At 40.1% G+C, this 283,052-nt stretch overlaps 1 protein-coding gene across 2 annotated transcripts; it reads right to left on the reverse strand.

Annotated features, from left to right (window-relative positions):
* Positions 1-107,354: 107,354 nt before the first annotated feature.
* LOC129817139 (pleckstrin homology domain-containing family G member 1-like) lies at positions 107,355-222,821 on the reverse strand. 2 transcript variants are annotated; one of them, XM_055872073.1, is made up of 17 exons: positions 222,303-222,821; positions 143,154-143,695; positions 133,119-133,219; positions 131,681-131,750; positions 124,830-124,876; positions 123,537-123,687; positions 121,623-121,754; positions 117,126-117,308; positions 116,923-117,018; positions 116,476-116,562; positions 113,877-113,910; positions 113,672-113,764; positions 113,479-113,537; positions 113,093-113,284; positions 112,811-112,933; positions 110,769-112,620; positions 107,355-110,611 (listed from the first exon to the last, which is right to left on the reverse strand). In XM_055872073.1, the coding sequence occupies exons 2-17, from the start codon at positions 143,556-143,558 to the stop codon at positions 109,572-109,574; spliced, it is 4,665 nt and encodes a 1,554-aa protein (XP_055728048.1). In that variant the 5' UTR covers positions 143,559-143,695; positions 222,303-222,821; the 3' UTR covers positions 107,355-109,571. The 2 variants fall into 2 exon arrangements, with proteins under 2 accessions (XP_055728048.1, XP_055728047.1); XM_055872072.1 differs by lacking the exon at positions 222,303-222,821 and adding an exon at positions 200,448-200,981.
* Positions 222,822-283,052: the final 60,231 nt, after the last annotated feature.

Consider the following 283,052-nt stretch of genomic DNA (forward strand, 5'->3'; position numbering starts at 1 on the left):
TTCAAGCAACAAGTCGGATTTCAAATCGGGTCTACCAATCTGTAACTAGAGCTATTTTTGTAACCCTTCGCCTGTTTTTCTGGCTTCGGTAAAAAATGTCAGAAGTTAGCAGATTCATTCAATTCAAAACAACTATCATTTTGACCACTAAACCAAAGAGTTTGACAAAAATATATTGGATTAAAACTTCCCTCTACTTCTCTGCTTGTCAAATGCGGAGAAGGTTTATTCAGTATGGAACTTACGTTAGAGCAGTTTTACTAAATGCACTACCATGTGTTTTTTAAACTTTCACAAACAACTGCCGTTTTGACCCCTTTCCCAACATTTTACAGAAAACAATGTTTTCTATATAAAATCTACCCTACTCTTCTGCTTTTCAAGCAACAAGTCGGATTTCAAATCGGGTCTACCAATCTGTAACTAGAGCTATTTTTGTAACCCTTCGCCTGTTTTTCTGGCTTCGGAAAAAAATGTCAGAAGTTAGCAGAATCATTAAATTCAAAACAACTTTCACAAACAACTGCCGTTTTGACCCCTTTCCCAACATTTTACAGAAAACAATGTTTTCTATATAAAATCTACCCCTACTCTTCTGCTTTTCAAGCAACAAGTCGGATTTCAAATCGGGTCTGCCAATCTGTAACTAGAGCTATTTTTGTAACGATTCGCCTGTTTTTCTGGCTTCGGTAAAAAATGTCAGAAGTTAGCAGATTCATTAAATTCAAAACAACTTTCACAAACAACTGCCGTTTTGACCCCTTTCCCAACATTTTACAGAAAACAATGTTTTCTATATAAAATCTACCCCTACTCTTCTGCTTTTCAAGCAACAAGTCGGATTTCAAATCGGGTCTACCAATCTGTAACTAGAGCTATTTTTGTAACCCTTCGCCTGTTTTTCTGGCTTCGGTAAAAAAATGTCAGAAGTTAGCAGATTCATTCAATTCAAAACAACTATCATTTTGACCACTAAACCAAAGAGTTTGACAAAAATATATTGGATTAAAACTTCCCTCTACTTCTCTGCTTGTCAAATGCGGAGAAGGTTTATTCAGTATGGAACTTACGTTACAGCAGTTTTACTAAATGCACTACCATGTTTTTTTTAAACTTTCACAAACAACTGCCGTTTTGACCCCTTTCCCAACATTTTACAGAAAACAATGTTTTCTATATAAAATCTACCCCTACTCTTCTGCTTTTCAAGCAACAAGTCGGATTTCAAATCGGGTCTACCAATCTGTAACTAGAGCTATTTTTGTAACCCTTCGCCTGTTTTTCTGGCTTCGGTAAAAAATGTCAGAAGTTAGCAGATTCATTAAATTCAAAACAACTATCATTTTGACCACTAAACCAAAGAGTTTGACAAAAATATATTGGATTAAAACTTCCCTCTACTTCTCTGCTTGTCAAATGCGGAGAAGGTTTATTCAGTATGGAACTTACGTTACAGCAGTTTTACTAAATGCACTACCATGTTTTTTTTAAACTTTCACAAACAACTGCCGTTTTGACCCCTTTCCCAACATTTTACAGAAAACAATGTTTTCTATATAAAATCTACCCCTACTCTTCTGCTTTTCAAGCAACAAGTCGGATTTCAAATCGGGTCTACCAATCTGTAACTAGAGCTATTTTTGTAACCCTTCGCCTGTTTTTCTGGCTTCGGTAAAAAATGTCAGAAGTTAGCAGATTCATTAAATTCAAAACAACTTTCACAAACAACTGCCGTTTTGACCCCTTTCCCAACATTTTACAGAAAACAATGTTTTCTATATAAAATCTACCCCTACTCTTCTGCTTTTCAAGCAACAAGTCGGATTTCAAATCGGGTCTACCAATCTGTAACTAGAGCTATTTTTGTAACAGTTCGTCTGTTTTTCTGGCTTCGGTAAAAAATGTCAGAAGTTAGCAGATTCATTCAATTCAAAACAACTATCATTTTGACCACTAAACCAAAGAGTTTGACAAAAATATATTGGATTAAAACTTCCCTCTACTTCTCTGCTTGTCAAATGCGGAGAAGGTTTATTCAGTATGGAACTTACGTTACAGCAGTTTTACTAAATGCACTACCCTGTGATTTTTAAACTTTCACAAACAACTGCCGTTTTGACCCCTTTCCCAACATTTTACAGAAAACAATGTTTTCTATATAAAATCTACCCCTACTCTTCTGCTTTTCAAGCAACAAGTCGGATTTCAAATCGGGTCTACCAATCTGTAACTAGAGCTATTTTTGTAACCCTTCGCCTGTTTTTCTGGCTTCGGTAAAAAATGTCAGAAGTTAGCAGATTCATTCAATTCAAAACAACTATCATTTTGACCACTAAACCAAAGAGTTTGACAAAAATATATTGGATTAAAACTTCCCTCTACTTCTCTGCTTGTCAAATGCGGAGAAGGTTTATTCAGTATGGAACTTACGTTAGAGCAGTTTTACTAAATGCACTACCATGTGTTTTTTAAACTTTCACAAACAACTGCCGTTTTGACCCCTTTCCCAACATTTTACAGAAAACAATGTTTTCTATATAAAATCTACCCTACTCTTCTGCTTTTCAAGCAACAAGTCGGATTTCAAATCGGGTCTACCAATCTGTAACTAGAGCTATTTTTGTAACCCTTCGCCTGTTTTTCTGGCTTCGGAAAAAAATGTCAGAAGTTAGCAGAATCATTAAATTCAAAACAACTTTCACAAACAACTGCCGTTTTGACCCCTTTCCCAACATTTTACAGAAAACAATGTTTTCTATATAAAATCTACCCCTACTCTTCTGCTTTTCAAGCAACAAGTCGGATTTCAAATCGGGTCTGCCAATCTGTAACTAGAGCTATTTTTGTAACGATTCGCCTGTTTTTCTGGCTTCGGTAAAAAATGTCAGAAGTTAGCAGATTCATTAAATTCAAAACAACTTTCACAAACAACTGCCGTTTTGACCCCTTTCCCAACATTTTACAGAAAACAATGTTTTCTATATAAAATCTACCCCTACTCTTCTGCTTTTCAAGCAACAAGTCGGATTTCAAATCGGGTCTACCAATCTGTAACTAGAGCTATTTTTGTAACCCTTCGCCTGTTTTTCTGGCTTCGGTAAAAAAATGTCAGAAGTTAGCAGATTCATTCAATTCAAAACAACTATCATTTTGACCACTAAACCAAAGAGTTTGACAAAAATATATTGGATTAAAACTTCCCTCTACTTCTCTGCTTGTCAAATGCGGAGAAGGTTTATTCAGTATGGAACTTACGTTACAGCAGTTTTACTAAATGCACTACCATGTTTTTTTTAAACTTTCACAAACAACTGCCGTTTTGACCCCTTTCCCAACATTTTACAGAAAACAATGTTTTCTATATAAAATCTACCCCTACTCTTCTGCTTTTCAAGCAACAAGTCGGATTTCAAATCGGGTCTACCAATCTGTAACTAGAGCTATTTTTGTAACCCTTCGCCTGTTTTTCTGGCTTCGGTAAAAAATGTCAGAAGTTAGCAGATTCATTAAATTCAAAACAACTATCATTTTGACCACTAAACCAAAGAGTTTGACAAAAATATATTGGATTAAAACTTCCCTCTACTTCTCTGCTTGTCAAATGCGGAGAAGGTTTATTCAGTATGGAACTTACGTTACAGCAGTTTTACTAAATGCACTACCATGTTTTTTTTAAACTTTCACAAACAACTGCCGTTTTGACCCCTTTCCCAACATTTTACAGAAAACAATGTTTTCTATATAAAATCTACCCCTACTCTTCTGCTTTTCAAGCAACAAGTCGGATTTCAAATCGGGTCTACCAATCTGTAACTAGAGCTATTTTTGTAACCCTTCGCCTGTTTTTCTGGCTTCGGTAAAAAATGTCAGAAGTTAGCAGATTCATTAAATTCAAAACAACTTTCACAAACAACTGCCGTTTTGACCCCTTTCCCAACATTTTACAGAAAACAATGTTTTCTATATAAAATCTACCCCTACTCTTCTGCTTTTCAAGCAACAAGTCGGATTTCAAATCGGGTCTACCAATCTGTAACTAGAGCTATTTTTGTAACCCTTCGCCTGTTTTTCTGGCTTCGGTAAAAAAATGTCAGAAGTTAGCAGATTCATTCAATTCAAAACAACTATCATTTTGACCACTAAACCAAAGAGTTTGACAAAAATATATTGGATTAAAACTTCCCTCTACTTCTCTGCTTGTCAAATGCGGAGAAGGTTTATTCAGTATGGAACTTACGTTACAGCAGTTTTACTAAATGCACTACCATGTTTTTTTTAAACTTTCACAAACAACTGCCGTTTTGACCCCTTTCCCAACATTTTACAGAAAACAATGTTTTCTATATAAAATCTACCCCTACTCTTCTGCTTTTCAAGCAACAAGTCGGATTTCAAATCGGGTCTGCCAATCTGTAACTAGAGCTATTTTTGTAACGATTCGCCTGTTTTTCTGGCTTCGGTAAAAAATGTCAGAAGTTAGCAGATTCATTCAATTCAAAACAACTATCATTTTGACCACTAAACCAAAGAGTTTGACAAAAATATATTGGATTAAAACTTCCCTCTACTTCTCTGCTTGTCAAATGCGGAGAAGGTTTATTCAGTATGGAACTTACGTTAGAGCAGTTTTACTAAATGCACTACCATGTGTTTTTTAAACTTTCACAAACAACTGCCGTTTTGACCCCTTTCCCAACATTTTACAGAAAACAATGTTTTCTATATAAAATCTACCCTACTCTTCTGCTTTTCAAGCAACAAGTCGGATTTCAAATCGGGTCTACCAATCTGTAACTAGAGCTATTTTTGTAACCCTTCGCCTGTTTTTCTGGCTTCGGTAAAAAATGTCAGAAGTTAGCAGATTCATTAACTTCTTGAGAATACAGGGGGTGCTGTTTCGCATTAGCATAATTGCCTCTACAGACTAAACTGCCTCTTATTCAATTATTGCTGTTACTATATGCATATAACCATATAGCATTGGATAGAAAACAAGCTATGGTTTCTAAAACCGTTCCAATTGAGTCTCTGAGTCAAACACAGGTCATTTCACAGCACTTTCCCTGAGCCAGAAAAAGATTGCAAGATGTGTATGCTCGCTTCAAAGCTCTGCCTATATATGGTCACGCGACCTATGACCCGAATGACACTTCCTTCTTCTTCCTCTGGGTGTCTGGAAGACGTCAGAGGAGAAATTTTTTGTTTATCTTGTACTGACGTGAAATAAGACCTATTTCTTTAGCGTGACCGACAACTTCCGGTTTCTGAGATGCGCGTTTTCAGAGGTGGCATTGTCTTTTGTTATGCTGACGTTACGGATGAAAACTATCTCCGTGTCGAAGTTTGTTTGATACATGTGACCATATCACCGTAATGTATGTTTTTTCAATATAGTTTAATCAGATTATTAGAATTTTTTCGGGAGTTTTGCCGTGTTCCGTTCTTTGAGTTTTTTAACTTTGGACATGGACCGTGCCAGTCGACCAGTACCCAGGCTAAATGAAGAGGGGAAGTTGCCATTGTGAATGGATTGAACGACTCATCAGGACTAAGGACACCTTGATCAACATTCTGATGAAAGACCAGCAATAGTAAGACCCAATTTACGATGTTATTTCATATATCTGTCGTGCATGTGAACTGGTCGCGCGCGTCCAGCTGGTTTTTGGCTGGCCTGGTTATGCTAATTAGCTAGTTATGCTAATTTCGCTATAAAACATTTAAAAAATCTGAAATATTGTTTGGATTCACCAGATGTTGGGCTTTCAATGTCTGTACGCTGTGTATTTTTTCTGAAATGTTTTAAGACAAGTAATTAGTTATATAACGTTGGTCTCTGTAATTGTTCTAGCTGCATCAGCACTATATCAGATTGCAGCTGCAATGTAGAACTGTGATTTATACCTGAAAAATGCACATTTAAAAAAAAAAAACTGCTATACCATAAATATGTTATCAGACTGTCATCTTAAGAATTTTTTTGTTGGTTAGTGGCTATCAATATCTTAGTTTAGCCGAATTGGTGATAGCACCTGATGGAGTAAGAAACTGTTGGAGTAAGAAAATGGTGTCATTTTGCTAACGTGTTTAGCTAATAGATTTACATATTGTGTCTTCCCTGTAAAACATTTAAAAAATCTGAAATGGTGGTTTTATTCACAAGATCTGTGTCTTTCATTGGGTGTCTTGGACTTGTGATTTAATGATATTTAGATGCTACTATTTAATTGTGACGCTATGCTAGCGATGCTAATCAGTGTGGGGGGTGTGGGGGGTGCTCCCGGATCCGGGTTAGGTACTCTGTAGAGGTTAAATTCAAAACAACTTTCACAAACAACTGCCGTTTTGACCCCTTTCCCAACATTTTACATAAAACAATGTTTTCTATATAAAATCTACCCCTACTCTTCTGCTTTTCAAGCAACAAGTCGGATTTCAAATCGGGTCTACCAATCTGTAACTAGAGCTATTTTTGTAACAGTTCGTCTGTTTTTCTGGCTTCGGTAAAAAATGTCAGAAGTTAGCAGATTCATTCAATTCAAAACAACTATCATTTTGACCACTAAACCAAAGAGTTTGACAAAAATATATTGGATTAAAACTTCCCTCTACTTCTCTGCTTGTCAAATGCGGAGAAGGTTTATTCAGTATGGAACTTACGTTACAGCAGTTTTACTAAATGCACTACCCTGTGATTTTTAAACTTTCACAAACAACTGCCGTTTTGACCCCTTTCCCAACATTTTACAGAAAACAATGTTTTCTATATAAAATCTACCCCTACTCTTCTGCTTTTCAAGCAACAAGTCGGATTTCAAATCGGGTCTACCAATCTGTAACTAGAGCTATTTTTGTAACCCTTCGCCTGTTTTTCTGGCTTCGGTAAAAAATGTCAGAAGTTAGCAGATTCATTCAATTCAAAACAACTATCATTTTGACCACTAAACCAAAGAGTTTGACAAAAATATATTGGATTAAAACTTCCCTCTACTTCTCTGCTTGTCAAATGCGGAGAAGGTTTATTCAGTATGGAACTTACGTTAGAGCAGTTTTACTAAATGCACTACCATGTGTTTTTTAAACTTTCACAAACAACTGCCGTTTTGACCCCTTTCCCAACATTTTACAGAAAACAATGTTTTCTATATAAAATCTACCCTACTCTTCTGCTTTTCAAGCAACAAGTCGGATTTCAAATCGGGTCTACCAATCTGTAACTAGAGCTATTTTTGTAACCCTTCGCCTGTTTTTCTGGCTTCGGAAAAAAATGTCAGAAGTTAGCAGAATCATTAAATTCAAAACAACTTTCACAAACAACTGCCGTTTTGACCCCTTTCCCAACATTTTACAGAAAACAATGTTTTCTATATAAAATCTACCCCTACTCTTCTGCTTTTCAAGCAACAAGTCGGATTTCAAATCGGGTCTGCCAATCTGTAACTAGAGCTATTTTTGTAACGATTCGCCTGTTTTTCTGGCTTCGGTAAAAAATGTCAGAAGTTAGCAGATTCATTAAATTCAAAACAACTTTCACAAACAACTGCCGTTTTGACCCCTTTCCCAACATTTTACAGAAAACAATGTTTTCTATATAAAATCTACCCCTACTCTTCTGCTTTTCAAGCAACAAGTCGGATTTCAAATCGGGTCTACCAATCTGTAACTAGAGCTATTTTTGTAACAGTTCGTCTGTTTTTCTGGCTTCGGTAAAAAATGTCAGAAGTTAGCAGATTCATTCAATTCAAAACAACTATCATTTTGACCACTAAACCAAAGAGTTTGACAAAAATATATTGGATTAAAACTTCCCTCTACTTCTCTGCTTGTCAAATGCGGAGAAGGTTTATTCAGTATGGAACTTACGTTACAGCAGTTTTACTAAATGCACTACCCTGTGATTTTTAAACTTTCACAAACAACTGCCGTTTTGACCCCTTTCCCAACATTTTACAGAAAACAATGTTTTCTATATAAAATCTACCCCTACTCTTCTGCTTTTCAAGCAACAAGTCGGATTTCAAATCGGGTCTACCAATCTGTAACTAGAGCTATTTTTGTAACCCTTCGCCTGTTTTTCTGGCTTCGGGAAAAAATGTCAGAAGTTAGCAGATTCATTCAATTCAAAACAACTATCATTTTGACCACTAAACCAAAGAGTTTGACAAAAATATATTGGATTAAAACTTCCCTCTACTTCTCTGCTTGTCAAATGCGGAGAAGGTTTATTCAGTATGGAACTTACGTTAGAGCAGTTTTACTAAATGCACTACCATGTGTTTTTTAAACTTTCACAAACAACTGCCGTTTTGACCCCTTTCCCAACATTTTACAGAAAACAATGTTTTCTATATAAAATCTACCCTACTCTTCTGCTTTTCAAGCAACAAGTCGGATTTCAAATCGGGTCTACCAATCTGTAACTAGAGCTATTTTTGTAACCCTTCGCCTGATTTTCTGGCTTCGGAAAAAAATGTCAGAAGTTAGCAGAATCATTAAATTCAAAACAACTTTCACAAACAACTGCCGTTTTGACCCCTTTCCCAACATTTTACAGAAAACAATGTTTTCTATATAAAATCTACCCCTACTCTTCTGCTTTTCAAGCAACAAGTCGGATTTCAAATCGGGTCTGCCAATCTGTAACTAGAGCTATTTTTGTAACGATTCGCCTATTTTTCTGGCTTCGGTAAAAAATGTCAGAAGTTAGCAGATTCATTAAATTCAAAACAACTTTCACAAACAACTGCCGTTTTGACCCCTTTCCCAACATTTTACAGAAAACAATGTTTTCTATATAAAATCTACCCCTACTCTTCTGCTTTTCAAGCAACAAGTCGGATTTCAAATCGGGTCTACCAATCTGTAACTAGAGCTATTTTTGTAACCCTTCGCCTGTTTTTCTGGCTTCGGTAAAAAAATGTCAGAAGTTAGCAGATTCATTCAATTCAAAACAACTATCATTTTGACCACTAAACCAAAGAGTTTGACAAAAATATATTGGATCAAAACTTCCCTCTACTTCTCTGCTTGTCAAATGCGGAGAAGGTTTATTCAGTATGGAACTTACGTTACAGCAGTTTTACTAAATGCACTACCATGTTTTTTTTAAACTTTCACAAACAACTGCCGTTTTGACCCCTTTCCCAACATTTTACAGAAAACAATGTTTTCTATATAAAATCTACCCCTACTCTTCTGCTTTTCAAGCAACAAGTCGGATTTCAAATCGGGTCTACCAATCTGTAACTAGAGCTATTTTTGTAACCCTTCGCCTGTTTTTCTGGCTTCGGTAAAAAATGTCAGAAGTTAGCAGATTCATTAAATTCAAAACAACTATCATTTTGACCACTAAACCAAAGAGTTTGACAAAAATATATTGGATTAAAACTTCCCTCTACTTCTCTGCTTGTCAAATGCGGAGAAGGTTTATTCAGTATGGAACTTACGTTACAGCAGTTTTACTAAATGCACTACCATGTTTTTTTTAAACTTTCACAAACAACTGCCGTTTTGACCCCTTTCCCAACATTTTACAGAAAACAATGTTTTCTATATAAAATCTACCCCTACTCTTCTGCTTTTCAAGCAACAAGTCGGATTTCAAATCGGGTCTACCAATCTGTAACTAGAGCTATTTTTGTAACCCTTCGCCTGTTTTTCTGGCTTCGGTAAAAAATGTCAGAAGTTAGCAGATTCATTAAATTCAAAACAACTTTCACAAACAACTGCCGTTTTGACCCCTTTCCCAACATTTTACAGAAAACAATGTTTTCTATATAAAATCTACCCCTACTCTTCTGCTTTTCAAGCAACAAGTCGGATTTCAAATCGGGTCTACCAATCTGTAACTAGAGCTATTTTTGTAACCCTTCGCCTGTTTTTCTGGCTTCGGTAAAAAAATGTCAGAAGTTAGCAGATTCATTCAATTCAAAACAACTATCATTTTGACCACTAAACCAAAGAGTTTGACAAAAATATATTGGATTAAAACTTCCCTCTACTTCTCTGCTTGTCAAATGCGGAGAAGGTTTATTCAGTATGGAACTTACGTTACAGCAGTTTTACTAAATGCACTACCATGTTTTTTTTAAACTTTCACAAACAACTGCCGTTTTGACCCCTTTCCCAACATTTTACAGAAAACAATGTTTTCTATATAAAATCTACCCCTACTCTTCTGCTTTTCAAGCAACAAGTCGGATTTCAAATCGGGTCTACCAATCTGTAACTAGAGCTATTTTTGTAACAGTTCGTCTGTTTTTCTGGCTTCGGTAAAAAATGTCAGAAGTTAGCAGATTCATTCAATTCAAAACAACTATCATTTTGACCACTAAACCAAAGAGTTTGACAAAAATATATTGGATTAAAACTTCCCTCTACTTCTCTGCTTGTCAAATGCGGAGAAGGTTTATTCAGTATGGAACTTACGTTACAGCAGTTTTACTAAATGCACTACCCTGTGATTTTTAAACTTTCACAAACAACTGCCGTTTTGACCCCTTTCCCAACATTTTACAGAAAACAATGTTTTCTATATAAAATCTACCCCTACTCTTCTGCTTTTCAAGCAACAAGTCGGATTTCAAATCGGGTCTACCAATCTGTAACTAGAGCTATTTTTGTAACCCTTCGCCTGTTTTTCTGGCTTCGGTAAAAAATGTCAGAAGTTAGCAGATTCATTCAATTCAAAACAACTATCATTTTGACCACTAAACCAAAGAGTTTGACAAAAATATATTGGATTAAAACTTCCCTCTACTTCTCTGCTTGTCAAATGCGGAGAAGGTTTATTCAGTATGGAACTTACGTTAGAGCAGTTTTACTAAATGCACTACCATGTGTTTTTTAAACTTTCACAAACAACTGCCGTTTTGACCCCTTTCCCAACATTTTACAGAAAACAATGTTTTCTATATAAAATCTACCCTACTCTTCTGCTTTTCAAGCAACAAGTCGGATTTCAAATCGGGTCTACCAATCTGTAACTAGAGCTATTTTTGTAACCCTTCGCCTGTTTTTCTGGCTTCGGAAAAAAATGTCAGAAGTTAGCAGAATCATTAAATTCAAAACAACTTTCACAAACAACTGCCGTTTTGACCCCTTTCCCAACATTTTACAGAAAACAATGTTTTCTATATAAAATCTACCCCTACTCTTCTGCTTTTCAAGCAACAAGTCGGATTTCAAATCGGGTCTGCCAATCTGTAACTAGAGCTATTTTTGTAACGATTCGCCTGTTTTTCTGGCTTCGGTAAAAAATGTCAGAAGTTAGCAGATTCATTAAATTCAAAACAACTTTCACAAACAACTGCCGTTTTGACCCCTTTCCCAACATTTTACAGAAAACAATGTTTTCTATATAAAATCTACCCCTACTCTTCTGCTTTTCAAGCAACAAGTCGGATTTCAAATCGGGTCTACCAATCTGTAACTAGAGCTATTTTTGTAACAGTTCGTCTGTTTTTCTGGCTTCGGTAAAAAATGTCAGAAGTTAGCAGATTCATTCAATTCAAAACAACTATCATTTTGACCACTAAACCAAAGAGTTTGACAAAAATATATTGGATTAAAACTTCCCTCTACTTCTCTGCTTGTCAAATGCGGAGAAGGTTTATTCAGTATGGAACTTACGTTACAGCAGTTTTACTAAATGCACTACCCTGTGATTTTTAAACTTTCACAAACAACTGCCGTTTTGACCCCTTTCCCAACATTTTACAGAAAACAATGTTTTCTATATAAAATCTACCCCTACTCTTCTGCTTTTCAAGCAACAAGTCGGATTTCAAATCGGGTCTACCAATCTGTAACTAGAGCTATTTTTGTAACCCTTCGCCTGTTTTTCTGGCTTCGGTAAAAAAATGTCAGAAGTTAGCAGATTCATTCAATTCAAAACAACTATCATTTTGACCACTAAACCAAAGAGTTTGACAAAAATATATTGGATTAAAACTTCCCTCTACTTCTCTGCTTGTCAAATGCGGAGAAGGTTTATTCAGTATGGAACTTACGTTACAGCAGTTTTACTAAATGCACTACCATGTTTTTTTTAAACTTTCACAAACAACTGCCGTTTTGACCCCTTTCCCAACATTTTACAGAAAACAATGTTTTCTATATAAAATCTACCCCTACTCTTCTGCTTTTCAAGCAACAAGTCGGATTTCAAATCGGGTCTACCAATCTGTAACTAGAGCTATTTTTGTAACCCTTCGCCTGTTTTTCTGGCTTCGGTAAAAAATGTCAGAAGTTAGCAGATTCATTAAATTCAAAACAACTATCATTTTGACCACTAAACCAAAGAGTTTGACAAAAATATATTGGATTAAAACTTCCCTCTACTTCTCTGCTTGTCAAATGCGGAGAAGGTTTATTCAGTATGGAACTTACGTTACAGCAGTTTTACTAAATGCACTACCATGTTTTTTTTAAACTTTCACAAACAACTGCCGTTTTGACCCCTTTCCCAACATTTTACAGAAAACAATGTTTTCTATATAAAATCTACCCCTACTCTTCTGCTTTTCAAGCAACAAGTCGGATTTCAAATCGGGTCTACCAATCTGTAACTAGAGCTATTTTTGTAACCCTTCGCCTGTTTTTCTGGCTTCGGTAAAAAATGTCAGAAGTTAGCAGATTCATTAAATTCAAAACAACTTTCACAAACAACTGCCGTTTTGACCCCTTTCCCAACATTTTACAGAAAACAATGTTTTCTATATAAAATCTACCCCTACTCTTCTGCTTTTCAAGCAACAAGTCGGATTTCAAATCGGGTCTACCAATCTGTAACTAGAGCTATTTTTGTAACCCTTCGCCTGTTTTTCTGGCTTCGGTAAAAAAATGTCAGAAGTTAGCAGATTCATTCAATTCAAAACAACTATCATTTTGACCACTAAACCAAAGAGTTTGACAAAAATATATTGGATTAAAACTTCCCTCTACTTCTCTGCTTGTCAAATGCGGAGAAGGTTTATTCAGTATGGAACTTACGTTACAGCAGTTTTACTAAATGCACTACCCTGTGATTTTTAAACTTTCACAAACAACTGCCGTTTTGACCCCTTTCCCAACATTTTACAGAAAACAATGTTTTCTATATAAAATCTACCCCTACTCTTCTGCTTTTCAAGCAACAAGTCGGATTTCAAATCGGGTCTACCAATCTGTAACTAGAGCTATTTTTGTAACCCTTCGCCTGTTTTTCTGGCTTCGGTAAAAAATGTCAGAAGTTAGCAGATTCATTCAATTCAAAACAACTATCATTTTGACCACTAAACCAAAGAGTTTGACAAAAATATATTGGATTAAAACTTCCCTCTACTTCTCTGCTTGTCAAATGCGGAGAAGGTTTATTCAGTATGGAACTTACGTTAGAGCAGTTTTACTAAATGCACTACCATGTGTTTTTTAAACTTTCACAAACAACTGCCGTTTTGACCCCTTTCCCAACATTTTACAGAAAACAATGTTTTCTATATAAAATCTACCCTACTCTTCTGCTTTTCAAGCAACAAGTCGGATTTCAAATCGGGTCTACCAATCTGTAACTAGAGCTATTTTTGTAACCCTTCGCCTGTTTTTCTGGCTTCGGAAAAAAATGTCAGAAGTTAGCAGAATCATTAAATTCAAAACAACTTTCACAAACAACTGCCGTTTTGACCCCTTTCCCAACATTTTACAGAAAACAATGTTTTCTATATAAAATCTACCCCTACTCTTCTGCTTTTCAAGCAACAAGTCGGATTTCAAATCGGGTCTGCCAATCTGTAACTAGAGCTATTTTTGTAACGATTCGCCTGTTTTTCTGGCTTCGGTAAAAAATGTCAGAAGTTAGCAGATTCATTAAATTCAAAACAACTTTCACAAACAACTGCCGTTTTGACCCCTTTCCCAACATTTTACAGAAAACAATGTTTTCTATATAAAATCTACCCCTACTCTTCTGCTTTTCAAGCAACAAGTCGGATTTCAAATCGGGTCTACCAATCTGTAACTAGAGCTATTTTTGTAACAGTTCGTCTGTTTTTCTGGCTTCGGTAAAAAATGTCAGAAGTTAGCAGATTCATTCAATTCAAAACAACTATCATTTTGACCACTAAACCAAAGAGTTTGACAAAAATATATTGGATTAAAACTTCCCTCTACTTCTCTGCTTGTCAAATGCGGAGAAGGTTTATTCAGTATGGAACTTACGTTACAGCAGTTTTACTAAATGCACTACCCTGTGATTTTTAAACTTTCACAAACAACTGCCGTTTTGACCCCTTTCCCAACATTTTACAGAAAACAATGTTTTCTATATAAAATCTACCCCTACTCTTCTGCTTTTCAAGCAACAAGTCGGATTTCAAATCGGGTCTACCAATCTGTAACTAGAGCTATTTTTGTAACCCTTCGCCTGTTTTTCTGGCTTCGGTAAAAAAATGTCAGAAGTTAGCAGATTCATTAAATTCAAAACAACTATCATTTTGACCACTAAACCAAAGAGTTTGACAAAAATATATTGGATTAAAACTTCCCTCTACTTCTCTGCTTGTCAAATGCGGAGAAGGTTTATTCAGTATGGAACTTACGTTACAGCAGTTTTACTAAATGCACTACCATGTTTTTTTTAAACTTTCACAAACAACTGCCGTTTTGACCCCTTTCCCAACATTTTACAGAAAACAATGTTTTCTATATAAAATCTACCCCTACTCTTCTGCTTTTCAAGCAACAAGTCGGATTTCAAATCGGGTCTACCAATCTGTAACTAGAGCTATTTTTGTAACCCTTCGCCTGTTTTTCTGGCTTCGGTAAAAAATGTCAGAAGTTAGCAGATTCATTAAATTCAAAACAACTTTCACAAACAACTGCCGTTTTGACCCCTTTCCCAACATTTTACAGAAAACAATGTTTTCTATATAAAATCTACCCCTACTCTTCTGCTTTTCAAGCAACAAGTCGGATTTCAAATCGGGTCTACCAATCTGTAACTAGAGCTATTTTTGTAACCCTTCGCCTGTTTTTCTGGCTTCGGTAAAAAAATGTCAGAAGTTAGCAGATTCATTCAATTCAAAACAACTATCATTTTGACCACTAAACCAAAGAGTTTGACAAAAATATATTGGATTAAAACTTCCCTCTACTTCTCTGCTTGTCAAATGCGGAGAAGGTTTATTCAGTATGGAACTTACGTTACAGCAGTTTTACTAAATGCACTACCATGTTTTTTTTAAACTTTCACAAACAACTGCCGTTTTGACCCCTTTCCCAACATTTTACAGAAAACAATGTTTTCTATATAAAATCTACCCCTACTCTTCTGCTTTTCAAGCAACAAGTCGGATTTCAAATCGGGTCTACCAATCTGTAACTAGAGCTATTTTTGTAACAGTTCGTCTGTTTTTCTGGCTTCGGTAAAAAATGTCAGAAGTTAGCAGATTCATTCAATTCAAAACAACTATCATTTTGACCACTAAACCAAAGAGTTTGACAAAAATATATTGGATTAAAACTTCCCTCTACTTCTCTGCTTGTCAAATGCGGAGAAGGTTTATTCAGTATGGAACTTACGTTACAGCAGTTTTACTAAATGCACTACCCTGTGATTTTTAAACTTTCACAAACAACTGCCGTTTTGACCCCTTTCCCAACATTTTACAGAAAACAATGTTTTCTATATAAAATCTACCCCTACTCTTCTGCTTTTCAAGCAACAAGTCGGATTTCAAATCGGGTCTACCAATCTGTAACTAGAGCTATTTTTGTAACCCTTCGCCTGTTTTTCTGGCTTCGGTAAAAAATGTCAGAAGTTAGCAGATTCATTCAATTCAAAACAACTATCATTTTGACCACTAAACCAAAGAGTTTGACAAAAATATATTGGATTAAAACTTCCCTCTACTTCTCTGCTTGTCAAATGCGGAGAAGGTTTATTCAGTATGGAACTTACGTTAGAGCAGTTTTACTAAATGCACTACCATGTGTTTTTTAAACTTTCACAAACAACTGCCGTTTTGACCCCTTTCCCAACATTTTACAGAAAACAATGTTTTCTATATAAAATCTACCCTACTCTTCTGCTTTTCAAGCAACAAGTCGGATTTCAAATCGGGTCTACCAATCTGTAACTAGAGCTATTTTTGTAACCCTTCGCCTGTTTTTCTGGCTTCGGAAAAAAATGTCAGAAGTTAGCAGAATCATTAAATTCAAAACAACTTTCACAAACAACTGCCGTTTTGACCCCTTTCCCAACATTTTACAGAAAACAATGTTTTCTATATAAAATCTACCCCTACTCTTCTGCTTTTCAAGCAACAAGTCGGATTTCAAATCGGGTCTGCCAATCTGTAACTAGAGCTATTTTTGTAACGATTCGCCTGTTTTTCTGGCTTCGGTAAAAAATGTCAGAAGTTAGCAGATTCATTAAATTCAAAACAACTTTCACAAACAACTGCCGTTTTGACCCCTTTCCCAACATTTTACAGAAAACAATGTTTTCTATATAAAATCTACCCCTACTCTTCTGCTTTTCAAGCAACAAGTCGGATTTCAAATCGGGTCTACCAATCTGTAACTAGAGCTATTTTTGTAACAGTTCGTCTGTTTTTCTGGCTTCGGTAAAAAATGTCAGAAGTTAGCAGATTCATTCAATTCAAAACAACTATCATTTTGACCACTAAACCAAAGAGTTTGACAAAAATATATTGGATTAAAACTTCCCTCTACTTCTCTGCTTGTCAAATGCGGAGAAGGTTTATTCAGTATGGAACTTACGTTACAGCAGTTTTACTAAATGCACTACCCTGTGATTTTTAAACTTTCACAAACAACTGCCGTTTTGACCCCTTTCCCAACATTTTACAGAAAACAATGTTTTCTATATAAAATCTACCCCTACTCTTCTGCTTTTCAAGCAACAAGTCGGATTTCAAATCGGGTCTACCAATCTGTAACTAGAGCTATTTTTGTAACCCTTCGCCTGTTTTTCTGGCTTCGGTAAAAAAATGTCAGAAGTTAGCAGATTCATTCAATTCAAAACAACTATCATTTTGACCACTAAACCAAAGAGTTTGACAAAAATATATTGGATTAAAACTTCCCTCTACTTCTCTGCTTGTCAAATGCGGAGAAGGTTTATTCAGTATGGAACTTACGTTACAGCAGTTTTACTAAATGCACTACCCTGTGATTTTTAAACTTTCACAAACAACTGCCGTTTTGACCCCTTTCCCAACATTTTACAGAAAACAATGTTTTCTATATAAAATCTACCCTACTCTTCTGCTTTTCAAGCAACAAGTCGGATTTCAAATCGGGTCTACCAATCTGTAACTAGAGCTATTTTTGTAACCCTTCGCCTGTTTTTCTGGCTTCGGAAAAAAATGTCAGAAGTTAGCAGAATCATTAAATTCAAAACAACTTTCACAAACAACTGCCGTTTTGACCCCTTTCCCAACATTTTACAGAAAACAATGTTTTCTATATAAAATCTACCCCTACTCTTCTGCTTTTCAAGCAACAAGTCGGATTTCAAATCGGGTCTGCCAATCTGTAACTAGAGCTTTTTTTGTAACGATTCGCCTGTTTTTCTGGCTTCGGTAAAAAATGTCAGAAGTTAGCAGATTCATTAAATTCAAAACAACTTTCACAAACAACTGCCGTTTTGACCCCTTTCCCAACATTTTACAGAAAACAATGTTTTCTATATAAAATCTACCCCTACTCTTCTGCTTTTCAAGCAACAAGTCGGATTTCAAATCGGGTCTACCAATCTGTAACTAGAGCTATTTTTGTAACAGTTCGTCTGTTTTTCTGGCTTCGGTAAAAAATGTCAGAAGTTAGCAGATTCATTCAATTCAAAACAACTATCATTTTGACCACTAAACCAAAGAGTTTGACAAAAATATATTGGATTAAAACTTCCCTCTACTTCTCTGCTTGTCAAATGCGGAGAAGGTTTATTCAGTATGGAACTTACGTTACAGCAGTTTTACTAAATGCACTACCCTGTGATTTTTAAACTTTCACAAACAACTGCCGTTTTGACCCCTTTCCCAACATTTTACAGAAAACAATGTTTTCTATATAAAATCTACCCCTACTCTTCTGCTTTTCAAGCAACAAGTCGGATTTCAAATCGGGTCTACCAATCTGTAACTAGAGCTATTTTTGTAACCCTTCGCCTGTTTTTCTGGCTTCGGTAAAAAAATGTCAGAAGTTAGCAGATTCATTAAATTCAAAACAACTATCATTTTGACCACTAAACCAAAGAGTTTGACAAAAATATATTGGATTAAAACTTCCCTCTACTTCTCTGCTTGTCAAATGCGGAGAAGGTTTATTCAGTATGGAACTTACGTTACAGCAGTTTTACTAAATGCACTACCATGTTTTTTTTAAACTTTCACAAACAACTGCCGTTTTGACCCCTTTCCCAACATTTTACAGAAAACAATGTTTTCTATATAAAATCTACCCCTACTCTTCTGCTTTTCAAGCAACAAGTCGGATTTCAAATCGGGTCTACCAATCTGTAACTAGAGCTATTTTTGTAACCCTTCGCCTGTTTTTCTGGCTTCGGTAAAAAATGTCAGAAGTTAGCAGATTCATTAAATTCAAAACAACTTTCACAAACAACTGCCGTTTTGACCCCTTTCCCAACATTTTACAGAAAACAATGTTTTCTATATAAAATCTACCCCTACTCTTCTGCTTTTCAAGCAACAAGTCGGATTTCAAATCGGGTCTACCAATCTGTAACTAGAGCTATTTTTGTAACCCTTCGCCTGTTTTTCTGGCTTCGGTAAAAAAATGTCAGAAGTTAGCAGATTCATTCAATTCAAAACAACTATCATTTTGACCACTAAACCAAAGAGTTTGACAAAAATATATTGGATTAAAACTTCCCTCTACTTCTCTGCTTGTCAAATGCGGAGAAGGTTTATTCAGTATGGAACTTACGTTACAGCAGTTTTACTAAATGCACTACCATGTTTTTTTTAAACTTTCACAAACAACTGCCGTTTTGACCCCTTTCCCAACATTTTACAGAAAACAATGTTTTCTATATAAAATCTACCCCTACTCTTCTGCTTTTCAAGCAACAAGTCGGATTTCAAATCGGGTCTACCAATCTGTAACTAGAGCTATTTTTGTAACAGTTCGTCTGTTTTTCTGGCTTCGGTAAAAAATGTCAGAAGTTAGCAGATTCATTCAATTCAAAACAACTATCATTTTGACCACTAAACCAAAGAGTTTGACAAAAATATATTGGATTAAAACTTCCCTCTACTTCTCTGCTTGTCAAATGCGGAGAAGGTTTATTCAGTATGGAACTTACGTTACAGCAGTTTTACTAAATGCACTACCCTGTGATTTTTAAACTTTCACAAACAACTGCCGTTTTGACCCCTTTCCCAACATTTTACAGAAAACAATGTTTTCTATATAAAATCTACCCCTACTCTTCTGCTTTTCAAGCAACAAGTCGGATTTCAAATCGGGTCTACCAATCTGTAACTAGAGCTATTTTTGTAACCCTTCGCCTGTTTTTCTGGCTTCGGTAAAAAATGTCAGAAGTTAGCAGATTCATTCAATTCAAAACAACTATCATTTTGACCACTAAACCAAAGAGTTTGACAAAAATATATTGGATTAAAACTTCCCTCTACTTCTCTGCTTGTCAAATGCGGAGAAGGTTTATTCAGTATGGAACTTACGTTAGAGCAGTTTTACTAAATGCACTACCATGTGTTTTTTAAACTTTCACAAACAACTGCCGTTTTGACCCCTTTCCCAACATTTTACAGAAAACAATGTTTTCTATATAAAATCTACCCTACTCTTCTGCTTTTCAAGCAACAAGTCGGATTTCAAATCGGGTCTACCAATCTGTAACTAGAGCTATTTTTGTAACCCTTCGCCTGTTTTTCTGGCTTCGGAAAAAAATGTCAGAAGTTAGCAGAATCATTAAATTCAAAACAACTTTCACAAACAACTGCCGTTTTGACCCCTTTCCCAACATTTTACAGAAAACAATGTTTTCTATATAAAATCTACCCCTACTCTTCTGCTTTTCAAGCAACAAGTCGGATTTCAAATCGGGTCTGCCAATCTGTAACTAGAGCTATTTTTGTAACGATTCGCCTGTTTTTCTGGCTTCGGTAAAAAATGTCAGAAGTTAGCAGATTCATTAAATTCAAAACAACTTTCACAAACAACTGCCGTTTTGACCCCTTTCCCAACATTTTACAGAAAACAATGTTTTCTATATAAAATCTACCCCTACTCTTCTGCTTTTCAAGCAACAAGTCGGATTTCAAATCGGGTCTACCAATCTGTAACTAGAGCTATTTTTGTAACAGTTCGTCTGTTTTTCTGGCTTCGGTAAAAAATGTCAGAAGTTAGCAGATTCATTCAATTCAAAACAACTATCATTTTGACCACTAAACCAAAGAGTTTGACAAAAATATATTGGATTAAAACTTCCCTCTACTTCTCTGCTTGTCAAATGCGGAGAAGGTTTATTCAGTATGGAACTTACGTTACAGCAGTTTTACTAAATGCACTACCCTGTGATTTTTAAACTTTCACAAACAACTGCCGTTTTGACCCCTTTCCCAACATTTTACAGAAAACAATGTTTTCTATATAAAATCTACCCCTACTCTTCTGCTTTTCAAGCAACAAGTCGGATTTCAAATCGGGTCTACCAATCTGTAACTAGAGCTATTTTTGTAACCCTTCGCCTGTTTTTCTGGCTTCGGTAAAAAAATGTCAGAAGTTAGCAGATTCATTCAATTCAAAACAACTATCATTTTGACCACTAAACCAAAGAGTTTGACAAAAATATATTGGATTAAAACTTCCCTCTACTTCTCTGCTTGTCAAATGCGGAGAAGGTTTATTCAGTATGGAACTTACGTTACAGCAGTTTTACTAAATGCACTACCCTGTGATTTTTAAACTTTCACAAACAACTGCCGTTTTGACCCCTTTCCCAACATTTTACAGAAAACAATGTTTTCTATATAAAATCTACCCTACTCTTCTGCTTTTCAAGCAACAAGTCGGATTTCAAATCGGGTCTACCAATCTGTAACTAGAGCTATTTTTGTAACCCTTCGCCTGTTTTTCTGGCTTCGGAAAAAAATGTCAGAAGTTAGCAGAATCATTAAATTCAAAACAACTTTCACAAACAACTGCCGTTTTGACCCCTTTCCCAACATTTTACAGAAAACAATGTTTTCTATATAAAATCTACCCCTACTCTTCTGCTTTTCAAGCAACAAGTCGGATTTCAAATCGGGTCTGCCAATCTGTAACTAGAGCTATTTTTGTAACGATTCGCCTGTTTTTCTGGCTTCGGTAAAAAATGTCAGAAGTTAGCAGATTCATTAAATTCAAAACAACTTTCACAAACAACTGCCGTTTTGACCCCTTTCCCAACATTTTACAGAAAACAATGTTTTCTATATAAAATCTACCCCTACTCTTCTGCTTTTCAAGCAACAAGTCGGATTTCAAATCGGGTCTACCAATCTGTAACTAGAGCTATTTTTGTAACAGTTCGTCTGTTTTTCTGGCTTCGGTAAAAAATGTCAGAAGTTAGCAGATTCATTCAATTCAAAACAACTATCATTTTGACCACTAAACCAAAGAGTTTGACAAAAATATATTGGATTAAAACTTCCCTCTACTTCTCTGCTTGTCAAATGCGGAGAAGGTTTATTCAGTATGGAACTTACGTTACAGCAGTTTTACTAAATGCACTACCCTGTGATTTTTAAACTTTCACAAACAACTGCCGTTTTGACCCCTTTCCCAACATTTTACAGAAAACAATGTTTTCTATATAAAATCTACCCCTACTCTTCTGCTTTTCAAGCAACAAGTCGGATTTCAAATCGGGTCTACCAATCTGTAACTAGAGCTATTTTTGTAACCCTTCGCCTGTTTTTCTGGCTTCGGTAAAAAATGTCAGAAGTTAGCAGATTCATTCAATTCAAAACAACTATCATTTTGACCACTAAACCAAAGAGTTTGACAAAAATATATTGGATTAAAACTTCCCTCTACTTCTCTGCTTGTCAAATGCGGAGAAGGTTTATTCAGTATGGAACTTACGTTAGAGCAGTTTTACTAAATGCACTACCATGTGTTTTTTAAACTTTCACAAACAACTGCCGTTTTGACCCCTTTCCCAACATTTTACAGAAAACAATGTTTTCTATATAAAATCTACCCTACTCTTCTGCTTTTCAAGCAACAAGTCGGATTTCAAATCGGGTCTACCAATCTGTAACTAGAGCTATTTTTGTAACCCTTCGCCTGTTTTTCTGGCTTCGGAAAAAAATGTCAGAAGTTAGCAGAATCATTAAATTCAAAACAACTTTCACAAACAACTGCCGTTTTGACCCCTTTCCCAACATTTTACAGAAAACAATGTTTTCTATATAAAATCTACCCCTACTCTTCTGCTTTTCAAGCAACAAGTCGGATTTCAAATCGGGTCTGCCAATCTGTAACTAGAGCTATTTTTGTAACGATTCGCCTGTTTTTCTGGCTTCGGTAAAAAATGTCAGAAGTTAGCAGATTCATTAAATTCAAAACAACTTTCACAAACAACTGCCGTTTTGACCCCTTTCCCAACATTTTACAGAAAACAATGTTTTCTATATAAAATCTACCCCTACTCTTCTGCTTTTCAAGCAACAAGTCGGATTTCAAATCGGGTCTACCAATCTGTAACTAGAGCTATTTTTGTAACCCTTCGCCTGTTTTTCTGGCTTCGGTAAAAAAATGTCAGAAGTTAGCAGATTCATTCAATTCAAAACAACTATCATTTTGACCACTAAACCAAAGAGTTTGACAAAAATATATTGGATTAAAACTTCCCTCTACTTCTCTGCTTGTCAAATGCGGAGAAGGTTTATTCAGTATGGAACTTACGTTACAGCAGTTTTACTAAATGCACTACCATGTTTTTTTTAAACTTTCACAAACAACTGCCGTTTTGACCCCTTTCCCAACATTTTACAGAAAACAATGTTTTCTATATAAAATCTACCCCTACTCTTCTGCTTTTCAAGCAACAAGTCGGATTTCAAATCGGGTCTACCAATCTGTAACTAGAGCTATTTTTGTAACCCTTCGCCTGTTTTTCTGGCTTCGGTAAAAAATGTCAGAAGTTAGCAGATTCATTAAATTCAAAACAACTTTCACAAACAACTGCCGTTTTGACCCCTTTCCCAACATTTTACAGAAAACAATGTTTTCTATATAAAATCTACCCCTACTCTTCTGCTTTTCAAGCAACAAGTCGGATTTCAAATCGGGTCTACCAATCTGTAACTAGAGCTATTTTTGTAACCCTTCGCCTGTTTTTCTGGCTTCGGTAAAAAAATGTCAGAAGTTAGCAGATTCATTCAATTCAAAACAACTATCATTTTGACCACTAAACCAAAGAGTTTGACAAAAATATATTGGATTAAAACTTCCCTCTACTTCTCTGCTTGTCAAATGCGGAGAAGGTTTATTCAGTATGGAACTTACGTTACAGCAGTTTTACTAAATGCACTACCATGTTTTTTTTAAACTTTCACAAACAACTGCCGTTTTGACCCCTTTCCCAACATTTTACAGAAAACAATGTTTTCTATATAAAATCTACCCCTACTCTTCTGCTTTTCAAGCAACAAGTCGGATTTCAAATCGGGTCTACCAATCTGTAACTAGAGCTATTTTTGTAACCCTTCGCCTGTTTTTCTGGCTTCGGTAAAAAATGTCAGAAGTTAGCAGATTCATTAAATTCAAAACAACTATCATTTTGACCACTAAACCAAAGAGTTTGACAAAAATATATTGGATTAAAACTTCCCTCTACTTCTCTGCTTGTCAAATGCGGAGAAGGTTTATTCAGTATGGAACTTACGTTAGAGCAGTTTTACTAAATGCACTACCATGTGTTTTTTAAACTTTCACAAACAACTGCCGTTTTGACCCCTTTCCCAACATTTTACAGAAAACAATGTTTTCTATATAAAATCTACCCCTACTCTTCTGCTTTTCAAGCAACAAGTCGGATTTCAAATCGGGTCTACCAATCTGTAACTAGAGCTATTTTTGTAACCCTTCGCCTGTTTTTCTGGCTTCGGTAAAAAATGTCAGAAGTTAGCAGATTCATTAAATTCAAAACAACTTTCACAAACAACTGCCGTTTTGACCCCTTTCCCAACATTTTACAGAAAACAATGTTTTCTATATAAAATCTACCCCTACTCTTCTGCTTTTCAAGCAACAAGTCGGATTTCAAATCGGGTCTACCAATCTGTAACTAGAGCTATTTTTGTAACAGTTCGTCTGTTTTTCTGGCTTCGGTAAAAAATGTCAGAAGTTAGCAGATTCATTCAATTCAAAACAACTATCATTTTGACCACTAAACCAAAGAGTTTGACAAAAATATATTGGATTAAAACTTCCCTCTACTTCTCTGCTTGTCAAATGCGGAGAAGGTTTATTCAGTATGGAACTTACGTTACAGCAGTTTTACTAAATGCACTACCCTGTGATTTTTAAACTTTCACAAACAACTGCCGTTTTGACCCCTTTCCCAACATTTTACAGAAAACAATGTTTTCTATATAAAATCTACCCCTACTCTTCTGCTTTTCAAGCAACAAGTCGGATTTCAAATCGGGTCTACCAATCTGTAACTAGAGCTATTTTTGTAACCCTTCGCCTGTTTTTCTGGCTTCGGTAAAAAATGTCAGAAGTTAGCAGATTCATTCAATTCAAAACAACTATCATTTTGACCACTAAACCAAAGAGTTTGACAAAAATATATTGGATTAAAACTTCCCTCTACTTCTCTGCTTGTCAAATGCGGAGAAGGTTTATTCAGTATGGAACTTACGTTAGAGCAGTTTTACTAAATGCACTACCATGTGTTTTTTAAACTTTCACAAACAACTGCCGTTTTGACCCCTTTCCCAACATTTTACAGAAAACAATGTTTTCTATATAAAATCTACCCTACTCTTCTGCTTTTCAAGCAACAAGTCGGATTTCAAATCGGGTCTACCAATCTGTAACTAGAGCTATTTTTGTAACCCTTCGCCTGTTTTTCTGGCTTCGGAAAAAAATGTCAGAAGTTAGCAGAATCATTAAATTCAAAACAACTTTCACAAACAACTGCCGTTTTGACCCCTTTCCCAACATTTTACAGAAAACAATGTTTTCTATATAAAATCTACCCCTACTCTTCTGCTTTTCAAGCAACAAGTCGGATTTCAAATCGGGTCTGCCAATCTGTAACTAGAGCTATTTTTGTAACGATTCGCCTGTTTTTCTGGCTTCGGTAAAAAATGTCAGAAGTTAGCAGATTCATTAAATTCAAAACAACTTTCACAAACAACTGCCGTTTTGACCCCTTTCCCAACATTTTACAGAAAACAATGTTTTCTATATAAAATCTACCCCTACTCTTCTGCTTTTCAAGCAACAAGTCGGATTTCAAATCGGGTCTACCAATCTGTAACTAGAGCTATTTTTGTAACCCTTCGCCTGTTTTTCTGGCTTCGGTAAAAAAATGTCAGAAGTTAGCAGATTCATTCAATTCAAAACAACTATCATTTTGACCACTAAACCAAAGAGTTTGACAAAAATATATTGGATTAAAACTTCCCTCTACTTCTCTGCTTGTCAAATGCGGAGAAGGTTTATTCAGTATGGAACTTACGTTACAGCAGTTTTACTAAATGCACTACCATGTTTTTTTTAAACTTTCACAAACAACTGCCGTTTTGACCCCTTTCCCAACATTTTACAGAAAACAATGTTTTCTATATAAAATCTACCCCTACTCTTCTGCTTTTCAAGCAACAAGTCGGATTTCAAATCGGGTCTACCAATCTGTAACTAGAGCTATTTTTGTAACCCTTCGCCTGTTTTTCTGGCTTCGGTAAAAAATGTCAGAAGTTAGCAGATTCATTAAATTCAAAACAACTATCATTTTGACCACTAAACCAAAGAGTTTGACAAAAATATATTGGATTAAAACTTCCCTCTACTTCTCTGCTTGTCAAATGCGGAGAAGGTTTATTCAGTATGGAACTTACGTTACAGCAGTTTTACTAAATGCACTACCATGTTTTTTTTAAACTTTCACAAACAACTGCCGTTTTGACCCCTTTCCCAACATTTTACAGAAAACAATGTTTTCTATATAAAATCTACCCCTACTCTTCTGCTTTTCAAGCAACAAGTCGGATTTCAAATCGGGTCTACCAATCTGTAACTAGAGCTATTTTTGTAACCCTTCGCCTGTTTTTCTGGCTTCGGTAAAAAATGTCAGAAGTTAGCAGATTCATTAAATTCAAAACAACTTTCACAAACAACTGCCGTTTTGACCCCTTTCCCAACATTTTACAGAAAACAATGTTTTCTATATAAAATCTACCCCTACTCTTCTGCTTTTCAAGCAACAAGTCGGATTTCAAATCGGGTCTACCAATCTGTAACTAGAGCTATTTTTGTAACCCTTCGCCTGTTTTTCTGGCTTCGGTAAAAAAATGTCAGAAGTTAGCAGATTCATTCAATTCAAAACAACTATCATTTTGACCACTAAACCAAAGAGTTTGACAAAAATATATTGGATTAAAACTTCCCTCTACTTCTCTGCTTGTCAAATGCGGAGAAGGTTTATTCAGTATGGAACTTACGTTACAGCAGTTTTACTAAATGCACTACCATGTTTTTTTTAAACTTTCACAAACAACTGCCGTTTTGACCCCTTTCCCAACATTTTACAGAAAACAATGTTTTCTATATAAAATCTACCCCTACTCTTCTGCTTTTCAAGCAACAAGTCGGATTTCAAATCGGGTCTACCAATCTGTAACTAGAGCTATTTTTGTAACCCTTCGCCTGTTTTTCTGGCTTCGGTAAAAAATGTCAGAAGTTAGCAGATTCATTAAATTCAAAACAACTTTCACAAACAACTGCCGTTTTGACCCCTTTCCCAACATTTTACAGAAAACAATGTTTTCTATATAAAATCTACCCCTACTCTTCTGCTTTTCAAGCAACAAGTCGGATTTCAAATCGGGTCTACCAATCTGTAACTAGAGCTATTTTTGTAACCCTTCGCCTGTTTTTCTGGCTTCGGTAAAAAAATGTCAGAAGTTAGCAGATTCATTCAATTCAAAACAACTATCATTTTGACCACTAAACCAAAGAGTTTGACAAAAATATATTGGATTAAAACTTCCCTCTACTTCTCTGCTTGTCAAATGCGGAGAAGGTTTATTCAGTATGGAACTTACGTTACAGCAGTTTTACTAAATGCACTACCATGTTTTTTTTAAACTTTCACAAACAACTGCCGTTTTGACCCCTTTCCCAACATTTTACAGAAAACAATGTTTTCTATATAAAATCTACCCCTACTCTTCTGCTTTTCAAGCAACAAGTCGGATTTCAAATCGGGTCTACCAATCTGTAACTAGAGCTATTTTTGTAACCCTTCGCCTGTTTTTCTGGCTTCGGTAAAAAATGTCAGAAGTTAGCAGATTCATTAAATTCAAAACAACTATCATTTTGACCACTAAACCAAAGAGTTTGACAAAAATATATTGGATTAAAACTTCCCTCTACTTCTCTGCTTGTCAAATGCGGAGAAGGTTTATTCAGTATGGAACTTACGTTAGAGCAGTTTTACTAAATGCACTACCATGTGTTTTTTAAACTTTCACAAACAACTGCCGTTTTGACCCCTTTCCCAACATTTTACAGAAAACAATGTTTTCTATATAAAATCTACCCCTACTCTTCTGCTTTTCAAGCAACAAGTCGGATTTCAAATCGGGTCTACCAATCTGTAACTAGAGCTATTTTTGTAACCCTTCGCCTGTTTTTCTGGCTTCGGTAAAAAATGTCAGAAGTTAGCAGATTCATTAAATTCAAAACAACTTTCACAAACAACTGCCGTTTTGACCCCTTTCCCAACATTTTACATAAAACAATGTTTTCTATATAAAATCTACCCCTACTCTTCTGCTTTTCAAGCAACAAGTCGGATTTCAAATCGGGTCTACCAATCTGTAACTAGAGCTATTTTTGTAACCCTTCGCCTGTTTTTCTGGCTTCGGTAAAAAATGTCAGAAGTTAGCAGATTCATTAAATTCAAAACAACTTTCACAAACAACTGCCGTTTTGACCCCTTTCCCAACATTTTACAGAAAACAATGTTTTCTATATAAAATCTACCCCTACTCTTCTGCTTTTCAAGCAACAAGTCGGATTTCAAATCGGGTCTACCAATCTGTAACTAGAGCTATTTTTGTAACCCTTCGCCTGTTTTTCTGGCTTCGGTAAAAAAATGTCAGAAGTTAGCAGATTCATTCAATTCAAAACAACTATCATTTTGACCACTAAACCAAAGAGTTTGACAAAAATATATTGGATTAAAACTTCCCTCTACTTCTCTGCTTGTCAAATGCGGAGAAGGTTTATTCAGTATGGAACTTACGTTACAGCAGTTTTACTAAATGCACTACCATGTTTTTTTTAAACTTTCACAAACAACTGCCGTTTTGACCCCTTTCCCAACATTTTACAGAAAACAATGTTTTCTATATAAAATCTACCCCTACTCTTCTGCTTTTCAAGCAACAAGTCGGATTTCAAATCGGGTCTACCAATCTGTAACTAGAGCTATTTTTGTAACCCTTCGCCTGTTTTTCTGGCTTCGGTAAAAAATGTCAGAAGTTAGCAGATTCATTAAATTCAAAACAACTATCATTTTGACCACTAAACCAAAGAGTTTGACAAAAATATATTGGATTAAAACTTCCCTCTACTTCTCTGCTTGTCAAATGCGGAGAAGGTTTATTCAGTATGGAACTTACGTTAGAGCAGTTTTACTAAATGCACTACCATGTGTTTTTTAAACTTTCACAAACAACTGCCGTTTTGACCCCTTTCCCAACATTTTACAGAAAACAATGTTTTCTATATAAAATCTACCCCTACTCTTCTGCTTTTCAAGCAACAAGTCGGATTTCAAATCGGGTCTACCAATCTGTAACTAGAGCTATTTTTGTAACCCTTCGCCTGTTTTTCTGGCTTCGGTAAAAAATGTCAGAAGTTAGCAGATTCATTAAATTCAAAACAACTTTCACAAACAACTGCCGTTTTGACCCCTTTCCCAACATTTTACATAAAACAATGTTTTCTATATAAAATCTACCCCTACTCTTCTGCTTTTCAAGCAACAAGTCGGATTTCAAATCGGGTCTACCAATCTGTAACTAGAGCTATTTTTGTAACCCTTCGCCTGTTTTTCTGGCTTCGGTAAAAAAATGTCAGAAGTTAGCAGATTCATTCAATTCAAAACAACTATCATTTTGACCACTAAACCAAAGAGTTTGACAAAAATATATTGGATTAAAACTTCCCTCTACTTCTCTGCTTGTCAAATGCGGAGAAGGTTTATTCAGTATGGAACTTACGTTACAGCAGTTTTACTAAATGCACTACCCTGTGATTTTTAAACTTTCACAAACAACTGCCGTTTTGACCCCTTTCCCAACATTTTACAGAAAACAATGTTTTCTATATAAAATCTACCCCTACTCTTCTGCTTTTCAAGCAACAAGTCGGATTTCAAATCGGGTCTACCAATCTGTAACTAGAGCTATTTTTGTAACCCTTCGCCTGTTTTTCTGGCTTCGGTAAAAAATGTCAGAAGTTAGCAGATTCATTCAATTCAAAACAAGTATCATTTTGACCACTAAACCAAAGAGTTTGACAAAAATATATTGGATTAAAACTTCCCTCTACTTCTCTGCTTGTCAAATGCGGAGAAGGTTTATTCAGTATGGAACTTACGTTAGAGCAGTTTTACTAAATGCACTACCATGTGTTTTTTAAACTTTCACAAACAACTGCCGTTTTGACCCCTTTCCCAACATTTTACAGAAAACAATGTTTTCTATATAAAATCTACCCTACTCTTCTGCTTTTCAAGCAACAAGTCGGATTTCAAATCGGGTCTACCAATCTGTAACTAGAGCTATTTTTGTAACCCTTCGCCTGTTTTTCTGGCTTCGGTAAAAAATGTCAGAAGTTAGCAGATTCATTCAATTCAAAACAAGTATCATTTTGACCACTAAACCAAAGAGTTTGACAAAAATATATTGGATTAAAACTTCCCTCTACTTCTCTGCTTGTCAAATGCGGAGAAGGTTTATTCAGTATGGAACTTACGTTAGAGCAGTTTTACTAAATGCACTACCATGTGTTTTTTAAACTTTCACAAACAACTGCCGTTTTGACCCCTTTCCCAACATTTTACAGAAAACAATGTTTTCTATATAAAATCTACCCTACTCTTCTGCTTTTCAAGCAACAAGTCGGATTTCAAATCGGGTCTACCAATCTGTAACTAGAGCTATTTTTGTAACCCTTCGCCTGTTTTTCTGGCTTCGGAAAAAAATGTCAGAAGTTAGCAGAATCATTAAATTCAAAACAACTTTCACAAACAACTGCCGTTTTGACCCCTTTCCCAACATTTTACAGAAAACAATGTTTTCTATATAAAATCTACCCCTACTCTTCTGCTTTTCAAGCAACAAGTCGGATTTCAAATCGGGTCTACCAATCTGTAACTAGAGCTATTTTTGTAACAGTTCGTCTGTTTTTCTGGCTTTGGTAAAAAATGTCAGAAGTTAGCAGATTCATTCAATTCAAAACAACTATCATTTTGACCACTAAACCAAAGAGTTTGACAAAAATATATTGGATTAAAACTTCCCTCTACTTCTCTGCTTGTCAAATGCGGAGAAGGTTTATTCAGTATGGAACTTACGTTACAGCAGTTTTACTAAATGCACTACCCTGTGATTTTTAAACTTTCACAAACAACTGCCGTTTTGACCCCTTTCCCAACATTTTACAGAAAACAATGTTTTCTATATAAAATCTACCCCTACTCTTCTGCTTTTCAAGCAACAAGTCGGATTTCAAATCGGGTCTACCAATCTGTAACTAGAGCTATTTTTGTAACCCTTCGCCTGTTTTTCTGGCTTCGGTAAAAAATGTCAGAAGTTAGCAGATTCATTCAATTCAAAACAACTATCATTTTGACCACTAAACCAAAGAGTTTGACAAAAATATATTGGATTAAAACTTCCCTCTACTTCTCTGCTTGTCAAATGCGGAGAAGGTTTATTCAGTATGGAACTTACGTTAGAGCAGTTTTACTAAATGCACTACCATGTGTTTTTTAAACTTTCACAAACAACTGCCGTTTTGACCCCTTTCCCAACATTTTACAGAAAACAATGTTTTCTATATAAAATCTACCCTACTCTTCTGCTTTTCAAGCAACAAGTCGGATTTCAAATCGGGTCTACCAATCTGTAACTAGAGCTATTTTTGTAACCCTTCGCCTGTTTTTCTGGCTTCGGAAAAAAATGTCAGAAGTTAGCAGAATCATTAAATTCAAAACAACTTTCACAAACAACTGCCGTTTTGACCCCTTTCCCAACATTTTACAGAAAACAATGTTTTCTATATAAAATCTACCCCTACTCTTCTGCTTTTCAAGCAACAAGTCGGATTTCAAATCGGGTCTGCCAATCTGTAACTAGAGCTATTTTTGTAACGATTCGCCTGTTTTTCTGGCTTCGGTAAAAAATGTCAGAAGTTAGCAGATTCATTAAATTCAAAACAACTTTCACAAACAACTGCCGTTTTGACCCCTTTCCCAACATTTTACAGAAAACAATGTTTTCTATATAAAATCTACCCCTACTCTTCTGCTTTTCAAGCAACAAGTCGGATTTCAAATCGGGTCTACCAATCTGTAACTAGAGCTATTTTTGTAACCCTTCGCCTGTTTTTCTGGCTTCGGTAAAAAAATGTCAGAAGTTAGCAGATTCATTCAATTCAAAACAACTATCATTTTGACCACTAAACCAAAGAGTTTGACAAAAATATATTGGATTAAAACTTCCCTCTACTTCTCTGCTTGTCAAATGCGGAGAAGGTTTATTCAGTATGGAACTTACGTTACAGCAGTTTTACTAAATGCACTACCATGTTTTTTTTAAACTTTCACAAACAACTGCCGTTTTGACCCCTTTCCCAACATTTTACAGAAAACAATGTTTTCTATATAAAATCTACCCCTACTCTTCTGCTTTTCAAGCAACAAGTCGGATTTCAAATCGGGTCTACCAATCTGTAACTAGAGCTATTTTTGTAACCCTTCGCCTGTTTTTCTGGCTTCGGTAAAAAATGTCAGAAGTTAGCAGATTCATTAAATTCAAAACAACTATCATTTTGACCACTAAACCAAAGAGTTTGACAAAAATATATTGGATTAAAACTTCCCTCTACTTCTCTGCTTGTCAAATGCGGAGAAGGTTTATTCAGTATGGAACTTACGTTACAGCAGTTTTACTAAATGCACTACCATGTTTTTTTTAAACTTTCACAAACAACTGCCGTTTTGACCCCTTTCCCAACATTTTACAGAAAACAATGTTTTCTATATAAAATCTACCCCTACTCTTCTGCTTTTCAAGCAACAAGTCGGATTTCAAATCGGGTCTACCAATCTGTAACTAGAGCTATTTTTGTAACCCTTCGCCTGTTTTTCTGGCTTCGGTAAAAAATGTCAGAAGTTAGCAGATTCATTAAATTCAAAACAACTTTCACAAACAGCTGCCGTTTTGACCCCTTTCCCAACATTTTACAGAAAACAATGTTTTCTATATAAAATCTACCCCTACTCTTCTGCTTTTCAAGCAACAAGTCGGATTTCAAATCGGGTCTACCAATCTGTAACTAGAGCTATTTTTGTAACCCTTCGCCTGTTTTTCTGGCTTCGGTAAAAAATGTCAGAAGTTAGCAGATTCATTAAATTCAAAACAACTTTCACAAACAACTGCCGTTTTGACCCCTTTCCCAACATTTTACAGAAAACAATGTTTTCTATATAAAATCTACCCCTACTCTTCTGCTTTTCAAGCAACAAGTCGGATTTCAAATCGGGTCTACCAATCTGTAACTAGAGCTATTTTTGTAACCCTTCGCCTGTTTTTCTGGCTTCGGTAAAAAAATGTCAGAAGTTAGCAGATTCATTCAATTCAAAACAACTATCATTTTGACCACTAAACCAAAGAGTTTGACAAAAATATATTGGATTAAAACTTCCCTCTACTTCTCTGCTTGTCAAATGCGGAGAAGGTTTATTCAGTATGGAACTTACGTTACAGCAGTTTTACTAAATGCACTACCCTGTGATTTTTAAACTTTCACAAACAACTGCCGTTTTGACCCCTTTCCCAACATTTTACAGAAAACAATGTTTTCTATATAAAATCTACCCCTACTCTTCTGCTTTTCAAGCAACAAGTCGGATTTCAAATCGGGTCTACCAATCTGTAACTAGAGCTATTTTTGTAACCCTTCGCCTGTTTTTCTGGCTTCGGTAAAAAATGTCAGAAGTTAGCAGATTCATTCAATTCAAAACAACTATCATTTTGACCACTAAACCAAAGAGTTTGACAAAAATATATTGGATTAAAACTTCCCTCTACTTCTCTGCTTGTCAAATGCGGAGAAGGTTTATTCAGTATGGAACTTACGTTAGAGCAGTTTTACTAAATGCACTACCATGTGTTTTTTAAACTTTCACAAACAACTGCCGTTTTGACCCCTTTCCCAACATTTTACAGAAAACAATGTTTTCTATATAAAATCTACCCTACTCTTCTGCTTTTCAAGCAACAAGTCGGATTTCAAATCGGGTCTACCAATCTGTAACTAGAGCTATTTTTGTAACCCTTCGCCTGTTTTTCTGGCTTCGGAAAAAAATGTCAGAAGTTAGCAGAATCATTAAATTCAAAACAACTTTCACAAACAACAGCCGTTTTGACCCCTTTCCCAACATTTTACAGAAAACAATGTTTTCTATATAAAATCTACCCCTACTCTTCTGCTTTTCAAGCAACAAGTCGGATTTCAAATCGGGTCTGCCAATCTGTAACTAGAGCTATTTTTGTAACGATTCGCCTGTTTTTCTGGCTTCGGTAAAAAATGTCAGAAGTTAGCAGATTCATTAAATTCAAAACAACTTTCACAAACAACTGCCGTTTTGACCCCTTTCCCAACATTTTACAGAAAACAATGTTTTCTATATAAAATCTACCCCTACTCTTCTGCTTTTCAAGCAACAAGTCGGATTTCAAATCGGGTCTACCAATCTGTAACTAGAGCTATTTTTGTAACCCTTCGCCTGTTTTTCTGGCTTCGGTAAAAAAATGTCAGAAGTTAGCAGATTCATTCAATTCAAAACAACTATCATTTTGACCACTAAACCAAAGAGTTTGACAAAAATATATTGGATTAAAACTTCCCTCTACTTCTCTGCTTGTCAAATGCGGAGAAGGTTTATTCAGTATGGAACTTACGTTACAGCAGTTTTACTAAATGCACTACCATGTTTTTTTTAAACTTTCACAAACAACTGCCGTTTTGACCCCTTTCCCAACATTTTACAGAAAACAATGTTTTCTATATAAAATCTACCCCTACTCTTCTGCTTTTCAAGCAACAAGTCGGATTTCAAATCGGGTCTACCAATCTGTAACTAGAGCTATTTTTGTAACCCTTCGCCTGTTTTTCTGGCTTCGGTAAAAAATGTCAGAAGTTAGCAGATTCATTAAATTCAAAACAACTATCATTTTGACCACTAAACCAAAGAGTTTGACAAAAATATATTGGATTAAAACTTCCCTCTACTTCTCTGCTTGTCAAATGCGGAGAAGGTTTATTCAGTATGGAACTTACGTTACAGCAGTTTTACTAAATGCACTACCATGTTTTTTTTAAACTTTCACAAACAACTGCCGTTTTGACCCCTTTCCCAACATTTTACAGAAAACAATGTTTTCTATATAAAATCTACCCCTACTCTTCTGCTTTTCAAGCAACAAGTCGGATTTCAAATCGGGTCTACCAATCTGTAACTAGAGCTATTTTTGTAACCCTTCGCCTGTTTTTCTGGCTTCGGTAAAAAATGTCAGAAGTTAGCAGATTCATTAAATTCAAAACAACTTTCACAAACAGCTGCCGTTTTGACCCCTTTCCCAACATTTTACAGAAAACAATGTTTTCTATATAAAATCTACCCCTACTCTTCTGCTTTTCAAGCAACAAGTCGGATTTCAAATCGGGTCTACCAATCTGTAACTAGAGCTATTTTTGTAACCCTTCGCCTGTTTTTCTGGCTTCGGTAAAAAATGTCAGAAGTTAGCAGATTCATTAAATTCAAAACAACTTTCACAAACAACTGCCGTTTTGACCCCTTTCCCAACATTTTACAGAAAACAATGTTTTCTATATAAAATCTACCCCTACTCTTCTGCTTTTCAAGCAACAAGTCGGATTTCAAATCGGGTCTACCAATCTGTAACTAGAGCTATTTTTGTAACCCTTCGCCTGTTTTTCTGGCTTCGGTAAAAAAATGTCAGAAGTTAGCAGATTCATTCAATTCAAAACAACTATCATTTTGACCACTAAACCAAAGAGTTTGACAAAAATATATTGGATTAAAACTTCCCTCTACTTCTCTGCTTGTCAAATGCGGAGAAGGTTTATTCAGTATGGAACTTACGTTACAGCAGTTTTACTAAATGCACTACCATGTTTTTTTTAAACTTTCACAAACAACTGCCGTTTTGACCCCTTTCCCAACATTTTACAGAAAACAATGTTTTCTATATAAAATCTACCCCTACTCTTCTGCTTTTCAAGCAACAAGTCGGATTTCAAATCGGGTCTACCAATCTGTAACTAGAGCTATTTTTGTAACCCTTCGCCTGTTTTTCTGGCTTCGGTAAAAAATGTCAGAAGTTAGCAGATTCATTAAATTCAAAACAACTATCATTTTGACCACTAAACCAAAGAGTTTGACAAAAATATATTGGATTAAAACTTCCCTCTACTTCTCTGCTTGTCAAATGCGGAGAAGGTTTATTCAGTATGGAACTTACGTTACAGCAGTTTTACTAAATGCACTACCATGTTTTTTTTAAACTTTCACAAACAACTGCCGTTTTGACCCCTTTCCCAACATTTTACAGAAAACAATGTTTTCTATATAAAATCTACCCCTACTCTTCTGCTTTTCAAGCAACAAGTCGGATTTCAAATCGGGTCTACCAATCTGTAACTAGAGCTATTTTTGTAACCCTTCGCCTGTTTTTCTGGCTTCGGTAAAAAATGTCAGAAGTTAGCAGATTCATTAAATTCAAAACAACTTTCACAAACAACTGCCGTTTTGACCCCTTTCCCAACATTTTACAGAAAACAATGTTTTCTATATAAAATCTACCCCTACTCTTCTGCTTTTCAAGCAACAAGTCGGATTTCAAATCGGGTCTACCAATCTGTAACTAGAGCTATTTTTGTAACCCTTCGCCTGTTTTTCTGGCTTCGGTAAAAAATGTCAGAAGTTAGCAGATTCATTAAATTCAAAACAACTTTCACAAACAACTGCCGTTTTGACCCCTTTCCCAACATTTTACAGAAAACAATGTTTTCTATATAAAATCTACCCCTACTCTTCTGCTTTTCAAGCAACAAGTCGGATTTCAAATCGGGTCTACCAATCTGTAACTAGAGCTATTTTTGTAACAGTTCGTCTGTTTTTCTGGCTTCGGTAAAAAATGTCAGAAGTTAGCAGATTCATTCAATTCAAAACAACTATCATTTTGACCACTAAACCAAAGAGTTTGACAAAAATATATTGGATTAAAACTTCCCTCTACTTCTCTGCTTGTCAAATGCGGAGAAGGTTTATTCAGTATGGAACTTACGTTAGAGCAGTTTTACTAAATGCACTACCATGTGTTTTTTAAACTTTCACAAACAACTGCCGTTTTGACCCCTTTCCCAACATTTTACAGAAAACAATGTTTTCTATATAAAATCTACCCTACTCTTCTGCTTTTCAAGCAACAAGTCGGATTTCAAATCGGGTCTACCAATCTGTAACTAGAGCTATTTTTGTAACCCTTCGCCTGTTTTTCTGGCTTCGGAAAAAAATGTCAGAAGTTAGCAGAATCATTAAATTCAAAACAACTTTCACAAACAACTGCCGTTTTGACCCCTTTCCCAACATTTTACAGAAAACAATGTTTTCTATATAAAATCTACCCCTACTCTTCTGCTTTTCAAGCAACAAGTCGGATTTCAAATCGGGTCTGCCAATCTGTAACTAGAGCTATTTTTGTAACGATTCGCCTGTTTTTCTGGCTTCGGTAAAAAATGTCAGAAGTTAGCAGATTCATTAAATTCAAAACAACTTTCACAAACAACTGCCGTTTTGACCCCTTTCCCAACATTTTACAGAAAACAATGTTTTCTATATAAAATCTACCCCTACTTTTCTGCTTTTCAAGCAACAAGTCGGATTTCAAATCGGGTCTACCAATCTGTAACTAGAGCTATTTTTGTAACCCTTCGCCTGTTTTTCTGGCTTCGGTAAAAAAATGTCAGAAGTTAGCAGATTCATTCAATTCAAAACAACTATCATTTTGACCACTAAACCAAAGAGTTTGACAAAAATATATTGGATTAAAACTTCCCTCTACTTCTCTGCTTGTCAAATGCGGAGAAGGTTTATTCAGTATGGAACTTACGTTACAGCAGTTTTACTAAATGCACTACCATGTTTTTTTTAAACTTTCACAAACAACTGCCGTTTTGACCCCTTTCCCAACATTTTACAGAAAACAATGTTTTCTATATAAAATCTACCCCTACTCTTCTGCTTTTCAAGCAACAAGTCGGATTTCAAATCGGGTCTACCAATCTGTAACTAGAGCTATTTTTGTAACCCTTCGCCTGTTTTTCTGGCTTCGGTAAAAAATGTCAGAAGTTAGCAGATTCATTAAATTCAAAACAACTTTCACAAACAACTGCCGTTTTGACCCCTTTCCCAACATTTTACAGAAAACAATGTTTTCTATATAAAATCTACCCCTACTCTTCTGCTTTTCAAGCAACAAGTCGGATTTCAAATCGGGTCTACCAATCTGTAACTAGAGCTATTTTTGTAACCCTTCGCCTGTTTTTCTGGCTTCGGTAAAAAATGTCAGAAGTTAGCAGATTCATTAAATTCAAAACAACTTTCACAAACAACTGCCGTTTTGACCCCTTTCCCAACATTTTACAGAAAACAATGTTTTCTATATAAAATCTACCCCTACTCTTCTGCTTTTCAAGCAACAAGTCGGATTTCAAATCGGGTCTACCAATCTGTAACTAGAGCTATTTTTGTAACCCTTCGCCTGTTTTTCTGGCTTCGGTAAAAAAATGTCAGAAGTTAGCAGATTCATTCAATTCAAAACAACTATCATTTTGACCACTAAACCAAAGAGTTTGACAAAAATATATTGGATTAAAACTTCCCTCTACTTCTCTGCTTGTCAAATGCGGAGAAGGTTTATTCAGTATGGAACTTACGTTACAGCAGTTTTACTAAATGCACTACCATGTTTTTTTTAAACTTTCACAAACAACTGCCGTTTTGACCCCTTTCCCAACATTTTACAGAAAACAATGTTTTCTATATAAAATCTACCCCTACTCTTCTGCTTTTCAAGCAATAAGTCGGATTTCAAATCGGGTCTACCAATCTGTAACTAGAGCTATTTTTGTAACAGTTCGTCTGTTTTTCTGGCTTCGGTAAAAAATGTCAGAAGTTAGCAGATTCATTCAATTCAAAACAACTATCATTTTGACCACTAAACCAAAGAGTTTGACAAAAATACATTGGATTAAAACTTCCCTCTACTTCTCTGCTTGTCAAATGCGGAGAAGGTTTATTCAGTATGGAACTTACGTTAGAGCAGTTTTACTAAATGCACTACCATGTGTTTTTTAAACTTTCACAAACAACTGCCGTTTTGACCCCTTTCCCAACATTTTACAGAAAACAATGTTTTCTATATAAAATCTACCCTACTCTTCTGCTTTTCAAGCAACAAGTCGGATTTCAAATCGGGTCTACCAATCTGTAACTAGAGCTATTTTTGTAACCCTTCGCCTGTTTTTCTGGCTTCGGAAAAAAATGGCAGAATCATTAAATTCAAAACAACTTTCACAAACAACTGCCGTTTTGACCCCTTTCCCAACATTTTACAGAAAACAATGTTTTCTATATAAAATCTACCCCTACTCTTCTGCTTTTCAAGCAACAAGTCGGATTTCAAATCGGGTCTACCAATCTGTAACTAGAGCTATTTTTGTAACCCTTCGCCTGTTTTTCTGGCTTCGGTAAAAAAATGTCAGAAGTTAGCAGATTCATTCAATTCAAAACAACTATCATTTTGACCACTAAACCAAAGAGTTTGACAAAAATATATTGGATTAAAACTTCCCTCTACTTCTCTGCTTGTCAAATGCGGAGAAGGTTTATTCAGTATGGAACTTACGTTACAGCAGTTTTACTAAATGCACTACCCTGTGATTTTTAAACTTTCACAAACAACTGCCATTTTGACCCCTTTCCCAACATTTTACAGAAAACAATGTTTTCGATATAAAATCTACCCCTACTCTTCTGCTTTTCAAGCAACAAGTCAGATTTCAAGTCGGGTATACCAATCTGTAACTAGAGCTATTTTTGTAACCCTTCGCCTGTTTTTCTGGCTTCGGAAAAAAATGTCAGAAGTTAGCAGAATCATTAAATTCAAAACAACTTTCACAAACAACTGCCGTTTGACCCCTTTCCCAACATTTTACAGAAAACAATGTTTTCTATATAAAATCTACCCCTACTCTTCTGCTTTTCAAGCAACAAGTCGGATTTCAAATCGGGTCTACCAATCTGTAACTAGAGCTATTTTTGTAACAGTTCGTCTGTTTTTCTGGCTTCGGTAAAAAATGTCAGAAGTTAGCAGATTCATTCAATTCAAAACAACTATAATTTTGACCACTAAACCAAAGAGTTTGACAAAAATATATTGGATTAAAACTTCCCTCTACTTCTCTGCTTGTCAAAATTGGAGAAGGTTTATTCAGTATGGAACTTACGTTACAGCAGTTTTACTAAATGCACTACCCTGTGATTTTTAAACTTTCACAAACAACTGCCGTTTTGACCCCTTTCCCAACATTTTACAGAAAACAATGTTTTCGATACAAAATCTACCCCTACTCTTCTGCTTTTCAAGCAACAAGTCGGATTTCAAATCGGGTCTACCAATCTGTAACTAGAGCTATTTTTGTAACCCTTCGCCTGTTTTTCTGGCTTCGGAAAAAAATGGCAGAATCATTAAATTCAAAACAACTTTCACAAACAACGTTACAGCAGTTTTACTAAATGCACTACCATGTTTTTTTTAAACTTTCACAAACAACTGCCGTTTTGACCCCTTTCCCAACATTTTACAGAAAACAATGTTTTCTATATAAAATCTACCCCCACTCTTCTGCTTTGCAAGCAACAAGTCGGATTTCAAATCGGGTCTACCAATCTGTAACTAGAGCTATTTTTGTAACCCTTCGCCTGTTTTTCTGGCTTCGGTAAAAAAATGTCAGAAGTTAGCAGATTCATTCAATTCAAAACAACTATCATTTTGACCACTAAACCAAAGAGTTTGACAAAAATATATTGGATTAAAACTTCCCTCTACTTCTCTGCTTGTCAAATGCGGAGAAGGTTTATTCAGTATGGAACTTACGTTACAGCAGTTTTACTAAATGCACTACCATGTTTTTTTTAAACTTTCACAAACAACTGCCGTTTTGACCCCTTTCCCAACATTTTACAGAAAACAATGTTTTCTATATAAAATCTACCCCTACTCTTCTGCTTTTCAAGCAATAAGTCGGATTTCAAATCGGGTCTACCAATCTGTAACTAGAGCTATTTTTGTAACAGTTCGTCTGTTTTTCTGGCTTCGGTAAAAAATGTCAGAAGTTAGCAGATTCATTCAATTCAAAACAACTATCATTTTGACCACTAAACCAAAGAGTTTGACAAAAATACATTGGATTAAAACTTCCCTCTACTTCTCTGCTTGTCAAATGCGGAGATGGTTTATTCAGTATGGAACTTACGTTAGAGCAGTTTTACTAAATGCACTACCATGTGTTTTTTAAACTTTCACAAACAACTGCCGTTTTGACCCCTTTCCCAACATTTTACAGAAAACAATGTTTTCTATATAAAATCTACCCTACTCTTCTGCTTTTCAAGCAACAAGTCGGATTTCAAATCGGGTCTACCAATCTGTAACTAGAGCTATTTTTGTAACCCTTCGCCTGTTTTTCTGGCTTCGGAAAAAAATGTCAGAAGTTAGCAGAATCATTAAATTCAAAACAACTTTCACAAACAACTGCCGTTTTGACCCCTTTCCCAACATTTTACAGAAAACAATGTTTTCTATATAAAATCTACCCCTACTCTTCTGCTTTTCAAGCAACAAGTCGGATTTCAAATCGGGTCTACCAATCTGTAACTAGAGCTATTTTTGTAACCCTTCGCCTGTTTTTCTGGCTTCGGTAAAAAATGTCAGAAGTTAGCAGATTCATTCAATTCAAAACAACTATCATTTTGACCACTAAACCAAAGAGTTTGACAAAAATATATTGGATTAAAACTTCCCTCTACTTCTCTGCTTGTCAAATGCGGAGAAGGTTTATTCAGTATGGAACTTACGTTAGAGCAGTTTTACTAAATGCACTACCATGTGTTTTTTAAACTTTCACAAACAACTGCCGTTTTGACCCCTTTCCCAACATTTTACAGAAAACAATGTTTTCTATATAAAATCTACCCTACTCTTCTGCTTTTCAAGCAACAAGTCGGATTTCAAATCGGGTCTACCAATCTGTAACTAGAGCTATTTTTGTAACCCTTCGCCTGTTTTTCTGGCTTCGTAAAAAAATGGCAGAATCATTAAATTCAAAACAACTTTCACAAACAACTGCCGTTTTGACCCCTTTCCCAACATTTTACAGAAAACAATGTTTTCTATATAAAATCTACCCCTACTCTTCTGCTTTTCAAGCAACAAGTCGGATTTCAAATCGGGTCTACCAATCTGTAACTAGAGCTATTTTTGTAACAGTTCGTCTGTTTTTCTGGCTTCGGTAAAAAATGTCAGAAGTTAGCAGATTCATTCAATTCAAAACAACTATCATTTTGACCACTAAACCAAAGAGTTTGACAAAAATATATTGGATTAAAACTTCCCTCTACTTCTCTGCTTGTCAAATGCGGAGAAGGTTTATTCAGTATGGAACTTACGTTAGAGTAGTTTTACTAAATGCACTACCATGTGTTTTTTAAACTTTCACAAACAACTGCCGTTTTGACCCCTTTACCAACATTTTACAGAAAACAATGTTTTCTATATAAAATCTACCCCTACTCTTCTGCTTTTCAAGCAACAAGTCGGATTTCAAATCGGGTCTACCAATCTGTAACTAGAGCTATTTTTGTAACCCTTCGCCTGTTTTTCTGGCTTCGGTAAAAAATGTCAGAAGTTAGCAGATTCATTCAATTCAAAACAACTTTCACAAACAACTGCCGTTTTGACCCCTTTCCCAACATTTTACAGAAAACAATGTTTTCTATATAAAATCTACCCCTACTCTTCTGCTTTTCAAGCAACAAGTCGGATTTCAAATCGGGTCTACCAATCTGTAACTAGAGCTATTTTTGTAACCCTTCGCCTGTTTTTCTGGCTTCGGTAAAAAATGTCAGAAGTTAGCAGATTCATTCAATTCAAAACAACTATCATTTTGACCACTAAACCAAAGAGTTTGACAAAAATATATTGGATTAAAACTTCCCTCTACTTCTCTGCTTGTCAAATGCGGAGAAGGTTTATTCAGTATGGAACTTACGTTAGAGTAGTTTTACTAAATGCACTACCATGTGTTTTTTAAACTTTCACAAACAACTGCCGTTTTGACCCCTTTACCAACATTTTACAGAAAACAATGTTTTCTATATAAAATCTACCCCTACTCTTCTGCTTTTCAAGCAACAAGTCGGATTTCAAATCGGGTCTACCAATCTGTAACTAGAGCTATTTTTGTAACCCTTCGCCTGTTTTTCTGGCTTCGGTAAAAAATGTCAGAAGTTAGCAGAATCATTCAATTCAAAACAACTTTCACAAACAACTGCCGTTTTGACCCCTTTCCCAACATTTTACAGAAAACAATGTTTTCTATATAAAATCTACCCCTACTCTTCTGCTTTTCAAGCAACAAGTCGGATTTCAAATCGGGTCTACCAATCTGTAACTAGAGCTATTTTTGTAACCCTTCGCCTGTTTTTCTGGCTTCGGTAAAAAATGTCAGAAGTTAGCAGATTCATTCAATTCAAAACAACTATCATTTTGACCACTAAACCAAAGAGTTTGACAAAAATATATTGGATTAAAACTTCCCTCTACTTCTCTGCTTGTCAAATGCGGAGAAGGTTTATTCAGTATGGAACTTACGTTAGAGCAGTTTTACTAAATGCACTACCATGTGTTTTTTAAACTTTCACAAACAACTGCCGTTTTGACCCCTTTCCCAACATTTTACAGAAAACAATGTTTTCTATATAAAATCTACCCTACTCTTCTGCTTTTCAAGCAACAAGTCGGATTTCAAATCGGGTCTACCAATCTGTAACTAGAGCTATTTTTGTAACCCTTCGCCTGTTTTTCTGGCTTCGGTAAAAAATGTCAGAAGTTAGCAGATTCATTCAATTCAAAACAACTTTCACAAACAACTGCCGTTTTGACCCCTTTCCCAACATTTTACAGAAAACAATGTTTTCTATATAAAATCTACCCCTACTCTTCTGCTTTTCAAGCAACAAGTCGGATTTCAAATCGGGTCTACCAATCTGTAACTAGAGCTATTTTTGTAACCCTTCGCCTGTTTTTCTGGCTTCGGTAAAAAATGTCAGAAGTTAGCAGATTCATTCAATTCAAAACAACTATCATTTTGACCACTAAACCAAAGAGTTTGACAAAAATATATTGGATTAAAACTTCCCTCTACTTCTCTGCTTGTCAAATGCGGAGAAGGTTTATTCAGTATGGAACTTACGTTAGAGTAGTTTTACTAAATGCACTACCATGTGTTTTTTAAACTTTCACAAACAACTGCCGTTTTGACCCCTTTCCCAACATTTTACAGAAAACAATGTTTTCTATATAAAATCTACCCTACTCTTCTGCTTTTCAAGCAACAAGTCGGATTTCAAATCGGGTCTACCAATCTGTAACTAGAGCTATTTTTGTAACCCTTCGCCTGTTTTTCTGGCTTCGGAAAAAAATGTCAGAAGTTAGCAGAATCATTAAATTCAAAACAACTTTCACAAACAACTGCCGTTTTGACCCCTTTCCCAACATTTTACAGAAAACAATGTTTTCTATATAAAATCTACCCCTACTCTTCTGCTTTTCAAGCAACAAGTCGGATTTCAAATCGGGTCTGCCAATCTGTAACTAGAGCTATTTTTGTAACGCTTCGCCTGTTTTTCTGGCTTCGGTAAAAAATGTCAGAAGTTAGCAGATTCATTAAATTCAAAACAACTTTCACAAACAACTGCCGTTTTGACCCCTTTCCCAACATTTTACAGAAAACAATGTTTTCTATATAAAATCTACCCCTACTCTTCTGCTTTTCAAGCAACAAGTCGGATTTCAAATCGGGTCTACCAATCTGTAACTAGAGCTATTTTTGTAACCCTTCGCCTGTTTTTCTGGCTTCGGTAAAAAAATGTCAGAAGTTAGCAGATTCATTCAATTCAAAACAACTATCATTTTGACCACTAAACCAAAGAGTTTGACAAAAATATATTGGATTAAAACTTCCCTCTACTTCTCTGCTTGTCAAATGCGGCGAAGGTTTATTCAGTATGGAACTTACGTTACAGCAGTTTTACTAAATGCACTACCATGTTTTTTTTAAACTTTCACAAACAACTGCCGTTTTGACCCCTTTCCCAACATTTTACAGAAAACAATGTTTTCTATATAAAATCTACCCCTACTCTTCTGCTTTTCAAGCAACAAGTCGGATTTCAAATCGGGTCTACCAATCTGTAACTAGAGCTATTTTTGTAACAGTTCGTCTGTTTTTCTGGCTTCGGTAAAAAATGTCAGAAGTTAGCAGATTCATTCAATTCAAAACAACTATCATTTTGACCACTAAACCAAAGAGTTTGACAAAAATATATTGGATTAAAACTTCCCTCTACTTCTCTGCTTGTCAAATGCGGAGAAGGTTTATTCAGTATAGAACTTACGTTAGAGTAGTTTTACTAAATGCACTACCATGTGTTTTTTAAACTTTCACAAACAACTGCCGTTTTGACCCCTTTCCCAACATTTTACAGAAAACAATGTTTTCTATATAAAATCTACCCCTACTCTTCTGCTTTTCAAGCAACAAGTCGGATTTCAAATCGGGTCTACCAATCTGTAACTAGAGCTATTTTTGTAACCCTTCGCCTGTTTTTCTGGCTTCGGTAAAAAATGTCAGAAGTTAGCAGATTCATTAAATTCAAAACAACTTTCACAAACAACTGCCGTTTTGACCCCTTTCCCAACATTTTACAGAAAACAATGTTTTCTATATAAAATCTACCCCTACTCTTCTGCTTTTCAAGCAACAAGTCGGATTTCAAATCGGGTCTACCAATCTGTAACTAGAGCTATTTTTGTAACAGTTCGTCTGTTTTTCTGGCTTCGGTAAAAAATGTCAGAAGTTAGCAGATTCATTCAATTCAAAACAACTATCATTTTGACCACTAAACCAAAGAGTTTGACAAAAATACATTGGATTAAAACTTCCCTCTACTTCTCTGCTTGTCAAATGCGGAGAAGGTTTATTCAGTATGGAACTTACGTTAGAGCAGTTTTACTAAATGCACTACCATGTGTTTTTTAAACTTTCACAAACAACTGCCGTTTTGACCCCTTTCCCAACATTTTACAGAAAACAATGTTTTCTATATAAAATCTACCCTACTCTTCTGCTTTTCAAGCAACAAGTCGGATTTCAAATCGGGTCTACCAATCTGTAACTAGAGCTATTTTTGTAACCCTTCGCCTGTTTTTCTGGCTTCGGAAAAAAATGTCAGAAGTTAGCAGAATCATTAAATTCAAAACAACTTTCACAAACAACTGCCGTTTTGACCCCTTTCCCAACATTTTACAGAAAACAATGTTTTCTATATAAAATCTACCCCTACTCTTCTGCTTTTCAAGCAACAAGTCGGATTTCAAATCGGGTCTACCAATCTGTAACTAGAGCTATTTTTGTAACCCTTCGCCTGTTTTTCTGGCTTCGGTAAAAAATGTCAGAAGTTAGCAGATTCATTCAATTCAAAACAACTATCATTTTGACCACTAAACCAAAGAGTTTGACAAAAATATATTGGATTAAAACTTCCCTCTACTTCTCTGCTTGTCAAATGCGGAGAAGGTTTATTCAGTATGGAACTTACGTTAGAGCAGTTTTACTAAATGCACTACCATGTGTTTTTTAAACTTTCACAAACAACTGCCGTTTTGACCCCTTTCCCAACATTTTACAGAAAACAATGTTTTCTATATAAAATCTACCCTACTCTTCTGCTTTTCAAGCAACAAGTCGGATTTCAAATCGGGTCTACCAATCTGTAACTAGAGCTATTTTTGTAACCCTTCGCCTGTTTTTCTGGCTTCGTAAAAAAATGGCAGAATCATTAAATTCAAAACAACTTTCACAAACAACTGCCGTTTTGACCCCTTTCCCAACATTTTACAGAAAACAATGTTTTCTATATAAAATCTACCCCTACTCTTCTGCTTTTCAAGCAACAAGTCGGATTTCAAATCGGGTCTACCAATCTGTAACTAGAGCTATTTTTGTAACCCTTCGCCTGTTTTTCTGGCTTCGGTAAAAAATGTCAGAAGTTAGCAGATTCATTAAATTCAAAACAACTTTCACAAACAACTGCCGTTTTGACCCCTTTCCCAACATTTTACAGAAAACAATGTTTTCTATATAAAATCTACCCCTACTCTTCTGCTTTTCAAGCAACAAGTCGGATTTCAAATCGGGTCTACCAATCTGTAACTAGAGCTATTTTTGTAACAGTTCGTCTGTTTTTCTGGCTTCGGTAAAAAATGTCAGAAGTTAGCAGATTCATTCAATTCAAAACAACTATCATTTTGACCACTAAACCAAAGAGTTTGACAAAAATACATTGGATTAAAACTTCCCTCTACTTCTCTGCTTGTCAAATGCGGAGAAGGTTTATTCAGTATGGAACTTACGTTAGAGCAGTTTTACTAAATGCACTACCATGTGTTTTTTAAACTTTCACAAACAACTGCCGTTTTGACCCCTTTCCCAACATTTTACAGAAAACAATGTTTTCTATATAAAATCTACCCTACTCTTCTGCTTTTCAAGCAACAAGTCGGATTTCAAATCGGGTCTACCAATCTGTAACTAGAGCTATTTTTGTAACCCTTCGCCTGTTTTTCTGGCTTCGGAAAAAAATGTCAGAAGTTAGCAGAATCATTAAATTCAAAACAACTTTCACAAACAACTGCCGTTTTGACCCCTTTCCCAACATTTTACAGAAAACAATGTTTTCTATATAAAATCTACCCCTACTCTTCTGCTTTTCAAGCAACAAGTCGGATTTCAAATCGGGTCTACCAATCTGTAACTAGAGCTATTTTTGTAACCCTTCGCCTGTTTTTCTGGCTTCGGTAAAAAATGTCAGAAGTTAGCAGATTCATTCAATTCAAAACAACTATCATTTTGACCACTAAACCAAAGAGTTTGACAAAAATATATTGGATTAAAACTTCCCTCTACTTCTCTGCTTGTCAAATGCGGAGAAGGTTTATTCAGTATGGAACTTACGTTAGAGCAGTTTTACTAAATGCACTACCATGTGTTTTTTAAACTTTCACAAACAACTGCCGTTTTGACCCCTTTCCCAACATTTTACAGAAAACAATGTTTTCTATATAAAATCTACCCTACTCTTCTGCTTTTCAAGCAACAAGTCGGATTTCAAATCGGGTCTACCAATCTGTAACTAGAGCTATTTTTGTAACCCTTCGCCTGTTTTTCTGGCTTCGGAAAAAAATGTCAGAAGTTAGCAGAATCATTAAATTCAAAACAACTTTCACAAACAACTGCCGTTTTGACCCCTTTCCCAACATTTTACAGAAAACAATGTTTTCTATATAAAATCTACCCCTACTCTTCTGCTTTTCAAGCAACAAGTCGGATTTCAAATCGGGTCTGCCAATCTGTAACTAGAGCTATTTTTGTAACGCTTCGCCTGTTTTTCTGGCTTCGGTAAAAAATGTCAGAAGTTAGCAGATTCATTAAATTCAAAACAACTTTCACAAACAACTGCCGTTTTGACCCCTTTCCCAACATTTTACAGAAAACAATGTTTTCTATATAAAATCTACCCCTACTCTTCTGCTTTTCAAGCAACAAGTCGGATTTCAAATCGGGTCTACCAATCTGTAACTAGAGCTATTTTTGTAACCCTTCGCCTGTTTTTCTGGCTTCGGTAAAAAATGTCAGAAGTTAGCAGATTCATTAAATTCAAAACAAATTTCACAAACAACTGCCGTTTTGACCCCTTTCCCAACATTTTACAGAAAACAATGTTTTCTATTTAAAATCTACCCCTACTTTTCTGCTTTTCAAGCAACAATTCGGATTTCAAATCGGGTCTACCAATCTGTAACTAGAGCTATTTTTGTAACCCTTCGCCTGTTTTTCTGGCTTCGGTAAAAAAATGTCAGAAGTTAGCAGATTCATTCAATTCAAAACAACTATCATTTTGACCACTAAACCAAAGAGTTTGACAAAAATATATTGGATTAAAACTTCCCTCTACTTCTCTGCTTGTCAAATGCGGAGAAGGTTTATTCAGTATGGAACTTACGTTAGAGTAGTTTTACTAAATGCACTACCATGTGTTTTTTAAACTTTCACAAACAACTGCCGTTTTGACCCCTTTACCAACATTTTACAGAAAACAATGTTTTCTATATAAAATCTACCCCTACTCTTCTGCTTTTCAAGCAACAAGTCGGATTTCAAATCGGGTCTACCAATCTGTAACTAGAGCTATTTTTGTAACCCTTCGCCTGTTTTTCTGGCTTCGGTAAAAAATGTCAGAAGTTAGCAGATTCATTCAATTCAAAACAACTTTCACAAACAACTGCCGTTTTGACCCCTTTCCCAACATTTTACAGAAAACAATGTTTTCTATATAAAATCTACCCCTACTCTTCTGCTTTTCAAGCAACAAGTCGGATTTCAAATCGGGTCTACCAATCTGTAACTAGAGCTATTTTTGTAACCCTTCGCCTGTTTTTCTGGCTTCGGTAAAAAATGTCAGAAGTTAGCAGATTCATTCAATTCAAAACAACTATCATTTTGACCACTAAACCAAAGAGTTTGACAAAAATATATTGGATTAAAACTTCCCTCTACTTCTCTGCTTGTCAAATGCGGAGAAGGTTTATTCAGTATGGAACTTACGTTAGAGTAGTTTTACTAAATGCACTACCATGTGTTTTTTAAACTTTCACAAACAACTGCCGTTTTGACCCCTTTCCCAACATTTTACAGAAAACAATGTTTTCTATATAAAATCTACCCTACTCTTCTGCTTTTCAAGCAACAAGTCGGATTTCAAATCGGGTCTACCAATCTGTAACTAGAGCTATTTTTGTAACCCTTCGCCTGTTTTTCTGGCTTCGGAAAAAAATGTCAGAAGTTAGCAGAATCATTAAATTCAAAACAACTTTCACAAACAACTGCCGTTTTGACCCCTTTCCCAACATTTTACAGAAAACAATGTTTTCTATATAAAATCTACCCCTACTCTTCTGCTTTTCAAGCAACAAGTCGGATTTCAAATCGGGTCTGCCAATCTGTAACTAGAGCTATTTTTGTAACGCTTCGCCTGTTTTTCTGGCTTCGGTAAAAAATGTCAGAAGTTAGCAGATTCATTAAATTCAAAACAACTTTCACAAACAACTGCCGTTTTGACCCCTTTCCCAACATTTTACAGAAAACAATGTTTTCTATATAAAATCTACCCCTACTCTTCTGCTTTTCAAGCAACAAGTCGGATTTCAAATCGGGTCTACCAATCTGTAACTAGAGCTATTTTTGTAACCCTTCGCCTGTTTTTCTGGCTTCGGTAAAAAATGTCAGAAGTTAGCAGATTCATTAAATTCAAAACAAATTTCACAAACAACTGCCGTTTTGACCCCTTTCCCAACATTTTACAGAAAACAATGTTTTCTATTTAAAATCTACCCCTACTTTTCTGCTTTTCAAGCAACAATTCGGATTTCAAATCGGGTCTACCAATCTGTAACTAGAGCTATTTTTGTAACCCTTCGCCTGTTTTTCTGGCTTCGGTAAAAAAATGTCAGAAGTTAGCAGATTCATTCAATTCAAAACAACTATCATTTTGACCACTAAACCAAAGAGTTTGACAAAAATATATTGGATTAAAACTTCCCTCTACTTCTCTGCTTGTCAAATGCGGAGAAGGTTTATTCAGTATGGAACTTACGTTAGAGTAGTTTTACTAAATGCACTACCATGTGTTTTTTAAACTTTCACAAACAACTGCCGTTTTGACCCCTTTACCAACATTTTACAGAAAACAATGTTTTCTATATAAAATCTACCCCTACTCTTCTGCTTTTCAAGCAACAAGTCGGATTTCAAATCGGGTCTACCAATCTGTAACTAGAGCTATTTTTGTAACCCTTCGCCTGTTTTTCTGGCTTCGGTAAAAAATGTCAGAAGTTAGCAGATTCATTCAATTCAAAACAACTTTCACAAACAACTGCCGTTTTGACCCCTTTCCCAACATTTTACAGAAAACAATGTTTTCTATATAAAATCTACCCCTACTCTTCTGCTTTTCAAGCAACAAGTCGGATTTCAAATCGGGTCTACCAATCTGTAACTAGAGCTATTTTTGTAACCCTTCGCCTGTTTTTCTGGCTTCGGTAAAAAATGTCAGAAGTTAGCAGATTCATTCAATTCAAAACAACTATCATTTTGACCACTAAACCAAAGAGTTTGACAAAAATATATTGGATTAAAACTTCCCTCTACTTCTCTGCTTGTCAAATGCGGAGAAGGTTTATTCAGTATGGAACTTACGTTAGAGTAGTTTTACTAAATGCACTACCATGTGTTTTTTAAACTTTCACAAACAACTGCCGTTTTGACCCCTTTCCCAACATTTTACAGAAAACAATGTTTTCTATATAAAATCTACCCTACTCTTCTGCTTTTCAAGCAACAAGTCGGATTTCAAATCGGGTCTACCAATCTGTAACTAGAGCTATTTTTGTAACCCTTCGCCTGTTTTTCTGGCTTCGGAAAAAAATGTCAGAAGTTAGCAGAATCATTAAATTCAAAACAACTTTCACAAACAACTGCCGTTTTGACCCCTTTCCCAACATTTTACAGAAAACAATGTTTTCTATATAAAATCTACCCCTACTCTTCTGCTTTTCAAGCAACAAGTCGGATTTCAAATCGGGTCTGCCAATCTGTAACTAGAGCTATTTTTGTAACGCTTCGCCTGTTTTTCTGGCTTCGGTAAAAAATGTCAGAAGTTAGCAGATTCATTAAATTCAAAACAACTTTCACAAACAACTGCCGTTTTGACCCCTTTCCCAACATTTTACAGAAAACAATGTTTTCTATATAAAATCTACCCCTACTCTTCTGCTTTTCAAGCAACAAGTCGGATTTCAAATCGGGTCTACCAATCTGTAACTAGAGCTATTTTTGTAACCCTTCGCCTGTTTTTCTGGCTTCGGTAAAAAATGTCAGAAGTTAGCAGATTCATTAAATTCAAAACAAATTTCACAAACAACTGCCGTTTTGACCCCTTTCCCAACATTTTACAGAAAACAATGTTTTCTATTTAAAATCTACCCCTACTTTTCTGCTTTTCAAGCAACAATTCGGATTTCAAATCGGGTCTACCAATCTGTAACTAGAGCTATTTTTGTAACCCTTCGCCTGTTTTTCTGGCTTCGGTAAAAAAATGTCAGAAGTTAGCAGATTCATTCAATTCAAAACAACTATCATTTTGACCACTAAACCAAAGAGTTTGACAAAAATATATTGCATTAAAACTTCCCTCTACTTCTCTGCTTGTCAAATGCGGAGAAGGTTTATTCAGTATGGAACTTACGTTAGAGTAGTTTTACTAAATGCACTACCATGTGTTTTTTAAACTTTCACAAACAACTGCCGTTTTGACCCCTTTACCAACATTTTACAGAAAACAATGTTTTCTATATAAAATCTACCCCTACTCTTCTGCTTTTCAAGCAACAAGTCGGATTTCAAATCGGGTCTACCAATCTGTAACTAGAGCTATTTTTGTAACCCTTCGCCTGTTTTTCTGGCTTCGGTAAAAAATGTCAGAAGTTAGCAGATTCATTCAATTCAAAACAACTTTCACAAACAACTGCCGTTTTGACCCCTTTCCCAACATTTTACAGAAAACAATGTTTTCTATATAAAATCTACCCCTACTCTTCTGCTTTTCAAGCAACAAGTCGGATTTCAAATCGGGTCTACCAATCTGTAACTAGAGCTATTTTTGTAACCCTTCGCCTGTTTTTCTGGCTTCGGTAAAAAATGTCAGAAGTTAGCAGATTCATTCAATTCAAAACAACTATCATTTTGACCACTAAACCAAAGAGTTTGACAAAAATATATTGGATTAAAACTTCCCTCTACTTCTCTGCTTGTCAAATGCGGAGAAGGTTTATTCAGTATGGAACTTACGTTAGAGTAGTTTTACTAAATGCTCTACCATGTGTTTTTTAAACTTTCACAAACAACTGCCGTTTTGACCCCTTTCCCAACATTTTACAGAAAACAATGTTTTCTATATAAAATCTACCCTACTCTTCTGCTTTTCAAGCAACAAGTCGGATTTCAAATCGGGTCTACCAATCTGTAACTAGAGCTATTTTTGTAACCCTTCGCCTGTTTTTCTGGCTTCGGAAAAAAATGTCAGAAGTTAGCAGAATCATTAAATTCAAAACAACTTTCACAAACAACTGCCGTTTTGACCCCTTTCCCAACATTTTACAGAAAACAATGTTTTCTATATAAAATCTACCCCTACTCTTCTGCTTTTCAAGCAACAAGTCGGATTTCAAATCGGGTCTGCCAATCTGTAACTAGAGCTATTTTTGTAACGCTTCGCCTGTTTTTCTGGCTTCGGTAAAAAATGTCAGAAGTTAGCAGATTCATTAAATTCAAAACAACTTTCACAAACAACTGCCGTTTTGACCCCTTTCCCAACATTTTACAGAAAACAATGTTTTCTATATAAAATCTACCCCTACTCTTCTGCTTTTCAAGCAACAAGTCGGATTTCAAATCGGGTCTACCAATCTGTAACTAGAGCTATTTTTGTAACCCTTCGCCTGTTTTTCTGGCTTCGGTAAAAAAATGTCAGAAGTTAGCAGATTCATTCAATTCAAAACAACTATCATTTTGACCACTAAACCAAAGAGTTTGACAAAAATATATTGGATTAAAACTTCCCTCTACTTCTCTGCTTGTCAAATGCGGCGAAGGTTTATTCAGTATGGAACTTACGTTACAGCAGTTTTACTAAATGCACTACCATGTTTTTTTTAAACTTTCACAAACAACTGCCGTTTTGACCCCTTTCCCAACATTTTACAGAAAACAATGTTTTCTATATAAAATCTACCCCTACTCTTCTGCTTTTCAAGCAACAAGTCGGATTTCAAATCGGGTCTACCAATCTGTAACTAGAGCTATTTTTGTAACCCTTCGCCTGTTTTTCTGGCTTCGGTAAAAAATGTCAGAAGTTAGCAGATTCATTAAATTCAAAACAACTTTCACAAACAACTGCCGTTTTGACCCCTTTCCCAACATTTTACAGAAAACAATGTTTTCTATATAAAATCTACCCCTACTCTTCTGCTTTTCAAGCAACAAGTCGGATTTCAAATCGGGTCTACCAATCTGTAACTAGAGCTATTTTTGTAACCCTTCGCCTGTTTTTCTGGCTTCGGTAAAAAATGTCAGAAGTTAGCAGATTCATTCAATTCAAAACAACTATCATTTTGACCACTAAACCAAAGAGTTTGACAAAAATATATTGGATTAAAACTTCCCTCTACTTCTCTGCTTGTCAAATGCGGAGAAGGTTTATTCAGTATGGAACTTACTTTACAGCAGTTTTACTAAATGCACTACCATGTTTTTTTTAAACTTTCACAAACAACTGCCGTTTTGACCCCTTTCCCAACATTTTACAGAAAACAATGTTTTCTATATAAAATCTACCCCTACTCTTCTGCTTTTCAAGCAACAATTCGGATTTCAAATCGGGTCTACCAATCTGTAACTAGAGCTATTTTTGTAACAGTTCGTCTGTTTTTCTGGCTTCGGTAAAAAATGTCAGAAGTTAGCAGATTCATTCAATTCAAAACAACTATCATTTTGACCACTAAACCAAAGAGTTTGACAAAAATATATTGGATTAAAACTTCCCTCTACTTCTCTGCTTGTCAAATGCGGAGAAGGTTTATTCAGTATGGAACTTACGTTAGAGCAGTTTTACTAAATGCACTACCATGTGTTTTTTAAACTTTCACAAACAACTGCCGTTTTGACCCCTTTCCCAACATTTTACAGAAAACAATGTTTTCTATATAAAATCTACCCCTACTCTTCTGCTTTTCAAGCAACAAGTCGGATTTCAAATCGGGTCTACCAATCTGTAACTAGAGCTATTTTTGTAACCCTTCGCCTGTTTTTCTGGCTTCGGTAAAAAATGTCAGAAGTTAGCAGAATCATTAAATTCAAAACAACTTTCACAAACAACTGCCGTTTTGACCCCTTTCCCAACATTTTACAGAAAACAATGTTTTCTATATAAAATCTACCCCTACTCTTCTGCTTTTCAAGCAACAAGTCGGATTTCAAATCGGGTCTACCAATCTGTAACTAGAGCTATTTTTGTAACAGTTCGTCTGTTTTTCTGGCTTCGGTAAAAAATGTCAGAAGTTAGCAGATTCATTCAATTCAAAACAACTATCATTTTGACCACTAAACCAAAGAGTTTGACAAAAATATATTGGATTAAAACTTCCCTCTACTTCTCTGCTTGTCAAATGCGGAGAAGGTTTATTCAGTATGGAACTTACTTTACAGCAGTTTTACTAAATGCACTACCATGTGATTTTTAAACTTTCACAAACAACTGCCGTTTTGACCCCTTTCCCAACATTTTACAGAAAACAATGTTTTCTATATAAAATCTACCCCTACTCTTCTGCTTTTCAAGCAACAATTCGGATTTCAAATCGGGTCTACCAATCTGTAACTAGAGCTATTTTTGTAACAGTTCGTCTGTTTTTCTGGCTTCGGTAAAAAATGTCAGAAGTTAGCAGATTCATTCAATTCAAAACAACTATCATTTTGACCACTAAACCAAAGAGTTTGACAAAAATATATTGGATTAAAACTTCCCTCTACTTCTCTGCTTGTCAAATGCGGAGAAGGTTTATTCAGTATGGAACTTACGTTAGAGCAGTTTTACTAAATGCACTACCATGTGTTTTTTAAACTTTCACAAACAACTGCCGTTTTGACCCCTTTCCCAACATTTTACAGAAAACAATGTTTTCTATATAAAATCTACCCCTACTCTTCTGCTTTTCAAGCAACAAGTCGGATTTCAAATCGGGTCTACCAATCTGTAACTAGAGCTATTTTTGTAACCCTTCGCCTGTTTTTCTGGCTTCGGTAAAAAATGTCAGAAGTTAGCAGAATCATTAAATTCAAAACAACTTTCACAAACAACTGCCGTTTTGACCCCTTTCCCAACATTTTACATAAAACAATGTTTTCTATATAAAATCTACCCCTACTCTTCTGCTTTTCAAGCAACAAGTCGGATTTCAAATCGGGTCTACCAATCTGTAACTAGAGCTATTTTTGTAACAGTTCGTCTGTTTTTCTGGCTTCGGTAAAAAATGTCAGAAGTTAGCAGATTCATTCAATTCAAAACAACTATCATTTTGACCACTAAACCAAAGAGTTTGACAAAAATATATTGGATTAAAACTTCCCTCTACTTCTCTGCTTGTCAAATGCGGAGAAGGTTTATTCAGTATGGAACTTAAGTTACAGCAGTTTTACTAAATGCACTACCATGTTTTTTTTAAACTTTCACAAACAACTGCCGTTTTGACCCCTTTCCCAACATTTTACAGAAAACAATGTTTTCTATATAAAATCTACCCCTACTCTTCTGCTTTTCAAGCAACAAGTCGGATTTCAAATCGGGTCTACCAATCTGTAACTAGAGCTATTTTTGTAACAGTTCGTCTGTTTTTCTGGCTTCGGTAAAAAATGTCAGAAGTTAGCAGATTCATTCAATTCAAAACAACTATCATTTTGACCACTAAACCAAAGAGTTTGACAAAAATATATTGGATTAAAACTTCCCTCTACTTCTCTGCTTGTCAAATGCGGAGAAGGTTTATTCAGTATGGAACTTACGTTACAGCAGTTTTACTAAATGCACTACCCTGTGATTTTTAAACTTTCACAAACAACTGCCGTTTTGACCCCTTTCCCAACATTTTACAGAAAACAATGTTTTCGATATAAAATCTACCCCTACTCTTCTGCTTTTCAAGCAACAAGTCGGATTTCAAATCGGGTCTACCAATCTGTAACTAGAGCTATTTTTGTAACCCTTCGCCTGTTTTTCTGGCTTCGGTAAAAAATGTCAGAAGTTAGCAGATTCATTCAATTCAAAACAACTATCATTTTGACCACTAAACCAAAGAGTTTGACAAAAATATATTGGATTAAAACTTCCCTCTACTTCTCTGCTTGTCAAATGCGGAGAAGGTTTATTCAGTATGGAACTTACGTTAGAGCAGTTTTACTAAATGCACTACCATGTGTTTTTTAAACTTTCACAAACAACTGCCGTTTTGACCCCTTTCCCAACATTTTACAGAAAACAATGTTTTCTATATAAAATCTACCCTACTCTTCTGCTTTTCAAGCAACAAGTCGGATTTCAAATCGGGTCTACCAATCTGTAACTAGAGCTATTTTTGTAACCCTTCGCCTGTTTTTCTGGCTTCGGAAAAAAATGTCAGAAGTTAGCAGAATCATTAAATTCAAAACAACTTTCACAAACAACTGCCGTTTTGACCCCTTTCCCAACATTTTACAGAAAACAATGTTTTCTATATAAAATCTACCCCTACTCTTCTGCTTTTCAAGCAACAAGTCGGATTTCAAATCGGGTCTGCCAATCTGTAACTAGAGCTATTTTTGTAACGCTTCGCCTGTTTTTCTGGCTTCGGTAAAAAATGTCAGAAGTTAGCAGATTCATTAAATTCAAAACAACTTTCACAAACAACTGCCGTTTTGACCCCTTTCCCAACATTTTACAGAAAACAATGTTTTCTATATAAAATCTACCCCTACTCTTCTGCTTTTCAAGCAACAAGTCGGATTTCAAATCGGGTCTACCAATCTGTAACTAGAGCTATTTTTGTAACCCTTCGCCTGTTTTTCTGGCTTCGGTAAAAAATGTCAGAAGTTAGCAGATTCATTCAATTCAAAACAACTATCATTTTGACCACTAAACCAAAGAGTTTGACAAAAATATATTGGATTAAAACTTCCCTCTACTTCTCTGCTTGTCAAATGCGGAGAAGGTTTATTCAGTATGGAACTTACGTTACAGCAGTTTTACTAAATGCACTACCATGTTTTTTTTAAACTTTCACAAACAACTGCCGTTTTGACCCCTTTCCCAACATTTTACAGAAAACAATGTTTTCTATATAAAATCTACCCCTACTCTTCTGCTTTTCAAGCAACAAGTCGGATTTCAAATCGGGTCTACCAATCTGTAACTAGAGCTATTTTTGTAACCCTTCGCCTGTTTTTCTGGCTTCGGTAAAAAATGTCAGAAGTTAGCAGATTCATTCAATTCAAAACAACTATCATTTTGACCACTAAACCAAAGAGTTTGACAAAAATATATTGGATTAAAACTTCCCTCTACTTCTCTGCTTGTCAAATGCGGAGAAGGTTTATTCAGTATGGAACTTAAGTTACAGCAGTTTTACTAAATGCACTACCATGTTTTTTTTAAACTTTCACAAACAACTGCCGTTTTGACCCCTTTCCCAACATTTTACAGAAAACAATGTTTTCTATATAAAATCTACCCCTACTCTTCTGCTTTTCAAGCAACAAGTCGGATTTCAAATCGGGTCTACCAATCTGTAACTAGAGCTATTTTTGTAACAGTTCGTCTGTTTTTCTGGCTTCGGTAAAAAATGTCAGAAGTTAGCAGATTCATTCAATTCAAAACAACTATCATTTTGACCACTAAACCAAAGAGTTTGACAAAAATATATTGGATTAAAACTTCCCTCTACTTCTCTGCTTGTCAAATGCGGAGAAGGTTTATTCAGTATGGAACTTACGTTACAGCAGTTTTACTAAATGCACTACCCTGTGATTTTTAAACTTTCACAAACAACTGCCGTTTTGACCCCTTTCCCAACATTTTACAGAAAACAATGTTTTCTATATAAAATCTACCCCTACTCTTCTGCTTTTCAAGCAACAAGTCGGATTTCAAATCGGGTCTACCAATCTGTAACTAGAGCTATTTTTGTAACCCTTCGCCTGTTTTTCTGGCTTCGGTAAAAAATGTCAGAAGTTAGCAGATTCATTCAATTCAAAACAACTATCATTTTGACCACTAAACCAAAGAGTTTGACAAAAATATATTGGATTAAAACTTCCCTCTACTTCTCTGCTTGTCAAATGCGGAGAAGGTTTATTCAGTATGGAACTTACGTTAGAGCAGTTTTACTAAATGCACTACCATGTGTTTTTTAAACTTTCACAAACAACTGCCGTTTTGACCCCTTTCCCAACATTTTACAGAAAACAATGTTTTCTATATAAAATCTACCCTACTCTTCTGCTTTTCAAGCAACAAGTCGGATTTCAAATCGGGTCTACCAATCTGTAACTAGAGCTATTTTTGTAACCCTTCGCCTGTTTTTCTGGCTTCGGAAAAAAATGTCAGAAGTTAGCAGAATCATTAAATTCAAAACAACTTTCACAAACAACTGCCGTTTTGACCCCTTTCCCAACATTTTACAGAAAACAATGTTTTCTATATAAAATCTACCCCTACTCTTCTGCTTTTCAAGCAACAAGTCGGATTTCAAATCGGGTCTGCCAATCTGTAACTAGAGCTATTTTTGTAACGCTTCGCCTGTTTTTCTGGCTTCGGTAAAAAATGTCAGAAGTTAGCAGATTCATTAAATTCAAAACAACTTTCACAAACAACTGCCGTTTTGACCCCTTTCCCAACATTTTACAGAAAACAATGTTTTCTATATAAAATCTACCCCTACTCTTCTGCTTTTCAAGCAACAAGTCGGATTTCAAATCGGGTCTACCAATCTGTAACTAGAGCTATTTTTGTAACCCTTCGCCTGTTTTTCTGGCTTCGGTAAAAAAATGTCAGAAGTTAGCAGATTCATTCAATTCAAAACAACTATCATTTTGACCACTAAACCAAAGAGTTTGACAAAAATATATTGGATTAAAACTTCCCTCTACTTCTCTGCTTGTCAAATGCGGAGAAGGTTTATTCAGTATGGAACTTACGTTACAGCAGTTTTACTAAATGCACTACCATGTTTTTTTTAAACTTTCACAAACAACTGCCGTTTTGACCCCTTTCCCAACATTTTACAGAAAACAATGTTTTCTATATAAAATCTACCCCTACTCTTCTGCTTTTCAAGCAACAAGTCGGATTTCAAATCGGGTCTACCAATCTGTAACTAGAGCTATTTTTGTAACAGTTCGTCTGTTTTTCTGGCTTCGGTAAAAAATGTCAGAAGTTAGCAGATTCATTCAATTCAAAACAACTATCATTTTGACCACTAAACCAAAGAGTTTGACAAAAATATATTGGATTAAAACTTCCCTCTACTTCTCTGCTTGTCAAATGCGGAGAAGGTTTATTCAGTATGGAACTTACGTTACAGCAGTTTTACTAAATGCACTACCATGGTTTTTTTTAACTTTCACAAACAACTGCCGTTTTGACCCCTTTCCCAACATTTTACAGAAAACAATGTTTTCTATATAAAATCTACCCCTACTCTTCTGCTTTTCAAGCAACAAGTCGGATTTCAAATCGGGTCTACCAATCTGTAACTAGAGCTATTTTTGTAACCCTTCGCCTGTTTTTCTGGCTTCGGTAAAAAATGTCAGAAGTTAGCAGATTCATTCAATTCAAAACAACTATCATTTTGACCACTAAACCAAAGAGTTTGACAAAAATATATTGGATTAAAACTTCCCTCTACTTCTCTGCTTGTCAAATGCGGAGAAGGTTTATTCAGTATGGAACTTACGTTACAGCAGTTTTACTAAATGCACTACCATGTTTTTTTTAAACTTTCACAAACAACTGCCGTTTTGACCCCTTTCCCAACATTTTACAGAAAACAATGTTTTCTATATAAAATCTACCCCTACTCTTCTGCTTTTCAAGCAACAAGTCGGATTTCAAATCGGGTCTACCAATCTGTAACTAGAGCTATTTTTGTAACAGTTCGTCTGTTTTTCTAGCTTCGGTAAAAAATGTCAGAAGTTAGCAGATTCATTCAATTCAAAACAACTATCATTTTGACCACTAAACCAAAGAGTTTGACAAAAATATATTGGATTAAAACTTCCCTCTACTTCTCTGCTTGTCAAATGCGGAGAAGGTTTATTCAGTATGGAACTTACGTTACAGCAGTTTTACTAAATGCACTACCATGGTTTTTTTTAACTTTCACAAACAACTGCCGTTTTGACCCCTTTCCCAACATTTTACAGAAAACAATGTTTTCTATATAAAATCTACCCCTACTCTTCTGCTTTTCAAGCAACAAGTCGGATTTCAAATCGGGTCTACCAATCTGTAACTAGAGCTATTTTTGTAACCCTTCGCCTGTTTTTCTGGCTTCGGTAAAAAATGTCAGAAGTTAGCAGATTCATTCAATTCAAAACAACTATCATTTTGACCACTAAACCAAAGAGTTTGACAAAAATATATTGGATTAAAACTTCCCTCTACTTCTCTGCTTGTCAAATGCGGAGAAGGTTTATTCAGTATGGAACTTACGTTACAGCAGTTTTACTAAATGCACTACCATGTTTTTTTTAAACTTTCACAAACAACTGCCGTTTTGACCCCTTTCCCAACATTTTACAGAAAACAATGTTTTCTATATAAAATCTACCCCTACTCTTCTCCTTTTCAAGCAACAAGTCGGATTTCAAATCGGGTCTACCAATCTGTAACTAGAGCTATTTTTGTAACAGTTCGTCTGTTTTTCTGGCTTCGGTAAAAAATGTCAGAAGTTAGCAGATTCATTCAATTCAAAACAACTATCATTTTGACCACTAAACCAAAGAGTTTGACAAAAATATATTGGATTAAAACTTCCCTCTACTTCTCTGCTTGTCAAATGCGGAGAAGGTTTATTCAGTATGGAACTTACGTTACAGTAGTTTTACTAAATGCACTACCATGTGTTTTTTAAACTTTCACAAACAACTGCCGTTTTGACCCCTTTCCCAACATTTTACAGAAAACAATGTTTTCTATATAAAATCTACCCCTACTCTTCTGCTTTTCAAGCAACAAGTCGGATTTCGAATCGGGTCTACCAATCTGTAACTAGAGCTATTTTTGTAACCCTTCGCCTGTTTTTCTGGCTTCGGTAAAAAATGTCAGAAGTTAGCAGATTCATTAAATTCAAAACAACTTTCACAAACAACTGCCGTTTTGACCCCTTTCCCAACATTTTACAGAAAACAATGTTTTCTATATAAAATCTACCCCTACTCTTCTGCTTTTCAAGCAACAAGTCGGATTTCAAATCGGGTCTACCAATCTGTAACTAGAGCTATTTTTGTAACCCTTCGCCTGTTTTTCTGGCTTCGGTAAAAAATGTCAGAATTTAGCAGATTCATTCAATTCAAAACAACTATCATTTTGACCACTAAACCAAAGAGTTTGACAAAAATATATTGGATTAAAACTTCCCTCTACTTCTCTGCTTGTCAAATGCGGAGAAGGTTTATTCAGTATGGAACTTACGTTACAGCAGTTTTACTAAATGCACTACCTTGTTTTTTTTAAACTTTCACAAACAACTGCCGTTTTGACCCCTTTCCCAACATTTTACAGAAAACAATGTTTTCTATATAAAATCTACCCCTACTCTTCTGCTTTTCAAGCAACAAGTCGGATTTCAAATCGGGTCTACCAATCTGTAACTAGAGCTATTTTTGTAACAGTTCGTCTGTTTTTCTGGCTTCGGTAAAAAATGTCAGAAGTTAGCAGATTCATTCAATTCAAAACAACTATCATTTTGACCACTAAACCAAAGAGTTTGACAAAAATATATTGGATTAAAACTTCCCTCTACTTCTCTGCTTGTCAAATGCGGAGAAGGTTTATTCAGTATGGAACTTAAGTTACAGCAGTTTTACTAAATGCACTACCATGTTTTTTTTAAACTTTCACAAACAACTGCCGTTTTGACCCCTTTCCCAACATTTTACAGAAAACAATGTTTTCTATATAAAATCTACCCCTACTCTTCTGCTTTTCAAGCAACAAGTCGGATTTCAAATCGGGTCTACCAATCTGTAACTAGAGCTATTTTTGTAACAGTTCGTCTGTTTTTCTGGCTTCGGTAAAAAATGTCAGAAGTTAGCAGATTCATTCAATTCAAAACAACTATCATTTTGACCACTAAACCAAAGAGTTTGACAAAAATATATTGGATTAAAACTTCCCTCTACTTCTCTGCTTGTCAAATGCGGAGAAGGTTTATTCAGTATGGAACTTACGTTAGAGCAGTTTTACTAAATGCACTACCATGTGTTTTTTAAACTTTCACAAACAACTGCCGTTTTGACCCCTTTCCCAACATTTTACAGAAAACAATGTTTTCTATATAAAATCTACCCCTACTCTTCTGCTTTTCAAGCAACAAGTCGGATTTCAAATCGGGTCTACCAATCTGTAACTAGAGCTATTTTTGTAACAGTTCGTCTGTTTTTCTGGCTTCGGTAAAAAATGTCAGAAGTTAGCAGATTCATTCAATTCAAAACAACTATCATTTTGACCACTAAACCAAAGAGTTTGACAAAAATATATTGGATTAAAACTTCCCTCTACTTCTCTGCTTGTCAAATGCGGAGAAGGTTTATTCAGTATGGAACTTACGTTAGAGCAGTTTTACTAAATGCACTACCATGTGTTTTTTAAACTTTCACAAACAACTGCCGTTTTGACCCCTTTCCCAACATTTTACAGAAAACAATGTTTTCTATATAAAATCTACCCCTACTCTTCTGCTTTTCAAGCAACAAGTCGGATTTCAAATCGGGTCTACCAATCTGTAACTAGAGCTATTTTTGTAACCCTTCGCCTGTTTTTCTGGCTTCGGTAAAAAATGTCAGAAGTTAGCAGATTCATTAAATTCAAAACAACTTTCACAAACAACTGCCGTTTTGACCCCTTTCCCAACATTTTACAGAAAACAATGTTTTCTATATAAAATCTACCCCTACTCTTCTGCTTTTCAAGCAACAAGTCGGATTTCAAATCGGGTCTACCAATCTGTAACTAGAGCTATTTTTGTAACCCTTCGCCTGTTTTTCTGGCTTCGGTAAAAAATGTCAGAAGTTAGCAGATTCATTAAATTCAAAACAACTTTCACAAACAACTGCCGTTTTGACCCCTTTCCCAACATTTTACAGAAAACAATGTTTTCTATATAAAATCTACCCCTACTCTTCTGCTTTTCAAGCAACAAGTCGGATTTCAAATCGGGTCTACCAATCTGTAACTAGAGCTATTTTTGTAACAGTTCGTCTGTTTTTCTGGCTTCGGTAAAAAATGTCAGAAGTTAGCAGATTCATTCAATTCAAAACAACTATCATTTTGACCACTAAACCAAAGAGTTTGACAAAAATATATTGGATTAAAACTTCCCTCTACTTCTCTGCTTGTCAAATGCGGAGAAGGTTTATTCAGTATGGAACTTACGTTAGAGCAGTTTTACTAAATGCACTACCATGTGTTTTTTAAACTTTCACAAACAACTGCCGTTTTGACCCCTTTCCCAACATTTTACAGAAAACAATGTTTTCTATATAAAATCTACCCCTACTCTTCTGCTTTTCAAGCAACAAGTCGGATTTCAAATCGGGTCTACCAATCTGTAACTAGAGCTATTTTTGTAACCCTTCGCCTGTTTTTCTGGCTTCGGTAAAAAATGTCAGAAGTTAGCAGATTCATTAAATTCAAAACAACTTTCACAAACAACTGCCGTTTTGACCCCTTTCCCAACATTTTACAGAAAACAATGTTTTCTATATAAAATCTACCCCTACTCTTCTGCTTTTCAAGCAACAAGTCGGATTTCAAATCGGGTCTACCAATCTGTAACTAGAGCTATTTTTGTAACCCTTCGCCTGTTTTTCTGGCTTCGGTAAAAAATGTCAGAAGTTAGCAGATTCATTAAATTCAAAACAACTTTCACAAACAACTGCCGTTTTGACCCCTTTCCCAACATTTTACAGAAAACAATGTTTTCTATATAAAATCTACCCCTACTCTTCTGCTTTTCAAGCAACAAGTCGGATTTCAAATCGGGTCTACCAATCTGTAACTAGAGCTATTTTTGTAACAGTTCGTCTGTTTTTCTGGCTTCGGTAAAAAATGTCAGAAGTTAGCAGATTCATTCAATTCAAAACAACTATCATTATGACCACTAAACCAAAGAGTTTGACAAAAATATATTGGATTAAAACTTCCCTCTACTTCTCTGCTTGTCAAATGCGGAGAAGGTTTATTCAGTATGGAACTTACGTTAGAGTAGTTTTACTAAATGCACTACCATGTGTTTTTTAAACTTTCACAAACAACTGCCGTTTTGACCCCTTTCCCAACATTTTACAGAAAACAATGTTTTCTATATAAAATCTACCCCTACTCTTCTACTTTTCAAGCAACAAGTCGGATTTCAAATCGGGTCTACCAATCTGTAACTAGAGCTATTTTTGTAACCCTTCGCCTGTTTTTCTGGCTTCGGTAAAAAATGTCAGAAGTTAGCAGATTCATTAAATTCAAAACAACTTTCACAAACAACTGCCGTTTTGACCCCTTTCCCAACATTTTACAGAAAACAATGTTTTCTATATAAAATCTACCCCTACTCTTCTGCTTTTCAAGCAACAAGTCGGATTTCAAATCGGGTCTACCAATCTGTAACTAGAGCTATTTTTGTAACCCTTCGCCTGTTTTTCTGGCTTCGGTAAAAAATGTCAGAAGTTAGCAGATTCATTCAATTCAAAACAACTATCATTTTGACCACTAAACCAAAGAGTTTGACAAAAATATATTGGATTAAAACTTCCCTCTACTTCTCTGCTTGTCAAATGCGGAGAAGGTTTATTCAGTATGGAACTTACGTTAGAGCAGTTTTACTAAATGCACTACCATGTGTTTTTTAAACTTTCACAAACAACTGCCGTTTTGACCCCTTTCCCAACATTTTACAGAAAACAATGTTTTCTATATAAAATCTACCCTACTCTTCTGCTTTTCAAGCAACAAGTCGGATTTCAAATCGGGTCTACCAATCTGTAACTAGAGCTATTTTTGTAACCCTTCGCCTGTTTTTCTGGCTTCGGAAAAAAATGTCAGAAGTTAGCAGAATCATTAAATTCAAAACAACTTTCACAAACAACTGCCGTTTTGACCCCTTTCCCAACATTTTACAGAAAACAATGTTTTCTATATAAAATCTACCCCTACTCTTCTGCTTTTCAAGCAACAAGTCGGATTTCAAATCGGGTCTGCCAATCTGTAACTAGAGCTATTTTTGTAACGCTTCGCCTGTTTTTCTGGCTTCGGTAAAAAATGTCAGAAGTTAGCAGATTCATTAAATTCAAAACAACTTTCACAAACAACTGCCGTTTTGACCCCTTTCCCAACATTTTACAGAAAACAATGTTTTCTATATAAAATCTACCCCTACTCTTCTGCTTTTAAAGCAACAAGTCGGATTTCAAATCGGGTCTACCAATCTGTAACTAGAGCTATTTTTGTAACCCTTCGCCTGTTTTTCTGGCTTCGGTAAAAAAATGTCAGAAGTTAGCAGATTCATTCAATTCAAAACAACTATCATTTTGACCACTAAACCAAAGAGTTTGACAAAAATATATTGGATTAAAACTTCCCTCTACTTCTCTGCTTGTCAAATGCGGAGAAGGTTTATTCAGTATGGAACTTACGTTACAGCAGTTTTACTAAATGCACTACCATGTTTTTTTTAAACTTTCACAAACAACTGCCGTTTTGACCCCTTTCCCAACATTTTACAGAAAACAATGTTTTCTATATAAAATCTACCCCTACTCTTCTGCTTTTCAAGCAACAAGTCGGATTTCAAATAGGGTCTACCAATCTGTAACTAGAGCTATTTTTGTAACTGTTCGTCTGTTTTTCTGGCTTCGGTAAAAAATGTCAGAAGTTAGCAGATTCATTCAATTCAAAACAACTATCATTTTGACCACTAAACCAAAGAGTTTGACAAAAATATATTGGATTAAAACTTCCCTCTACTTCTCTGCTTGTCAAATGCGGAGAAGGTTTATTCAGTATGGAACTTAAGTTACAGCAGTTTTACTAAATGCACTACCATGTTTTTTTTAAACTTTCACAAACAACTGCCGTTTTGACCCCTTTCCCAACATTTTACAGAAAACAATGTTTTCTATATAAAATCTACCCCTACTCTTCTGCTTTTCAAGCAACAAGTCGGATTTCAAATCGGGTCTACCAATCTGTAACTAGAGCTATTTTTGTAACAGTTCGTCTGTTTTTCTGGCTTCGGTAAAAAATGTCAGAAGTTAGCAGATTCATTCAATTCAAAACAACTATCATTTTGACCACTAAACCAAAGAGTTTGACAAAAATATATTGGATTAAAACTTCCCTCTACTTCTCTGCTTGTCAAATGCGGAGAAGGTTTATTCAGTATGGAACTTACGTTACAGCAGTTTTACTAAATGCACTACCCTGTGATTTTTAAACTTTCACAAACAACTGCCGTTTTGACCCCTTTCCCAACATTTTACAGAAAACAATGTTTTCGATATAAAATCTACCCCTACTCTTCTGCTTTTCAAGCAACAAGTCAGATTTCAAATCGGGTATACCAATCTGTAACTAGAGCTATTTTTGTAACCCTTCGCCTGTTTTTCTGGCTTCGGAAAAAAATGTCAGAAGTTAGCAGAATCATTAAATTCAAAACAACTTTCACAAACAACTGCCGTTTGACCCCTTTCCCAACATTTTACAGAAAACAATGTTTTCTATATAAAATCTACCCCTACTCTTCTGCTTTTCAAGCAACAAGTCGGATTTCAAATCGGGTCTACCAATCTGTAACTAGAGCTATTTTTGTAACAGTTCGTCTGTTTTTCTGGCTTCGGTAAAAAATGTCAGAAGTTAGCAGATTCATTCAATTCAAAACAACTATAATTTTGACCACTAAACCAAAGAGTTTGACAAAAATATATTGGATTAAAACTTCCCTCTACTTCTCTGCTTGTCAAATGCGGAGAAGGTTTATTCAGTATGGAACTTACGTTACAGCAGTTTTACTAAATGCACTACCCTGTGATTTTTAAACTTTCACAAACAACTGCCGTTTTGACCCCTTTCCCAACATTTTACAGAAAACAATGTTTTCGATATAAAATCTACCCCTACTCTTCTGCTTTTCAAGCAACAAGTCGGATTTCAAATCGGGTCTACCAATCTGTAACTAGAGCTATTTTTGTAACCCTTCGCCTGTTTTTCTGGCTTCAGTAAAAAATGTCAGAAGTTAGCAGATTCATTAAATTCAAAACAACTTTCACAAACAACTGCCGTTTTGACCCCTTTCCCAACATTTTAAAGAAAACAACGTTTTCTATATAAAATCTACCCCATACTCTTCTGCTTTTCAAGCAACAAGTCGGATTTCAAATCGGGTCTACCAATCTGTAACTAGAGCTATTTTTGTAACCCTTCGCCTGTTTTTCTGGCTTCGGTAAAAAATGTCAGAAGTTAGCAGATTCATTCAATTCAAAACAACTATCATTTTGACCACTAAACCAAAGAGTTTGACAAAAATATATTGGATTAAAACTTCCCTCTACTTCTCTGCTTGTCAAATGCGGAGAAGGTTTATTCAGTATGGAACTTACGTTAGAGCAGTTTTACTAAATGCACTACCATGTGTTTTTTAAACTTTCACAAACAACTGCCGTTTTGACCCCTTTCCCAACATTTTACAGAAAACAATGTTTTCTATATAAAATCTACCCCTACTCTTCTGCTTTGCAAGCAACAAGTCGGATTTCAAATCGGGTCTACCAATCTGTAACTAGAGCTATTTTTGTAACCCTTCGCCTGTTTTTCTGGCTTCGGTAAAAAATGTCAGAAGTTAGCAGATTCATTCAATTCAAAACAACTATCATTTTGACCACTAAACCAAAGAGTTTGACAAAAATATATTGGATTAAAACTTCCCTCTACTTCTCTGCTTGTCAAATGCGGAGAAGGTTTATTCAGTATGGAACTTACGTTACAGCAGTTTTACTAAATGCACTACCATGTTTTTTTTAAACTTTCACAAACAACTGCCGTTTTGACCCCTTTCCCAACATTTTACAGAAAACAATGTTTTCTATATAAAATCTACCCCTACTCTTCTGCTTTTCAAGCAACAAGTCGGATTTCAAATCGGGTCAACCAATCTGTAACTAGAGCTATTTTTGTAACAGTTCGTCTGTTTTTCTGGCTTCGGTAAAAAATGTCAGAAGTTAGCAGATTCATTCAATTCAAAACAACTATCATTTTGACCACTAAACCAAAGAGTTTGACAAAAATATATTGGATTAAAACTTCCCTCTACTTCTCTGCTTGTCAAATGCGGAGAAGGTTTATTCAGTATGGAACTTAAGTTACAGCAGTTTTACTAAATGCACTACCATGTTTTTTTTAAACTTTCACAAACAACTGCCGTTTTGACCCCTTTCCCAACATTTTACAGAAAACAATGTTTTCTATATAAAATCTACCCCTACTCTTCTGCTTTTCAAGCAACAAGTCGGATTTCAAATCGGGTCTACCAATCTGTAACTAGAGCTATTTTTGTAACAGTTCGTCTGTTTTTCTGGCTTCGGTAAAAAATGTCAGAAGTTAGCAGATTCATTCAATTCAAAACAACTATCATTTTGACCACTAAACCAAAGAGTTTGACAAAAATATATTGGATTAAAACTTCCCTCTACTTCTCTGCTTGTCAAATGCGGAGAAGGTTTATTCAGTATGGAACTTACGTTACAGCAGTTTTACTAAATGCACTACCCTGTGATTTTTAAACTTTCACAAACAACTGCCGTTTTGACCCCTTTCCCAACATTTTACAGAAAACAATGTTTTCGATATAAAATCTACCCCTACTCTTCTGCTTTTCAAGCAACAAGTCAGATTTCAAATCGGGTATACCAATCTGTAACTAGAGCTATTTTTGTAACCCTTCGCCTGTTTTTCTGGCTTCGGAAAAAAATGTCAGAAGTTAGCAGAATCATTAAATTCAAAACAACTTTCACAAACAACTGCCGTTTGACCCCTTTCCCAACATTTTACAGAAAACAATGTTTTCTATATAAAATCTACCCCTACTCTTCTGCTTTTCAAGCAACAAGTCGGATTTCAAATCGGGTCTACCAATCTGTAACTAGAGCTATTTTTGTAACAGTTCGTCTGTTTTTCTGGCTTCGGTAAAAAATGTCAGAAGTTAGCAGATTCATTCAATTCAAAACAACTATAATTTTGACCACTAAACCAAAGAGTTTGACAAAAATATATTGGATTAAAACTTCCCTCTACTTCTCTGCTTGTCAAATGCGGAGAAGGTTTATTCAGTATGGAACTTACGTTACAGCAGTTTTACTAAATGCACTACCCTGTGATTTTTAAACTTTCACAAACAACTGCCGTTTTGACCCCTTTCCCAACATTTTACAGAAAACAATGTTTTCGATATAAAATCTACCCCTACTCTTCTGCTTTTCAAGCAACAAGTCGGATTTCAAATCGGGTCTACCAATCTGTAACTAGAGCTATTTTTGTAACCCTTCGCCTGTTTTTCTGGCTTCAGTAAAAAATGTCAGAAGTTAGCAGATTCATTAAATTCAAAACAACTTTCACAAACAACTGCCGTTTTGACCCCTTTCCCAACATTTTAAAGAAAACAACGTTTTCTATATAAAATCTACCCCATACTCTTCTGCTTTTCAAGCAACAAGTCGGATTTCAAATCGGGTCTACCAATCTGTAACTAGAGCTATTTTTGTAACCCTTCGCCTGTTTTTCTGGCTTCGGTAAAAAATGTCAGAAGTTAGCAGATTCATTCAATTCAAAACAACTATCATTTTGACCACTAAACCAAAGAGTTTGACAAAAATATATTGGATTAAAACTTCCCTCTACTTCTCTGCTTGTCAAATGCGGAGAAGGTTTATTCAGTATGGAACTTACGTTAGAGCAGTTTTACTAAATGCACTACCATGTGTTTTTTAAACTTTCACAAACAACTGCCGTTTTGACCCCTTTCCCAACATTTTACAGAAAACAATGTTTTCTATATAAAATCTACCCCTACTCTTCTGCTTTGCAAGCAACAAGTCGGATTTCAAATCGGGTCTACCAATCTGTAACTAGAGCTATTTTTGTAACCCTTCGCCTGTTTTTCTGGCTTCGGTAAAAAATGTCAGAAGTTAGGAGATTCATTCAATTCAAAACAACTATCATTTTGACCACTAAACCAAAGAGTTTGACAAAAATATATTGGATTAAAACTTCCCTCTACTTCTCTGCTTGTCAAATGCGGAGAAGGTTTATTCAGTATGGAACTTACGTTACAGCAGTTTTACTAAATGCACTACCATGTTTTTTTTAAACTTTCACAAACAACTGCCGTTTTGACCCCTTTCCCAACATTTTACAGAAAACAATGTTTTCTATATAAAATCTACCCCTACTCTTCTGCTTTTCAAGCAACAAGTCGGATTTCAAATCGGGTCAACCAATCTGTAACTAGAGCTATTTTTGTAACAGTTCGTCTGTTTTTCTGGCTTCGGTAAAAAATGTCAGAAGTTAGCAGATTCATTCAATTCAAAACAACTATCATTTTGACCACTAAACCAAAGAGTTTGACAAAAATATATTGGATTAAAACTTCCCTCTACTTCTCTGCTTGTCAAATGCGGAGAAGGTTTATTCAGTATGGAACTTAAGTTACAGCAGTTTTACTAAATGCACTACCATGTTTTTTTTAAACTTTCACAAACAACTGCCGTTTTGACCCCTTTCCCAACATTTTACAGAAAACAATGTTTTCTATATAAAATCTACCCCTACTCTTCTGCTTTTCAAGCAACAAGTCGGATTTCAAATCGGGTCTACCAATCTGTAACTAGAGCTATTTTTGTAACAGTTCGTCTGTTTTTCTGGCTTCGGTAAAAAATGTCAGAAGTTAGCAGATTCATTCAATTCAAAACAACTATAATTTTGACCACTAAACCAAAGAGTTTGACAAAAATATATTGGATTAAAACTTCCCTCTACTTCTCTGCTTGTCAAATGCGGAGAAGGTTTATTCAGTATGGAACTTACGTTACAGCAGTTTTACTAAATGCACTACCCTGTGATTTTTAAACTTTCACAAACAACTGCCGTTTTGACCCCTTTCCCAACATTTTACAGAAAACAATGTTTTCTATATAAAATCTACCCCTACTCTTCTGCTTTTCAAGCAACAAATCGGATTTCAAATCGGGTCTACCAATCTGTAACTAGAGCTATTTTTGTAACCCTTCGCCTGTTTTTCTGGCTTCGGAAAAAAATGGCAGAATCATTAAATTCAAAACAACTTTCACAAACAACTGCCGTTTTGACCCCTTTCCCAACATTTTACAGAAAACAATGTTTTCTATATAAAATCTACCCCTACTCTTCTGCTTTTCAAGCAACAAGTCGGATTTCAAATCGGGTCTACCAATCTGTAACTAGAGCTATTTTTGTAACGCTTCGCCTGTTTTTCTGGCTTCGGTAAAAAATGTCAGAAGTTAGCAGATTCATTAAATTCAAAACAACTTTCACAAACAACTGCCGTTTTGACCCCTTTCCCAACATTTTACAGAAAACAATGCTTTCTATATAAAATCTACCCATACACTTCTGCTTTTCAAGCAACAAGTCGGATTTCAAATCGGGTCTACCAATCTGTAACTAGAGCTATTTTTGTAACCCTTCGCCTGTTTTTCTGGCTTCAGTAAAAAATGTCAGAAGTTAGCAGATTCATTAAATTCAAAACAACTTTCACAAACAACTGCCGTTTTGACCCCTTTCCCAACATTTTAAAGAAAACAATGTTTTCTATATAAAATCTACCCCATACTCTTCTGCTTTTCAAGCAACAAGTCGGATTTCAAATCGGGTCTACCAATCTGTAACTAGAGCTATTTTTGTAACCCTTCGCCTGTTTTTCTGGCTTCGGTAAAAAATGTCAGAAGTTAGCAGATTCATTCAATTCAAAACAACTATCATTTTGACCACTAAACCAAAGAGTTTGACAAAAATATATTGGATTAACCTGTTGGGGATGGGGGCGCTGTTTAGACTATTTATGCTAATGTGGCTAATTTTTTAAACGGCTTCCCACAAAATCCTTGATCGTACAATATGCATATTATTATTATTATTGGATAGAAAACAGTCTATAGTTTCTATAGGAGTTGAAATTTTGTCTCTAAGTGGAACAGAGCCCATTCTACAGCAATTTCCCTGACATGGAGTCAGATTTGAGAAACGTTGGCCACTTTTCTGAAGTCATTTAAAAGGGCACTGTCGTTGCTATGACTATACGGACACTTCTTACGTCTTCCCCTGGATGCCTTTACGTGATGACGATTCCAACGGGCTCGATTGCTCGTTCACAGGCCCTACAAATGAAAAAAACCTTTAGCTAGCAAGTCTTTTCTTGCTGCGTAATGCGCGTGGAAGACACCGACCCTCTCCTGTTCCAAGCGTTAGTTTAGCCTGTTATATTTCTCCGGTCATCTTTTCACTCGTTATAGGAGTTACAAACATCACAAAGTAGTTAATTTAAAGCGTTTTATAGCAATTTATATCCGTTTAGTGCGATTTTGGGACATTTATTTTTGCAACGATGTGAAAAGTTGGGCACGCTTTTCAGTTCATCCCGAACGTAGTTGACATTTCCACATGGCAAGAGGACAGCTTTCCACCAAAAGACGATTTCTCCCAAGAAAGGATCCTTTGCCCAAGATACTGATGGAAGAACAGCTCAAGGTAGGACATTTTTATTATGATAAATCGTGTTTCTGTCGAAACATTTTAGTGGCTTAGGACGCCATGTTTTTTGACGTAGCTTCGCTTGGCGCAAACTGTATTGAAAAGTAAGGATAAATTAAAAAATGTAATAACGCAATTGTATTAAGAATTAAATTGTCTATCAATCCCTGTCCACCCTATATTTTTTAGTCACGTTTATGAGTATTTATGTATAAGAGTAGATCACTGTCTAAGTGGCGCAAGGACAAATTCTGACCAGCCGAGTTACATTTCACATTGTCTAACCATGATTTTGGTGGCTAAATATAAACATTTTCGATCAAACTGTATATGCATGTTGTAATGTGATGTTACAGGAGTGTCATCGGAAGAATTCTGAGAAGGTTAGTGAAAAAATTAATATCTTTTGGCGATGTTGACTTTTATCGCTCACTTTGGCTAGAATCAATGCTGGGCTGCTAATTGCTATGTGCTAAGCTAATATAACGATTTATTGTGTTTTCGCTGTAAGACACTTAGAAAATCTGAAATATTGTCTGTATTCACAGGATCTGTGTCTTTCGATTCGTGTATGCTGTGTATTTTTACGAAATGTTTGATGATTAGTAGTTAGGTAAACACGTTGCTCATTGTAATTATTCTAGTCCATTTGTGATGGTGGGTGCAATTGTAAACTATGCCATATACCTGAAATATGCACTTTTTTCTAACAAAACCTATCCCATACCATAAATATGTTATCAGACTGTCATCTAATGAGTTTTTTTGTTGGTTAGGGGCTATAAATATCTTAGTTTAGCCGAATTGGTGATGGCTACTGGTGTTGGTGGACAAATAAAAGATGGTGGATTATGCTAATGTGTTTTTAGGTAATAGATGTACATCTTTACATATTGTGTCTTCCCTGTAAAACATTTTAAAAATCGGAAATGTTGACTGGATTCATAAGATCTGTGTCTTTCATTAGCTGTATTGGACTTTAATGTGTGAAAGTTAAATATTTTAAAAAAATATTTTTTTTTAATTTCGCGGCACTGGTTTTTCAGTGGGGGGGGGGGGGGTGTGCCGCTAGCGCCACGCTGATCCTAGACAGGTTAAAACTTCCCTCTACTTCTCTGCTTGTCAAATGCGGAGAAGGTTTATTCAGTATGGAACTTACGTTAGAGCAGTTTTACTAAATGCACTACCATGTGTTTTTTAAACTTTCACAAACAACTGCCGTTTTGACCCCTTTCCCAACATTTTACAGAAAACAATGTTTTCTATATAAAATCTACCCCTACTCTTCTGCTTTGCAAGCAACAAGTCGGATTTCAAATCGGGTCTACCAATCTGTAACTAGAGCTATTTTTGTAACCCTTCGCCTGTTTTTCTGGCTTCGGTAAAAAAATGTCAGAAGTTAGCAGATTCATTCAATTCAAAACAACTATCATTTTGACCACTAAACCAAAGAGTTTGACAAAAATATATTGGATTAAAACTTCCCTCTACTTCTCTGCTTGTCAAATGCGGAGAAGGTTTATTCAGTATGGAACTTACGTTACAGCAGTTTTACTAAATGCACTACCATGTTTTTTTTAAACTTTCACAAACAACTGCCGTTTTGACCCCTTTCCCAACATTTTACAGAAAACAATGTTTTCTACATAAAATCTACCCCTACTCTTCTGCTTTTCAAGCAATAAGTCGGATTTCAAATCGGGTCTACCAATCTGTAACTAGAGCTATTTTTGTAACAGTTCGTCTGTTTTTCTGGCTTCGGTAAAAAATGTCAGAAGTTAGCAGATTCATTCAATTCAAAACAACTATCATTTTGACCACTAAACCAAAGAGTTTGACAAAAATATATTGGATTAAAACTTCCCTCTACTTCTCTGCTTGTCAAATGCGGAGAAGGTTTATTCAGTATGGAACTTAAGTTACAGCAGTTTTACTAAATGCACTACCATGTTTTTTTTAAACTTTCACAAACAACTGCCGTTTTGACCCCTTTCCCAACATTTTACAGAAAACAATGTTTTCTATATAAAATCTACCCCTACTCTTCTGCTTTTCAAGCAACAAGTCGGATTTCAAATCGGGTCTACCAATCTGTAACTAGAGCTATTTTTGTAACAGTTCGTCTGTTTTTCTGGCTTCGGTAAAAAATGTCAGAAGTTAGCAGATTCATTCAATTCAAAACAACTATCATTTTGACCACTAAACCAAAGAGTTTGACAAAAATATATTGGATTAAAACTTCCCTCTACTTCTCTGCTTGTCAAATGCGGAGAAGGTTTATTCAGTATGGAACTTACGTTACAGCAGTTTTACTAAATGCACTACCCTGTGATTTTTAAACTTTCACAAACAACTGCCGTTTTGACCCCTTTCCCAACATTTTACAGAAAACAATGTTTTCGATATAAAATCTACCCCTACTCTTCTGCTTTTCAAGCAACAAGTCGGATTTCAAATCGGGTCTACCAATCTGTAACTAGAGCTATTTTTGTAACCCTTCGCCTGTTTTTCTGGCTTCGGAAAAAAATGGCAGAATCATTAAATTCAAAACAACTTTCACAAACAACTGCCGTTTTGACCCCTTTCCCAACATTTTACAGAAAACAATGTTTTCTATATAAAATCTACCCCTACTCTTCTGCTTTTCAAGCAACAAGTCGGATTTCAAATCGGGTCTACCAATCTGTAACTAGAGCTATTTTTGTAACCCTTCGCCTGTTTTTCTGGCTTCGGTAAAAAATGTCAGAAGTTAGCAGATTCATTCAATTCAAAACAACTATCATTTTGACCACTAAACCAAAGAGTTTGACAAAAATATATTGGATTAAAACTTCCCTCTACTTCTCTGCTTGTCAAATGCGGAGAAGGTTTATTCAGTATGGAACTTACGTTAGAGCAGTTTTACTAAATGCACTACCATGTGTTTTTTAAACTTTCACAAACAACTGCCGTTTTGACCCCTTTCCCAACATTTTACAGAAAACAATGTTTTCTATATAAAATCTACCCTACTCTTCTGCTTTTCAAGCAACAAGTCGGATTTCAAATCGGGTCTACCAATCTGTAACTAGAGCTATTTTTGTAACCCTTCGCCTGTTTTTCTGGCTTCGTAAAAAAATGGCAGAATCATTAAATTCAAAACAACTTTTACAAACAACTGCCGTTTTGACCCCTTTCCCAACATTTTACAGAAAACAATGTTTTCTATATAAAATCTAACCCTACTCTTCTGCTTTTCAAGCAACAAGTCGGATTTCAAATCGGGTCTACCAATCTGTAACTAGAGCTATTTTTGTAACAGTTCGTCTGTTTTTCTGGCTTCGGTAAAAAATGTCAGAAGTTAGCAGATTCATTCAATTCAAAACAACTATCATTTTGACCACTAAACCAAAGAGTTTGACAAAAATATATTGGATTAAAACTTCCCTCTACTTCTCTGCTTGTCAAATGCGGAGAAGGTTTATTCAGTATGGAACTTACGTTACAGCAGTTTTACTAAATGCACTACCATGTTTTTTTTAAACTTTCACAAACAACTGCCGTTTTGACCCCTTTCCCAACATTTTACAGAAAACAATGTTTTCTATATAAAATCTACCCCTACTCTTCTGCTTTTCAAGCAACAAGTCGGATTTCAAATCGGGTCTACCAATCTGTAACTAGAGCTATTTTTGTAACAGTTCGTCTGTTTTTCTGGCTTCGGTAAAAAATGTCAGAAGTTAGCAGATTCATTCAATTCAAAACAACTATCATTTTGACCACTAAACCAAAGAGTTTGACAAAAATATATTGGATTAAAACTTCCCTCTACTTCTCTGCTTGTCAAATGCGGAGAAGGTTTATTAAGTATGGAACTTACGTTACAGCAGTTTTACTAAATGCACTACCCTGTGATTTTTAAACTTTCACAAACAACTGCCGTTTTGACCCCTTTCCCAACATTTTACAGAAAACAATGTTTTCGATATAAAATCTACCCCTACTCTTCTGCTTTTCAAGCAACAAGTCAGATTTCAAATCGGGTATACCAATCTGTAACTAGAGCTATTTTTGTAACCCTTCGTCTGTTTTTCTGGCTTCGGTAAAAAATGTCAGAAGTTAGCAGATTCATTCAATTCAAAACAACTATCATTTTGACCACTAAACCAAAGAGTTTGACAAAAATATATTGGATTAAAACTTCCCTCTACTTCTCTGCTTGTCAAATGCGGAGAAGGTTTATTCAGTATGGAACTTACGTTAGAGCAGTTTTACTAAATGCACTACCATGTGTTTTTTAAACTTTCACAAACAACTGCCGTTTTGACCCCTTTCCCAACATTTTACAGAAAACAATGTTTTCTATATAAAATCTACCCTACTCTTCTGCTTTTCAAGCAACAAGTCGGATTTCAAATCGGGTCTACCAATCTGTAACTAGAGCTATTTTTGTAACCCTTCGCCTGTTTTTCTGGCTTCGGAAAAAAATGTCAGAAGTTAGCAGAATCATTAAATTCAAAACAACTTTCACAAACAACTGCCGTTTTGACCCCTTTCCCAACATTTTACAGAAAACAATGTTTTCTACATAAAATCTACCCCTACTCTTCTGCTTTTCAAGCAACAAGTCGGATTTCAAATCGGGTCTACCAATCTGTAACTAGAGCTATTTTTGTAACAGTTCGTCTGTTTTTCTGGCTTCGGTAAAAAATGTCAGAAGTTAGCAGATTCATTCAATTCAAAACAACTATCATTTTGACCACTAAACCAAAGAGTTTGACAAAAATATATTGGATTAAAACTTCCCTCTACTTCTCTGCTTGTCAAATGCGGAGAAGGTTTATTCAGTATGGAACTTACGTTACAGCAGTTTTACTAAATGCACTACCCTGTGTTTTTTAAACTTTCACAAACAACTGCCGTTTTGACCCCTTTCCCAACATTTTACAGAAAACAATGTTTTCGATATAAAATCTACCCCTACTCTTCTGCTTTTCAAGCAACAAGTCAGATTTCAAATCGGGTATACCAATCTGTAACTAGAGCTATTTTTGTAACCCTTCGTCTGTTTTTCTGGCTTCGGTAAAAAATGTCAGAAGTTAGCAGATTCATTCAATTCAAAACAACTATCATTTTGACCACTAAACCAAAGAGTTTGACAAAAATATATTGGATTAAAACTTCCCTCTACTTCTCTGCTTGTCAAATGCGGAGAAGGTTTATTCAGTATGGAACTTACGTTACAGCAGTTTTACTAAATGCACTACCATGTTTTTTTTAAACTTTCACAAACAACTGCCGTTTTGACCCCTTTCCCAACATTTTACAGAAAACAATGTTTTCTATATAAAATCTACCCCTACTCTTCTGCTTTTCAAGCAACAAGTCGGATTTCAAATCGGGTCTACCAATCTGTAACTAGAGCTATTTTTGTAACAGTTCGTCTGTTTTTCTGGCTTCGGTAAAAAATGTCAGAAGTTAGCAGATTCATTCAATTCAAAACAACTATCATTTTGACCACTAAACCAAAGAGTTTGACAAAAATATATTGGATTAAAACTTCCCTCTACTTCTCTGCTTGTCAAATGCGGAGAAGGTTTATTCAGTATGGAACTTACGTTACAGCAGTTTTACTAAATGCACTACCCTGTGATTTTTAAACTTTCACAAACAACTGCCGTTTTGACCCCTTTCCCAACATTTTACAGAAAACAATGTTTTCGATATAAAATCTACCCCTACTCTTCTGCTTTTCAAGCAACAAGTCAGATTTCAAATCGGGTATACCAATCTGTAACTAGAGCTATTTTTGTAACCCTTCGTCTGTTTTTCTGGCTTCGGTAAAAAATGTCAGAAGTTAGCAGATTCATTCAATTCAAAACAACTATCATTTTGACCACTAAACCAAAGAGTTTGACAAAAATATATTGGATTAAAACTTCCCTCTACTTCTCTGCTTGTCAAATGCGGAGAAGGTTTATTCAGTATGGAACTTACGTTAGAGCAGTTTTACTAAATGCACTACCATGTGTTTTTTAAACTTTCACAAACAACTGCCGTTTTGACCCCTTTCCCAACATTTTACAGAAAACAATGCTTTCTATATAAAATCTACCCTACTCTTCTGCTTTTCAAGCAAAAAGTCGGATTTCAAATCGGGTCTACCAATCTGTAACTAGAGCTATTTTTGTAACCCTTCGCCTGTTTTTCTGGCTTCGGAAAAAAATGTCAGAAGTTAGCAGAATCATTAAATTCAAAACAACTTTCACAAACAACTGCCGTTTTGACCCCTTTCCCAACATTTTACAGAAAACAATGTTTTCTATATAAAATCTACCCCTACTCTTCTGCTTTTCAAGCAACAAGTCGGATTTCAAATCGGGTCTACCAATCTGTAACTAGAGCTATTTTTTTAACAGTTCGTCTGTTTTTCTGGCTTCGGTAAAAAATGTCAGAAGTTAGCAGATTCATTCAATTCAAAACAACTATCATTTTGACCACTAAACCAAAGAGTTTGACAAAAATATATTGGATTAAAACTTCCCTCTACTTCTCTGCTTGTCAAATGCGGAGAAGGTTTATTCAGTATGGAACTTACGTTACAGCAGTTTTACTAAATGCACTACCCTGTGTTTTTTAAACTTTCACAAACAACTGCCGTTTTGACCCCTTTCCCAACATTTTACAGAAAACAATGTTTTCTATATAAAATCTACCCCTACTCTTCTGCTTTTCAAGCAACAAGTCGGATTTCAAATCGGGTCTACCAATCTGTAACTAGAGCTATTTTTGTAACGCTTCGCCTGTTTTTCTGGCTTCGGTAAAAAATGTCAGAAGTTAGCAGATTCATTAAATTCAAAACAACTTTCACAAACAACTGCCGTTTTGACCCCTTTCCCAACATTTTACAGAAAACAATGTTTTCTATATAAAATCTACCCATACACTTCTGCTTTTCAAGCAACAAGTCGGATTTCAAATCGGGTCTACCAATCTGTAACTAGAGCTATTTTTGTAACCCTTCGCATGTTTTTCTGGCTTCAGTAAAAAATGTCAGAAGTTAGCAGATTCATTAAATTCAAAACAACTTTCACAAACAACTGCCGTTTTGACCCCTTTCCCAACATTTTAAAGAAAACAATGTTTTCTATATAAAATCTACCCCATACTCTTCTGCTTTTCAAGCAACAAGTCGGATTTCAAATCGGGTCTACCAATCTGTAACTAGAGCTATTTTTGTAACCCTTCGCCTGCTTTTCTGGCTTCGGTAAAAAATGTCAGAAGTTAGCAGATTCATTCAATTCAAAACAACTATCATTTTGACCACTAAACCAAAGAGTTTGACAAAAATATATTGGATTAAAACTTCCCTCTACTTCTCTGCTTGTCAAATGCGGAGAAGGTTTATTCAGTATGGAACTTACGTTAGAGCAGTTTTACTAAATGCACTACCATGTGTTTTTTAAACTTTCACAAACAACTGCCGTTTTGACCCCTTTCCCAACATTTTACAGAAAACAATGTTTTCTATATAAAATCTACCCTACTCTTCTGCTTTTCAAGCAACAAGTCGGATTTCAAATCGGGTCTACCAATCTGTAACTAGAGCTATTTTTGTAACCCTTCGCCTGTTTTTCTGGCTTCGGAAAAAAATGGCAGAATCATTAAATTCAAAACAACTTTCACAAACAACTGCCGTTTTGACCCCTTTCCCAACATTTTACAGAAAACAATGTTTTCTATATAAAATCTACCCCTACTCTTCTGCTTTTCAAGCAACAAGTCGGATTTCAAATCGGGTCTACCAATCTGTAACTAGAGCTATTTTTGTAACGCTTCGCCTGTTTTTCTGGCTTCGGTAAAAAATGTCAGAAGTTAGCAGATTCATTAAATTCAAAACAATTTTCACAAACAACTGCCGTTTTGACCCCTTTCCCAACATTTTACAGAAAACAATGTTTTCTATATAAAATCTACCCCTACTCTTCTGCTTTTCAAGCAACAAGTCGGATTTCAAATCGGGTCTACCAATCTGTAACTAGAGCTATTTTTGTAACCCTTCGCCTGTTTTTCTGGCTTCGGTAAAAAAATGTCAGAAGTTAGCAGATTCATTCAATTCAAAACAACTATCATTTTGACCACTAAACCAAAGAGTTTGACAAAAATATATTGGATTAAAACTTCCCTCTACTTCTCTGCTTGTCAAATGCGGAGAAGGTTTATTCAGTATGGAACTTACGTTACAGCAGTTTTATTAAATGCACTACCATGTTTTTTTTAAACTTTCACAAACAACTGCCGTTTTGACCCCTTTCCCAACATTTTACAGAAAACAATGTTTTCTATATAAAATCTACCCCTACTCTTCTGCTTTTCAAGCAATAAGTCGGATTTCAAATCGGGTCTACCAATCTGTAACTAGAGCTATTTTTGTAACAGTTCGTCTGTTTTTCTGGCTTCGGTAAAAAATGTCAGAAGTTAGCAGATTCATTCAATTCAAAACAACTATCATTTTGACCACTAAACCAAAGAGTTTGACAAAAATATATTGGATTAAAACTTCCCTCTACTTCTCTGCTTGTCAAATGCGGAGAAGGTTTATTCAGTATGGAACTTACGTTACAGCAGTTTTACTAAATGCACTACCCTGTGATTTTTAAACTTTCACAAACAACTGCCGTTTTGACCCCTTTCCCAACATTTTACAGAAAACAATGTTTTCGATATAAAATCTACCCCTACTCTTCTGCTTTTCAAGCAACAAGTCAGATTTCAAATCGGGTATACCAATCTGTAACTAGAGCTATTTTTGTAACCCTTCGTCTGTTTTTCTGGCTTCGGTAAAAAATGTCAGAAGTTAGCAGATTCATTCAATTCAAAACAACTATCATTTTGACCACTAAACCAAAGAGTTTGACAAAAATATATTGGATTAAAACTTCCCTCTACTTCTCTGCTTGTCAAATGCGGAGAAGGTTTATTCAGTATGGAACTTACGTTAGAGCAGTTTTACTAAATGCACTACCATGTGTTTTTTAAACTTTCACAAACAACTGCCGTTTTGACCCCTTTCCCAACATTTTACAGAAAACAATGTTTTCTATATAAAATCTACCCTACTCTTCTGCTTTTCAAGCAACAAGTCGGATTTCAAATCGGGTCTACCAATCTGTAACTAGAGCTATTTTTGTAACCCTTCGCCTGTTTTTCTGGCTTCGGAAAAAAATGTCAGAAGTTAGCAGAATCATTAAATTCAAAACAACTTTCACAAACAACTGCCGTTTTGACCCCTTTCCCAACATTTTACAGAAAACAATGTTTTCTATATAAAATCTACCCCTACTCTTCTGCTTTTCAAGCAACAAGTCGGATTTCAAATCGGGTCTACCAATCTGTAACTAGAGCTATTTTTGTAACAGTTCGTCTGTTTTTCTGGCTTCGGTAAAAAATGTCAGAAGTTAGCAGATTCATTCAATTCAAAACAACTATCATTTTGACCACTAAACCAAAGAGTTTGACAAAAATATATTGGATTAAAACTTCCCACTACTTCTCTGCTTGTCAAATGCGGAGAAGGTTTATTCAGTATGGAACTGACGTTAGAGCAGTTTTACTAAATGCACTACCATGTTTTTTTTTAACTTTCACAAAAACTGCCGTTTTGACCCCTTTCCCAACATTTTACAGAAAACAATGTTTTCTATATAAAATCTACCCCTACTCTTCTGCTTTTCAAGCAACAAGTCGGATTTCAAATCGGGTCTACCAATCTGTAACTAGAGCTATTTTTGTAACAGTTCGTCTGTTTTTCTGGCTTCGGTAAAAAATGTCTGAAGTTAGCAGATTCATTCAATTCAAAACAACTATCATTTTGACCACTAAACCAAAGAGTTTGACAAAAATATATTGGATTAAAACTTCCCTCTACTTCTCTGCTTGTCAAATGCGGAGAAGGTTTATTCAGTATGGAACTTACGTTACAGCAGTTTTACTAAATGCACTACCCTGTGATTTTTAAACTTTCACAAACAACTGCCGTTTTGACCCCTTCCCCAACATTTTACAGAAAACAATGTTTTCGATATAAAATCTACCCCTACTCTTCTGCTTTTCAAGCAACAAGTCAGATTTCAAATCGGGTATACCAATCTGTAACTAGAGCTATTTTTGTAACCCTTCGTCTGTTTTTCTGGCTTCGGTAAAAAATGTCAGAAGTTAGCAGATTCATTCAATTCAAAACAACTATCATTTTGACCACTAAACCAAAGAGTTTGACAAAAATATATTGGATTAAAACTTCCCTCTACTTCTCTGCTTGTCAAATGCGGAGAAGGTTTATTCAGTATGGAACTTACGTTAGAGCAGTTTTACTAAATGCACTACCATGTGTTTTTTAAACTTTCACAAACAACTGCCGTTTTGACCCTTTCCCAACATTTTACAGAAAACAATGTTTTCTATATAAAATCTACCCTACTCTTCTGCTTTTCAAGCAACAAGTCGGATTTCAAATCGGGTCTACCAATCTGTAACTAGAGCTATTTTTGTAACCCTTCGCCTGTTTTTCTGGCTTCGGTAAAAAAATGTCAGAAGTTAGCAGATTCATTCAATTCAAAACAACTATCATTTTGACCACTAAACCAAAGAGTTTGACAAAAATATATTGGATTAAAACTTCCCTCTACTTCTCTGCTTGTCAAATGCGGAGAAGGTTTATTCAGTATGGAACTTACGTTAGAGCAGTTTTACTAAATGCACTACCATGTGTTTTTTAAACTTTCACAAACAACTGCCGTTTTGACCCCTTTCCCAACATTTTACAGAAAACAATGTTTTCTATATAAAATCTACCCTACTCTTCTGCTTTTCAAGCAACAAGTCGGATTTCAAATCGGGTCTACCAATCTGTAACTAGAGCTATTTTTGTAACCCTTCGCCTGTTTTTCTGGCTTCGGAAAAAAATGTCAGAAGTTAGCAGAATCATTAAATTCAAAACAACTTTCACAAACAACTGCCGTTTTGACCCCTTTCCCAACATTTTACAGAAAACAATGTTTTCTATATAAAATCTACCCCTACTCTTCTGCTTTTCAAGCAACAAGTCGGATTTCAAATCGGGTCTACCAATCTGTAACTAGAGCTATTTTTGTAACGCTTCGCCTGTTTTTCTGGCTTCGGTAAAAAATGTCAGAAGTTAGCAGATTCATTAAATTCAAAACAACTTTCACAAACAACTGCCGTTTTGACCCCTTTCCCAACATTTTACAGAAAACAATGTTTTCTATATAAAATCTACCCCTACTCTTCTGCTTTTCAAGCAACAAGTCGGATTTCAAATCGGGTCTACCAATCTGTAACTAGAGCTATTTTTGTAACCCTTCGCCTGTTTTTCTGGCTTCGGTAAAAAAATGTCAGAAGTTAGCAGATTCATTCAATTCAAAACAACTATCATTTTGACCACTAAACCAAAGAGTTTGATAAAAATATATTGGATTAAAACTTCCCTCTACTTCTCTGCTTGTCAAATGCGGAGAAGGTTTATTCAGTATGGAACTTACGTTAGAGCAGTTTTACTAAATGCACTACCATGTGTTTTTTAAACTTTCACAAACAACTGCCGTTTTGACCCCTTTCCCAACATTTTACAGAAAACAATGTTTTCTATATAAAATCTACCCTACTCTTCTGCTTTTCAAGCAACAAGTCGGATTTCAAATCGGGTCTACCAATCTGTAACTAGAGCTATTTTTGTAACCCTTCGCCTGTTTTTCTGGCTTCGGAAAAAAATGTCAGAAGTTAGCAGAATCATTAAATTCAAAACAACTTTCACAAACAACTGCCGTTTTGACCCCTTTCCCAACATTTTACAGAAAACAATGTTTTCTATATAAAATCTACCCCTACTCTTCTGCTTTTCAAGCAACAAGTCGGATTTCAAATCGGCTCTACCAATCTGTAACTAGAGCTATTTTTGTAACAGTTCGTCTGTTTTTCTGGCTTCGGTAAAAAATGTCAGAAGTTAGCAGATTCATTCAATTCAAAACAACTATCATTTTGACCACTAAACCAAAGAGTTTGACAAAAATATATTGGATTAAAACTTCCCACTACTTCTCTGCTTGTCAAATGCGGAGAAGGTTTATTCAGTATGGAACTGACGTTAGAGCAGTTTTACTAAATGCACTACCATGTTTTTTTTTAACTTTCACAAAAACTGCCGTTTTGACCCCTTTCCCAACATTTTACAGAAAACAATGTTTTCTATATAAAATCTACCCCTACTCTTCTGCTTTTCAAGCAACAAGTCGGATTTCAAATCGGGTCTACCAATCTGTAACTAGAGCTATTTTTGTAACAGTTCGTCTGTTTTTCTGGCTTCGGTAAAAAATGTCTGAAGTTAGCAGATTCATTCAATTCAAAACAACTATCATTTTGACCACTAAACCAAAGAGTTTGACAAAAATATATTGGATTAAAACTTCCCTCTACTTCTCTGCTTGTCAAATGCGGAGAAGGTTTATTCAGTATGGAACTTACGTTACAGCAGTTTTACTAAATGCACTACCCTGTGATTTTTAAACTTTCACAAACAACTGCCGTTTTGACCCCTTCCCCAACATTTTACAGAAAACAATGTTTTCGATATAAAATCTACCCCTACTCTTCTGCTTTTCAAGCAACAAGTCAGATTTCAAATCGGGTATACCAATCTGTAACTAGAGCTATTTTTGTAACCCTTCGTCTGTTTTTCTGGCTTCGGTAAAAAATGTCAGAAGTTAGCAGATTCATTCAATTCAAAACAACTATCATTTTGACCACTAAACCAAAGAGTTTGACAAAAATATATTGGATTAAAACTTCCCTCTACTTCTCTGCTTGTCAAATGCGGAGAAGGTTTATTCAGTATGGAACTTACGTTAGAGCAGTTTTACTAAATGCACTACCATGTGTTTTTTAAACTTTCACAAACAACTGCCGTTTTGACCCTTTCCCAACATTTTACAGAAAACAATGTTTTCTATATAAAATCTACCCTACTCTTCTGCTTTTCAAGCAACAAGTCGGATTTCAAATCGGGTCTACCAATCTGTAACTAGAGCTATTTTTGTAACCCTTCGCCTGTTTTTCTGGCTTCGGTAAAAAAATGTCAGAAGTTAGCAGATTCATTCAATTCAAAACAACTATCATTTTGACCACTAAACCAAAGAGTTTGACAAAAATATATTGGATTAAAACTTCCCTCTACTTCTCTGCTTGTCAAATGCGGAGAAGGTTTATTCAGTATGGAACTTACGTTAGAGCAGTTTTACTAAATGCACTACCATGTGTTTTTTAAACTTTCACAAACAACTGCCGTTTTGACCCCTTTCCCAACATTTTACAGAAAACAATGTTTTCTATATAAAATCTACCCCTACTCTTCTGCTTTTCAAGCAACAAGTCGGATTTCAAATCGGGTCTACCAATCTGTAACTAGAGCTATTTTTGTAACCCTTCGCCTGTTTTTCTGGCTTCGGAAAAAAATGTCAGAAGTTAGCAGAATCATTAAATTCAAAACAACTTTCACAAACAACTGCCGTTTTGACCCCTTTCCCAACATTTTACAGAAAACAATGTTTTCTATATAAAATCTACCCCTACTCTTCTGCTTTTCAAGCAACAAGTCGGATTTCAAATCGGGTCTACCAATCTGTAACTAGAGCTATTTTTGTAACGCTTCGCCTGTTTTTCTGGCTTCGGTAAAAAATGTCAGAAGTTAGCAGATTCATTAAATTCAAAACAACTTTCACAAACAACTGCCGTTTTGACCCCTTTCCCAACATTTTACAGAAAACAATGTTTTCTATATAAAATCTACCCCTACTCTTCTGCTTTTCAAGCAACAAGTCGGATTTCAAATCGGGTCTACCAATCTGTAACTAGAGCTATTTTTGTAACCCTTCGCCTGTTTTTCTGGCTTCGGTAAAAAAATGTCAGAAGTTAGCAGATTCATTCAATTCAAAACAACTATCATTTTGACCACTAAACCAAAGAGTTTGATAAAAATATATTGGATTAAAACTTCCCTCTACTTCTCTGCTTGTCAAATGCGGAGAAGGTTTATTCAGTATGGAACTTACGTTAGAGCAGTTTTACTAAATGCACTACCATGTGTTTTTTAAACTTTCACAAACAACTGCCGTTTTGACCCCTTTCCCAACATTTTACAGAAAACAATGTTTTCTATATAAAATCTACCCTACTCTTCTGCTTTTCAAGCAACAAGTCGGATTTCAAATCGGGTCTACCAATCTGTAACTAGAGCTATTTTTGTAACCCTTCGCCTGTTTTTCTGGCTTCGGAAAAAAATGTCAGAAGTTAGCAGAATCATTAAATTCAAAACAACTTTCACAAACAACTGCCGTTTTGACCCCTTTCCCAACATTTTACAGAAAACAATGTTTTCTATATAAAATCTACCCCTACTCTTCTGCTTTTCAAGCAACAAGTCGGATTTCAAATCGGGTCTACCAATCTGTAACTAGAGCTATTTTTGTAACAGTTCGTCTGTTTTTCTGGCTTCGGTAAAAAATGTCAGAAGTTAGCAGATTCATTCAATTCAAAACAACTATCATTTTGACCACTAAACCAAAGAGTTTGACAAAAATATATTGGATTAAAACTTCCCTCTACTTCTCTGCTTGTCAAATGCGGAGAAGGTTTATTCAGTATGGAACTGACGTTAGAGCAGTTTTACTAAATGCACTACCATGTGTTTTTTAAACTTTCACAAACAACTGCCGTTTTGACCCCTTTCCCAACATTTTACAGAAAACAATGTTTTCTATATAAAATCTACACTACTCTTCTGCTTTTCAAGCAACAAGTCGGATTTCAAATCGGGTCTACCAATCTGTAACTAGAGCTATTTTTGTAACCCTTCGCCTGTTTTTCTGGCTTCGGAAAAAAATGGCAGAATCATTAAATTCAAAACAACTTTCACAAACAACTGCCGTTTTGACCCCTTTCCCAACATTTTACAGAAAACAATGTTTTCTATATAAAATCTACCCCTACTCTTCTGCTTTTCAAGCAACAAGTCGGATTTCAAATCGGGTCTACCAATCTGTAACTAGAGCTATTTTTGTAACGCTTCGCCTGTTTTTCTGGCTTCGGTAAAAAATGTCAGAAGTTAGCAGATTCATTAAATTCAAAACAACTTTCACAAACAACTGCCGTTTTGACCCCTTTCCCAACATTTTACAGAAAACAATGTTTTCTATATAAAATCTACCCCTACTCTTCTGCTTTTCAAGCAACAAGTCGGATTTCAAATCGGGTCTACCAATCTGTAACTAGAGCTATTTTTGTAACCCTTCGCCTGTTTTTCTGGCTTCGGTAAAAAAATGTCAGAAGTTAGCAGATTCATTCAATTCAAAACAACTATCATTTTGACCACTAAACCAAAGAGTTTGATAAAAATATATTGGATTAAAACTTCCCTCTACTTCTCTGCTTGTCAAATGCGGAGAAGGTTTATTCAGTATGGAACTTACGTTACAGCAGTTTTACTAAATGCACTACCATGTTTTTTTTTAACTTTCACAAAAACTGCCGTTTTGACCCCTTTCCCAACATTTTACAGAAAACAATGTTTTCTATATAAAATCTACCCCTACTCTTCTGCTTTTCAAGCAACAAGTCGGATTTCAAATCGGGTCTACCAATCTGTAACTAGAGCTATTTTTGTAACAGTTCGTCTGTTTTTCTGGCTTCGGTAAAAAATGTCTGAAGTTAGCAGATTCATTCAATTCAAAACAACTATCATTTTGACCACTAAACCAAAGAGTTTGACAAAAATATATTGGATTAAAACTTCCCTCTACTTCTCTGCTTGTCAAATGCGGAGAAGGTTTATTCAGTATGGAACTTACGTTACAGCAGTTTTACTAAATGCACTACCCTGTGATTTTTAAACTTTCACAAACAACTGCCGTTTTGACCCCTTCCCCAACATTTTACAGAAAACAATGTTTTCGATATAAAATCTACCCCTACTCTTCTGCTTTTCAAGCAACAAGTCAGATTTCAAATCGGGTATACCAATCTGTAACTAGAGCTATTTTTGTAACCCTTCGTCTGTTTTTCTGGCTTCGGTAAAAAATGTCAGAAGTTAGCAGATTCATTCAATTCAAAACAACTATCATTTTGACCACTAAACCAAAGAGTTTGACAAAAATATATTGGATTAAAACTTCCCTCTACTTCTCTGCTTGTCAAATGCGGAGAAGGTTTATTCAGTATGGAACTTACGTTAGAGCAGTTTTACTAAATGCACTACCATGTGTTTTTTAAACTTTCACAAACAACTGCCGTTTTGACCCTTTCCCAACATTTTACAGAAAACAATGTTTTCTATATAAAATCTACCCTACTCTTCTGCTTTTCAAGCAACAAGTCGGATTTCAAATCGGGTCTACCAATCTGTAACTAGAGCTATTTTTGTAACCCTTCTCCTGTTTTTCTGGCTTCGGAAAAAAATGTCAGAAGTTAGCAGAATCATTAAATTCAAAACAACTTTCACAAACAACTGCCGTTTTGACCCCTTTCCCAACATTTTACAGAAAACAATGTTTTCTATATAAAATCTACCCCTACTCTTCTGCTTTTCAAGCAACAAGTCGGATTTCAAATCGGGTCTACCAATCTGTAACTAGAGCTATTTTTGTAACCCTTCGCCTGTTTTTCTGGCTTCGGTAAAAAAATGTCAGAAGTTAGCAGATTCATTCAATTCAAAACAACTATCATTTTGACCACTAAACCAAAGAGTTTGACAAAAATATATTGGATTAAAACTTCCCTCTACTTCTCTGCTTGTCAAATGCGGAGAAGGTTTATTCAGTATGGAACTTACGTTACAGCAGTTTTACTAAATGCACTACCATGTTTTTTTTTAACCTGTCTAGGATGGGAGTAGCGGCACTCCTCCCACACTCCATTGAAAAGGCAGAGCGGCAAATTCAAAAAATACATTTTTTTTAAATATTTAACTTTCACACATTAACAAGTCCAATACAGCATATGAAAGGCAGACATCTTGTGAATCTAGCCAACATGTCCGAGTTTTAAAATGTTTTACAGGGAAGACAAAATATGTAAATCTATTAGCTAACCACCTTAGCAAAAGACACCACTTTTTCTAACTCCATCAGTTTTTTACTCCATCAGCAGCTATCACAAATTCGACCAAATGAAGATATATATAGCCACTAACCAAGAAACAACTTCCTAAGATGACAGTCTGATAACATATTTATTGTATAGCATATGTTTTTTTTTCTTAACCTGTTGGGGATGGGGGCGCTGTTTAGACTATTTATGCTAATTGGGTAATTTTTGAAACGGCTTCCCACAAAATCCTTGATCGTACAATATGCATATTATTATTATTATTGGATAGAAAACAGTCTAGAGTTTCTATAGGAGTTGAAATTTCGTCTCTAAGTGGAACAGAGCACATTCTACAGCAATTTCCCTGACATGGATTCAGATTTCAGAAATGTTGGCCACTGTTCTGAAGTCAGTTAAAAGGGCACTGATATTGCTATGACTATACGGACACTTCTTACGTCTTCCCCTGGATGCCTTTACGTGATGACGATTCCAATGGGGTCGATTGAGCGTTCACAGGCCCTACAAATGAAAAAACCCTGAAGCTAGTCATTCTTTTGGAGCTGCGTCATGCGCCTAGAGGACACCGGCCCGCTCCTGTTCCAAGCATTAGTGAAGGGGGTAATATTACTCGGGTCATGTTTCTACTCGTTATGGGAGTTAAAAACATCATAAGGTAGTTAATTTAAAGCGTTTTATAGCAATTTATATCCGTTTAGTGCGATTTTGGGACATTTATTTTTGCAACGATGTGAATAGTTTCAGTTTTTCAGTTCATCCCGAACGCAGTTGACATTTCCACATGGCAAGAGGACAGCTTTCCACCAAAAGACGATTTCTCCCAAGAAAGGATCCTTTGCCCAAGATACTGATGGAAGAACAGCTCAAGGTAGGACATTTTTATTATGATAAATCGTGTTTCTGTCGAAACATTTTAGTGGCTTAGGACGCCATGTTTTTTGACGTAGTTTCGCTTGGCGCAAACTGTATTGAAAAGTAAGGATAAATTAAAAAATGTAATTCCGCAATTGTATTAAGAATTAAATTGTCTATCAATCCCTGTCCACCCTATATTTTTTAGTCACGTTTATGAGTATTTATGTATAAGAGTAGATCACTGTCTAAGTGGCGCAAGGACATATTCTGACCAGCTGAGTTACATTTCACATTGTCTAACCATGATTTTGGTGGCTAAATATAAACGTTTTCGATCAAACTCTATATGCATTGTGTAATATGATGTTACAGGAGTGTCATCTGAAGAATTCTGAGAAGGTTAGTGAAAAAATTTATATATTTTGGCGATGTTGACTTTTATCGCTCACTTTGGCTAGAATCAATGCTGGGCTGCTATGTGCTATGTGCTACGCTAATATAACGATTTATTGTGTTTTCGCTGTAAGACACTTAGAAAATCTGAAATATTGTCTGTATTCACAGGATCTGTGTCTTTCGATTCGTGTATGCTGTGTATTTTTACGAAATGTTTGATGATTAGTAAGTAGGTAAACACGTTGCTCTAAGTAGTTTTTCTATTCCATTTGTGACGGTGGGTGCAATTGTAACCTATGCCATCTACCTGAAATATGCACTTTTTTCTAACAAAACCTATCCCATACCATAAATATGTTATCAGACTGTCATCTAATGAGTTTTTTTGTTGGTTAGGGGCTATAAATATCTTAGTTTAGCCGAATTGGTGATGGCTACTGGTGTTGGTGGACAAATAAAAGATGGTGGATTATGCTAATGTGTTTTTAGGTAATAGATGTACATCTTTACATATTGTGTCTTCCCTGTAAAACATTTTAAAAATCGGACATGTTGACTGGATTCACAAGATCTGTGTCTTTCATTAGCTGTATTGGACTTTAATGTGTGAAAGTTAAATATTTAAAAAATATATTTTTTTTGAATTTCGCGGCACTGGTTTTTCAGTGGGGGGGGGGGGGGGGGGGGTGTGCCGCTAGCGCCACGCTGATCCTAGACAGGTTAATGTGCATATTTATGGTATAAATCATAAATTACATTTCAGCTACACTCAAAAATGGCACCGAAAGCAGCCATAACATTTACAGACACCAACATCAAATACCTAATTACTCCTCATAAAACATTTCGGAGAAATACATACTGTGCAGCAATTGAAAAACAGGATTCTTGTGATTCCAGACAATATTTCCGATTTATGAAATGTTTTACATCGAAAACTAAATGTAGCGCTAAATTAGCATAGCCACGCCAGACAGACACACTTGGGCGCGCGCGACCAGTTGACATGAACGACAGATATATGAAATAACATTATATATTTGGTCTTACTTTGGCTGATCTTTCTTAAGAATGTTGATCAAGTTGTCCTTAGTCCAGAATAGTCGTTCAATCCATTCAGAATGGCAACTTTCCATCTTCCTTTAGCCTGGGTACTAGTCGAGTGGCATGGATCTCTCCAAAGTAAACAAAGGAAACATTACAGAACACGGCAAAACTCCCGAAAAAATTCAAATAATCTGATTAAACTATATTGAAAAAACATACATTACGATGACATGGTCTCATTTATCAAATCAAATCCGAGCTGGAGATAGTTCACATCAGAAACGGCAGCAAACAAAACATGATATCTCTCCCAAGTCGCGCGCTTCTGACTTCCTGGAATTGACGGTCACGCTAAAGAAATAGGTCTTATTTCACGTCAGAACAAGATAAACGCAAGATTTCTCTTCTGACGTCCTCTTGACACCCAGAGGAAGGCGTACGAGGTGTGTTAGGGTCATAGGTGGCATGACCATATATAGGCAGAGCGTTGAAGCGAGCATAAACATCTTGCATTTTACTTCCTGGTCGGGGAAAGTGCTGCCAAAGGACTTGTGTTCCACACAGAGAATTTTTTTTTAATGGTTTTAGAAACTATAGACTCTTTTCTATCCAACAGTATTAACAATATGCATATTGTAAGAGCAAAAATATATTAGGAGGCCGTTTGAAAATTTGCACATATTTTCAATTTTTTCCAAAACGCCCCCTACAGCCCTAACAGGTTAACGGAGGTATTTGCTTGTTTTATCCCTACTGTTGTTTAACATGCGGGGAAGCTCTCTACGCCAGAATGACACATCCTGATTGTATTGATGTTCGAATAGAATACCCATACGACGTTGAAGTAAAGCCTTTCGTGATTTTAAACCCTGTGTAAAAGCCTTGAAAAGCACGGCTTGGCCTATTTCACAAGAGGCTGTTGCCCCACCAGAATTGGCCGCTTCAATAAGGTTGGCCACTTCACAGAACATCAAATCGTCTACCTCAGAAATGTCATTTAAAACTTTGAAATCATCAGGCTTCGCTGTTCTGGTGACTGGGGTCTTTGGCGCCTCCTCGGGATCTAGATGTGTAGCTTCTTGGATGTCTTTATAAGCCGGCGAGGCGTCTGCATTAAAAATAATACATACAGAAAAATAGGTTATTAACCCTAAAATATGTTTGATAAAAATGTAAAATACATTTCAGATATAAGCCTATATATTAACAATACATTAATTAAATACCTCGGCTTTTTTGAAGAGGGCTGTTCTGAAGAAGCTCTGAGAACTCGGGAACATGTCTTTGGGCAACCCTAATTATAGCATCTGCCTGGTCTGTAGCTTGTGAGCCTGAAAAAAAACAAAAAAAACAGCATTAGTCCATGTTTAAACATATTCAGGCATAAAAATAAAATATATATATAAATGATAATTGATTCATACCTTGTCCTTGTAACGCTGTCTCGTGAATACCCTCCCAGTAGTATTGTTCGGGTGAAGCGGACCTGTGGATCTGGGCCCTGATTGTCCGTTGGTGTTTAGAAATATGTGGTGCCCCACGGTCCTGGCTCAGGGGAGTTGACCTGCCGTTTAAAGTCTCTGTTTGCGGCTTGTGTGTAAATACATCCTGGGAGTAGGGCAAAATTGTCTCGTAGGCATATCCTTCACAGAAACCGTGTAGACTCCCTATGGCACCCCTTCTAGGATGTATTTCCGCTGTAAACACATAAAATAACTTTTAATATAAGATGCCGACACTTTTTGTTTTTAAGGTATAAATATTCTTACGGAATTCTTGGATCTTACTTACTACAATTCAGGGTCGGCGTTGGGATGTAAGCAATTTGTTCCGGAGACCCTACGGCCGGTTCGAGTTCAGTTATATCTCGGAGAATCTGCGTGAAGGTTTGAGAATCTAAAAAAAAAAAAAACATTAGATAATATTAAAGCTCTAATCATTTTAGCTAATATTGACATTTTATACGTTAAGAATCCGGGCCCTAAGGCCTGTTTAATATTTCTATAACATACAACGTTTTCAAACAATTCCCCAGAACAAACAAATCTAATATATAGCATATGTAAATATTTATTTCAAGAACTAACCTTCAGAAATATCCATGAGGAGGTTTTTCCCAGATGATCTTTTTTAACGGGGTCCGTCCGATAACTATTCCTGGGGGAATGCTGTAGGGTAAATGCGCTAAAACGAAGCTAACAGGGGGACCTGTTTTGCTTAGCTTTTGTAGCCGTCTGACTCTAGTGGTGTCGTATTTTTTCGCGCTAAAACCGCCTCAAAGTTATCTTTGAAGCCTAAGGCATGTGGTTCAAACACCTGCCATTTGGTTCAAACGTAGGGTATTGGGGGGGTGTCTAAACATTACGTATCTTTTGATATTCTAAAATCTCCGGGGGCTAGCATCTAGATGCTGGGGTGGGGAGGTCTCGACATCGCTGGGCTGAATGACTTTTAGGCATCTGTTTTGCCAGATAGTGTAAACCTTGGTTTCAAACGACCCCCATGCATAGAGAGCCTTGAGCGCAGATGCAAGGGTATTTTTTTAACAAACACCTCGCCCCCTTTTTCTGTTTTTGAAACACACACACACACACAGCCACTACAGCACACGCACGCACATACGCGCGCACATTGCGCAAGTTTTTTTCTCAGGGACAGACTGCGCTAAGAGTGAACATTCAAAATATTTAGTACATACATTTTATAGCGTTACATTCTTAAGGTATTTTACGAAGCCTTTCTTACAGATCCAGGGATCTGATGCAACCACCCCCCATTGTCAGTGTCCAGTTGGTCATCAAAATGCCGGGATCTCTTGCCAGGCTCATCAACACTTGGTAAGTTTTCACTCCAGGGGTAGATCCTACGTCGGGCTTTTTGGTCCTGGTTATGTCTCAAGGACAGTCGAGGCCAGCGCCTTAACTGTTCGCGATTTTTGAAGAGAATGTCCAGCTTATTCATAAGTGTTATGAAAATTGGATAATCCACCCATTTAAAACTAAACACAGGAATAAAAAAGTTGACATCTTTGCATGCTCTGGATGCTACTGGAGAATTGACAGACTTTGTAGCATTACCCGCATCATAAACTTCACAGGCTAAAATTGTCACTTTGTTGTCAGGGCTATAGTCCATTGAAGCAATTCTTAGAGCCTTGAGATCACTGCGTCCAAAGACCTGTTCTTCCAACGCATAGCCTGGCACAGCTGTGCCACTCAAGACCTGTTCAATTTTACAAAGAGCCAGCCTGATGTTAGCCCTTCTCTCATGCCCAGAGCAGGGGGAAAACTCCCAGGTTTTGCCGGATAAACGGGTTTGGGGCCACTGGCGTTGAAGATCTTTACCGTAGAATCCTCCGGCTGGAATATGTAAGACATGTGGCCCTCACTCGTACCCAAAAATCCTTTAAAACATTCTGGAGCTTCACACAGAACTTCCTCAATGCTTTGTTCACTGGGTTCATGACAAGCCGAGCATAACATACCATAAATTGCCATGTGTGTCATTTTTGTTTAATATTCAGGGGGTTTATCTTGTGCCGCTAGCGCCACGCTGATCCTAGACAGGTTAATCTCTCTTACTACTAATAATAATAGTTATAGCAGTCCATTATGTATGCAGGTATTTGTACTTAAAACCAGCAATACCAAGAAAGGCCAGTAGGTGGCAATGGTACTGTACACTGTTTGGGTGCAGTTTTCGTAAATACAATGAACATGGTGTGATCTCGTCTAAAATAATCTCCATTGAGAACCATCACAAAGTTGGTCTCCACTGGCCTGAGTCTAGTACAATAGTTTTACAATAACAAAAAGATACAAATAAGCACAGTTCTAAAAGCAAAATAACTACTTCAATGAATAACCCAAATAAATCAACCAAAATATCCTTCAGTCAGTGTCTCAACTCTTCAAACAGCAGCTATGGACAAGTATGTCACACAAAGTATGCAATTTTAAATAAAATAACATTAAATAAATAATTAGTAAGTGTACTGTCATGTACTAAAAATTGAAAACTACTAAACAAAAGAACAAGTATCATACTATACACCAGGGGTTCTCAAACAGGGGTCCATGGACCCCTAGGGGTCCCTGGTGTAATTGAAAGGGGTCCGTGAAATAAAAAACTGTAATGAACGTATTCAGTACCACAAGGTTACCAGTAACTTTACATATAATATAGAGGGGGTGGAGGTCCACTCAAAACCTTGCCTGCCTTGCGTCAAAATATGCAGAGTTCCAGTACCCCCAAAAAGGTTGAGAACCACTGCTATACACACTACTGAACAAAAGAACTGAACATATGTTTGTGGGTTTCAATGGATCCAGATATTTTTTTTACAAGCTTATTTTCCCTCTTGAGACTGTCCAGCCTGTCTTTATGTACATTACAGACAACTACGCCGTTCAGTCTCTCTTGGCCCATGCTAGCCCGTAGCCAAGTCTGCGGAGTGCATTGAAACTCCTCTCAGCCTCACATGAAGACACTTGCACCACAAACAAAATTCTGATCAGCACCTCAACTTGGTCAAACAACCCCCGCACCTGCACTGGAAGCCTCCTGAGGACCTCTGCTGCCTCTGCACTGCTGCCTCTGCACTGCTGCAAATACAGGGGTATTTGTGGTGAAAGAGAGGGATCTGCACTGAAAGAGAATCTATGTTCAGCTCTGGGTACTGATCTAGAGACTCATCCAACTCCCCCGTGAGAAGCGCTTTTTCCAACTTTTGCAGGACGTTTAGACTGTCCTGGTCAAAACGGTCGCCAAACTGAACCTCCATACCATCCAACACTTAAAAAAATTCTGCCCTATAGTGATCCACTGCTTTGCCAGCAAATCGTCTCGAGTGCGTCTCAATGGATTCAACAGTCAATCAATGTTGTTGCTTTCTCATACAGTCAAAGGTAGCTTTCGTCATTTCTCTTGCCCCTAAGAGATGACCGCACACACTCAACTGCAGCCTGCATACCAGAGACAGTCTGAGTTTTCTTCTGCAGTGAAATGTTTAGACATTCAAGCTCTCCAAGAACAGCAGAGGCAAGAGTGAGGCCCAACACAGTCTTGCCTTTGCTGTAGTGCTCGAACAAGCCACTGGCAGTTGAAGCTGTCTTGGATGCAGTTTTTGCCATCTCCTCTAGGCTGCTTAGTACCCGCTCATACTGCCCTAGCACAGCTCTAATAGCAGTATTCCGCACAGTCCACCTTGTTGGACATAGGGGTTTCAGGGTGGTCAGATTTGTATCTTTGGACATGACAATTGATTCAAACATGCTCTTAAACTTTCCTGACTGGCCATAGAGGACACCTAACTGATGGACCCAAGAAAGGGAATCAGTGGGGAGGCTGAGCAGCCAGCCTGTTTAATCAGATTTACTGTGTGCTCCACAATGTACATAGAGGGCTAATGGCTGCTGCCTCCTCACAATTGCCTGTGCACCTGTGTATTTTCCTGCCATGTTTGAGGCACCATCGTAACTCTGCCCACGTAAGCCAGACATGGGCAAATTGAGCCTCAATAAGACATCAGTTGCCACTTCCGCAATGCCCTCGCCTGTTGTCTCCGACACCCTGTACAGCCCAATAAACTCCTTGTGAGGGACAAGGTCAAGGTCAACATAACACAGACAGACATTCTCCTGTTCAGCACCAGAGACATCTTGAGTACCATCAACAACTACTGAAAATTGTACAATCGGAAGAGACCTAATCTCAGCTGCAATTGCTCGAATGACTGTATTGGCCACGATGTTCAGAATTTCATTCCGTGCTTTGGGGCCTTTGTACATTGTGGTACGCTCTGTTAACCACTTCAGTAAAATGGGATCATCCTCTTCTGCCCTAAGTTTCAAAAGCTGGTATAAATTCCCACTGTCATCCGTGTGGCCTCTAAAGGCTTGTCCCTGTCTTACTACATGCCGCACCGAACTAACAATTTTCATCAAGCAATGCCTTGCGTCCTCCTTCTGTTTACCCACGCGCTGGATAACTGGACACTGATTGGATTTAGCTGGTGTGCAGTTACAGTTACAAAGTGGCGGTGGGTTTGGCAGTTTTGATGTGCTGTGAATTTTTCAATGGCTTTTCTCCAGTTCCTAAATCCTGCACTAATGAAAGCAGCATCTTCTCTTTGGCCAAAATATGTCTGGCTTGAAAACCCTTGGCTCCAGTGAAAACACAACACTCCTTTTATTGATGGATTATAATGTAACCAGGGGAAATCGCGAAACTTTCTCTCTTGAAACGTCAACACTCTGTTGGCAAGAGTTTGCGGTTCTATAAATTGTGGGTGTGGCTGATGTAGTTTTGTGCCATCACTGAGGTAACTGGACAATGCTGTGCCACTGTCCCATATACTGGTGCTGCTGGCAACAAGGGTGACACCTGGTCCTGCCATGGCTGTGACATTGTTCTCTGAAGTCTCTCTCCCTGGCTCTTTCCCTTTCACCACCCTCAATGACTCACAGTCTGTCTCCTAGAAAAGAAATAAGGTGTTTGCTGTACTCGTAACTACCGGTACCCAAAACAACACAATTAATCACAACAGCAATACCATTGCCTTAACCTGTCTAGGATCAGCGTGGCGCTAGCGGCACACCCCCCCCCCCCACTGAAAAACCAGTGCCGCGAAATTCAAAAAAAATATTTTTTTAAAATATTTAACTTTCACACATTAAAGTCCAATACAGCTAATGAAAGACACAGATCTTGTGAATCCAGTCAACATTTCCGATTTTTAAAATGTTTTACAGGGAAGACACAATATGTAAAGATGTACATCTATTACCTAAAAACACATTAGCATAATCCACCATCTTTTATTTGTCCACCAACACCAGTAGCCATCACCAATTCGGCTAAACTAAGATATTTATAGCCCCTAACCAACAAAAAAACTCATTAGATGACAGTCTGATAACATATTTATGGTATGGGATAGGTTTTGTTAGAAAAAAGTGCATATTTCAGGTAGATGGCATAGTTTACAATTGCACCCACCATCACAAATGGACTAGAATAATTACAATGAGCAACGTGTTTACCTAACTACTAATCATCAAACATTTCGTAAAAATACACAGCATACACGAATCGAAAGACACAGATCCTGTGAATACAGACAATATTTCAGATTTTCTAAGTGTCTTACAGCGAAAACACAATAAATCGTTATATTAGCTTAGCACATAGCAATTAGCAGCCCAGCATTGATTCTAGCCAAAGTGAGCGATAAAAGTCAACATCGCCAAAAGATATTAATTTTTTCACTAACCTTCTCAGAATTCTTCCGATGACACTCCTGTAACATCACATTACAACATGCATATACAGTTTGATCGCAAATGTTTATATTTAGCCACCAAAATCATGGTTAGACAATGTGAAATGTAGACAAGCTGGTAAAGAAAAAGTCCTTGCGCCACTTAGACAGTGATCTACTCTTATACATAAATACTCATAAACGTGACTAAAAAATATAGGGTGGACAGGGATTGATAGACAATTTAATTCTTAATACAATTGCGTTATTACATTTTTTAATTTATCCTTACTTTTCAATACAGTTTGCGCCAAGCGAAGCTACGTCAAAAAACATGGCGTCCTAAGCCACTAAAATGTTTCGACAGAAACACGATTTATCATAATAAAAATGTCCTACCTTGAGCTGTTCTTCCATCAGTATCTTGGGCAAAGGATCCTTTCTTGGGAGAAATCGTCTTTTGGTGGAAAGCTGTCCTCTTGCCATGTGGAAATGTCAACTGCGTTCGGGATGAACTGAAAAGCGTACCCAACTTTTCACATCGTTGCAAAAATAAATGTCCCAAAATCGCACTAAACGGATATAAATTGCTATAAAACGCTTTAAATTAACTACCTTGTGATGTTTTTAACTCCTATAACGAGTGAAAAGATGACCGGAGAAATATAACAGGCTAAACTAACGCTTGGAACAGGTGCGCGCCGGTGTCCTCTAGGCTCATGACGCAGCTCCCAAAGAATGACTAGCTTCAGGGTTTTTTCATTTGTAGGGCCTGTGAACGCGCAATCGACCCCGTTGGAATCGTCATCACGTAAAGGCATCCAGGGGAAGACGTAAGAAGTGTCCGTATAGTCATAGCAACGACAGTGCCCTTTTAAATGACTTCAGAAGAGTGGCCAACATTTCTCAAATCTGACTCCATGTCAGGGAAATTGCTGTAGAATGGGCTCTGTTCCACTTAGAGACAAAATTTCAACTCCTATAGAAACTATAGACTGTTTTCTATCCAATAATAATAATAATATGCATATTGTACGATCAAGGATTTTGTGGGAAGCCGTTTAAAAAATTAGCCAAATTAGCATAAATAGTCTAAACAGCGCCCCCATCCCCAACAGGTTAAACAAATCTTAGTTCAGTCACCAGTTTAAGTTGAGAGTGGGGGTATCCATGGCATTTTCCAATTATGTCCCTATTTACAAAAAGAAATGGAGAACCTTTCATAATGTTGCCAAACAAAGACTCAACAAACTTACCTGAGATTCCCTGTCTCTGCCAGTCTGTCCCTGCATATCTGTCACCAACTCTGCTGTCTGTGTGCCATCTGTTGCCTGCTCTGCCTAATGACATCATTGTGAAACATTTCCATTAGCATTTCATTTCTTTCTTATGAACATTTTATCAACTAGTCTTTGAGATATTAAGGCTACTAGGGTTCTTATTTTGCGTTTTTGTATACTGAAAAATACTCTGATGTCCTTCTTTTTTCTGCCATTTTTCTACCTGGCTGGCTGGCTGGCTACATTTTTTACATTTTTTTTGTCATTTAGCAGACGCTCTTATCCAGAGCGACTTACAGTAGAGTGCATACATTTTTATTACATTTTACATTACATTTTACATACTGAGACAAGGATATCCCTACCGGCCAAACCCTCCCTAACCCGGACAACGCTATGCCAATTGTGCGTCGCCCCACGGACCTCCCGGTTGCGGCCGTCTGCGACAGAGCCTGGGCGCGAACCCAGAGACTCTGGTGGCGCAGCTAGCACTGCGATGCAGTGCCCTAGACCACTGCGCCACCCGGGAGGCTACACACACACACACAGTGTGTAGGTTATTTACAGTAGGAGATGGGCTTCTATCATCTTATCTTCTATCATTCTATATGTGCTTCGATCTAAAAGGGAGCTAGCAAATAGGAAACGGATTGCAGTGACAAGAGTTGACAGCTTCCAACAATAGCTGAATTTGCAAAGCTAGCGAGCACCAATTCCGTTTCTGTGGTGTTTGCTATAATCTTTGCTACCTGGTTAAATAAAGGTGAAATAAAAATTAAAAATTCACTAGCGACAATTTAGCTTTTGCAACGAGACCATTAAATATATTTAAGACAATGGTAGAAGAGAGTGTAGTTCTGTTCTGTTCAGTTTGGACTTCAGTTTATCGCTAACCTTATCACAGGGACTTTGAAGCACTCCGGCTCCATGCTAATCTTTGAATAAACTGACGATAGCAAAGATTCCATCTTTGACGACGTCACATAAATGGAATAGGTACTAGCTAGCTTGATGGTTAACGTTTGCTTTAGTTTGCGTGCTAGCTCTGCAAAGTCAGCTAGTGTGTGTGTGTGAACCCTGCCAACAATTAAAAAAAACTTTGCTATGGCCGATTGACTAGATAAACCTCACGTCAGTTACGTGCATTGAGTGCCTTGAGTGCCTTTCACACAGTAGATACGAACCCTCTTTTACCTTGCCAGCTAAGGAACTGGCAGTGGATCAAACCATTGTGAAGAAAAGGGCGGGGGTCGCAATCTGTTGAAACTTAAAAACGCGCTATTAAGTGTCGATAATCAGCATAAGTGCTTTCATTGCGTATTATTAATATTATTGAAATTACATAGTTATGTTTACAGTGATCTATTGGGGGGGACAAATCATATTTTTCCCAGGATGGGGGGGTCGCCCCCCCCCCCCCCTCGACCCTCCCTCGTCCCCCCTGGGATTTCCGCCTATGGCTGTGCATACGACACTTTGGACCACCGATGCCGCAGATCTCCAGGACAACGGAGAACCGTCAACTCCCATTGTAAAGACTGTGAGAGAAAGCTTGTTAACTTTTCCATTCGGCCAAGGTCATCACAGTGCACTTTATAGTGTTAGTGGTGATTGCTGTGCAATTGTTTTTATACAGTGAAATAAGTAGAATAATTATGAGTGTTGCATTAATTAGCTTTGTAATCATTGGGCTCCCGAGTGGCGCAGCAGTCTAAGGCACTGCATCTCAGTGCTTGAGGCATCACTACCCTGGTTTGAATCCAGGCTGTATCACATCTGTTCTTAACTGACTTGCTTGGTTAAATAAAATAAATATGTTTTTGCCTAGATCAGCAGCTCTCAACCTTTTCCATTTTGGGGAGCGTCAAATCACAGTCAAAAGCTCTTCAGGACCATCCATCCCTGAGTAGCAGAAATTCTTTACATTAGTTATTTTGCCTGTCAAATTTAGAGTAAAATTTTTGCATGAATATAACATAAAAGCCATGTTATTAAATATATTTGCATTTGAAAATACCATTAATACCATTAATCCTCCCAACCACTATTATTTTTGGAACAAAAAATCTATAATAAATGTGTGGACTACCTGCATTATCCACATGGCCCGTGGACCACAGATGAAAAAACACTGGCCTAGAAGTAATGACCTTCTGTTGTATTTTCTTTTTCTGTATTATCTCACTTTGGAACACTTTTAGCACTTGTTTGTAGTCTCATGCATTCTCTATACCAAAAATAAGGATGGCAAGTTGCCTGTAAGTTTTTTCATGAGTTCAGATTCAGAATCCAGCTGATGCTGGGGGGTAGACCCAATATACCCAAGACTCGACCCGCTCCAAATCAATACATTTTTTTTCAATCAATCAAATGTATTTATCAAGTCCTTTTTACATCAGCCAATGTCATAAAGTTCTTTACAGAAACCAGGCCTAAAACCCCAAACAATGCAGATGTGGAATCACCGTGGCAAAGGACAACTCCCTAGAAAGACCAGAACCTAGGAAGAAACCTAGAGAAGAACCAGGCTCTGAGGGGGCGGCCAGTCCTTTTCTGGCTGTGCCGGGTGGAGATTATAACAGAACATGGCCAAGATATTCAAACGTTCAAAGATGACCAGCAGGGTCAGATAAATATAATCACAGTGGTTGTAGAGTGTGCAACAGGTCAGCACCTCGGGAGTAAATGTCAGTTGGCTTTTCATAGCCGATCATTCAGAGTTAGAGACAGCAGGTGTGGTAGAGAGAGAGTCCAAAACAGCAGATCTGGGACAAGGTAGAACGTCCAGTGAACAGTTCAAGGTTCCATAGCCGCAGGCAGAAAAGTTGAAACTGGAGCAGCAGCATAACCAGGTGGACTGGGGACAGCAAGGAGTCATCAGGCCAGGTAGTCCCGAGGCATGGTCCTAGGGCTCAGGTCCTCCGAGAGAAGAGAGAGAAAGAGAATTAGAGGGAGCATACTTAAATTCATTAAGTAAAGTCACACAGGACACTGGATAAGATGGGAGAAATACTCCAGCTACAACAGACTGATCCAAGCCCCCTGACTCAAACTATTGCAGCATAAATACTGGAGGCTGAGACAGGAGGGGTCGGGAGACACTGTGGCCCTGTCTGTCAATACCCCCGGACAGGGCCAAACAGGCAGAATATAACCCCACCCACTTTGCTAAAGCACAACCCCCACACCACTAGAGGGATATCTTCAACCACCAACCTACTACCCTGAGACAAGACCGGGTATAGCCGACAAAGACCTCCCCAACGTCCTGAACCCGAAGGGGGCGCCGACCCGGACAGGAAGATTACGTCAGTGACTCAACCCACTCAAGTGACGCACCCCTCCTAGGGACGGCATGGAAGAACGACAGTAAGCAAGTGACTCAGCCCCCGTAATAGGGTTAGAGGCAGAGAATCCCAGTGGCGACAGAGGAGCCGGCCAGGCAGAGACAGCAAGGGCAGTTCGTTGCTCCAGTGCCTTTCCGTTCACCTTCACACCCCTGGGCCAGACTACACTCAATCATAGGACCTACTGAAGGGATGAGTCTTCAATAAAGACTTAAAGGTTGAGACAGAGTCTGTGTCTCTCACATGGATAGGCAGACAATTCCATAAAAATGGAGCTCTATAGGAGAAAGCCCTGCCTCCAGCTGTTTGATTAGAAATTCTACCGACAGTAAGGATACCTGTGACTTGTGACCGTAGCGTACGTGTAGGTATGTACGGCAGGACCAAATCGGAAAGATAGGTAGGAGCAAGCCCATGTAATGCTTTGTAGGTTAGCAGTAAAACCTTGAAATCAGCCCTAGCCTTAACAGGAAGCCAATGTAGAGAGGCTAGCACTGGAGTAATATGATCACATTTTTTGGTTCTAGTCAAGATTCTAGCAGCCGTGTTTAGCACTAACTGAAGTTTATTTAGTGCTTTAACCGGGTAGCCGGAAAGTAGAGCATTGCAGTAGTCTAATCTAGAAGTGACAAAAGCATGGATACATTTTTCTGCATCATTTTGGACAGAAAGATTCTGATTTTTGCAATGTTACGTAGATGTAAAAAAGCTGTCCTTGAAATATTCTTGATATGTTTGTCAAAAGAGAGATCAGGGTCCAGAGTAATGCCGAGATCCTTCACAGTTTTATTTGAGATGACTGTACTACCATCAAGATTCATTTTCAGATCCAACAGAAGATCTCTTTGTTTCTTGGGACTTAGAACTAGCATCTCTGTTTTGTCCAAGTTTAAAAGTAAAACATTTGCCGCCATCCACTTCCTTATGTCTGAAACACAGGCTTCCAGGGCAATTTTGGGGTTTCACCATGTTTCATCGAAATGTACAGCTGTGTATCATCCGCAGTGAAAGTAGTGAAAGTTAACATTATGTTTCCGAATGACATCACCAAGAAGTAAAATATATAGTGAAAACAATAGTGGTCCTAAAACGGAACCTTGAGGAACACTGACATTTACAGCTGATTTGTCAAAAGACAAATCATCCACAGAGACAAACTGATATCTTTCTGACACATAAGATCTAAACCATGCCAGAACTTGTCCGTGTAGACCAATTTGGGTTTCTAATCTCTCCAAAAGAATGTGGTTGTCGATGGTATCAAAGCAGCATGAGGACAGATGCAGAGCCTTGCTCTGACGCCATTAAAAGGTAATTTACCACATTCACGAGTGCAATCTCAGTGCTATGATGGGGTCTAAAACCAGACTGAAGCGTTTCGTATACATTGTTTGTCTTCAGGAAGGCAGTGAGTTGCTGCGCAAACAGCTTTTTAAAAATGTTTTGAGAGTAATGGGAGATTTGATACAGGCTGATAGTTTTTTATATTTTCTGAGTCAAGGTTTGGCTTTTTCAAGAGAGGCTTTATTACTGCCACTTTTAGTGAGTTTGTTACACGTTCAGTGTATAGGGAGCCGTTTATTATATTCAACATAGGAGGGCCAAGCGCAGGAAGCAGCTCTTTCAGTAGTTTAGTTGGAACAGGGTCCAGTATGCAGCTTGAAGGTTTAGAGGCCATGACAATTTTCATCAGTGTGTCAAGAAATATAGTATTAAAACACTTGAGTGTCTCCCTTGATCCTTGGTCCTGGCAGTGTTGTGCACACTCAGGACAACTGAGCTTTGGAGAAATACGCATGTCGGGTTCGGATCTGAAATTCTAACTTATCCCTTAGGTCTGTGTCGGAGTTGGGTCTTGTTTGATTGACATCAGATTTCAGGTCTATAGAACTTCAGCTGGTAGAACCGAGTGGACCCAAATGGACCCGACCATGGCTAATAAGGTGAATTTATTGACTTATAGAAGGCCTAGCCAACAGATAGACCCATTTGTTAACCAGAAGAGCAACTTGGCTAATACATTATTTTGTCACTCATGCCCAATTGGGTTTGGTCTAGAACCGGACCTGTTTGGGTACGAGTTGGGTCTAGGTCAAGTTGTCCTCGGGTCCATTCAGGTTCAGGTCCGGATCCCCATAAAAAAAATAATAATAATTGGGTCCATTCGGGTAAGGTCTGATTGGTCTTGAGTCTGTTCAGGGCCGGGTCAAACCTCTTCTCTGAATAGCTTTCATGCATTCTTGTGTATGGATTTATCCATCATGTTTTTCAGTCATGGGTAGCTTACAAGTGTCAGTGTTTAACAAAAACGTTAATAACTCCTCCAAAAAATGTTTAAGTATGTATTTTCTTTATTGTCTCAGATACATTTATTTTCTTGAGAAATGGTAACTAGGCAGTTAAACAAATTACAGTACACTTAACTTAAACACTAAAGCATTATATTGCATACAATAATAACTTTCCTAAAATGTACATCTTTACAAAGTGTTCACAAATCAAATGTTACAAAAAGAAAGAAAAAGTGCAAGAGTAAATTCAATTTCAATTTTGTTTGACAATACCTACCAGTGAAACACAAGAAACAAAATGTACCATGAACAAAAAAATCATACTTCATATTTTTAAGTTGTTTTGGATACATTAATGTTGCTATGGTATTGTGCATTCCAACTTTTCATTTATTATTTTGATAAGAAAATATAATCAAACAGTGTATAAAGTAAAACTAAACATTTTTGTAACGTTCACAGTAAACAAATTAACCAAATTGTATCCAAAGTGTCTCAGAATTCATCAAGAAGGCAAAGTTTTAATAAATACATTTTATTCTAATTTACAAACTTTGGTCAATAATATTCTAATTCAACAGCAATGTGTGGGGTCAAGAATAGGGATTTTTTTTGTAGATAAATGAGATATTGTAAGTGGGACACATTGATGAGTTCAAACATGTATCCTCACTACTGAAACTGTGAAGTGATGTCTAGGTCAAACACACCCCACTCTGTCCTCCATGGTCCCTCCTAAAAACAATGTTTTGTTTTACTAATAAGATAAAATAATATTTTAGGTTCTTGGGATGCATTATGCCACTTAACCTACATAGTGTACGCAAAGGACTAATATATAATTAATACAATTTTCAGACACACAGATTGAAAATAGATAGATAACTCCTATCGCTGTTTATTGAAAATCTTTGAAATATCAACATACCTTTCTCTTTATTCTAAGATTATTCTGTTTAAAGCATGATCCCGTGGTTATGACAAAGCAGGTTGAGAAAACCGAATCATTATAGGAATACTGGTATAGGCTATCTGCTGCTTGACGTCACCATAGTCCAAAGTAAAATATAGGTCAACTCATCTTAATGAACAGTATGTGTGGAGGCTCCAAGCTTAAAAAGGCATTTGGATCCTATTTAAAAAAAGACATATATTATTGCTGATAAACTGTCCATACCTAGCCTGTAATCCTGAGCTAATTGCTAATACATTAAGCTGCTTGTTCAGATTGTTAAATTGGTTTATACTGTATTATACACAGTTAAAACACTATCACTGACGTTTTGTCATATAGAATCATCCCTTTGATAACGGGTAAGCTCAGCTATAGGAAGTTAAATAAACAAAACAACGTTTTAAAAGGAAGAGATTTTCCGATACTCAAAGGTTGAAACCTTGATAAGGGGCTTGTTTACTAGAATGAACTGGTGTTTAAAACAGCGTATTACAGCAACATAACCCCAATTCAGCCAGTGCCATTTCCTCATCAAGAGATGCTAGCAGTCTACAGCAGGCTACCAAATTACATTTTTGGGATGTCAGGGGGAAAGGGTTAGAATTAATGGATCTGTACAGTATATGGCATCATCATTTCCAACATCTATAGAATATAACCTGTATGCTTCCCTTTGAACCTTAAGCCCATGCACTCTGAGCCCCTTACCACACCCTGTTGGACTCAGTAATATCATCTACAGTTTGCTAGAATGATAACTTTCATAGTTCTTTTTCAACTTATCTAAAATAAATATGAATGTCAATCTACTTGACATGGAAGACTGTAAGGAAGTGCTGTGGTGGTGGTGTGCCTCTGCAGTACTAGTATGTTCCTGTACTGTATTTTGCCATGACTACTCAGATGCAGTATTTGGCATGTTGTTTTGTGACATATTGAACTTTGACCATGTGACTTTGGTGAAGCTGCAGTATTGCACGTATGTGAAATATAACTGTGAGGCTAAGATGTATATATCTATTTTCATGTTGTCCTGAAGACACTGACAAAGCTATAGACCTTTGTTGTGTGTAGTGTGTAATATGTGTGTACATTAGTGTGCTGAATTGAGCATTTAGTGTGTCATTCCTTGTCATAATAACTCTAGAAGTGTTGTGTGTAGAAGGAAATCATGTCCTTTGTTGTCTTTTGTGTATACTGAGAGTTATTTGTTGTCATGATGAGAATGGCAAAGCTACAGACCTGCTTGTGCTACATGCACTAGTGTGTTTATATGGTGGTGTGTTAAGGGTAGTCAAGGCGACTCAAGCGAAGCTACTGGAGCTGAGGCATTGGAACTTCTCTCTGAGTGATTGGATGATGTTGGACTGGTTCTGCTGTGTCTGCTGCTCCGCCCGCAGGTACTCCTGCAGACACTCCCGGTCCATCAGCCCACAGGAGGACCTTACCGGAGTGCAGGGCAGACTCTGGATTTGGCTCTGGGCTGGTCCCTTGGAGCTACTACCACCACCACCACCACCACCACCGGTGATACACTGCCTGGAGCAGTCCTGATCCCGCTCGCTCTCGTTCTCAGAGCGGATCTCTACATAATCGTCATCGTCATCGTCGCCATTGTCTTTGAAGTTGGCCATGTAGTTCTGTGTGGCTGTGAGCATGCTCAGTGCAGAGGTGTGGTTCAGGACCACCACCTGCTGACTGTCCTGGAGGGTGAGGTCAGAGTGACCATGACCGAAACTGGACTGCTCCGGGAGGCTGCTCTGCCGACTGGCCCGGACCAGACTGCTGGGGCCATGGAGTCTCTCTAAGGATCTCTGGACTGTAGTCGGACTACGGTTGGACCCGACACGGTCATTCTCCTTCTCCTGTAGGTCACCCAGTGAGCAGATAGACTGGCAGCGGCTGTAAGGAGGTGGTTTAGAGGAGGAGGAGGAAGATGAGGGGGAGTTAAAGGAGGTCTGTCGTTTAATATAACTGTACACATGCTCCTCCTTCTCGCTGGGGGCGGAGACACAAGAACTGCATCGCTGGGTGGGTGAGGTCTCCGGAGAGGGAGGTAGGGTCTTTAGGGTTGGGACGGAGCAGGCAGGGGTGAGCTTGCTCTGGGGGGTGGAGGACAGCATCTCTGACACAAAGCTGGTCAGCTCCCCGTTGCTGTAGGTAGAGTGGAGCCAGTCATCTTCCAGCCCCAGGGAGGAGCAGGTCTCAGGCAGGGATTGGGAAGAGGGTAGCGCTGGGTAGGAATAGTGCGAGCCAGAAGGGCCCAGGCTGCTGGAGCCCTGATCTGGAGGGTCTTTAAACATCACCTGGTCATACAGCTGGGAGTACTCGGCTATCCGCGCGCCTGAGACAGAGAGAAAGAGAGAGAGAGAAGGAGAATGAGAGGGAGAAGGAGACAAAGAGGAAGAAGGGGACAATGAGTGACATAAAAAAAGAATACACTAGTTAGCTGTACACATCATGACTAAGGTATAAGCAACTACTGATTTTGTTTATGTTACCTATGGCAGCACCGCCTTGCTTCTTCTCCTCCAAAATGGCTGCCAGGTCATTCTGCTTCTTTTCCAGGTCTTTCTGCTGCTTCTTCTCTTCCCTGTTGCGTCCCCCTGACATGTCGCCGGGGTCCATGCTCTTCATGCGGAGCAGCTGGTTGGCCTTCTTGATCTTCTGGCTGTACTGGCGAGCCATCAGGAACACACGGTTCTTGGTCTTGTCCATGAGCTCCTGGGAGAAGCTGTCCACTGAGTCACCCAGAAGGAGAGAGGAGGAAGCCAAGGGGTAGTCCAAACCCAGCTCCCCAGGGAACAGGCTGTGGAAGTCCCTGATGGAGGGTTCCCTTTGGCTGGGGTGCTGTTGGGGCAGCTCCCTCAGCTCATCATCATCCTCCAGATGGAAGCTCCCAGTCCCAGCCAGTTTGTTACGGATGCTCTTGACTGTCCCGGGAGGGGCAGGGTCCGGAATGGCCGGCAGGGGGAGGGACGGGGGAGTGAGGGCAGAGTGAAAGGGGTAATGGTCCTCGTCTTCAAAGGTACCCTCTCTGAGCAGCTCTGGGATGTTGAGGATGGGGATGGTGAATTGGTGAGGTGGGGTCACAGTGGGAGGGTTGGGATGGCCGGCTAGGGGGCTCTTGGTAGGGGGGCTGCATGTTTGTGGTCTGGCTATATGTGGGTTGTTCTTTTTGGTGCTGCTCTTGACAGATGAGGTCTTGGTGGCCTCGCTGGTGCTCATGGGAAATGCGGCGGGAAGGCGTTCCACTTTCTTCTCGTTCTTCTTGATGTAGTTTTCCAAATCGTTCCAGATCTCGTCCACCTGCTCCGACATCCGGTCGCCGGTGCTGGAATGTTGGGAGAATGTTTTCGAGGCAGATGAGGAGGAGTAGTCCGGTTCAGAGTTGCCGTGGACGAGATGAGAGTTATCCTCCATCCCTTCGTCCTCCCCAAAATGGAGGCTTTCCTCATACACGAAGCCCCCAAGTCTCTCACAGCCCATCAGGTCAGTCTCAGAGGCAGACTGCAAAAGACTGTCCCTCTCCTGTGCCTTTCTGTCCCCGTCCCTGTCACCCTTCGCTGGGGGCTCCCTGAAGCAGATAGTGTCATATATCTTCTCCTCCACGATCTTCAGCTCCTGGGCAATGGAGGAGTGGTTATTGCTGTCTGGCTCGATAAGAGTCTCTGTAATACCCCCTGTCACCCCGGTGTTTAGGGCCCCAGGGCCTTGTGTGTCTCTAGGGCCCTCTCGCTGGACCCCCCGACCCTCCTGCTCCCTCTTGATCAGCCCCATGCTCTTCAGGTCCTCGTAGCTGATGTTGTCATAAACATTTTCAATGTCATCTATCGTCAGGTGCTCGGCTGACGACGAACCCGAGATGTCATTGCTGGAGGATTCGGTGTGGATCATCTCTTGCTGGTTGTCATCCTGATCAGGGGGGCTCTGTCGGGAGCCAGTCTGTTTCTCCCCCACGCTGCTTGCTCTCCGCAGCACTCTGCTGTCCCCGGTGGACATGGGGTCGATCTGCACTATGGGCACCTGCTCCACATGCCAGCTGCAGGGTCGTCCCTGGGTCCTGTTGGGAGATGACGTGACCTCTGACCTAACAGGAGGTGGTTCTGGTTCTGGCTCGCCGGGCTCGGTGGGGACAAACATCTGGTAGATGTCCTCGTCCTCCTCATCGGGGTTCATGGTGCGCTGGCGGGTGGGGAACATGGCTCTGCGGACGCGGTGATCCGCCCAGATGTTCCCCACCGTCTGGGGGTCACCGTCTGGGACCAGCATGGAGGGGATGTGGGGTTCCGGAGGTTCATCTGTCACACAGGGCGCCCTGAGGAGAGGAAGGTGGTGACGTTCCTTAGCCCTCTGGATAGAAGGAGATTAAATTATTTTGTAAATCTGCAAATGTAGATGGACTAGCTTGCTCTGCTAACCAACGAGTGTGGTGAAAGTCTATTTCTGAGATCAAACACAGAACTTTATTAAATTAAAGTTACAAGTGCAGTACACAATTATTTCTACTAGTCATTCTCATCACAGTGTTAAGGTCAGTCACCTGTAGGTCTGAGGCACTCATGTTGAAGGTCTTCCATTGGTTGATGCTGCTGTCTATAGACGCCTGTTGGATCAACCTCTCCCTGCTAGACTGTCCTGGGACTCGCAGCCTCTTTTCTCCACCCTGCAACACATGGTTAGAAAATCATGTAATGAGCATACCTTTACCTATCTAATTCCTTTATACCTGCAAAGGGGCTAGGGTTGGAAATCAAATCAAGCAAATCTGATAAGAGGTTAAATTGTCAAACTGGTGTATTGTGGGTACGTAGGAGAGACTCACCAGGCTGCTGTCATCCTCATCATCGGCGTCCTGCTGATGTGGCTCCTCCCCATTCTCTCTGTCGCTATGGTCAAAATGGTCACCTGGGTCCAGGGACTTCTGTGATTGGTTGACCAGGCTGCGGCTGTGGCCAATAGTGCCCAGAGCCAGCTGGGACACAGGGGAGAGCAGGGTGGCACCCAGACTTGTCCGCTACAGAGAGAGAGTGATAAGGCAGGGAGTGTTAAATGTGTCCTTGAGTGAAAGTTAGGTGAGTGGTATAGGAACCATTGCAAATAACACCTCAAACTAGCTGAAACCATTAGTCTATTATGGAGATATAACACTGTTTCTAACTGTAGCATTGTGTCACCATTCATATACGTAAATGACTGGGTTAAGCTCACCTTTGAGACATCTTCCTTGGCACCATGTTTAGCGTTCTTCAGTAACTTGGACAGCGGCTCTGAGGAGAGACAGATTGGACAGGACATGTCAGTCATAGAGGCAGAGAAACAGGCCCAGTCTACTGGAATCAGCACCAAATAATTTACAGCGCCTTCTCCTTCTTCCTGTCCCTGTACTTCCTGTGTTCCTTACCTGACTTCCTGCGGACCCGTCGAGGGGAGGGGCCCTCCTTGGTGTGGGGGCTCCTCTTGTTCCTGTCGGGACTGTATTGGAACCCTGGGTGGTCTGGAGAGAACAGGGGAGAGGGAATGTTACAGACACTCAAATAAACACCCATGAACGTAATGATCTTATAATAGTCACAAGAGGCTTCAATCAATATCAAATGGATACTTACGCATAGCATCCATCTCCAAAATGGCCTGCTTGGCCTGAAAATCAAGAGAATAAAACTAAAACAAACAACAACCATTAAGGCAGATTTCCACAACTGGAGGCACACCGGTAGTTTTGTTTGGATACCCAAGTTTTCTGAGCAAAAATTCATATTTTTATGAAAAATATAAAATCATTGATGGATATAAAAAACTAAAAACACCAGGAAATCCGCTCCAAAATATATATTTTTTGGAAATCTATTCCCACGCATGATAAACAGACGCATGTGATCATATATCAATTATATATGTTAGGGCTTCTTGCGATCAATTTGCAGTCTACAAATGATTTGTAATTATGTTCCGGCACCATAATCATCCGCTCAAGAAAAAAATTATTCAGCAGCTGCATCTAGTTGATGATCCCTACATTAAAGGGAAATTTCAAAAATGGTCTACTTCATATTCATCATCTCAAGCAACACCCCAACATCAACATATGTGAAAATTGTGCATTTCTATGTTTTCTAGTAAAAAAGAAAGATGATAAGTGTTTCCAATGACATCAACCAATTAGTAGGCAATTAGTAGGCAATGCCAACTCATAACTTGTTAAAATCACACAATGCACACCGATAATGTCATTGGAAACAATTATCCTCCTGTATCTTTTTTACTACAAACCTTACAGTACCAGTCAAACTTGAAACACCCATTCATTCAAGGGTTTTTATTTGACTATTTTCTACATTGTAGAACAATAGTGAAGACATCAAAAATATGAAATAACACATATGGAATCATGTACTAACCAAAAAAGTGTTAAACAAACAAAAAATATATATATTTGAGATTATTCAAAGTAGCCACCCTTTGCCTTGATGACAGCTTTGCACATTCTTGGCATTTTCTCAAGAAGCTTCATGAGGTAGTCACCTGGAATTAATTTCAATTAACAGGTGTGCATTGTTAAACGTTGTGCAATTTCTTTCATTCTTAATGCATTTGAGCCAATCGGTTGTGACAAGGTTTACAGAAGACAGCCCTATTTGGTAAATGACCAAGTCCATATTATGGCAAGAACAGCTCAAATAAGTAAAGAGAAATGACAGTCCATCAGTCCTTTAAGACATGAAGGTCAGTCAATGAGGAAAATGTCAAGAACTTTGAAAGTTTCTTCAAGTGCAGTTACAAAAACCATCCAGCGCTATGATGAAACTGGCTCTCATGAGGACCGCCACAGGAAAGGAAGACCCAGACTTACCTCTGCTGCAGAGGAAAAGTTCATTAGAGTTAACTGCACCTCAGATTGCAGCCCAAATAAATGCTTCACTGAGTTCAAGTAACAGACACATCTCAACATCAACTGTTCAGAGGAGACTACGTGAATCAGGCCTTCATGGTTGAATTGCTGCAAAGAAAACCACCACTGAAGGACACCAATAATAAGAAGAGACTTGTTTGGGCCATTAAACATGATCTCCGCATGTGTGGATCCCGCCGTGAAGCATGGCGGAGGAGGTGTGATGGTATGGGGGTGCTTTGCTGATGACACTTGGGGATTTATTCCGAATTCAAGTCACACTTAACCAGCATGGCTACCACAGAATGCTGCAGCGATACGCCATCCTATCTGGTTTGCGCTTAGTGAGACTATCATTGTTTTTCAACAGGACAATGATCCAAAACATCTCCAGGCTGTGTAAGGGCTATATGACCAATAAGGACAGTGATGGTGTGCTGCATCAGATGACCTGGCCTCCACAATCACCCGACCTCAACCCAATTAAGATGGTTTGGGATGAGTTGGACCACAGAGTTAGGGAAAAGCAGCCAGCAAGTGCTCAGCATATGTGGGAAGTCCTTCAAGACTGTTAGAGAAGCAGACCAGATTAAGCTGGTTGAGAGAATGCCAAGCGTGTACAAAGCTGTTATTTAGGCAAAGGGTGGCTACTTTGAAGAATCTCAAATATTAAATATATTTAGATTTTTTAAAAGACTTTTTTGTTTACTACATGATTCCATATGCGTTATTTAATAGTTTTGATGTCTTCACTATTATTGTACAATAAAGAAAATAGTACAAATAAAGAAAAACCCTTGAGTAGATGTGTCCAAACTTTTGACTGGTACTGTATAGTCATTCAATTTTCACATATTTTGATGTTGGGGTGGTGCTGGAGATGATGAATATAAAGTTGAATATTTTTTAAATGTTCCTTTATTAAAGTGAGCTCTATATTACAGAGTTCGGTAATCCTATACTTGAGGTTGATATATGGGGCTTCCAGACACCAGATGGCGCCAGACAGTAGTCTTCACCAAACAGAACAGGACTACTTTACAATATCAAGTTTAACAAGAGATAATTTTATTGTAATTACAATGAACACTCTCAACAATTTCCTCCGGACAAAAGCATAATTTTCAATTTGCACCGGAGCCAAGACTGAAGGAAGAGAGTGGAGAGCGATAGCGAGAGAGGAGGAGAAAGGAAGTAAGCGAGAGAGGGGGGATTGAGAAAGAGAGAGAGAGAAAGAGAGACCATTCCACTCCCTCCCACTCAGTGTTGTGTTTATGTCGTAAGTGAGCACACACATTGCTTGCTCCGTGTCTCACCTTGGCTGGAATTTTAGCCGGGTGGTTTTCAAGTATGAGTCTCTTCAGATGCAGGATCCACATGCGTTTGTCCTGCTGGGATTTGGCCTGGGGGCAGAAGACAACACAACAGAGAGGAGAGAAGAAGAAAGACAGATTAAGGGAGAGACTTTAAACGGTGTATAAGACGATTATCACAAACCCATAACAACAGTGGATTCTGACCTTCTACTCCTCTATGTGTTTGTTACGTAAAACAGATTATGGAATTGTTTGAAGTGAGTACCCAAACACTCACGTTGAGAAATGACAAACCCTTCTTATCCACCCTAAAGAATTGAACAAGTCTGGAGTGGTGGAGTGGTGGGCTTGGCAGGGCACAAGTGATATAGTACAATTTACTTGTACTCTATGCTGTACAATCGCCTGTGGAATATGCTCTAGTAGTGGGGTGGAGTTTTGCGTTACCTGTACGGTGTGCTGTAGTTTGGGGTTCTTGTAGTGGAACACACTGAAGCTGAGTGGCTCTTTCGGAATGACTTCCACCAACATCAGGTTGCAACACTATAATGACATAGAGACATGGCTAGTATGATGGATGTCTTTCTATTATGGTACACCTTTTGGGAGATAGTTTTGGGAGATATTTTAGGGTTAGTGTCGTCACTAACCAGGATGTGGGCCTTGTAGGTGTAGGCCTCCTCACGTTTCTTGGTGACCAGCAGCAGTTTGTCGAACAGGAAGAGCGTGCGCTCATTCTTGGCTCGTTGCAGACGGAACGTCCCCTCCAGAACCAGCTCCCCGTAGCCAATCAGATCAGGCCCCTTCCAGTTGGTCAGCAGACTCTGGATTTCCTGAGAGAGGGAGGGAGATATAGGGTGGAGGAGGAGGAGAGGGGTTAGAGTGAATGAAAAGGAGAGGGACAGGGATAGAGAGGGTGGAGAAGAAGAGGGGTTAGAGTGAATAAAAGAGAGAGGGACAGGGATAGAGAGGGAGGAGGAGGCGAGGGGGAGAGTGAGTAAGAGAGGGATAGAGAGAGCGGAATAGGATCAGAGAAAGGTACGTGAAATAAGTGAGAAAACAAGAAAGGACAGAAGAGAAGGAGGAGAGAAGAGCCAAACGAGAGAAGAGAGGAAGGAGAGGAGCGAGAGAAAAAAGGACAGAGAGATTTAGACAGGTCAACTAAGCACTCTTTAACAGATCCTGACGAAATACTTCCACACACATTCTTTCACTCATCTGACCATCTGATCATCCTCCCTCCCCATAGATTAAAGCTACACTTTCCCTTTTTTCTGCCTACTGTGTTATGCAAGGCCATCATTGGAAAAGCCCTGGAAAAGCCCTGGAAAACAATGTATTGCAGATGAGACTGAAACCAAATAAGCGTCCCAAATGGCACCCTATTCCCTATACAGTGTACTACTTTGACTGGGACCCATAGGGCTCTGATGAAAAGTAGTGCACTATGTAGGGAATAGGGGGGACATTTGGGATGCAAACTAGACTGGCGAAGGCTAGGGGCACGATGGGAGGATCTGAGGACAAAACCCAAGTCCTGTATGTGGGCTCACACACACCTGCATATGCAGATGTGTGTGAGCATGTGTGCCTATGTACCTGTTTACATGTTTAAGCATGTTCATTTGGAAGTGTTAACCTGTTGAGGCTGGGGGCGCTGTTGTTACTATTTATGCTAATCGTGTAATTTTTGAAACGGCTTCCCACAAAATTCTTGATCGTACAATATGCATATTATTATTATTATTGGATAGAAAACAGTCTATAGTTTCTATAGGAGTTGAAATTTTGTCTCTAAGTGGAACAGAACCCATTCTACAGCAATTTCCCTGACATGGAGTCAGATTTCAGAAATTTTGGCCCCTGATCTGGAGTCAGTTAAAAGGCCACTGTTATTGCTATGAGTATACGGACACTGCTTACGTCTTCCCCTGGATGCCTTTACGTGATGACGATTTGAATGGGGTCGATTGCGCGTTCACAGGCACTATAAATTAAAAAACCCTGTAGCTAGCAAGTCTTTTCTTGGTGCGTCACGCGCGTGGAGGACACCGACCCGCACCTGTTCCAAGCATTAGTGTTGGGAGTAATCTTTCTCCGGTCATGTTAAGACTCGTTATAGGAGTTAAAAACATCATAAGGTAGTTAATTTAAAGCGTTTTATAGCATTTTATATCCGTTTAGTGCGATTTTGGGACATTTATTTCTGAAACGCTGTGAATCGCCGGGCACGCTTCCAGTTCATGCTGAACGCAGTTGGCATTTCCACATGGCAAGAGGACAGCTTTCCACCAAAAGACGATTAGACCCAAGAAAGGATCCTTTGCCCAAGATACTGATGGAAGAACAGCTCAAAGTAGGACATTTTTATTATGATAAATCGTGTTTCTGTCGAAAAATGTTAGTGGCTTAGGACGCCATGTTTTTTGACGTAGCTTCGCTTGGCGCAAACTGTATTGAAAAGTAAGGATAATTTAAAAAATGTAATTCCGCAATTGTATTAAGAATTAAATTGTCTATCAATCGATGTCCACCCTATATTTTTTAGTCACGTTTATGAGTATTTATGTATAAGAGTAGATCACTGTCTAATATGGCGCACGGACATTTTCTCACCAGCTGGGCTACTTTCCCCATTGTCTAACCATGATTTTGGTGGCTAAATATGCACATTTTCGAACAAACTGTATATGCATGTTGTAATGTGATGTTACAGGGGTGTCATCTGAAGAATTCTGAGAAGGTTAGTGAAAAAATTAATGTCTTTTGGCGATGTTGACGTTATCGCTCACTTTGGCTAGAATTAACCTGTTGGGGATGGGGGCGCTGTTTAGACTATTTATGCTAATTGGGTAATTTTTGAAACGGCTTCCCACAAAATCCTTGATCGTACAATATGCATATTATTATTATTATTGGATAGAAAACAGTCTATAGTTTCTATAGGAGTTGAAATTTTGTCTCTAAGTGGAACAGAGCCCATTCTACAGCAATTTCCCTGACATGGATTCCGATTTCAGAAATGTTGGCCACTGTTCTGAAGTCAGTTAAAACGGCACTGATATTGCTATGACTATACGGACACTTCTTACGTCTTCCCCTGGATGCCTTTACGTGATGACGATTCCAATGGGGTCGATTGCGCGTTCACAGGCCCTATAAATCAAAAAACCCTGTAGCTAGCAAGTCTTTCCTTGGTGCGTAACGCGCGTGCTGGACACCGACCCGCTCCTGTTCCAAGCGTTAGTTTAGCCTGTTATATTTCTCCGGTCATCTTTTCACTCGTTATAGGAGTTAAAAACATCATAAGGTAGTTAATTTAACCTGTTGGGGATGGGGGCGCTGTTTAGACTATTTATGCTAATTGGGTAATTTTTGAAACGGCTTCCCACAAAATCCTTGATCGTACAACATGCATATTATTATTATTATTGGATAGAAAACAGTCTATAGTTTCTATAGGAGTTGAAATTTTGTCTCTAAGTGGAACAGAGCCCATTCTACAGCAATTTCCCTGACATGGAGTCAGATTTGAGAAATGTTGGCCACTGTTCTGAAGTCAGTTAAAAAGGCACTGTTATTGCTATGACTATACGGACACTTCTTACGTCTTCCCCTGGATGCCTTTACGTGATGACGATTCCAATGGGGTCGATTGCGCGTTCACAGGCCCTATAAATCAAAAAACCCTGTAGCTAGCAAGTCTTTCCTTGCTGCGTAACGCGCGTGCTGGACACCGACCCGCTCCTGTTCCAAGCGTTAGTTTAGCCTGTTATATTTCTCCGGTAATCTTTTCACTCGTTATAGGAGTTACAAACATCATAAGGTAGTTAATTTAAAGCGTTTTATAGCAATTTATATCCGTTTAGTGCGATTTTGGGACATTTATTTTTGAAACGATGTGAATAGTTGGGCACGCTTTTCAGTTCATCCCGAACGCAGTTGGCATTTCCAAATGCAAAAGGACAGCTTTCCACCAAAAGACGTTTACTCCCAAGAAAGGATCCTTTGCCCAAGATACTGATGGAAGAACAGCTCAAGGTAGGACATTTTTATTATGATAAATCGTGTTTCTGTCGAAACATTTTAGTGGCTTAGGACGCCATGTTTTTTGACGTAGCTTCGCTTGGCGCAAACTGTATTGAAAAGTAAGGATAAATTAAAAAATGTAATTCCGCAATTGTATTAAGAATTAAATTGTCTATCAATCCCTGTCCACCCTATATTTTTTAGTCACGTTTATGAGTATTTATGTATAAGAGTAGATCACTGTCTAAGTGGCGCAAGGACATTTTCTGACCAACTGAGCTACATTTCACATTGTCTAACCATGATTTTGGTGGCTAAATATAAACATTTTCGATCAAACTGTATATGCATGTTGTAATGTGATGTTACAGGAGTGTCATCGGAAGAATTCTGAGAAGGCTAGTGAAAAAATTAATATCTTTTGGCGATGTTGAATTTTATCGCTCACTTTGGCTAGAATCAATGCTGGGCTGCTATGTGCTATGTGCTATGCTAATATAACGATTTATTGTGTTTTCGCTGTAAGACACTTAGAAAATCTGAAATATTGTCTGTATTCACAGGATCTGTGTCTTTCGATTAGTGTATGCTGTGTATTTTTACGAAATGTTTGATGATTAGTAAGTAGGTAAACACGTTGCTCTATGTAGTTATTCTAGTCCATTTGTGACGGTGGGTGCAATTGTAACCTATGCCATCTACCTGAAATATGCACATTTTTCTAACAAAACCTATCCCATACCATAAATATGTTATCAGACTGTCATCTGATGAGTTTTTTTCTTGGTTAGGGGCTATAAATATCTTAGTTTAGCCGAATTGGTGATAGCTACTGGTGTTGGTGGACAAATAAAAGATGGTGGATTATGCTAATGTGTTTTTAGGTAATAGATGTACATCTTTACATATTGTGTCTTCCCTGTAAAACATTTTAAAAATCGGACATGTTGGCTGGATTCACAAGATCTGTGTCTTTCATTAGCTGTATTGGACTTTAATGTGTGAAAGTTAAATATTTTTAAAAAATATTTTTTTTTAATTTCGCGGCTCTGCCTTTTCAGTGGGGGTGGGGGGGGAGTGCCGCTAGCGGCACCCTCATCCTAGACAGGTTAATTTACCTGCAACCTGACAGCGTGTTCATGTTTCCTTTTCATGTCGTTGATGTGCCAGGCTACTCTCTGCATGGTGTCTATGGCCTCCTGCACCACCTCATACGTCTCTGTGTCCTTCTCCAGGTGGTTGGCTATCTCCTACAGGGGGCAGGAAATACACCCGGGGTTAGAGTGGGTAATGTAATCGGCTAGATGTACGTTAGACTGGGTACCATCTGTTTCTGTAATAGCCAGCAATGTTTGCCTGGTTTTTCTTGGCAATAGAGTTAGCTAGTTCAAAAATAGACTGGTGGCTAACTGTACATACAGTCCATTAGAGCTAACTGTACACACAAAAATGCAAGTTTTGGATGCAGTTCTGTGTGGTTAGGCTTACAGTGTGTGTTAGAAGTACAGCGCATTCAAAAAGTATTCAAACCCCTTGAATTTTTCCACATTTTCTTACATTACAGCATCATTCGAAAATCGTAAAAAAAATTAAAAAAAATAAATCTACACACAATACCACATAATGACAAAGCAATAACTGGTTTTTAGAAAAAAAAAGATTTAAAAAAATGTGAAATATCACATTCACGTAAGTATTCTGACCCGTTTGGCAGTGATTACAGCCTCGAGTCTTCTTGGCTATGATGCTACAAGCTTGGACCACCTATATTTGGGGAGTTTCTCCCATTCTTCTCTGCAGAGCCTCTCAAACTCTGTCAGGTTGGATGGGGAGCGTCACTGCACAGCTATTTCAGAGATGTTCGATCGGGTTCAAGTCTGGGCTCTGGCTGGGCCACTCGAGGACATTCAGTCTGAGGTCCTGAGCGCTCTATAGCAGGTTTTAAACAAGGATCTCTCTGTACTTTTCTCCGTTCATCTTTCCCTCAATCCTGATTAGTCTACCATTCCATGCAACTGAAAAACATCCCCAAGGCATGATGCTGCCAACACCATGCTTCACCGTAGGAATGGTGCCAGGTTTCCTCCAGACGTGTCGCTTGGCATTCAAGCCAAAGAGTTCAATCTTGGTTTCATCAGATCAGAGAATCTTGTTTCTCATGGCTGGAGAGTCCTTTAGGTGCCTTTTGGCAAACTCCAAGCAGGCTGTTATGTGCCTTTTACTGAGGAGTAGCTTCTGTCTGGCCACTCTAGCATAAAGGCCTGATTGGTAGAGTCCTGCAGAGATGGTTGTCCGTCTGGAAGGTTCTCCCATCTCCACAGAGGAACTCTGGAGCTCTGTCAGAGTGACCATCAGGTTCTTGGTCACCTCTCTGACCAAAGCCCTTCTCCCCCCATTGCTCAGTTTGGCCCAGTGACTCGCTCTAGGAAGAGTCTTGATGGTTCCCAACTTCTTCCATGTAAGAATGATGGAGGCCACTGTGTTCTTGGGAACCTTCAATGCTGCAGAATTTTTTTGGTACACTTCCGCAGATCTGTGCCTCGACACAAACCTGTTTCGTAGCTCTAGCGACAATTCCTTCGACCTCATGGCTTGGTTTTTGCTCAGATATAGTGTCAAGTGTGGGACCTAATATAGACAGGTGTGTGCCTTTCCAAATCATGTCCAATCAATTGAATTTACCACAGGTGGACTCCAATCAAGTTGTAGAAAAACGTGATCAATGGATACACCTGAGCTATATTTCGAGTCTCATAGCAAGATCTGAATACTTATGTAAACAAGGTATATCTGTTTTTTATTTGTAATACACTTGCTAAAATGTCTAAAAACCTGTTTTAGCTTTTTTGTTATGGGGTATTGTGTGTAGATTGATGAGGATGTGTTTGTCTTTAATCCATTTTTGAATGAGGCTGTAATGTAACAAATCGTGGAAAAACTCAAGGGGTGTGAATAGTTTTCGAATGCACAGTATGTGGGGCTTTGCTTGTGTGAGGTAGGTGTCATTGAGTGTGTATAGATGTATTACTAACGTGTAGCAGTAAGTGGTACTTGAGGATCCTCTGCACTGGCTTGAGCAGGTAGGAGCCCAAAGGCAGGGAGTGTCTCAAAGATTCCTGACGTTCCCGGAAAAACTTGGCCAATGCCTTATTCCTCATACACTCAGTCAACACAGCCACTGACCTGCAGAGGGAAAGGGGAAGGGAGAGAAGGAAAAATAAAACCTGATATTAATCCTAGGAAACAATGACAGATATTGTAGACCAATTAAAAGACAGAGTGACTGATCACATGCGCACACAGTCCTGTCTGAGAGGACGGAGCAAGGTCAGCTCAAGGCCCATGGACTTTCTATGCTGTGACCTACAGAAAAAGGAAAGGCCAAATAGGAATATATTTGAGTGTGTGTATGAATGGGCTCTTGTAAGGATTTTTGAGACCCTCAACCACCCCCTCACACAGCTGGTGACCCTAGCCAAGGTCGCACACGACCGGCACGCATGCATGCACGCACGCATGCACGCACGCACGCACGCACATTTAGAATAGGAACCAAGGCTGCTGTATCTCAGTCATTCTGAGCTCTCAGTTTGGGTTTCGTAGAGAGAACAATGTGAGGCCTGTGTGGAACTGCACTGTAATGTGGACACACACACACACACTATCTGTAACTACCCTATTAATCATCATCGATAATTTCAGGTTTGCTGTTTTTAGTGCGTCACAACCATTGTGAAACACACAGCCCTCATTAGGTTTCATTGTGAAGAATTGCCTCATGTTTTTGGGCCCCAGACACAAGCACGCACACACACACACGGTTTCCTATAACAACAGGTTGTTTACACAAGGTGAAATAAAACATTAAAGTCGCTGAGTATGATAAGATGATGGGTATAATACCCATCTGTCAGAGTAGGGGCTGTAACTCCGTCAATATGCTCCATATAAAAGAAAAAAGAAAGAGGGAGGGAGGTAGAGAAAGCAATAGAGAGACCTTGGGGCATTAACTGTCAGTGTGGCATAGAGTTGGACTCCTGTTGGGTTGGGCTGTATATCAAGGCTACACAGAGAGAGAAAGGCTGAGGTATTGTAGCTCTATACAGACAATACAGAGCTATATGACACTCTGGGAATCAAGAACGTGAAGGTGAGATTCACCTGTATGCACACCCAGATCACATAAGGTAACAATGTAAATGCTTTTACATACATTCATACTTCATATTAGACTTTCAAACACGCACAAACGTACACGCACAAAGACACAATAAAAGGGGGGCAAACTATTTGTGGTTAATGCAGCCATAGTTGGGGTTTCTTACCTTGGGTAGTTGGTGCAGTACTGAGTGTAAATGTGGAACTCTTGACTCTGGAAAAGAAAGATAAAAAAATTACATTCGTGTTACATTAGCATTAGTCCTTGCAAGCATTCATACCAGTAGCAGAGAATCTATCTTCTCATGAATCAACCAACATTCCTCTTTGACTAGAGAATTTTAAAGACCTTGTAAAATGTTTGTGAACGTGAAAGTGAGAGTGAGTTTACATTTACAGTGAATGGATTAGTGTGTCTGTATCAAGGGGAAGAGGGGTGGTCACTTTGGATGAGTCAGTGGTAAAGCGTTCCTGAGCAATGCTTACTGAGCTAGAAACAGGGAATAAGGAGGCCTCTCTCTTTAGTTTTAAGTTAGAGAATGAAAGTTAACCTTATTATTATGATTACCAGTATCCATGTCTTATTAAAGGCTCTGTTGAGCACTATTCTGTAGGCCAGGGCTCCTCAACTCTCTTCCTGGAGAGCTACACTCCTGTAGGTTTTCAGTCCAACCACAGTTGTAACTAACCTGGTGGAGTTTAACAACCAGCTATTTATTAGAATCAGGTGCGCTAGATTAGGGTTGGATCGAAAACCTACAGGACGGTAGCTCTCCAGGAATAGGCTTGGAGAGCCCTGCTGTAGGTGCTGTGATTAAAAGCCCCCTTGTTCCATCCCTGCCCCTTTAATTTGTCAGTTTCCATCTCTCATGCATCCATGCATTACAAACACAGAGGCAACATGACTTATCAAAGCTGGAATGAACCTTGTTCTCCTCCTCCCTTACTCTCATTCTATTCCATTTTCTCTACCTCAATCTCGCTGACTGTCTCTCCTGTTCCCTGTCTTTCGCTCAGTGTCTCCCTTCTTGGACATTTACTTATCTTTCCATTTTTCCATACCTCCTTGTCTCACATTCTGCACTAGCCCTCTATCGTTCTTATCTCTCTCCCCACTCATGTCCATCTCCATACCCTTCTTCCTTACTCATCCCCCTATCCTTGCTGCCGAGGCAAACACATCAAATCAAATGATTTGGAGTTGAGTAACTGATAATAGCTCTGGTCCTGATTGTGTTCATAATGTGTCTATAAATACTCTGGGTTAGGCCAAAGACAGGAAGTGGACAGTTATAACAGGAAACAGCATCTTAAACAGACGGGGAAAGATGATGGGGAGCTGTCCTGTTCTGTAGCTTTGCACACTCATACTGTACAAACACACACATGTACTGTACACACTCTACCAAAAAATTACTCACAAGCACACATCATACCATACATGCAGTAGCAGTCAAAAGTTGGGACACCTCTACTCATTCAAGGGTTTTTCTTAATTTTTACTATTTTCTACATTGTAGAATAATAGTGAAGACATCGAAACTATGAAATAACATATATGGTGAAGCTGGTTGAGAGAATGCCAAGAGTCTGCAAAGCTGTCATCAAGTCAAAAGGGTGGCTACTTTTTTGGTTAGTACATGATTCCATATGTGTTATTTCATAGTTTATGTCTTCACTAGTATTCTACAATGTAGAAAATAGTAAAATAAAGAAAAACCCTTGAATGAGTAATGTCCAAACTTTTGACTAGTACTGTACATGCTGTACAAGTGTATGTGCGAACACACACACACACAGCCTGGAGGTTCCCCGTGGGAAAAGCAGTAAATTGTGAAAAACAGGGTTTTGAAATAAAATCAAGCTTTATTTATGAAGCGCATTTCAGACATGGAATGCAACACAATGTGCTTTACAGGAAAACAACTAATAAAAACAAGTGAAATAAAAACAAATATTTACTTCATCAGAGGATAAAAAACAGAAGAATAACAATACAAACTGAATGACTAAAAAATACCAGAAGGAATAGCAAAGCTAAAGGTTTTAAGATCACTTTTAATAATGTCCACAGTTTTGGCCCCCCTCAGGTTCTCTGGCAGGCTATTCCAGAGGCTGGGGGCATTATAACTAAAGTCTGCCTCTCCATGCCTCTTGGTCATAGGCCTTTGGGATAGCTAAAATGCCAGTGCTAGAGGACCTGAGGGACATACTGGGTACATAACTTAAAAGCATGTCTGACATGTATTGAGGTGCGCAGTCGTGGATTGATTTAAAAACCAATAGAAGAATCTTAAAATGTATTCTAAAACTCACAGGCAGCCATTGCAGAGACCTTAAAAACGGTGTAATGTGTGCTCTCCGGTCTTGGTCAGTACCCGTGCTGCAGCATTCTGTATGTTTTTCAGTTGACCAATAGCTTTCTTGGGTAGACCAGATAAGAGAGCATTTCAGTAGTCAAGCCTGCTTGCAATAAAAGCATGGATGAGTCTCTTTGTATCAGCCTGAGAGGGAAATGGTGGTAAAAAGCTATTTTGGTCACATTTCTAATGTGTGATTCGAAATTGAGTTCAGAATCTAAAATAACACCTAGGTTTTTTTACCTGATATTTTATCTTTATTGCCCGTGAATTAAAATGTATGGCCAGATTCTCTCACTGTGCTTAAGCTCCAACAATAGTGTATAAGAGGTCATACAATAAGTTTTGTAGTGAGTCATATGTTGATGATGTAAAGAATATTTGCTGGTCTGTGGTGTGTAATGAGGGGCAACCAGACGCTGCACTTGACGCATTTATGAAACTAAAGTCAGCAAAAAAAGAAACGTCCTCTCACTGTCAAATGTGTTCATTTTCAGCAAACTTAACATGTGTAAATATTTGTATGAACATAACAAGATTCAACAACTGAGACATAAACTGAACAAGTTCCACAGACATGTGACTAACAGAAATTGAATAATGTGTCCCTGAACAAAGGGGGGGTCAAAATCAAAAGTAACAGTCAGTATCTGGTGTTGCAGTGCATCGCCTCCTCATGGACTGCATCAAATTTGGCAGTTCTTGCTGTGAGATGTTACCCCACTCTTCCACCAAGGCACCTGCCAATTCCCGAACATTTCTGGGGGGGGGGGGTTTGGCCCTAGCCCTCACCCTCGATCCAACAGGTCCCAGACGAGATCCGGGCTCTTCGCAAGCCATGGCAGAACACTGACATTCCTGTCTTGCAGGAAATCACACACAGAACGAGCAGTATGGCTGGTGGCATTGTCATGCTGGAGGCTCATGTCAGGATGAGCCTGCAGGAAGGGTACCACATGAAGGAGGAAGATGTCTTCCATGTAACGCACAGCGTTGAGATTGCTTGCAATGACGACAAACTCAGTCCAATGATGCTGTGACACACTGCCCCAGACCATGATGGACCCTCCACCTCCAAATCGATCCCGCTCCAGAGTACAGGCCTCGGTGTAACGCTCATTCCCTCGACAATAAACGCAAATCCAACCATCACCCATGGTTAGACAAAAACCGTGACTCGTCACTGAAGAGCACTTTTTGCCAGTCCTGTCAGGTCCAGCGACGGTGGGTTGGTTGCCTATGGGCTGGTGAGGACCTGCCTTACAACAGGCCTACAAGCCCTCAGTCCAGCCTCTCTCAGCCTATTGCGGACAGTCTGAGCACTGACAGAGGGATTGTGCGTTGCTGGTATAACTCGAGCAGTTGTTGCCATCCTGTACCTGTCCCGCAGGTGTGATGTTCGGATGTACCGATCCTGTGCAGGTGTTGTTACACGTGGTCTGCCACTGTGAGGATGATGAGGCTGTCCGTCCTGTCTCCCTGTAGCGCATTCTTAGGCGTCTCACTGTACGGACATTGCAATTCATTGCCCTGGCCACATCTGCAGTCCTCATGCCTCTTTGCAGCATGCCTAAGGCACGTTCACACAGATGAGCAGGGACCCTGGGCATCATTCTTTTGGTGTTTTTCAGAGTCACTAGAAAGGCATCTTTAGTGTCCTAAGTTTTCATAACTGTTTGAGTTTATTTTATTTTTACAGGGACAGTGCACATTAATCAACGTTTCAGTAAAAGTGCCGATTTTAGCCAGCTGGCTAATTTTCAACCGCAGTCCCTGGGCAGGTTATTAAAAACAACAATATAAACTGTGACCTTAATTGCCTACTGTCTGTAAGCTGTTAGTGTCTTAACTGGTTCTGTCCTATGAAAAACTGACTTTGTCCGATGAAAAATAAACTGCTGAGAGATCATTACACTGTGTTTGTGTAGGTATATCATAGGTGTATCTTCTTGTCAGCCAAATCATCAGCCAACTTAGGTAGCATGTGTAAAAAGGAGAACTTCTGCGGCTGTTGCACATGTGCATCTGTGTAGTCTTTATCAAATGGAATGTCCACTTCTATGTGCTTGCTTGGTGTCCAGACGACCAGCTTGGAGCTCTGTAGGCCCAGGCCCATCATGGTCACAGTATTTATGCTGCAGTAGTTTGTCGGGGGGCTAGGTTCAGTCTGTTATATCTGGAGTATTTCTCCTGTCTGATCCGGTGTCCTGTGTGAATTTAAGTACGCTCTCTCTAATTCTCTCTCTTTGTCTCTCTCTTTCTTTCTCTCTCTCGGAGGACCTGAGCCCTAGGACCATGCCTCAGGACTACCTGGCACGATGACTCCTTGCTGTCCCCAGACCACCTGGTCATGCTGCTGCTCCAGTTTCAACTGTTCTGCCTGCGGCTATGGAACCTTGACCTGTTCACTGGACGTGCTACCATGTTCCGGACCTGCTGTTTTGGACTCTCTCTCTACCGCACCTGCTGTCTCTAACTCTGAATGATCGGTTATGAAAAGTCAACTGACATTTACTCCTGAGGTGCTGACCTGTTGCACCCTCGACAACCACTGATTATTATTATTTGACCCTGCTGGTCATCTATGTACATTTGAACATCTTGGCAATGTTCTGTTATAATCCCTACCCGGCACAGCCAGAAAAGGACTGGCCACCCCTCATAGCCTGGTTCCTCTCTAGGTTTCTTCCTAGGTTCTGGCCTTTCTAGGGAGTTTTTCCTAGCCACCGTGCTTCTACACCTGCATTGCTTGCTGTTTGGGGTTTTAGGCTGGGTTTCTGTACAGCACTTTTTGACATCAGCTGATGTAAGAAGGGCTTTATAAATACATGTGGTTGATTGACTTGTGTCTGAAAGAAGGAATAAGAAAGCACATTGCCACACAATTACAATACAATGGTCAATACTTGTAATAATACAGCTAATAATCTATTTTCTGGAAAATAAATGTACCCAACAGAAGGTAGTACCCATCTTTTCCATTGGGACGAATAGGTACTGTCCATCATCCAAGCTTTTGATGTCACCATTTGGCGAACTCAGAAATTTGAGGTGGAACTCTTGAAGGGGCACTTGATCTCAAGGAGCTGTGTTGCATCAAGGATCCCATCTGGGCTGGCTCCCAACCAAGGATGGTCAGGGTGCACCACCAGGCCTCTGTTCCCCACAACATGCCCTCTGCTCTCCAGGAGTGTGATGACATTGACCTAATTGTCTTTGCCATGCTTTGTTGCTGTATTGCCAGTGAAGGTTGGGTACAAATGCTCATTTACAAATTTTTTGGGATCTGTGGTGTTTCGTTTTGGGACTCATTTCACTGTGCTGGCTGTTAGATGCAGCTTCCTAGCATCATGCCATAGTTGTGAAGTACTTTGGATCTTGGTTTCTTCCATCAATGTAGCTGCTTGTATGGGGGATAATTTGATGTAGGCCTCATAAAACAATGTGCACTTCCTACAGGTAAGTGTTGTGCTGTGTTCAGTGTGACACAGTGTGTTCGTGTGGGCTGAATCATGTTGACTTGGGTCTGCCTTGCTGCTGCTGTCTACATTTGCTCTGTAAATTAGCTGAAGAAGACCATTTGTCTGGAGCCGAAATAGTGGAGCCATTTCCGAGTTGATGTGGCTTGTGAACTCTGCATGGTTCCTAAAAAGTCAGGGGGAGGTTGTGGAATCGTCCTGTGATGACGTTGATTGGCCTGAATATGTGTGGTGGGGTCTGTGGTGTTTAAAATGTATGTGTTTCGTCTTCCTCAGCCCTACATTCTAACTCACATCTGAGCTCCACTTCCTTTGCACATCATTGCATGCCATTCCTGTTTTGCCCTGCCTGACTGCACTCTCAACCCACATTGAAGAAAATATTTTTTGTTATTATCTAACCCAGTGTTTCCCAAACCTCTCCTGGAGTACCCGTTGTCCTGCACTTTCTGGTAATTTTTGGTCGTTACTTTACTGACCTTCCACAGAATTGCTGCAGCATGACTACAAGAGCATCCTGGCACTGCAATACATGAGCAACCCGCTGTCTGTATGACACCTGTCGTTGATGCTAGTACCCAGGCCTTGTGATGAGATGCGTGCAGGCTCTGACTCGGCTCCATGTCTGCTTTTAGGTAGACAAGGTCGTCTCCAACATCCTTCAATAACACCCGAACAACTTTGTTACTGTGTAGGTATTGGTACGCCTCCAAACTTTTAAAGTTGCTCATCGCCTTTACCATCGCAAGCTACGGATTCAACAAAGTAAGTAAATATGCTATCGTACGTGATACGAGGCCACTTCTTCACGTCATCTTCCCAACTATCATTTGCGTAGGGTAAAGGTAGGCTAATACTACCCTTTTTGATATCCATCCACCATTGTGTTCCCACATCATTATTAGTTTGGCAAGCTCTTCATGAATGAATGAATGAAGAAAACGTTTGTTTACTTCAAACCGGAAATAACACCCATAATTCCCACAAGGCATCATGGGACACGGGAAACGTGGATAGATCAAATTCCGAAATGAGTATGCAGTTTAAGTATGTAGTATTCGGACACGGACAGTGTGTGTATGTGCACGCTTGGAGTTTTTATTGGTTCCCAACCGGCTGTTAAAGAAGGTGTGCGAGAGATAGAGAGAAAGAGGAATAGAGAAAGAGAGAGTATCGTACCTTTGATACAAAGCACTCTGCGATGGCCACAGGGTCTGAATTACATTTCTCCAGGTCATGTAGCAGATCTCTGAAAAACAAAATCACTTCAGGATATCACTATCTCAACCACACACGCGCAGGCACGCACACTTTCTTCTAATCCCTGCCTACATGTACATACTGTATCTACCTCAAATACTCCAGTATCCCTGCACATTGTAAATTTACCTTGTATTTAGCTTCCTGTCTTATTTTGTATTTTTTTACACACACACACACACACACACACACACACACACACACACACACACACACACACACACACCTAATTAAATCATAATCACGAATTATTCCTTATTGATCTATGTTCTAAAAAAAAAAAAAAAAAAAAAATCAGGAACAAGTGTAACTTAGGACACATTATTAGGTCCTAGGGTGCTGTAATCAGAACAAAAAGTCACTTCCATGAATTGAAATATGTTCCCTTTCTGTGTGTATGCGTGTGTCCCTTATTCTTCTTGGTTGATGTAATAACTGTCAACTGGTATAGCTATAGTTACATGAGTAGGGCATGATGTCATTGTCCCTGTGTTGCTGTGTATCTTTGTGACAGCGGCCAACTAAGGGGGCCTAGCCTGAACCATGAAAAACAGCACCAGATGATTATTTTTCCTCCATCAAACTTTACAGTTGGCACTATGCATTTGGGCAGGTAGCATTCTCCTGGCATTTGCCAAACCCAGATTCGTTGGACTGCCATATGGTGAAGTGTGATTCATCACTCCAGAGAACGCGCACGGTGATCTTGCTTGGCTATGGAAACCCATTTCATTAAGCTTTTGGCGAACAGTTCTTGTGCTGATGTTGCTTCCAGAGGCAGTTTGGAACTCGGTAGTGAGTGTTGCAACCGAGGACAGACAATTTGTACGCGCTATGCGTTTCAGCACTCGGCAGCTCCCTTCTGTGAGCTTGTGTGTCCTACCACTTCGTGGCTGAGCCGTTGCTGCTCCTAGACATTTCCACTTCACAATAACAGCATTTACAGTTGACCAGCTCTAGCAGGGCAGAAATTTTACGAACTGACTTGATGGAAAGATGACATCCTTTGACGGTACCACGTTTAAGGTCAATCAGCTCTTCAGTACGGGCCACTCTACTGCCAATGTTTGTCTCTGGAGATTGCATGGCGGTGTGCTCGATTTTATACAACTGTCAGCAATGGGTGTGGCTGAAATAGCCGAATCAACTAAATTGAACGGGTATATACCCACATGCCTTTGGCCATGAAGTGTATATAGATAGATACAGTTTACAGCACACACACCCCCCACCCTCTTATCGACAGGTGACACAAACCATCTTCATTCAGTAGATGCTTTGGAGATTGCACTCTATATTTGTTTTAGGTATGTGTGTTTACCTCTTTGAAGTTGTACAGTAGGTGATTTTTGTTTACCTGTTGAAGTGGTAGATGTCGCGGATGTTCCCAAATAGAGCGCCTCTATCCTCTGAGCTCAGTGCTAGACGAGACTGGTTACTGATACACTCAAGGTAATCCTAAAGAGAGAGAGAAAAAATGTTTTGGGGGAGAAACAATGTACAGTATGTGAGTTCATGTAATTGTATTTTTGACTTAAAAGGACTGATTTTTGGAATGACAATTACAGAATATATTTCATGCCAATAAAGCACGTTGAATAGAAATTAGAAAAAGTGAGAGAGAGATAAAGAAAGAGAAAGAGGGCGAGAGAGAGAGAGAGAAAAGAGAGAGAAGAGAAGGGGGAGAGAGATCAGTTATCTCACCTACATCAAAGTGTTTCGAAGGATATCCCATCATCAGTCATGTGAGAAGGACAGTATGCCTGACATGCTCCCTGGCATCACCTTGCCAACCCACCATGAAACACATACTGAATACGCACACACACACAGACAAAAACACACTCTCCACTCATAAATAACCACAGCATCGCAAACTCTTTGAGACCACTACACTTCACTTATTCAGCTCACACATTCAATCTGCTTTAACACTGCTAAGAAACACACTTCACACTTGAACCGAGTTTCTGTCTAGTAAAACAAAGGGGCCCACAGCCACACTTCTCTCTGACTTCTCCAGTCTCAATCCGCCTACAGACTCTTCAGTGCGTAATCCAGATGGCTGTTTACCCAGCACAGCAAAATGTCAAACGGGCCTACAGAGTGTCCAAAAGCCAATAGGACAGGATACACTGGTGAGAGGCTTGTAGAGCACTGTCTCAGGAACTGATACTGTGTACTGTGTTTATGCAGGCGGAGACAGATGGTCTCGGGTGATTATACATCTTAGCTTTCTCTCCACACAGTCACAGATGTGCACGCGCACACACACACACCACTCCTCCGCATGCACGCACACATACTTTTTCCCTCCTCCTGTCTCTCCACTCATCTCTCTTTTGTCTAGTTTCTGTCTCGTTGGATGTGTACAGTACATTCTCTCACACTGATACCATCTATACCTGCAGGGTACACAAAGTAGCCAAACTACATCTCACCTCAAACACACACTGTGTCAACACCCCCTCTCTACCTCTCTCACACACACACACACACACACACACACATTCTTCTAATCTCTGCCTAAATACTGTATCGTATCTACCTCAAATACTCCAGTATCCCTGTAAATTTACCCTGTATTTAGTTTCCTCTCTTATTTTTTTATTTTTTTATTTTTCTTATTATTAGCTATACTCTTTTTGACATTCTGTAGTTGTGCATGTGACAAACACAACTTGAAATACAACACACACACACTTTCCAGCCCAGCATCTGCACAGCTGTCCTAACCACAAACAGGTAGGACCAGCCATGTTGAAACAACGTGGAGTGAAAATGGATCTTTATGGAGGTGTAACGACTTTTAAAAACAGACTTGTCAGACTGTGTGGGCGCAAGCCATTATTGCATTACAGCAGAGAAAATAACTAGGCTGTCTTACACTGAGTTTGACCACCCACACACAGGGCACACACACAGGGCACACACACCCTCATCTGCTGGTGTGCATGGTTTCTAATCCTGACCTGGTTTTAGGACTGTAAAGACCGCACCATGTCCAGTAGATTAGATTGTTTGGTGAGGTCATCCTCTCCTCTCCTGGGTACTGACAGAAACAACCAACTAGAATCACCCAGAGGGGAACTCAGGCTGAACCATTGTGTAACAGAGCATGGGTGAATGTTCATATGGAGGATTTAAGGGTGAATGGGCAGATATAGGGGTTTCAGGGCAATGGTTTAGGGTCAGGTTTGAAGGTAAGAGTTTGGTTGGAGTTTTGGCTTGCAGCTTGGATAATGGTGGTTGGTGGAGTCACGGTCGGGGACCAAGATCATGTTTAGGGTTGGGTTAGGGTTGGGTTCGGGTCATTGGCCACGGTTTAGGAGTAAGATGAGACTTTTTAGCCATGGGTCACAGATGTGGCCTGTCCTGACCCAGTCAATCAACACAGCCTAGTGTGAGCCTGATCACACACACAAACACACAGTGTTAAAACCCCACAGCATGCTAAACACACATACCTCAGACACACAAGCAGCTATACACACACACACTCCTAGCTAAGCTTCTTCAACAAAATATAAACTGTTACACATTAAAGGGATCGTTTTTTCCTTCCATTCAAGTCATGGGACCGATATTAGCATTTTTCACACATCACGTTCAAATAATCTATAAGTGACTTTGTTGAGCTTCACAATACATTTGAGATACTTTTGAAATATTTGGACAAGATTTGGATGCAAGAAAAATGCTAATATTGGTCCCATGGCTTGAATTGGATTTGTTCCACAAATGCTAAAACATTAGCATTTGGAAACAGTGAGAGGGAAACTAACCCAAAGCATGGATTGTTGTCATACATTACCTTACACCGTAAAGTAACCAGTATATAATTTCGAAATTTGGGTGAACTATACCTTTAACCTGTTGGGGATGGGGGCGCTGTTTAGACTACTTATGCTAATTTGGCTAATTTTTTAAACGGCTTCCCACAAAATCCTTGATCGTACAATATGCATATTATTATTATTATTGGATAGAAAACAGTCTATAGTTTCTATAGGAGTTGAAATTTTGTCTCTAAGTGGAACAGAGCCCATTCTACAGCAATTTCCCTGACATGGAGTCAGATTTGAGAAATGTTGGCCACTCTTCTGAAGTCAGTTAAAAGGGCACTGTCGTTGCTATGACTATACGGACACTTCTTACGTCTTCCCCTGGATGCCTTTACGTGATGACGATTCCAACGGGGTCGATTGCGCGTTCACAGGCCCTACAAATGAAAAAACCCTGAAGCTAGTCATTCTTTGGGAGCTGCGTCATAAGCCTAGAGGACACCGGCGCGCACCTGTTCCAAGCGTTAGTTTAGCCTGTTATATTTCTCCGGTCATCTTTTCACTCGTTATAGGAGTTAAAAACATCATAAGGTAGTTAATTTAAAGCGTTTTATAGCAATTTATATCCGTTTAGTGCGATTTTGGGACATTTATTTTTGCAACGATGTGAAAAGTTGGGCACGCTTTTCAGTTCATCCCGAACGCAGTTGACATTTCCACATGGCAAGAGGACAGCTTTCCACCAAAAGACGATTTCTCCCAAGAAAGGATCCTTTGCCCAAGATACTGATGGAAGAACAGCTCAAGGTAGGACATTTTTATTATGATAAATCGTGTTTCTGTCGAAACATTTTAGTGGCTTAGGACGCCATGTTTTTTGACGTAGCTTCGCTTGGCGCAAACTGTATTGAAAAGTAAGGATAAATTAAAAAATGTAATAACGCAATTGTATTAAGAATTAAATTGTCTATCAATCCCTGTCCACCCTATATTTTTTAGTCACGTTTATGAGTATTTATGTATAAGAGTAGATCACTGTCTAAGTGGCGCAAGGACTTTTTCTTTACCAGCTTGTCTACATTTCACATTGTCTAACCATGATTTTGGTGGCTAAATATAAACATTTTCGATCAAACTGTATATGCATGTTGTAATGTGATGTTACAGGAGTGTCATCGGAAGAATTCTGAGAAGGTTAGTGAAAAAATTAATATCTTTTGGCGATGTTGACTTTTATCGCTCACTTTGGCTAGAATCAATGCTGGGCTGCTAATTGCTATGTGCTAAGCTAATATAACGATTTATTGTGTTTTCGCTGTAAGACACTTAGAAAATCTGAAATATTGTCTGTATTCACAGGATCTGTGTCTTTCGATTCGTGTATGCTGTGTATTTTTACGAAATGTTTGATGATTAGTAGTTAGGTAAACACGTTGCTCATTGTAATTATTCTAGTCCATTTGTGATGGTGGGTGCAATTGTAAACTATGCCATCTACCTGAAATATGCACTTTTTTCTAACAAAACCTATCCCATACCATAAATATGTTATCAGACTGTCATCTAATGAGTTTTTTTGTTGGTTAGGGGCTATAAATATCTTAGTTTAGCCGAATTGGTGATGGCTACTGGTGTTGGTGGACAAATAAAAGATGGTGGATTATGCTAATGTGTTTTTAGGTAATAGATGTACATCTTTACATATTGTGTCTTCCCCGTAAAACATTTTAAAAATCGGAAATGTTGACTGGATTCACAAGATCTGTGTCTTTCATTAGCTGTATTGGACTTTAATGTGTGAAAGTTAAATATTTAAAAAAAATATTTTTTTTGAATTTCGCGGCACTGGTTTTTCAGTGGGGGGGGGGGGGGGTGTGCCGCTAGCGCCACGCTGATCCTAGACAGGTTAACGCTCCGAATCCCGTTAGCGGGATAGATTTGACAACATCCGGTGAAATTGCAGAGCGCCAAATATAAATATTCAACATTCACGAAAATATAAGTGTCATATTTCAAAAAGCCTTTACGGCAAAAGCACACCATGCAATTATCTGAGGACAGCGCCCCGCATACAAAAACATGAAAATAAAATTTTCAACCAGGCAGGTGCGACACAAAAGTCAGAAATAACGATATAATAAATGCCTTACCTTTGAAGATCTTCATCTTGTTGCAATCCCAAATGTAATCAGTGACACATTGAATGGTCGTTTTGTTTGATAAATTCCTTCTTTATATCCCCAAAATGTCCATTTATTTGGTGCGTTTGATTCAGAAATACACCGGTTCCAACTCGCCCAACATGACTACAAAGTATCTAATAGTTACCTGTAAACCTGGTCTAAACATTTCAAACAATGTTTCTAATCCAACCTCAGGTACCCTAAAATGTAAATAATCAATAAAATTTAAGACGGGATAAAATACCAAAGAAAAACAACACGAAGCGCGTTCTTGTTCACGCGCACCAAAAGACTAGAGACCTTCTGAGTGACACATAGAAAGAATAGGACTACTTCTTCATTTCTCAAAAGAAAAACATCAAACAATTTCTAAAGACTGTTGGCATCTAGTGGAAGTCATAGAAACTGCACTCTGAGCCCTAATAAATCAGGTTTCCCATAGAAACGCATTGGAAAACACAATGACCTCAACAACAAAAAATTCCCTGGATGGATTGTGCTCGGGGTTTTGCCTGCCAAATCAGTTATGTTATACTCACAGACATTATTTTAACAGTTTTAGAAACTTTGGATTGTTTTCTATCCAATACTATCATGCAAATGCATATCCTAGCTTCTGGGCCTGAGTAACAGGCAGTTTACTTTGGGCACGCTTTTTATCCGGACGTCCATATACTGCTCCCTATCACGAAGAAGTTTCAAATGAGCTCATACTGATCTGGAAGATATTGGGATAGTGGGGGGGAAAGGGAGAAGAAGCTATGTGACCTGGAGAAAATCTGTGCATCAAACAAAAAACCTGATCAACTGTCTCAGCATTTAAGTCATGTTGTACTGGGGTCTTTATCTTGCTTATTTACTATTGAATTAACCTGTTATGGCTGCACGCTGAATATTGAAAAAACTGGAAAATGTGTGCACATTTTCAAACGGCCTCCTAAGAAACTTTTTATTTTCCAATATGCATATATTTACTACTGTTGGATAGATAACAGTCTGTAGTTTCTAAAAAGGTTTGAATTGTTTCTCTAAGTCGAACAGAAATATTTTTACAGCCATTTTCCCAGCCGAATTGAGTTTCCCAAAATGCGATGTGTCTCTTTAAGACCTTCTCTATAAAAGGCCATTTGACTTGTGACCATAGGGACACGTCAGAGGCGTTCGTCAGACTGTAATGCGGAAGTGAGAATTGAAAGGAGTCGAATATCTCGTCCCTGGACTGAATAACACAACTTCTTGTGAGACCTGCGCAGTTAAAATAAAAATCCGGGCGCGAAGGATAATTTGATCTCGGCTTCTGGAACAAGGTAGATAACGTTGAATATGATGCCTGACTACGATATTATTTGATACATGTCACAAAATCATCCTAAAGTATGTTTTTTCAATATACTTTAATTATATTATTGCAATTTATTCTGGACTTTAGATGTGAAACGACGGAAGAATTTTTTGAAGAAAAGCTTTCTAGCGCAGCAATGCTATCGTGCTAGCTAACCAAAGAGGGAAATAATTCGTTCTGGAACCCAACTAAAGACTCTACTGGACATTGGACCCCGTTACAACATTCTGATGGAGTACCAAGAAAGATAAGACCCAATTTGGGATGCTTTTTCATATATATGTCGAACTGTTGAATGCTAACTCTGCTAACTGTGCTAGGCTAGCGCTTGACTAGAATCAATGCTGCCTTATGCTAGCTTATGATGTTAGCTAATATAACGATATATTGTGTTTTCGCTGTAAAACACTTCAAAAATCGGAAATGTTGTCTGTATTCACAAGATATCTGTCTTTCATTAGTTATCCACCATATGTTTTTCTGAAATGTTTTATGAGGTGTAATTAGTAGCCGACGTTGGTGTATGTATTTTCTCTGGCTACTCCCGGCTGGATTCAGACTCAAGCTATGTATTAGCATTTTTGGGTAGCATCAATGTAAAACTGATTTATAGCTAAAATATGCACTTTTTATGAACAAAACATAGATTTATTGTGTAACATGTTATATGACTGTCATCTGAGGTCGTTTTTTCTGGGCTCTTTAGGTTGGTTTTAGTTTATTTCGGTTGGTTGTGCATGCTACTTCAATCATAATTCATACTTCATAATCATAATTCATACGTGTCTGTCCACTTTTGTATTTGGTGGTGAGCTAACATAAATATATGTGGTGTTTTCTCTGTAAAACATTTAAAAAATCGGACATGTTGGCTGGATTGACAAGATGTTTATCTTTCAAATGCTGTATTGGACTTGTTAATGTGTAAAAGTTAAATATTTTTAAAAAATAGATTTTGAATTTCGCGCCCTGCAGGGGTGTCATTTTCGGTCCGAGGTCGGGCTTGCACGCCAAACAGGTTAACTTCTTTGGGCTGCAGGGGCAGTATTGAGTAGCTTGGATGAAAGGTGCCCATTTCAAACGGCCTCGTACTCAATTATTGCTCGTACAATATGCATATTATTATTACTATTGGATAGAAAACACTCTCTAGTTTCTAAAACCGTTTGAATTATATCTGTGAGTAAAACAGAACTCATTTTGCAGCAAACTTCCTGACAGGAAGTGGAAAATCTGAAATCGATGCTCTGTTCCAGGGCATCCCTATTCATTTGCTTGATATGTATTAGTATACATGCACTTCATACGCCTTCCACTAGATGTCAATAGGCAGTGAGAGAAGAAATGGAGTGTATAGCTTGATCTGAGGTCGAATAAGAGCTCTTGGCATGACGTGACACCAATTTCCTGTTTTTTGGAAGACGCGAGAAGGAACCGGGGATTGCCTTCTGAAAAGCTGTCGTTATAGACGGCTACTATCTCCGGCTTTGATTTTATTTGATAAATGTGACAATATCATCGTAAAGTATGTTTTTTCAATATAGTTGTATCATATCATTGACATTTTTTTCAGGAGGTTAGGCGTGTTGCGTTCTCTGCATTTGTTCAGGAAGGAGAGCTTCGCTCCCCTTGGCTAGTGTGCTTGCTAATTCAAGAGGGAAAAATGCCATTCTAAAACCAAACAACGATTGTTCCCGACAAAGGACCCCTTGTACAACATTCCGATGGAAGATCATCAAAGTAGGACCCATTTATGATGTTATTTCATATATCTGTCGAACATGCGTACTATTAGTTTGCGCCCAGATTTTGGGCGCTCTCTCGACATAACGTAAGCTGCATGTCGTAATGAAGTTATTTTTAGAATTCTAACACGGCGATTGCATTAAGAACTAAGCTATCTTTAATTTGCTGTCCAACATGTATTTTTTTAGAAATGTTTATGAATAGTTATTTGATTAGATTAGGTGCCTCTCCAAGATTTCTCCGGACGTTGTTATTGCATTTTGCCTAGTATTCACATTGTATAACCACGATTTGTGCAGCTAAATATGCACAATTTCGAACAAACCATATATGTATTGTGTAATATGATGTTATAGGACTGTCATCTGATGAAGTTTGAGAAGGTTAGTGAAAAAATGTATATCTTTTGCTGGTTTATTCGCTATCGCTAACGTGCCTAACGAATCAATGCTGTTGTGTGGTTGGTTATTGTATTCTACATTGTGTTTTCGCTGTAAAACACTTAAAGAATCGGACATGTTGGCTGGATTCACAAGATGTGTATCTTTCATTTGCTGTATTGGACTTGTTAATGTGTGAAAGTGAAATATTTCTAAAAAATATATTTTGAATTTCACGCCCTGCACTTGGACGGGCTGTTGTCATAAGTGTACCGGCACCGCCCTGCAGCCATAAGAAGTTAAAATGGTGCTCCTCAGCTCTGCTCAGTGTTTAGCTAACCTACTTTAGACATTGTTATCACAGCTCTAAATCCCTCTTCCTACAGCACCGTTCTCTCCCCCTTTCCTCTTCTCCTCACCCTGAACGGAGGGAGAAGGGATAGTGTCACGTCCTGACCATAGTTCTTATGTGTGTTGCTTGTTTTAGTGTTGGTAAGGACGTGAGCTGGGTGGGCATTCTATGTTGTGTGGCTAGTTTGTCTGTTTCTGTGTTCGGCCTAATATGGTTCTCAATCAGAGGCAGCTGTCAATCGTTTTCCCTGATTGAGAATCATATATAGGTGGCTTGTTTTGTGTTGGGGATTTGTGGGTGGTTGTTTCCTGTCTTTGTGTTTTCTATGCACCAGCTAGGACTGTATCGGTTTGCCAGATTTATTATTTTGTATTTGTTAAGTGTTCACGTTTATCGGTCGTATTAAACATGTTGAGCACTGGCTACGCTGCGTGTTGGTCTGATCCCTGTTTCACCCCCTCTTCTAGTGAAGAGAGGGAAGGCTGCCGTTACAGATAGGGTAGGGGGAATGGGGGGGAGGAAGCAGACTTTTCCTTCAAACAAACTCTCATCCTCATCCTCCTCCCTCACCCCCTCCCCTCCCCTCAATCCCTTATTCCTCTCTTTCTGAAAGGGTTTCCTGCTGGATGGGACCTCTTATAGACGACAACCGTTCCGCCTATGACCCTGCTACCCCCCCCCCCCCCCTACCCCATACTTCACCAGTCTCGACTCAGACCAGGAGAGGAAGAGAGGAAGTGGGACGATGGGGGAGAGAAGGAAAGGACAGGGACGATGGGGGAGAGAAAACTCAGCCCCACATTACTGTGTCACACTCACGTTTCATCTGTTCAGTATCATATTGGATCAACAAACTGGGCCTGATATGAATCTTCTTTAATGCCAATGTTTGCCCTACTTTCACATACACATGAACAGGGATGGTCACGCACTAAATTATATTGTGTATCAGAGCCCTTCCTGAGACATATAATTTAATACCCGCACACACTCCCCTCTTTACTCCAACCATACATTTCTTTTAACACAGAGACAGAAACACATTTAAAGGCACCGGGCGGGTGTATATCAGTATGAATGTGTATTTGCAGTTCAAACATAGTCGTTGTCAGCAGTGTGTGTGCGTGTGTAAAACAGTTGGACAGGCAGAGTGTCGGGTTACCCTGCCTAACCCCACCCGTACACACAAGTGACCCTGTTAAGAGCTACAGAGACAGAGAAAGGGGGACGCCAGGCCGGCAACAAGGTGTTTGTGTCACGTGTGGCAGGAAATCCCTGCAGGAGAAACACTAGGCGAGGTCTCTGACTGTCAACTCCAAACTAGTAATTGAAATCCTCCCATTTTTATGTTCCCCCCTGAAATAGTAACCCGAGTTAACTACTCCTGTGTACCAGGATATGGGTGTTGTCTGTGGACCTCACACTCACCCATCTTGACTCGTGTTCTTTCTTACACAGGTCCTGACTAGTATGATAGTATGTTCTGTAATATTCTTCTTTACTATGCTATCTGTACCATGCCAGTTAGTATTATACTGTATGTGCTATCCTACTGAGATAGTTGGTGTATCTTTCCAGTGGTTGTGTGGTACCATGTTCCTCACCTGTACAATGCTGCGCAGGTCCTGTACGTAGGTACTTTCAGTGTCCAGTATTTCCTGAACCACCCTACCCACATACTGCACCCTGGGCCCCGGGGTGGACATCTCCCCATCCTCTGTGTCTGACTCTGGGGTCTGTGCAGACCCATGTTTAACCATCTCTCTCCCAGTCTCTGTCCCGCCATCTTTCCTCTCCTCCTCATCCCCACACCCCAGCTGCCTGGCTGGAACCAGCTCCAACCGGATCGCCCCGGAGTCCAGGTCGCGGTTCGAAGCGGGATGACAATGAGAGGAGGGGCTTAAGGTGGAGCGGCTGCCCAGTGAGCAGTGGCTGTCCCGGGAGGAGGCGGAGGAAGAGGTGGAGCCGTAGCTGATTGGACGCTCGCCGCTGTAGGGGGAGGAGTCCATGCTGTGGGCAGAGCAGTAGCGTAGGGGGGCTTGGCGGATGTCGGAGTGGCGGAAGCGACCTGGAATGCCCACGGAGCTTAGGACCGAGTCACCGTCTGGAATGTCCGGCAGAGGAGGGAGGGCATCCGTGTAATCGTCTGAAGGGAGGAAGAGAGAAAGGGAGCAAAAAGGAAAGTGTGAAAACTGAGACCTTCATCATTGTCCTCTCATCCAGTACAGAGCAATGAATGTCAACACTCACAGAACAGAAAAATGCTTAAAGGCTTCAACTATCCCCCAAAGTTAAAAAAATATATATATATTTCCACAGTTCCCCTATCTGGATTCCAAGTGGCAAGCTTGCCAGGCCACAGCCTAACTGGCCACTGGAAACCCTCCCTCTCTCTCTCTCTCTCTCTCTCAGCAAAAAAGCTAGTGACTGTGGAGCCATGTCCTCAACTCTATCGGCCAAAGCAGAAAACACACACCTTGTTCATGTCCCGTACAGAGGTGATCTGTTCAGGTTTCCAACTGAAAAACAGACCACAGGCATAAGAGTGTGGCGTCCAGCCTCTCTGAAACTGATGCCTATGTCCTTCACTCACACTATGGCCAGTCAAGGCTTTGAACATGCACAAAAAGAAGCACTCTGCCAAGCCATGATGATCACACTGAGTCATTTACAGAGAGAGAGAAAGAAAGAGGGAGACAGAGAGAGAGAGACAAAAACAGAGCGAGATAGAGATTGAGTGAAAAAGAGGAAGATTGTAAGAGCCAACCCAGAGACAGAGGGGGTTTAATGACCAGATTAGCAGTGTAATGGTGAGAATATTCCCTCTCTCGGGCAATGAATGAAAGCCCTATTTCTCTAGAAGAGAGGGGGCTGTGTGTGTGCGTCTTAGGCGACAGACTGGTGCCGACTTAACCTTGTGTCTGTGAACACGAGCACACACACACACACACACACACGTCCATTGAGGTGAACCACACATAAAGGGTCTCTCTGAACTGCTACTGGCACTGTACAGGAATCTCCCCTCAGAAGAAAGACCACTTTCAGTGAGGGGAGAAGGAGGGGTTGGAGAGAGCGCGAGAGAGCGAGAGAGAGAGAGAGCGAGAGAGAGCGCGAGAGAGAGCGAGAGAGAGCGAGAGAGAGAGCGAGAGAGAGCGCGAGAGAGAGCGAGAGCAAGAGAGAGCGCGAGAGAGAGCGCGAGAGAGAGCGCGAGAGAGCAGAGAGAGCAGAGAGAGCAGAGAGAGCGCGAGAGAGCAGAGAGAGCGAGAGAGAGCGAGAGAGAGCAGAGAGAGCGAGAGAGAGCGCGAGAGAGCGCGAGAGAGCGCGAGAGAGCGAGAGAGAGCGCGAGAGAGAGAGCGCGAGAGAGAGCGCGAGAGAGAGCGCGAGAGCGAGAGAGAGATAGACAGAGAAATAGACAGAGAGAGACAGAGAGAGATAGACAGAGATAGACAGAGAGCGAGAGAGAGACAGACAGAGAGAGACAGACAGAGAGAGACAGACAGAGAGAGACAGACAGAGAGAGACAGACAGAGACAGACAGACAGAGAGAGACAGACAGACAGACACAGACAGACAGAGACAGACAGACAGAGACAGACAGAGAGAGACAGACAGACACAGACAGAGAGAGACAGAGAGAGACAGAGAGAGACAGAGATCGAAAGATAGACAGAGATCGAAAGATAGACAGACAGACAAATTCTAAATCCCAGGTACAGTAGACGGTGACACCAATCTTTGTTATTACGGGAAATCTAGCTACCCAGCACCATTGGATGTTTTAGCAACATTATGATCAAATCCCTGATATAAGCTGCCTGTGTCTTTATGCATTCATGTCTCTGTCCAGTCAGGCAGTTAGACCATCTAACATCAAAGCACGTGTGATCATGTGGGATCAGAAGAGGTTCAACGCACATGCTGAGAAACATGAAATGTGAAACCGTGAACACACTCAAAGAATGAGGCCACCGCATTTCTGATCTCTCACCTTGACTAAGAGGCCATAGACACTCTTACAGTATGCAGGCTCTATGAACACTGTATATAGGGCTATGATATGCTTATGAGATTCTTAGGAGTCTGAGAGTAGAATGTGAGTGTCTGTATGTCTGGACTGCCAGGCCAAAGGAAAGCATGAATGATGAATGTGAGCAGTCCTAACTGAAGCAGCACTAAACCGTGTTCCATTCCACGGTACTTACTCCCATGAGATTGGGACTCACTGTGTGTGTGTGTGTGTGTTTAGGGTCTAGATGACAGTCCCCAGTCTGACTCACTTTATAACATTGACAGATAAGTGAGAAAGAGAGAAAATGGCAACAAACCAAAACTGCAGCCACCTCATGCCACCCCGTGAACAGAGGAGCAGTATTTCTTGCTCCCAGAAGGACTAAATAACTTCTTTGCTCGCTTTGAGGACAATACAGTGCCACTGACACGGCCCGCTACCAAAACCTGTGGACTCTCCTTCACTGCAGCCGATGTGAGTAAAACATTTAAACGTGTTAACCCTCGCAAGGCTGCAGGCCCAGACGGCATCCCCAGCCGCGTCCTCAGAGCATGCGCAGACCATCTGGCTGGTGTGTTTACGGACATATTCAATCAATCCTCATCCCAGTCTGCTGTTCCCACATGCTTCAAGAGGGCCACCATTGTTCCTGTTCCCAAGAAAGCTAAGGTAACTGAGCTAAACGACTACCGCCCCGTAGCACTCACTTCCGTCATCATGAAGTGCTTTGAGAGACTAGTCAAGGACCATATCACCTCCACCTTACCTGACACCCTAGACCCACTCCAATTTGCTTATCGCCCCAATAGGTCCACAGACGACGCAATCGCAACCACACTGCACACTACCCTATCCCATCTGGACAAGAGCAATACCTATGTGAGAATGCTGTTCATCGACTACAGCTCAGTATTTAACAACATAGTACCCTCCAAACTCGTCATCAAGCTCGAGACCCTGGGTCTCGACCCCGCCCTGTGCAACTGGGTACTAGACTTCCTGACGGGCTGCCCCCCGGTGGTGAGGGTAGGTAACAACATCTCCACCCCGCTGATCCTCAACACTGGGGCCCCACAAGGGTGCGTTCTGAGCCCTCTCCTGTACTCCCTGTTCACCCACGACTGCGCGGCCATGCACGCCTCCAACTCAAATCATCAAGTTTGCGCACGACACTACAGTGGTAGGCTTGATTACCAACAACGACGAGACGGCCTACAGGGAGGAGGTGAGGGCCCTCGGAGTGTGGTGTCAGGAAAATAACCTCACACTCAACGTCAACAAAACAAAGGAGATGATTGTGAACTTCAGGAAACAGCAGAGGGAGCACCCCCCTATCCACATCGACGGGACAGTAGTGGAGAGGGTAGTAAGTTAAGTTCCTCGGCGTACACATCATGGACAAACTGAATTGGTCCACCCACACAGACAGCGTTGTGAAGAAGGCGCAGCAGCGCCTCTTCAACCTCAGGAGGCTGAAGAAATTTGGCTTGTCACCAAAAGCACTCACAAACTTCTACAGATGCACAATCGAGAGCATCCTGTCGGGCTGTATCATCGCCTGGTACGGCAACTGCTCCACCCACAACCGTAGAGGGTAGTGAGGTCTGCACAACGCATCACTGGGGGCAAACTACCAGCCCTCCAGGACACCTACACCACCTGATGTCACAGGAAGGCCATAAAGATCATCAAGGACAACAACCACCCGAGCCACTGCCTGTTCACCCCGCTATCATCCAGAAGGCGAGGTCAGTACAGGTCCATCAAAGCAGGGACCGAGAGACTGAAAAACAGCTTCTATCTCAAGGCCATCAGACAGTTGAACAGCCACCACTAACATCGAGTGGCTGCTGCCAACATACTGACTCAACTCCAGCTCACTTTAATAATGGAAATTGATCAAAAATAGCTAGCCACTTTAAACAATGCCACTTAATATAATGTATATGTATATACTGTACTCTATATCATCTACTGCATCTTGCCATCTTTATGTAATACATGTATCACTAGCCACTTTAAACTATGCACTTTTATGTTTACATACCCTACATTACTCATCTCATATGTATATACTGTACTCGATACCATCTACTGCATCTTGCCTATGCCGTTCTGTACCATCACTCATTCATATATCTTGATGTACATATTCTTTATCCCTTTACACTTGTGTGTATAAGGTAGTAGTTGTGGAATTGTTAGGTTAGATTACTCGTTGGTTATTACTGCATTGTCGGAACTAGAAGCACAAGCATTTCGCTACACTCACATTAACATCTGCTAGCCATGTGTATGTGACAAATACAATTTGATTTGACACACACACACACACACACACACACACAATACATCATAATGACTACTCACTCAGATATGCATGCGTGTGTGAGTTTGTAAGATTGAGGTTAGAAAGTGTGTGTTTGTGGTTGTTATTAGTGATAGGGAAAAAAATTGATAGTTACATATTGCGAAATTATTTTGGACTATATTTTATCAATAGTTCTTTTTTTGCTAGGTAGCATTAGCGTTAGTCATCTGAATCTACGTCAAAACTTCAACATGTTTTCACTACTTTTTATTTCCATGACTGATCCAAACAAATTGTCTCATCTCTGCAGCAGACATACAGTGAGCAATATGTTTGGAACATCAAATTGCAAAAGATATCCCAATACATATAGAATTGCGAGAATCGTGAGAAAGAATCACAATACATATCGTATCGGTACCTAAGTATCATGATAATATTGTATCGTGAGGTCCCTGGTAATTCCCAGTCCTAGTTGTTACATACATTTGGTTTATCACCCCTAAGATAAGGGTAACTGTGCTGCCATCCTGTTAGAAGGTAACAGATTATTTTATTACAGTGGTTAAAATGGATTTTCATTGTGTTCCATGGTGTTTATCGCCCCCCTAGTGGAACTTTCTGGTACTTAAAAAGACTGTACAGAAACAGGAAGTAGAGAATTCGTTCTGCACCCATAGAAGCAGCTATAAACAACGCTACGGTGTAGGTCTTTCAGTGCAGTTATTTCTTGTCACGCTTCAGCCTCGGAAAATATTTGTAAATTCGATTCAGGCATATTGCTAGTGATGATAATCTTGTTATTGATAGAATTGCTTACTCATCAATGTTAGTTGGTTGCATTTACTCACACAAATTGCCTTGCCTTCATGTATGCCATCAGCTGTATTACTTTGCACGTGCGTCATGTAAACTGATTGTAAAACATATGAGTAACAATTAGCTATATGGTTTGGTATCATGCCAGATACATGGTACTTTGGCACGTGCTTTGTATTTATTCAACTTCGACTTGAAATGTATAATGTACAGCTACAGTATGTCGATGTGAATTGAATACTAAATTAGATTATTTTCTGTATTTTGCAGTTTCACAACATAAACGTTTTCAATATATTAATTCAAGAAAAGTCACACCTTGGGAGTTTTCTTGAAGACTTAGTTGTTAGCTATCTGTCTAGTTTTGCATGGGAATGCAAATCAAGGGCAGAAGGCTAACTGAGCTAATGGCTTTAGTGTGGCTCCTTGTAGCCATTAGAGCCAATAACCAAGGGCCAGCAACATACACAAAAAGAAACCATGCGTTTCCACTTCTAGTGAAACCCAAACAGACTTGAAGATGTACTAACTTCTGTTTACCCAGCCATTCCCCTGCACCTTCCAGCTCCTTGTTTGAGACACACCTAACCCGTTTCTGTTTGTGTGTTTGTGTGTGTGAGAGAGAGAGAAATAGAACAAGAATAGAGAGTGAGTAGAAAGACTGAGTAGAGAGTGGGGTGGGCAGGGCAGGGGGGTTTGGGGGAATGTTGTAGTTACCTTCAGCCCAGATTATGTTCAACCTGATCTGTGTAAATGATCTCTAATTATGGGCCTAAAGCCTACGGGTTGGTACTGTATCTCCTGTTGCGTTTGGCCGTGTGTGGGTGTGTATGTGTTTGTGCATGAACGTGCATGTGCCTGTGTGTGTGTGTATATGCGTGTGCACATTTGTGTGTGTGTGTGTTTAGGAATTAGTGCTGCGAGCTCTACCTTTCCTGCCATAACAGAGAGACAGTGAACCAGTGGGTTTCAGAACCTGGTCTACATTTAGGCTAACTCAATAAGGAGACAAAGACCAGCCCTCATACCTTCTATCGAGCCCAGTTCAATATACTTAACATATGCCTGTGTAAACACAACACGTCACAATGAGACTCTTATGAGCCTTCATAGTCAGCAGATGACACAGATAGAATCAGGTCTGTATAGGGTATATAAAGCAGCTGCTGTCCTTTCTTCTCTTTTTCTGCCCCTCTGCTCCTCTGTCACAATACAGCCTTCAATACAGCTTTCAACCGTCAAATCTCGGTTGAGTCCCAGACACACACACACCCTCCATGCACACCCCGTCCTCTCTACCCCCATGATTCCACCCGCCTCAGCTGGCAAAAATAAAGCACATCCCGCATTCATATTTAACTCACAGACCAGCCCCGTCGCGGACACCAACGTCTTGCTTCCAGACAAGCTAAACACCTTTGTCCACTTTGAGGATAACACAGTGCCACCGACGCGGCCGCTACCAAGGACTCTGGGCTCTCCTTCTCCGATGTGAGTAAGACAATTAAGCATTTTAACCCTCGCAAGGCTGCCGGCCCAGACGGCATCACTAGCCGCGTCCTCAGCATGCGCAGAAGTTGGCTGGCTGGTCTTAAATTTTCTTACTGCCCCAATACATCCACAGACGATGCAATCGCCATCGCACTGGACAATGCCCTATCCCATCTGGACAAGAGGAATACCTATGTGAGAATGATGTTCATTGACAATGGCTCAGCATTCAACACCTTAGTACCCTCCAAGCTCATCATTAAGCTAAACCCAACCCTGTGCAACTGGGTCCTGGACTTCCTGACAGGCTGCCCCCAGGTGGTGAAGGTAGGAATCAAGACCTCCACTTCATTGATCCTCAACACAGGGGCCCCACAAGGGTGCGTGCTCAGCCCCCACCTGTACTCCCTGTTCTCCCATGACTGCGTGGTCACGCATGCCTTCAACTCAATCATCAAGTGCAGACAACATAACAGTAGTAGGCCTGATTACCAACAATAACGAGACAGCCTACAGAGAGGAGGCGAGGGCCCTGGGAGTGTGGTGCCAGGAAAATAACCTCACTCAATGTCAACAAAACAAAGCTGATCGTGGACTTCAGGAAGCAGCAGAGGGAGCGTGCCCCTATCCACATCGACGGGCCCGCAGGGAGCAGGTGGAAAGCTTCAAGTTCCTCGGCATACACGGCACTGATGATCTGAAATGGTCCACCCACAGACAGTGTGATGAAGAAGGCTCAACAGCACCTCTTCAACCTCAGGAGGCTGAAGAAATGTGGCTTGGGACCTAAAACCCACAAACTTTTACAGATGCACAATTGAGAGCATCCTGTCAGGCTGTATCACTGCCTGGTACGACAACTTCACCGCCCACAACCTCAGGGCTCTCCAGAGGGTGGTGCGGTCTGCTATCTCAAGGCCATCGTACTGTTAAATAGCCATCGCTAGCTTTCACCCGATTACGTAACCCTGCACCTTAGATGCTGCTGCCCCATATATATAGACTTGAAATCACTGGCCACTTTATTAACGGAACACTAGTTACTTTAATAATGTTCACATATTTTTGCTTTATCATCTCATATGTACAGTTAAAGTCAGAAGTTTACATACACTTAGGTTGGAGTCATTAAAACTAGTTTTTCAACAGCTCAACAAATTTCCTGTTAACAAACTATAGTTTTGGCAAGTCGGTTAGGACATGTACTTTGTGCATGACACCAGTAATTTTTCCAACAATTGTTTACAGGCAGATTATTTCACTTATGATTCTCTGTATCACAATTCCAGTGGGTCAGAAGTTTACATACAATAAGTTGACTGTGCCTTTAAACAGCTTGGAAAATTCCTTAAAATGATGTCATGGCGTTAGAAGTTTCTGATAGGCTAATTGACATAATTTGAGTCAATTGGAGGTGTACCTGTGGATGTGTTTCAAGGCCTACCTTCAAACTCAGTGCGTCTTTGCTTGACATCATGGGAAATTCAAAAGAAATCAGCCAAGACCTCAGGAACAAAATTGTAGACCTCCACAAGTTAGCAAGGAAGAAGCCACTTCTCCAAAACCACCATAAAAAAGCCAGACTATGGTTTGCAACTGCACATGGGGACAAATTTCATACTTTTTGGAGAAATGTCTGAATAAACAAAATAAAACTGTTTGGCCATAATGACCATCGTTATGTTTGTAGGAAAAAGGGGGAGGGTTGCAAGCCGAAGAACACCATCCCAACCATGAAGCACGGGGGTGGCAGCATCATGCTGTGGGGGTTCTTTGCTGCAGGAGGGACTGGTGCACTTCACAAAGTAGATGGCATCATGAGGAAAATTATGTGGATATATTGAAGCAACATGTCAAGACATCAGTTAGGAAGTTAAATTTTGGTCACAAATGGGTCTTCCAAATGGACAATGACCCCAAGCATACTTTCAAAGTTGTGGCAAAATGGCTTAAGGTCAACAAAGTCAAGGTATTGGAGTGTCCATCAAAGTCCTGACCTCAATCCTATAGAAAATGTGTGGGCAGAACTGAAAAAGCGTGTGCAAGCAAGAAGGCCTACAAACCTGACTCAGTTACACCAGCTCTGTCAGGAGGAATAGGCCAACATTCACCCAACTTATTGTGGGATGGTTGTGGAAGGCTACCCAAAACGTTTGACCCAAGTTAAACAATTTAAAGGCAATGCTACCGAATACTAATTGAGTGTATGTAAACTTCTGACCCACTGAGAATGTGATGAAAGAAATAAAAGCTGAAATAAATCTCTATTATTCTGACATTTCACATTCTTAAAATAAAGTGGTGATCCTAACTGACCTAAAACAGATTTTCTACTAGAATTAAATGTCAGGGATTGTGAAAAACTGAGTTTAAATGTATTTAGCTAAGGTGTAAAAGATGTAAACTTCCGACTTCAACTGTATATACTGTATTCTATTCTTCTGTATTTTAGTCTATGCCACTCTGACATTGCTCAAACTGATATATATATTCCTTAATTCCATTTTTTTACTTTTAGGTTGTGTGTATTGTTGTGAATTGTTCGATTTTACTGCACTGTTGGAGCTAGAAACAGAAGCATTTCGCTACACCTGCAATAACATCTGGTAAACATGTGTATGTGACAAATAACATTTGATTTGATATATCAACTCAAAGGAAAGGAGAAAAAGTTAAGATGGATAGAGAAAAAAAATGGGCAGACAAAGATGAATAGAGATAAAGAGGGTAAGGATAAAAAAAGGACAGAGGGAGAAATGGAGGGGGCCCTCTTGAGTGCTACTGCTGAGAGACTCACTCTAAAACATGACATCATTGAATTCAGCTCCGCTCAGGACAATGGTCTGGCCTGTGAGCTTTAGGCCTCTCCCTACGCCCCCTCACATTCTTTATCCCTCTGTACCTCTATTTTCTTCCACACTTGCTCTTACTTTTTTTACTCTCGCTCGCTCACTCACTCCATTCCTTCTTCCCCCTAACATTCATAAATATAACTGCCACAGATCCTCTATGTCAGTGTTGTTCATAGAGACATGATGTTTAGGAAGTCATGCAAGGGTTCCACTCACAGCTTTGCAAATTCCAGCAATCCTGGCCCGGGAGATTTCAGAGGATTAATGAGTTCCTAACCGTATATACTTTACCACATAAAAAGCATATACTTTACCATATAAAAATATACTCACATGGCAGAGCAGATATATACTTACAGACCAGGGCACATACAATGCAGAGAACATGTGTGGGCCAAGACTTGTTCACTTTCTCAAATAACTCTAGTTATTCAGTTCTACATAGCTTACAAAATTGCCAATCCCAACTGTCACTTGAAATCTCAAGTCCACAAACTTTATATCAGCTACAGTATTTGACAAGCATAAACTTTATTTGAGGTATATGAGTTACATGACAAAAACATTTTTATGATATTATAATGAGGTGCTGAAGGAGTACTGTGGGAGATGTAAAGAATGTCATGGAATCCTCTCATAGCTTGGGCATTGGTCGTTCCATGTCATTTCAGCAAGCTATGACACCCACCATCTCACATTGCTCTGAAATCGATAAGATAAGCATTCCGGGAAACATTATTTTTTTGAAATATATTTTGATCTTACAGAAATTAAAGGTGCACAGTGCAGAAATGTTTCCTCCATTTCCTGGTTGCATAAATTATATTTGTTCGCCTAATTTCAGTTTATGTGGTAAAACAAGCAAGTGTAGAGAATCATTGTACAATCTAAACCGCTGTGAAATATCTTTTCCATAAACAAATATATTGTATTTTCAGCTGGTGTACGAAACCGAAAGTAAAAGATGCAAAAAATTGAATTTAAGAACCGGAAGCACAGAAATAGCATACATAGAACAGATCGACCACTTCTTACGAGTTTCTTTCTGTCACAGTCGTGTGTATAGGTGGCAGGGAATCAGGCACAGGAGAATCAAAACTTGGTGAAATGGAGTAGTTTAATAACATAAAGCACTTAACTCCAAAACCATGTAATACAATGAAACAAAATGGGTACGAGGACCCGTCGCGCACCAAATACAAAAACACATATACTGAACATAAAACATAGATAACTATGGTCAGGGAGTGACACTTTCCATGAGAATGACATATCTATAACTCACTTTTCTATGTGAATTTTGTCAGGTCACCCAAAAAGTTACATGTTGCAGCTTAAGCTAATTGATTATAATCAGACATTAAATGTATAGGATTCATAAAGTAGTCAATACTTATAGTACCTATCATCTGATATGGATAAAAAAAAATTTATAACAATGAGTAAGACATGAGGAATACATTTTTTTGTCAAAAGCCATCCACGGACCCCTCATACTGTATGCCAATCCCACCCCAACAATAAACATATCGTATCAGTTCTTTATGTTTGACGGGTAGTATGGAGCTGCGGCTCAGAGTATCGTTTCTTTATCCTATGTAATGTTTTCAGTGAATTTGGTGATGTTTTTTTCCCCCTGTTCAGAGAAATTAGTCATTGAAGCTGTTGGGTTTATGTTCCATCCTACATCCTGATATTACCAGGTTACCTGCTATTATGTGATTCTTTTTAAGACCTCTCCCCCACCATTGTTAAAAGGATAGTTCACACAAATCACTAAATTACATATTGGTTACACAATCAGTTTTTATATACTTAAGGATGATTTGGACAAGAAGTGTGAAAATGCTGATATAGACACAGTACCATTGATTTGCATTTGATGTGCTACAAATACTAAAAAGTTTGAAATAGTGGCGAGATATACAAAACCAAAGCAAGGGGTTGCTGTCATATCTGGTCCATAGACTGCTAGGGGTTGGATTCTTAAAAAAATAATCACTTAATAGCAGTAACAGCATCAACTAGTGGTCAGAACCTGATACTATCTGTACATAGGATGGGACAAATGCAATAACTTCAATCCAGCATGGGTTAGAATGGCGCTGCATTGCATAGCAGCCATTTTATGGGCTCCTGACCATCGCAGAGTACGACCCTGCCTCACGCAGGAAGCGGCGCAGGTCCTAATCCAGGCACTTGTCATCTCCCGTCTGGATTACTGCAACTCGCTGTTGGCTGGGCTCCCTGCCTGTGCCATTAAACCCCTACAACTCATTCAGAACGCCGCAGCCCGTCTGGTGTTCAACCTTCCCAAGTTCTCTCACGTCACCCCGCTCCTCCGCTCTCTCCACTGGCTTCCAGTTGAAGCTCGCATCCGCTACAAGACCATGGTGCTTGCCTACGGAGCTGTGAGGGGAACGGCACCTCCGTACCTTCAGGCTCTGATCAGGCCCAACACCCAAACAAGGGCACTGCGTTCATCCACCTCTGGCCTGCTCGCCTCCCTACCTCTGAGGAAGTACAGTTCCCGCTCAGCCCAGTCAAAACTGTTCGCTGCTCTGGCACCCCAATGGTGGAACAAACTCCCTCACGACGCCAGGTCAGCGGAGTCAATCACCACCTTCCGGAGACACCTGAAACCCCACCTCTTTAAGGAATACCTAGGATAGGATAAAGTAATCCTTCTAACCCCCCCCCCTTAAAAGAGTTAGATGCACTATTGTAAAGTGGTTGTTCCACTGGATATCATAAGGTGAATGCACCAATTTGTAAGTCGCTCTGGATAAGAGCGTCTGCTAAATGACTTAAATGTAAATGTAAATGTAAATGACCAATTCTGCTATTTTGTGTTTTATTTAACTGATCTTAAAGCTGCAATATTTAACATTTTGGGCAACCCGACTAAATTCACATAGAAATGTGAGTTATAGATCTGTCATTCTCATGGAAAACAAGTCTAAGACGCGATAGATCTGTTCTACGTGCACTATTTCTGTGCTTCCAGTTCTTAAGTTTAGTTTTTGCACACCAGCTTCAAACTTCTGCATATTGCACCTTTAACTTTTTTTCAAGTAATGTTTCCGCCATCGTTTCCTATGACCGAAAAGAGCTTCCGGACATCAGAACAGCGATCACTAACCTCGATATCAATTAAGATTTCTACTTCAACAAGTCGGAGGCGCAGGACATACTGTTTACCCCGGACCAAACCGTAATCTCTGAGACATGGAAAAGGTGGTGTAAGAGAGCCTGACGTGTGGGCACCCTGAGGAACTGCATCAGGGTGCCCACACATTCTATTGGCGAACGTTCTATTGGCGAACGTACAGTTACAGGAGAATTAATTTTTAATTTTTAATTAATTTTACACATGGAATAAACAAATACACAGACAATAAGACAATAGAAAGAGAATCGGCCCGAGAATTGAACCCTGTGGCACCCCCATAGAGACTGCCAGAGGTCCGGACAACATGCCCTCCGATTTGATACACTGAACTCTGTCTGAGAAGTAGTTGGTGAACCAGGCGAGGCAGTCATTTGAGAAACCAAGGCAGTTGAGTCTGCCAAAAAGAATGTGGTGATTGACAGAGTCGAAAGCCTTGGCCAGGTCGATGAATACAGCTGTACAGCTTATCGTTGGCGGTTATGATATTGTTTAGGACCTTGAGCGTGGCTGAGGTGCAACCATGACCAACTTGGAAACCAGATTGCATAGTGGAGAAGGCACGGTGGGATTCGAAATGGTCGGTGATCTGTTTGTTAACTTGGCTTTCGAAGACCTTAGAAAGGCAGGGTAGGATAGATCTAGGTCAGTAGCAGTTTGGGTCTAGAGTGTCCCTTTGAAGAGGGGGATAACCGCGGCAGCTTTCCAATCTTTGGGGATCTCAGACGATACGAAAGAGAGGTTGAACAGGCTAGTAATAGGGGTTGCAACAATTTCGGCAGATCATTTTAGAAAGAGCGGATCAGATTGTCCAGATTGTCTAGCCCGGCTGATTTGTAGGGGTCCAGATTTTGCAGCTCTTTCAGAACATCAGCTATCTGGATTTGGGTGAATGAGAAATGGGGGAGGCTTGGGCAATTTGCTGTGGGGGTGCAGGGCTGTTGACTGGGGTAGGGGTAGCCAGGTGGAAAGCATGGCCAGCCGTAGAGAAATGCTTATTTAAATTCTCAAATATCGTGGATTTATCAGTGGTGACAGTGTTTCCTAGCCTCAGTGCAGTGGGCAGCTGGGAGGTGGTGCTCTTATTCTCCATGGACTTTAGTGTCTCAGAACTTTTTGGAGTTTGTGCTACAGAATGCAAATTTCTGTTTGAAAAAGCTAGCCTTTGCCTTCCTAACTGCCTGTGTATATTGGTTCCTAACTTCCCTGAAATGTTGCATATCGCGGGGGCTATTCAATGCTAATGCAGTACGCCACTGGATGTTTTTGTCCTGGTCATGGGCAGTCAGATCTGGAGTGAACCAAGGGCTATATCTGTTCCTGGTTCAAATTTTTTTGAATGGGGCATGCTTATTTAAGATGGTGAGAAAAGCACTTTTAAAGAATAACCAGGCATCCTCTACTGACGGAATGAGGTCAATATCCTTCCAAGATACCCGGGCCAGGTCGATTAGAAAGGCCTGCTCGCTGAAGTGTTTTAGGGAGCATTTGACAGTGATGAGGGGTGGTCGTTTGACCGTAGACCCATTACGGATGCAGGCAATGAGAAAGTGATCGCAGAGATCCTGAATGAAGACAGCAGAGGTGTATTTGGAGGGCAGGTTGGTTAGGATGATATCTTTGAGGGTGCCCGTGTTTACAGATTTGGAGTTGTACCTGGTAGGTTCATTGATAATTTGTGTGATATTGAGGTCATCAAGCTTAGATTGTAGGATGGCCGGGGTGTTAAGCATGTCACAGTTTAGGTCACCAAGCAGCATGACCTCTGAAGATAGATGGGGGCAATCAATTCACATATGGTGTCCAGGGCACAGCTGGGGGAAGAAGGTGGTCTATAGCAAGAGACAACGGTGAAAGACTTGTTTCTGGAAAGGTGGATTTTTAATTGGAAAAGCTCAAATTGTTTGGGCACAGACCTGGATAGTAAGACAGAACTGTAGGCTAACCACCCACTTTGGCAGTTCTATCTTGTAGGAAAATGTTGTAGTTAGGGATGGAAATTTCAGGGGTGTGTGGTCTTCTTAAGCCATAATTCAGACACGGCTAGGACATCCGGGTTGGCAGAGTGTGCTAAAGCAGTGAGTAAAACAAACTTAGGGAGGAGGCTTCTAATGTTAACATGCATGAAACCAAAGGCTTTTACGGTTACAGAAGTCAAACAATGAGAATGCCTGGGGAATGGGAGTGGAGCTAGGCACTGCAGGGCCTGGAGTAAGTTATGTCACCAGAGGATCAGAGGAGTTGGATAAGGGTACGGCTAAAGGCTATAAGAACTGGTCGTCTAGTACGTTCAGTTCTTATAGAGAGTAAAAGGAGCAGGTTTCTGAGCACAGTAGAATAGATTCAAGGCATAATGTACAGACAAAGGTATGGTAGGATGTGTATACAGTGGAGGTACCCCAGTATCCCAGTCCTCAGCAGGCCAATCCCTGTACCTTTTGCAGAATATCAGCCTGTCATCAGCCTGTCCCTGATGTTTTTCCTGGAGAGAAGTGGCTTCTTTGCTGCCCTTCTTAAAACCAGGCCATCCAAAAGTCTTCGCCTCATTGTGCGTGCAGATGCACTCACACCTGCCTGCTGCCATTCATGAGCAAGCTCTGTACTGGTGGTGCCCCGATCCCGCAACTGAATCAACTTTTTAGGAGACAGTCCTGGCGCTTGCTGGACTTTCTTGGGCGCCCTGAAGCCTTCTTCACAACAATTGAACCGCTCTCCTTGAAGTTCCTGATGATCCGATAAATGGTTGATTTAGGTGCAATCTTACTGGCAGCAATATCCTTGCCTGTGAAGTCCTTTTTATGCAAAGCAATGATGGCAGCACTTGTTTCCTTGCAGGTAACCATGGTTGACAGAAGAACAATGATTCCAAGCACCACCCTCCTTTTGAAGCTTCCAGTCTGTTATACGAACTCAATCAGCAATGACAGAGTGATCTCCAGCCTTGTCCTCGTCAACACTCACACCTGTGTTAACGAGAGAATCACTGACATGTCAGCTGGTCCTTTGTGGCAGGGCTGAAATGCAGTGGAATTTTTTGGGGGGATTCAGTTCATTTGCATGGCAAAGAGGGACTTTGCAATTACTCTGATCACTCTTCGTAACATTCTGGAGTATATGCAAATTGCCATCATACAAACTGAAGCACCAGACTTTGTGAAAATTAACATTTGTGGCATTCAACTTTTGGCCACGACTGTACTGCATACTATATATTATTTAATTTTAGTATACAGTAAACAAACGGTATTCTTTCTGTTGAGCGCACTTGCGCTATGCCTGTCTACTGGAAGTTGATGCCCTTGCTAACTTGTTAGCATAACAAATTGCTAGCTAGACATCACACGACTTCGGGTGTTTGCAAATTCAGAGCATTTTGCTCTCGGAGTATTCAGACCGCACACTGGACGCTCTGGCCGAGGAGTAGGGTTGACCCGAACGTTCTGACCTCACAGCGGAAGTCAAGCACCCAAGCTAACTGGCTACATCCAGACAAAAATGAGAGAACACCTCACTCTTACCATTTTACTCGCCGTAGCAGAGCTGGTTAGGCTGTTTATTATATCCAGAGCATTGGTGTCTAACTGTGCTGCAGGCAACAATTTAGCCTTTCTAGGGTCGGTGCAGTTTCCTGAATTTCCGCCTGTCTGATGTGCCCAAAGTAAACTGCCTGTTACTCAGGCCCAGAAGCTAGGATATGCATATAATAGGTAGAATTGGATAGAAAACAATCTGAAGTTTCTAAAACTGTTAAAATGTCTGAATATATCAAAACTGATATAGCAGGCGAAAATCGAGACGGAATATTTTTTTTTGAGCTTGGAATGACTTCCAATGCAATGCTATTGAAAGATCTAATTTCCACCTCCCAGATAGCAGTTCCTATGGCTTCCACTAGATGTCAGTCTTTATACAAGTTTTTAGGCTTGTTCTTTTGAAAAATGAAGAAGTATTTGTAGTTGTTCCAAGTTGTGCGCCAGGGCAAAAGTAGTCTTTTTGCGAGTGTGAACGTGGGTGCCCTCTTCGTTCTTTTCCTTTGCTATTGAACATACGATTCTCCTTCTAAAATATTATTGTTTATTTAGATATTAGACAACCTGAGGTTTAATAAACATTGTTTGACTCGTTTGGACAAACTTTGCTGGTAACTTTTTGGAATCCTTTGTATGCATGTTGAAGGACTGGATTATTGAATTCGATGACTCCAACTAAACAGCGTTTTTGGGATATAAAGTAGGACTTTATCGAACAAAACGACCATTCATTGTGTAGCTGGGATGCTTGGGATTGCAACCAAAGGGAAGATCTTCGAAAGTAAGTGCTTTATTCTATCGCTATTTATGATTTAATTTTTTTTCGCCAGTGCTGGTTTGAAGGATATGTTGACATGGGGCACTGTCCTCAGACAATCGAATGCTACGCCTTCATCGCAAAGCCTTTTTGAAATCTGTCAACGAAGTTAGGTTACCAAGATTCTAAGCTAAGGAATCATGTATGACACTTGTATTTTCATGAATGTTTAATCTTACGATTTTGTATTTTGAATGCTCTGATATCACCCGATAATGTCGAATTTGATCACGCTAGCGGGATCTTCGTGCCAAGAGGTTTTAATTCTGCTATTTTGCCACCTTTAACTGACACTGGCCATATTAAAACAAATGTTGAGCATTAGTTAATTCATCAGTTATTCTGCGCTCTGAAATCGGAGTAATAGCCAGAGCGAATTTACAAACACACCCGAATTAACAATGTCCATTGAGACTAACGGTGACTAACCCTGTTCCGTACAAATATGTGTAACCGCAGCATTCAAATGAGGCTGCAATGAAAATGAATGGGACTGTAGCGACTGTGTTGGCATCAAAATCCAGGGTTTGAACTACGTTTCAATTCAAGCGTTGATTGACATGGTAATGGCCCAATAGTATTGGAGAATAGTTGAAAAAAACAGACCCCTTATGCTGTACAATAAATTGTGACGTATATTGGCGTAACGTACGGCATTATGCAACTCATTCTGTGTCATACAGCCTGATTCCACCAGGTGTAGCGCTTCTCTCACAGATTAAAAACAAGAAAAGGACAGGGTAAGGGGTAAGGGGGATACCTAGTCAATTGTACAACGATGCATTCATTTTTTGCATCATCACTGCAAGCCATCATGACTCCGTGACAGCCGCTGTGAACTTCTGAAGATAACCCTAAAAACCCGATTGAAATTTAACACAAACCTTTAAAATAGGGATGTATTGACACATTATATACACGCTTTATAGGGTTTTATTTAAATTTGAGGTGATAAGTTAGACAGATGCGGTGAAAAAAGCCATATCCCCAAATGACATATCGCCCCCTTTCACTATCACACAGTAGGTTTTGCTTCCCCACCCGTTGTTTTTTTTAAAGACCAAGGAGGTCATTGCCTTCTTTAATCATGCAGAGACGGGCAGCATGAAGGTCTCATCATTGATTTTGCTGGAAAAGGGAGAAATTGTGCATTACAATGGTTTTCATATTACAGTTGACCTTGAAGTATTTTTTGGGGCAACTGTACAAAGTGCATTAGTTGGCTAAGAATGATGTGAATAATCAAGTTAATAAATGTTGGGTAGTTAGATAGCATATAGGTGGCAAGTTCGACGTATTAGTAGCCAACTGACGTTTGGTAGATAGCTAACATACCGGTACATGCTGCAGTAATGATATGCTACGTGGTTAGTGAGGATAGGGTAGCCAACATAACGTGTAAAGTAACTTATCTGAAAAGTCATTACATTGCTCAACATTTTGTTAACATTTGTCATAATTAGTTAAAATGCATTTGTATCCGCTCTCGGACTTCGGCTTCATATTTTCCACAATTTTCTTCAAATCTGAAAATGTTGTGAAGCCACGCCCACTTTCCGAAGAATTACATTATGGGCCCTAAAAGTACGTAAATAGTGTCCACTGCTTGTATACTTCGTATTTTGGTGAATGTAGTATGACATCCAGGAACTTTTGGCATACTATCTATATCCATACTATGACCAATAAGCATACTACATACTCAATTTACATCAGAAATAGTATAGTTAGTATTCAAACACAGCTATTGTCTCATTCAAACCTGAAAACAAAGTGGAAGTTATAGATATCATAACCATAACATTATATACACTCATCTCAGGGATATTGTCAATATTTTTTACTGGAATTACAAAATATAATACACTGCTCAAAAAAATAAAGGGAACACTAAATAACACAGCCTAGATCTGAATGAATGAAATATTCTTATTAAATACTTTTTTCTTTACATAGTTGAATGTGCTGACAACAAAATCACACAAAAACTATCAATGGAAATCAAATGTATCAACCCATGGAGGTCTGGATTTGGAGTCACACTCAAAATTAAAGTGGAAACCACACTACAGGCTGATCCAACTTTGATGTAATGTCCTTAAAACAAGTCAAAATGAGGCTCAGTAGTGTGTGTGGCCTCCACGTGCCTGTATGACCTACCGACAACGCCTGGGCATGCTCCTGATGAGGTGGCGGATGGTCTCCTGAGGGATCTCCTCCCAGACCTGGACTAAAGCATCCGCCAACTCCTGGACAGTCTGTGGTGCAACGTGGCGTTGGTGGATGTAGCGAGACATGATGTCCCAGATGTGCTCAATTGGATTCAGGTCTGGGGAACGGGCGGGCCAGTCCATAGCATCAATCCCTTCCTCTTGCAGGAACTGCTGACACACTCCAGCCACATGAGGTCTAGCATTGTCTTGCATTAGGAGGAACCCGGGGCCAACCGCACAAGCATATGGTCTCACAAGGGGTCTGAGGATCTCATCTCAGGACCTAATGGCAGTCAGGCTACCTCTGGCGAGCACATGGAGGGCTGTGCGGCCCCCCAAAGAAATGCCACCCCACACCATGACTGACCCACCGCCAAACCGGGCATGCTGGAGGATGTTGCAGGCAGCAGAACGTTCTCCACGGCGTCTCCAGACTGTCACGTCTGTCACATTTGCTCAGTGTGAACCTGCTTTCATCTGTGAAGAGCACAGGGCGCCAGTGGCGAATTTGCCAATCTTGGTGTTCTCTGGCAAATGCCAAACGTCCTGCACGGTGTTGGGCTGTAAGCACAACCCCCACCTGAGGACGTCGGGCCCTCATACCACCCTCATGGAGTCTGTTTCTGACCGTTTGAGCAGACACATGCACATTTGTGGCCTGCTGGAGGTCATTTTGCAGGGCTCTGGCAGTGCTCCTCCTGCTCCTCCTTGCACAAAGGCGGAGGTAGCGGTCCTGCTGCTGGGTTGTTGCCCTCCTACTGCCTCCTCCACGTCTCCTGATGTACTGGCCTGTCTCCTGGTAGCGCCTCCATGCTCTGGACACTACGCTGACAGACACAGCAAACCTTCTTGCCACAGCTCGCATTGATGTGCCATCCTGGATGAGCTGCACTACCTGAGCCACTTGTGTGGGTTGTAGACTCCGTCTCATGCTACCACTAGAGTGAAAGCACCGCCAGCATTCAAAAGTGACCAAAACATCAGCCAGGAAGCGTAGGAACTGAGAAGTGGTCTGTGGTCACCACCTGCAGAACCACTCCTTTATTGGGGGTGTCTTGCTAATTGCCTATAATTTCCACCTGTTGCCTATTCCATTTGCACAACAGCATGTGAAATTTATAGTCAATCAGTGTTGCTTCCTAAGTGGACAGTTTGATTTCACAGAAGTGTGATTGAATTGGAGTTACATTGTGTTGTTTAAGTGTTCCCTTTATTTTTTTGAGCAGTCTATAAACAATGAATAACAGAAACATATTTAAATTTTCTTAGCTACTGTACATTCCACTAGGCGTAATACATGAAGAGTCTTTGGGAACAAATGTATATATATATATTTTTTTTAAATTTAATTTATTTGGAGGGTAGATATGCTTTAATATTGCAGATAGATTGTAGCTTCCATCAACGTACGTGTCTGCATCATTTCCAATCCCCCATATATTTATTTTATTTAACTTCTTGCGACTACAGGGGGTGCTGTTTTCTCATTAGCATAATTGCATTACAGACTAAACGGCTCCCTACTAAATTCTTGCTCGTACAATATGCATATTATTATTATTATTGGATAGAAAACAGTCTATAGTTTCTATAGGCGTTGGAATTTTGTCTCTGAGTGGAACAGAACTCATTCTACAGCAATTTCCCTGACATGGAGTCAGATTTCACACATTTTGGCCCCTGATCTGGAGTCAGTTTAAAGGCCACTGTGAACGCTATCAGGATACGGACACTGCTTACGTCTTCCCCTGGATGCCTTTACGTGATGACGCTTTGAATGGTATCGATTGCGCAATCACAGCCACTATAAATGAAAAAAACCTGTAGGTAGGAACTCTTTTCCAGATGCTCCGGGCGCGCGGTGGACACCGACCTGCTCTTTTTCCAAGCATTAGTGTAGGGAGTAATATTTCTCCGGTCATGTTTTTACTCGTTATAGGAGTTAAAAACATCATAAGGTAGTTAATTTAAACCGTTTTATAGCAATTTATATCCGTTTAGTGCGATTTCGGGACATTTTTTTCTGAGACACTTTGAAGCGCCGGGCAGGTTTCCAGTTCATGCCGAACGCAGTGGGCATTTCCACATGGCAAGAGGACAGCTTTCGACCAAAAGACGATCAGACCCAAGAAAGGATTCTTTGCCCAAGATTCTGATGGAAGAACAGCTCAAAGTAGGAACAATTTATTATGATAAATCGTGTTTCTGTCGAAAAATGTTAATGCTTATGACGCCATCTTATTAGACGTAGCTTCGCTTGGCGCAAACTGTATTGAAAAGTAAGGATAAGTTAAAAAATGTAAATCAGCGATTGTATTAAGAATTAAATTGTCTATCAATCGCTGTCCACCTTATATTTTTTAGTCACGCTTATGAGTGTTTATGTATACGACTAGATCACTGGCTAATATGGCGCACGACATTGTCTGACCAGCTGGGCAACTTTTGTCATTGTCTAACCATGATTTTGGTGGCTAAATATGCACATTTTCGAACAAACTATATATGTATGTTGTAATATGATGTTACAGGAGTGTCATCTGAAGAATTCTGAGAAGGTTAGTGAAAAAATTTATATATTTTGGCGATGTTTACGTTATCGCTCTCTTTGGCTAGAATCAATGCTGGGGTAATGTTTGCACATGTGGTATGCTAATATAACGATTTATTGTGTTTTCGCTGTAAGACACTTAGAAAATCTGAAATATTGTCTGTATTCACAGGATCTGTGTCTTTCGATTAGTGTATGCTGTGTATTTTTACGAAATGTTTGATGATTAGTAATTAGGTAAACACGTTGCTCTATGTATTTATTCTAGTCCATTTGTGACGGTGGGTGCAATTGTAAACTATGATATCTACCTGAAATATGCACATTTTTCTAACAAAACCTATCCTATACCATAAATATGTTATCAGACTGTCATCTGATGAGGTTTTTTCTTGGTTAGTGGCTATCAATATCTTAGTTTAGCCGGATTGGTTATAGCACCTGATGGAGTAAGAAACTGATGGAGTTAGAAAAGTGGTGTCTTTTGCTAACGTGGTTAGCTAATAGATTTACATATTTTGTCTTCCCTGTAAAACATTAAAAAAATCTGAAATGGTGGCTTTATTCACAGGATCTGTATCTTTCATTAGGTGTCTTGGACTTGTGATTTAATGATATTTAGATGCTACTATTTAATTGTGACGCTATGCTAGCGATGCTAATCAGTGTGGGGGGGGGGGTGGGGGGTGCTCCCGGATCCTGGGTAGATGCTCGTTAGAGGTTAACTAGGCATGTCAGCTAAGAACAACTGCTTATTTACAATGATGGCCTACCAAAAGGCAAAATGCTTCCTGCGGGGGGCAGAAAATATAGGACAACACACATCATGACAAAAGAGACAACACAAAACAACACTACATAAAGAGAGAACTAAGACAATATAGCATGCCAGCAACACATTACAACATGGCAGTAGCACAACATGGTAGCAGCAAAAAACAGGGTACAAATATTATTGGGCACAGACAACAGCACATAGGGCAAGAAGGTAGAGACAACCATACATTACGCAAAGCAGCCACGACTCTCAGTAAGAGTGTCCATGATAGAGTCCTTGATTGAAGAGATTGAGATAAAACTGTCCAGTTTGAGTGTTTGTTGAGGCTCGTTCCAGTTGCTAGCTGCAGTGAACGGAAAAGACGAGCGACCCAATGATGTGTGCGCTTTGGGGACCTTTAAACACAACGTGACTGGCAGAACGGGTGTTGTATATGAAGGATGACGGCTGCAGTAGATCTCAGATAGGGGGGGGGGGGGGTTGAGGCCTAAGAGGGTTTTATAAATAAGCATCAACCAGTGGGTCTTGCAACGGGTATACAGAGGTGAACAGTTTACAGAGGAGTATGTAGTGCAGTGATGTGTCCCTATAAGGAGCATTGATGGCAAGTCTGATGGCCGAATGGTAAAGAACATCTAGCCGCTCGAAAGCACCCTCACCAGCTGATCTATAAATTGCATCACCGTAATCTAGCATGGGTAGGATGGTCATCTGAATCAGGGTTAGTTTGGCAGCTGGTGTGAAAGAGGAGCGATTACGATAGAGGAAACCACATCTAGATTTAACTTTAGCCTTCAGCTTTGATATGTGCTGAGAGAAGGACAGTGTACAGTCTAGCCAGGCTCCCAGGTGCTTGTATGAGGTGACTACCTCAAGCTCTGAACCCTCAGGAGGTAGTAATGGACACTAGCTAGGTTGTAGAGCATTTAACACAAAATCCGGGGAGGGGCCAGCTGAGTAGATGACTCTATAATCTGCATATAAATGGATGAGAGCTTCCTACTACCTGAGCTATGTTATTGATGTAAATTGAGAAGAGCGTGGGGCCTAGGATCGAGCCTTGGGGTACGCCCTTGGTGACAAGCAGTGGCTGAGACAGCAGATGTTCTGACTTTATACACTGCACTCTTTGAGAGGTAGTTCGCAAACCAGGCCAAAGACCGCTTAGAGACACCAATACTCCTTAGCCGGCTAACAAGAATGGAATGGTCTACTGTATCAAAAGCTTTGGCCAAGTCAATAAAAATAGCAGTACAACATTGTTTAGAATCAAGGGCAATGGTGACATCATTGAGGACCTTTAAGGTTGCAGTGACACATCCATAACCTGAGTGGAAACCAGATTGCATACCAGAGAGAATACATAGACATCAAGAAAGCCAGTCAATTGATTATAGACAGGTTGTTCCAACACTTTTGATTAACAGGTCAAAATAGAAATAGGTCTATAACAGTTTGGATCAGATTGATCTCACCGTTTAAATAAAGGACAAAGTGTGGCTGCCTTCCAAGCAATGGGAACCTACCCAGAGAGGAAAGACAGGTTCACTTCTCTAGGGTAGGGTGCTCTATTTTCACCTCCGGATGAAAAGCGTGCCCAAATTAAACTGCCTGCTACTCAGGCCCAGAAGCAAATATATGCATATCATTTGGATAGAAAACACTCTGAAGTTTCTAAAACTGTTTGAATGATGTCTGTGAGTATAACAGAACTAATATGGCAGGCGAAAAACCTGAGAAAAATCCAACCAGGAAGTGGGAAATCTGAGGGTTGTAGGTTAAGTCTTTGCCTATCCAATATACAGTGTAACTGAGGTCAGATTGCACTTCCTAAGGCTTCCACTAGATGTCAAGTCTTTAGAACTTGGTTTCAGGCTTCTACTATGAAGGGGGAGCGAATAAGAGCTGTTTGAGCCAGGTGTCTGGCAGAATGCCAGCTCCGTTCCTTTTCATTTCTGAAGACAAAGAAATTGTCCGGTTGGAATATTATTGAAGATTTATGATAAAAACATCATAAAGATTGATTCTATACATCGTTTGACATGTTTCTACGAACTGTAATAAAATATTGACTTTGTGTTCGCGCCTTGTGCATTTTGATTACTGGACTAAACGCGAACAAAAAGGAAGTATTTGGACATAAATGGACTTTATCGAACAAAACTAGCATTTGTTGTCTAACATGGAGCCCTGGGAGTGCCATCAGATGAAGATCAAAGTGACACATTTTAATTCTATTTCTGACTTGACACCTCTCCTTGGTAGGAAAATGGCTGTATGGTTCTGTGGCTAGGCGCTGACCTAAAATAATCGCAAAGTGTGCTTTTGCCGTAAAGCCTTTTTGAAATCGGACAGCGGTTGCATTAAGGAGAAGTTTCTTTAAATGCATGTTAAACACTTGTATCTTAGATCAATGTTTATGAGTATTTCTTTAATTTGATGTGGCTCGCTGTACTTTCACTGGATGTTTGTTGGAGACAATGCATTTGACCATAACGCGCCAATGTAAACTGAGATTTTTAGATATAAATATGAACTTTATCGAACGAAACATACATGTATTGTGTAACATGAAGTCCTATGAGTGCCATCTGATGAAGATTAAAGGTTAGTGATTAATTTAAATCGCTAATTCTGACTTGTGAGCCCTCTCCTTAGCTGGAAAATGGATGTATGCTTCTGTGACTAGGCACTGACCTAACATAATCGCATGGTGTGCTTTCCCCGTAAATCCTTTTTGAAATCAGACATGTTGGCTGGATTCACAACATGTCTAGCTTTAATTTGGTGTCTTTCATGTGAGATTTCGTGAAAGACAGATTTTTAGAATAATATATTGGAATTTGGCTCGCTAAATTTTTTCTGGATTTTGGCCAAGTGGGACGCTAACGTCTTACCTATTCTGAAGAAGTTCAAATGGTTTATAATACTTGTTTGTTTGAGGAATTTTAATTATGAGATTTGTGTTTTGAATTTGGCACCCTGCAATTTATTTCAATGGCTGTTGTCGAGGTGGGACGCTACCGTCCCAATGGTACCAGAGAGGTTAAAAAGGTCAGAGATAGGCTTGGCGATGATCGGGGCAGCAACCTTAAAGAAGAAAGGGTCGAAACCATCTGACCCAGAAGTTTTTTTGTGGTCAAGTTTATGGAGCTCCTTTAGCACCTCGGACTCAGTGACTGTCTGCAGGGATAAACTTTGTAGTGGGGCAGTGGAAAAAGAGAAGGGGTGGGAGATGAGGAAATGTTGGACGGGCAAGGAGGCATGGCTGAGTGAAATAGGAATACTGACTTAATGAAGTGGTGATTAAAGAGCTCAGCCATGTGCTTCTTGTCTGTAACAACCATATCATCAACATTAAGGGACATGGGCAGCTGTGAGGAGGAGGGTTTATTCTCCGGGTCTTTAACCATTTTTCAGGACTTCTTGGGGTTAGAACCACAGAGAGAACTTCTCCATAAAGTAACTAACTTTGGCCTTAGGGATAGCCTGAGAGCACTTATTTCTCATTTGCCTGAACGAAAGCCAGTCAACCTGAGTATGCATGTGCCGAACCTTCGCCAAATGCAATTCTTGAGGTGGATTAACTCTGCAAGATCACGGTCGAACCATTGGCTGAACCTGTTTTCAATTCAAATTTTCTTTATGGGGCATTTTTGTTAACAAAACCACTGAAAATATCAAGAAAGAAGGTCCAAGAGTCTTCGACAAACGGGATCAAGCTGATTCTATACCAATTTACAGAGGCCAGGTCATGAAGGAAGGCAAATCAGGACAGGGTGTTTTACTGAGCAGCCATTATCAACACAGGCTGTAAAACAGTGATCACTAAGGTCATTACAGAAAACACCAGACTGATACCCATCAGGATTATTTGTGAGGATAACCTTGAGGGTAGCCTTTTCTGGGTGTTTGGTGTCATTCCTTGTGGGATTGGTAATCAGAGATTTTGGGAGTCCCATTGCTTTAGGATTTGGTCAGGTGGTTTAACTTCACTAGGGCAGCATTCGTGAATTTTGGATGAATGCATGCCCAAATTAAACTGCCTGCTTCTCGGGCCCAGAAGATATGCCTATAACTGGTAGATTTGGATAGAAAACTCAAGTTTCCAAAACTGTTAAAATAGTGTCTGAGTATAACAGAACTGATTTGGCAGGCGAAAACCTGAGAAATCCATTCAGGAAGTGTTTTTTTGTTTGTTGCTTTTGTAGTTTTCTATTCAATGCCATTACAGTATCCATTGACTTAGGACTCAAATTGCAGTTTCTATGTCTTCCACTAGATGTCAACAGTCTTTAGAAATTGTTTCAGGCGTGTATTCTGAAAAATGAGGAAGTAAGAGCAGTCTGAATGAGTGGACCCTAAAGTGTCAGAGCTTTTTCATGCGGGCGAGCAAGCTTTCTCCCGAGAGCGTTTCTTGTTTACCTTTAAATTGACAACGTTATTGTCCGGTTCAAATATTATAGATTATTTAGGCTAAAAACAACCTGAGGTTTGAATATAAACATTGTTTGACATGTTTCTCTGAACTTTATGGATACAATTGAGTTTGTTTTGTCTTCCTGTTTTGACTGTGTTTGAGCCTGTGGATTACTGAAGATAACGCGAACAAAACTGAGGTTTTTGGATATAAAGAGACTTTATCGAACAAAAGGAACAATTATTGAGTAAATTAATGTCTGCTGAGTGCAACCATATGAAGATTGTCAAAGGTAAGGGATTTTCTCTATTTCTGACATGTAACTGGTCTACTTGGCTGGCTACTGTTTGTAATGATTTGTCTAGTGGGCTATGTTCTCAAATAATCGTAAGGTATGCTTTCACCATAAAGTATTTTTTAAGTTGACACCGTGGTTGGATTCACAAGACGTTAATCTTTAAACCTATGTAAAATATGTTTTGTTTTCTGAATTTTTATAATGAGTATTTCTGTATTTGAATTTGGCACCCAGCAGTTTCACTGGCTGTTGAAGAGGTGGGACGCTACTGTCTCACGTGCCCGAGAGAGGTTAACGGAACCTGCCAGTAACCTTTTAAGAAGTCCAACTTAATTACATAGGTAGCAGCACCAACAGTGTTGATACAGTCATCCAGTCTCGGTAACGGAAATGAATCTGGCCTTGTGACAGAATTTACCTTTCGATAATCCGTACATAACCTGGACGTACAATCAGGTTTAGGAACCAGAATGCAAGGAGAACTCCAAGGGCTTGAAATTGGCATAGCCAGGTCATTCTCCAACAAATATCTCACTTCATCCCAGAACGTCATTAAAGAGACATGGAAAACTGTGTAGTAGCCTCACAATATCGTCAGCCTGTCCGTCCGTTAAATGAACCAGACATGACTGGAGAGACAGCAGCATTTCCGAGTTGGGCAATCTAACGAGTATTGCGCAACTCTAATCCACCTCCATCAATGTCATTAAACCTGGCCAAAAGAAATGTTGAAGGATCCGATCATAAGTTTGTGATTCCTAAATGACCAGACCACCGCTGATCATGAGCAAGGAATAACACATTTTGTTGAAACGCTGTAGGAATCACTATTTGGTAAACAGCATTCCAATCTCCGCCCGCGTCATCATGGGATGTCCATTTACGCATGAGGAGATTACCATCAATGAAGTAAGCCACGTTTCTTCTTTACCTCTTCCAATGAGACAACACTAGAAAAACATTTAGCAAGCTTGTTGTCAAACTTTTGGTTAGCAATCAGCTGCTCACGAGTGAATGGTAACTGTATTGCATCAGTAATACGTTCAACATACTTCGATTATTCTCTGGGTTGTTTGTCAGAGGTGATCAGCTCCTCAAAGGTAGCACACAACCCATCCTCTTGATCACCCTCTTTGCACAGAACAGTGTTTGACAAATCTATCACGTCACCCACTTGTCGTGCCTGAGCACGAGTGACAGCACAAGCGGGGAACACATGTGGATAACTCTGTGTCAGCGCATTGGAGAGAGTGGTCACTTTTATCCAGTACTTCCAATACGGGTACTACCTTTCCTCCGGCAATATCGTTACCCATTATAAAGGTCACACCTGTTACTGGCAACATAGGACGTACCCCCACTCGGAATATTCCACTGATTAACTCAGAGTTTACTTTCAAAGTGCAATGGCACAAAACCCATTTCAATACCCTGAACTAACACACTGGAACCACAGTATGTATTGTCAGATAAGGGCAACAGAATATAAACGACTGCGCCGCACCCATATCTCTAAGGATTTTAACCGGATGCTGAGACGCTTCGTCATTCGCTAGGGACACAAATCGCTCCCAAATGAATAGTTCATAACTGTGGTCGGGGACTGAGACTTTCAAACTACATTTACCCTGAGGCACCTCTTTCGTGTCAGACCTCACAACCATACGAATTAGACCAACACCTGTTGGTGGCTTGGCACGAAGAGGCATCCCTTGTTTGCGTTTTAGCAGGAAGCAATCATTCATCATATGTCCCACTATGACAATAGAAACAGGGACGCTCATTTTTCTGGCGTGCTGGATATACTACTAGTCGGCACTAGGGCTAAAAGTAGGCAATTCAGTGGCTCTACTCTCAGTATGAGCCAAAAACACACTCTTGTGCGTCAACACAAACTCGTCTGTGTTTCTGACAGGGAGGATACTTTCTGTTCGTTTAGGTAAACTACGATCCATCCGGGTAAGCTATTTTTAAAGTCTTCCAACAAGATTAACTCCCGGAGAGAGTTGAAATCAGTTACCTTGCTAGCAGCATGCCATTTATCAAACAGATTTCCCTTGTCTCTAGCAAATTCCACATAAGTCTTACTAGAAGACTTTCTATGAGACCTAAATCTCTGTTGGTATGCCTCAGGCACAAGCTCATAGACGCAAAGAACAGTAACTTTGACCACTTCATAATTCAAACTGTCTTCAAGAGGTAGCGCTGACAAAACCTCTTGGGCTTTACCAGTTAATTTACACTGAAGTAATAGGCACCAAACCTCTTCAGGCCATTTCAATGCTATGGCTATACGTTCAAAAACAGGAGTCAACCTCTGACTCTATGAACAAAGGTACAAAGGCAATCTGCCTACTAATGTCAAAAGTGTTGGAAGCTCCAGTTGGTGAGGACAGCGGGGTAGAGTGGGTAGAGTGGATCAAAATGGGACAATGTAGCTGGAGTTTATCCTCGCCCTCGTTCTCAGACACCGACGGGCTTACAGGAGCAGCAACATCCCCTACATGGGTAGTCGGCTCAGGCAGCGGTAACACAAGCACTTGCTCTTCCATCAAAACATTTAACACCAGCTGTTTAACCTCCGCTTCAACTACACTCTGCTGAATCGATACTGAATAATGGTCAGCCAAGGTCATTAAACCTGTTGAGGATGGGGGCGCTGTTGAGACTATTTATGCTAATTGGGTAATTTTTGAAACGGCTTCCCACAAAATCCTTGATCGTACAATATGCATATTATTATTATTATTGGATAGAAAACAGTCTATAGTTTCTATAGGAGTTGAAATTTTGTCTCTAAGTGGAACAGAGCCCATTCTACAGCAATTTCCCTGACATGGATTCAGATTTGAGAAATGTTGGCCACTCTTCTGAAGTCAGTTATAAGGGCACTGTCGTTGCTATGACTATACGGACACTTCTTACGTCTTCCCCTGGATGCCTTTACGTGATGACGATTCCAATGGGGTCGATTGCGCGTTTACAGGCCCTATAAATCAAAAAACCCTGAAGCTAGTCATTCTTTGGGAGCTGCGTCATGAGCCTAGAGGACACCGGCGCGCACCTGTTCCAAGCGTTAGTTTAGCCTGTTATATTTCTCCGGTCATCTTTTCACTCGTTATAGGAGTTAAAAACATCATAAGGTAGTTAATTTAAAGCGTTTTATAGCAATTTATATCCGTTTAGTGCGATTTTGGGACATTTATTTTTGCAACGATGTGAAAAGTTGGGCACGCTTTTCAGTTCATCCCGAACGCAGTTGACATTTCCACATGGCAAGAGGACAGCTTTCCACCAAAAGACGATTTCTCCCAAGAAAGGATCCTTTGCCCAAGATACTGATGGAAGAACAGCTCAAGGTAGGACATTTTTATTATGATAAATCGTGTTTCTGTCGAAACATTTTAGTGGCTTAGGACGCCATGTTTTTTGACGTAGCTTCGCTTGGCGCAAGTTGTATTGAAAAGTAAGGATAAATTAAAAAATGTAATAACGCAATTGTATTAAGAATTAAATTGTCTATCAATCCCTGTCCACCCTATATTTTTTAGTCACGTTTATGAGTATTTATGTATAAGAGTAGATCACTGTCTAAGTGGCGCAAGGACTTTTTCTTTACCAGCTTGTCTACATTTCACATTGTCTAACCATGATTTTGGTGGCTAAATATAAACATTTTCGATCAAACTGTATATGCATGTTGTAATGTGATGTTACAGGAGTGTCATCGGAAGAATTCTGAGAAGGTTAGTGAAAAAATTAATATCTTTTGGCGATGTTGACTTTTATCGCTCACTTTGGCTAGAATCAATGCTGGGCTGCTAATTGCTATGTGCTAAGCTAATATAACGATTTATTGTGTTTTCGCTGTAAGACACTTAGAAAATCTGAAATATTGTCTGTATTCACAGGATCTGTGTCTTTCGATTCGTGTATGCTGTGTATTTTTACGAAATGTTGATGATTAGTAGTTAGGTAAACACGTTGCTCATTGTAATTATTCTAGTCCATTTGTGACGGTGGGTGCAATTGTAAACTATGCCATATACCTGAAATATGCACTTTTTTCTAACAAAACCTATCCCATACCATAAATATGTTATCAGACTGTCATCTAATGAGTTTTTTTGTTGGTTAGGGGCTATAAATATCTTAGTTTAGCCGAATTGGTGATGGCTACTGGTGTTGGTGGACAAATAAAAGATGGTGGATTATGCTAATGTGTTTTTAGGTAATAGATGTACATCTTTACATATTGTGTCTTCCCTGTAAAACATTTTAAAAATCTACATCTATTACCTAAAAACACATGAGAAACCAACTGAATGGGTTTTTAAACCAAGGGAAAGGTGATGTGATTGGGTAATGGAAACAGGAGGAGGTGTGTCTTCTGATTGATGACTGATTGGTGACTGATTGGGGAATGATGATTGCCACCTGTGAGGGGAGAAGGAGAGAAAAGAAATACACACACAGGATACACACACACAGGATACCTGTATCCGTAGGACCCCAGGAAGACCCCGGGACCCCAGGAAGAGTAGCTGCTGCTTTGCCAGAGGATCCATAATAAATACAATATACAAGTCAAAGGGTGGCTACTTTGAAGAATCTAAAATAAACTCAGCAAACAGAGAAACGTCATCTCACTGTCAACTGTGTTTATTTTCAGCAAACTTAACATGTGTAAATATTTGTATGAACATAACAAGATTCAACAACTGAGACATAAACTGAACAAGTTCCACAGGCATGTGACTAACAGACATGGAATAATATGTCCCTGAACAAAGGGGGGGTCAAAATCAAAAGTAACAGTCAGTGTCTGGTGTGGCCACCAGCTGCATTAAGTACTGCAGCCCATCTCCTCCTCATGGACTGCATCAGATTTGCCAGTTTTTGCTGTGCGATGTTACCCCACTCTTCCACCAAGGCACCTGCAAGTTCCCGGACATTTCTGGGGGTAATTGCCCTAGCCCTCACCCTCACCCTCCGATCCAACAGGTCCCAGACGTGCTCAATGGGATTGAGATCCGGGCTCTTCGCAAGCCATTGCAGAACACTGACATTCATGTCTTGCAGGAAATCATGCACAGAACGAGCAATATGGCTGGTGGCATTGTCATGCTGCAGGGTCATGTCAGGATGAACCTGCAGGAAGGGTACCATGAGGGAGGAGGATGTCTTCCCTGTAATGCACAGCGTTGAGATTGCCTGCAATGACAACAAGCTCAGTCCGATGATGCTGTGACACACCACCCCAGACCATGAAAAACCCTCCACCTCCAAATCGATCCCGCTCCAGAGTACAGGCCTCGGTGTAACGCTCATTCCTTCGATTATAAACGCGAATCCGACCATCACCCCTGGTGAGACAAAACTGCGATTCGTCAGTAAAGAGCACTTTTTGCCAGTCCTGTCAGGTCCAGCGACGGTGGGTTTTTGCCCGTTGTTGCCGGTGATGTCTGGGGAGGACCTGCCTTACAACCTGCCTTACCCTCAGTCCAGCCTCTCTCAGCCTATTGCGGACAGTCTGAGCACTGATGTAGGGATTGTGCGTTTCTGGTGTAACTCGGGCAGTTGTCGTTGCCATCCTGTATCTGTCCCGCAGGTGTGATGTTTGGATGTACCGATCCTGCGCAGGTGTTGTTACATGTGGTCTGCCACTGCGAGGATGATCAGCTGTCCGTCCTGTCTCTCTATAGTGCTGTCTTAGGCGTCTCACAGTACGGACATCGCAATTTTTTGCCTTGGCCACATCTGCAGTCCTCATGCCTCCTTGCAGCATGCCTAAGGCACGTTCACGCAGATGAGTAGGGACCCTGTGCAACTTTATTTTGTTTTTCAGAGTCAGCAGAAAGGCCTCATTAGTGTCCTAAATTTTCATAACTGTGACCTTAATTGCCTATCTTCTGTAAGCTGTTAGTGTCTTAACGACCGTTCCACAGGTGCATGTTCATTAATTGTTTATGGTTCATTGAACAAGCATGGGAAACAGTTTTCAAACCCTTTACAATGAATATCTGTGAAGTTAATTGGATTTTTACGAATTATCTTTGAAAGACAGGGTCCTGAAAAAATGTTGTTTCTTTTTTTGCTGAGAATATAACATATCTTTTGATTTATGTAACAGTTTTTGGTTACTACATGATTCCATATGTGTTATTCCATTGTCTTCACTATTATTCTACGATGTATAAAATAGTAAAAAAAGAAAAACTCTTGAATGAGTAGTTGTGTCCAAACTTTTGACTGGTACTGTACATTTAAAAGCATTAACATGTAGAGTGTGTGTGCATATATCAGTTACACATATCAGTTATTTCAGCAGTCTAAGGCACAGCATCTCAGTGCATGAGGTGTCACTATAGTCCCTGTTTCAAATCCATAGCTGTATCACATCCGGTCATGAATGGGAGTTCCATAGGGCGGGGTTGGCCGTCATTGTAAATAAGAATTTGTTTTAACTGATTTGCCTAGTTAAATAGAAAAGTAAACACACAAAACAACTAGGTCACATGGGGAAAAGGTGTTGCTTTATTTTTTTTGAAACAGGGTTTGCTGTTCACTTGTGCTGTATTAGATGGATAATGTATAGATGTATAACACTGTTTGTTTCCTTGAATTTTTCTGCACCTGGGGACTGTGAAAAGACCCCCGGTGGCATGTATGGTGGGGTAAGTGTGTGTGTCAGTGCTGTGTGTAAGTTGACTATGCAAACAATTTGGAATTTCTTATAAAAACAAGAAGTGATAATCAGTCTTTCCTCAACTCTTAACCAAGAGAAACTGGCAATGCATAGTATTAATATTAGCCCTCTGATTACAATGGAGAGCAAGACCTGGTACTCTGTTCTGGGCCAGCTACAGCTTAACTAGGCCTTTATTTGCAGCACTTGACCATATGACTGGGCAATAATGAAGATAAGATAAAACTAGAGCCTGCAAGACTTGCTTTGTGGAGTGTGGTGTCAAAAAAGCAGAGCACCTCTTTATTACAGACCGACTTTTCCCCATCTTTACAACCATTGAATCTTTATGTTTTGGCCATGTCAGTTTACAATCTAAGGTAGCACCAAGTAATGTAGTCGCCTCAACTTTTTCAACAGCCACACCATTCATTACCAGATTCAGCTGAGGTCTATTACATAGGGAATGATTTGTACCAAATACAGTACTCTTAGTTTTAGAGATGTTCCGTTACCGGTACCCCCTGTATATAGCTTTGTAATTGTTTTTGTTTTTTAAATGTAAAAAAATATTTACTGAATAAAACTTAACTCTATTTCTTGAACTGCATTTTTGGTTAAGGGCTTGTAAGTAAGCATTTCACGGTAAGGTATACCTGTAGTTTTCGGCGCATGTGACAAATAACATTTGATTTTATTTGTTTGATGTTCAGGACCAGTTTATTACTGGCTACCCATTCCAAAACTGACTGCAACTCTTTGTTATGGGTTTCAGTCAATTCATTAGATGTAGTTGCTGATGCATATATGGTTGAATCATCACCCTTACTGTACATGGACACACGTGATTTGTTTATTGTCAGTGGCAGGTCATTGGTAAAAATAGAAAAGAGTAGAGGGCCTAGAGCAGCTACACCACACTACATGTTACATGTTTGCCATTAGAGAAAATGTAAGAAAGAAATATTAAAGAAAACAGATCTATTAGATAGATAGCTCTGAATATACGATATGGCAGAGGTTGAAAAGCCATAACACATACGTTTTCTCAACAGGTCATGGTCAATAATATCAAAGCCTGCACAATCTTCTTATTATCAATTTATTTCAACCAATCATCAGTCATATGTGTTAGTGCAGTACATGTTGAGTGCCTTTCTCTATAAACTTGCTGAAAGTCTGTTTGTTAATTTGTTTACAGAGAAATAGCATTGTATTTGGTCAAAAAAAAATTGCAACAGTTTGTTAATAACCTCTCTAGGGGGTGTGGGACGCTGGCTAACATCCAGTGAAATTGCAGAGTGCCAAATTCAAAAACAGAAATATTCATTCATTTAATATTCATATTCATATGGTTAAACTCACAAGACTCCTAGTTACCCAATAAATGTTTGTTTTGTTCGATAAAGTCCCTCTTTATATTCAAAAACATCAGTTTTGTTGGTCCGTTTTAGTTCAGTAATCCATTGGCACAAAGCGCGGTCACAACAGACAGACGAAAAATCCAAAAAGTACCATAAAAGTTCGTAGAAACATGTCATACGATGTTTACAATCAATCCTCAGGTTGTTTTTGTCATAAATAATCCATCATATTTCAACCGGACAATATCTTCGTCAATAGAAAAGGAAAAACAAGAAAGGCCTGCTCCCGGTCACGCGCAGGACTCATGTCTGGAGATTTCCACTGTCCTTTCACTGAAAGGGGTGTTACTCCCTCATTTTTCAGAGTAAAAGCCAGAAACAATGCCTAACGACTGGCCACATGTAGTGGAAGCCATAGGGATCATGAACTGGGTCATAAGTCTTTGTATGGTGGATAGGCTTTCAATGGAAAAACAGGCATTTCAAAATAATAGCACTTCCTGGACTAATTTCCCTCAGGTTTTCACCTGCCATATCAGTTTTGTTACACTCACAGACATTATTTTAACAGTTTTGAAACTTTAGAGTGTTTTCTTTCCAAATCTACCAATTCTTTGCATGTCCTAGCTTCTGGACCTGAGTAGCAGGTAGTTTACTTTGGGCACGCATTTCATCCAAAATTCCGAATGCTGCCCCCTACCCTAGTGAGGTTTAAGAGCTGGCAGCAAGCTGATATGTCTGCTGTACAAGTAAAGGCCACTTTACCACTCTTGGGTAGCGGAATGACTTTGGCTTCCTCCAGACCTGAGGACAAAGACTTTCCTCTAGGCTCAGATTAAATATATGAAAGATCGGAGTGGGTATAGAGTCAGCTACTATCCTCAGTAGCTTTCCATCTAAGTTGATAATGCCAGAAGGTTTGTCATTATTGATCGATAAAAAAAAACATTATTCCTCTCCCACGTTACAAAATAATTTTTTATTAAAAAAAAAAGATGGCTCACTGTTTCTTTTTGGCATTTCCTGACTAAGTTTGCCCACTTTGCCAATGAAGTATTCCATAAAATAATTGGCAACATCAAATGGCTTTGTGATGAATAAGCCTTTTGATTCGATGATAGATGGTGAATTTGTATTAAAAAAATTCCATCATTGATCTTGGCTTCATAATACAGTTTATTCTTCTTTTGGTCACATCATTTCTCAAATTGCAGTAAGTCAGCCAGTCAGATGTGCAGCCAGACTTATTAGCCACTCCTTTTGCCCCATCTCTTTCAAACATAGTTTTTTAATTCCTCATCAATCCAGAGAGCCTTAACAGTTCTAACAATCAGTTTCTTAATTAACATTTACATTTACATTTTTACATTTAAGTCATTTAGCAGACGCTCTTATCCAGAGCGACTTACAAATTGGTGCATTCACCTTATGACATCCAGTGGAACAGCCACTTTACAATAGTGCATCAGATCTTTTAAGGGGGGGGGGGCAGAAGGATTGCTTTATCCTAGGTATTCCTTGAAGAGGTGGGGTTTCAGGTGTCTCCGGAAGGTGGTGATTGACTCCGCTGTCCTGGCGTCGTGAGGGAGTTTGTTCCACCATTGGGGGGCCAGAGCAGCGAACAGTTTTGACTGGGCTGAGCGGGAACTGTACTTCCTCAGTGGTAGGGAGGCGAGCAGGCCAGAGGTGGATGAACGCAGTGCCCTTGTTTGGGTGTAGGGCCTGATCAGAGCCTGAAGGTACTGAGGTGCCGTTCCCCTCACAGCTCCGTAGGCAAGCACCATGGTCTTGTAGCGGATGCGAGCTTCAACTGGAAGCCAGTGGAGAGAGCGGAGGAGCGGGGTGACGTGAGAGAACTTGGGAAGGTTGAACACCAGACGGGCTGCGGCGTTCTGGATGAGTTGTAGGGGTTTAATGGCACAGGCAGGGAGCCCAGCCAGCAGCGAGTTGCAGTAATCCAGACGGGAGATGACAAGTGCCTGGATTAGGTGCATGTTTAACAGGTGCATGTTTGTCAAAAATTGGAAGAAGTAATTTAATAAATTCATCAAATGCAGCATCTGGATGCTCCTTATTAATTAGACCAACAAATATTTTTAACATCATCCACATAAGCAAAATCTTTTGTATGATCTCTCATACATTATTTTAAACCCAGCTTTTGGAACTTGGGTTTTCCTGGATATAGCCACTTTATTGTGATCACTATATCCAATGGGTATGGGTACAGCTTTAGAACAAAGTTCTACAGTATTAGTAAATGTGATCAATACTTGTGTCTGTTGTTGTTCCTGTAGTATTTGTAAATACCCTGATAAATTGATTAATAACCTGAACCAGATTACAGGCACTGGTTACAGTGAGAAGCTTCCTCTTGAGTTGACAGCTTGATGAAAGTCAGTCCCCAATGAAATATACCTCTCTCTTTACATCACACATACTATCAAGCATTTCACACATATTATTTAGGTACTGACTGTTAGCACTTGGTGGCCTATAGCAACACCCCCGCAAAAAAGGCTTTATGTGTGCCAGGTGAACCTGCAACCACAACACTTCAATGTCACGCCCTGACCATAGAGAGCCTTTTTATTCTCTATTTTGGTTAGGTCGGGGTGTGACTAGGGTGGGTGATCTAGTGTGTTTATTTCTATGTTGGCCTGGTATGGTTCCCAATCAGAGGCAGCTGTTTATCGTTGTCTCTGATTGGGGATCATATTTAGGCAGCCATTTCCCTGTGTCGTGTATGCGTGTATGCTTTATTGTCTTTTGTGCGGTTCACTTATAAATAAAATATGTCGAACTAATTTCACGCTGCGCTTTGGTCTGAATGTTCCTACGACGATCGTGACATTCAATAACACTTGACATAAGATCTTCTCTAAGCATTACAGGGACATGGCCCTGAATAGCATTAGCACTCCTGTCTCTTCTATAGATGTTATATCCTTGTATTGCTAGTGCTCTATCATCAAATGAATTATCCAAGTGACTCTCAGAAATGGCTAATATATGAATGTTATCTGATGTTAGAAAGTTATTAATTCCATGAACCTTATTTTTAAGGCTGCGTATATTAATATGGGCTATTTTCAGCCTGTTCCTGGGTAGCTTATCAGAGATAGACATAATATGGAAAAGAGCAAACAAAACTAAATAAAAACACACACTACCGTTCAAAAGTTTGGGGTCACTTAGAAATGTCCTTGCTTTTGAAAGAAAAGCAAATTTTTTTGTCCATTAAAATAACATCAAATTGATCACAAATACAGTGTAGACATTGTTAACCTGTCTAGGATCAGCGTGGCGCTAGCGGCACACCCCCCCCCCCCCCCCACTGAAAAACCAGTGCCGCGAAATTCAAAAAAAATATTTTTTTAAAATATTTAACTTTCACACATTAAAGTCCAATACAGCTAATGAAAGACACAGATCTTATGAATCCAGTCAACATTTCCGATTTTTAAAATGTTTTACAGGGAAGACACAATATGTAAAGATGTACATCTATTACCTAAAAACACATTAGCATATTCCACCATCTTTTATTTGTCCACCAACACCAGTAGCCATCACCAATTCGGCTAAACTAAGATATTTATAGCCCCTAACCAACAAAAAAACTCATTAGATGACAGTCTGATAACATATTTATGGTATGGGATAGGTTTTGTTAGAAAAAAGTGCATATTTCAGGTATATGGCATAGTTTACAATTGCACCCACCATCACAAATGGACTAGAATAATTACAATGAGCAACGTGTTTACCTAACTACTAATCATCAAACATTTCGTAAAAATACACAGCATACACGAATCGAAAGACACAGATCCTGTGAATACAGACAATATTTCAGATTTTCTAAGTGTCTTACAGCGAAAACACAATAAATCGTTATATTAGCGTAGCACATAGCACATAGCAGCCCAGCATTGATTCTAGCCAAAGTGAGCGATAAAAGTCAACATCGCCAAAAGATATTAATTTTTTCACTAACCTTCTCAGAATTCTTCCGATGACACTCCTGTAACATCACATTACAACATGCATATACAGTTTGATCGAAAATGTTTATATTTAGCCACCAAAATCATGGTTAGACAATGTGAAATGTAGACAAGCTGGTAAAGAAAACGTCCTTGCGCCACTTAGACAGTGATCTACTCTTATACATAAATACTCATAAACGTGACTAAAAAATATAGGGTGGACAGGGATTGATAGACAATTTAATTCTTAATACAATTGCGTTATTACATTTTTTAATTTATCCTTACTTTTCAATACAGTTTGCGCCAAGCGAAGCTACGTCAAAAAACATGGCGTCCTAAGCCACTAAAATGTTTCGACAGAAACACGATTTATCATAATAAAAATGTCCTACCTTGAGCTGTTCTTCCATCAGTATCTTGGGCAAAGGATCCTTTCTTGGGAGAAATCGTCTTTTGGTGGAAAGCTGTCCTCTTGCCATGTGGAAATGTCAACTACGTTCGGGATGAACTGAAAAGCGTTCCCAACTTTTCACATCGTTGCAAAAATAAATGTCCCAAAATCGCACTAAACGGATATAAATTGCTATAAAACGCTTTAAATTAACTACTTTGTGATGTTTGTAACTCCTATAACGAGTGAAAAGATGACCGGAGAAATATAACAGGCTAAACTAATGCTTGGAACAGGAGAGGGTCGGTGTCTTCCACGCGCGTTACGCAGCAAGAAAAGACTTGCTAGCTAAAGGTTTTTTTCATTTGTAGTGCCTGTGAACGAGCAATCGAGCCCGTTGGAATCGTCATCACGTAAAGGCATCCAGGGGAAGACGTAAGAAGTGTCCGTATAGTCATAGCAACGACAGTGCCCGTTTAAATGACTTCAGAAAAGTGGCCAACGTTTCTCAAATCTGACTCCATGTCAGGGAAATTGCTGTAGAATGGGCTCTGTTCCACTTAGAGACAAAATTTCAACTCCTATAGAAACTATAGACTGTTTTCTATCCAATAATAATAATAATATGCATATTGTACGATCAAGGATTTTGTGGGAAGCCGTTTAAAAAATTAGCCACATTAGCATAAATAGTCTAAACAGCGCCCCCATCCCCAACAGGTTAATGTTGTAAATGACCATTGTAGCTGGAAACTGCAGATTTTTCGATGGAATATCTACATAGGCGTACAGAAGCCTGTGTTCCAATGGCACGTTGTGTTAGCTAATCCAAGTTTATCACTTTAAAAGTCTAAATGATGATTAGAAAACCCTTTTGCAATTGTTAGCACAGCTGAAAACTGTTGTTCTGATTACAAAAGCAATAAAACTGGCCTTCTTTAGACGAGTTGAGTATCTGGAGCGTCAGCATTTACAGGCGATTACAGGCTCAAAATGGCCACAAACAAAGACCTTTCTCCTGAAACTCGTCAGTCTATTCTTGTTCTGAGAAATGAAGGCTATTCCATGCAAGAAATGGCCAAGAAACTGAAGATCTTGTCCAACACTGTACTACTCCCTTCACAGAACAGTGCAAACTGGCCCTAACCAGAATAGAAAGAGGAGTGGGGGGCCCCGGTGCACAACTGAGCAAGAGGACAAGTACATTAGAGTCTAGTTTGAGAAACAGACGCCTAACAAGTCCTAAACTGTCAGCTTAGTTATATAGTACACGCAAAACACCGGTCTCAACATCAACAGTGAAGAGGCGACTCCGGGATGCTGGCCTTCTAGGCAGAGTTGCGAAGAAAAAGCTATATCTCAGACTGGCCAATAAAAATACTAAGATGGGCAAAAGAACACAGACAATGGACAGAGGAAGATTGGAAAAACCTAAGTTTGAGGTGTTCGGATCACAAAGAGGAACATTCGTGAGACTCCGAAAAAATGAAAAGATGCTGGACGCCATCTGTCAAGCATGGTGGAGGCAATGGGATGGTCTGGGGGTACTTTGGTGGTGGTAAAGTGGGAGATTTGTACAGGGTATAAGGGATCTTGAAGAAGGAAGGCTATCACTCCATTTTTTCAATGCCATGCCATATCCTGTGGACGGCACTTAATTGGAGCCAATTTCCTCCTACAACAGGACAATGACACAACGCACAGCTCCAAACTATGCAATAACTATTTAGGGAAGAAGCAGTCAGCTGGTATTCTGTCTATAATGGAGTGGCCAGCACAGTCACCGGATCTCAACCCTATTGAGCTGTTGTGGGAGCAGCTTGACCGTATGGTACGTAAGAAGTGCCCATCAAGCCAATCCAACTTGTGGGAGGTGCTTCAGGAAGCATGGGGTGAAATCTCTTCAGATTACCTCAAAACATTGACAATTAGAATGCCAAAGGTCTGCAAGGCTGTAATTGCTGCAAATGGAGGAATATTTGACGAAAGCAAAGTTTGAAGGACACAATTACTATTTCAATTAAAAATCATTATTTATAACCTTGTCAACATCTTGACTATATTTCTTATTCATTTTGCAACTTATTTAATGTATGTTTTCATGGAAGTGATCCCAAACTTTTGAACGGTAGTGTACATTCAGCAGTCCATTAATCAGTTTGTGTGTGTAAGTGTGTGTGTGTGTGTGTGTGTGTGTGTGTGTTGCGGGGTTGAAGCTACAAACCAATAGGCTTAGCTCTCTCATCCCTTCCAGGCTTTTGGGAGGGAGGGTGGACAATGAGCCTCTCATAGCAGATGAAAGCAATGTCCCCACACACTCTGGCAGCTTTCATGGGTGGGATAAATTCTCTCCTCTTCTGGCGCACAGGTTCAGGACAGTTCTCGTTGAGGAAGATATACGTTCCTCTCAAGTTCTTAGCTTTTCCAGAACAGCTACCTTGTCCTTGAAAATCAGGAACTTGACCACTATCGGCCTGGGCCTGTCACCTGGGTCGGTGGTGGGTTTTCCAGTCCTGTGGTCTCTTCATCTCAAACTTTCAGTGGTCCATCTTCAATTTCTCCAAGATTATTTCCCTCACTTTGTCCCTCAGACTCCATCCAGGTCTCATGTGGAGATTCTGCAATTCCGTCCACAAACATGTTGTTCCGCCTTGATTATCCCTCGAGATAATCTGATTTCTCCTTCCTTGTTATTCCTGTCCTCTCTCAGCTACTTACAGTTTGCTGTCATCTTGCCATTGTCATGTTTAAACCCATCGATCTGACCCTGGGAGAACTATAACTGTTCTTCAGGTCCTGGACCTCTCTGGTCAGGTTATCCATTATTTTATTAGTTGACACCACTAGTATTTGGACAAAACAAAGCTATTTTCTTGTAACAACTGCTTGCAGAACTCTTTTTGTTAATTAACCACTTGTAATAGAGAGACACCACTGTCCTTAATGGTACTCCCGTTGTCTTTGTCATAGTAGCAAACGAGGTTACACTGTTACTGTTTGAAGTTTCAGACAGGGCAGGTCGCAGGGAAGATTGAAAACAACTACAACAAACAGCAGGGATCTAGACAGCAACAAGCCCGGGACATTCCGCGGTCCCAGCCACAATGGCTAACCGCTTTGTGGGCTGCGTTCAAGCCCTCAAGACAACACCAATAGCTTGATAGGCAGCTAGCTAGCAGCTAGGCTAGCTGCTATACCAAACAGCTCCTCAGACCCAACCTTGGTCGGCAGGATCACTGGACAGATAGTAGGGGTCCCATCAATTGGTGCCAACCGCGTCGCGGGATCCAAACTCAAAAGGCAGCTAGCTTGTAACTAAACTTTTTCAATAAAATTTCAAAACAACAAAACGAGCTCTCCCTTGTTCACGCTCAACAGGAAGTGTTGATAATTGCGTTGTTTGCTCTATAACCTGTTAGTTCATTTGCCTTGACACCGTAATATATAGGCCTAAGGCAGGGTCAATAAGAAGACACAGTGGCAGAATAAATTCAACCACACCTTTGTCACAAAACCGGAGAGCAACATCTGTCCGGTAAAGTTCACAAAGCATATTGCATGTAACAAACAGTTACATGACTACCTCCACTATTCCAGCACCATTTCTGTTATTCCATCACCAGACTGTTATTTTCCGTCCTCTGGGAACATTGACTTCAATACAAAACCTAGAAGGCTCATGATTCTTACCCCCTTCTATAGACTTACACAGTAATTATGACGACTTCCAGAGGACGTCCTCCAACCTATCAGAGCTCTTGAAGTATGAACTAACATCTTGTCCATCCAATCAAAGGATCAGAAAATTTATCTAGTCCTGAAAGCATAAGCTACAGCTAACAAGCACTGCAGTACATAAAGTGTGGTGAGTAGTTGACTCAAAGTGAGAGAAAGACTATAGTTGAACTGTTTTGAACAAATAATTTCTTAAAATTAAGAGCTAGCTTTATTTTGTTGTATTTTATGTCTTATTATTTTACCTTTCACTTACTTAGCTACTGCAGATAATTTTGCCTACTCAACAATCTGACTCCAACAGAGAGGAAAGGTATTTATGTTATCTAGATGGATAAAGGTATGAAATACTGCAACTGTTCTAAGTCAAGGTAAGCTTTCTGTACTGACATTGGGGCCTGCCGGTGTAATTGATAAACTCTTTGCTGTACACTGTTTACTAATGTTTTAGTTCTAGTTTGTTGACTATAAAGTTAATATGGTGATAATGATGTAGTTTGTGTAGTGGTTAGCGGCTATGGTATTGTCACGTTCTGACCTTTATTTTCCTTTGTTTTGTCTTTAGTTAGTATGGTCAGGGCGTGAGTTTGGGTGGGCAGTCTATGTTATGTGTTTCTATGTTTAGGTTTGTCAATTGGCCTGATATGGTTCTCAATCAGAGACAGGTGTTTTGCATTGTCTCTGATTGGGAACCATATTTAGGTTGCCTGTTTTCACTGTTGGTTTGTGGGTGTTTGTTTCCTGTGCCTGTGTTCATGCCACACGGGACTGTTTCGGTTAGGTTACTTTGTTAATTTGTATTTTTTGTCGCGTTCAGTGGATTATATTAAAACATGGACACTCTGCGTCTTCAGACGAAGAGGAGGAAATCAGCCGTTACAGGTATGATGGTTTGGCTTGGAGAAGGTTTTGCACCTGTTCACAGACAGCTGTTGTGTTGTGCACTGAAGTCCAATAGCAAAGGGAAAAGGTGGGAGCACATAGATGCGAGAAGGAATTTTACAATAAGCAAAGTGATGATGCTGTACGGACTGCTATGAAAGTGAAACTGTGTGTGTGTGCTTGCGGGTGATCAGGGGTATATTCACCAGACTGTTTACACGCTCTTCCAAACGCCTGCACTGCAGCATACTCCTCGCTAACACCTCTCTCCGGTACTCCTCATTGAACTCCTCCACCGACTCCCATTTGGGCTCTGGCACTCTCCGCTGCTCAGCCGTCCGCCCTATGTGGACCCCCCCCCCCCAAAATCTTGGGTTTTCTGTGGCCGCAGCCCCCGGCGTCGTCGCTGATCCTCCTGATTTCTCTGCGATTCCCGCCAAGGAAGGGTCTTGCATCCTCCCATTATCTCGTCCCATGTCCAACTCACTTTATCCTCCCTGGCACGCTGCTTGGTCCTTGTGTGGTGGGTATTCTGTCACGATCGTTGGAAAGGACGGACCAAGGCGCAGCGTGAGTTGAGTTCCACATATTTTAATACAAAAGTGAAACTACAGAAAACAACAAACATACAACGAACGTCAAGTGCAGCGCGCACATAGGCACTAACTGAAACAATATCCCACAAAGCAGGTGGGAACAATGAACCACTTAAGTATGATCCCCAATTAGAGACAACGATAAAGAGCTGCCTCTAATTGGGAACCATACTAATACACCAACATAGAAAAACAAATACTAGAAACCCCCCCTAGTCACGCCCTGACCTAAAACACTGTAGAGAACCCCGAGGGCTCTCTAACTACGTGACACCTACATTATAAACTTTCATTTGTAGGCTAGGTTGTAGCAACCTCATGATGGGTATAGGGCAAATTCGAGTATCATGTAGTATCCTAAACCTATCGCTGTTACATTGAGCTGGGTGAATGGAATATGAGTGACAGTCATCCAATATACTGTAATAGAGAAGAAGAAAAAAGTCAGCTCTAATCTTGAACGGCATGAACCACTCCTGATATAGAGAGAGGGACAATGGAGAAAGAGAGAGAGAGGCATTCAGGAACTGAGTTCTTAAACATCAGACTGAATTCCAGCCTTTCTCGCCCTTCTCTCACCAAGGGGCCAAATGTGGTTTCTCCACCCCAGAGTGGAGCACCTCTGACTGGGCAGGGTCTGACCACATATTCCTCTCCCATCAACCCACCACCAACCTAGAGAAGAACAACAATGCCAACTAGTAGCAGTGTCTATGCCACATAATTGTTTATTGCCCTCTATTCATTGCACTAAATCTGTGGTGACAGTCAATCATTGTGGATGGTGTCTGCAATAAGAGAGTTGAGCACACACAAAAACAAGTAACAACAACAAACAAGTATAAAAGTGTGCCAGGGGTGGGGTGTGTATTGGGTCAGGGAGGAGGGGCAGAGTAGTGTAGGATACTCAGGGGACATGTGTAGCAGTAATAGGCCAAAGGCGTTGCCGTGAGTTACGGCCGTCTCTCCAGCCTAGGCAACATTATGGTAATAGTTTCAACTGTGATTAAATCAGATCAGGATCAAGACAAACCCAAGAGGGAGAGAACAGGAAAGACAGAGAAAAAAGGGGAGAGGAGAGGAAGGGTCATCATTCATAAACGCCACCCTCCCCTCATTCTCCCACCCTTTCTTCCCATCTTTCGGAGTCCTCCCTTGGTAGGTTCACTCTGAAAAAGTGCTCATGCACTATTAGACTTCAATAATACAAAGTATGTGAATCTTTTTGAATTACCTGGATTTCTGCATAAATTGGTCATCAAATTTGATCTGATCTTCATCTAAGCCACAACAATAGACCAACATATTGTGCTTAAACTAATAACACACAAATTATTGTATATTTCTTGTCGATATTGAATACGTAATTTAAACATTCAGTGTTTAATGACTTCTCCAAAAGCTAATTGGAGTCAGGAGTCAGCTAACCTGGAGTCCAATCACTGAGACGAGATAGGAGATGTTGATTAGAGCTGCCTTGTCCTATAAAAAAACTCACAATATTTGAGTTTGCTATTCACAAGAAGCATTGCCTGATGTGAACCATGCCTCTAAAGAGATATCAGAAGACCCAAGATTAAGAATGGTTGACTTGCATAAAGCTGGAATTATTTTAAAAAAGCCTTGATGTCAGTCCACGGTAAGTAAAATTGTCTATAAATGGAGAAAGTTCAGCACCGTTGCTACTCTCCCTAAGAGTGGCTGTCCTGCAAAGATGACTGCAAGAGCACAGCGCAGAATGCTCAATGAGGTTAAGAGGAATCCTAGAGTGTCAGCTAAAGACTCACAGACATATCTGGAACATGCTAACATCTCTGTTGACGAGTCAAAAATATGTCAAACACTAAACAAGAATGGTGTTCATGGGAGGACACCACGGAAGAAGCCACTGCTGTCCAAAAAAAACATTGCTGCACGTCTGAATTTCGCAAAAGAGCACCTGGATGTTCCACAGCGCTACTGGCAAAGTATTCTGTTGACAGATGAAACTACAGTTGAGTTGTTTGGAAGGAACACACAACACTATGAGTGGAGAAAAAAAAGGCACAGCACACCAGCATCACAACCTCAATCGAACTGTAAAGTATGCTGGAGCATCATGGTTTGGTGCTGCTTTGCTGCCTCAGGGCCTGGACAGCTTGCTATCGTCACCAGAAAAATGATTTCAAGTTTATCAAGACATTTTGCAGGAAAATGTTAGGCTATCTGTCCGCCAATTGAAGGTCAACAGAAGTTGGGTGTTGCAACAGGACAATGACCCAAAACACAGAAGTAAATCAACAACAGAATGGCTTAAACAGAAGAAAATACGAGTCCTGACCCCAACCCGATTGAGATGCTGTGGCATGACCTCAAGAGAACAGCTCACACCAGACATCCCAAGAATATTGCTGAACTGAAACAGTTTTGTAAAGAGGAATTGTCCAAAATTGCTCCTGACCTTTGTGCAGGTCTGATCCGCAACTACAGAAAACGTTTGGTTGAGGCTATTGCTGGCTACCCCTACCCTTACCCTGAACAGCTCTCCACCCCTCACAGCAACTCGCCCAAGCCTCCCCCATTTCTCCATCACCCAAATCCAGATAGCTGATGTTCTGAAAGAGCTGCTAAATCTGGACCCCTACAAATCAGCCGAGCTAGACAATCTGGATCCTCTCTTTCAAAAATGATCTGCCGAAATTGTTGCAACCCCTGTTCAACCTCTCTTTCGTATCGGCTGAGATTCCCATAGATTGGAAAGCTGCCGCGGTCATCCCCCTCTTCAAAGGGGGAGACACTCTAGATTCAAACTGCTACAGACCTATATCTATCCTGCCCTGCCTTTCTAAGGTCTTCGAAAGCCAAGATAACAAACAGATTACCGACCATTTCGAATCGCACCGCACCTTCCCCGCTATGAAATCTCAGCCACACTCACGGTCCTAAACGATATCAGAACCGCCATCGATAAGAGACATTACTGTGCAGCTGTATTCATCAACCTGGCCAAGGCTTTCGACTCGGTCACCACATTTTTATCAGGAGACTCAACAGCTTTGGTTTCTCAAATGATTGCCTCGGCTGATTCACCAACTAATTCTTTGATAGAGTTCAGTGTGTCAAATCGGAGCGCCTGTTGTCCGGACCTCTGGCAGTCTCTATGGGGGTGCCACAGGGTTCAGTTCCCGGGCCGACTCTATTCTCTGTATATATCAATGATGTCGCTCTTGCTGCTGGTGATTCTCTGATCCACCTCTACGCAGACGACACTATTCTGTATACTTCTGGCCCTTCTTTGGACACTGTGTTAACAACCTCCAGACGAGCTTCAATGCCATACAACTCTCCTTCCGTGGCCTCCAACTGCTCTTAAATGCAAGTAAAACTAAATGCATGCTCATCAACCGATCGCTGCCCGCACCTGCCCGCCCGTCCAGCATCACTACTCTGGACAGTTCTGACTTAGAATATGTGGACAACTACATTTACATTACATTTTAGTCATTTAGCAGACGCTCTTATCCAGAGCGACTTACAGTAGAGTGCATACATTTTATTACATTTTTTACATTTCATTACATTTTACATACTGAGACAAGGATATCCCTACCGGCCAAACCCTCCCTAACCCGGACGACGCTATGCCAATTGTGCGTCGCCCCACGGACCTCCCGGTTGCGGCCGGCTGCGACAGAGCCTGGGCGCGAACCCAGAGACTCAGTATGTGCTAGACCACTGCGCCAACTACATATACCTAGGTGTCTGGTTAGACTGTAAACTCTCCTTCCAGACTTACATCAAGCTTCTCCAATCCAAAATTAACTCTAGAATCGGCTTCCTATATCGCAACAAAGCATCCTTCACTCATGCTGCCAAATACACTCTTGTAAAACTGACCATCCTACCGATCCTCGACTTCGACGATGTCATTTACAAAAGAGCCTCCAACACTCTACTCAACAAATTTGATGCAGCCTATCACAGTGCCATCCATTTTGTCACCAAAGCCCCATATACTACCCACCACTACGATCTGTACGCTCTCATTGGCTGGTCCTCGCTTCCTTCTCGTCGCCAAACCCACTGGCTCCAGGTCATCTACAAGTCTCTGCTAGGTAAAGCCCCGCCTTATCTCAGGACACTGGTCACCATAGCAGCACCCACTCGTAGCACGCGCTCCAGCTGGTATATCCCAATGGTCACCCTCAAAGCCAATTCTTCCTTTGACCGCATTTCCTTCCAGTTCTCTGCTGCCAATGACTGGAATGAACTTCAAAAATCACTGAAGCTGGAGACTCATATCTCCCTCACTAGCTTTAAGCACCAGCTGTCAGAGCAGCTCACAGATCACTGCACCTGTACATAGCCCATCTGTAAACAGCCCATCCAACTACCTCACCCCCATACTGTATTTATTTATTTATTTTGCTCCTTCCCCAGTGTCTCTACTTGCACATTCTTCTGCATCATCTACTGCATCAATCTTCTGCATCTACCATTCCAGTGTTTAACTTCTTGCGACTACAGGGGGTGCTGTTTTCTCATTAGCATAATTGCATTACAGATTAAACGGCTTCCTACTAATTTCTTGCTCGTACAATATGCATATTATTACTATTATTGGATAGAAAACACTCTCTAGTTTCTATAGGCGTTGGAATTTTGTCTCTGAGTGGAACAGAACTCATTCTACAGCAATTTCCCTGACATGGAGTCAGATTTCACACATTTTGGCCCCTGATCTGGAGTCAGTTTAAAGGCCACTGTGAACGCTATCAGGATACGGACACTGCTTACGTCTTCCCCTGGATGCCTTTACGTGATGACGATTTGAATGGTATCGATTGCGCAATCACAGCCCCTATAAAACAAAAACACGTGTAGGTAGGAACTCTTCCAGATGCTTCGGGCGCGCGGTGGACACCGACCCTGCTCTTTTTCCAAGCATTAGTGTAGCCAGTTATATTTCTCCGGTCATGTTTCTACTCGTTATAGGAGTTAAAAACATCATAAGGTAGTTAATTTAAACCGTTTTATAGCAATTTATATCCGTTTAGTGCGATTTTGGGACATTTATTTCTGAGACACTGTGAATCTCTGGGCACGGTTCCAGTTCATGCCGAACGCAATGGGCATTTCTACTTGGCAAGAGGACAGCTTTCGACCAAAAGACGATTAGACCCAAGAAAGGATTCTTTGCCCAAGATTCTGATGGAAGAACAGCTCAAAGTAGGAACAATTTATTATGATAAATCGTGTTTCTGTTGAGAAATGTTAATCGCTTATGAGGCCATTTTGTTTGACGTAGCTTCGCTTGGCGCAAACTGTATTGAAAAGTAAGGATAATTAAAAAAATATAAATCAGCGATTGTATTAAGAATTAAATTGTCTATCAATCGCTGTCCACCCTATATTTTTTAGTCACGTTTATGAGTATTTATGTATACGACTAGATCACTGTCTAATATGGAGCACGACATTGTCTGACCAGCTGGGCAACTTTTGTCATTGTCTAACCATGATTATGGTGGCTAAATATGCACATTTTCGAACAAACTGTATATCTATGTTGTAATGTGATGTTACAGGAGTGTCATCTGAAGAATTCTGAGGTTAGTGAAAAAATTTATATATTTTGGCGATGTTTACGTTATCGCTCTCTTTGGCTAGAATCAATGCTCTGGTAACGTTTGCATATGTGGTATGCTAATATAACGATTTATTGTGTTTTCGCTGTAAGACACTTAGAAAATCTGAAATATTGTCTGTATTCACAGGATCTGTGTCTTTCGATTAGTGTATGCTGTGTATTTTTACGAAATGTTTGATGATTAGTAATTAGGTAAACACGTTGCTCTATGTATTTATTCTAGTCCATTTGTGACGGTGGGTGCAATTGTAAACTATGATATCTACCTGAAATATGCAACCTGGGGTAGATACTTGTGAAAGGTTAATTGCTATATTGTAATTACTTCGCCACCATGGCCTATTTATTGCCTTACCTCCCTTAACCTACCTCATTTGTACATGCTGTATATAGACTTTTTCTACTGAGTGTTTGTTTATTCCATTTGTAACTCTGTGTTGTTGTATGTGTCAAACTGCTTTGCTTTGCTAGCCTACCTGGTTAAATAAAGGTGAAATAAAATAAAAAAGTGTCAACCAGTTATTAAATCCATGTGTTCACATACTTTTTACACCCTGCACTGTGAATGTTTACACGGGGTGTTCAATAAAGACATAAATGTAAAATTGTTTGTGTGTTATTAGTTTAAGCAGTCTGTGTTTGTCTATTGTTGTGACCTAGATGAAGATCAGATCAAATTTTATGACCAATTTATGCATAATTCCAGGTATTTCCAAAGGGTTCACATACTTTTTCTCTACACTGTATATTGGGCTACATAGGGTTCTGTCTGTCTGTATCAACTCTCTTCTCTGGCTCTGAAATATTGTCCTCCGAGTGTCCCCCTCCCTCCCGGTCTCTCTCTCCGCCTCTCTCTCTCTCTCTGATAGAGATGCGGGGCGGATCTCTACCAAGGTTTAACACCTAAAAGTGTCACTCAGGATTTCACGCTGCAGCTCAATGAATGCAAAGGAAACCGAGGGAATAGAGAAAGAGGAGAGGATAGAAGATGGGAGAGAATACCAGAAAGCAAAGATCACAAGACACACACAGACCTGCCATGACTGGGCCATACATTACAGAACGATGTTAGATAGAGAGAGAGAGAAAGTGAGAGTGCATGTGTGTGTGTGTGTGTGTGTGTGTGTGAACACTGGAGATGTTTGAATGTTTGAACAAAGGCATGTTTGAACACTGGAGATGATACTGATACTGTTCATAAACCACCTCACTAGTTCTTTGGCACAGAGACAACAAGGCAAACTCATTATATCTCTATACCGGCAGCCAAGCCACAGACAGACCTACGCAGAGGGATTCACTCTCATTGGGAGAACTGGAGAACAGCCAACACTGCTGGCGGCACAAATTATAGAAATTACAGTGAGAGAGTGAGGGTGTCAACAAAAGCACAAGGAGAACGGGATGGAGAGAGGGATCGATTGAGTTGAAATGAGTAATTTGAGTAAAACATTTGTGGATGAGAGAGTGGATAGCAAAATAGAGAGAAGGATGGAGATCGGTAATGAGAGCAAGCGCAAGAGACACACCTTTTCTCCCTCAGGAGACTGAAAAGAGATGGCATGGGTCCCCAGATACTCAAAAAGTTCTACAGCTGCACCATCGAGGGCATCCTGACCAGTTGCATCACCACCTGGTATGGCAACTGCTAATGTGGGAAAAAGTCCACACATACTCACACACCCTTTCTTCAGACACACACACCACTCTCTTGTCACTACTATCCCTTACAAATCTTCTTCCATTTTGAATGTCTGTATCTCTCCTACAAACCTGCACCTTCCACAGCCTCCCTAAGTCTCCTTACCTCTCACCACACACACACACACACACACACACACACACATGAAAACTTTTGAGGGTGAGAGGGGAAGATTACACCCAAATTGACCTGCCCCCCCTCCCACCCTCCACCCTCCCCATGCTCCCTCCCCCATCCCCATCCCACCCCAGCAGGGCTAGCTGAGTATGGGGGCAGATGTCTTAGTAAGCTGGAGTAGGGTGGTGGAAGGAGGGGGGTGCATTGTCCGCTGAGCCTCTACATAGTAATTATGACCACCCACTCACCCCCATTCCTTACCCCTCCTGCCACTCCCGAGGGCTCTAATTTTGGTCACGCGCTGCAGAATGGCATCTCGGCACTCCCTAAACAGCTACTCAATCAGACATGCAGGGATAGGAAACCAAACAACCAACCCACTCAGTATCTGCTGACACACACCAACTAACAAACGGCTATCTGAGGTATTAGGAGTGCAGAGGGAGACATTAAATATCACACAATTTAAACAGAGTAGGCATAGCTCATTCATGGCCCATGTGAAAAAATAAACTCTACACAGTAACGTTGCATGGAAATAACTCCATGTCAATTTAGCACACAGACACTTTTACACAGAAAATATACCAGACTACAAACTTCAGAACAGCCTCAATGTTGGTATTTTATTAGGATCCCCATTAGCTTTTGCAAAAGCAGCAGCTACCCTTCCTGTGGTCCACACAAAACATGAAGCATAATACAGAAGGACATAATAGAGAACATCAATAGACAAGAACAGCTCAAGGACAGAACTACATAAAAAAAAATTGTAGGCTACGTGTGCCTTTACATCAATGCATACACAATAACTGTCTAGGTCAAGTAGGGGAGAGGCGTTGTGCCGTGAGGTGTTGCTTTATCTGTTTTTTGAAACCAGGTTTGCTGTTCATGTGAGCAATATGAGATGGAAGGAAGTTCCATGCAATAAGGGCTCTATATAATACTGTACGCTTTCTTGAATTTGTTTTGGATTTGGGGACTGTGAAAAGTCCCCCGGTGGCATAAGTATGTGTGTCAGTGCTGCATGTAAGTTGACTATGCAAACAATTTGGGATTTTCAACACATTAATGTTTCTTATAAAGAAGGAGTGATGCAGTTAGTCTCTCCTCAACTCTTAGCAAAGAGAGCGAAACATGGCGCTTTTTTCTGGGCCAGCTGCAGCTTAACTAGGTCTTTCCTTGCAGCACTGGATGACACGACTGGACAATAATCAAGATTAGACAAAACTAGAGCCTGCAGAACTTGCTTTTTGGAGTCTTGTGTCAAAAAAGCAGAGCATCTCTTTATTACGGCTAGACCTCTCCCCATCTTTACAACCATTGGATCTATATTATTTGGCCATTTACAATCTAAGGTAATGCAAAGTAATTTAGTCTCAACTTGTTCAACAGACACACCATTCATTACCAGATTCAGCTGAGGTCTAGAACTTAAGGAATGATTTGTACCAAATACAATGCTCTTACAGTGACTTGCGAAAGTATTCACCCCCCTTGGGATTTTTCCTATTTTGTTGCCTTACAACCTGCAATTAAAATAGATTTTTGGGGGATTTGTATCATTTGATTTACACAACATGCACAACTGAAGTTGTAGCTCCTTCAGGGTTATCTTTGGTCTCTTTGTTGCCTCTCTGATTAATGCCCTCCTTGCCTGTTCAGTGAGTTTTGTTGGGTGGCCCTCTCTTGGCAGGTTTGTTGTGGTGCCATATTCTTAACATTTTTTTATAATGGATTTAATGGTGCTCTGTGGGATGTTCAAAGGTTCGGATATTTTTTTATAACACAACCCTGATCTGTACTTCTCCACAATTTTGTCCCTGACCTGTTTGGAGAGCTCCTTGGTCTTCATGGTGCCGCTTGCTTGGTGGTGCCCCTTGCTTAGCGATGTTGCAGACTCTGGTGCCTTTAAGAACAGGTGTATATATACTGAGAACATGTGACAGAACATGTGACACTTAGATTGCACCCAGGTGGACTTTATTTAACTAATTATGTGACTTCTGAAGGTAATTGGTTGCACCAGATCTTATTTAGGGGTGTCATAGCAAAGGGGGTGAATACATACGCACACAACCTTTTTCCGTTTTTAATTTTTTTAGAAGTTTTTGAAACAAGTCATTTTTAAAATTTCACTTCAATTTGGACTATTTTGTGTATGTCCATTACATGAAATCCAAAATACAAATCTGTTTAAATTACAGGTTGTAATGCAACAAAATAGGAAAAACCCCAAGGGGGATGAATACTTTTGCAAGGCACTGTAGTTTTAGAGATGTTCAGGACCAGTTTATTACTGGCCACCCATTCCAAAACAGACTGGAACTCTTTGTTAAGGGTTTCAGTGACTTCATTAGCTGTGGTTGTTGATGAGTATATGGTTGAATCACCAGCATACATGGACACACATGCTTTGTTTTTTGTCAGTGGCAGGTCATTGGTAAAAATAGAAAAGAGTAGAGGGCCTAGAGAGCTGCCCTGCGGTACACCACACTTTACATGTTTGACATTAGAGATGCTTCCATTAAAGAAAACCCTCTGAGTTATATTAGATAGATAGCTCTAAATCGACGATATAGCAGAGGTTGAAAAGCCATAACACCATATGTTTTTTCAACAACAGGTTATGGTCAATAATATCAAAGGCTACACTGAAATCTAACAGCACAGCTCCCACAATCTATCAATTTCTTTCAACCAATCATCAGTCATATGTGTCAGTTCAGTACATGTTGAGTTCCCTTCTCTATAAGCATGCTGAAAGTCTGTTGTTAATTTGTTTACAGAGAAATAGCATTGTATTTGGTCAAACACACTTTTTTCCAACAGGTTGCTAAGAGCTGGCAGCGAGCTTATAGGTCTGCTGTTAGAACCAGTAAAGGCAGCTTGGGTAGCGGAATTACTTTGGCTTCCCTCCAGGCCTGAGGAAAAAGACTTTCCTCCAGGCTTAAATTAAAAATGTGACATATAGGAGTGGCTATAGAGTCAGCTACCATCCTCAGTAGCTTTCCATCTAAGTTGTCAATGCCAGGAGGTTTGTCATTATTGATCGATAACATTACTTTTTCCACTTCTCCCACACTAGCTTTACAAAATTCAAACTAGCATTGCTTTTCTTTCATTATATTTTTTTTTTGCATGAATACAATTGCTTACTGTTCGTTGTGGGCATTTTCTGCCTAAGTTTGCCCACTTTGCCAATTAAATAATCATAAAAATAATTGGCAACATTAAATGGTTTTGTCATGAATAAGCCATCTGATTTGATGAAAGATGGAGTTGAATTTGTCTTTCTGCCCATAATTTCATTTAAAAGTACTCAAGTTTTTTCCCATTATTCTTTATATCATTGATCTTGGCTTCATCGGGGCGTGGACTCTACAAGGTGTCAAAAGTGTCAAAACAGGGATGCTAGCCTATGTTGACTCCAATGCTTCCTAAAGTTGTGTCAAGTTGGCTGGATGTCCTTTGGGTCGTGAACCATTCTTGATACACACTTGAAAAACCCAGCACCATTGCAGTTCTTAACACAAACCGGTGTGCCTAGCACCTACGAACATACCTCGTTCAAAGGCACTTAAATCTTTTGTCAATCTGTCTCAATTGTCTCATGGCTTACAAATAATTATTTAACCTGTCTCCTCCCCTTCATCTACACTGATTGAAGTGGATTTAACAAGTGACATTAACAAGGGATCAAAGCTTTCCCATGGATTCACCTGGTCATTGTATGTCATGGAAAGAGCATGTCCTTAATGTTTTGTATACTCAGTGTATATCTCTACTTCTGTCAGTGAGAATACGCTCTACATATGAACAACGTCTGTGGGGGAAAAGTTACAGGAAAGGAACTAAGGATGATCTATTTCACTCCTAATTAGCAAGAACCAACATCCCTGCAAGAAAGCAAACATGTTCCATTCAACTGACTCTGCGGGAAAGCAACTATAAACCACTGTTCATACAACAGCACAGGAGAGAGAACAACGATAAAGAGGTCACACACACTTCACACAACATTGTAGGCAGGGAGAAGATATCCCGCCAGCACACAAAGAAGCAAACACACACACACAACGGACAACAATGGCGCTCGATACAGGACAACTAACAAACCAATAAGGACAATAAAAGTACACAACAGGTTTCATTCAAATGACCTTTTCCAGGTGCAAGAATGACATATTTTACTAAAACAGAGCCAGCTCTTATGTGTATATGAATAAAAACACATTCATTCCTACCAGACACACCATCAAGGCATTCACCTTCAAAGACTTTAGGACTAGGACAGTGATTAAAAGGACCATAGTTTACCACACAGACACAACATGATATGAAAGATAAAGAAATCTAAACTCTGATGCACCTATGACTGCGGATCAGACGCTTGAGAAAAAAAAACTTGATCTATGCGTTCTTTACTGTACAAAACCAACTGATAATGTAAAACATTTGACAGATGGAAGGAGGCCCCAAATAGCATTGGACATAAAAGAGTCTACAGCAAAATAACATAAATAAATCCAGCTTACCAGTTGGCATAATGGCTTGACTTTCCTTCAGCAAAAAGAACAGATGAATTTAAACCCCTGAAGAGGGGTAAATGGTTCGAAAAGAAAACAACAGTCCAGGAAAGTTTGCATATCCACCAGGAGCAGAGTATTCCAATCGCAGTATTCCCTTCCCGCAGCATGCAGAATTCCCCCACACTTCCTCACATTTTCTCAGTCAGTCGGATACATTTCCTTCTTCAGGGAGCAAGCATGCCATCCGCTGCTCCCAACACACACTCATAAACACGCACTCACTCTGGCACCTAACACACACACTCAGGCTTCTCACTGGTGCAGCAGCTGTTGAACCCTCTTTCTATACTTTATTTCTCTCAGATTGTTTCTCTATAGCTTGCTCTCTCTTTCCCTTCTTTGCTGGCTTGCTGAAGCTGTCTCTCACTGGGCTCTCTGTCTCCCTCTTTCAGACGGGCTCACTCTCTCCCTCTCTCTCTGGTGGTAGCATGTCCACTCAGTGTATGTGTGTATGTCTCTGTGCGTCAGACTAAATGACCTCTGCTCTCCCCTGTTCCCTCCCCCCTGGGCTTTCCCCTCCACCCGACTCCTCCCCCTCTCTCCCACAGCAAATTACAAGGAGTTGATTTCCACATTAAGTGCCCTCTCTCCCCATGTCCTCTCTTCTCTCTCCTTTTATCTTCCTCCTCCCGTTTTTTTTAAGTCGGTCGTTCTTTTCAAACTCTCGGGAGGTCTCTGTATTCCGCATGAAGAAAAAATACACTATGTATGGGTGTGTTTGTGTGTGTGACAGCACAGGCATTGAATCCCTGCGGTTAGTCAATAGGTTCACAGAACAGTGCAGCTTACTGGTCAGTAGGCTACCATACAACGCTAGTGAACCCTCAAACTGCGAACTATCCAACTAGTGCCCTCCACCCCACCCCAACAGGTCCTAGGCAGCCTGCAGTAAAAGGTCTATCTCCAGCAGCACAACCCTTCTCTAGCACTGAGGGGACCCATTGACCCATGAAGGCCTCTGCCCTCTCCCCTTAACCCCAAACCCTGACTGCCCTCTCCCCATGCCACATAATGAGCACCCCATGCTAAGCAAATACATAACACCACTGACCAGCTCTCCTGCTTCCAACTCCGGCCAGTTAATTGGAGGACAAACCCCTACTATCCTATCTGACAGCCTTAGGGATGGATGGATCAAAAAAATGGGGGGAAAATGGGGGAGGTTCATGCTTTTTCAATTTCAGTCAACGAGAGGGTTGAGTGTTTTTTTAAACCTAGTCCAGGGGAGGGTAAAGTAATTTGTAAATGATAAAATGTTAATATTTCTCAGTGTTTTAGAAGTAGTTGCTTATTAGGCTATTTGTTCATGTGTGCTCCATGCCGCCCCTCGTCTCTGATTCTCCGCTTAGTGCTCAATATCAATTGTGCCTATAGACTAGTTAGTGTGGTCTCAATCAAAATGATCCATAGGCTATAGGGTACGAAGTGCATGCTCGGTAGAAGCACAGAGCAAAATTATATTTCTAAGAAAGTTACTGGGATGGTGTCAATAAAACTAGGCTGCATTACACACTGCAATGGATATTCCAACCCTGCTCTGCTTTTTCTGATCAAAACCCGATGGTTGTGCTGTGTAAGGCTATGGTGGCAGGTTAGGAAGAGAGTCAAAGGTTTCTTCAGAAAATTATTTTTGATTAGGCCTAGTCCCAAAAATCTTGCGCGTGGACTAGCCTACAGTTTATGTTCTGTTATTGACCTCACAACAAGCCAGATTCGAGTAACTTACACTGTGGTGCTGAAACTTGAACCAGCGGCCGCAGCACAATCAAATTCGAGAAGGTATAAATAATTTCAACATATGTTTTTTAATTAGACTAACAACATAGAGGCTTTGTGATGCCACCAAGATATGCAGATTTAGAAACTGTTCTTCATTTTGTTAGCATTACATGGCAAAGTAGCCAGAAGGTTGTGGATTCGCAGACCACCACAGACAAGGGTGAAAAGATATCCATTACATGACTGGAGTTTGGAACACTGCTAAAGTTGTCTATCAACTTTAAAAATGTAGCGCAACAGAACCAGTTACATCTGATCATCAATGAATTCAAGAAGAAGCCATTAATTGTTTAACAAAGCAGCCACATACCATCAGGTATGCACTTGTAACTTTTTCTCATTTGGGAAACAATAATTTTGTAATTTATTCTATGATATTGTTGTTACAAAATAGATTTGTGTTGACTGTGATTAGAGCATGGGAATATAAGAGCATCTGCTAGGCTAAATTAAGAAACTAGGCATGCATAGCTCACCATCGTCAAACCAAAGAATGGCCAAACTTCTATTTCTAAAAGTGAATTCAAATGCATTGTAAAACGACTGTGTGCCTAATAAGACATTTTTTCGTTTCATTATTATTTAATTCTAAGTAATAATTATTTTATGTTTATTTCACTTTTGTTTATTATCTATTTCACTTACTTTGGCTTGGGGCTCCCAGGTGGCACAGCAGTCTAAGGCACTGCATCTCAGTGCTAGAGGCGTCACTACATACCCTGGTTCGATTCCAGGCTGTATCACAACCGGCCGTGATTGGGAGTACCATAGGGCGGCACACAATTGGCCCAGCGTCGTCCGGGTTAGGCCGGGGTAAGCCGTCATTGTAAATGAGAATTTGTTCTTAACTGACTTGCCTAGTTAAATAAAGGTTAAATAAATAAAACATGTGAACATATGTTTCCTATGCCAATAAAGCCCTTTGAATTTAATTTAATTACTTTCTCGGGTGATATACAGTGCATTGACTTTTTACACATTTTGTTACTGTATTCTTAAATTGGAGAAGACTGGAACCACTAAGACTCTTCCTAGAGCTGGCCGCCCGGCCAAACTTAGCAATCGGGGGAGAATGGCCTTGGTCAGGGAGGTGACCAAGAACCTGATGGTCACTCTGACAGAGCTCCAGAGTTCCTCTGTGGAGATGGGAGAACCTTCCAGAAGGACAACCATCTCTGCAGTACTTCACCAATCAAGCCTTTATGGTAAGGTGGCCGGACTGAAGCCCCTCCTCAGTTAAAGGCACATGTAGCCCACTTGGAGTTTGCCAAAAGGACTCTCAGACCATGAGAAAAAAGATTATCTGTTCTGATGAAAGAAAGATTTAACTATTTGGCCTGAATGCAAAGCGTCACGTCTGGGGGAAACCTAGCACCATCCCTACGGTGAAGCATGCTCTGGGGATGTTTTTCAGTGGAGGGACTGGGAGACTAGTCAGGATCAAGGAAAAGTTGAACGGAGCAAAGTACAGAGTCATCCTTGATGAAAACCTGCTCAGGACCTCAGACTGGGGTGAAAGTTCACCTTCCAACAGGACAACGATCCTAAGCACACAATTAACCTGTTGGGGATGGGGGCGCTGTTTAGACTATTTATGCTAATTTGGCTAATTTTTTAAACGGCTTCCCACAAAATCCTTGATCGTACAATATGCATATTATTATTATTATTGGATAGAAAACAGTCTATAGTTTCTATAGGAGTTGAAATTTTGTCTCTAAGTGGAACAGAGCCCATTCTACAGCAATTTCCCTGACATGGAGTCAGATTTGAGAAATGTTGGCCACTCTTCTGAAGTCAGTTAAAAGGGCACTGTCGTTGCTATGACTATACGGACACTTCTTACGTCTTCCCCTGGATGCCTTTACGTGATGACGATTCCAACGGGGTCGATTGCGCGTTCACAGGCCCTACAAATGAAAAAACCCTGAAGCTAGTCATTCTTTGGGAGCTGCGTCATGAGCCTAGAGGACACCGGCGCGCACCTGTTCCAAGCGTTAGTTTAGCCTGTTATATTTCTCCGGTCATCTTTTCACTCGTTATAGGAGTTAAAAACATCATAAGGTAGTTAATTTAAAGCGTTTTATAGCAATTTATATCCGTTTAGTGCGATTTTGGGACATTTATTTTTGCAACGATGTGAAAAGTTGGGCACGCTTTTCAGTTCATCCCGAACGCAGTTGACATTTCCACATGGCAAGAGGACAGCTTTCCACCAAAAGACGATTTCTCCCAAGAAAGGATCCTTTGCCCAAGATACTGATGGAAGAACAGCTCAAGGTAGGACATTTTTATTATGATAAATCGTGTTTCTGTCGAAACATTTTAGTGGCTTAGGACGCCATGTTTTTTGACGTAGCTTCGCTTGGCGCAAACTGTATTGAAAAGTAAGGATAAATTAAAAAATGTAATAACGCAATTGTATTAAGAATTAAATTGTCTATCAATCCCTGTCCACCCTATATTTTTTAGTCACGTTTATGAGTATTTATGTATAAGAGTAGATCACTGTCTAAGTGGCGCAAGGACTTTTTCTTTACCAGCTTGTCTACATTTCACATTGTCTAACCATGATTTTGGTGGCTAAATATAAACATTTTCGATCAAACTGTATATGCATGTTGTAATGTGATGTTACAGGAGTGTCATCGGAAGAATTCTGAGAAGGTTAGTGAAAAAATTAATATCTTTTGGCGATGTTGACTTTTATCGCTCACTTTGGCTAGAATCAATGCTGGGCTGCTAATTGCTATGTGCTAAGCTAATATAACGATTTATTGTGTTTTCGCTGTAAGACACTTAGAAAATCTGAAATATTGTCTGTATTCACAGGATCTGTGTCTTTCGATTCGTGTATGCTGTGTATTTTTACGAAATGTTTGATGATTAGTAGTTAGGTAAACACGTTGCTCATTGTAATTATTCTAGTCCATTTGTGATGGTGGGTGCAATTGTAAACTATGCCATCTACCTGAAATATGCACTTTTTTCTAACAAAACCTATCCCATACCATAAATATGTTATCAGACTGTCATCTAATGAGTTTTTTTGTTGGTTAGGGGCTATAAATATCTTAGTTTAGCCGAATTGGTGATGGCTACTGGTGTTGGTGGACAAATAAAAGATGGTGGATTATGCTAATGTGTTTTTAGGTAATAGATGTACATCTTTACATATTGTGTCTTCCCTGTAAAACATTTTAAAAATCGGAAATGTTGACTGGATTCACAAGATCTGTGTCTTTCATTAGCTGTATTGGACTTTAATGTGTGAAAGTTAAATATTTTAAAAAAATATTTTTTTTGAATTTCGCGGCACTGGTTTTTCAGTGGGGGGGGGGGGGTGTGCCGCTAGCGCCACGCTGATCCTAGACAGGTTAATGCAGCCTCAGGATATGTGGTTTCCATTGGATTCTATGTAAACTGGAAACCACATATCCTGAGGCTGTATTTATTGTAGCTGGGGATTTTAACAAGGCTAATCTGAAAACAAGGCTCCCTACATTTTATCAGCATATCGAATGCACGACCCAGGCTGGCAAAACCCTGGATCATTGTTATTCTAACTTCCGCAACGCATACAAAGCCCTCCCAAATGCCAAATGGTCACTTTCCTACATATGCATGCATTCTGGAGAGAGAAGCACCATATCTTCGCTACACACCCCTCCCCTTCCTGATGCAACATTTTAAAATATACTCAAAGACATTATCTTCCCACATATTTTAGATGCTTTTCACTGTGAGCTGCGACTCAATCAGCTAGACCTAATGCCATGTGCACTAACCCAAATTGTGGCCTTCCCAAATAGGCATATGCCTACACACTTGTGATTTGAAACAACCCACAAAAAAAAGCTAATGATCCTCTGTGGTGAAGTCATGATCCCTGGTTCAGTATTTTGATTGATTTTAGTTAGACACAAATAATTATATAATTTTGACGAAACATCAATTTACTTTAGGGCAATTCAGCATCCTAACAGTGCGCTATGCACCCGCCAACTTTCCTTTCCAATTGGCAAGAGGCTGAAATCAGATATCTGTATATAACTTCCGCGATGCATACAAAGCCCTCCCCCGCATTCCTTTCGGAAAATCTGACCATGACTCCATGTTGTTGCTCCCAGCCTATAGACAGGAACTAAAACAGGAAACACCCGTGCTCAGGTCTGTTCAACGCTGGTCCGACCAATCGGATTCCACGCTTCAAGATTGCTTCGATCACGTGGACTGGGATATGTTCCGGATAGCGTCGGACAATAACATTGATGAATACGCTGATTCGGTGAGCGAGTTTATTAGCAAGTGCATCGGTGATGTTGTACCCACAGCGTCTATTAAAACCTTCCCCAACCAGAAACCGTGGATTGATGGCAGCATTCCGGCAAAACTGAAAGCGCGAACCACTGCTTTTAATCAGGGCAAGGTGACCAGAAACATGACCGAATACAAACAGTGTAGCTATTCCCTCCACAAGGCAATCAAACAAGCTTAGCGTCAGTATAGAGACAAAGTAGAGTCACAATTCAACGTCTCAGACACGAGAGCTATGTGGCAGGGTCTACAGTCAAACACGGACTACAAAAAGAAAACCAGCCCCGTCGCGGACCACAATGTCTTGCTCCCAGACTAACTAAACAACTTCTTTGCTCGCTTTGAGAACAATACAGTGCCACCGACACGGCCCGCTACCAAAACCTGCAGGCTCTCCTTTACTGCAGCCAACGTGAGTAAAACATTTAAACGTGTTAACTCTCGCAAGGCTGCCAGCCCAGACGGCATCCGTAGCCGTGCCCTCTGAGCATGCGCAGACCAGCTGGCTGGTGTGTTTACAGACATATTCAATCAATCCTTATCCCAGTCCGCTGTTCCCACATGCTTCAAAAGGGCCACCCCTGTTCCCAAGAAGCTAAGGTAACTGAGCTAAATGACTATCGCCCTGTAGCACTCACTTACGTCATCATAAAGTGCTTTGAGAGACTAGTCAAGGACCATGTCACCTCCACTCTACCTGACACCCTAGACTCACACCCATTTGATTACCGTCCCAATAGGTCCACAGACAACGCAATCGCAATCACACTGCACACTGCCCTAACCCATCTGGACAAGAGGAATAGCTATGTAAGAATGCTGTTCAGCTCAGCATTTAACACCATAGTCCCCTCCAAATTCGTCATTAAGCTCGAGACCCTGGGTCTCGACCCTGCCCTGTGCAACTGTGTACAGTACTGTACTTCCTGACGGGCCGCCCCCAGGTGGTGAGGGTAGGAAACAACATCTCCCCCCTTTGATCCTCAACACTGGGGCCCCACAAGGGTGCATTCTCAGCTCTCTCCTGTACTCTCTGTTCACCCATGACTGCGTGGCCATGCACGCCTCCAACTCAATCATCAAGTTTGCAGACGACACTACAGTGGTAGACTTGATTACCAACAACAACGGGACGGCCTACAGGGAGGAGGTGAGGGCCCTCGGAGTGTGGTGTCAGGAAATTAACCTCACACTCAATGTCAACAAAACAAAGGATATGATCGCGTACTACAGGAAACAGCAGCGGGAGCAGCCCCCTATCCACAGGTGCATCACAGCTGGGACCAAGAGACTGAAAAACAGCTTCTATGTCAAGGCCTTCAGACTGTTAAACAGCCATCACTGACATTGAGTTGCTGCTGCCAACATACTGACTCATCTCTGGCCACTTTAATAATTAAAAATTGGATGTTATAAATGTATCACTAGCCACTTTAACTTCTTGAGAATACAGGGGGTGCTGTTTCGCATTAGCATAATTGCCTCTACAGATTAAACTGCCTCTTATTCAATTATTGCTGTTACTATATGCATATAACCATATACCATTGGATAGAAAACAAGCTATGGTTTCTAAAACCGTTCCAATTTTGTCTCTGAGTGAAACACAGGTCATTTCACAGCACTTTCCCTGAGCCAGAAGAAGATTGCAAGATGTGTATGCTCGCTTCAACGCTCTGCCTATATATGGTCATGCCACCTATGACCCGAAACACACTTCATTCTTCTTCCTCTGGGTGTCAGGAAGTTGTCAGAGGAGAAATTTTTTGTTTATCTTGTACTGACGTGAAATAAGACCTATTTCTTTAGCGTGACCGACAACTTCCGGTTTTCTGAAATGCGCGTTGTAGAGGTGCCATTGTCTTTTGTTATGCTGACGTTACGGATGAAAACTATCTCCGTCTCGAAGTTTGTTTGATACATGTGACCATATCACCGTAATGTATGTTTTTTCAATATAGTTTAATCAGATTATTAGAATTTTTTCGGGAGTTTTGCCGTGTTCCGTTCTTTGAGTTTTTTAACTTTGGACAGGGACCGTGCCAGTCGACCAGTACCCAGGCTAAATGAAGAGGGGAAGTTGCCATTGTGAATGGATTGAACGACTCATCAGGACTAAGGACACCTTGATCAACATTCTGATGAAAGATCAGCAATAGTAAGACCCAATTTACGATGTTATTTCATATATCTGTCGTGCATGTGAACTGGTCGGGCGCGTCCAGCTGGTTCTGGCTGGACTGGTTATGCTAATTTAGCGCTACATTTTGTTTTCGCTATAAAACATTTAAAAAATCTGAAATATTGTTTGGATTCACCAGATGTTGGGCTTTCAATGTCTGTACGCTGTGTATTTTTTCTGAAATGTTTTAAGACAAGTAATTAGTTATATAACGTTGGTCTCTGTAATTGTTCTAGCTGCATCAGCACTATATCAGATTGCAGCTGCAATGTAGAACTGTGATTTATACCTGAAAAATGCACATTTAAAAAAAAAAACTATGCTATACCATAAATATGTTATCAGACTGTCATCTTATGAATTTGTTTGTTGGTTAGTGGCTATCAATATCTTAGTTTAGCCGAATTGGTGATAGCACCTGATGGAGTAAGAAACTGTTGGAGTAAGAAAATGGTGTCTTTTGCTAACGTGTTTAGCTAATAGATTTACATATTGTGTCTTCCCTGTAAAACATTTAAAAAATCTGAAATGGTGGTTTTATTCACAAGATCTGTGTCTTTCATTGGGTGTCTTGGACTTGTGATTTAATGATATTTAGATGCTACTATTTAATTGTGACGCTATGCTAGCGATGCTAATCAGTGTGGGTGGGGTGGGGGGTGCTCCCGGATCCGGGTTAGGTACTCTGTAGAGGTTTTAAACAATGCCACTTTCTATAATGTTTACATACCCTACATTACTCTTCTCATATGTATATACTGTACTCTATACCATCTATTGTATCTTGCCTATGCCGTTCGGCCATCACTCATCCATATATTTTTATGTACATATTCTTATTCATTCCTTTACACTTGTGTGTATAAGGTAGTTGTTGTGAAATTGTTAGATTACTTGTTAGATATTACTGCACGGTCGGAACTAGAAGCACAAGCATTTCTCTACACTCGCATTAACATCTGCTAACCATGTGTATGTGACAAAGAAAATGTGATTTGATTATCTTATTTCTGATTGTCTTAACTCCCCACGTACACCACTAATAAGCTGAGCATCTCAGTTATTTTTTCTTCACCTCACACAAGTCAACAATTTGTTTTGTTTTTTACATCCATTGCGAATGATAGTTCCTCAGTATTTCCTCAGAAAGGTTGAACTGACTGAATAACATTTATCATGTCCTTTATTATTCATAAATCATACAACGTAGTTATATGTCTATGGTATTGCATCCGGACAAGATCTAATTTGTATTTTCGACAGCCACAGCCAGGTCACCTGTGATACAAGTCCGTTTTTGACAGCCATCCATGTCTGAGGACGTCGAGAGATGATGTGGAAACCTTCAACTAGAGGCAACAGTGAGTGCTGTGATGCCAAAGGTTTTATGTTCTAATCCAGCAATCGATTTTAGTTCTAAGCCTATTCTAAACCTTAACACTTACCTTAAACATTCTGAGTTAATGCCTAACCTTAAGATTTTGGAGTTAATGCCAAAAATGTACCCTAATCGTAAAAATTCGGAGTTAATGCCTAAACTGATGTTTGAGAAACATGGATTAACGCCTAATTCTGGCGTGAAACTGTGAGAGCTAGTTGCAGGTCCATAAGGACTTGCCAGACAGTACAGTGAAGGGGAGTTATTCGTCAGCAGCCTACCGAATTGCATCGGTAAGAGTGCTGTTCATTTGGCTTCCTAATTTGCATACTGGTAGGCTTTTTGGCAATTATCTGCAGATGATTGATGAAAACATGTAACGGCAGTCCTCCTCCTCTTCATCTGAAGAGGAGGAGTATTGAGGGAACCAAGGCGCAGCGTAGTGAAAAGACATATTTTATTAACGAAACACGAACTTGATTAAACTAACAAAAACAACAAACGGTGTAGACAGAACTAGACGACGTACTTACATAAAACAAGAAAAACGCACGAATAGGAACATAGGCTACACAAACCGAACAAACCGTAAACAGTCCCGCGTGGTGTACAGACACAGACACGGAAGACAATCACCCACAACGAACACTGTGACAACGCCTACCTAAATATGACTCTTAATTAGAGGAACGCCAAACACCTGCCTCTAATTAAGAGCCATACCAGGCAACCCAAAAACCAACATAGAAACAGAAAACATAGAATGCCCACCCAAACTCACGTCCTGACCAACTAACACATATAACAAACTAACAGAAATAGGTCAGGAACGTGACAAAACATTTGATGAATATGGTGAATAATCCTCACTGGAGGAACAATAGTTAAGATAGTAGAGAGAGAGCCTGGTATAAAATGTGATAAAAGAAAACAGATTACATTTTTTTTTAAAGCTAATGATACTTATATTTTCAAAGATATTGATATAGGTCTACTGATTTAATCAAAGTGTTGACAATGGAGTAGTCATCTGCTGCTTTCTGTGAAGCAAAGCCCATGATTAACACCTGCTTCATTCTTCAATCATACCTGCATTGCAGACAGCTGAGAAAATGTCTCTTAAAAGGAAGCTTGAAGCCTGTGGAAGCCAGCAGAGTGGCCCAGCGCAGTCAAAAGGATATATATTTTTTCTGTGTTTATATCATATTTTACAACAGCCGATGAATCTAATACTGTAAAAGTGTGAATTTTTTAGCAGTTTTATTTCCTGATAGTTGCTGGTAGATATTACAATTTCAAGGTACTTGAGTCCACCAAAGTTAAGCTTGTTTGGCAAAAAAATCTTAACATCCCCCCCCCAGCCAGTTGGAGCCTGGCTGCTGGCTACTTTCTGCTGGCTACTCCTGGCTACTTTTTCTATTTGGCTGGCTACTCCATATGCTTGTGTAAAACAGTAAATGGTAGGAAGAAGATGGTCCAGATCGGATGTTGGGTACTATATTTGTTGAATATTATGTGAATCCTATAAATTAAAAGGGCCAATTTGGGTGCAATCAATTAGCTTAATTTCGTAGATATCAAATAACATTTCAACAAAATAATGTTTCAGGAATGCTAATCTTATCTTTTTCTAACTACAGAAATGATTTCAGAACAATCTGAGATGGTGGGTGTAATGCTTCCTGAAACGACATGGAATGACCCAGGTTTGATTGGGTGATTCTTATTGCAGTGGGCACAGAGTGTGTGTGTGTGTGTGTGTGTGTGTGTGTGTGTGTGTGTGTGTGTGTGTGTGTGTGTGTGTGTGTGTGTGTGTGTGTGTGTGTGTGTGTGTGTGTTTCCTCAGACAACCTGAAAGCGCTTTCGTTTTCTCAGCTGTGCCAGTCACAATGAGGCCAGCTTGTTTCCACATTCCCTAAATGTCCCTGTAGGAAAGTCAACGTAAAACACATTCATGCTGCATACCTCAATTCTTACATTCTCTTTGTTATTTTACTGTACTGTTTGATACAGTATATAAACTTTCACTTCAACAGTTAACAGTGGAACTGTTAAAAAAAAAAATAATAATAATAATAATAATAAAAAAAAACAAAAAAAAAAACAGTGGAACAATAGTTTCAAATGGTTTTAAAGGAAATTACAGTCCATATGAATAGCGTGAAACATGAAAATGAAATTACTAAACAGACGGACAAATTAAAAAGCTCTATTGTCTCCATTTGGTGGCCTCCATGACGTCTGGTACATTTCCCTAGGATTCCTGCCTTATGAGCTTCCCAGTTTCACGGGATTCCCATATTCCCTGAGCAGCGTCTGGCCATGATGACAGGACAAGTTCAGGAATGTCTGAGGCTGGGCGGCCAGAATTCTGAAGCTGCAATTAAAACTGATATACAACCGACTCAGACAACAAGGAGCAGCTTCTCCCTTACAGCAGACTAAACAACAAAACAGCATTGCCACTAAAACAACAAAAGCAGCAGCTCTTTGACCACAATATGAACTACAACAACATCCACTACTGTCAGGGTAGTAAGTAGTACAGTGTTTAGTATGCATTTCACATACACCGTTCAATGGATTTAACAAATCGCTAGAGGGGAAAGAAGAGTGGAAAGAAAGGAGGGCGAGAGGGCGAGAAGGAGAGAGGGTGGGAGAGAAAGAGATTGGAACCGGGACACAGAATGGGAAAGGGTAAAGTAAGAGGGGAAGCTGCCAGAGTTACGACTGGACACGGTAGTGTGTGTATGTGAGGCGGTGTGTGATTTTGTGTGTGTGTGACAGTGAGTGGGACTGTGTGTGACTGTGTGTGTACTGTATGTCGGACGGTGTGTGTGTGTGTGTGTGTGTGTGTGTGTGTGTGTGTGTGTGTGTGTGTGTGTGTGTGTGTGTGTGTGTGTGTGTGTGTGTGTGTGTGTGTGTGTGTGTGTGTGTGTGTGTGTGTGTGTGTGTGTGGCGGACGGACGGACGGAGAAAACTGTGTTTGAACACAGATTAAAATACAGGACGAAGGTCCAGAAGGAAGAAGGTGAGAGGGGGAGAGATTGTGAAATGGCTTTCCTCTCCTCCACCTCCTCCCTCTCTATTCCTACCACTACAACACAACTAAACACAGCACCCTGGACCGTAGGAAGAAAACAAACACGAATCACTGAAACACACACGTTTCCATGGTAATTTAGAGTTTATGAAAGAAGTGTTACCTTTGGTCAAACTCAAGATGTTAAAATAGTAAAAAATTAAATCAAGGCTAAATATGATCCAAAGTCTCTCTCTCTCTCTCTCTCTCTCTCTCTCTCTCTCTCTCTCTCTCTCTCTCTCTCTCTCTCTCTCTCTCTCTCTCCTCTCTCTCTCTCTCTCTCTCTCTCTCTCTCTCTCTCTCTCTCTCTCTCTCTCTCTCTCTCTCTCTCTCTGTCCCACTCTCTCTTTCCTACTCTCTCTCTCTCTCTCTCTCTCTCTCTCTCTCTCTCTCTCTCTCTCTCTCTCTCTCTCTCTCTCTCTCTCTCTCTCTCTCTCTCTCTCTCTCTCTCTCTCTCTCTCTCGTCGGAGTGCATGCTGGGAGTGAGTCGTCAAGCAGGAGTGATTGTGAGAGCGACTGGAATTCTTTTCACTCTATTGGGTTTTGGTATGTAAATATATATATATTGATTAGTTTAGTTGTTTTAAGGGTATCTTGTCTAACTATTACTAAGCAAGTATAGGGGTGGTGGCACAACCAGCGGGTGGGGCTGGTTGAAATGGCCACTCGTGGAAGTTTGGAGTATGAAAAACTTAGTCGGCGCAATGGAATAAAAATTCCTGCAGCGTCTGGGTGTTCAGTGGAAGAATGTAGCTTGGCTGTGGGTGCTATCATTGGGTATGATAGCATCAAATCAGCCTCAAGGATGAATAGCACAGTAGTGATATTCTTAGATTCCATTGAAAAGGTGAATAAGATGGTGGAGAGAGGTGTTGTGTTGCGGGAGATACAGACGCCGGTATTTCCGCTTATGAATCCGGCTAAGAAGGTTATATTGTCTAACGTACCACCATTTGTTAGAGATGAAGTGTTGGAGCGAGAGTTATCTCGTCATGGTCAAATCGTATCTACAATAAAGAAGGTTCTTTTTGGATGCAAATCTCCGTTGCTGAAACATGTCGTGTCTAATAGGAGACAAGTGCATATGATCTTAAAAAAGGACATTGATGAACTGAATTTAGCGTTCAGTTTTAAGATTGATGGATTTGATTATGCTTCTACTGAATCAATGAAATGTTTTGGTTGTGGAAGAGAGGGGCATTTGGTGCGTAGTTGTCCTGAGAATGAGCGCGCAGAGCCCGGTAATAGCTATAGTGATGGTGCAGCTAACGCATCAACGCGAAGGGATGAACATGCTAAGGGTGCAGGGGTCGGAAGAAGGTGGGCAGATGTGGTTGGAAAAGTAGGAGAGGAAGGCATTGTGGATACGGGGGCAATTGTGGTAGATCAGAACAAAGAGGGAGGGGAAACAGTCGTTGAGATTGCGACTGCCGTCGCTGAGGTGGTGCTGGAAAATGAAATTGGAGATAGAGGAAATTGAAATAACGGAAAAGGAAGAAGCTGTTTTCAAAGTACCGAGGAGTAAGAGAAAGAATGTAGGGGGTGGTGAAGGGTCTAATTCAAAGAGGAAGGTAGAGATTGATAAATTAGTTGAAGATGAAAAGGTTGAAGAGATGGTGGGGTTTTCTTCTGGGGAAGATAGCGAGAGTGAGTCATCTGACGCGTCACAACAAAATAGCGAGATAATTGGGGAGGACGGGAGGTATGGGATTAAGAATGTACGTCAATTTCTGAAGTTGACAAAAGGGAAGAAATATATGCAGGATTACAATATAACTGATTTTTTCCCTGAAAGTGAATTGTTTATTGAATCAGCAAAGTTTCTGATGTCAAAAAATACAGGGGGAGGTTTGACAAGCCCTGAAATTGCTAGACTCAAGAAAGTGGTCACGAGAGTGATGAGTGATGTAAATTCTAAAGAAAATGAAAGAGTTCAGTTGCAGCTTTAACTCTGTAAAGAGATGGGGTGTCTGTATCTTCCTCTGTATGAGCAGTTTTAAGATTTCTTCTTTAAACGTAAATGGGGGAAGAGATGGTAAAAAAAGAGCCATAGTGTATGAGTTAATTAGGGGAAAGGGAAGTGACATACATTTTCTAACAGAAACTCATAGTAATTTGGAAAATGAAGTTCTGTGGAAACAGGAGTGGGGGGGACAGTGGTGTGTAGTCATAAAAACTCAAAAAGTGGGGGTGTGGCTATATTGTTCTCAAGAGGGTTTTTGCCTTTGTCTTATGAGGTTGAAGAGTTAGTTGAGGGGAGGTTATTAAAAGTTAGAGCAAGGTATGAAAACATCACTATGTGTCTGATAAATGTATATGCCCCAGTGGTGGCAGTTGAGAGGGTATGTTTTTTAGAGACATTATCAAATACCATTGAGAAATGTAACAATGAAGATTATTTATTTATTGCTGGGGATTTTAACTGCACAGTCAGTGATTTAGATAGAAATCACCAAGAACCTCATATAGCCTCAAGGACCTTTTTAAAAACGCCTCATTGTAACACACGAATTGTGTGATATTTGGCGGAGTCAACATAGAGGCACAAGGCAGTACACATGGGCGCATGTGAGAGAGAACACCATCTCTATGGCCAGGTTAGATAGGTTTTATTGTTTTGAGCATCAATCTCAGGTCTGTAAATCAAGTGTGATAACCCCAGTGGGATTTTCTGATCATTGTTTAATAACAGAGGTGGTGTTCATTAACGATGTAAAACCCAAAGCGCATACTGGCATTTTAATATAACTTTATTGAGTGATGCTCACTTCAGGAAATGTTTTTGTTTTTTCTGGGAGAGGTGGAGGTCTCAAAAGGCCAGTTTTGTATCCCTTCAACAGTGGTGGGATATAGGGAAAATCCAGATTCAACAATTTTGTAATCAATACACAAGGAATGTCACCAAGGATATCACCAGATCAATGAAAGCCCTAGAGTTTGAAATAGTGGAACTCATGACGTTGGTTGAGACCACAGGAGATCGAGGCCATACGCAGGCCCTCAAGAGAAAAAAAGTTGCATTGGCAGACCTGCTGGGTATCAGAGCACAGGGGGCATTGGTGAGAAGTAAGTTTCAGGGAATCTCTGAAATGGATGCCTCATCCAAATTTTTCTTTGGTTTAGAGAAAAAGAATGGACAAAGAAAAATTATTCATTGTCTCAAATCAGCTGTTGGACAAGAGCTCACTAGCCCTAGTGAAATTAGAAAGAGGGCAGTAGAGTTCTATGCTGAGCTCTACAAGTGTGAGTACAAAGAGGATAAAACAGTGACACAGCAGTTCCTTGATGGGCTCCCAAAGGTGGCTGCAGAAACTCAGGTTGAGCTTGAGCAACCATTGTCTTTGCAGGAGTTATACACTGCATTAAAAGGCATGGAAAATGGAAGGGCACCAGGAATTGATGGGCTTCCCGTTGACTTTTTAAAGTCTTTTTGGACTATGTTGGGAGAGGATTGGCTAGCAGTAGTTAATGATAGTTTAACCGGAGGGTTACTACCAATAAGCTGCAGAAAGGCTGTCCTCACCCTACTGCCCAAAAAGGGTGACCCTAGGGTGGTGAAAAACTGGAGGCCGGTGGCTTTATTGTGCACTGATTATAAGATCCTGTCCAAGGCTTTGTCCAACAGGCAGAGGGAGGTGATGGGGCAAATCATACATACGGACCAGTCCTACTGTGTTCCTGGCAGGCAGATAGGGGATAACATTTCTCTCATTCGTGATTTTTTGGACTTCTCTAGGGCTATTGGGTTGGATGCTGGTCTAATTTCAATTGATCAGGAAAAGGCATTTGACCGAGTTGAACATCAATATTTATGGCACACGTTTGAGGCGTTTGGGTTCAGCTCTGGTTTTATTGCCATGATAAAGGTGATATATGGTGACATTGAAAGTGTATTGAAAGTTAACGGTGGTTTGAGTGCTCCTTTTAAAGTGGGTAGAGGTATTAGGCAGGGATGTTCTTTATCAGGGATGTTATATGCCATTGCTATAGAGCCACTACTAAATAGCATTAGAAGTCGGATTGAAGGGGTGTACCTTTCAGAGGATATTCCTCCTATTCGTCTCTCAGCCTATGCTGATGATGTAGTTGTTTTAGTGAAAAATCAAGCGGAGGTGGATAGTTTGAGTCTAATGGTTGATCGTTTTAGGGGAATATCCTCTGCAAAAGTAAATTGGGAAAAGAGTTGTGCTTTACAGATTGGAGAATGGTCTGGAGGGATCATGGCTTTGCCAGGGGGGGCTGGAATGGTGTAAGGGAGGTTTTAAGTATCTTGGAGTGTACCTAGGAGATGAGGGGACTATGGAAAAAAATTGGATTGGGGTGGTTGAAATGGTGGAAGGGAGGATGAGGAGATGGCGTTGGTTGTTATCTCGAATGTCATATAGGGGGCGAACTATTATAGTTAACAATGTGATTGCCTCGGCACTATGGCATCGGTTGTCAGTTTTAGAACCACCATCTGGCCTTCTAGCTAAGATACAGGCAATTATTGTGGATTTCTTTTTTGATGAATATCACTGGGTTCCACAAAGTGTTTTGTATTTGTCAAAAGAGGAAGTGGGACAAGGTCTTGTACATCTTGCTAGTAGGGCTGCTGCTCTCCGGTTTCAGTTTATTCAAAGGTTGCTTTATGGACCGGAAAATGTGGTGTGGAGAGGGGTAGCAGGTCTTGTATTACAGAGGGTTGGAGGATTAGGTTTAAAGAAGGCTTTATTTCTGGTTGATAGTCGCCAGATTTCTAGGGAGGGAGTACCTCCGTTTTACAGAGGTCTTCTCAGAGTGTGGAGCATAATGAAGGTGTCCAGACGAACTTCAGCGGAGTCAGTGCATTGGTTGTTGGAGGAACCTCTGGTGTATGGGGCAAGACTGGATTGTACAACTGCAGCTGTTCCACATTTCTCCAAGATTCTGGTGAAGGGCAAAATTATCACCTTAAAACAGTTAATGGACATGGCCGGGCCCGCCTTAACCTGTCTAGGATCAGCGTGGCGCTAGCGGCACACCCCCCCCCCCCCCCCACTGAAAAACCAGTGCCGCGAAATTCAAAAAAAATATTTTTTTAAAATATTTAACTTTCACACATTAAAGTCCAATACAGCTAATGAAAGACACAGATCTTGTGAATCCAGTCAACATTTCCGATTTTTAAAATGTTTTACAGGGAAGACACAATATGTAAAGATGTACATCTATTACCTAAAAACACATTAGCATAATCCACCATCTTTTATTTGTCCACCAACACCAGTAGCCATCACCAATTCGGCTAAACTAAGATATTTATAGCCCCTAACCAACAAAAAAACTCATTAGATGACAGTCTGATAACATATTTATGGTATGGGATAGGTTTTGTTAGAAAAAAGTGCATATTTCAGGTATATGGCATAGTTTACAATTGCACCCACCATCACAAATGGACTAGAATAATTACAATGAGCAACGTGTTTACCTAACTACTAATCATCAAACATTTCGTAAAAATACACAGCATACACGAATCGAAAGACACAGATCCTGTGAATACAGACAATATTTCAGATTTTCTAAGTGTCTTACAGCGAAAACACAATAAATCGTTATATTAGCATAGCACATAGCACATAGCAGCCCAGCATTGATTCTAGCCAAAGTGGGCGATAACGTCAACATCGCCAAAAATATATTAATTTTTTCACTAACCTTCTCAGAATTCTTCCGATGACACTCCTGTAACATCACATTACAACATGCATATACAGTTTGATCGAAAATGTTTATATTTAGCCACCAAAATCATGGTTAGACAATGTGAAATGTAACTCAGCTGGTCAGAATTTGTCCTTGCGCCACTTAGACAGTGATCTACTCTTATACATAAATACTCATAAACGTGACTAAAAAATATAGGGTGGACAGGGATTGATAGACAATTTAATTCTTAATACAATTGCGTTATTACATTTTTTAATTTATCCTTACTTTTCAATACAGTTTGCGCCAAGCGAAGCTACGTCAAAAAACATGGCGTCCTAAGCCACTAAAATGTTTCGACAGAAACACGATTTATCATAATAAAAATGTCCTACCTTGAGCTGTTCTTCCATCAGTATCTTGGGCAAAGGATCCTTTCTTGGGAGAAATCGTCTTTTGGTGGAAAGCTGTCCTCTTGCCATGTGGAAAAGTCAACTGCGTTCGGGATGAACTGAAAAGCGTGCCCAACTTTTCACATCGTTGCAAAAATAAATGTCCCAAAATCGCACTAAACGGATATAAATTGCTATAAAACACTTTAAATTAACTACCTTATGATGTTTTTAACTCCTATAACGAGTGAAAAGATGACCGGAGAAATATAACAGGCTAAACTAACGCTTGGAACAGGTGCGCGCCGGTGTCCACTTTGCTCATGACGCAGCTCCCAAAGAATGACTAGCTTCAGGGTTTTTTCATTTGTAGGGCCTGTGAACGTGCAATCGACCCCGTTGGAATCGTCATCACGTAAAGGCATCCAGGGGAAGACGTAAGAAGTGTCCGTATAGTCATAGCAACGACAGTGCCCTTTTAAATGACTTCAGAACAGTGGCCAACATTTCTCAAATCTGACTCCATGTCAGGGAAATTGCTGTAGAATGGGCTCTGTTCCACTTAGAGACAAAATTTCAACTCCTATAGAAACTATAGACTGTTTTCTATCCAATAATAATAATAATATGCATATTGTACGATCAAGGATTTTGTGGGAAGCCGTTTAAAAAATTAGCCAAATTAGCATAAGTAGTCTAAACAGCGCCCCCATCCCCAACAGGTTAATGGATGGAAGACGGGTGGCTGAACATTTGGGGGTGAGGTCGGAAAGGATTGTCGGACAAATGCTGGGAAGCTGCAGGAAGGCTCTGTCAGCGGAAGAGTGGGGTATGCTTAATAGCCACAAGAAGAAGGTACAAGATGAAGACGTCTCATTTCCAAGACTAGGGATTACACCAAATATCCCAGAGTCAGAGAGAAAGGGTTTATTGTTGGATTTGAGAGGGTTGGAGGAGGTGGGTTTGGATGAGGTGAATGAGAAGGACTTGTATAGGGGGTGTGTCAAGGTGTTGAATAAAGATAAATTGAAAAATAGAAAAGACACTCCATGGAGGGTAAAATTGGGAATTGATGACAAGGTAAAGCCAGCATGGAGAGCACTGTACAAACCACTGTTACAAAAGGGTACTGGTGATATGCAATGGAGGGTTTTACATGGCATTATTGCAGTTAATGCTTTTGTATCTGTTATTAACTCGGATGTTAGAGATGGATGTCCTTTTTGTAATATAAGAGAAACCATTTTTTCACTGTTTTATGGAGTGTGAGAGGATAAAACCTCTATTGGAAATGCTGGAATCTTTGTTTAAAGCTGTAGGTGAGATTTTCAATAACACTGTTTTTATTTTGGGGTTTCAATATAGTAAGCAACAGAAAAGAAAATGTCAACTGTTACATTTTATTTTGGGACAAGCTAAGATGTCAATTTTTTTGAGTAGGAAACATAAGATAGACACGGGATATGGGCAGGATATAAGATGTGTTTTTAAAGGATTAGTGAAAGCAAGAATAAAAGTGGATTTTGAGTTCTTCTCAGCTGTAAAAGATCTCCCATTGTTTGAGGAGAAGTGGGCCTACGAAGGAGCGCTTTGTTTTGTAGAGGAGGGGAAATAATTTTTTGTTGATGAAATAAGTTGAATGTATATGTTCTTTTGTATTTTTATTTTATTTATTTTGTGTAGGAATTACATTTATTGTTTCATTTCTGAAAAGGCAGTGTGTCATTATTTATGTTAACAATTGAGTAGAAAATAAAGGTTTTATAAAAACTCAAACTCTCTCTCTCTCTCTCTCTCTCTCTCTCTCTCTCTAGACACCTAGACACATGCGCTAGTGTTTAAAGGTGAGATAATACAGTCTGGGATTATAATACGAATAGCAATAAATCACCCCTATCCTCTAAATCATGAACTTTAAACAAATGAATCACATTTCAATGTCTAGGAGTTTTTGCAGCTTCGGTTAATTCTGAATGAATCGTGAATAATGATGAGTGAGAAATTCACAGAGGCTCACTCATCATTACTTATTTGAGCATACAATATACCTCAGTATTTGAATGATATTTTATACACAAATTTTTCTTCATCTTTATCAAGGGTGTCAATCATTTCACACTCCATTGTATATTATATATATTTTTGTCTTCGCATTGTTTCACTCCACTGCTGCTAAATGAATATTGGGGAAACAATGCATTCCATTTGTAGAAGTCTTAGAACGCCCAGACCCACATGTTAATTTTATGTCAATAAAACAAGACAAAAACAACCACTAACATCTTATTACATTATACTACACTACAACATTCTTCCATCACACACATCCACACACACACAAACACACACACAAACATCCTGGCACTCTAAACATAGGATACTGCACCTACCAACCTGTATCCCTCGTGTGACCAAAACACAGACATGAAGCTTTAGAGAACCAGAAGGCTACACTGTTGGATACTAGTTACACAATTGGACACTAGTACAGTGATACACAGTACACACAGTACACACACACACACTACACCTTTACCTTGTCTTTATCTTAACTGCAGAAGAGAGGATAGCATCTAGTGTAGAGATAAGACTGGCAACAAGACCAGTGGACCGCCATCTAATTAAAGTGGGGTCCAAGGCTACCATTAGCTCCAGGCTAAATTGAAACCTTGGACAGTGTAATTTCGGTAAGTGCAGCCCAAGCACATTGACCACTACAATTATGATTATATGAAGACCGAGACCATGGCAGGGAAAACCCTGAATAGTGGTACTATATGAGACACGTTGATTTCAGTTCGAGCACAGAATCTGTATCACATATTACAGATTATATTTCAGCCTTACAAATTAATTACTTCAAAACTGCTCCACAGTATCAAACAGACCTCTGCTGTGAATATCTCTGACAAGGTGTGAATGATAATCACACAGCCATGATAAGTGTGCAGTATATAACCATTTTTCAAAGCAACAACATTATTAAGTTCCTCCTCACCTTTGTTCCCACGGCTAGTAATTCCTCTGGGCAGCAAGATGCTGATTTCCCAGTAACCTTTCACTGTTTAGTTCCATCGCCATGCATCGGGAAGTTTCGCCTCACTCACTCACACACATACACACACACTAAATCATAAAAACACATACACGCTTTGAAGCGGAGAGCTATTATGTGCGTTGGGCTGGTCAGTAGAAGACAGGTCCCCACCTCTATGAGGTCGGACAGCTCAAAGAGAGAGAGAGAAGCGAGGGGAGTAGATGGGAGCGGAAACAGAAAGCAGCAGAGCCGACTGGGAGGGAAGAGAGAAGGGAGCACGCGTCCAGCTAGTCCACATCCTGACCAATTTCCATTGCAAGAGAATCCTCTCTTTTTCTCCCTACACACACTCTCTCTCTATCACACTCGGTCTATCACACTCTCTATCGAGGTATCTCTCTCCCTCCATGTTTCTCTATCACGCTTTCTCGCTCTATGTCTCTGTCCTTCTCGCTTGCTCTCTCTTTCTTCATCACACACACACACACGGACTCACTCTCCTTGGGAGAACTGGAGAACAGCCAACACTGCAGGTGGCACAAATTATAGAAATTACAGTGAGAGAGAGATAGAGAGGGTGTCAACAAAAAAACACAAGGAGAGAGGGATGGAGAGATGTATCGAATAAGTCAAGAGTTAAAAAGTCAGGGATGAGAGAGTGGATAGCAAAATGGAGAGAAGGATGGAGATCAGTATTGAACGAGAGAGAGAGCGTGAGAAGACCGAGAGAGAGGACAGCCCAAGGACGAGCAGCAGCAGTCTTGTATTCCCTTAAAAAATGAAGAACACAACTGGGTCACATTACCCAGAGCCCAGAGACACAGCACCAGATCTCAGCCTGATCCCTCTCTCTCCACCTCCCCCCATCTCTCGCTCTTTACCTCCCTCTACCAATCCCTTGCTCCCACTTTCTGACTCAGTTCTGGAGTTTAGGGTTAGAAGATAAAGATGACATTAGATTCGGCTGATTAACCTGAACTGTTGGAATTCCAACTTAAATAGTTAGGAGCTAACCGTTCAGATCCATTACAACTTGATGACTGAGTGAATGTGAATAAGTGTGTGTAAGCATGCATGCATATCTGAGTGAGTGAGTGGTCATTGCGAGTGTGAGTCATTAGGGACTCATTGTTCTGCATCCTCACAGTGCAGTGTGCACAGCCAGGCCAGAGGAAAGTCCCCTCACTGAGAGCCAATGGCGTTCCTAACTTCTGACAGCACCAAGGCTTCCTGGAGTTCAGATACCTCACAGCCCTGTCAGTTCCAAACACCAGTTCACTTATACATTTTCATGTTCTCCCCATGAAGGATTTTCATTTTCTAGGAATGTTAATTAAACTGTTTGGATGCCAGTCCTTGGAATGGATTACGTGGGCGATTCCACGCCAGTGAAAATGTAAAATATTGTTGGTATTTCAAATTGTTCTGGTAATTCTCACATAAAAAACATTGGGAGGAAGGATGTTTGAAACAGATAAACAAAACAGATTGAAACAATACAACATACAATTATGAAACTTCCAAAGCTATTTTGTATTCATTTTCTTGGTCCTTGAGTCATGAACTCGTTAGTATACATTGAGGGGAGCTATGGCTTTCAATAATTATATATAAAAAAAAAAGGGTTCCATCAGAGAGCGGTGATTGGTATCACAAACCATTTTTTGGGAAAATCATGATGAAAGTCGCCCTTTTAGGCCCTTTTTAGACCTATACATGCCTCCTTGTAAGACCCTATGAACCGTACATGATACAGACAACATCTTGGTGTGATTATACTCCTTATAGTGTGATATAACATATGGAGTATGTCTACATTCTGAAATACACAGTTTCAGTGTTAAAATAGGCCTATCATATTTGTTTTGCTAAAATGAAAACTCACAAGTATTCGAATACTAACATCCGTTCAGATATTGTAGTATTCAAAGAACCGTGCATATCCCTATTTGCAATACAAATGTAAAAAGCATGTCAAACTTCCTTCCTCTGATAAAGGACTTGAGTCCCATATTGGGATTATTTTTTTCTCTCATCTTATTCAACTTAACTTTTACCTGCAACAAAATATATCAGATGTGCGAGTGCCTTTTGAATTTTGAAACTTCTTTCCTTCCAATGACATTTCTATGTGAGAATTGACAGAACTATCTGAGATACCAAAACTATTTTCCGCTCCTGCTGGCGTGGAATTGCCCATGTATGTTGGGGACACATACACACACTACAGTAAGCAATGTTACCCTTTGACTAGTAGTCTGTGGTTTCTGGCCTGACCATCCACGCTCTGTGCACAGGAATGGGTCACCAGATGTTGTTATCTTAACCTGGATAACCACCAGGCTGCCACACCCAGAGTGCAGGGAATTACACTCACACAACACCCTACACTCACACAATACACAACACCCTACACTGCCTTTAAAACACAGATTTGTATGTATATGGCACACAAACCAAACCAAACCTACTAGAGATGAGGAGAATAATAGATTTTAGGCTGGGTTTCTGTATAGCACTATGTGACATCGGCTGATTGTAAGGCCCGACGCTGGAGATGAGAAGCAGGTACGGGTAGTTGAACAATTAATATGGAACAGACAGGTAACAAGACAGGAACAGTGTCAGAACATGGGTAACAATGACATACAAACATTCATTCTTAGCGCGAAGATCCCGCTAGCGGGATCAAATTCGACAACATCCGGTGAAATCGGAGCGTGCCAAATTCAAAATACAAAATCGTAATATTAAACATTCAAGAAAATACAAGTGTCATACATGATTCTTTAGCTTCGAATCTTGGTAATCTAACTACGTTGTCAGATTTCAAAAAGGCTTTGCGATGAAGGCATAGCATTCGATTGTCTGAGGACAGCATCCCATGTCAACATATCTTTCAAACCAGCACTGGAGAAAACAAAATCATAAATAGCGATAGAATAAAATCCTTACTTTTGAAGATCTTCCTCTGGTTGCAATCCCAAGGGTCCCAGCTACACAATGAATGGTCGTTTTGTTCAATAAAGTCCTACTTTATAACCCAAAAACACCATTTAGTTGGCGCCATTGAATTCAATAATCCAGTCCTTCAACATGCATACAAAGGATTCCAAAAATTACCACCAAAGTTCGTCCAAACGAGTCAAACAATATTTTTTAATAATCCTCAGGTTGTCTAATATCTAAATAAATGATAATATTTCAGACAGAGAATAGTATGTTCAATAGAAAAGAAAAAGAACGAAGAACGCACCCACGTTCACGCACGCCAAAAAGACTACTTTTGCCCTGGCGCTCAACTTGGAACAACTACAAATACTTCTTCATTTAAAAAAAACAAGCCTAAAACCTTGTATAAAGACTGTTGATATCTAGTGGAAGCCATAGGAACTGCAATCTGGAAGGCCGAAATTGGATCTTTCATATGTTATTGCATTGGAAGTAATTCCAAACTCTAAAACAATTATAATTCGGGTCGATTTTCCTTGGGTTTTCGCCTGTTACATGAGTTCTGTTATACGCATAGACATTATTTTAACAGTTTTAGAAACTTCAGAGTGTTTTCTACCCAATCCTACCAATTATATGCATATCCTAGCTTCTGGGCTTGAGTAACAGGCAGTTTATTTTGGGCACGTCAGACAGGCGGAAATTCAGGATACTGCACCGAACCTAGAAAGGCTAATGCAGCAGCAGTGAACAGAGCTGGGGAACAGACAAATATAGGGGAGGTAATTAACAGGTGATTTGAGTCCAATAATCACTGATGCACGTGATGGAGGGAAGGCAGGTGTGCGTACTTATGGTGGAAGGAGTGTGTAATGCTTGGGAGCCTGGCGACTTCAAGCGCATGACACTGATGTAAAAAGGGCTTTATAAATACAATTGATTTGATTACATATCCTTGAACAATGTTCTTGGTTGGGCTACAGAATGATGTATTAGCACAATACAAGGTGACAAAGATGGGGAGAAAATATTATATATCCTTAACAATACAACATAGACTGCTCCTGGGCAGTGGAATGGAGATGCCCCAAGGGTCCTATTATGAGGGAATACTAGACTGGCCTACAGGCAGATTTAATACATTGTTTGTAATTTGTATTTATTGTGGATCCCCATTAGCTGCTGACAAGGCAGCAGCTACTCTTCCTGGGGTCCAGGAAAATTAAGACAGTTTATACAATTTTAAAAATATTAAAATACATTCACAGATTTCACAACACACTGTGTGCTCTCAGGCCCCTACTCCACCACTACCACATATCTACAGTACTAAATCCATGTGTATCTATGGTGCATCTGTTATCGTGTTATCGTGTATCTTTGGTGCATCTGTTATCGTGTGTGTGTGTGTGTGTGTGTGTGTGTGTGTGTGTGTGTGTGTGTGTGTGTGTGTGTGTGTGTGCCAATGTTTGTGTTGCTTCACAGTTCCCGCTGTTCCATAAGATGTTTTTTTAATCCGTTTTTAAATCTAATTTTACTGCTTGCGTCAGTTACTTGATGTGGAATAGAGTTCCATGGCTCTATGTAGCACTATGCCTCCCATAGTCTGTTCTGGATTTGAGGACTGTGAAGAGGCCTCTTGTGGCATGTCTTGTGGGGTATGCATGGGTGTCCGAGCTGTGTGCCTGTAGTTTAGACAGACAGCTCCGTGCATTCAACACCTCTCATAAATAAAAGTAGTGATGAAGTCAATCTCTCCTTCACTTTCAGGCAGGAGAGATTGACATGCATATTATTAATATTAGCTCTCTGTGTACATCCAAGGGCCAGCCGTGCTGCACTGTACTGAGCCAATTGCAATTTTCCTAAGTGCTTTTTTGCGGCACCAGACCACACAACTGAACAGTAGTCAAGGTGCAACAAAACTATGGCCTGTAGGACCTGCCTTGTTGATAGTGTTTGTTAGGTTCTATTATTAGAGTAGGAACTCGACGGAAACTGTAAAAGAACAAACTAAGTTTATTCTTCCCAAAGGGTCAATACAGCTGCATCAGACAAAGACATGGTTTCACCCGTGGTAGTATACATACCCCACTTTGGGTAGAGTCTCCTCCTTATTGCTAAACATTGCATCATTATTGCTAGTCAGGGAGCTGAGTGATACGGGCCTTAAACAGTTCATCCCCTTATCAGTACTGCCACATGTGACCGTGTTCCCTGCACTCAGCCCCTCCCAAGCTTCATCATGGCACCCCCCCATGTCTCTTTTATAACTAATGATTAATAATAGTTAAAGCTCAGAAACCACACCTATCAGTCCCCCCTTTTTGAACATCTGATATCATACTGTTCAACATTACATACACTTGGAAATTACTTATAAGTGGACAAACACTGATAATAGAACATGAACAAAAAAATTGCATAATTAACATTCACAGTGAAGTTTACAAACTCAGAGACTTATGGCCTCTGTTCTATGATCACACCCAAGCACACTCATTTCCATTCCTCATAGAACACTGATAATAACATGTCCACTGTAGCTGTTGACTTCTTCTATTTCCTTCTCCTTCTGGTTCCTAAGAGAGTGATAGCACAAGACTTGTAAAGTAAGAAGAAGCACAAAACACAACAGCACTAATAACATGTTAAGATATGCATAATTATATATGCATGATAACCCAAAGTTTGATAATATGACAATTCCCACTCTCTCTTCGCCTGAATCTTTGCGTTCAGGATACGTTTCTGCTGGATTCCACAAAAAGTGGACAGTCCTAAAAAGCCTCCTCATGCTTTCGCCCAGTCTTCCCCTTTCAGGCCACAGGTTCCGAGAGGTGTTCCCAAGCCATGTCATTTTCACTTTATTCCCCGTCTCCTCCATTGCCACCTGATAGGCACGTGCATATTCCTATTCAACGCTACATCCTCTTGACATAACTCAGCACCGTGTAGTCTTTCACATCAATGCCTCCACAATGTTGTTTTGCATACAAATACCCCAACATCTATCCTTTCATATGATGCATTAACCAATAAAGGAGCTAACCCAATCCAACTATGGTGTTTAAAGTGGCTCCCAAACCCAACCGCATCTGCATGTCCACAGTGGAATCTAGTCTCTCTCTCTTTAGTGCTGCATCCTCTGTCATGGCGTCTTCATGCTCACCCATTATGCAGCTGGACCTCACTTCACGTGAGAACTGTGAACCCACCAAGGAGAGACATGGCGAGCTTTACCGCTTCAGGTGCTGTAAGGAGAACTGTGTGTGGACCAGACCAACGCTGTTCCACACCCCGCCTGGTGTATCTTGATGTACACTCAATCTCCAGAATTCAGCCCGTGCCCTCGGTTATCTCCTGCTCCTCATGTGCCGCTTCCACCTGGGAATATACACACTGCAACCCATGGGTCCTTTCCTGACAACATATACTCTTCCCTTAGCCCAGATCACTAATTTGTGAAGTGAATAACAGCCCTCGTGTCACGCCCTGGGCTTAGTTATCTTTGTTTTCTTTATTATTTTGGTTAGGTCAGGGTGTGACATGGGGGATTTATGTGTTTTGTCTGGTCTAGGGGTTTTGTATGTTTATGGGGTGTTTTCTAGTCTAGGTGTTTGTATGTCTATGGTTGCCTAGATTGGTTCTCAATTAGAGGCAGCTGTTTATCATTGTCTCTTGGAAGAGTTACCAGATCAGGAAGGTAGCACCCTAACCCATCATGGAATCAGGCAATCCAAAAGTATTAATTACAAACCAAACATGATAATGGTGAATACACTGTCCTTACTCCAATCATTAAATGGTTGTTTTAATCCACCCCATCGTTTATTTAGCATATTATCTCGTCACCGAGTCTAACGATTCATGGCTCTCTTTTCCCCATGATTCTCCATAACCACTGCAGCACCATGTTCATGAACAAAAAAAATGTAAAGTACATTTTAGGTTTGATAACCCCTATGCTAATTCCTTGTGACTCCTCCACCCTTTCGTCCATTCTAGAAATCTATTTCAGAATAAGATGACCTAAAATGTAAATCTATTCATAATAAATCAACATAAAATGTCTCATGAGATTACAATTCCCCCAAGGTTTTCTGAGTTTGCAAGGAGTGTTTGGCCAGATAATTTAATTTTGCCTAGATTCTTCAACCCAAAATCCATTTTTCTGTGGCAAATTTAGCCAGCTTCTCATCATAAGGAATCCGTGATATTTGTTCCCTGGCATCTATTAAAAAGTTGTGTAAGACGTGATCTCATACGTCTTCCTTCACATATAATATACATATAAATATATATAAATCCTTCACAGATGTAATCTCTATGAACCACTATCCATCGTACCGATGACATACACCGCTATGTGAAAGTTCCTGTCCTGCTTTTTTCTGGAGGATTTGTTGCCGTTCTTTTGAAAGAGATGCAAACGCTTGCATGGCAGCATTTCCTCCGAATACAGCAGGTTCCAGTACCACCTTGCACTCATTCTTCCAATGTCCGATAGCTCCCTGTTTTAGATGTGGGGCTATCTCCCTACGCTTTGATGTTTTTTCGCTACGTTTATTTGTCTTACCTTGGCCATTGAAACTATAGTTAGTAACTTTCCCTGCGGCCGTATTAATAACCCCTTGCACGTCTGCGAAGTGAGCGGAGTTATATTCCACTCTCAAAACATCCTGCTCTATTTCATCCACTACCCCCGCAATTACCGTTTTGATCACAGATTTCAAACCTGCCATCAAAGCAGAAGTGCAAATTCTATCAATACACTCCCCTTACCCAGTCTTTCTGGGTTTATCGGTTTGAATTTTTTGTTGATAGAATGGTGACATCAAAACACTGGTATATTGAGCTTTGGATTCTGGTTTTATGTCTTTGTGCCAAGTCATAATTGCCTCCCTGAATTGTTAAATTTAATTCTCCGTCAGCAGGGAAATGTTGCCCAATTTAATTCAGTTTGCAAAATTTTTCCCATATTCAAGCCGAATTGGTAGAATGCTTGTGCACTTCTTTCAGAGCCTCCATGGCTTAAATCCTCTAGCTTAGTTTTACAGGGAGAATTGGGGCCGTCTGTCGACATTTCAATAGTTATTATTCCCAAACCTCTCCCATCTGTAATACAAACCTTCTATTAACTATTTTCCAAGGTAGCGCTACCCACTTCCCCGGAGAATGGTTATGGTTTTGTGCCTATTAATTGGTCACGGCACTAAATACCTTGTATTTGAACCAATACTGTAGCATCTACAAATGTATTGCTGGAGAATACGGATCGAATGAGAAACCAAAATATTCTGGACATTCCTCGGAAACACCTTTTTTTGTCAGCACTTGGGTATGGTGACTCTTTCTGTTAGAACATGTGCCAAACTTATTACATGGAGGGCCGAGTGTCTGCAGGTTTTCGGTCCACCCTTGTACTTGATTGATTAATTAAGGTCACTAATTAGTAAGGAACTCCCCTCACCTGGTTGTCTAGGTCAGGGGTGTCAAACTCATTCCACGGAGGGCCTAGTGTCTGCAGGTTTTTGGTTTTTCCTTTCAATAAAGCCCTAGACAACCAGGTGTGGGGAGTTCCTAACTAATTAGTGATGTTAATTCATCAATCAAGTACAAGGGAGGAGCGAAAACCCGCAGACACTCGGCCCCCCGTGGAATGAGTTTGACACCTGTGGTCTAGGTCTTAATTGAAAGGAAAAAAATGCCGACACTCGGCCCTCCATTAAATGAGTTTGACACCCCTGGGTTAGAAGCATTCGATTTTGGAATTGCATAATTTTGGGGGGATTTGTGTGCCTATGAAAACTGTTTTCACCATGTAACATAAGGAGACAGAAAATGTTACATAGTTGCACTGCATTTCTAAGATCTCTACACAAAAAAACTGTCCGACAGCTAGATCCAGAATTCTTACAGGGTTCAAGTTCAATGTCTAATTTAACTGATTAATGGTTAATATATGATTTATAATGACTACTTACTCTAACATAAATGCAAGGACAGAAAAGTTGTGTTTTATGTCACACGATTTTATAATATAACTTTATTGTTCACCCCAATATATACATTTGCCTTTGGCTTCCCCAGACAAGTTCCGAAAACATAATCTCATCACACATCATCTACTGTGACAGCATAACCAACAGCGGGCCTTTTATAAGCGAAACCAGTTTATGATAGAGGGAGTCTATACAGTAGGCCCATCTGTCTCAATGTTCCAGCAAGCCAACAGTACTGTAGGTCTAGTTGATAGGCTTACATCAGGGTGTTGGCCGGGCGACGAGACCAGACCACTGAGTGGGAGGTCACACATCTGTTTAATGAGAGGTTATCTACACAGACAGCCAGACTGCTCTGAAAGATCCACTTTTAGACTTCTACACACACAGGGATGCAAACACACGCACACAAACAAACACTCCCTGACACACATGCACAATGCATATATGCAGAACGCAAGTATTCACTCATAAACAGACACACAGGCACCTTTCGACCTACACACATAAACAGGCATGCTTTTACATAATTTAGCAAACACTATGACCCAGAGCGACTTACAGGATCAATTATAGTTAAGTGCCTTGCTCAAGGGCCCAGACAGTTTTTTCACCTAGTCAGCTCTGGGATTCGAACCATTAACCTTACAATTACTGGCCCAACAATCTTAACCGCTAGGCTACCGACCACCCCACAGAAATGTTTACACATAAATACACACATATGCAAATACATAAGTGAACACACACACACGCACAAAAAACAAGCGCAAAACCACAGTGAAACACACTTAAACCCACACAGAGATACATGCATAAATACATACAGATAAAGAAACACATCCTTAATTAACCTGTTGGGGATGGGGGCGCTGTTTAGACTATTTATGCTAATTTGGCTAATTTTTGAAACGGCTTCCCACAAAATCCTTGATCGTACAATATGCATATTATTATTATTATTGGATAGAAAACAGTCTATAGTTTATATAGGAGTTGAAATTTTGTCTCTAAGTGGAACAGAGCCCATTCTACAGCAATTTCCCTGACATGGATTCAGATTTCAGAAATGTTGGCCACTGTTCTGAAGTCAGTTAAAACGGCACTGATTTTGCTATGACTATACGGACACTTCTTACGTCTTCCCCTGGATGCCTTTACGTGATGACGATTCCAATGGGGTCGATTGCGCGTTCACAGGCACTACAAATGAAAAAACCCTGTAGCTAGCAAGTCTTTTCTTGCTGCGTAACGCGCGTGGAGAACACCGACCCTCTCCTGTTCCAAGCGTTAGTTTAGCCTGTTATATTTCTCCGGTCATCTTTTCACTCGTTAAAGGAGTTAAAAACATCATAAGGTAGTTAATTTAAAGCGTTTTATAGCAATTTATATCCGTTTAGTGCGATTTTGGGACATTTATTTCTTTAACGCTGTGAATAGGTGGGCACGCTTTCAGTTCATCCCGAACGCAGTTGGCATTTTCACATGGCAAGAGGACAGCTTTCCACCAAAAGACGATTCCTCCCAAGAAAGGATCCTTTGCCCAAGATACTGATGGAAGAACAGCTCAAGGTAGGACATTTTTATTATGATAAATCGTGTTTCTGTCGAAACATTTTAGTGGCTTAGGACGCCATGTTTTTTGACGTAGCTTCGCTTGGCGCAAACTGTATTGAAAAGTAAGGATAAATTAAAAAATGTAATAACGCAATTGTATTAAGAATTAAATTGTCTATCAATCCCTGTCCACCCTATATTTTTTAGTCACGTTTATGAGTATTTATGTATAAGAGTAGATCACTGTCTAAGTGGCGCAAGGACTTTTTCTTTACCAGCTTGTCTACATTTCACATTGTCTAACCATGATTTTGGTGGCTAAATATAAACATTTTCGATCAAACTGTATATGCATGTTGTAATGTGATGTTACAGGAGTGTCATCGGAAGAATTCTGAGAAGGTTAGTGAAAAAATTAATATCTTTTGGCGATGTTGACTTTTATCGCTCACTTTGGCTAGAATCAATGCTGGGCTGCTAATTGCTATGTGCTAAGCTAATATAACGATTTATTGTGTTTTCGCTGTAAGACACTTAGAAAATCTGAAATATTGTCTGTATTCACAGGATCTGTGTCTTTCGATTCGTGTATGCTGTGTATTTTTATGAAATGTTTGATGATTAGTAAGTAGGTAAACACGTTGCTCTAAGTAGTTTTTCTATTCCATTTGTGACGGTGGGTGCAATTGTAACCTATGCCAAATACCTGAAATATGCACTTTTTTCTAACAAAACCTATCCCATACCATAAATATGTTATCAGACTGTCATCTGATGAGTTTTTTTGTTGGTTAGGGGCTATAAATATCTTAGTTTAGTCGAATTGGTGATGGCTACTGGTGTTGGTGGACAAATAAAAGATGGTGGATTATGCTAATGTGTTTTTAGGTAATAGATGTACATCTTTACATATTGTGTCTTCCCTGTAAAACATTTTAAAAATCGGACAAGTTGACTGGATTCACAAGATCTGTGTCTTTCATTAGCTGTATTGGACTTTAATGTGTGAAAGTTAAATATTTTAAAAAAATATTTTTTTTGAATTTCGCGGCACTGGTTTTTCAGTGGGGGGGGGGGGGGGGTGTGCCGCTAGCGCCACCCTGATCCTAGACAGGTTAACCAGATCCAGATGAGTGACTTGGTCTAAGTGAGGACAGGCCCCAAAACACTTCAACATGGGGTGATATCCTGACATTGCACTTCCTAAATCAAATGGACCATAGAGGGGAGAGATTGGGGGCTTGAGAAAAATCTAACTCGATTCCTCTGAGACACACAATTTCCCAAAATGTCAATGCGATTCCTTACCTTCATATAGGCATCATGTGATAGACCTCTTCTCTCCTTTCTTAGGATCCCAGCACTAAACTCAAGACAGACCCCTTTTGACAGCTACTGTGTGAGTAGGTCAAGGGGAAGATTAACTAGGTAGCACTGTGCCCAGGGTTAATAGGATGTGTGTGTGTATGTGTGTGTGTGTTAATTAGTCCTAGTGGTAACAAATGGGGACAGGAGCTCTCGCATTGCATCACATCAAACTTTCCTCTCAATCATACACACTGATATGCGGGGAAACAGTCAAAGATGAGGCTTTATTCACTATCACACCAGTGGTCACAATTTATTAGAAGGACATACAGTAGTTTTGTAACTAAGTACATATGGAGACCACTTCAACCTATAACCCACACTTCTCTCTCTTTCCCCTCGTTCTCTCCATAACTGTCTCACCTTAAACAGATCTGCAGCCTTGGCTACCTGTTTCAAGTTTCATCTGAAGTGTGTTGCTAACTGTGACTTCAATGACAACACCCAGCTCTCCCAGCCCAAACACACCCCTTCTCCAACCACCCTCGCCTGGCTCCCTAAGGTCCTCTAACAGAACTCAGGATCTAGGACGGACAGCGCTAAAAGAGACAAGGAAGGGTAGAAAGAGAGCGAGAACCAATCACAAGAAGTTGGACTGCCATTGGGAACAGTATTCTGGGTCAGAACTATGCTTCAGCTCAGTGAACACCAAACCTTTTATATGATAGAACTGCAACCGTGGTCATGTATCCTTAATTCAATAGTAAATAAGCAAGATAAAGACCCCAGTACAACATGACTTAAATGCTGAGACAGTTGATCAGGTTTTTTGTTTGATGCACAGATTTTCTCCAGGTCACATAGCTTCTTCTCCCTTTCCCCCCACTATCCCAATATCTTCCAGATCAGTATGAGCTCATTTGAAACTTCTTTGTGATAGGGAGCAGTATATGGACGTCCGGATAAAAAGCGTGCCCAAAGTAAACTGCCTGTTACTCAGGCCCAGAAGCTAGGATATGCATTTGCATGATAGTATTGGATAGAAAACAATCCAAAGTTTCTAAAACTGTTAAAATAATGTCTGTGAGTATAACATAACTGATTTGGCAGGCAAAACCCCGAGCACAATCCATCCAGGGAATTTTTTGTTGTTGAGGTCATTGTGTTTTCCAATGCGTTTCTATGGGAAACCTGATTTATTAGGGCTCAGAGTGCAGTTTCTATGACTTCCACTAGATGCCAACAGTCTTTAGAAATTGTTTGATGTTTTTCTTTTGAGAAATGAAGAAGTAGTCCTATTCTTTCTATGTGTCACTCAGAAGGTCTCTAGTCTTTTGGTGCGCGTGAACAAGAACGCGCTTCGTGTTGTTTTTCTTTGGTATTTTATCCCGTCTTAAATTTTATTGATTATTTACATTTTAGGGTACCTGAGGTTGGATTAGAAACATTGTTTGAAATGTTTAGACCAGGTTTACAGGTAACTATTAGATACTTTGTAGTCATGTTGGGCGAGTTGGAACCGGTGTATTTCTGAATCAAACGCACCAAATAAATGGACATTTTGGGGATATAAAGAAGGAATTTATCAAACAAAACGACCATTCAATGTGTCACTGATTACATTTGGGATTGCAACAAGATGAAGATCTTCAAAGGTAAGGCATTTATTATATCGTTATTTCTGACTTTTGTGTCGCACCTGCCTGGTTGAAAATTTTATTTTCATGTTTTTGTATGCGGGGCGCTGTCCTCAGATAATTGCATGGTGTGCTTTTGCCGTAAAGGCTTTTTGAAATATGACACTTATATTTTCGTGAATGTTGAATATTTATATTTGGCGCTCTGCAATTTCACCGGATGTTGTCAAATCTATCCCGCTAACGGGATTCGGAGCGCTAACTTTTTTAGGATAGGGGGCAGCATTCAGAACTTTGGATGAAAAGTGAGCCCAAAGTAAACTGCCTGCTACTCAGGCCCAGAAGCTAGGATATGCATATAACTGGTTGATTTGGATGGAAAACACTCTAAAGTTTCCAAAACTGGTACAATAATGTCTGTGAGTTTAACCTCTACCGAGCACCTACCCCGGGTCCGGGATCACCCCCCCCCCACACTGATTAGCATCGCTAGCATAGCGTCACAATTAAATAGTAGCATCTAAATATCATTAAATCACAAGTCCAAGACACCTAATGAAAGATACAGATCCTGTGAATAAAGCCACCATTTCAGATTTTTAAAATGTTTTACAGGGAAGACACAATATGTAAATCTATTAGCTAAACACGTTAGCAAAAATCACAATTTTTCTTGTCCACCATTTTCTCTCAACACCAGTAGCTATCACCAATTCGGCTAAACTAAGATATTGATAGCCACTAACCAAGAAAAAACCTCCTCAGATGACAGTCTGATAACATATTTATGGTATAGGATAGGTTTTGTTAGAAAAATGTGCATATTTCAGGTAGATGTCTAGGTTACAATTGCACCCACCGTCACAAATGGACTAGAATAACTACATAGAGCAACGTGTTTACCTACTTACTAATCATCAAACATTTCGTAAAAATACACAGCATACACTAATCGAAAGACACAGATCCTGTGAATACAGACAATATTTCAGATTTTCTAAGTGTCTTACAGCGAAAACACAATAAATCGTTATATTAGCATACCACATATGCAAACGTTACCAGAGCATTGATTCTAGCCAAAGAGAGCGATAACGTAAACATCGCCAAAATATATTAATTTTTTCACTAACCTTCTCAGAATTCTTCAGATGACACTCCTGTAACATCACATTACAACATACATATACAGTTTGATCGAAAATGTGCATATTTAGCGGCACAAATCGTGCTTACACAATGGAAATACTGTCCAACTACTCAAGCAATCTGCCCGGCAGCATCATGATAATACAACTATTTTTATCGAAAACTATTCATAAACTTGACAAAAAAAATACAGGTTGGCCATGAAATGAAAGATGCATTAGTTTTAATGCAACCGCTAAGTTAGATTTTTAAGATTAACGTTACTAGACATACAGTGTGCGTTACCGACAGACTAGTGCCGCAATAACGGCGTCACTATTTACCGTTATTGAGTTTACATTTTTCCACATAAAAATGGAATAACATCATAAATAGCTCTTACTTTTCGACGAGCTTCCATCGGAATCTTGGCCAAGTGGTACTTTTGTCCAAAAGAATCGTTGCTTGGTTGTAAAACGTTGCATTCAACTTCAGATATAGCAGCTAACTATAGCTAACAATTGCTAACATTAGCTAACGTGTCCAAATCCTCATTACGCAATACTGAGGAAATTCCGAAAAATAGCAATATACTCGCATAATCTGATATAACTCGGTTTCAAATAGCTTCGTTATGATGTTTCTAACGCCTATATCAAATTAAATTACAGACTGACATATCTAAAGTTCATTACTAAGCGTTCGAAAATGGCATCCCGGGGTCTCTCTCTGCGTAAAGTTCAACGTCGAAAAGAAGGCGTACCTCACTCCTTGGTCTTTTATAACCTCTGAGAGTTACGTAGGAGGCCCATTCCACTTCTCATTGGTTACTGACATCCAGGGGAAGGCGGGTGCAGTTCGTGTCGTTCCATAGGATATACACACCCCTTTAAACTGAACTGAGATCAGAGCTTCGCTCTCAGACCTTCGCAAAACCTGTCATGGATTTCGCTGTAGAAAGAGTTCTGTTCCACTCAGAGACATAATTCAAACGGCTATAGAAACTAGATAGTGTTTTCTATCCAATAATAACAATATATGCATATTGTACGATCAAGAATTGAGTAGGAAGCCGTTTCATCTGTAGAGACAATTATGCTAATTTGAAACAGCACCCCCTATAGTCGCAAGAAGTTAACAGAACTGAAATGGCAGGCGAAAACCTGAGATACATCCATCCAGGAAGTGCTATTATTTTGAAATGGGTGTTTTTCCATTGAAAGCATATTCACCATATAAATGGTTATGACCCCCAGATTGCATTCCTTATGGCTTCCACTAGCTGTGAACAGTCTTTAAACATTGTTTCGGGCCTTTATTCTGAAAAATGAGGTAGAATGAGCAGTTTCGATGAGAGGCCAGTGGAAAGTCCCCAACCTGTTTGGTGAGCAATCCCGAGGGCGCACCTTTTGTTGTTTTTCTTTTATATTGACGACGCTATTGTCCGGTTGAAATATTATTGATTATTTAGGCTAAAAACAACCTGAGGATTGATTATAAACCTCGTTTCACATGTTTCTACGAACTTTACGGATACTATTCGGATGTTTTCGTCTGCCTCTTGTGACCGCATTTGAGCCATTGAATTACTGAACAAAATGGGTCAACAAAATTGAGGGTTTAGGATATAAAGAGGGACTTTATCGAACAAAACAAACATTTATTGTGTAACTGGGAGTCTTGTGGGTGCAACCATACGAAGATCATCAAAGGTAAGTGATTCATTTTATTGCTATTTCTGACTTTCGTGACTAATCTACTTGGCCGCTAACTGTTTGTAATGTTTTGTGTGCTGAGCGCTGTCCTCAGATAATCGCATGGTTTGCTTTCGCCTAACCTGTTGGGGATGGGGGCGCTGTTTAGACTATTTATGCTAATTTGGCTAATTTTTGAAACGGCTTCCCACAAAATCCTTGATCGTACAATATGCATGTTATTATTATTATTGGATAGAAAACAGTCTATAGTTTCTATAGGAGTTGAAATTTTGTCTCTAAGTGGAACAGAGCCCATTGTACAGCAATTTCCCTGACATGGATTCAGATTTCAGAAATGTTGGCCACTGTTCTGAAGTCAGTTAAAAGGGCACTGATTTTGCTATGACTATACGGACACTTCTTACGTCTTCCCCTGGATGCCTTTACGTGATGACGATTCCAATGGGGTCGATTGCGCGTTCACAGGCACTACAAATGAAAAAACCCTGTAGCTAGCAAGTCTTTTCTTGCTGCGTAACGCGCGTGGAGGACACCGACCCTCTCCTGTTCCAAGCGTTAGTTTAGCCTGTTATATTTCTCCGGTCATCTTTTCACTCGTTATAGGAGTTAAAAACATCATAAGGTAGTTAATTTAAAGCGTTTTATAGCAATTTATATCCGTTTAGTGCGATTTTGGGACATTTATTTCTTTAACGCTGTGAATAGGTGGGCACGCTTTCAGTTCATCCCGAACGCAGTTGGCATTTTCACATGGCAAGAGGACAGCTTTCGACCAAAAGACGATTCCTCCCAAGAAAGGATCCTTTGCCCAAGATACTGATGGAAGAACAGCTCAAGGTAGGACATTTTTATTATGATAAATCGTGTTTCTGTCGAAACATTTTAGTGGCTTAGGACGCCATGTTTTTTGACGTAGCTTCGCTTGGCGCAAACTGTATTGAAAAGTAAGGATAAATTAAAAAATGTAATAACGCAATTGTATTAAGAATTAAATTGTCTATCAATCCCTGTCCACCCTATATTTTTTAGTCACGTTTATGAGTATTTATGTATAAGAGTAGATCACTGTCTAAGTGGCGCAAGGAAATTTTCTGACCAACTGAGCTACATTTCACATTGTCTAACCATGATTTTGGTGGCTAAATATAAACATTTTCGATCAAACTGTATATGCATGTTGTAATGTGATGTTACAGGAGTGTCATCGGAAGAATTCTGAGAAGGTTAGTGAAAAAATTAATATCTTTTGGCGATGTTGACTTTTATCGCTCACTTTGGCTAGAATCAATGCTGGGCTGCTAATTGCTATGTGCTAAGCTAATATAACGATTTATTGTGTTTTCGCTGTAAGACACTTAGAAAATCTGAAATATTGTCTGTATTCACAGGATCTGTGTCTTTCGATTCGTGTATGCTGTGTATTTTTACGAAATGTTTGATGATTAGTAAGTAGGTAAACACGTTGCTCTAAGTAGTTTTTCTATTCCATTTGTGACGGTGGGTGCAATTGTAACCTATGCCATCTACCTGAAATATGCACTTTTTTCTAACAAAACCTATCCCATACCATAAATATGTTATCAGACTGTCATCTAATGAGTTTTTTTGTTGGTTAGGGGCTATAAATATCTTAGTTTAGCCGAATTGGTGATAGCTACTGGTGTTGGTGGACAAATAAAAGATGGTGGATTATGCTAATGTGTTTTTAGGTAATAGATGTACATCTTTACATATTGTGTCTTCCCTGTAAAACATTTTAAAAATCGGAAATGTTGACTGGATTCATAAGATCTGTGTCTTTCATTAGCTGTATTGGACTTTAATGTGTGAAAGTTAAATATTTAAAAAAAATATTTTTTTTGAATTTCGCGGCACTGGTTTTTCAGTGGGGGGGGGGGGGGGGGTGTGCCGCTAGCGCCACGCTGATCCTAGACAGGTTAAAGCCTTTTTGAAATCTGACACAGCGGCAGGATTAACAACAAGTTAAGCTTTATTTTGAGGTATTGCACTTGCGATTTCATGAAAGTTATATATTTATAGTAATTTAATTTGAATTTGGCGCTCTGCAATTTCACCGGATGTTGGCCAGGTGGGACGCTAGGATGTGTCCTGGCCTGAATGAGCTATCCCTGAATGAGCTATCCCTGAATGAGCTATCCCTCTACTGTAGATGACTCAAATATCTCTTTAATACTTCAAAACGATGTAATTGGTCTAGCAGAGAGAGAGAGAGAGAGAGAGAGAGAGAGAGAGAGAGAGATTTCTTTGTCTCTTATAGATGAGTATTACCTAATGTACCATCATAATTTGCCATTGGTGGGTGTTGGCAGGCTTGGCCTAGTTCTGCCCCAGGTAGAATATCTCGTCTGGGGCAGGCCAGCTCAAGAGGAGGCCTGAAAAAGAGAGCACCAAGGACAGTGACAGGAATGTGTCTGTTTGTCTGTCCATGCTCAAACTATGGATGTATGGGTGAATGAGTATGTACGCAGAGTGCAGCCATACAGTGCCAGTCAAAAGTGTGGACACACCTACTCATTCCAGGGTTTGTATTTATCTACATTTCAGGGTTTGTATTTATCTACATTGTGGAATAATAGTGAACAAATAAACTATGAAATAACACACATGGAATCATATAGTAACCAAAAAAGTGTTAAACAAATCAAAATATATTTTCGATTTGAGATTATTCAAAGTAGCCACCCTTTCACTTGATGACAGTTTTGCACACTCTTGGCATTCTTTCAACAAGCTTCATGAGGTAATCACCTGGAATGCATTTCAATTAACAGGTGTGCCTTGTTAAAAGTTAATTTGTGGAATCTCTTTCCTTCTTAGTGAGTTTGAGCCAATCAGTTGTGTTGTGACAAGGTAGGGGTCGAAACAGAAGATGGCCCTATTTGGTAAAAGACCAAATCGATACTATGGCAAGAACAGCTCAAATAAGCAAAGAGAAATGACAGTCCATCATTACTTTAAGAATTGATGGTTTTTTAATTCTTATTTAACCTTTATTTATCTAGGCAAGTCAGTTAAGAACAAATTCTTATTTACAATGACGGCCTACACCCAATCAAACCCTAACGACACTGGGCCGGTTGTGATGCCGCCTGTAATTGAACCAGGGTCTGTAGTGATGCCTCTAACATCGAGATGCAGTGCCTTAGAATCTGCGCCACTCGGGAGCCCAAGGTCAGTTAATCCGGAAAATTTCAAGAAGTTTCTTCAAGTGCAGTCGCAAAAACCACCAAGCACTATGATGTAACTGGCTCTCATGAGGACCGCCACAGGAAAGTAAGACCCAGAGTTACCTCTGCTGCAGAGGATAAGTTCATTAAAGTTAACTGCACCTCAGATTATAGCCCAAATAAATGCGTCACAGAGTTCAAGTAACATACACATCTCAACATCAACTACGTGAATCAGGCTTTCATGGTCGAATTGCTGCAAAGAAAACACTAGTAAAAGACACCAATAAGAAGAAGAGACTTGCTTGGACCAAGAAACACGCGCAATGGACATTAGACAGGTGGAAAGTCCAAATTGGAGATTTTTGGTTCCAACAACTTGTGGACTTGCTGCCTATGTGCTGCTGTATGTTTTGTTTTTACTTTTTAATGACCATTTTATATTTCAATTTTTTCCCCTCGCTTTTTTTCAGTCAACTTTTTTACCCCGGACGCTATGTCTGGACATGGTTCTACAGGACCTCCACCAGCCGAAGCTAAGTAGTAACATTAACATTATGCCTTATAATTGCAGACGCTGTACTCATAATATTCAGGAGAACGTTCGCCTTATGGTGAGGATAGCCGTGTTGCAAGCCCAGCTTCAGACGCAATCGTTAGGCAAGGGTAATTTAACTTCTTATGGCTGCAAGCGGCAGTATTGTCGTGCCCATGTCGTGCCAGTTAAATCGTGCTCATTTCAAACGGCCTCGTACTCAATTCTTGCTCGTACAATATGCATATTATTATTACTATTGGATAGAAAACACTCTCTAGTTTCTAAAACCGTTTGAATTATTTCTCTGAGTGAAACAGAACTCCTTCTGCAGCACATTTCCTGACCAGGAAGTGGAATGTCAGAAATCGATGCTCTGTTCAACTTCATGCCTATACATGGGCAATGAACGTAAGAGTCTACGTACACGTCATACACCTTCCCTTGGTTGTCAAGAGGCAGTGAGAGAAGAAATTTCGTGTCTATCTTGGTCTGAGGTGGAATTAAAGCTCTTTGTATGACGTGACCGTCCTTTTCCTGTTTCTGGAGCGAGCGAAAGAGGACATGGATTTGCCTTCTGTTTAGCTGTTGTTATGGACGACTAACATCTCCGGTTTAGATTTTATTTGATACATGTGACCATATCATCGTAAAGTATGTTTTTTCAATATAGTTTAACCTGTCTAGGACTGGGGTGCCCCCCACCCCCACTGAAAAGGCAGAGCCGCGAAATTCAAAAAAATTTTTTTTTTTTAATATTTAACTTTCACACATTAAAGTCCAATACAGCTAATGAAAGACACAGATCTTGTGAATCCAGCCAACATGTCCGATTTTTAAAATGTTTTACAGGGAAGACACAATATGTAAAGATGTAAATCTATTAGCTAAACACATTAGCATAATCCACCATCTTTTCATTGTCCACCAACACCAGTAGCTATCACCAATTCGGCTAAGCTAAGATATTGATAGCCACTAACCAAGAAAAAAACTCATCAGATGACAGTCTGATAACATATTTATGGTATAGGATAGGTTTTGTTAGAAAAATGTGCATATTTCAGGTAGATGTCATAGTTTACAATTGCACCCACCGTCACAAATGGACTAGAATAATTACAATGAGCAACGTGTTTACCTAACTACTAATCATCAAACATTTCGTAAAAATACACAGCATACACTAATCGAAAGAAACAGATCCTGTGAATACAGACAATATTTCAGATTTTCTAAGTGTCTTACAGCGAAAACACAATAAATCATTTTGTTAGCATAGCACATGTGCAAACATTACCCCAGCATTGATTCTAGCCAAAGAGAGCGATAACGTAAACATCGCCAAAATATATTAATTTTTTCACTAACCTTCTCAGAATTCTTCAGATGACACTCCTGTAACATCACATTACAACATACATATACAGTTTGTTCGAAAATGTGCATATTTAGCCACCAAAATCATGGTTAGACAATGACAAAAGTTGCCCAGCTGGTCAGACAATGTCGTGCGCCATATTAGACAGTGATCTAGTCGTATACATAAATACTCATAAACGTGACTAAAAAATATAGGGTGGACAGCGATTGATAGACAATTTAATTCTTAATACAATCGCGGAATTACATTTTTTAAATTATCCTTACTTTTCAATACAGTTTGCGCCAAGCGAAGCTACGTCAAAAAAGATGGCGTCCTAAGCCACTAAAATTTTTCGACAGAAACACGATTTATCATAATAAATTGTTCCTACTTTGAGCTGTTCTTCCATCAGAATCTTGGTCAAAGAAACCTTTCTTGGGTCTAATCGTCTTTTGGTCGAAAGCTGTCCTCTTGCCATGTAGAAATGCACATTGCGTTCGGCATGAACTGGAACGGTGCCCAGAGATTCACAGTGGCTCAGAAATAAATGTCCCAAAATCGCACTAAACGGATATAAATTGCTATAAAACGCTTTAAATTAACTACCTTATGATGTTTTTAACTCCTATAACGAGTAAAAATATGACCGGAGAAATATAACTGGCTACACTATTGCTTGGAAAAACAGTAGCACGGTGTCCTCCGCGCGCCTGACGCACCTAGAAAAGAGTTCCTACCTACAGGATTTTTTCATTTATAGTGGCTGTGATTGGGCAATCGATACCATTCAAAGCGTCATCACGTAAAGGCATCCAGGGGAAGACGTAAGCAGTGTCCGTATACTCATAGCAATAACAGTGGCCTTAAAACTGACTCCAGAACAGGGGCCAAAATGTGTGAAATCTGACTCCATGTCAGGGAAATTGCTGTAGAATGAGTTTTGTTCCACTCAGAGACAAAATTTCAACGCCTATAGAAACTATAGACTGTTTTCTATCCAATAATAGTAATAATATGCATATTGTACGATCAAGAATTTTGTAGGAAGCCGTTTAAAAAATTACACGATTTCCATAAATAGTGACAACAGCACCCCCTAGCCTTAACAGGTTTTAATCAGATTATTGAAATTCTTTCGGGAGTTTTGCCGTGTTCCGTTCTCTGATTTGTTGACGTTGGAGAGATCCGTGCCACTTGGCAAGTGCCCATGCTAAATCAAGAGGGAAATTTGCCGTTCCAGATCCAAACAACGACTGTTCTGAACAAAGGACACCTTGTCCAACATTCTGACGGAAGATCACCAAAAGTAAGAAATATTTTATGATGCTATTTCTAATATCTGTCGTGCATGTGAACTGGTCGTTGGCGCCCAAGTGTTTCTGGCTATTGTGGCTACGCTAATATAACGCTATATTGTGTTTTCGCTGTAAAACACTTGATAAATCGGAAATATTGTCTGGAATCACAAGATGCCTGTCTTTCAATTGCTGTACACTATGTATTTTTTCAGAAATGTTTTATGATGAGTATTGTAACGGTCCTGACCTGTTTTATGTTGTTTTTTGTATGTGTTTAGGTCAGGGCATGTGTTTTGGGTGGGCAGTCTATGTTATCTGTTTCTATGTTGGTTTTGGTTGCCTGGTATGGCTCTTAATTAGAGGCAGGTGTTTTGCGTTCTCCTCTAATTAAGAGTCATATTTAGGTAGGGTGTTCTCACTGTTTGTTTGTGGGTGATTGTCTCCTGTGTCGTCGAATGTATGTACCATACGGGACTGTTTGGCTGTTCGTTTATTTTGATGTCGTCTGTTTCCTGTCCGTGAGTTTACGTTTAGTTATGTAAGTTTATGTTCAGGTTTCGTCAACGTCGTTTTCTTGTTTTGTATATTGGAAAGTTATACACTTCGGCACCAACGATGTTAGGATGAAACAGTCAGAGGTCACCAAGCGCAACATAGCCTCAGCGTGTAAATCAGCTAGAAATATGTGTCGGCATCGAGTAATTGTCTCTTGCCCCCTCCGAGTTAGGGGGAGTGATGAGCTCTACAGCAGAGTCTCACAACTCAATCGCTGGTTGAAAACTGTTTTCTGCCCCTCCCAAAAGATAGAATGTGTAGATAATTGTCTCCATCCTAGCTGGAGGGGTTCTCTCATCTTATCTATGAACATAGACAGGGCTCTAACTCCTCTAGCTCCACAATTAGATAGGGTGCAGGCTAGGCAGCAGGCTGTTAACCAGCCTGCCAACTCAGCTATACCCATTGAGACCGTGTCTGTGCCTCGATCTAGGATGGGCAAAACTAAACATGGCGGTGTTCGCCTTAGCAATCTCAGTGGAATAAAGACCTCCTCCATTCCTCTCATTATTGAAAGAGATTGTGATATCTCACATCTCAAAATAGGGCTATTTATGTTAGATCCCTCACTTCCAAGGCAGTTATAGTCAATGAACTAATCACGGATCATAATCTTGATGTGATTGGCCTGACTGAAACATGGCTTAAGCCTGATGAATTTACTGTGTTAAACTTCTTATGGCTGGGGGCAGTATTGAGTAGCTTGGATGAATAAGGTGCCCAGAGTAAACTGCCTGCTACTCATGCCCAGTTGCTAATATATGCCTATTATTAGTAGATTTTGATAGAAAACACTGAAGTTTCTAAAACTGTTTGAATGATGTCTGTGAGTATAACAGAACTCATATGGCAGGCAAAAATCTGAGAAAAAATCCAACCAGGAAGTGGGAAATCTGAGGTTTGTAGGTCTTCAACTCATCACCTATCGAAGATACAGTGGGATATTGGTCATATTGCACTTCCTGAGGCTTCCACTAGATGTCAACAAAAAGGAGGTATCTGGACATAAATGATGGACTTTATGGAACAAATCAAACATTTATTGTTCAACTGGGTTTCCTGGGAGTGCATTCTGATGAAGATCATCAAAGGTAAGTAAATATTTATAATGCTATTCTGACATTGTTGACTCCACAACATGGCGGTTATCTTCATGGCTTGTTTGGGCTCTGAGCGCTGTACTCAGATTATAGCATGGTGTGCTTTTTCCATAAAGTTTTTTTGAAATCTGACACAGCGGTTGCATTAAGGAGAGGTTTATCTAATGTTCCATGTATAATACTTGTATCTTTTATCAATATTTATTATGAGTATTTCTGTAAATGGATGTGGCTCTCTGCAAAATCACTGGATGTTTTGGAGGCAAAACATTACTGAACATAATGCGCCAATGTAAACTGAGATTTTTGGATATAAATATGAACTTTATCGAACAAACCATACATGTATTGTGTAACATAAAGTCCTATGAGTGTCATCTGATGAAGATCATCAAAGGTTAGTGATTCATTTTATCTCTATTTATGCTTTTTGTGACTCCTCTCTTTAGCTGGAAAAATGGCTGTGTTTTTCTGTGAATAGGTGCTCACCTAACATAATGATATGTTGTGCTTTCGTCATAAAGCCCTTTTGAAATCGGACACTGTGGTGGGATTAACAACAAATGTATCTTTAAAATGGTGTAAAATACTTGTATGTCTGAGGAATTTTAATTATGAGATTTCTGTTGTTTTGAATTTGGCGCCCTGCACTTTCACTGGCTGTTGTCATATCGATCCTGTTAACGGGATCCCAGCCATAAGAAGGTAAATGAGGCCTCTTCTCCATATCCCCCACGCAAATTAACCCCACTGGATTAAGGGGCAGCACCGGACTGAGGGGCAGCACCGGACTGAGGGGCAGCACCGGACTGAGGGGCAGCACCGGACTGAGTGGCAGCACCGGACTGAGGGGCAGCACCGGACTGAGGGGCAGCACCGGACTGAGGGGCAGCACCGGACTGCATGGCGGATCCTGGCTGGCTGGCTATGGCGGATCCTGGCTGGCTGGCTCTGGCGGATCCTGGCTGGATGACGGCTCTGGCGGATCCTGGCTGGATGACGGCTCTGGCGGATCCTGGCTGGATGACGGCTCTGGCGGATCCTGGCTGGATGACGGCTCTGGCGGATCCTGGCTGGATGACGGCTCTGGCGGATCCTGGCTGGATGACGGCTCTGGCTGGTCACGGCTGGCTGACGGCTCTGGCTGGTCATGGCTGGCTGACGGCTCTGGCTGGTCCCGGCTGGCGGACGGCTCTGGCTGGTCACGGCTGGCGGACGGCTCTGGCTGGTCACGGCTGGCGGACGGCTCTGGCTGGTCACGGCTGGCGGACGGCTCTGGCTGATCCTGTCTGGCGGAAGGCTCTGGCTGATCCTGTCTGGTGGAAGGCTCTGGCTGCTCCTGTCTGGCGGAAGGCTCTGGCTGCTCCTGTCTGGCGGAAGGCTCTGGCTGCTCCTGTCTGGCGGAAGGCTCTGGCTGCTCCTGTCTGACGGAAGGCTCTAGCGGCTCCTGTCTGGCGGTAGGCTCTAGCGGCTCCTGTCTGGCAGACGGCTCTGAAGGCTCATGGCAGACGGGCGGCTTTGCAGGCTCAGTACAGACAGGCGGCTTTGAAGGCTCAATACAGACGGGCAGTTCATGCGGCGCTTGGCAGATGGACAGTTCAGACGGCGTTGGGCAGACGGGCAGTTCAGGCGCCGTTGGGCAGACGGGCAGTTCAGACGGCGTTGGTTAGACGGACAGTTCAGGCGCCGCTGGGCAGACAGCAGACTCTGGCCGGCTGAGACGCACTGTAGGCCTGGTGCGTGGTACCGGAACTGGAGGTACCGGGCTAAGGACACGCACCATCAGGCTAGTGCGGGGAACAACAACAGGGCACACTGGACTCTCAAGGCGTACTATAGGCCTGGTGCGTGGTACCGGCACTGGTGGTACCGGGCTGAGGGCACGCACATCAGGGCGAGTACGGGGAGAAGGAACAGTGCGTACAGGGCTCTGGAGACGCACAGGAGGCTTGATGCGTGGTGCCGGAACTGGAGGCACTGGGCTGGAGACACGCACCTCAGGGAGAGTGCGTGGAGGAGGAACAGGGCTCTGGAGACGCACAGGAAGCCTGGTGCGTGGTGTAGGCACTGGTGGTACTGGGCTGGGGACACGCATCTCAGGGCTAGTGCGGGGAGGAGGAACAGGGCTCTGGAGACGCACAGGAGGCTTGGTGCGTGGTGTAGGCACTGTCTTAACCAGACGACTAGCACGCACCTCAGGACGAGTATGGAGAGCTGTTCCCGGTGACATCAAATCCCGCACACGCTCCTTCAAGAGGATGCGGTGCTTTATGCTCCACAACAGCACTTCCCTCATTTCACTCTCCTCCAATTTCCCCATTAATTCATCCACAGTCTCAGCTTCACTCCCCTTACTCACCTCCAATTCCACCTCGACTGGCTCTGGTTCCATCTTCAGCTCCTCACAGTAAGCACGGGGAGCTGGATCAAGTCTCCTACTTGACCCAGCTACACTCCCCGAGAGCCCCCGCCAAGAAATGTTTGGAGTTGCCAGCCGCTCTGCCGTGCTAGCTCCTCATACCGGCGCCTCTCTGCTTTCGCTCCCTCCAGCTCAGCGTTGGGGCGGTTATATTCTCCTGGTACTTCGTGGTCCAGAATTTCCTCCCAATTCCTATAGTCCTTTGTTCGCTGTTGCTGCCTTGATTCTCGCTGCTTGGTCCGATTCTGGTGGGTAATTCTGTCACGGTCGTCTTGAGGTGAGAGAGTGGACCAAGACGCAGCGTGAGAAAAATACATCTTCTTTTATTAGACGAAGATGAACCACGAACTAAACAAAACAACAAACAACCGTGAAGCTAATGACGTAAGTGCATACACAAGCATCAAACGTACAACATAGACAATTACCCACATTAACCTAATGCCTATGGCTGCCTTAAATATGGCTCCCAATCAGAGACAATGAATGACAGCTGTCTCTGATTGAGAACCCTTCAGGCAACCATAGACTTACCTAGACAACTACACTAGACACTGCCCCATACACATACAACACCCGTAGACACTACAAAAACACATACATTCCCCATGTCACACCCTGACCTAACTAAAATAATAAAGAAAACAAAGATAACTAAGGCCAGGGCGTGACATATGTAAACTTCCAACTTCAACTGTACATACATGTACAGCCAGACACACATGAGCACACACAGATGTAAAGAACAGTGAATGTGGTGACACCAGCCAATAGCACCAACATGGCATTCATCCCAGTGCACCCCCCACTCTTTGTCAATTCCTGTGAGATGTCCCCTGAGGGGTATACACCAGGGTCATTACCGACCCCCCCACCCCCAGGACAGGGTCTGAGTACAGGAGGTGTGCTCTTTTTGACATCTGAACCCCCCACCAACCACACACCCACCTCAGTAAAGGAGTGCAGTCTTTAGGTGCCTCACAATGCTTCAGATACCCTCCAGGGCCCTTAACAACTGATTTAGGATCAGCTCTGCCAACTTCAGCATCTAAACTCTTTACTTCAGAGTCAGGATCAGCTATCCGTCGTGAACCATCCTCAACAGGTATAAGCAAAACAAGTAAAACAGTCCCCTCACGAGCCAGCTGTTGAGGGCATACTGTACTGTACTGTACTGTACACACACACACACACACACACACTCTCACAGACACATACACACCCTGGAGCCCTTCCTTTCTTCCCTAGCACTACATACACCAGTGATTTCTGGGTAGACCGTACAGTGTAAAACAACACATTTCACTGCCCTTATCTGGTGTATGTGACAATAAAACATAAAACAAACGTGTTTCATGGTGGTACTTTACTTTGCTCGGGTGGCACTGCAGGAAGGGCTGCTGCTGGTTAGCTGCTGTTTTTACCGTACAGGATATGGTCATTTGTCAACGCCACAAATAAATGCTGGGTGCATCTGAAATGGCATCCTATTCCCTATATAGTTCCCACTTTGACCAGGACCCATAGGGCTTTGGTCAAAATTAGTGCACTTTGTAGGGAAAATAGTGCAATTTCAGACGCAGATGCTGTATATTTCCTGTACTCAATTGAGAGTGTTTTTCAGTCTGTTTTTTTTAAGATCAGTAAAACATTTTAAATGTCTGTCTTGTGTTTGAGCCTGGGGCCTGAAAAGTTGATGTGGTAGATCCAGGGATATGCTACATGTTTCCTGATTGAAACACATTGGGTTTGAGTTGATATTTAGGGATAATGTGAAACAGTCTTATCAGTTGATTGTTCCAATTTTGGCACTGACTAGTGGAACTCATAGTAGTGGAGTCCCTTTTCCATAAACAACACCGGAACCATCACACAGCTGTGTAACAAACACTCTAACATCTAGTCAACATTAGGGTTGTGTTCAGTAGGCCGCATCGTAGTAAGACGATTTAAAACACTTTACAACAGAAAACAAGTGTTACGTATTGGACAAGTTTGATAGTAGGCTACTTCCCATTTTCAAAGCGCTTGGCTGGATACGGCCCAGGAGCATAAATTTAAAACACGTTTATTTCACTTTAACTGATATTTCCCGTGCACATTTATGTAACCAGGAATTCAAGTTTAAACAGAAAAACAGTTTCATAATATCATTATCATTAATTGTTACATGATTAATTTAATCGGGTAACAATTAAACATAGTTAGTGAATTAAATCGATAACAGTCATCAGATTAATGAAAGTCACATCACGACATCGGCTAGGTGAACCGAACGAGTGTGCTCGCATACTACCTTAAAAGACATTTGTACTGTTTGTCCATTTTGAGACGCCATAGCCAGTATACACCTCAAATTCCTCATAATTAATCTAAGATAACTCAAGAAATCTAACGTTCTTGAGGAGATCTTAGTCGCACAATTGTACATCTAACTAAGATGCTTGGTGCAGTATTTCAACAACAAAATAATGATTGTGCATGAAAATGAGCCATCTCTCATTGAATGACAACAAAGACTTTATTTAAGAATACCTACTGTTTACCAAATACTGACAAAGGGGTGTAGACTTCGGCTCCGAACTTCGGCTTGCCTCTAGAAAAATATTGTGTGCCTGAACAGCCAAACAAACAAAAACGTCACAAAATGTTGTCTTAACAGATGCTCAAACTCTTCCGAACTGTTTCGGTTCAGAAGCATTTTTATTTAACCTCTATCTTATCAAGGAGTGGCAGGAACTGGGAGACTAGTCAGGTTCAAGGGAAAGATGAGCGGAACAAAGTACAGAGAGATCCTTGATGAAAACCTGCTCCCGAGCACTCAGGACCTCAGACTAGGGCGAAGGTTCACCTTCCAGCAGGACAATGACCTTAATCACACAGCCAAGACAACGCAGGAGTGGCTTCGGGACAATTCTCTGAATGTCCTTGAGTGGCCCAGCCAGAGCCCGGACTTGAACCCAATCGAACATCTCAGGACAGACCTGAAAATAGCCGTGCAGCAACGCTCCCCATCCAACCTGACAGAGCTTGAGAGGATCTACGGAGAAGAATGGGAGAAACTCTCCAAATACAGGTGTGACAAGCTTGTAGTGTCATACCAAAGAAGACTCGAGGCTGTAATCGCTGCCAAAGTTGCTTCAACAGTACTGAGTAAAGGGTCTGAATACTTATGTAAATGTGATATTTCAGTTTTATTTGTATAAATTAGCAAACATTTTTTTAAACCTGTTTTTGCGTTTGTCATTATGGGGTATTGTGTGTAGATCGATGAAGAAGAAAAAACATTCAAATATTTTTTTTATAAGGCTGTAACGTAACAAAATGTGGAAAAAGTCAAGGGTTCTGAATATTTTCCGAGGGCACTACACAAGGTGGACTTCTTCTCTACAAAGTGTGCACTGCTCCAAAAAAAATGACTCCACCCATGCACACGCAGGCTCGTCAATCGAAATAGGGAAGTGTGTAGAGACTCTTACACTCATTTGTCTGGACTCCAGACTGGCATTTGATAACAGCTTTACTGCCCAGGAGGCTGTGGTTTGTGTAACGCATTGACAACCCGGCCTCTTCACTGAGATGAGGCAACAAGTTGCAGAGGTAGTACCAATTAGTACTCTTGTTCATCCCAGCCTGTGGGGATTGCAGTGGGTGGAGATAGAGGGATGTAGCGTTTTTTCCGTCTGAATATCTGGGGACACCATTTTTTTCCCGAAAATGTATTGAGACCCAACTCCAAATCTAATGTCACAACCTTAAAATTTGATTTGATTTTTACAACTTTTTGGAGACCCGACTGCAGTTCCCCCCCATTGTTTCACTAACAGCGATGCTAATTCTGACTGTGGGGTAAGTAAATAAAGAAAACTAAGCAATATTTTTGGTCAATGTAATTTTTACCACATGTATGACAACATTTACATTTTCTTCATAATTCTGAAAACAAAATTATACTGTAATCAAATGATGGTAAATTAGCTTTTTAGTAGTAATGTGGATTGTACTTTGGAAAAAAGCTGCACATTATATAAAGGAAAAATATATATTTTCATTTGGCAAAATATGCAAATACATTGTAATTTTGATAAAATAACAGCCTGTTGGTCATTTTTTTCAGATAACATTAATTACATGTCTAATGATGTTTTGATAAGAAATACGCTGATATTTTGATGTGATTGTTCAAAATGACCCCAGTTGGTAGCGTGAGGGTTAAATTCTTATTTTCTATGTATGAGTATATTCAAATAATGTGGCCCAAATCAACTACTTCTATAGAAAGTATTTTGAAAAACTAAGGTCAAATGCATGGAAGTATATTTGAGTCAATGTATTTGAGTATTTTAAAATACATTCCAAGTGTATTTTCAAATACATTCCAATATTACTACAAAACATTTTCAGATACTGTACTTACTTCCAAATGTCTTTAAAAGTAATTGAAATAACCTAAATAGTATGTGAACCCAGGTATGGACTGCAGAGGCGTGTTATCAGGGATCTTGACCATCACAAACTGATTTGATCCAATGGAAAGTCTTGTTTTGATAGTATTTGTGTTATTACTCATAAACTGGGACTGACCAGACAGGATAAACCCACTTGTCATGTCCCTTCAGCCCCAAACCATTAATAACCTGTTGAGGACAGAGGGCGCTGTTTTCACTTTGGGGGAAAATCGTGCCCAATTTAAACGGCCTCGTACTCAATTCCTGCTCTTACAATATGCATATTATTATTACTATTGGATAGAAAACACTCTCTAGTTTCTAAAACCGTTTGAATTATATCTGTGAGTAAAACAGAACTCATTTTGCAGCAAACTTCCTGACAGGAAGTGGAAAATCTGAAATCGATGCTCTGTTCTAGGGCCTGCCTATAAATGTCCTTGATATTTATTAGTATACATGCACTTCATACGTCTTCCACTAGATGTTGACAGGCAGTGAGAGAAGAAATGGAGTGTATAACTTGATCTGGGGTCGAATAAAAGCTCTCGGCATGACGTGTCACCAGTTTCCTGTTTTCTGGAGAGCGCGAGAAGGGACCTGGCATTGCCTTCTGAAAAGCTGTCGTTATAGATGACTAATATCTCCGGCTTTGATTTTATTTGATAAATGTGACAATATCATCGTAAAGTATGTTTTTTCAATATAGTTTTATTAGATTATTGAAATTTATTCGGGACGTTAGGCGTGTTGCGTTGTGTGCCTTTGTTCAGGAAGGAGAGCTTCGCGCTACTTTGCTAGCTTTCCGTGCTAATTGACTGGAAAAGAGGACATTCTAAAACCAAACAACGATTGTTCTGGACAAAGGACCCCTTGTACAACATTCTGATGGAAGATCATCAAAAGTAGGACCCATTTAATGATGCTATTTCATATATCTGTCAAACATGTGAAATAGTAGTTTGCGCCCAGATTTTGGGCACGCTCTCGCTATAACTAAGCTGGATGTCGTAATGAAGTTATTTTTAGAATTCTAACACGGCGATTGCATTAAGAACTAGTGTATCTATAATTTCCTATACAACATGTATTTTCTAGTAACGTTTATGAATAGTTATTTGGTCAGAATAGTTGAGTGTCATAAAAATATCTGCACATTCTGGGAAAAAGATGCTACGTTAGCACAATGTATAACCACTGATTTCAGCTCTAAATATGCACATTTTCGAACAAAACATAAGTGTATGTATCGCTAATGTATCGCTAATGTGCTATCGCTAATGTGCCTTGATGAATGAATGCGGTAGTTTGGTAGGCTATTGTAGTAATCTAATATAATGCTATATTGTGTTTTCGCTGTAAAACACTTAAAAAAATCAGAAATATTGTCTGGATTCACAAGATGTTTGTCTTTAATTTGCTGTACACCATCGATTTTTCAGAAATGTTTTATGATGAGTATTTAGGTATTTGACGTTGGTGTCTGAAATTACTCTGGCTGCTTCGGTGCTATTTCTGACAGTAGCTGTGATGGTAGCTGCAATGTAAAACTGATTTATACCTGAAATATGCAAATTTTTCCAACAAAACATAGATTTATTGTATAACATGTTATAAGACTGTCATCTGATGAAGTTGTTTCTTGGTTAGTTTGGTTGGTTCTTGGTTAGTTAGGTTGGCTTTGTGCATGCTACCTGTGCTGTGAAAAATGTCTGTCCTTTTTTGTATTTGGTGGTGAGCTAACATAAATATATGTGGTGTTTTCGCTGTAAAACATTTTAAAAATCGGACGTGTTGACTGGATTCACAAGATGTGTATCTTTTATTTGCTGTATTGGACTTGTTAATGTGTGAAAGTTAAATATTTCTCAAATATATTTTTTGAATTTCGCGCTCTGCCTTTTCAGTGGAATGTGGGAGGAGTTCCGCTAGCGGAACCCCGGTGCCAGACAGGTTAACTTGTGGTCTCAAACCTTCAGTCTGGGGCTATGGGGCAGTATCCTGAATTTCTGCCTGACTGATGTGCCCAAAGTAAACTGCCTGTTACTCATGCCCAGAAGCCAGGATATGCATATAATTGGTAGCATTGGATAGAAAACAATCTGACGTTTCTAAAACTGTTCAAATAATTTCTGAGACTATAACAGAATTGATATGTCAGGAAAAATTCCGAAGAGAATCCGACCAGAATCTTTTTTTTTTCTTCATCTCCCAGGCTCTTATTATGGAAACCTATTGCTTCAACATATGTCCGTCACCCAAATTGCAATTCCTATGGGTCCACTAGATGTCAACAGTCCTTATTCAAGGTTTCATGCTTCTTTTTTGAAAAACAAACAAGTATTTGGAGTTTTTGTTCGCAGAGCTTCTGGACCAAATCAGTCTTTTGGCGTGCGCATACAAATTTTCCTTTCTTATTGAACATAGTAGTTTCCGTGTGAAATATTTTAGTTTATTTACATTTTAGACTACCTGATAATTGTATAGAAACGTTGTTTTACTTTTTTGGGGGAAGTTTACCGGTAGCTTTTTGGACTCCTTTGTCTGCATGTTGAACGAATGGATTACTGAAATCAATTGCGCCAACTAAACTGACTTCTTGGGATAAAGAAGGATTTTAACGAACAAAACAACCATTAATGTTGTAGCTGGGACCCTTGGGATTGCAAACAGAGCTAAGATCTTTAAAGGTAATTCATTTATTTAACCTGTTGGGGATGGGGGCGCTGTTTAGACTACTTATGCTAATTTGGCTAATTTTTGAAACGGCTTCCCACAAAATCCTTGATCGTACAATATGCATATTATTATTATTGGATAGAAAACAGTCCATAGTTTCTATAGGAGTTGAAATTTTGTCTCTAAGTGGAACAGAGCCCATTCTACAGCAATTTCCCTGACATGGAGTCAGATTTGAGAAATGTTGGCCACTCTTCTGAAGTCATTTAAAAGGGCACTGTCGTTGCTATGACTATACGGACACTTCTTACGTCTTCCCCTGGATGCCTTTACATGATGACGATTCCAACGGGGTCGATTGCGCGTTCACAGGCCCTACAAATGAAAAAACCCTGAAGCTAGTCATTCTTTGGGAGCTGCGTCATGAGCCAAGAGGACACCGGCGCGCACCTGTTCCAAGCGTTAGTTTAGCCTGTTATATTTCTCCGGTCATCTTTTCACTCGTTATAGGAGTTAAAAACATCATAAGGTAGTTAATTTAAAGCATTTTATAGCAATTTATATCCGTTTAGTGCGATTTTGGGACATTTATTTTTGCAACGATGTGAAAAGTTGGGCACGCTTTTCAGTTCATCCCGAACGCAGTTGACATTTCCACATGGCAAGAGGACAGCTTTCCACCAAAAGACGATTTCTCCCAAGAAAGGATCCTTTGCCCAAGATACTGATGGAAGAACAGCTCAAGGTAGGACATTTTTATTATGATAAATCGTGTTTCTGTCGAAACATTTTAGTGGCTTAGGACGCCATGTTTTTTGACGTAGCTTCGCTTGGCGCAAACTGTATTGAAAAGTAAGGATAAATTAAAAAATGTAATAACGCAATTGTATTAAGAATTAAATTGTCTATCAATCCCTGTCCACCCTATATTTTTTAGTCACGTTTATGAGTATTTATGTATAAGAGTAGATCACTGTCTAAGTGGCGCAAGGAAATTTTCTGACCAACTGAGCTACATTTCACATTGTCTAACCATGATTTTGGTGGCTAAATATAAACATTTTCGATCAAACTGTATATGCATGTTGTAATGTGATGTTACAGGAGTGTCATCGGAAGAATTCTGAGAAGGTTAGTGAAAAAATTAATATCTTTTGGCGATGTTGACTTTTATCGCTCACTTTGGCTAGAATCAATGCTGGGCTGCTAATTGCTATGTGCTAAGCTAATATAACGATTTATTGTGTTTTCGCTGTAAGACACTTAGAAAATCTGAAATATTGTCTGTATTCACAGGATCTGTGTCTTTCGATTCGTGTATGCTGTGTATTTTTACGAAATGTTTGATGATTAGTAGTTAGGTAAACACGTTGCTCATTGTAATTATTCTAGTCCATTTGTGACGGTGGGTGCAATTGTAAACTATGCCATCTACCTGAAATATGCACTTTTTTCTAACAAAACCTATCCCATACCATAAATATGTTATCAGACTGTCATCTAATGAGTTTTTTTGTTGGTTAGGGGCTATAAATATCTTAGTTTAGCCGAATTGGTGATGGCTACTGGTGTTGGTGGACAAATAAAAGATGGTGGATTATGCTAATGTGTTTTTAGGTAATAGATGTACATCTTTACATATTGTGTCTTCCCTGTAAAACATTTTAAAAATCGGAAATGTTGACTGGATTCACAAGATCTGTGTCTTTCATTAGCTGTATTGGACTTTAATGTGTGAAAGTTAAATATTTAAAAAAAATATTTTTTTTGAATTTCGCGGCACTGGTTTTTCAGTGGGGGGGGGGGGGGGGGTGTGCCGCTAGCGCCACGCTGATCCTAGACAGGTTAATCGCTATTTGTGATTTTGTGAAGCCTGTGCTGGTTGACAAATTTGTTGTGGGGCGCTGTCCTCAGATAACCGCATGGTATGCTTACGCTGTAAAGCCTTTTTGAAATCTATCAATGCAGCTGGATTAAGAAGTTAATCTTTAAAATGATATGACACTTACTTGTATGTTCATGAATGTTTAACATTACCAATATTTATTTTGAATTGCGCACCCTGCAATTTCACCGGATGTTGTCGGCAGGTGTCCCGCTAGCGGAACACCTAGCCCCAACTATGGAGGAACCATAGCTTGCTAGTCCTTGGTACAAAAAAAGTTTGACAAACACTAATTGACTCCACACAATGTAGGGGGCCCAGGTATCTGATGAATAGCCTTGGCCTACAGTATGTGAATGCTTGCCATTGTATACTGCTCTGTCTCTCAGACTCTTCCACAGTGCTATCCCTAAGGAATGTATGTGGCTGGCCACTTTTCTGTGTCCGGTTTTGTTTTGTCTACAGTCTCCTACACATTCTGCGCTATGGTTGGAAACCTGTCACTTTAATGTAAATGTGAAAGGAAAGGGGGAGAGGTAGAGTAGACTGTAAAACAGAAACAAAAAGAACAGTGGAGTTCTGAGTGTTTTGTAGTGCTGGTTGGTTTGGTTAGTGGAGCCATAGCAGCTGTATTTGGATGGTGCACAGGGATACAGTACCAAACACAAACATCAGGCCTGTCACTCTCAGGTCCCACCAGCTGTCTGCTATATACAGTAGGAGAGTAGAGTGTAGACTAGGGCTACCTAACACACTTTTTATACCAATTACATAACACATACAATTTTACATAAAAGTATTCCTTACCGACACTTCAAAAGGTGAAAAAAAGAGCACTCTGTGTCTGCATTGATGTGAGTTCCTTTTCGGGACAGACAGGCTAACATTTCGGCATAAGATTACTTCATCCAAGCCATCAGAGGTACCCCTGCAGGCCCCGTTGCTAAGGAACATTCCAGGTATAGAACAGGAAAAAAGGTGAGGGTCCCACCTGTACACCTCCCACCCCTCCTGCTTCCCACTCCTGTTGAAAGGCAGTCTAGGGCAGTCCAAGGCTATCATCTCCATGTCAGTGTTAATAACCTCTCTGGTGCAAGCGTTCCGCTAGCGACCCACCTCGACAACATCCGGTGAAATTGCAGAGCGCCAAATTCAAAATACAGAAATAGTCATAATAACCTTTCATATAAATACAAGTGTTAAACATCAGCTTAAAGAATCACTTTTTGTTAATCCAGCCGCTTTGTCAGATTTCAAAAAGGCTTTACGGCGAAAGCAAACCATGCGATTATCTGAGGACACCGCACCGCTTACAAAATCATACAAACATTTTCCAGCCAAGTATAGGAGTCACGAAAGTCAGAAACAGCGATAAAATGAATCACTTACCTTTGAAGATCTTCATCTGGTTACAGTCACAATAGTCCCAGCGACACAATAATTGTTTGTTTTGTTCGATAAAGTCCCTCTTTACATCCCAAAAACTCTGTTTTGTTGGTGCGTTTTGTTCAGTAATCTACAGGCTCAAAGGCGGTCAAAACATGCAGACGAATACATCCTAATAGTACAGGTAAAGTTCGTTGAAACTTGTCAAACGATGTTTATAATTAATCCTCAGGTTGTCTATTGTCTAAATAATCGATAATATTTCAACCGGACAATAGCGTAGTCAATAGAAAGGAAAAACAACGAAGCACTCGGTCACACGCGCAAACCAGCTCTGCTTGATTCTACAGTCCACTGACAAAATGGTCTCATTCTTCTTCATTTTTCAGAAAACAAGCCTGAAACAATGTCTAAAGACTGTTGACATCTGGTCGAAGCCATAAGAACTGCAATCTGGGTCCTAACCATTTAGATACTCTATAGGCATTCAATTGAAAACTACTCACATCAAAAAATCCCACTTCCTGGATGGATTTTCCTCAGGTTTTCGCCTGCCATATCAGTTCTGTTATACGCACAGACATTATTTTAACAGTTTTGGAAACTTTAGAGTGTTTTCTATCCAAATCTACCCAGTAATCTATCTAGTATATGCATATCCTAGCTTCTGGGCCTGAGTAACAGGCAGTTTACTTTGGGCACGCTTCTCATCCAGATGTCGAAATACTGCCCCCTAGCCATAACAAGTTTTAAGCAGATCTGTCAGCGATGTGATCTGTGATGAGATTAAATGTACGTCTGGATTTTTTTTTAACCTGTTGAGGATGGGGGCGCTGTTGTGACTATTTATGCTAATCGTGTAATTTTTGAAACGGCTTCCCACAAAATCCTTGATCGTACAATATGCATATTATTATTATTATTGGATAGAAAACAGTCTATAGTTTCTATAGGAGTTGAAATTTTGTCTCTAAGTGGAACAGAGCCCATTCTACAGCAATTTCCCTGACATGGAGTCAGATTTCAGAAATTTTGGCCACTGTTCTGGAGTCAGTTAAAAGGGCACTGTTATTGCTATGACTATACGGACACTGCTTACGTCTTCCCCTGGATGCCTTTACGTGATGACGATTTGAATGGGGTCGATTGCGCGTTCACAGGCACTATAAATTAAAAAACCCTGTAGCTAGCAAGTCTTTTCTTGGTGCGTAACGCGCGTGGAGGACACCGACCCGCTCCTGTTCCAAGCATTAGTGTTGGGAGTAATCTTTCTCCGGTCATGTTAAGACTCGTTATAGGAGTTAAAAACATCATAAGGTAGTTAATTTAAAGCGTTTTATAGCAATTTATATCCGTTTAGTGCGATTTTGGGACATTTATTTCTGAAACGCTCTGAATTGCTGGGCACGCTTCCAGTTCATCCCGAACGCAGTTGGCATTTCCACATGGCAAGAGGACAGCTTTCCACCAAAAGACGATTGGACCCAAGAAAGGATCCTTTGCCCAAGATACTGATGGAAGAACAGCTCAAAGTAGGACATTTTTATTATGATAAATCGTGTTTCTGTCGAAAAATATTAGTGGCTTAGGACGCCATGTTTTTTGACGTAGCTTCGCTTGGCGCAAACTGTATTGAAAAGTAAGGATAATTTAAAAAATGTAATTCCGCGATTGTATTAAGAATTAAATTGTCTATCAATCCCTGTCCACCCTATATTTTTTAGTGACGTTTATGAGTATTTATGTATAAGAGTAGATCACTGTCTAAGTGGCGCACGGACATTTTCTCACCAGCTGGTCTACATTTCACATTGTCTAACCATGATTTTGGTGGCTAAATATAAACATTTTCGATCAAACTCTATATGGATTGTGTAATATGATGTTACAGGAGTGTCATCTGAAGAATTCTGAGAAGGTTAGTGAAAAAATTAATATATTTTGGCGATGTTGACTTTTATCGCTCACTTTGGCTAGAATCAATGCTGGGCTGCTATGTGCTATGTGCTATGCTAATATAACGATTTATTGTGTTTTCGCTGTAAGACACTTAGAAAATCTGAAATATTGTCTGTATTCACAGGATCTGTGTCTTTCGATTCGTGTATGCTGTGTATTTTTACGAAATGTTTGATGATTAGTAAGTAGGTAAACACGTTGCGCTATGTAGTTATTCTAGTCCATTTGTGACGGTGGGTGCAATTGTAACCTATGCCATCTACCTGAAATATGCACATTTTTCTAACAAAACCTATCCCATACCATAAATATGTTATCAGACTGTCATCTGATGAGTTTTTTTCTTGGTTAGGGGCTATAAATATCTTAGTTTAGCCGAATTGGTGATAGCTACTGGTGTTGGTGGACAAATAAAAGATGGTGGATTATGCTAATGTGTTTTTAGGTAATAGATGTACATCTTTACATATTGTGTCTTCCCTGTAAAACATTTTAAAAATCGGACATGTTGACTGGATTCACAAGATCTGTGTCTTTCATTAGCTGTATTGGACTTTAATGTGTGAAAGTTAAAATTTAAAAATAAATATTTCTTTTTGAATTTCGCGGCACTGGTTTTAGCGGCACTCTCATCCTAGACAGGTTAAAGTTCACTGTTTTATTGAATTATTTTATTATTTTCATGTTGCTGTATGCTGTATAATCTGGAGAGGAGACTTTACTATGAGTTGCAGTTGTGCTCCTCTGAGCATTGTTAGTGTATTGAGTCACGTTCCTGACCTGTTTTCTGTTAGTTTTTGTATGTGTTAGTTGGTCAGGATGTGAGTTTGGGTGGGCAGTCTATGTTTTCTGTTTCTATGTTGGTTAATGGGTACCTAATGTTGATAATTAGATATGGAGAAGGGCGAGCCGGTCAAGGATCGATTCAGACAAGGTGATAAATTGTATGACAAGCGACAGTTTAATTATGAGTAAAGATATCTGGTACAAACATGCATGGACTCGTTCATTCAGCTCATAGAGAACCTCCAGAAAAAGCCCAGATAACAGAAATGCATAGACATTTTATACAACACAGAAAGTAGGTTGAGTCTGGTAGATCTGGTTTTCTGGTTGGTCCTGATCAGGTTGTTGTCTTCTCAGATTGGTCCGGATGAGCTGTGCGTCATCCTTCTGAGTCTTGCAACAAAAGTTCTTTGTTATCAAATGTTCAGCTAAAACAGGAGATTTTGTGTGTGCGTAGTCAGCCCTCTGTCCTTGAGTATGTGTGTGTGTCTGCACCCTTTTCTTATCAGTGTTTATGAATGTTCTGTGTCAGCCATCTGTCTCTGGGTGTGTGAGAAACCCTGCTTAGAAAGAAGTTAGTTATAACAATGTAATAGCAATATGCTTGTGTTATTTTAAATGGTATTTATTACACTAATATGGCTCTCAATTAGAGGCAGGTGTTTTTCATTTCCTCTGATTGAGAGTCATATTAAGGTAGGTTTTTTCACACTGTTTGTTGTGGGTGGTTGTCTCCTGTGTTAGTGTTTGTTGCACCATACGGGACTGTTTCGTGCGTTCTTCGTTTTATGTAGTCATTTTTCCTGTTGTGCGTTCGTCGTGTTTTATGTAAGTTCGTATGTTCAGGTTTGTCTACATTCGTTTTGTTATTTTGTTAATTATTTCAAGTGGTTTCGTTTCGTGTTTTTCCCGTCTTGTTTAATTAAAATTATGTCATTTCAAAACGCTGCGCCTTGGTTCAATCCCTGCTCCTCCTCTTCGGATGAAGAGGAGGAGGAACACCGTTACAGAACCACCCACCAAATTACCAGAACCAAGCAGTGTGACTACGAGCAGCGACCAAACAATCAGGACTCGTGGACTTGGGAAGAAGTCTTGGAGGGAAAAGGACACTGGGCGCACATTCGGGAATATCGCCGCGCTCGTGAGGAGATGGAAGCAGCACGAGCCCAGGAGCGGTGGTATGAGGAGGCAGCAAAGAGACGTGGCTGGAAACCGGAGAATGAAGCTCAAAACCGGATTTATGAAGGTACGTGGCTAGCACGGAAGCCCGTGAAGAAACCCCAAAAAATTATTGGGGGGGGGCTAAGAGGTAGTGGGCCAAGGGCAGGTAGCCCACTTCTCAGACTAACCGTGGAGAGCGGGAGTACGGGCAGACACCGTGTTACGCAGTAGAGCGCACGGTGTCTCCTGTACGTGTGCATAGCCCAGTGCGGGTTATTCCACCTCCCCGCACTGGTAGGGCTAGATTGAGCGTTGAGCCGGATGTCAAGAAGCCGGCTCTACATATCTGGCCACCAGTACGTCTCTTTGGGCCGGCTTACATGGCACCAGCCTTACGCATGGTATCCCCGGTTCGCCTACATAGCCCGGTGCGGGTTATTCCACCTCCCCGCACTGGTCGGGCGACGGGGAGCATTCAACCAGGTAAGGTTGGGCAGGCTCAATGCTCAAGGGAGCCAGTACGCTTGCACGGTCCGGTATTTCCGGTGCTACCTCCCCGCCCCAGCCCAGTACCACCAGTGCCTACACCACGCACCAGGCTTCCAGTGCGTTTTCAGAGCCCTGTTCCTCCTCCACGCACTCTTCCTATGGTGCGTGTCTCCAGCCCAGTGCCTCCAGTTCCGGCACCACGCACTAAGCCACCTGTGCGTCTCCAGAGCCCTGTACACACTGTTCCTTCTCCCCGTACTCGTCCTGATGTGCGTGCCCTCAGCCTGGTGCCACCAGTGCCGGTACCACGCACCAGGCAAATAGTACGCTTTGAGAATCCAGTGTGCCCTGTCCCTGCTCCCCGCACTAGGCTTGAAGTGCGTGTCTCCAGTCCGGTGCCTCCAGTTCCGGAACCACGCACCAGGCCTACAGTGCGTCTCAGCCGGCCAGAGTCTGCCGTCTGCCCAATGGCGCCTGAACTGTCCGTCTGCCAAGCGCCGCATAAACTGCCCGTCTGTATTGAGCCTTCAAAGCCGCCCGTCTGCCATGAGCCTGCAAAGCCGCCCGTCTGCCATGAGCCTACAGAGCCTTCCGCCAGACAGGAGCCGCTAGAGCCTTCCGCCAGACAGGAGCCGCTAGAGCCTTCCGCCAGACAGGAGCAGCCAAAGCCTTCCGCCAGACAGGATCAGTCTGAGCCATCCGTCTCCGCAGCGCCATCTGAGCCATCCGTCTCCTCAGCGCCGTCTGAGCCATCCGTCTCCTCAGTGCCATCTGAGCCATCCGTCTCCTCAGCGCCATCTGAGCCATCCGTCTCCCCAGCGCCGTCTGAGCCATCCGTCTGTCCCGAGCCATTAGAGCCGCCCATCTGTCCCGAGCCGTCAGAGCCGTTAGTCAGTCAGGAGCCGCTAGAGCCATTCGTCAGTCAGGATCTGCCAGAGCCGCCAACCAGACAGGATCTGCCAGAGCCGCCAACCAGACAGGATCTGCCAGAGCCGCCAACCAGACAGGATCTGCCAGAGCCACCAACCAGACAGGATCTGCCAGAGCCGCCAGCGAGCCATGAGCGTCCAGAGCCGTCAGCCAGCCATGAGCGTCAAGAGCCGTCAGCCAGCCATGAGCGTCCAGAGCCGTCAGCCAGCCATGAGCGTCCAGAGCCGTCAGCCAGCCCGGAGCTGCCAGTAATCCAGAACTGCCCCTCAGTCCAGAGCTGTCTCTCTGTCCGGAGCTGCCTTCCAGTCCGGAGTTGCCCCTCTATCCTGAGCTATCTCTCTATCCTGAGCTATCTTTCTATCCTGAGCTACCTCTCTATCCTGAGCTACCTCTCTATCTCGACCTACCTCGCTGTCCTGAGCTACCTTGTCTTGGTGTTGCCCCTTATATTAGGTGGGTGGAGAAAGAGGGTGGTCATTCTAAGGGGGAGATGTAAGCTGGGATTGACTAGGGTGGGGTGGGGACCTCGCCCTGAGCCTGAGCCACCACCGTGGTCAGATGCCCACCCAGACCCTCCCCTAGACTTTGTGCTGGTGCGCCCGGAGTTCGCACCTTAAGGGGGGGTTATGTCACGTTCCTGACCTGTTTTCTGTTAGTTTTTGTATGTGTTAGTTGGTCAGGACGTGAGTTTGGGTGGGCAGTCTATGTTTTCTGTTTCTATGTTGGTTAATGGGTACCTAATATGGCTCTCAATTAGTGTTTTTCCCGTCTTGTTGTGCGTTCGTCGTGTTTTATGTAAGTTCGTATGTTCAGGTTTGTCTACATTCGTTTTGTTATTTTGTTAATTATTTCAAGTGGTTTCGTTTCGTGTTTTTCCCGTCTTGTTTAATTAAAATTATGTCATTTCAAAACGCTGCGCCTTGGTTCAATCCCTGCTCCTCCTCTTCGGATGAAGAGGAGGAGGAACACCGTTACAGTTAGTGTATTGAGTGTGTTTGTGACACAGTGTTCCGGTGGACAGGGGTGTCCAAGAAGTGGTTGGTCACCCTTACTAAAGTATCCAAAATGGGGCACAAAACAGGACATTTCCATCAAAAGGACCCATGAGCACCAACGTGTGAAGTTCATAGGAGCATATCAAAGTGGGTGTCAAATGAAAGCTAAGAGTCTATATTTTTGTGAAATGAAGGCATAGATACATTTTTTGAAATGTTCCATCTTAAGGATTAGGCATACATAATAAAAGGTAATATTTCGGGATAAACAGATAGAAAATGGGTCTTAGAAAACATGTTGAGGCTAGGGGGTGCTGTTGTCACTATTTATGGAAATCGTGTAATTTTTGAAACGGCTTCCTACTAAATTCTTGATCGTACAATATGCATATTATTATTATTATTGGATAGAAAACAGCCTCTAGTTTCTATAGCCGTTGAAATTTTGTCTCTGAGTGGAACAGAACTCATTCTACAGCAATTTCCCTGACATGGAGTCAGATTTCACACATTTTGGCCCCTGATCTGGAGTCAGTTAAAAGGCCACTGTTATTGCTATGAGTATACAGACACTGCTTACGTCTTCCCCTGGATGCATTTACGTGATGACGATTTGAATGGTATCGATTGCGAAATCACAGCCCCTATAAAACAAACACGTGTAGGTAGGCACTCCTTTCCTGCTGCGTCGGACGCACGGTGTACACCGACCCGTTCTTTTTCCAAGCATTAGTGTAGCCAGTTATATTTCTCCGGTCATGTTTCTACTCGTTATAGGAGTTAAAAACATCATAAGGTAGTTAATTTAAACCGTTTTATAGCAATTGATATCCGTTTAGTGCGCATTTTGGGACATTTATTTCTGAGACACTGTGAATCTCTGGGCACGGTTCCAGTTCATGCCGAACGCAATGGGCATTTCTACATGGCAAGAGGACAGCTTTCGACCAAAAGACGATTAGACCCAAGAAAGGATTCTTTGCCCAAGATTCTGATGGAAGAACAGCTCAAAGTAGGAACAATTTATCATGATAAATCGTGTTTCTGTCGAGAAATGTTAATCGCTTATGACGCCATCTTGCTAGACGTAGCTTCGCTTGGCGCAAACTGTATTGAAAAGTAAGGATAATTTAAAAAATGTAAATCAGCGATTGTATTAAGAATTAAATTGTCTATCAATCGCTGTCCACCCTATATTTTTTAGTCACGTTTATGAGTATTTATGTATACGACTAGATCACTGTCTAATATGGCGCACGACATTGTCTGACCAGCTGGGCAACTTTTGTCATTGTCTAACCATGATTTTGGTGGCTAAATATGCAAATTTTCGAACAAACTGTATATGTATGTTGTAATGTGATGTTACAGGTGTGTCATCTGAAGAATTCTGAGAAGGTTAGTGAAAAAATTTATATATTTTGGCGATGTTTACGTTATCGCTCTCTTTGGCTAGAATCAATGCTCTGGTAACGTTTGCATATGTGGTATGCTAATATAACGATTTATTGTGTTTTCGCTGTAAGACACTTAGAAAATCTGGAATATTGTCTGTATTCACAGGATCTGTATCTTTCGATTAGTGTATGCTGTGTATTTTTACGAAATGTTTGATGATTAGTAATTAGGTAAACACGTTGCTCTATATATTTATTCTAGTCCATTTGTGACGGTGGGTGCAATTGTAAACTATGACGTCTACCTGAAATATGCACATTTTTCTAACAAAACCTATCCTATACCATAAATATGTTATCAGACTGTCATCTGATGAGTTTTTTTCTTGGTTAGTGGCTATCAATATCTTAGTTTAGCCGAATTGGTGATAGCTACTGGTGTTGGTGGACAAATAAAAGATGGTGTCTTATGCTAATGAGTTTAGCTAATAGATTTATATCTTTACATATTGTGTCTTCCCTGTAAAACATTTAAAAAATCGGACATGTTGGCTGGATTCACACGATCTGTGTCTTTCATTAGCTGTATTGGACTTCAATGTGTGAAAGTTAACCTGTCTAGGATCAGCGTGGCGCTAGCGGCACACCCCCCCCCCCCCCACTGAAAAACCAGTGCCGCGAAATTCAAAAAAAATATTTTTTTTAAATATTTAACTTTCACACATTAAAGTCCAATACAGCTAATGAAAGACACAGATCTTGTGAATCCAGTCAACTTGTCCGATTTTTAAAATGTTTTACAGGGAAGACACAATATGTAAAGATGTACATCTATTACCTAAAAACACATTAGCATAATCCACCATCTTTTATTTGTCCACCAACACCAGTAGCCATCACCAATTCGACTAAACTAAGATATTTATAGCCCCTAACCAACAAAAAAACTCATCAGATGACAGTCTGATAACATATTTATGGTATGGGATAGGTTTTGTTAGAAAAAAGTGCATATTTCAGGTAGATGGCATTGGTTACAATTGCACCCACCGTCACAAATGGACTAGAATAAATACATAGAGCAACGTGTTTACTTAATTACTAATCATCAAACATTTCGTAGAAATACACAGCATACACGAATCGAAAGACACAGATCCTGTGAATACAGACAATATTTCAGATTTTCTAAGTGTCTTACAGCGAAAACACAATAAATCGTTATATTAGCTTAGCACATAGCAATTAGCAGCCCAGCATTGATTCTAGCCAAAGTGAGCGATAAAAGTCAACATCGCCAAAAGATATTAATTTTTTCACTAACCTTCTCAGAATTCTTCCGATGACACTGCTGTAACATCACATTACAACATGCATATACAGTTTGATCGAAAATGTTTATATTTAGCCACCAAAATCATGGTTAGACAATGTGAAATGTAGACAAGCTGGTAAAGAAAAAGTCCTTGCGCCACTTAGACAGTGATCTACTCTTATACATAAATACTCATAAACGTGACTAAAAAATATAGGGTGGACAGGGATTGATAGACAATTTAATTCTTAATACAATTGCGTTATTACATTTTTTAATTTATCCTTACTTTTCAATACAGTTTGCGCCAAGCGAAGCTACGTCAAAAAACATGGCGTCCTAAGCCACTAAAATGTTTCGACAGAAACACGATTTATCATAATAAAAATGTCCTACCTTGAGCTGTTCTTCCATCAGTATCTTGGGCAAAGGATCCTTTCTTGGGAGGAATCGTCTTTTGGTGGAAAGCTGTCCTCTTGCCATGTGAAAATGCCAACTGCGTTCGGGATGAACTGAAAGCGTGCCCACCTATTCACAGCGTTAAAGAAATAAATGTCCCAAAATCGCACTAAACGGATATAAATTGCTACAAAACGCTTTAAATTAACTACCTTATGATGTTTTTAACTCCTATAACGAGTGAAAAGATGACCGGAGAAATATAACAGGCTAAACTAACGCTTGGAACAGGAGCGGGTCGGTGTCCAGCACGCGCGTTACGCAGCAAGGAAAGACTTGCTAGCTACAGGGTTTTTTGATTTATAGGGCCTGTGAACGCGCAATCGACCCCATTGGAATCGTCATCACGTAAAGGCATCCAGGGGAAGACGTAAGAAGTGTCCGTACAGTCATAGCACTATCAGTGCCGTTTTAACTGACTTCAGAACAGTGGCCAACATTTCTGAAATCTGAATCCATGTCAGGGAAATTGCTGTAGAATGGGCTCTGTTCCACTTAGAGACAAAATTTCAACTCCTATAGAAACTATAGACTGTTTTCTATCCAATAATAATAATAATATGCATATTGTACGATCAAGGATTTTGTGGGAAGCCGTTTCAAATATTAGCCAAATTAGCATAAATAGTCTAAACAGCGCCCCCATCCCCAACAGGTTAAATATTTAAAAAAAAAAAAAAAATTGAATTTCGCGGCTCTGCCTTTTCAGTGGAATGTGGAGGGGGGGGGGGCACCCCAGTCCTAGACAGGTTAAGAAAAAAACTTAAAGGTATCAGAAATATATCAAAAACATGAACATGTTGATGTAAAGACCCCTGCCAACTTATATTTAACACTTACAGTATATTTAGTTTCTGAGAAATGGTTTACCCTCTGTACATTTAAGAGATATTGCCTAGTAATTATTTTACCAAAAACGTACATATCTGTAAGACATTTTCTAATTTCTCTCCGTCTTGAGGAGGGAAGATAATGAAAGTTCACAGAAGTAACAAGACCTTCCAAATAGTTGTAGTCTCTCTCTCTCTCATTCTCTCCCCCCCACCCCAGTTAATTTCAGCTCTTACTGACACCTACCCATGAGCCCTTTCCATTTACTGTAACCAGCATCCTAACCAATTGAGCACCGGACGTCCATACACGTTTCTGTGTAGTACAGATTAGAAGTCTTCACGGGTCCAAAACGTTGGATCCATTCGGAAATAGACCTGGGGCGTGAAATATACTGTAGAGACCCGTTCCGAACGGACCAGAGCATACTAGACCTTTCTTTATAGACCTGGTTGGATCCAGACCCGATCCGAGTGAGGGAAGCAGCAGAAAAGTCATTTTTTTAACCTCTAACGAGCCCCCCCCCCCCCCACACTGATTAGCATCGCTAGCATAGCGTCACAATTAAATAGTAGCATCTAAATATCATTAAATCACAAGTCCAAGACACCTAATGAAAGATACAGATCCTGTGAATAAAGCCACCATTTCAGATTTTTAAAATGTTTTACAGGGAAGACAAAATATGTAAATCTATTAGCTAACCACGTTAGCAAAAGACACCACTTTTCTAACTCCATCAGTTTCTTACTCCATCAGGTGCTATCACCAATTCGGCTAAACTAAGATATTGATAGCCACTAACCAAGAAAAAACCTCCTCAGATGACAGTCTGATAACATATTTATGGTATAGGATAGGTTTTGTTAGAAAAATGTGCATATTTCAGGTAGATATCATAGTTTACAATTGCACCCACCGTCACAAATGGACTAGAATAAATACATAGAGCAACGTGTTTACTTAATTACTAATCATCAAACATTTCGTAAAAATACACAGCATACACTAATCGAAAGACACAGATCCTGTGACTACAGACAATATTTCAGATTTTCTAAGTGTCTTACAGCGAAAACACAATAAATCGTTATATTAGCATACCACATACGCAAACGTTACACGAGCACTGATTCTAGCCAAAGAGAGCGATATCATATCATCGCCAAAATATATTAATTTTTTCACTAACCTTCTCAGAATTCTTCCGATGACACTCCTGTAACATCATATTACAACATACATATACAGTTTGTTCGAAAATGTGCATATTTAGCCACCAAAATCATGGTTAGACAATGACAAAAGTTGCCCAGCTGGTCAGACAATGTCGTGCGCCATATTAGACAGTGATCTAATCGTATACATAAATACTCATAAACGTGACTAAAAAATATAGGGTGGACAGCGATTGATAGACAATTTAATTCTTAATACAATCGCTGATTTACATTTTTTAAATTATCCTTACTTTTCAATACAATTTGCGCCAAGCGAAGCTACGTCAAACAAAATGGCGTCATAAGCGATTAACATTTCTCGACAGAAACACGATTTATCATAATGAATTGTTCCTACTTTGAGCTGTTCTTCCATCAGAATCTTGGGCAAAGAATCCTTTCTTGGGTCTAATCGTCTTTTGGTCGAAAGCTGTCCTCTTGCCATGTGGAAATGCCAACTGCGTTCGGCATGAACTGGAAACCTGCCCGGCTCTTCAAAAAGTCTCAGAAATAAATGTCCCAAAATGCGCACTTAACGGATATCAATTGCTATAAAACGGTTTAAATTAACTACCTTATGATGTTTTTAACTCCTATAACGAGTAAAAACATGACCTGAGAAATATTACTGGCTCCACTAATGCTTGGAAAAAGAACGGGTCGGTGTCCACCGTGCGTCCGGCGCAGCTGGAAAGGAGTTCCTACCTACACGTGTTTTTGTTTTATAGTGGCTGTGATTGGGCAATCGATACCATTCAAAGCGTCATCACGTAAAGGCATCCAGGGGAAGACGTAAGCAGTGTCCGTATCCTTATAGCATTCACAGTGGCCTTTAAACTGACTCCAGATCAGGGGCCAAAATGTGTGAAATCTGACTCCATGTCAGGGAAATTGCTGTAGAATGAGTTATGTTCCACTCAGAGACAAAATTCCAACGGCTATAGAAACTAGAGACAGTTTTCTATCCAATAATAGTAATAATATGTATATTGTACGATAAAGTAGGAGAGTAGGAAGCCGTTTAATCTGTAATGCAAATATGCTAATGAGTAAACAGCACCCCCTGTAGTCACAAGAAGTTAAGCGACTTTATTAACTGGGGCTAATACACAGCGAGAGGAGGGAGAGATAGGTGCTGCTCTAGTAGGCGGGGAAGGGCGTATTGTGAGTGAATGACACAGGGAGCAGGGAAGTGGGAGGGAGAGACAAGAGAATGCAACGAATATAGCTGATTGCGCTATTGTAGACTACTAGCTGCCATAGCTAGGTCATCAAATATGACTACATAGTACCTGTCTTTTGACTGCATCAAACCAGGAGAAGCTAGTAAGCTAGCTAACGTCAACGGTGAAGAGGCGACTCTGGGATGCTGGCATTCTAGGCAGAGTTCCTCTGTCCAGTGTCTGTGTTCTTTTGCCCATCTTAATCTTTTCTTTTTATAGGCCAGTCTAAGATTTGGCTTTTTCTTTGCAACTCTGCCTAGAAGGCCAGAGTCCCGGAGTCGCCTCTTCACTGTTGACGTTGAGACTGGTGTTTTGCGGGTACTATTTAATGAAGCTGCCAGTTGAGGACTTGAGACTTAAATAATTTGATTCATATTTGGTGTTTCTATTCCGAGAAAAATTAATAACGAAACCCTTGGGGTTTCCGTTAGGATGGAATGGAAAATATTGCCCTGTACAACATGACAGTAGGTTACAGCATAAGAGGATAGGAGGATTCTAAATTAATTTATAAGGGACAAAACATTTCCACGCCCTAATTGTAGTGTAACAAAAGCTCATTTCGCCTATGGTAGGCCTACAGTATATATCAAAATATTTTTTTCAATGACGTGACTCTCCACCAATAATTACAGTTAGAGGATTGGAGAAATCTAAATTAATATTTAAGGGGCATGGCATTTTCCATTAGGATCTTTTAATTTATCCATTTGTTTTGTCTTGTTACCTGCACACCTAGTTTTCATTCCCCAATCACACTACATGTATTTATTCCTCTGTTCCCCCTCATGTCTTTGTGTGTGATTGTTTCGTGTATCGTGTCATTTTTTACGCGCTATTTCTGGTGTGTGTTTATTTTCCTTGTTTTATATTCACGAGGTATGTTTATTTGTTTGTACTTTATTGTTGTGACTGTTTGCTCATTCTTGCACATTGGCATATTGGATGGAGGTTTCGACGCAGTGGCGTCCATCTGTTGGTTTCTCCTGCCTAAATAAAGTGTGCGCCTGTTCACAACTCTCTGCTCTCCTGCACCTGACTCCGCTCCCAGTACGCACACCATTGACAAAACGATATACTGTATGTGAGGCTCCAGATCATATCTTTCATCATGACACTGGTGAGGAGGAGAGTCCTTGTTAAACTTTGACACAAAGTAGTCTGTGATAAATAGCACAATATGTTTCATCTGAGTATTTGTTATTGTCAAAAAAATCCATACCTTTTTTTACTCAAAAACGAGTTGTATGAGCTCAGGTCAATGAGGTCTACAGGCCAGAAATAGCAAATAGAAGTTCAAAACGTGTCATGTTCACAATAACTTAAGTTGCTAAAAAGATCTAATATAACATTAGGTGATAATACACTGCTCGGAAAATTTAAGGGAACACTTAAACAACACAATGTAACTCCAAGTCAATCACACTTCTGTGAAATCAAACTGTCCACTTAGGAAGCAACACTGATTGACAATACATTTCACATGCTGTTGTGCAAATGGAATAGACAACAGGTGGAAATTAGAGGCAATTAGCAAGACACCCTTCAATACAGGAGGGGTTCTGTAGGTGGTGACCACAGACCACTTCTCAGTTCCTATGCTTCCTGGCTGATGTTTTGGTCACTTTTGAATGCTGGCGGTGCTTTCACTCTAGTGGTAGCATGAGACGGAATCTAAAACCCACACAAGTGGCTCAGGTAGTGCAGCTCATCCAGGATGGCACATCAATGCGAGCTGTGGCAAGAAGGTTTGCTGTGGCTGTCAGTGTAGCGTCCAGAGCATGGAGGCGCTACCAGGAGACAGGCCAGTACCTCAGGAGACGTGGAGGAGGCCGTAGGAGGGCAACAACCCAGCAGCAGGACCGCTACCTCCGCCTTTGTGCAAGGAGGAGCAGGAGGAGCACTGCCAGAGCCCTGCAAAATGACCTCCAGCAGGCCACAAATGTGCATGTGTCTGCTCAAACGGTCAGAAACAGACTCCATGAGGGTGGTATGAGGGCCCGACGTCCACAGGTGGGGGTTGTGCTTACAGCCCAACACCGTGCAGGACGTTTGGCATTTGCCAGAGAACACCAAGATTGGCAAATTCGCCACTGGCGCCCTGTGCTCTTCACAGATGAAAGCAGGTTCACACTGAGCAAATGTGACAGACGTGACAGAGTCTTGAGACGCCACGGAGAACGTTCTGCTGCCTGCAACATCCTCCAGCATGACCGGTTTGGCGGTGGGTCAGTCATGGTGTGGGGTGGCATTTCTTTGGGGGGCCGCACAGCCCTCCATGTGCTCGCCAGAGGTAGCCTGACTGCCATTAGGTACCGAGATGAGATCCTCAGACCCCTTGTGAGACCATATGCTGGTGCGGTTGGCCCTGGGTTCCTCCTAATGCAAGACAATGCTAGACCTCATTTGGCTGGAGTGTGTCAGCAGTTCCTGCAAGAGGAAGGCATTGATGCTATGGACTAAACCCACCCGTTCCCCAGACCTGAATCCAATTGAGCGTATATGGGACATCATGTCTCGCTCCATCCACCAACGCCACGTTGCACCACAGACTGTCCAGGAGTTGGCGGGTGCTTTAGTCCAGGTCTGGGAGGAGATCCCTCAGGAGACCATCTTCCACCTCATCAGGAGCATGCCCAGGCGTTGTAGGGAGGTCATACAGGCATGTGGAGGCCACACACACTACTGAGCCTCATTTTGACTTGTTTTAAGGACATTACATCAAACTTGGATTAGCCTGCAGTGTGGTTTTCCACTTTAATTTTGAGTGTGACTCCAAATCCAGACCGCCGTGGGTTGATAAATTTGATTTCCATTGATAAGTTTTGTGTGTGTTGTCAGCACATTCAACTATGTAAAGAAAAAAGTATTTAATAAGAATATTTCATTCATTCAGATCTAGGATGTGTTATTTTAGTGTTCCCTTTATTTTTTTGAGCAGTGTATATGCGCTATTATGGATTTATAATCAGCTATAATGGGGCGGTCATTTTAGACCGGGAACACAGAATTAATTAACATGAAACGAACACAACAGGAGGATTAAGATAATCTTCGGGCCAAATGGGGGCCCAAGGCTGGTTAGGAGACACGGCTAGAGACACTATGTAATTGTGATGAACTGAGAGAATATTAGTAAAGGGCACTGTAGTTCATTAATCACATGCTGTCTTCTCTGCTCCTCTGCTCTTACCTCTTTCCCTTCCTGTCTTCTACACCTTTCTCCCCACCTCCTCTTTCTTCCTCTTTTTTTAATAATGCACACCATATGTGCATTGAAGTACAGCTCGAACTTGTATTTATAATATAATATTACAAATATAATATTTATAATGCATATATTATGTATTTATAACTCCTGGATAATGAACTTTCAATAAAGCGTTTCACATTCTCCACTGGTTGAAATGAAGTATCTCCTTGAAATACTACACCTATCCTGTGTCCTCAGATTAATGCAGATGAGGGAGTTAAATACGCGTAGGAAGTGTAGTGTACTGTATTTTTTCTGTATGTATGAATTGCAAATCAGCCTTTACTTAAATCATGTTTCTAGTCTTTTGCATAGTTACAATGTGTAATCATTGATGTCCCAGGAGCAGGAGTGGTAAACACTGTTGAAGTGTATAATTGTAATACATACATGCAGACACAGCATCTTTCAAAGAATGGAGTTTGATATGACTGAAGTTATAATAATACCTGAACCGCACCTTTATTTGCTAAGGAAGAGTATATGATCAGTGAATATATTCAATGTACAGGCTACAATGTGGGGATCTCATGCATGGTAATAACTACATGTATATAGGACTTGCATCCTTGGCACAATAAAGTTATTATATTCTACTAAATCCATAGGCTTCATTAATGCCATTCAGACATAAAGTCGAAACAACAACTATGATAGCTGAGGTTCACAGATGAGTTCTGAATGTTATAATTATTTACATTTGCTTCCACCGTAATGTTTTGTCAGCCATTTTTGCTGAAAAAGTCACCAGCGATGGGTTGCTCACGTCAAATTCGTCATTGTAACCACTCGATATGGTTGGTCATATATAAACCTTGGGACACAAATGCATAATGAGTGCTCTAACTCCCCCTTGTGGTGGTCTGGAGCAATGAAGCCGTGACGCTGGGTACCTCTAAGTCCCACGGTGTAAGCTCGCAACTTTTAAAGGAGGAACCACTGTACTTGTCCTCTTGCTCAGTTGTGCACCGGGGCCTCCCACTCCTCGTTCTATTGTGGTTAGAGCCAGTTTGAGCTGTTCTGTGAAGGGAGTAGTACACAGCGTTGTACTAGATCTTTTGTCTGCTGATAGTTGCTTCAGGGTAATTGAGTCTATGAAGGCTGTAGGATCAGTCCAACTGTTTAATTGTTTGACTTATATAGATTTTCATAAGCTTAAAAAGTGTCATGAATCACGTTGTTTCTAATTAACACATTTGTATCTTCATCGCTTAAAATTATAACTGGTTTGGCGAGTATTTGTTTTGTGAGGGCTGCAAGATATCTGCTAGGTTTATTTGCTATTAAATAGCATGCTTTGCCCATTCTAACGTTCAATCGAACAGTACCTGTCTACATGCTTTATATAGCAGGCCACTGGCACGTGACTCAGTGTCTGTAGGAGCAATCCATTTTCGTGAACGGGGTGGTGTACCTAATAAACTAGCCGGAATTTAATTTTTCAAAAGTACATATTGATACAGAAAAACGGAACAATTATTTAGATTTGTCAGGAACACGTTGATTGACAAAGTCATGAACATTTTGATGAATTGAATAAACCACCTTTGGGTTATGACAAAAAATATGCATCTGGGGTCAAAATGACCCCAGTCGGTAGCTTGAGGGTGAAATAAGGTCTGCTGCAGTCCACTTTACCAATAAAAGCTTCCTCCCACTCTCAGTTCAGGTCTGAGTCGATATTCTTGGAATGAAGGGATGCGTTCTTCCCATAACATTAAAACCCAGTTTCCCAGTTTGACTTCAGCTACAACGGTTAAACTTAGAAGACTGGAATCAGCCCTACAAGCATACAAATGACACTGGTTGGCATGGGAAAAATTTTCAATTGCCAGAAGTTTACATACACTTAGGTTGGAGACATTTCAACCATTCCACAAATGTATTATTAACAAACTATAGTTTTGGCAAGTCCGTTAGGACATCTACTTTGTGCATGACACCAGTCATTTTTCCTACAATTGTTTACAGACAGATTATTTCACTGTATCACAATTCCAGTGGTTCAGAAGTTTACATACACTAAGTTGACTGTGCCTTTAAACAGCTTGGAAAATTCCAGAAAATTATGTCATGGCTTTAGAAGCTTCTGAAAGGCTAATTGCCATAATTTTAGTCAATGTTAGGTGTACCTGTGGATGTATTTCAAGGCCTACCTTCAAAAACTCAGTGCCTCTTTGCTTGACATCATGGGAAAATCAAAAGGATTCAGCCAAGATCTCAGAAAAAGAAATTGTAGACCTCCACAAGTCTGGTTCATCCATGGGAGCAATTTCCAAACGCCTGAAGGTACCACATTCATCTGTACAAACAATAGTGTGCAAGTATAAACACCATGGGACCACGCAGCCGTCATACTGCTCAGGAAGGAGACGCGTTCTGTCTCCTAGAGATGAACATACTTTGGTGCGAAAAGAACAAATCAATCCCAGAACAACAGGAAAGGACCTTGTGAAGATGCTGGAGGAAACAGGAACAAAAGTATCTATATCCACAGTAAAACTAGTCCTATATCGACTTAACCTGAAAGGCCGCTCAGCAAGGAAGAAGCCACTGCTCCAAAACCTCAATAAAAAAGCCAAACTACGGTTTGCAACTGCACATAGGGACAAAGATCGTACTTTTGGGAGAAAAGTATAATAATAAATAATGACCATCATTATGTTTGGAGGAAAAAGGGGAACGCTTGCTAGCTGAAAAATACCATCCTAACCGTGTAGCACGAGGGTGGCAGCATCATTTGCTGCAGGAGGGAGTTGTGTCCGTCACAAAACAGATGGCATCATCAGGCAGGAAATTGTGGATATATTGAAGCAACATCTCAAGACATCAGTCAGGAAGTTAAAGCTTGGTCGTAAATGGGTCTTCCAAATGGACAATGACCCCAAGCAGACTTCCAAAGACATGGCAAAATGGCTTAAGGACAAGAAAGTCAAGGTTTTGGAGTGGCCATCACAAAGCCCTGACCTCAATCCTATAGAAAATGTGTGGGCAGAACTGAAAAAGCGTGTGCGAGCAAGGAGGCCTACAAACCTGACTCGGTTACACCAGCTCTGTCAGGAGGAATGGGCCACAATTCACCCAACTTATTGTGGGAAGCTTGTGGAAGGCTACCCGGAACGTTTTACCCAAGTTAAACAATTTAAAGGCAATGCTACCAAATACTAATTGAGTGTATGTAAACTTCTGACCCACTGGGAATGTGATGAAAGCAATGAAAGCTGAAATAAATCATTCTCTCTACTATTATTCTGACATTTCACATTCTTAAAAGAAACTGGTGATCCTAACTAACCTAAGTTAGGGCATTTGTATTAGGATTAAATGTCAAGAACTGTGAAAAACTGAGTTTAAATGTATTTGGCTAAGGTGTATGTGTAACGGCTGTCAATGTCTTTCTCCTCCTCAGACGAGGAGGAGCATGGATCGGACCAAGATGCGGAGTAGGAGGTATTCATGATTTTAATGGCAAACCAACAAACACTACAAATTAACAAAACAACAAACGTGACTAACCTGCAACAGTCCTGTGTGGCCCAAACGCTAACACAGGAAACAAACACCCACAAAACACCAGTGAAACCCTGGCTGCCTTAGTATGACTCTCAATCAGAGACAAACGATACACACCTGTCTCTAATTGAGAATCATACCAGGCCGAACACAAAACCCCACATAGAAATAGAAAACATAGACTGCCCACCCAACACTCACGCCCTGACCAATAAAGACATATAAAACAGGTCAGGAACGTGACATAACCACCCCCTTAAGGTGCGAACTCCGGGCGCACCAGCACAAAGTCTAGGGGAGGGTCTGGGTGGGCATCTGACCACGGTGGTGGCTCAGGCTCTGGGCGAAGTCCCCACCCCACCATAGTCACTCCCCGCTTCCGTATCCCCCTCCCAATGACCACCCTCCAACTCAACCCACCTAAATGAAGGGGCAGCATCGGGATAAGGGCCAGCACCGGGATAAGGGACAGCAGCTCCGGGATAAGGGGCAGCAGCTCCGGGATAAGGGGCAGCAGCTCCGGGATAAGGGGCAGCAGCTCCGGGATAAGGGGCAGCAGCTCCGGGATAAGGGGCGGCAGCTCCGGGATAAGTGGCAGCTCATGACTGAGGGGCAGCTCATGACTGAGGGGCAGCTCATGACTGGAGGGCAGCTCATGACTGGAGGGCAGCTCATGACTGGAGGGCAGCTCATGACTGGAGGGCAGCTCATGACTGGAGGGCAGCTCATGACTGGAGGGCAGCTCATGACTGGCGGGCAGCTCCTGACTGGCGGGCAGCTCCTGACTGGCGGGCAGCTCCTGACTGGCGGGCGTCTCTGGCAGCTCCTGACTGGCGGGCGTCTCTGGCAGCTCCTGACTGGCGGGCGTCTCTGGCAGCTCCTGACTGGCGGGCGTCTCTGGCAGCTCCTGACTGGCGGGCGTCTCTGGCAGCTCCTGACTGGCGGGCGTCTCTGGCAGCTCCTGACTGGCGGGCGTCTCTGGCAGCTCCTGACTGGCGGGCGTCTCTGGCAGCTCCTGACTGGCGGGCGTCTCTGGCAGCTCCTGACTGGCGGGCGTCTCTGGCAGCTCCTGACTGGCGGGCGTCTCTGTCAGCTCCTGACTGACGGACGGCTCTAGCGGCTCCTGACTGACGGACGGCTATACTGGCTCGGGACAGACGGGCGGCTCTAATGGCTCGGGACAGACGGGCGGCTCTAATGGCTCGTGGCAGACGGATGGCTCAGACGGCGCAGGGCAGACGGATGGCTCAGACGGCGCTGGGCAGACGGATGGCTCAGACGGCGCTGGGCAGACGGATGGCTCAGACGGCGCTGGGCAGACGGATGGCTCAGACGGCGCTGGGCAGACGGATGGCTCAGACGGCGCTGGGCAGACGGGCAGTTCAGGCGCCGCTGGGCAGACGGGCAGTTCAGGCACCGCTGGGCAGACGGGCAGTTCAGGCACCGCTGGGCAGATGGCAGACTCTGGCCGGCTGAGACGCACTATAGGCCTGATGCGTGGTGCCGGAACTGGAGGTACCGGGCTGAGGGCACGCACCTCAGGGCGAGTGCGGGGAGGAGGAACAGGGCTCTGGTGATGCACTGGAAGCCTGGTGCGTGGTGTAGGCACTGGTGGTACTGGGCTGGGGCGGGAAGGTGGCGCCGGATATACCGGACCGTGAAGGAGGACACGCGCTCTTGAGCACCAAGCCTCCCCAACCTTACCAGGTTGAATGGTCTCCGTAGCCCTGCCAGTGCGGCGAGGTGGAATATCCCACACTGGGCTATACAGGCGAACCGGGGACACCACCTGTAAGGCTGGTGCCATGCACGCCGGCCCGAGGAGACGTACTGGAGGCCAGATACGTTGGGCCGGCTTCATGACATCCGGCTCGATGCCCAACCTAGCCCTCCCAGTGCGGCAAGGTGGAATAGCCCGCACTGGGCTAAGCACGCGTACTGGGGACACCGTGCGCTTTACCGCATAACCCGGTGTCTGACCAGTACGACGCCCTCTCACTCCACGGTAAGCCCGGGGAGTTGGCTCAGGTATCCGACCCGGCTTCGCCACACTCCCCTTTAGCCCCCCCCAAGAAATTTTTGGGTGAGCCTCTCGGGCTGCCAGCCTCTCTTACGTGCTGCCTCCTCATACCAGCGCTCCTAGGCTGTGGCTGCCTCCTTCTCCTCCCGAGAGCGGCGATTCTCTCCCACCTTAGCCCAGGGTCCTTCTCCGTTGAATATTTGCTCCCATGTTCATTCCTCTTCTCTCCATTGCTTTGGTTCTTGCCGTCCTTCTCCAATCCGCTTGGTCCTGGTTTGGTGGGTGTTTCTGTAACGGCTGTCAATGTCGTTCTCCTCCTCAGACGAGGAGGAGCATGGATCGGTCCAAGATGCGGAGTAGGAGGTATTCATGATTTTAATGGCAAACCAACAAACACTACAAATTAACAAAACAACAAAACAACAAACGTGACTAACCTGCAACAGTCCTGTGTGGCCCAAACGCTAACACAGGAAACAAACACCCACAAAACACCAGTGAAACCCTGGCTGCCTTAGTATGACTCTCAATCAGAGACAAACGATACACACCTGTCTCTAATTGAGAATCATACCAGGCCGAACACAAAACCCCACATAGAAATAGAAAACATAGACTGCCCACCCAACACTCACGCCCTGACCAATAAAGACATATAAAACAAGAGAAAACAGGTCAGGAACGTGACAGTATGTAGACTTCCGACTTCAACTGTACTTATCAACATGATGAGGACAATATGCCAGGACCCGAAGGGATTGAGTTTAATAATTGGTGAGGATGGATCTTGAGAATTCGACTGCAGTGTGGAATAGGGCTGCCATTCAGTGGACTCAGAAACAGAAAAATACCAATTTCATGGCTGTTTGTATTATCATAAACTATTTTTTTGTTTTTTGTTATGTTTCTGAATCAAAAATAGTGTGTTGTGGGTATGTAACTGGCCTGGGATGGAGGGCAGGTTTTCCGTGGGAAAATGGTTGAGAGATGGCATGAGATTCAAACATTGAGTACAAAGGGTGCAAGTGGGTCTTTTCACAAGTAGATATCTGAACAGTGAGGATCTCAAAGAGACATTTAATTGGCTTAAACTGCTGTGTCAAATCCTATCGCCTGACTAACACAGAAACACAAACACACACACACCAGATGGGTGTTAAACAGGGATGGCATCCTTCCCAGGGGATCGAGCAAGATGTCAACATTAGATCCAGATTCATACTGGGCCACATTGTTGTAGCAAGGCACCATACGCACACCCACACACAAACTTTATTAAAGTGTCTATAGGCACACCATGTTTCATGCTCAGTGAGGCAGAAAGAAGTAGAGGTAAATTACAGGGGTGTAACCTGTCCCCCTGACAAGCATAGCCACTCTTCTGAACAGGACAGGACAGATGGTTCAAAGTTTAACGGAGTGCCCTATTACGTACTCTGAGTCTCTCTCTCTATCTCACAGACACCAGTACGTTGAGACAGAACCTGGCTCTGTTAGCCAGTAGGCATGGCGTGATGTGGTTTAAACGAAGCAGGATCACTTAATTAGTGACAACAGAACAAGGGAGCTGTCCAAGACCTGTCCGTGCATGCCGAACACATCTCTCTCTCTCTCTCCTTGAATTAGCTTGTTGAGTAGACTACACCCTTGAGTAGGCTACAGTCATAGAGAATGATAGAGTCCTCTAGTGGTCAAAATGCCATTTTAGCATGGGCAGGGCCATTGAGTGCTGCCACCATGCTTCCACCATTTTAAAGTAGTCAAAGTAGTCAACCGAGTGGGTATTCCTATTGGTTGTAGCCTCAATGGTTCTGCCCATGCTGTCACATACGTTATAATGGCTGCAGTTCACCCACATGGTATTTCAGTCTCACCCAGCACGTAACCTTTGACTTTTCAGAATTGAGTTTAAAATGGCTACGACATGACCATTGTGGGATGAACACCAGTGAAAGGCAAGTGCAAAGACATACACAACATTCACACATGCATA

The sequence above is a fragment of the Salvelinus fontinalis genome, chromosome 20 (genome assembly GCF_029448725.1).
Source record: "Salvelinus fontinalis isolate EN_2023a chromosome 20, ASM2944872v1, whole genome shotgun sequence".
NCBI classification, from domain to species: Eukaryota; Metazoa; Chordata; class Actinopteri; order Salmoniformes; family Salmonidae; genus Salvelinus; species Salvelinus fontinalis.

Bases quoted from the DNA above. Each gene is read 5' to 3' on its own strand.
- LOC129817139 (XM_055872072.1), bottom strand. The intron at 124,877-131,680 runs GTACGATACTCT...TTTCTTTTCCAG, and splicing joins CAGAGTGCTTTGTATCAAAG to AGTCAAGAGTTCCACATTTA. The intron at 116,563-116,922 runs GTAACGCAAAAC...TTCTGCCCCCAG, and splicing joins AACTACAGCACACCGTACAG to GCCAAATCCCAGCAGGACAA.